Source organism: Tenrec ecaudatus, chromosome 1, assembly GCF_050624435.1.
Source record: "Tenrec ecaudatus isolate mTenEca1 chromosome 1, mTenEca1.hap1, whole genome shotgun sequence".
In the NCBI taxonomy this organism is placed as follows: Eukaryota; Metazoa; Chordata; class Mammalia; order Afrosoricida; family Tenrecidae; genus Tenrec; species Tenrec ecaudatus.
Window position 1 is genome coordinate 173,780,933 of NC_134530.1, and position 266,862 is coordinate 174,047,794.

Here is a 266,862-nt window from a genome sequence, read left to right on the forward strand (position 1 = left end):
TAGCACACCTGCCTGACCATCTGCGAGACGCTAACGTCATCCACTCTCCCACTCTGCACCCCGCCCCAACGGGTGAAAGTCATCCAGGCTCATTAAAGGAACTTGGAAATGCAGAGAAATAAATTGTGTACATAAAATCACTTCCTCTCTTATGCAGCTGCTCTTAATTTTTTGAGTGTGTTTTCCCTCAGATATATATTTTCCATGTAGTTTAAAAAAGATTCTTAAATAATGAACTGTAATGTAAACATTATTCCATGTTATTATTTAATAATCACAGATCTAATTTTTATTGACTAAATGTATTTCTCCAGGTGGATTTGTTAATGTAACTTTTCCTAAATGTTGAATATTAATATTTTTCCTCCAGAATTTGGTACTATAAATAAATGCTGTGGTGAATATGTTTTAGAATAAGAGACTTACTGTGTTTATGACCATTCCTCAAGTATGGATTTTCCAGAACTCGAATTATTTGGTCAAAGGATATAAATATTCTTACAGGTCTGAATGCACATTTTAGATTATATTCTATTTTTTTACCCATTTATACTTTTAATGGCTGTATTAGTGTTCTTTTGGTACTATGACCAAACACCACCAACATAGTGACTTTAGCAATACCAATTTGTCATCTTCCATTTCTGTAGGTTGGATGTCCCATCTGAGTCTCACTGTCTGAGATCAAGGTGCTAGCAGAACTGCATACTCTTCTGGAGGGTCGAGGGAAGAATTCATTTTCCTGTTGTGTAGGTGGGGTAGTCATTGTCATTCCGTGATCTTGGTTCCCTTGCTGGTTGTCAGCAGGGAGTCCCTCTTGGTTCCCAGAGTTTTCTCCCCTGTTCGCAGAACAAGCGCTCTTTATGTTGCCACGTTCTCTCTGCTCTTCCCGCCGCTGTGTTACCCCTCTGATCCAGCTGGGAAAGCTTCCCTGCTCGCGAGGGCTGACGAGATTAGTTTGTTCCCAGGCAGCTTATCCAGGGTAATTTCTCAATGTCAAGGTTTATTCTGTCAGCAACTCTAGATGCCCTGTTTCTGCCAGAGCGTTTGAGAGTTCTACTTGAAGGGTTTATCTGGGAATAACTGCTTGGTTGCTTCCCAATCTATGTCATGGGGAGGGGAAAGGAGTGTGAAAGCCCAATGTTCTGAACTGAAAACCAGCAGACAGATGAACAAACCAACTAAACAATTGCTATCAATCCGTGAATTCATTGCCACCCTGTAGGACAGAATGGCACTGGCCCGCAGTTTCCCAGGGCTTCTTGCTGTTTTTGAGCGCAGACTGTACTTGACCTGCTTTGTTAATGTAGTGGTCAGCTAATGATTGGGCAAAAGAACCCTGGTGGTGCAGTGGTTAAACCTCCGGCTGCTCCCTGAGAACTGGCAGCCTCCCCAGTGGACCTCCCGGAGATAAGATCTGGGTAGCGCTTTTCATAGCGCTCCGTCTTGGAAGCGCTCTGTTCTCCTCTGTCCTACAGACTTGCTATAAGTCGGAATCAACTGCCAGGGAACTGGTTGTTTTCTTAGTGTTTGGATGGAGACTTTCCTAAATGTTCTGAACGAAGCAGTCTCCCACTCTCGCTCAGAGGCTCTGTGCGCGTGCTGGGCACACTGGGAGTGTCTGGATTGCACTTTCCAGCTGCTCCTCGGTCTTCTCCGTTCGCTGCATAGCGGCCCTAGGTCAGCGGTAGGCGGGAGCTTAACTCATACTCAGGTCCTTCTTGAGCACCTGCACAGGCTAACCTAAGCGTTCACCCTCGTACAGCCCAAGGAATAGATTGGAACTTCTCACATTCCCTTAAATGGTCCTCACTTTTGCTTTAAAGATTTTTTTGGCCAGCCTCTTCTCTGCTCCAATGGGTATTTCTGTCATGGACCATTGCAATGGGAACCCATGCCAGTTATTGGTTTTGATGTTGTGGGCATGGGTTTCTTACCGATCAACCTCCGAGTCAGGCTAAATGTAGAGATATCCGAGGATGGAGCTTTTCCAGGGGCTACCATGAATGTAAAAAGTGTCCATTTTCTGGGAATGAGGCTTCTGAGGGAGCTCAACCTTGCTTTGGCCCCTCCTGTGGCTGCTTATTGTTGGTAGGTGCTACCAGGCTAGTTCTGACACCTAGTGGTCCTACATGCAACTGAAAGACATTGCCCGGTCCCGTGCCACCTCTAGAATTGTTCCAATGTCTGAGCCCATTTTTGCAGGCACTGTGTCAACTCATACATGAAGGTTTTCTTCCATCACTTACTTCTGCCCTACGAAGCATGATGCCCTTCTCCAAGAGCAGGCCCCTCTGATACATGAGTGTGAGGATGCAGATTGTGGGAGTTACATAATTTCCTGTCAACTTGAAGTGTAGGGTGGAGTCTAGCTTGTCAATCAGGTCACAGCCTGATAGTGCCTCCTTGTGGTGTGACTTTCATAAGGAGGGTTCTGGGATCTCCCCACCTCCCTGCAGTCATTTTCCTGATGTCACTTGGAGACCTGCATGAGCCCTGGAGACGTGTCCACTGCCCTTGGATCCACAAGACTTTGCATCCACTGGTTGGTGATATTCCTTAATTCTGTAGCATTGCATGTGGCTTCGTGATTTTGAAGAGGGATTTCTGGATGAGTATCGGACTTATTGATCTGACCTGGACTGGGCTGGGATGTTTTCTTGATATATAATTACTCCTTGATATAAAGTTCTTTCTTATACATATATGAGTGTCTCTGGATTTGTGTCTCTAGTCGACCCAGACTAATGAACTGCTTTCAAAGGCTCCTGCAGAACTGGGCAGAAGAGAGTTAGACCAGGACAAATTGAAATTCTCCAAAGCTTATCAAACTTTTGTGTTCTTGTCAAGTTTTCAGTTGTTTTTCTTAACTGTACCTTTGATTGTTTAATCCTTTGGTTAATTCCCAGAGTTCCAAAAAGTTGATTTTGGTATGCTTTTCCTCGTTGTTATTGTTGCTCTTATGGGAGAATGAAGTTTTTGAAGATGCTTACTCAATTATTCTCGAAATGCTTTTCATTTGAAAACCTTTGAATCTGATGTTAGGTTGAAGGAGGGACAAATGCATGTTAATATGATATCTGGAAAGGACTAAATTGATTGCAAAATGAATTTCCATATTATTTTTCTTCCTATAAGATTTCGTCACAATGCATCTTACATTAGAAAATTATTTTATAATCATGAGTTTGTGACTATAAACCCAAAATCGAGTTGCTCAGAAAAAAATACTTCTCATGACTGATCCAATTATTTGAGTACTGGAAAGAATGCGACTGACAGATGGTGGTTCACTAGTATTGTTGAAGGGTACCATTTAGAAGAGAAAAATATTTTGCTTCTCAGGAGCAATCATGAGCGCAGTGATAACAGTAGGGTAAGGGGAAAGTGGGGGAGAAAAGAGGAACCGATCACAATGATCTCCATATAACAACCTTCCAGGGGGATGGACAACAGAAAAGTGGATGAAGGGAGACATTGGTCAGTGTAAGACATGAAAAAATAATAATAATTTATAAATTATCCAGGGTTCATGAGGGAGGGAGTGTGAGGAAGGAGGGGGAAAAATGAGGAGCTGATACCAAGGGTTCAAGTAGAAAGAAAATGTTTTGAAAATGATGAGGGCAACAAATGTACAAATGTGCTTGACACAATGAATGGATGGATGGATTGTGATGAGTTGTACGAGCTCCCAATAAAATGATTTAAAAAAAACCATTTTGCTTGTCAGTGCTCTTAAACATCTATTAGAATGATCTTGTTAGCATTTTATTTTTATTGGTGGACAATGTTTTTTTAATGGTTTAATTGGCACATAATTCATGTGCCTTGTAATTCAGTGGCTTAAATATATTAAGAAGAGTTTACCACAATCAATTTAAGAGCATTTTTTCATTCTTGTGCCCTTTATTACTTGCTCTCCATTGCTCTCATAATTTCCCTCTCATAATTCTAAGGAACTAGTAATCTAGTTACTGTCTCTATAGTACCTATCCTGAATTTCATATAAAGAAGATTATATTAAAAAACCCAACATCAACAATAAAATAAAACAAAACACAGAAACAACTTCAATCCAAAAGAAAACAGAAAGTAATAGAAACTAGAAAAAAGTTAAAATGAGTCAAAAAGGAAAACAAATGACAACATGTTAAAATTTAACCTAACTAAATCTGCAGCAATTCACTTTCCAATGCGCTCTGTGAGGAGACTATTTACATCCTTAGTCAATGGCCCGAGGGAGTTCAGTGGAGACTTACCTGCATGAGAACTCTACGAATAGATTTTGGGCTTTCTTTTTTTTTTTTTTTTTTTTTTTTTAGATTTTGGGCTTTCACTGACACCCATAGCCTTCTGCAAATTAAGAATTTTAGAAGTTGTCATACAATATCTTCTTCTGAGCTTGGATTTTATGATTTATAATCCTCGGAGTATTGGTGGACGATCTGAAGCAGCATATTTAATGGTTCCTACTAAAATAATTGATAACCAATGGCTATCTAAGGACTATACTTCTGTAAAATTACTTTTTATTGTGAATTAGGTGAATGTTTATAGAGCAAATCTGTTTTTCATTCAACAATTTATACATTTTGTTTCATTGATTGCAATTCCTACAATGTAATAGCACTTTTCCCCTTCCTCCCTGTGCTTCCTGTTCCCATTCTTCTTTCTTAACCTTTCTGAATGTTACCCTTTAGATCTTAAACTGTTTATTATTTGAAGGTGTGCATATCTTCCTTGTGTTATTGTTCCACTTTAAGACCCATCTACTGTTTGGTTGAAAACTGAGCCAGAAGGGTGAATTCATTTCCTTAACCGGTGATTATGGGCCATCATCTTGGAGATTCCACCAGTTTCTGTCTGACCAGTAAACCTGGTTTCTTTTATGATTATGAGTTTTGTTCCACATTTTCCTCCTAATGTCTCCAGGACCTTCTCATGTGATTCCTTTTAGAAGAGTTGACAGTGACAGCTGGCATGATCTAGCTCTTTGGTCTCAAGAGTCATGGAGACTGATGTTCCAATGATTTATTAATGCAGTGGACTGTTTCCATGTATCTTCAATCTTATTCACTGCTTTCCTCTGGTCACAGGGAGACCAGTCATTGTAACTTAGATTGCTCAAGAGTTTTAAGATCCATGTAGGATGTATAACATTGTCTCTGTGAGCTATGTTAGGCCAATTGACCTTAGTGTCCTGTGAGACTATGATCCTGGGCCCCCAAACACAGTGACTCGTTCTCTTAACATGCGTGGTTATGTCTGAGAAGTTTCCACGACTTTGCGTCCTAGGGCCGCACTCTTGAGTCTTTGTTCATCGGATTTGTTTTCGGTGAGTCAAAAAGGACTTAAAGAGCGATGGATTTGGACCCAACACTTTGCTAGGCCCTTATACGAAAACCAGAGATGGGGTCCTGAAGTCTCAGTCTCTAACATCATTTCCGAATCTCTCTGTCCATTCTATGTTTTTTTTTAATTCCCTATATTCTCTAGAAGATTTTCTACAGGAAAAAGCTATTTAACTCGTGGAGTAAAACACTACCTACTATTTACAAGTCAACCCCTGACTGAAAGCATAATGAAAATATCCATTTTCAGTTGGCAGGCCAATTGAAAGTTCTATTTTAGAAAGATTTCTTTATTTTTTTTCCAAATATGCAACTAAAATTATGATGATAGTTTCATATTTCCATAATCTATTTCTTTTTTATATTGGGCTTGTTTAAGTCCCAAAACCCAGAATACCAATTTTATTTTCATTTGATTCTTCTTTTCTTTTGAAAACTGCAAATTAAAGGCCCTTTATTTTGTTCCAAATGCAGCTTCCTTTCTTTTCTTCATTCCTGTCTCACAAACAATTGCTCCTTTGTGAAGAGCTGAACAAAAGCAAACCACTGGTGAGCTGTTGCTGCTTTAAATTCTATATTTAACCAGCAAGTTGTTTAATCAGGAGCATCATCTGACCTATTGGGTAACCCGCATAATATATGTCTAAGGATAATATAGTTCCATCTTGAGAAGGGTAATCTCATCTTACTTTTCATAGACAATGGAGACTTTTTAATATAAGTCAAGGCATGCAAAATTACATAATTTGGTAAAATGGACAATTGGAGAATTAGAACTTTAACTGATATTTTATATTTTTATCATTTCACAGAGGTTTTGTGGAGCATTTGCCTTTCTTTACTTTTCTCCTTTTCTTTGAAAAAGCACATTACTCATTCTTCTCCAACATACATTTTGGGATATGACTATGATTACATAATAGTGTGTTTCAGGTTTAAATGCTCCGCGGGTTGTTTTTAATGACACTGCCTTTTAAAGCAATGCCAAAAAAGACATGAAGATGCTAAAGAATTGATTTGAGAGACAGGAGCTATATCCGTGCAGTTGGTCCACAGCAAGCCTCTTCCCGTAAGTTCTCTGAGTTGTCCTCTTATGCTCCTGCTTTTCATGGGGTCGAGCCCTGGACTACTAACCCAAAGGTTGATGGCTCAAGCCCACCGAGAGATGCCTCAGAGACAAGGTCTGGCACACTTTTTCTGCTGAACACGCTCACGGGCAGCTCACTTTGCACACACAGGGTCACCGTGAGCTGGCCTCAACATGATGACAAGGGACACCACCACTACACCGCTTCAGGGTCTGATCAAGGAGCTGGGTTATTGTCACAGCATTGCCTGTGAGATTGTTGCTCTGTCCTCGACTGGAAGCCAACATACTGGGCTCTCTTCCTTCCTGCTTATTTACCAGATTGACCTGAGTCCAGGCCCTTATGCTTTCTGAGCCTCAGTTCTTCCTCTATAGAATGGAGTGCTTTGACTCTCTCTCTCGTGCTCTCTCTGTATATGTGTGTATGTGGGGTGGGAGGTGATGGGAAGGGGAGCAGGCAGTAAGAGCCTGGGATTGATGAACTCCAAGAATTCTTCATGCTCTTTATATTTTCCTGTGACTCAAAACAGAAATCTAGCTGGTTGTACAATATCAACTTTAATAACCCAGTGCTTTAAACTTTAGGAAATTTCCTTGATAGCCATCCTCTTTCTAGGTATTTCCATGTATCTCTATATGATTTATCATTTAATGTACATGCACATTTGTGTGTATTCACATATTGCTCTCCAGTCTGTCTTCTACATGCTTCTAATACCTAAGTGGGAATCAAGGTGTTCTTATGAACTTACAGCTGGGCAGGATTAAAGAAATGGCAAATGGAAGCCTGCAGGGAAAGCCATTAAGGGAGATGACCAAGCACCCGTTTAAGAATGACTTTATAGGGAAGAGAATGCTTTGAAAATGATGATGGCAGCATAGGTGCAAACGTGCTCCACACACTGGATGAATGTGTGGATTGTGATAAGAGATGTAAGTGCCCCCAATAAAAGCATTTGGGAAAAAAAGAATAAAACTTCTAACAGAAGATTTGCAAGATATGCAATACCGCTCTACCTTCCTGAATTTTAATAAATAAAATAATTTGTTTCTTCTGACATTTCTATAAGCTCTCTCTAAAAACTCAGACTCCCTGCCATTGAGAGCATGGAACTTCCCTCGTGAGCTTCCAGAAACCACGGATCTTCACAGGAGCAGAAAGCCTCGTCCTTGGAACAGTGAGTTGAAATGCCGGATTTGTGGTCAAGCGCACTCCTCCCCCATGCCTCATTTGATATACCCATTTTATATACGAGAAAACTGAGGCACGAAGAGTTTAGGACATGGGTGGGAGTGCTTTCCTAAACTCTGTTGTGCAGGACGCTGGAATAGAAACTTGTGCTCTGGTTCTGAGAATGCTGGCAACGTCTTGTACAGGCTCTCATGATTCACAAAGAGCAGAACTGTAATTCAGTAATTCAGACTCCAGGGCCCCTGCCCTTCATCAATACTACCACATTGATTGCTTTCCTGTTTTGTCCTCCTGCTGTGATGAGGTTGGGGCAACTGCCCAGGGATACAGAGCCACCTCTGTCCTGAATGCACGGTCAGGTTGGAGCTAGAAGTAGAGTCTTGGGAGATAGAGAAGAGACAAATAGGCCTAAGCCTCCCTGAGGAGGTATTCCGACAGGCTGGTCCCTGGCTTGGGTCCTCCCATCCCCAGGAGTCTCAGAGTCCCGGCACTCCTGGGGCACTGCCCGGATTTCCGGCCCAGCAACACCACATTTATGTGGACTCACTACTGTGACTCACCTACCAGTGAATGGTGTCTGGAAGTTCTCCATTGTGGAAGCACAACTTATTTGGAGGACAAGAAAGAAAACCCACTGCCAGGATGGGTCTGAACTAGGATTTTAAAAAAGGATGCATGCTCCATGGTCTGCTACGCCCCATGTTGTCATTCTCATTTGTATTCTGATGTCCCAACGGATTACCTCTTGCCACCTACGTGTCTCAGGGTCACCTCTTACCCATTTGCCTTTCTCACCACAAAGCTTGTACATCTATCTCACACTGCGCCCACTAGAGCTTCTTTGGCTTATGAAGTAACACTGTTGGAAGAACTGGGTATCCTGTCTTTGCCCCTACAGCCCCCTTTTGTATTCTTCATTCCAGAATGGTCCCAAGGGCCCTAGAAATGTTTTCCGCTGCTCACCTCTGTACAATTGAGTTCCAGGAGTAAGGGGTTTCTGCCTCAGGAAACGTGTGTTTTCCCACGCTCGTTCTTTAGGATCTGCACATGTCGGGCGCTCTGGGGTGGGGCTTATCTCAGGCGCTTTGTGAATTCACATCCACAAACCTGTTTGGAGTCTCCACTCTGAGCCAGAGGACCCCGGGGAACTTATCCTAATTGGCTAAGCAAGCAAGCACTTGCCTCCAGGTTGACAGTTTGAACTTCCTTAGAGTTGTCTTGGGAGAGAAGCGAGGCATCTGCTTCTGAAATAGCACCGCCGCCAACACGCGATGGATGGGCCGGCCAACTCCGTCCCACGAACTCCTCATAATCCAGAATCAACTTGATGATGAGAGCGACAGCAACGCAGTTATGGACATTGAAAATTTAGCAGTAAACAAAATAGTGCTTCCACTCCTGCGGGCATAACGAAGTATGCAGTATGTTAATAAATTCTGAAATGAAAAGAAAATTGGAAAGGGAACAGGAAGTGTTAGTGGGGCTGACATAGTAGAAAGAGTCATGAAAGAGCCCGAGAAGGCGGCGTTGGCTAAGCAAAGCCCTTTCAATGCGGCCAGGTGGCTGCTTGGGGGCCATGCAATGCAGAGGGCGGAGAGCACACAAATGCTCGGGGTTGGCCAGTTGAGCTGAGGAACTATCTTGTCATGAGCTGATTCATTGGGGCTGACTGAGAAGAGCCATCGTCTTGGATTTAAAATATATTAGCATTTGTTTGAATTGTGATGAGTTGTATGAGCCCCCAATAAAATGATTTTTAAAGCATAAATGTCCATCAGTAGATGAATGATAAATAAAATATGATACAATAAGTATGATAAAATACAATACACTGGACACAGTGGCTGCAACCCATGGGGTCAAACGCAACAATGGTAGTGAGGCAGAGCTAAGACTGGGCAATGCTTTGTGGTTATACCTGGGGTTGTTATGACATTAAACACAACCTCCAGGAGTAACCTGGTGGTGCTTGGTGAACACTGGACCGCTCCCCAGAAGGGTGCAGGTTCAAGACCACCAGCAGCTCTGAGGGATGTGCATAACAAATTAAGGAAAGAGGGCAAGACATGGGGAAAGCACAGTAGAGGTAAATGCTGTTTTGTTATATACACACGCCTGCAATGACAGTGTTCTACAGAGATGCATAAATAGACATGGTGTGTGTGTGTGTTAAGAGTATATAGGTTTCACAGTGGCATTATGTATGTGTATATTTACTTTGCTGCAAATAAATCCATGAATGTGGTGGAGCATAAGGGGGGATAAAGTTAAGACCACTTCTTTTTTTTTTTAAACTTTGATCTTTTCTTCATTTCCTTTCTTTCTTTTAAAAATCATTTTATTGGGGGCTCATACAACTCTTATCATAATCCAGGGCTCGTACAACTCTTATCACAATCCATCCATCCATCCATGTGTCAAGCACATTTGTCCATTTGTAGCCATCATCATTCTCAAAGCATTTTCTTTTTCCATTAAATCATTTTATTGGGGGCTCTTACAGCTCTCATAGCATTCCATACATCAACTGCATCAAGTATATTTGTAAAAATGTTGCCATCATCATTTTCTAAACATTTACTTTCTCTTTGAGCCCTTGAGATTGTAACTCTTTTTTTTTTTTAAAAAAGATCATTTTATTGGGGGCTCAAATGACTCTTATCACAATCCATCCATCCACTGTGTCAACAATATTTGTACATTTGTTACCCTCATAATTCTCAAAACATTTGTTTTCTACTTGAGCTTCTCATTTTTATCCTCCCTCCCCACCCCCACTCATGAACCTTTGATAATTTATAAATTATTATTATTTTGTCATGTCTTACATTGTCCCATGTAAGACCACTTCATTTTTTAAAATTGTTTTATTAGGGGCTCATATAACTCGTATCACAATCCATACATACATCAATTGTGTAAAGCACATTTGGAAGGTAAACAAGTGGCCATCTAGCTCAGAAGCAGCAAAGCCCACATGGAAGGAGCACACCAGCCTGTGCGACCACGAGGTGTCGAAGGGATCAGGTATCAGGCATCATCAGAACAAAAAATCTTATCATAGTGAATGAATGGGGGAGTGCAGAGAGGCGACCCAAAGTCTGTTTGTAGGCCACTGGACATCCCCTTACAGAAGGGCCATGGGGAGTAGATGAGCCAGTCAGGGTGCAATATAGCAACGATGAAACATATAACTTTCCTCTAGTTCCTAAAAGCTTCCTCCCCACCCCCACTATCATGATCCAAATTCTACCTTGCAAATCTGGCTAGACCAAAGTATGTACACTGGTACAGTTAGGAATTGGAAACACAGGGAATCCAGGGTGGATGATCCCTTCAGGACCAGTGGTGTGAGTGGCGATACTGGAAGGTAGTGGGAGGGTGGGTTGGAAAGGGGGAACCGATTACAAGGATCTGCATGTGACCTCCTCCCTGGGGGACAGACAACAGAAAAGGGGGTGAAGGGAGACGTTGGACAGTGCAAGATATGACAAAATAATAATTTGTAAATTATCTAGGGTTCATGAGGGAGGGGAAGCGGGGAGGTAAGGGAAAAAATGAGGACCTGATACTAAGGGCTTAAGTGGAGAGCAAATGTTTTGAGAATGATGAGGGCAATGAATGTACAAATGTGCTTTACACATGTGATAAGAGTTGTATGAGCCCCTAATAAAATGATAAAAAAGCACAAATTATCTTGCTTGCTGACTTGCTTCTTTAATGTCCTTTCTACGACAAAAGATATTGACTCAGGATACATCCTGCACTAATCTTGTCTCATTAACAAAGACAAATCACTCCCAAATGGGACAAGTATAACTATAGGCATAAAGGTTAAGGTTTATAGCACATATTTGGAGGGGAGCAGAAATAATTTAACCCATAATAGACAGAAAATAAAGTCTTTAAATGCAATGTTTAAGAGGTTAAAATAATATCTACATATTTAAAATAATATTTGGCCCATCTCCCCAATACCCCTTTCAAATAGGCACTTATAGATCTTAAACTTGGACTTCTCACTGTTCCTCAGAGATATATGAGGCAAGGAGGGTGAATTCCTTAAACCAGAAATAGAAAAGCAAAATCACTGTCATCAAGTCTGTTCAGACTGTCCCCTACACGGCACAGTAGAACTGCTCAATAGACTTCCTGAGGTTGTACATCTTGGCAGGAGTAGAAAGCCTCATCATTCATCCTTGGTGTGACTGGTGGGTTTGAAGCACCAACTACGTGGTTAGCAGCCCAATGCTTGCCCCACTACACCACCAGTGCTTCTGATTTCCCCAAAGTAATGCTCAAATAAGTAAAAGTCCTTTGATCTTCCTTAGCTTCTCGGATCCCTCACAGAGTAGTCAGCGGAGACTCTGTGCTTCTGTCACAGATGCTAGAAAAACCCCAGCCCGGAAGCCAGGCAGCCGGGGGTCTTCCAATTTCATCAGGAGGGTGACCATTCTCTACAAGATGACTGCTTCAGATGGAGCAGAGCATGGAAAAATAATACTGCTGCGAGAACGCCACTCTGTGCTGAGATGAGTTTGGCTGAGAAACTGGGGCGGGTGTGTTTTCACTGAGAGCAGACGAGGTGGAGGGAGAGATGGCAGCCGAGAGATCTGGAAGAGATAGGAAGCAGAACCTTTGACCCCGTGGTCCTGTTGCCTGTGACAATGGACGTGGGTAGCTTTCTTATCGGATAATAACAGGTCAGGTTTCCAGACTAGCGAGGAGAAGGACTGCATTCCTAAAATGACTATCTGGAATAGACTGTGCGGAGAGACTTCTTTGGTTGTCCTCAATGTCTGCAGAGTCCAAGTCTGAGTCTTCTTTGGCTGTTATGGTGCTTTTTTTACGTCACATCTCCGTGTTTCTCTGGGGTGGAGGAATTGCCATGTTCTTCCACGGGGAGATAGGAAATGGAACTGCAGCTAAGGAGATTCTGGGAGGAGCGGCCGGTTAGCCTAGTTCCCTGGAATTGGGTGTGAATGAGGAGTGTAGAGGCTCAAAAGGTTGGGTGTGGATGCCACAAACATAGAGAGCGTGCAGAACCAGCAGTGTGGCTCAAACTCCAGTTGGGCTGCTACCAGCAAAACCCCTCCCGTACACGGCTCCTTCCCTGAGCTTCATTCCTCTCATGTGTGAGCGGAAGACAGTGCTGTCTGCACGTAAGCTGTTGTCTACAGGCCCGATGAAGTAGTTCTGTGAAAGCACTTCTCAACCAGGGAAATATTATATGAAGTATTGCTAAAGAACCGTATTATATGAAGTATTGCAAATAAGAACCGTATTTTGGCCATTTCCCTCAACTCGACTCTTCAGCTTCTCCACGAGAGAAGTGCTCAGGAAGAGTGGCTTTAGGGATTAAAAGGAAGCAAAGGAAAATGGCCCAGCTGAGTCTCCATATGAATAACAAATCTTCAATGCCTTGAGAAACTAAGAATTGGCTATATTAACCATGAACTCTGAAAGCGTTCCTGTTTACATAAAATGCACAGCACTTTATTGTCACCAAAATGTGGGCATATATCTGTCCACAAGAGTGTGGTGTGTATTCCAGCTCCACCAGCTAAGATCTTGAGCACGTTGCTTAATATCTGTGCGTTAGCCTCCTTAATTAGGGAACGAAAGGCCCCACCTCATCATGTTTCTTTGGGTAATTAAGTGAAATGATACAGATCAAGAAGGGTAGTTGGCACATTGTTGTTGTTAGATTACATTGAGTTGCCTCCAACGCATAGTGACCCTGCGTTCAAGAGAATGAAATACGGCCAGCCAGGTGTTGTGCCATTCTCACGATTGCTCTTATACCTGAGCACATTGTGGCAGCCACTGTGTTAATCCATCTTGTAGAAGGTCTTCCTCTTTTTCAGTGCCCGGCTACGTTACCAGGCACGAGGTCCTTCTCCAGGGACCAGTCTCTCCTGACAACATGACCAAAGGATGTAAGAGAAAGTCTTGCCATCCTTGTCTCTAAGGAGCACTCTGGCCATACTTCCTCAAAGACAGATTTGCTTGTCCTCTAAGCAGTCCATGGAACGTTCAATAGGCCTTTTCAGCACTACAATTCAAATGCATTGATTTCCTTTGGTCTTTCTTATTCAATGCCCAACTTTCACATGCATATGAGGTAATTGAAAATACCATGGCTCCAGTCAGGTCCCCCTTTGAGATTCACCAGGTCCTCACAGTAACATCCTTGGTTTTCAACGCTTTAAATAGGCCTTGTGCAGTAGATTTACCCAAATGCAATGTGTCCGTTGATCTCTTGACTGCTGCTTCCATAATTATTGACCATGGATGTTTGACAACTTCAATCTTTTCTCCCTTTATCATGATGTTACTTATTGGTCCAGTTGTGAGGATTTTGTTTTATTTTACATTGAGTTGTAAATCATACTGAAGGCTGCAGACCTTGACCTTCATCAGCAAGTGCTTCAAGGCCTCCTCATTTTCAGTGAGTGAGGTGTGTCATCTGCGTATTTCAGATTGTTAATAAGCCTTCGTCCAATCCTGATATCAAGTCCTTCATATAATCCAGCTTCTACTTTTTTTTTCTTCCAAGGCATCTCTGAGTGGACTTGAACCTCCAGCATTTAGGTTAGCAACTGAGTACATTAATTGCTCACCTTACACAGGGACTTCATATTGATAAAAATCCTCTTCTTTAATAGGTTCTGGCATTGTGAAACTACTATTTTCATATGTGACCTATAGTCTTACCAACTGCATGAAATCATAGGTCATGTTATCGATGCATTCTTTATGGCCATGCCAGAGATGAATTACTATTGGGGAGAATTCTAGGAGTATTTCTCTAACCAAGTGACTATAGTTGTCTCAGTGTCTTGATCTTGTCACCTTCAGACTTGACTAAATGTTCTAAGATATTTGAAGCTACATCCTAATAAGCTTATCTCTGTACTTTTCTTTGGAAAATGATCCTAGTTCAGAAGCAATAAAGAAATAGATGTTGGGAGAAGACTAGACAGAAGTCTTCTTAGAAGCAAAGATGGTAAGACTTCATCTTACATATTTTGGACATGTTATCCGGAGGGATCAGCCCCAAGAGAAGGATAATCATACTTAGTAGAGAGTCATCAAAAAAGAGGAAGATCCTCAATGAGATGGATTGACACAGTGGTGGAAACAATGTTCTCAAACTTAGCAACAATTGTAAGAATGGCCTGTGATTTCCTTCTGTTGTGCATAGGGTCGCTATGAGTCAGAACCAACTCAATGGTACTTGACTATGGCAACGGCCACTCTGATCCCCTTACTCACAACTATCAAGTAAATTTTGACTCATAGAAACCCTATATAGGTCCTCTGGGACTATAAATCTTAATGGGAACAGACAGTCTCATCTTTCCACCAAAGAATGGCTGGTGGGTTTCAACTGCTGGCCTTGCACTTTGCAGGACAACAACATACCGACATTACCATCAGGTTCCTTTCCCTACCTTTCTCTTCTTAGGGTTGTCTTTTTTACCTGTCACCCTCTCTGTGACTGGCCTCAGAACAAGTTACAAGCTCGGTGTGTCCTTCAGACAGAGGAATGCAGACAGCCAGATTTCTGGCTGATAAACTAGGCCTTTTAGGGATTTAATAGGAGTGTTGGTGGCACAATTGTTAATTGATTGACTGGTAACCAAAAGGCTGTTGGTTTGCACCCCTTTAGTATCTTTGTGAAATCTATTCCTGTAAATATTACAGGCCAGAAAACCTTATGGGATAGTCCTGTTGTCACTTGGGATTTTATGAGTCAAAGTTGACTTGATGGCACCTAGCAACCACATTATAGGGACTTACTTATTGGGTAAGTTTGGCTCTCAATTGAATGGGCATCCCAGTTGAGAGTGTCTTCCTTCTCTGTGCCCCATCAGAGGCATTCCCACTCCACACCGATCGCATCCCTCCAAGGTCTCTTTTCTCCTTCGTGTTCCCGGTTGTCCCACTTCCCTGGCAAGCATCATCACCCGCTAAAGGCACAGACGGAGAAGATAGTAATAGCTCAGGAGCCTAGATCAGGGGTCTCTTTATCAGAAAGAGATTGCTCAAAGGAGGGTTGGGCTTGCTCAACCTCTCTCTTTCGGTCTGTCTTACTTCACAGACCTCCTACCTTCAAGCTTCTGCTTGCCCTAGAAACTCTATGTAAGCAACAACAACAAGAACAACAAAAAGATGCCTTTGAGTTAGTTCCAACTCATGATGGCCTCCTGTGTGTCAGGTAGAACCGAGCGTCACAGGAGTTTCAGTGACTGGTGTTTCAGTAGTCGATGGGCACGGTTTCTTCTGAGGAGCTTCCGGGTGGATTTAAACCACTGGCCTCTTGGCTCGTAGAGGAACTCTTCATCCTTTGTGCCACCTGGGAGCTCCCTCGATGCTCACTGGGAATCAGGGCCTCCAGCAGGGCTCCAACCTGGCCAGGCTCTGAAGGGTTAAGGCTGCGGGCAGTGATGGATGGAGTATTAGCTATCATTTGGAGAGGGAGGGAGGACTCCTCCCCTGTCGCCTACACACCCCTGTCACATGATCTCTGGCCATGACTGTGGAAAGTGTGGGGAGGGGGGGAGGGAGGAGAGGGGAGCGGGAGGAGATTTCCAAAATAACTGACAAAGTCCTTGTAAACGCGTGTGTTCTCATTTAGCAGCACGACTCCAACAGACTCTCAGACCCTCAGAGGTAGCTGCCAACTGAGAATCGAGTGGAAAAATATAGAAATCCTGGACTCTGGAACTGTCCACTTAAAAAAAAGTTGTGAGTGGGTGAGTCAGGTTGGGGGCAGGGATTAAATCAAATCTATTTTTTTTGGAGGCCCCAATTCTGGGCTTTCACGCCCCCAGACTGAAAATCAAGTCCATGTGTGTGACTCAACTGGCCTGGAAGCGTCAGTTGGAAGAGAATTCAAACCTTGAGTTGTGCTTACTTACACCTTCAGCTCAAGTAAGAAAAATGAGGTGGCTGTGGGGGTCACCAAGGAAGGACCGTCTTAGGACCTGGCGGCAGATGCAGAGGAGCTGAGGCAGAGGGGCGCTATGTCTTTAAGTCCATCCTATGGTTATACATATGCATTTTTTTTCTATGAATGGGTTTTGCTGTAAATTACAGCTTTGCCCGTGATCCCCTGGGTCAAAAGAAATAGTCTCTAAACAGCAAACAGCTCTGATTGGTGGCTTTCGGTCTTCCTTCCCCAACCCCCTTCCTAATTGAAACCAAATGTGCAGTATGTTGGATTCTGGGATCCCGGGCGCTTTCCCAGGAATCCTCAGAATGTGAGGTTTCTCTCAAAGGCATCTTGCATCAGCCTGTGCATGTATGCCTCCTCCCGGGCTCCTCCGCCGGCAAAGTGGGAAAAGAAGCGTTTCACAACAAATTCTTCTTCTTGGTCTGGGCGAACGCAGTGGATTATAGCTCTGTTTTCTTCTTCCCCAAACTGTGAACCCCTGGATGAAAGTAAGTTATGTGGTGGCTTCTTCTTTTTTTCTTTCTGTCTTTTCCGAAAACGAAAGCTCCGAATAAACTTCTGGTGTCTCAGGAAAAGTTTTCCAAAGGAGCTGGGAGAGTCTCTCTAGCCAGGGAAGGAGGGAAGGGAGCCCCCCAGGAGCGCATGTTTGCAGAGGTCTGGCTTTGCGTTATGGAGGGAAGCCTCAGGCCACTGATGACCAAGCAGCGATGGAGCCAACTAAATGAATCCGTAGCAGTCGCTGCAACACACAAGAAACCGCGGCAGCAGAGGTGAAGCTGGTGGCGCGCAGGACAGGCCGGATGCAGAGTTGGTCTTACAATGGAGGACCTGGAGCAGGGGAGCTGAGGTCTTAGGATTTACGGGTTGATGTTTGAGGGTTCTGCGTTTGGAAGAAGAGAATACTTTGCCCTTTTCGGGGAGTTTCGGCCTTCGCTGTGGATGAGGAGTAGCTGGGCATTGGGGCGGGGGCTGGGTATCAGGAGGGGTTTTCAGTTTGGTGTCTGGGCATTGCGCTGGCCTTCCCCATCCTTCCCTCCCCGCTGGCTCTGGGGTAACTTTCCCTTTGTTCCTGAATGACTGGAGGCTGCTTTCCACTGGGACCTCTGAGCCCTGGCCTCAGGTCAAGAGTCCCATGCAAAGGGAAAGAGGATCCCCCCAGTCGCAGAAGGGGCAGGCCAGTCATTTGAGATGAACCTTCCACACTGTGCAGGCCGGTAGGCGGGTCAGCACCATCTTGCCTTCTGCATCCTTCCCGTAGAGGAGCACAGAGCCAGCCCCAGCCCTGACGAGGACCTGCGAAATCTCATCGGAGCCTCTCGTTGCTCAGATGCCAAAAACGATCGTTGGGCTGGGGGACCACTTTGGGTGACCCATCACGTTAGTAGCTGGGCGAGAATGAAGCCGAGGCTCTTTCTACGCTGTGCCTTCTGATTTCATATGCCTCTCCCAGCTTCGTTCAGCTGAGCCAATGGAGACCGTTTCAAAAGCAAGTCCCCGCAAGGACAATAGTTATTATCTACATGAGAGGATGTTGATGATGTCTGCGGTTAGCGTTGTTTTTTGGTGTGTGTGTGTGTGTAAGAAAAAAGTAACCTGTGTATATATGAACTGCAATCTTGGAAGTGATACTTTTAGAATTATCTTCATATATTGCCCTACTCTCTCCCACAATTATTTGTATTGTAGTTTTTTGGGGGTACTTTATAGATAAATTTTTGCATATATACTAAACAAAGAAAAAAATCCCCCCCAAAGCTAATATCTGAATACTTTCTAAGTGCCAGGCTCTACAAATGTGCATGTTAATATACATTATTTGGCTTAATTTTTATGGTTCTGCAAGACATTATGCCTGCTTTATAGAGAAGGAAATGAAGGCGTCGAGAAGGTGAAATGAGTCACGCAACAAAATGCAGCTATTAAGTTTCAAACTCATGCACCTCTGACTCCACGACCTGTGCTCCTGGACCCCCCTCAGCCCACTCCACACATTCACTCAGGACTTTGAGAGTCAGAACCCAGTTTCTTTTGGTGAGCTGGGGGTGAAGGTGTTGGGAACAGTAGGGATTCTCTTTCGGCATCCTGGTCTCGGGATGAGAAAAGAGAGGTGGGTTCCTTCCTGGGCACTTGGGCTCTATCTAACATTTAGAGGTGGAAGGCGGAGATTGAAGTTCTGCCTCCACTTTGCACTATTTGGCAAGTGCTGCTTTACCTTTTGGAGTCTCGGCTTCCGTGTCCATTAAGCAGCAGCACTCTTCAGGAGGATTGTTTGAAGCGCTATTGAATCTGAATGCACGCTGACGCCTGTGAAGGGCTGAACACCAGCAGCTAGGCTGGCGAGGATGATCACTGAGCATCACAGTGGCCTGGGAGGCAGCCTCTACCATGCCAGGCTGGACAGTTGGTGTTGATGTCGCCCAGAGAACAGTTGGGTTTACTTGTGTGTGTGAAACTCTGAAATGGGTGACCCGGGTATGAGCGCCTTTCTTATCCTTTGCATGAAGGATGGCTGGCTCCTTGTGTGGAGAATGTGCTCACAGTTTCTATCTGAAACTGTCCTATGGTGGCCTAGCTGGCCCATGACTCCTCACTGGAGGCAGAAAGAAACCATACTTCTTAAGTGCTTTTGGCCATCTTGGACCAAGAAGGGTTTAGTCAGGACTCATCTACCAATTTTTCCTCCAAAGAGTTTGATTTTGAGGAGTTTCTTATCTGTCTGAGAACAGAGCATTGATCCAGGGCCTTCTTGTTATCAGGGTATCTTTGCGAACCTCCTGCCCCCACACATCTCACTCCTTCCTTCTCTGCTCCACACCCCACCTATGCCACAAGGAAGGCAGCTGCTGCCGAGGGGTGGAGGGTGGGGGGTGGGTGGGAGGTGGAGTCTGGCATGCTGTGGGAAGCCCCTACTTCTGCTTCTGGTTAGGAAGAATTTGCTTCATAAACACCAAAGGTAAGGGAGGTGGGGAAGGCATCCGCAGAATCTTTTACTTTGACTCCTTAAGTTGAAACTCCTAGCGACATCCATGTGCCAGTGGGAGCCTACTTTAAAAGCCTTGACTTCCCAGGTAACATGCTCAGCCTCTCAGTAAGCTCACTGCCACCTTCCCTTCCTACATGGTCACGTTCTAGACTTGAAACCATCTGACATATCTATTGAATGTGGTGATGGATCGAGTTCAAACCTTCCCATCTGGTTGTATTTTAATGTTGTTAGATGGCATCGAGTTGGCTCAGATTGATAGCCACCCTACGCCAGGCAGCATGAAACACTGCCTGGTCCGCACGACAGCCATAGTTGCTCTGCTGGAGCCCATCGGTGCAGCCACTGGGCCAGCCTAGCTCATTGAAGCGCTTCCTCTTTTGCATTGGCCCTCTACATATATTTTTTTTATTAGTGAAAACCATTTTCAATGGTATTAACTCCAAGATATCCTTCCCAAGTCCTCTCGGAAGGTCCACTTTCCAGCACTGCACATGGCCCACACTCAAACACGCAATCCAAACCTATGTCTTACAGGCACCCGGAAAGCACACGCCCATCTAAAAACCGACCTCCACAGACATATGCTAATGCCTTGTGGCAGCTCACATAAATAGTGACCTGTGTGCAACACAAACACACTGCGTTCATTATGCCTCTTGCCCTATTTGAAGTCTTGCATTTTCCTGGTATCACAATGGCTACCCAGTCCAGAAATGCACCCAACATCTCCCTGACTTCTCTGAGCTCAGCACTGCTCACCAGTCAATTAGAGTTCCAGGTCGACCTTAATGACCTTCAGATTAATTAATTATATCTGGGGGCAGAGATGGGACACCTGGATTTTTGAAGTGTTTCCCAGGTCATTTAATGTGAGCCAGAGTCGGGCACCTGTGTTGATACATCTGCAAGCACTAGGCACTCTGTTCAAAGCCACTCGGTGCTCCAAGATAGAAAACAGAGGCTGTCTTCTCTGTCACAATCTCAGAATCTCTAAGGAGAAGTATCCTGTAGGGTAGCAGTCCTTGTAGTGAAGTGGTTCCGTGTTGGGCTGAGATCCTCATGGCTGGCAATTTGAAATCACCAGCAGCTTCTCCAGAGAAAGACTGGGCTTTCTACTCCAGTAAATGGTCACATCCTCAGAAATCCACAGGGAGCTTTCTGTGAGTCAGAATGACTCAATGGCAGGAAGTTTTTGAGTTTATCCTGCAGGGCTGCTATGTGTGAGTCAGAATGGGTGGATGGCAATGGGTTTGGCCTTTAGGGAAAGAAACCAGGTATGCTACCTCTTTTCCTCCATTGTCCTGTAATAAAGCTTGTTAGTGCCTCCTTCTCTAGTTTGCCTCTCTGAGCTTGGTCGAGACTATCTCATAATGGACAGACTCTGTCTTTTCCCCTCCAGTGGATGCTTGTCTAAGCCACAGAATTTTTTTTTCTTTTTTGATGTGGAGCCAGACGGATCTGTTTTCTAAACCCAACTACCTTGGATAAATTGTTTATACTCTCTAAACCTCAATTTTCCTATCTGTGAGACTGATATTCCAATTCCCACCTACTAAAGATATTACATATGCAATTTGTGGAACACTGAGCACCGTGCTTAGGACATAGCTAATAAGTACAGTTGGGCAGTGCGACTTTGGTCACCTTGCTCAGTCACGCGCCACCGGTTCAGCTCACCCCTCAGCTCAGCAACATTCTTCCAGGCCAACAGAGTTCACTTCACGGAAATCTACGTCTGCTGGGAATACTTGTCAGACCACTTTCACAGTGGAGTGGATGGGAGTTTACATTGTGGCTTTGCCCCCACTCACTAGCCATGTAAACTTGGATGAAGTCCTTAGCCTCTCTGAGTCTATTTTTCTCATTGTCCAGGATTGGTAGGAGAGCTAGATGACACGAGATATGCAAAGAGGCCAGCAGAGAGTGTGTATGGAATCCTCAATAGTTTATAGCCTAGAGATCTAAAGGGTTTCATGTCCTCTGCATCACATCCTCTAGCCTACGTTTAATGCTCATAACTGATGCATACATACGAGGAGACTTCAAGAAGTTTATGAAAAAATGGAAGTAGAAGATAATGTAATTTCCCCCCACGAACCTTTTGAAGCGTCCCTCCATTGCTATAGTTCATTTATTTCTTTACCAACTGTTTTATTGGCATATAATTCACATATAATACCATTGAATAGCTCAATAATATCAAGAAGTTATATAGTCAGCACCATAATAGGTTTTAGTCCATTACTATATTTTAATGGGGAATCAAGCACAAGAGTGGGCTACCTAGCTAATGTACAAAAGAGGGAGGAAAAGGATGGTAGACCTTGGGTGGTAGAGACGGGATACTATGCTGTGGGCAAGATAATCTTATTACAACAAAATGGTCTAGAGGGTAATATAAAACAATATGGGCCATACTTGCCTAGAATTTTATAAAAGAATGCAGAATGAACTCCAGAAAGGAGTGTTGAGTAAAAACAACGAGAAGGAAAGTCTTACTTTCAAAAGAAGTTCTCTAATAACATCAGTTCCACCAACGGCTTTAAGCTGGGGGAACCCTTGGAGTAAAGGGCCTCTGGCTTGTGTCTACTCACATTTTAATCCTCTACTCAGCACGCTCAAGTCTCTACCAGATTTCTATGTAATGTTATATTCAATGGGGCTTCAACACTGATGGAAATTGGAATGAAAAGATAATGGAATTTTCCCATGAACATTCCAAACTTATGCCCAAGAAACTTCATTGCAACCACCTTTATTTGCTGCCTGGGGAGTTTAAAAATCATTGAAAAGGCTGCTCTCTTTGTCTTGTACTAAAGCACACCACACTGTCACGGCTTTCTCTTTGCTGGGGTCCACAACTAATGCGCATGGAAGCAGTCATCAAGAGATCAACCAACATGTTGCTTTGGGTAAATCTGCTGCACAAGATACCTCTAAAGTGTCGGAAAGTGAGGAGGTTAGAGTCTGAAATATGCAATCAATATGCACTTATAGTTTCTGGTGATTGGAATTAAAAAACTAGGAACAAAGAGGAAAGATCAATAGTTGGAAAATATGACCTTGGTGTGCTAGAAATGAAGCTAGAGTTTCCATGATAGAATTTTTTGAGACCAATGACTTCTTCCCTGTAAATATCTTTTCTCAGAAGTACGAATAGTGATTGTACACATGGATTTCACCAGATGGAATGCTCAGAAATCAAACCGACTACATCTGTAGGAAGAGATGAGGAGTTGAACATTATCAGCCCCATACAAGGCTAGGGACTGACAGTAGAACAGGCCATCGATTGCTCATAATTTGAAGCTGAAGAAAATTAAAACACATTCATGAGAGCAAAAATATTACCTTTGAGTATATCTGACCTGAATTTAGAGACCATCCCAAGAATATGTTTGATACTCTGAACACTAATGACTGAAGATCAGTTGAGTTGTGGAATGACATCAAGAACATCACACATGAAGAAAGCAAACAAATAAAAAAGAAAACAAACAAAAATAGAAAACAGAAAACATATATATAACAAGAAAGAAAGAGAAGACCAAAGTGGATGTCAAAAGAGGCTCTGAAACTTGCTCTTGAATATAGAGTATAAAAAGCAACTGGAAGAAACGAAGTAAAAGAGCTCAACAGAACATTTCAAAAGGGTCCCTAATAAAATGTTTTTTAAAAAAAGGCAGGGATGATAGGTAGATTGAGAGGCGATGACTAAGGAATATGCTTGATTTTAATTTTGTTAAGGTGAAAATATTTTACAATGTGAACAAATAGTCAATCACAAAGGGACAAATATTGTATAAGACCACTACTGTAAAATGTCAAGGAAAGGTTTTAATATTTTAAAAGACTGTAGTGATGTTACAATTCTATAAATATATGGGGAAAAAAGAAACTTTTCAAAGGTAGCTGGAGAAGATAAAGGATTACAATGGAATGTGAAAAGACCTGGCGTTAGAATGCCAACGAGGAAGAACACGGTCAGCATTCCTTAAGTGGAAAGAACTGAAGAAAACATTCAAGTCTCAAGTTGCAATATTGAAAGATTCTCTGGGCAAAATATTCAAGAATGAGGGAAGCATCGAAAGAAGATGAAAGGTAAGCAGAGTCACTGTACTAAAGACAACCGGTTTAGGCTCAACCATTTGTGGTGGTACTTTTATTGACTATGTCAATGATTTGGATGGTGTGGCTCATAACAAATTATGGATAGTCTAGAGAAAAATGGGAATTCCAGAAAATTTCATTGTGCTCATGTGGAACTTATGCTTGCATCCAGAGGCATTTGTGTGAACAGTACAAGGGAATACTACATGTTTCATGGTTTACAACAAGCCAAGATGTACATTAGGGATGTATCCTCTCACCATACTTATTCAAGCTGTATGCTGAACAGATAACCAGAAAAGCTGTATTGACTATGTGAAGAAGAATGTGGCATCAGGATTAGAGAAAGGCTTATTAACCTGTGATATGCAAATAAGGCCATTTTGCCTGCTGAATGTGAGGAAAACTCAAAACACTTGCTAGTGAAGCTCAAGGATTGCAGTCTTCCATATGGATTACAGCTTAATGTTAAACAAACAAACAAACTCCAAATCCTCACAACTGGACCAATAGAAATGGAGAAAAGGTTGAAGTTGTCAAGGATTTTGTCTTGCTTGGATCCACTAGCAGTGCTCACAAAAGCAGCAGTCAACAGATTGTATTTGGACAACACATTAGAACGCCTGTAAGGACTGGACTGGAAAACACTCCTAAGGGCCAACAAACGATCCTTGAACCAACTACAAGCTTTTCTTTCGTGATGTGTTTTGTTCTTTGTCAGTGGTTTGTTGTTGTTGTTTTGTTGTCTGGTTGTATACTGTTGCTTTGTTTTCCTCTGTCTTGTTTTCGTGCATGTTAGTGTCTCCACAGGTCTGTCTGAATAGGACAGGCTGGATGAACTATCTGGAGGAAAAACAATGGGACCGACAGTTCTGGGGGGACTTGGGGTGGGGGGAGGTAAGGAAGTAGTGTTAACAAACACAGGGTCAAGGGAACAACATGGGACCCAAAATGGTAGTGAGGGGGGAGTGGCAGGCCTGGTGGGGAATGATCAAGGGTAAGGTTGCGTAGAGAAGAGGTATAGCTGTAGCCCAGGTGGGGACAAAGCATGGTAGTAGGGCAAGAGGAAAGTCAAGGGAGATCGAGAAAAGAGCTAGGAGTCAAGGGGAATTTATGGAGGTCTAGACAAAGACATGTACATGCAAATATATATATGAGGATGGGGAAATAGATCTATGTGTCTATATTTATAGGTTTAGTACATGGTGGTGGAAGGACCTTGGGCCTCTACTCAAGCACTCCCTCAATGCACGAATTCTTTCTTTTATTAAATTGGCACTCTACGATGCTCACCCTCCCAACACAACTGCTGAAGCCAAAGTGGGTGAACAAGTAAATGTGGTGAAGAAAGCTGATGGTGCCCGGCTATCAAAAGAGATAGTGTCTGGGGTCTTAAAGGCTTGAAGATAAACAAGCAGCCATCTAGCTCAGAAGTAACAAAGCCCACATGGAAGAACACACCAGCCTGTGTGATCGAGTGGTCCCAAAGGGATCAGTTATCAGGCATCAAAGAACAAAAAATCATATCATTGGCTGCACACCTCCATGATACGATCGCCGAAGACAAACGGGTGCATAAGTAAATGTGGCGAAGAAAGCTGGTGGTGCCCGGCTATCAAAAGAGATAGTGTCTGGGGTCTTAAAGGCTTGAAGGTGAACAAGTGGCTATCTAGCTCAGAAGCAATAAAGTCCACATGGAAGAAGCACACCAGCCTGTGCAATCACGAGGTGTCAAAGGGCCAGGTATAAGGCATCATGCATAGTGAATGAAGGGAAAGTGCAGAGTGGAGACCCAAGGCCCATTTGTTGGCCATGGGAGATCCCCTCATAGAGGGGTTTAGGAGAGGAGATGGGTCAGTCAGGGTGCGATGTAGTACCGATGAAGAACACAGCTTTCCCCCAGATCCTGGATGCTTCCTCCCACCAACTACCATGATCCAAATTCTACCTTACAGGACTGGATAGGACAGAGGTTGTACACTGGTGCATATGGGAGCTGGAGGCACAGGGAATCCAGGGTGGATGATACCTTCAGGACCAGGGGTGTGAGGGGCGATGCTGGGAGAGTGGAGGGTGAGTGGGTTAGAAAGAGGGAACTGATTACAAAGATCCACATGTGACCTCTTCCCTGGGAGAGGGACAGCAGAGAAGGGGGTAAGGGAGACTCCGGATTGGGCAAGCTATGACAAAATAACAATCTATAAATTATCAAGGGCTCATGAGGGAGGGGGGAGTGGGGAGGGTGGGGAAAAAAAGAGGACCTGATGCAAAGGGTTTAAGTGGAGAGCAAATGCTTTGAAAATGATTAGGGCAAAGAATGTACGGATGTGCTTTATACAATTGATGTATGTATATGTATGGATTGTAATAAGAATTGTATGAGCCCCTAATAAAATGTAAAGAAAAAAAAGAACGCCTGTTAGTGTTGAAAAGCAGAGAGGGCGGCTTGAGGACAAATGTGTATGTGGCACAGGCCACGGCATTTTAAATTGCCTCATATTCATGTGAAAGTTGGACCTTCAATAAAGGAGATGGAAGAATAATTGATGTATTTGAATTGTGATGCTGGCAAAGAATATTGGAAATACCATGGACTGCCAGAAGGACAAATAAATCTGTCTGGAAAGATGTACGGCTGGAGACCTCTTCAGAGGCAAGGATGACAAGCATTCATCTTAAATACTTTGGACATGTTGTCAGGAGAAGCCAGTCCCTGGAGAAGAACATCGTACTTGGTAGAGAAGAAGATCAATGAAAAAGAGGAAGGCCTTCGACGAGATGGGTTGGCACAATGGTCGGAACAATGCTCTCAAGCTTAGCAGAGTTGTGAGGATGACCCAGGTCCAGGAAGTGTTTTGTTCTGTAGTTCATAGAGTTGCTACCGGCTGGAAATGACTCAAATGCACCTAACAACAACAACAACAACAACTACCACCATTTCAACAAGAATTAATGGCATTGAAGGAATAAGTCCAAGCTACATTGAAAGTATTAGCTAAAAATTTGAGGGTATTGATAGAATACTAATTGAAATGTTTCTGCAAATTGATACAAAGGACTAAAAGGACTCACCAAGAAATTTGGAAGAGAACCACTTGGACAACAGACTGAAAGAGCTCGATATGTGTGCCCATACCATTAAAGGCTACCCAACAGAATGTGGAAAATATCAGACAATAACATTAATATCACATGCAAGTAAAATTTTGGTGAAGATAATGAAAGCATGATTGTAACAGCACATAGTCATGGAGCTCCCCACAAATATAAGCTGAATATAAGAGGCCATGGTGGGATGGCTATCATTGCTAATATCAGCTGGATGTTGGTTTAAAGCAGGGGATATCAGAGAAATATCTACTTATATTTCATTGACTCAGCAAAGATATTCAAATGGGTGGATCATAAGAAACGATGGATAACATTGACAGGAATAGGAATTCCAGAACTCTTCATACCAAGAGGCATGCAAAAGGTTGACGGTGGGTGTGGAAGACTGAAGAAGAGTCGATACATTTGGTGTTGGTGAAGAATATTGGGAATTCCATGGTCTTTCTGAAGAACAAACAAATTTGTCTGGGAAGAAGTACAGCCAGAAGGCTTAGAAGTGAGGCTGATGAGACGTCGTCTCATGTACTTATTATTAGAAGAGATCAGTCCCTGGAAAAGGATATCATGCTTGGTTAAGTAGAGGGTTACAGACAAAGAGGCCCCTCCACAACAGAGTTTGACACAGTGGCTGAAGACAATGGGCTCAAACACAGCCACAGTTAGGATTGTGCGGGACTGGACAGTGTTTTGTTCTGTTGCACATGGAGCTGATATGAGTAAGAACTGACTTGATGGCACCTACAATGTGCACCTGTTCTCACCTACAAATTCTTAAAGACAGGAAATGATCTTGATGGCAATTCAGTGACTGCTTGTTTGTATTCTATTTGATTTAATTCTACTGAACAAACACTTATAGGCTATTCCTAGTGCAAGACATCTTAATGACAAAACTTAATAGAGTCTTGTACAAGTATAGTCACCCCACGGGAGAAGGGGAGGTTTGGGAAAAGGGAGTGGGTGTTTACAAACACAGGGACTAGGGAACAAATGATCTAAAATCGATGTCAAGGAGGGTGTAGGAGGCCTGGCAGGGCTTGATCAAGGATGATGTAACCGAAATTACTGAAACCCAAATGAATGCTGAACATGATAGTGGAACAAGAGAAAAGTAAAAGGAAATAGAGGAAAGAACTAGGAGGCAAAGGGCATTTATAAAGGTCTAAATAAAGGCATGTACATATGTAAATATATTTATACATGATAATAGGGAAATAGACCTATGTACTTCATTTATAGTATTAAGGGAGCAGATAGACTTTGGGCCCCTACTCAAGTACTCCTTCAACGAAAGAACACTTTCTTCTAAAAATTTGACATTCTGAGATGCTCACCTTCCAAACAGGATTGTGGAAGACAAACTGGGTGCATAAGCAAATGTGGTGAAGAAAGTTGATGGTGTTCAGCTATCAAAAGATCTAGTGACATCTGGGGTCTTACAGGCTTGAAGATAAATAAGCGGCCATCTAGCTGAGAAGCAACAAAGTTCATATGGAAGAAACACACCAGCCTGTGTGTTCACAAGGTGACAATAGGATTAGGTATCAGGCACCAAAGACCCAGAACAACAACAAAAAATTATATCATTGTGAATGAGGGGGAGTGAGGAGTGGAGACCCAAAGCCTGTCTGTAGATGATTGGACATCCCCTTACAGAAGGGTTGTGGGTAGGAGAAGAGCCCGTCAGGGTGCAGTCTAGCACTGTTGAAACATACAAATTTCCTCTAGTTCTTTAATGCTTCCATGCCCCCCACACCAGTATAATGACCCCAATTCTACTTCACATATCCAGGTAGACCAGAGCATGTACATGGGTACAGATAAGAGCTGGAAACACAGGGAATCCAGGACAGATAAACCCCTCAGGAGGGAAAGGGGAAGGTGCGGAGAGAAAGGGGGAGCCGATCACAATGATCTACATATAGCCCCTCCCAGGGGATGAAGAACAGAAAAGTGGGTGAAGGGAGACATGGGTCATCGTAAAACATGAAAAAATAATAATAATTTGTAAATTATCAAGGGTTCATGCGGGAGGGAGAGAGGGTGGAGGAGGGAGGGGAACAATGAGGAGCTGATACCAAGGGCTCAAGTAGAAAGGAAATGCCTTGAAAATGATGAAGGCAACAAATGTACCAATGTGCTTGACACAATGGATGGATGGATGGATTGTGATAAGAGTTGTACGAGCCCCCAATAAAATTATTAATAAAACAAAACAAGTGTAGTCACCCAAAGAGCAATCACTCAAAGGCTATGCTTATTGATCTCATTCATCTTTCTCCACTTATTTTAATTTTATTTGGATATGCTATGGCTAAGCCTGCACTATTCAGATGCGATTCGATTTAGATTGGAAAAATCTTTTTCTTCTTTTGTTTTCTTTTCTTCCTGTTTCCCATATTAATATCTGATGCTTCCCTGTTCCTGTGATTCTCCAGACAATGGAGAATCCTAGCACATGGCAAGTTATGTCCTTATTAGCTGCTTGCAATGTCAGGCACACTTGACTTCTAAGCACTCATGAAGGTCAGATCTGAACCAGCCCAAAGGTTGCTGGAGACCTAGAACAGCAATGAAAAGACAAAGAAGTCTTAAACATGGGTTTAAAGCTCCTGGGAAGATTGAGGGCTTATCTGGGTTTCTCCTAGAGAATGGAAATTACCTACGATGCCTTCATTCATTCATTCAGCAGTTTCTGAGGAGTCCCTTGAGTCCGCTGCTCAGCAGTCAGTGCTACATGGTGCTCAGTCATTTGGGTTAGAGAGAATTATGTTATAATTTTTGTTGTTAGTGATTCTTTGTATAACAGAATAAAACACTGCCTGATCCTGCACCATCTTGACAATTGTCATGTTTCAGCCCATTGTTGAAATCACTGTGCCAATCCATCTCCTTGATAGTCTTCCTCTTTTTCCTTGCTCTTCTACTCTGCCAAGCATGATGCCCTTTTCATGGGACTTGTTTCTCCTGAGCTCTGGTTGCCTAGTGTTTATGTTTTGGGCTATTAACCCAAAGGTCAGGAATTAGAAATCACCAGCTTCTCCACAGGAGAAAATCAGGTCTTTCTAATTCTGTAAAAGAGGAATGGTCTCAGAAATCTATAGAGGTTATTTTACCCTGTCCTTTCGGGCCTCTTAAGAGTCAGAATCGATTTGAAGGCAGTGAGATTTTTTGGCTTAGTTTCTCTTGATAACATGTCCAAAGTGTGTGATATGAAGTCTTCTCATCCTTGTTTCTAAGGAGCATTATGACAGTACTTCTTCCAAAGCAGATTTGTTTGTTTCTCTCCCAGACCATAGAAACGTCAATATATTTTTTGCCAATACGATAATTCAAATGCTTCAATTCTTCTTCAGTCATCCTTACTCATTGTACACATGTATTGAGGCAATTAAAAACACCTTGGCTCGGGCCAAGTGGATCTTAGTATTCAAAGTGATGTCCTTGATCTTCAGTACTTAAAAAAGACATTATATATATTGTGATGGGGAAATTTTTCTTTTAAAAATCATTTTATTGGGGGCTCGTACAACTCTTATCACAATCCATCCCTCCATCCACTGTGTCAAGCTTATTTGTACATTTGTTGTCATCATCATTCTCAAAACATTTGCTTTCTGATTGAGCCCTTGGTATCAGCTCTTCGTTTTTTTACCCTTCCCCTTCCTCATGAACCCTTGATAATTTATAAATTATTATTATTTTGTTGTATCTTACCCACTCCCTTCACCCACTTTTCTGTTGTCCATCCCCCAGGGAGGGGGTTGGTTATATGTAGATCCTGGTAATTGGTTCCCCCTTTCCAACCCACCCTCCCTCCACCCAGCTGATATCACGAATCTCAGCACTGATCCTGAAGGGTTCATCTGTCCTGTATTCCCTATGTTTCCAGTTCCTATCTGTACCAGTATACATGCTCTTGTCTAGCCAGATTTGTAAGGTACAATTGGGATCATGAAAGTGGGGGCAGGAGGAAGGAAGCATTTAAGAACTAGAGGAAATTTGTATGTTTCATCGCTGCTACACTGCCCCCTGACTGGCTCGTTTCCTCCCTGTGACCCTTCTGTAAGGGGATGTCCAGGTGCCTACAGATGAGTCTTGGGTCCCCAATCTGCACTTTCCCTCATTCACAATGATTTAATTTTTTGTTCTTTGATGCCTGATACCTGATCCCTTTGACACCCTGTGATCACACAGGCTGGTGTGCTTCTTCCATGTGGGCTTTGTTGCTTCTGAGCTAGATGACCGCTTGTTTACCTTCAAGCCTTTAAGATCCCAGACCACTATATCTTTTGCTAGCTGGGCACCATCAGCTTTCTTCACCGCATTTGCTTATGCACCAACTTTGTCTTCAGCGATCATGTCGGGAAGGTGAGCATCATGGAATGCCAGTTTAATAGAACATCGTATTCTTGCATTGAGGGAGTACTTGAGTGGAGGTGCAATGTCCACCTGCTACCTTAATACTAAACCTATAAATATATGCACATAGATCTATGTCCCCATCCATATATAAATATATTTATATATGTACATGCCTTTATTTAGACCTCTATAAATGCCCATTTGTCTCTTAGTTCTTTCCTCCATTTCCTTTGACTTTCCTTTTTTCCCACTATCACACTCAGCCTTAATTTGAGTTTCAGTAATTCCTCTTAGTTACATTACCCTTGATCAAGCCCTACAAAGCCTCCTACACCTTCCTCACCATCAATTTGGATCACTTGTGTAGCCTTGTCCCTGGGTTTGTTAACACCACATTCTTTCCTCCTACATCCCCCTCTCCCATGTTCCCCCAGAACCATCGTTCCCGTTGTTTTCTCCTCCAGATTGTTCATCCAGCCTATCTTATTTAGTCAGAGCTGTGGAGATAATAACATGCACAAAAACAAGACAGAGTAAAACAAAGTAACAAAAGAAAACAAAACATCATCATCAACAACAACAAACCAATGACAACAGCAACAACCACAAAGAAAAGCCTGTAGTTATTTCAAGGACTGTTTGTTGACCTTTAGGAGTGTTTTGCTGTCAAGTGTGATGTGGCACCAAGCCCTGACTCCAAAGTCTATTTTTGGTATTCCCTGGGGACTTCGTTGCTCTGTTTCCTTTGCTGTTCTGTTGCATGCCCTTAGTGTTTTGCCTCGGTGTGGTGGGATCAAATCAGGCACAATTCCCACACTGTAAAAGAGACCTATTTTAAAGAGGTCTTGTGCATCATAGTTGTCCAATGAAATATGTTGTTTGATTTCTTGACTGCTACTTCCATGAGCCTTGACTGTGGAACCAGGCAAAATGAAATATTGACAGTTTTGCTATTTATTTCATTTATCATGTTGTTATCTAATGACCCTATTGTAATGATAAGAGAAGTTGTGTACATGATGCAATAAGAGGAACATGTAGTGAAGTTTGGGCACCATGAAAGTAATTTTCTAGGTAGTTTTTTGTTTTATCTTTTTAAAATCTCAGAGGAGTCTTTGAACTTCATTGGGTCTAAAATCCCTCATTTATCTCCATCATGAAATTTTGTCTCTTATTTTAGACACAAAGAAAATAACACACAAGAATGTTTTAAATTGGTAAGCACTGTGCCTATGATGATAGTGGATGATGATGCCCTTTCAGATATATTTCATACTTAACTAATCTATTAAATTTTGCTATAATGCAAAATTGTCTTTAGAATCTGAATGGCTTCAGGAGCCAACAAGACTTGAGAAGGAAGATATTAAGACAGGATAACAAATTGTGCATTTGTTTTAGCAATTTTTTCCTTAAAAAATTTAATCACGAAGATTCCAAATTTATATCGTTGTTGTTGAGTTGGTTCCAACTTAGAGCAATGGCAGAATTAAGCACTGCCCCATCCTGTGCCATGCTCATAGTCATTGCTGTCTTTGAGTCACTTGTTGCAGCCCTCGTGTCAATTCATCTTGTTGAGAATCTTCCTCTTTTTTGTGTGTGCCAACATTTACTTTACTAAACAAGATGCCCTTCTCTAGGGACTAGTTCCACATGATAACACATCCAAAGTAGGTGAGATGAAGTTTTATCATCCTTGTTTCTAAGGAGACTCTAGTGATACTTCTCCTAAGACAGATTTGATGTATTTATGCTTCTGGTACTCCATGGTATATACCATGTTCTTCACTAACATTGTAATTCAGATGCATCGGTTCTTCTCTGGTCTTCCTCATTCATTTTCCAACTTTTACACGAGTGAATCATGACTCGGGTTAGGTTCACCTCAGTCTTTAAGGCAAAATCTTTGCTTTTTAATACTTAAAAATAAAAAAAAACCTTTTGCAGTTTTTCCAAGTGCAATATATCGTTTGATTTCTTGACTGCTGCTTCCATGAGTATTGATTTTGGATTAAAGTAAAATTTAATCCTTGACAACTGCAATTTTTCTTCTCTGTTGATCATGATATTGTCTATTGGCCCAAGTGTGAAGATTTTTGTTTTCTTAACTTGAAGTGTAATCCACACTGAAGGCTGTAGTATTTTATCTTCCTATGAGGTTCTTCTTCACATAGCCTTGGTTCTCAGATTATTTGTTCGGTAAACAGATTGAATAGGCATGGGAAAATGATACAACCTCAACTTACCCCTTTCCCGATTTTAAGCCACATACTATCCCCTTCAAATGACTGCGTTCAGTCCATGTACAGTTTCCACACGAGCACAATTTGGTGCCTAGAATTTCCATTCTATAAAACATGATCCATATTTGTTACAATTCTAATAGCCAAATGCTTTTGAAGAGGCAATAAAACACAGGCAAACATCTTTCTGATATTTTGTGCTTCCTGCCAAGATCCATAAGCCAACGAGACATTAAAAATCAGTGTAAATTTTTCTGCCCACGATTCTCAATGATTTCATTGTCTCACTCTAATGATACTGATTAACAAAAAGAGAACCATAACTATTTGAATCCATTGTGAATTTAATAGTAGCCTTGTTTACTCTGTCATACTTTTGTTTTTGTTGTACTCATTTATTCATTCATTCATTCCTTGACAAATATCTATCAGGTGTCTCCTTGCTGTCCAGCCCTGTTTGACAGTGTGTTGGATGTTTATGATCACTCATTTGTTTAGACAGGGACCATTCTGGGAAGGATGGTATAAATTTGACTGGACAAAATTTGATTTGGAAAATCTGTGTCCATGTTGGGTTAATGAAAGTTGCTTTTTTATCATTAAGTTAAAAAATTGAAAAATTATTTTTTCATGGCGATTGTCAGTAGAACTGGATATTGGGTGAAAATAAGATGCAACATTTTACATGTTATTTTTAATCAATTATCAATACTTAGTTATTAAGCATTCATTGCATGTTCCCTACTAGATACTATGAAAATAATGAAAAAAATTCTACCTCTCAAATTACAGGTTTATCTGCCATTTGCAGCCTTTCATTGTTGTTATTATTATTATTGCTGTGCCCTTAGTGCCAGTCTGGTTCAGGGCCTGAGCTTTCACAGTGCTGGCCCACAGGGCACACGGATAGCTAGATGAGCAACAGTAGAAGATCCAGCAGAAGTAAACGACATAATCCCTGATGTTAGAAACCTAGGAAACAACAGACTTAGGGGAATGCCAAGCTAAAATTTTAGAAACAATTAAAATATATATTTTTGTCTTTGATGAAAAGATATTCATATAGGCAAATGAGATAGGAAGCTAGTCACAAGCGTCATCTTCTTTATTAGGATTGCATGATCTTATTATCACCATTGTCTTGATCCTTATCATTCTAATCATGACTCTCATCCTAGGTGTAGGCATAAACATTAAAAAGCAATAAAAATCCTCCCATGACTGAGCATGATAGTGGGACAGGAGGAAAGTCAAGGGAAATAGAGGAAAGAGCTGGGAGGCAAATGGCATTTATAGAGGTCTAGATAAAGACATGTATATATGCAAATATATTTATATATGAGGATGGGGAAATAGATCCATGTGCATATATTTATAGGTTTAGTATTAAGGTAGCAGAAGGATATTGGGCCTCTACTCAAGTACTCTCTCAATGCCAGAATACTTTCTTCTATTAAATTGGCCTTCTATGATGCTCACCTTCCTGACACAACCGCTGAAGACAAAGCAGGTGCATAAGCAAATGTGCTGAAGAAAGCTGATGGTGCCTGGCTATCAAAAGATATTGCCTCTGGGGTCTTAAAGGATTGAAGGTAAACAAGCAGCCATCTAGCTCAGAAGCAACAAAGTCCACATGGAAGAAGCACACCAGTCTGTGCGACCAAAAGGTGTCGAAGGGATCAGGTATCAGGCATCATAAGAACAAAAAATCTTACCATAGTGAATGAGGTGGGGAGTATGGAGTGGAGACCCAAAGCCCATTTGTAGGCCACTGGAGATCCCCTTGCAGAGAGGTCTCATGGAGGAGATGAGCCAGTCAGGGTGCGATGTAGCAATGATGAAAAATACAACTTTCCTCTAGTTCCTAAATGTTTCCTCTTCCCCCACCCCCCAATTCTACCTTGCAAGTCTGGCTAGACTAGAGGATGGACACTGGTACAGATAGGAACCAGAAACACAGGGAATCCAGGGCGGATGATCCTTTCAGGACCAGTGGTGTGAGTGGCAATTCTGGGAACGTAGAGGGAGGGTGAGTTGGAAAGGGGGAACCGATTACAAGGATCTACATGTGACCTCCTTCCTGGGGGACAGACAACAGAAAAGTGAAGGGAGACATTGGACAGGGAAAGATATGACAAAATAATAATTTATAAATTATCAAGCGTTCAGGAGGGAGAGGGAAGCGGAGAGGGAAGGGAAAAATGAGGACCTGATGCCAGGGGCTTAAGTGGAGAGCAAATGTTTTGAAAATGATGAAGGCAATGAATGTACAAATATGCTTTAAACAATTGATGTATGTATGGATTGTGATAAGAGTTGTATGAGCCCCCAATAAAACGATTAAAAAGAAAGAGACACTGAGGAAAAAAAAAGAGTTGTACGAGCCCCTAATAAAATGATTTAAAAATATTGTCAAAATCCCCAAAAACTTCCTACATCCCAATGTAAGGGATAGAGGAGTGTGCATATGTGTAGGTGTTGGCATATGGTAGAGAGATTTGGGCAGTTTTAAAATGCCACCCATGCCAATACCTGCCATTGCGTTGTTCGCCTACAGGAGAAGGGACTGCTGCTGCTCAGGCTGTGTAACGGGTGAGCACAGCTTGGATGCTCTCCCAAAAGGTATACTCGCAGGCTCTGTGGCAGCAGTAACTTAGAGGCATGCATAACTTAGAGGAGAGGAGGACGTTAGAATGATTGCTCATGAAGAAAGGGGTTCTCTTTTAAGATTCCAGGGAACAAATTGTTCAAATAAGAGAGGATTGCGAATTTAGTTCACATAAGAGTAGTTGACCATCCCTTGGTCAACTTTAGTTCTGACTGTAGAATATGTACATAACATGGAGTTTTTATATTGAGACAGTAATCTTAAAATAATAAGAGAAATAAAGTAACCCTTTCCCGCAAAACCCAATATTCTAACACTCTGATTTTTACTGCTTTATCTTTTGAGGGCAGCGTAGTGGTTACAAATTGGGCTGTGATCTGCAAGGTCAGCAGTTCAAAACCACCAGCTCTCTTCAGGAGAAAGATGGGCTTTCTCCTCCTATAAAGAGTTGCAGTCTCAGAAACTCATAGGGGCAGTTCTACCTTGTCCTATAGGGTCATTATGAGCTGTGTTGACTTGATGCTAGTTAATTTGAGTTTTATTTTAATATAATTGTCATGGTTAGCCTTATTATTGCTAGTTTGTTTTTCAAATGAATATGCCATTCTATCCAGAACTTGAATCATATTCTATTTAATAAAATAAAATGAACAAACACAGTTATTGAGAAAAGCTAATTCAACAGGTTAGTAGCAGAAATTTGGGAAATCTTTTTTTGCCACACAATTTTCAAATTATAAGAACTATCAACAGAAAGAATATTCGTTTATATATTTTTAACTGAAACAACATACAGAACTTGTTGTTGTTAAGTGTTGTTGAGTTGGCTCTGAACTATGTACTACAGAACCCTGTGCACAACAGAACAAAACCCTGCCCAGTCCTGCGCCATCCTCACAATTGTTACTGTGCTTGAGCCCATTGTTGCAGCCACTGTGTCAGTTCATCTCGTTCAGAGCCTTCCTCTTTCCTGCTGCCCCCCCCCCACTTTACCACGCATGATATCCTACTCTAGGGACCGGTCTTTCATGACAACATGTGCATAGTATTTAAGAGGAGGTCTCAATATTCTTGTTTCTGAGAAACTCTTTGGCCACATTTCTTCCAAGACTCTGACTTAAAACCATAGTTTGGTAGGAAGTGATGAGCCAGGGCTTATCCAGGAGAGATTCTGATTTTTAACTTTGCCACTCACAAGCAGTAGGCCTTTGTGAAAGTCTATTTTAATCTATCTGCACTTCAAATTTCTCATGTATGATGGAGAGCAATGTAAGAATTCTGGATCTTCTGGTTCAATTATACCGATCCATACCAGTACCCCCACCCTTGTATTCCCGTTCAGAGTTGAACTCTAAATCACTATGGTGTCCACTCCAATTCTTACCCCAAGCTCATCTCTGATCATCCTCCTCATTCATCTCATTGTTGGAGTGCCTGGGTGGCACAACTGGTTAAGCATTGAGGTACAAGCTGATGGGTTGGGAGTTCAAACCCACTCAAAGGCGCCTGGGGAGACGAGCCTGGTAATCTGCTTCTCAAGAGTCATTGCCTAGGAAACACTTTGCAGATTTTCTACTCGATGTAAATGAAGGCATCGTGAATGCAAGCCCACCCAATGGCAACACACAATAACCTCTCATGTTTAGACAGCTGCTACCCTTCTTGCAGGGGAAGCCAGCCCCTAGCACATCATCATGGGTCTGGTAGGCGCAATTGTACAGCGATAATAAGTCAAGATCATAGTAAAGTCATAGAGCGTATGAGAGATAAAAAAGAGAGATATTGAAATAATGGAGTCAGACACATTTTATGGTAGCATGCTCACCTTAGCCCCGCTTGGGGATCCACATGGAGAGAGCGAGAGATATTTAATGCTAACCAAGACTTTTATATTCTCTGGGGACATGCAAGCCCCCTAATTACAGGTGAAGACCCACGTCACAGGAAAAAGTTGTGCTACAGGTAATACAGTAGTGGGAGGGGGTGATATAGGGGTTTCCATGCAATAGGAAGAGGAGGGATTGGGGGTATACATGTGGCAAGATGGGCAGATCCTAGATACAGGATGGCAGCCTAACTTTGGATGTCACAGGGCGGGTTTGGCCTGTTCCCTGGCTCAACTGATAGAGACCATTATCGGTAGGGTGTGAACTCCACCTACAAGAACCAAGACTGCAGTCCTGTCCATTGTTCTTAACAGCAGGGAGAGGGGCCCACTGCAGTTTGACAACTGATCGCCCCCAAGGAGGTTGCCTGCAAGCATCTGACCTCCCGCCACACCTTCTTTACAAGCTAGTTAACATTCATGTTTTCAAGACAACCTACATCTTAATTCTTAATATAGCTTGTTCTTTTAGAATCTACACAAGACTCTGGTGAACTAATATCAGTTAGTTTAACAAGGGCCATGTCTTAGGCTATGTCATGCTCAAGTATTGCCTGTAGCTGAGGCTGTAATATATAGTTTAAGAATTGCCTATAATGGTAACTGTAATATATAAGAGGATGCTTCAGAATATTTGTGGAAAAATGGAACTAAAATGTAATAAAATTTTGCATGAACTCTTTGAAGCTCCATTATGTTACAGTAAATATTTCTGGTATGCCTAGCACAGTACTTATTTGCTGTTGGGAAAATTCTTGCAGGAAGAATCAAAGCTTCACAAACTATAGTCTTTAAGCATCCTAAGGAATAACAAATAGTAAGAATTACTATTTGTAAACTTTTGCTCTAGGATCAGACTCTTTTGTGAGCCAAGTTGTGAAGAAATATTCTGAGCCCTGGATTTGCTATCTGAGGCACTGGGTTGACATGCTGCTTTTGGTTCATTGTGAATATTGAAGAAAGATACTGAGACTCTCAGGCAGTATGTGGGGAAGAGGGAATAACGTGGGCAGTCCTTGGCTGGGTCAAGGTCTGCGGCCACCTGTGCTTCATCAACCAAACAGTACAAAACTGGGGAAATCACGGACTTTCTACTCGTCGTCAGATGAAAGGATGCCAAATTTGTCAAGGTCAAGAAAAATAAGAATAATGTGAAAGTTTGATTCATGTCCTTTTATACCTTGGTCATGATAGAGAGAAAGCAGAAGAACTGAAACAGTCTCTGCTCCCAGGCTTGGTGATGAGGACATTGAAAGGAACCAGACATGCCGGTGTGAACTGTGACTCGGGGGGGGGGGGGGGGGGAAGATACTGATTTTCTTCATAAGTAAAATGCAGAGAAATAAGTTCTCCAGGGAAAATTGGTGTGTTGGTTATGGAATGCATCCTGGACAATAGTTGGATGGTTCCTGAGTCCCTGAGACTCTACGTTTGTTATGGAAGTAGACAGCTTCATCTCAGGGGTTTGAACTGTTGACCTTTCAGTTACCAGTCAAATAGGCAAAACAGAGTTAGGCATACGAGGAAAGGCTCCGTGTTTGACCTGTAGACTAAGTCAGGAATGCGCTCCGGTTCCAAGTGAGATGATGTATGTGAAAACACTGAGGATCCTTAGAGCACTAATACTAATACGGGCACCTTCAATTCCTCTGGAAATCTGTGGGAATGAACTGATCATCAATATTCCCCCAAAGCATTGAAGTGGTAATAATGAGAAAAATAAGAATTTCATTGGATGTCTTTACATATGATGTTTAGCATTAAAAAATAACAAAGTGTGTGGTGAGAGTGGGGAACACACTCTACTATTTTCAACACTTGGACTTTGTAAAGGCTGTCAGGCCATGGCCATTATCATCCTCCATGACTTCTTCCCAGTCCACTCAGCTACAATTCCTTGGAGATGCTGGGAGAAATACTATGATGTTTTAGAAAATAATTTCACACCCACCCTTATGATGCTGATGCTTTTATTTTTGTTTCTGAATGATTGAGCAATTGGTATTAGGAAAAATATCCACAAACCAGCCCACTGATCACGGGCTATGAAAGCATTTTCTTTTGCATAAATGAGAGGTTAGATATAAGTGATGACACCACATCTCGATATCTAGACTCATGTCATTTCCTTTTGTCATAAATCAATAATCCCTATTCTTAAGTCAGGTAGTGACTTGAGGGCTTGATGGAACAGACCTGCCACAGGTAGCCTTGTTCAGGTGTAAATGCTCACACCTAGTGACTAGGCAGAGGTGGACGTTCTCAAGGGAGGCAGTTGCTGATGGAAGAATAATTAGCTCTCAAAGACCCTTGCCTTGGGGTTGTTTAATTTGGTGTTTCTCAAACTGAAGTAATACATCGACCTATTTTATGGAGATATTTTTCAGATCCTCAGGATGATTTTTTTTATTTAAAATTTTTTTATTAGGGGCTCATACAACTGTTATCACAGTCCATACATGCATCAATTGTGTAAAGCACTTTGGTACATTCATTGTCCTCATCATTCTCAAAACATTTGCTCTCCACTTAAGCCCCTGGCATCAGGTCCTCATTTTCCCCCTCCCTCCCACTACCCCCTCCCTCCTGAACCCTTGATAATTTATAAATTATTATTTTGTCATATCTTGCCCTGTCTGATGTCTCCCTTCACCCACTTTTCTTTTGTCTGTCCCCCAGGGAGGAGGTCACATGTAGATCCTTGTAATCAGTTCCCCCTTTCCAACCCACCTTCTCTCTACCCTCCCACTGTTGCCACTCACACCACTGGTCCTGAAGGGATAATCCGCTCTGGATTCCCTGTGTTTCTGGTTCCTATCTGTACCAGTGTCCATCCTCTGGTCTAGCCAGACTTGCAAGGTAGAATTGGGATCATGATAGTGTGTGTGTGTGTGTGTGTGTGTGTGTGTGTGTAAGCATTTAGGAACTAGAGGAAAGTTGTATTTTTCATCATTACTACATCACACCCTGACTGGCTCGTCTCCTCCCCGAGACCCTTTTGTAAGGGGGTGTCCAGTGGCCTACAAACGGGCTTTGGGTCTCCACTCTGCACTCCCCTCTCATTCACTATGGTAAGATTTTTTTGTTCTGATAATGCCTGATACCGGATCCCTTTGACAACTTGTGATCGCACCCGCTGGTGTGCTTCTTCCATGTGGGCTTTGTTGCTTCTGAGCTAGATGGCCGCTTATTTACCTTCAAGCCTTTAAGACTCCAGATGCTATATCTTTTGATAGCCTGGCACCATCACCTTTCTTCAGTACATTTGCTTATGCACCCATTTGTCTTCAGAGATCGTATCATGTAGGTGAACACACAGTGATATGATTTTGTGTTCTTTGATGCCTGATAACTGATCCCTTTGGCACCTCGTGATCACACAGACTGGTGTGCTTCCATGTGGGCTTTGATGCTTCTGAGCTAGATGGCCGCTTGTTTACCTTCAAGCCTTTAAGACCCCACATGCTATCTCTTTTGATAGCCAGGCACCATCAGCTTTCTTCACCACATTTGCTTATTCACCCGCTTTTTCTTCAGAGGTTGTGTTGGGAAGGTGAGCATCACAGCATGCCAATTTAATAGAAGAAAATATTCTTGCATTGAGGGAATACTTGAATGGAGGCCAAATACAGGATGATTATTCTTAAAATCACTGTCATCAGGTCAATTCCATCTCATAGGTGGATTATTTAAAAATATATATTAGTATAAAATTAGGCATCTGCTTCTCATTCTCAGGCACCTATAAGTAAAAAGCAAATTTGCAAATTCAACGTAACTGTAAAGCCAATAAAGCTTAAATTAAAAACATTATTTTAAGGTGACTGATGATGTAGTTTTATTGAAATGAATCATTAACATGGTGGTTAAACATAGACTAAGTGGAAGCAGGTAGCCTCAGAACCTGGCCTATGTTTAATTTGGGTCTGTTACTTAAACATCATTAATACTCATTAAATTGATATAAGTATGTTAAACAAATTGTTATTAATAGCTCCAAGGCTTTATAAGTTCAGGAAAATCGGGTCTCATACTTAAGAAAAATTCTGCTAGCAGACAATTGTCAGCACCAGTTTTAATGAGGTATCATTTGATAATTTTTAACTGGTCTATTCACTTAAGATAAGGATAGCTATGTGGTGCACGGATATCTAATTGAATTACTGCTAGAGTCAGGGACAGAACCACTCTGCTCTGTGTATTTTCTTCTCAGGTTTCTGCTTATAAAGTGGGACGTGTTGGTATGTAAAAGTCAGAGTCTACATCACACATCTGCTCACAGCATGAACATTGCCTTGGCTGCCAGTGATGTCTCGTGTGGGGCTTGCAACTGCGCAGGGTGACAGAGAGGATAGCATGAAAATTACCATTAACCTTTGTGTGCCGTGTTTCAGCAGAAATTTATTATGTTTATAAAAATATACCTGTCCTTAGTTTTAAGAAGAACACTTTTTTTGGGTAAGCCCAGCTCATATATATATCAATATACGTGCAAGGCTAACACTCTATGCTGGTTTACTTTCTGAACCTTCCAATGAGCTCTGGTCAGCGCTGTCATTATTATCCAATCACAGCGACGTCTCCAATCACGTGCTTTGCCTGCACGGATTGCAGGCGGCCATTGTTGTGCTGTGCTGTGCTTTGGTAGTCACTGATTTTTATCAACATTTTGAGTGTTTTCAACTACAATATTGTGATGATTCGTATTTGTAGGCCTGTGTCAATAATTTTTTTGAGGGTAAAGCAGCAAATGAAAGCAAGGAGGGAAAAAATGGCTTCGGCTCATTGCTAATAATGTTGCAATTCAATGTAGAAAGATGTTATAAAACCATTTTACCACTGGTAACATATAACCTAAGCAATATTTTACATTATAGCAGTTACCAACTATCTTTATCATATATGAGTCTATCGTTATAATGGATAGTAAACATTACTACAGATTCTGTATGGCCTGATTCAGGAGGAGGTCCTTGGGCTGAGGGAGATGACACCAGGGCTTACTGCACTGGGTGACCTCAACTTCAGAGAGACCACTCTTGGTGTCTATTGTTTGGCAGATGCCACGTGCATGTGATGTCTCAGTTTTGGCTTTTGCATCACTGTAAACACGAAGTGGTAGGCCTTGAAATAGCATGGCAATACTTGGTTACTAAACATTGTAAATGAGAGAATCAAAGATATAAGATTTTAAAAACCCTAGAAACCCCATGAACTGAAAGAATATGAGGACACTTCAAAGCTTTCCTGGGAAATGGAATTGATGAGGGAATTTTTCCGTAAAGGCTTCTGTGTTGGACAGGGTTCTCTAGAGAGACAAACCAGATTGCTAGTAATTATATATGAATATAATTTATATTTATATAAATTTATCCCATTTATCCCTCTGCCCTTCAGTTAATCCTACTTGTGTTTATCGGCCAGGCTGGCACAATAAACTATAGCAGCTTCAAAACCAAATGTAAAACCAAACTCACAAGTGCTGATCTGACTCATGGCAGCCCCGCAGGACGGAGTCGAGGGGAGGGTTTCTGAGGCTGTCAATCAGAAAGCCTCCTGTCTTTTCTGTGGAATGACTGGGTGGTTTCCACCGTGGACCCTGCCAACAGAGCCGCCGTGTGACCCACTGCACCACCAGAGCTCCTTCGGAAGGTTTCAAGGTCCCCCTCACACATTTGTGCTTTGAGAGTCACTGACATTTTTCTCAGAAAAATATGGACCTGTTCTCTTTTGTTTACTTTCCATTAATAATTAAAACTAACAATCATGATGACTTCTGTCTATTCTGTACTGAGACGAAAGCTAAGCATATTGTATATACAATCTTATTTAAACCTTTTAAGAATTCTGTGAGGTGGGCAGTTTTTACAGGCAAGGGAACATAAGTCTAAGAGCTAACGTAGCATAACAGTTGCAGAACGAGGCGTATCTACTACTGAGTTACGTTTCTAGTGCCTCCACTACACCTGGTCAGTATGTCTTTTACGGCCAAGTAGGCACAATTGTTTTATAATTCTCTCCTTATATGCTTGTTTCTTCCATTGGGCCAAGAAACCAAACCAAATCATGGGCGACAAGTCAGTTCTAATTCCTGGTGACCTCATGTGTGTCAGAGTAGAAATAGCTCCATACAATTGCCATGGCTCTGACCTTTTGGGAGCCGACTGCCAGACCTTTATTCCGAGCTGCCTCCAGATATATTCAAATTGCTAACCTTATGGTTAGTAGCTGAGTACACAACCATTTGTGCCGCCATTGAACCAGCAGGTCTCAAACTTGACAACGCACCAGAATCACATGAAGAATCACCGAGAGTGCTGGTTCCATCCCACACTGTCGGCAGAGGCATTTTCCACGCAGCGTCCAGGACACCAGCATTTTCCAACAACCACCTCGGCGGATGCTGTTGTAGGTGCCCTTCTGACCATGCTTTAGGACAACTGTGCTTGTTTTTCACCCATCCTTATGTCTCAAGGACTCGCGGGCCAACTGTTTGTTAAATAATTAATTGAACACTCGAAGGAGCAATTGTTAAGGGAGAATGCGTTCTTGGGAAGAACACTCCTTTGGCCAGACCCTCGGAAAATTTAGAGATACATGTTGAGACTTCACTTAATAGACTCGGTCTAGACTTTCCCTCTTGGAGGCCATGTATGCCAGGGAGCCCATGGGAAGATGGCAGAAAACACAGTTCTCTCTGGGAGTAAAATAATGAAACTTCCCATGCTTGCCAGGGTGGATTCGAGGAAATCTTTGGCCCATTTTCCAAATGAATAGCCATTGAGCAGCAAAGATATAAATGAATCCGTTGAGACTCAGAAAGAGGTTCATTTTCCTAGTTTTGGGTAGTATTAAAGTTTCTTGCTTGGCTGCTCATACTTCATGAATCCATTCATTTATTCAGCAATATATATTTTTTGAGCCTTTACTATACGCTTTCTCTTTCAGAGTTTCTTACCAGTTGACAGATTCAGGGAACAATAAAGAACAAGTGAAGTGAATGTGAGGCTAGTGGCTCAGCATCTGCAAGGGTGTGCACACAGGTTTGTACAGTCTGGATGCTGGAGCCAGTGGCTGGCAGTTGAGTGAGAATAGGATAGAATTAGGTAGGCAGAAAATAAGGAGCTCATCAGAGCAGAGGCTTGGCAGCCAGAGGGCTTCTGGCTGGCTGACTCCTTAACTGGGAGGAGATGAGCATGGAGTGGAGGGAATTTGCGCTGGAGAGCATCGAGACATAGCAACATTTAGCGTTGCTGGAACAGGATTACCACTAGTGGGTGATTTTAAAGAATAGAAACTTAATTTCTCATTGTTCAGCAGGCTAGGCATGTAGATTGACTGTGGTTTCAGGGAGAGGTGCTGCCTTCTTCTCTATCGGCTTCTGTTTCTGTTGCTTGCTAGGTGCCATTGAGGTGACTTGACTCAGAGTGCCTCCAGGGGGCACAGTGGAACAACTGCCATAGGAGTTCCTAGTGAGCCCTGGTGGCGTAGTCAATTACTCATTGTTCTACTAACCATGAGGTCAGCAGGTCAAAACAACCAGCCACTCCTTGTGAGAAAACGGCGGCATTCTACTCCTATGAAGGGTTAGCCTTGGAAGCCCACAGGGGCGGTTTTATTCTGTTCTATAAGGTTGCTATGAGTCCGAATTGACTCGATGGCTGTGAGTTTTGTTGTTGCTATTGTTTTTGAGTCTTTATGTCTTAGGCTGTAGTGTTGGACAACTAACCTAGAGGGTGAGGGGTCAGACCATCAGCTGCTCTGTGGGAGAAAGGTGAGACTGCATGCTCCCACAAAGGTGTACAGTTTTGGAAACCCTATATAGGCTTGCTGTGAGCTGGGATTGACTTGATGGCAGTGAGTTTGGTTTTTAGCGGAGCCCTGGTGGCATAATTGAGCTTCTCACCCTATGATCAGCAGTTCCAAACCAACCATCACTCTGAAGGAGAAAGAAGAGGCTTTCTGTTCCTGGAAAGATTCACACTCTTTGCCTGTTCCCTTTAAGATGTGCAATCCTATAAACTCTTGGAAGGGTCATTGTGAGTTAAAATTGACTTGGCGGCAGTGTGTTTGGTTTTCTGGGTACATTCATGCATGTGTGATCACACAGCTGATTTTCTCTCTGTGTTGGAGTTGTTGCCATATAGGCTGGCTTGATGAGAGAAACCAATCCAGGGACATTCAGCCATGAAAGAGCTTTATATCGCAACAAGTAACTATAAATGAAGGAAGTATCCCAGCCTGGTCCAGTTCAAGTTCATAAACTTCTCTTCGTACTCACAGTCAGATGCAACGATGTAGAACGCAGGAAGATTGTAGGCCAGTGTGTGCAGTTGAGTGGATCCAAAGATCCAAGTGGAAGCACGGCAGGGTGGCAGCAGCAGTCAGGGTCAGTGACAGAGTCCCAGCTAACAGGAAGGTAAAGGGACAGAGAGACAGACAGACAGACAGAGGTTCCCAGTTCTCTCAGTTTAAAAAGGCCACACTTCCCAGGAGGCATCCTCAGACTGTGTGAACTGATTGACAGGTTAACTCCAACTATGCACTCTTGTACATCTTCCGGTGACATAAAGTTATCTACTACCACGGCCCACTCCTTGTCAAATTGACACTTTTATACAAATCTTTAAATATAGAATCTTTAAACAAACAACAATAATAAAATCATGTTTCTGCCTCAAAGGACAGAATTAAAATGTGCATAATTGAAAATGCACCAGCCCTACTTAAACCTTACATTCTATATGCAAACATCACAAAAATATTCTGTTCTTAACGATTACAGTTATGTGAACCCCTAAACCTCCATTTTATAATCCTACCACCATCCAGGACAGCTAAACCCTTCAGTAACAGAAATAGGAGTAACGGTACCAGAGGGGAGGGGAAAGTAGGGGAAGGAGTGGGGGGAGGAAAGGAAGAGGAACCAATCATAGTTATCAATGCATAATCTGTCCCCTCCCCAGGGGGGTGAACAACAGAAACGTGGGTGAAGGGAGACAACAGTCGGTGTAAGATATGAAAACAACAACAGTTTACAATTTATCAAGGGGTCATGAGTGTGGTAGGGAGGGAGGGAAAAAAGAGGAGCTGATACAATGGATGTATGGCATGTTATAAGAGCTGTAGGAGCCCCCAGTAACATGACTGGGAAAAATGTGATCCTGACTACCAACTACTCTGCAAGGGACCACTTTAGAGGGTCGTGGAGGTAGTGGAAGAAAAAGGTAGAGCAAAACTCAAAATCACTAAAGAGGCAGCTTCCCGGTCAGCTAGAGACTGCTGGGACCTTGGAGGGTATGGCTCTTAGTCACCCTTCAGGTCTGGAAATGAATTAATCTACATGACTCAATTTTCAGCCAAATAATTTCAGAAAATCTATAAATGGAACGATAATACTAGTAGGAGATGAATCCTTTCAAGCAACCAATCATTTGAGATCAAGGGGGCAGCATTTGCCCAAGGACCAAGTTCAGAAGGGTTGGGAGGAGGAAGAGAGGAGACAGGAGACACAAGGGGGAAGTGGGGTGAGTGGTGTTGCATTGAGGGGATTGCAAGAAATGAGATGAAGGAAAATGTATTTGAATTGTTGAGTGTAAAATTGGTCATCTGCTCTGAAACCTTTCACTCAGTTCACATTCAAAAGTGAGAAATAAACAAATATTATGTTTCCTGGACTCTAAGCTGCATTCAAGTGGCAAGAAACACAAATCTAGATGAAGTGGGCTTCTCTGGGTCCAGTTTCTGTAGGGCTTCTACTGAAGTGAGGTGAAAGTTTCTTTCAGCTCAAAAAGCCTGTGAACAGATGCATATTCAAAAGAGGAAAATAGCGCCATCTTATCCCCCTCTGTAATAACACTGGTGAAAGTGAGGTAAAAATGATGCCTTTCCAAGCTCTGGGCTGTGTATATGGGTGGACACAGCTATGGAGTTTCTATTTTTCTCTCAAACTTCTTTGAATCCAAGCGTGTAACAGATCACACACGCAACTACCTCAGACAACTGTAGCTCTCAATGGCACTTAAGCCACCCAGCCTTAGCTTTGTTACTATGTCGCCGCGAGGACGTGGATAAATCAACTAACCCGTTGGTTCTACCGTTTTTTAAGATTTGTCTTTGAAATAAAGGGGATAGATCGGTGTGTTAGTCTGGGTAGACTAGAGAAACAAATCCAGAGAGACACTCATATGTGCATAAGAAAGAGCTTTATATATAAGAGCAGCTGAATATTGAGAAAACATCCCAGCCCAGTCGAGATCAAGTCCATAAGTCCAATATTAGCCCATATGTCCAATACCAATCTATAAATTCATCTTCCATCTCACGCGACACACGCAATGATGCCGAATGCAGAAAGATCCCAGCCTGTGGCTGGGAGGTCTTGTGGATCCAGTGGCGTTGTAAGCACCTCAGTGCTGGCAGGGTCTCCATGTGGTTTTTCCAGGTCCCAGGGCTCTTCTTGCATTCAGGGTAGCTTCATGTGGCTTCTTATCAGAAATGTCTTGCAGGGAGTGAGTATGTGTCCTGCTTTCAGCAAGCTATTTATCTCCTTAGTACCTCCGAATGAGGTCATCAAGCTACTACCTGATTGACAGGCTAGACTCCACTCCTTCACTCTCTATCCTCTCAGATTGACAACAGATGATGTAACTACCACAATCAGGGATTCCCATGTATTGTGAGGAGCTATTTTGAATTTTTACTATGCATCATACCCAGGGTGGTAGGGAAGCAGGGGCACCCTTTTAGTTAATGCAGCATTTTCTGGAATAGCGAGGTGAGTCCCAGGTATAAAAAGACAGTTATAACAGTTTGGTTGCTTTTCAAATTTAGGGAACTCAAAGTCAGGGAAAAGTTGTACTGTTTTTGCTTTGTGTAATCACTTTATTCCCATTGACTTCTGCATCCTTGACAACTTATAGCAGCCGCTCAGCAACCCACCTAAACACTGTGGTACTGTATACGAGTGCATATCTGTCCATCTACCCATCTAGCCTTCGATTCATTTATCTATCGACCTACCTACACACACTTGTGTGTGTATGTGCATATATGTATATAGCCATACATGTATAAATATGTGTGCACACACGTGAACACACGTACTTAGTACTCCAAAACAAAACTCCCTGCCTTTGCGTTGATTCTGACTCATGACACCACTCTAGGACAGGGTAGGATTGCCTCGTGGGTTTCCAAGGCAACAGCTCTAAGGGAATAGAGAACCCCAGCTTTCACCCGCAGAGCTGCTGATGGTTCCTAGTTGCCAACCTTGCAGTTAATAGACATGTGCATACGCTTACAGTTATGTCCTTACATCCATTCAGTGAAAAGGAAGGAGGTGATTATGAACGCCACGATGGAGCCATCCCAAACACGTGTAACAGAAAAGCCCAGGTGAACCGCATAGCACGCTAATATTATAATTTAGAAATAAAAAATACACACCCATATTTTTATCGCTAGGAGCCTTGGTGGCATAATGGTCATACTTTGGGTGGCTACGGCAAGGTCAGCAGTTTGAAATCAATAGCTACTTCTCAGGAGAAAGACAAGACTTTATTCCTGTAAAGAACGATGTCTTGGAAACACACAGGGACAGGCCTACGCTGTCCTGTAGGGCTGCTACGACTCAATGGCAGTGGGTATTTTTGTAGATGAGAAGGAAAATTCTAGAATAACACTCAGGCACCAATACCCATTTGCCTCTGGGAGCAGGCACTGACAGCTTTGAAGTGCGAGTGAGACTTACTTGAATCGTATCCAGTCGCAGTTCTTGTGGGATCTGGAGATCTCGGAGGGTTCTTGAGGCCCCATTCAGGGATCCGCAAGATCACAATTACTTTCATATGAATGCTGAGAAGCTTTTCCATGTTCACCCTCATCCACCCGAGAGTGTATGTGGGGTTTTCCAGAGGCTGCAGGACTTGTGATATTGCAAATTGAATCCAGAAGCCCATATGAGAACCCAACTGTGCTCAATTATGCCAGATATTAAAGAGCTTTAGAAAAATTGTGGGGCAAAATAACCCTTCTTACAAAATTAAAAAAATAGTGATTTAAAATTTTAAATTATTTATGGATTGTGCTATTGTTTATTTAAATAGTTTCATAACAATAACGTTCTTAGTTTTAGTTTATTGGTAAAGATCAATAGAGACCATTCACGTGAGCAAAATCTCTGTGGCTTCCCTGGCATACGTCACCAGGTGCTTTGGGAGGATCCTATTCAATAGTGATAGGAAGGCTGACTATGAAAGACAGTGTGAACCGAGGGGAAATTTAATATTGCTTTCCTTTTCATGCCTTTCCCATATAGGAATATCTATAAGTGATTCGGGTTCCAATGCTCTAGAAAGTTCCATACCTTGTGGTTGGGAGCAACGAAGCTGCCATCGTCGAAGAGAGACAGAGGCCTGTGGCTCTTGAGGCTCACGCTCCACAGAGAATGCTTTGCACTCTTTGATGTAAGTACGGCCGGTGACTGGAATCCTACCTTCCCATGATGGTGGGGTGGGGGGCAGTAGAGGGAAATCGCCAGTTCCTAATACTGCTCCGTTTGAGCTCCCTCACTGGCCTAGCCAGTGTCACAGGGAAAGTTGAACTGCTGAGCTCTGAGCCTAGAGCTGGTATTGAATCAAGAGACATTGTATCTGAGTCTATAGAAAACCTGATATTGAGTATCAGTGGAGCCTTTCCACTTCCACTTGAGAAGTGGATGTGCCCAGTTCCAGATGAGAGGCCAGCACGGCCTCAGGGATCTTCTTCGGTTATCTGTCCTGGAACTGGGCTTTCTGTTCTTCTACAGGACCCACTGGACCCTTTGAACTTCCTGGACCTGAGCATCATCTCATTTTATATATTACTGTAAATTGCCTTTTTCTTTCATAATTGGAAGTGGTTTAGAGTAAAGTAATACTTAATAGAGCCACTAAAATCAGGATAACAGGGGGAAAAAAAGAGTCCTCTGATGACGGTGTCGGGGAGATGAATGTACAAGAAAACCAAGCCCTTGATAGTCACTCAGACTAAGGACAGGATTTAGCTCCTTTCGGACCGGAGGTCAGTGAAGGCACAAGCCATCTGTCTTCTGCGTCTGTATCTCCGACACTCAGCACAGGGTCCGGCACGTGAAAAACGCTCCCTGAGAACCGCTGTCTCCACTCATGGTTTATTATATCCTTCCAGGTTCCATAGCATGTGTCGAATGAATGAATTCTAGAGTAAATGATGTGGGAGTTCTTGGGAGTGAGGGTTAATTATAGGCATGAGGGAATGGAGTAAAGTGGTGTTTTCTCAGTTTTTCCCAGGAGATTTCTGTTGTCAAAGTCTCTTTGGATTATGCACTCCTTTCTTTTAATTATCTAGGGACTCCTCCCACCATCATTGCTGAGCCTCCTTGTGATCGTAATTCACAGCGTGAGCTCTTGGGTTCCTGCTTCCCCCATATTGTTGTGAAGCGTGTCTAGTTTCCTTCCTTCCTTCCTTCCTTCCTTCCTTCCTTCCTTCCTTCCTTCCTTCCTTCTTTCCTTCCTTCCTTCCTTCCTTCCCTCATGCCCTCCCTCTCTCTCTCCCTTCCTCCATCCCTTTTAGATAGACTCAGAACTGGGGACCTAAGAGGTTTTCACTGGAGCCCTCCTGGGGTACATTTCAGGATGAATAATTTATAGCTCCGTGTAACCACTAACCAGAAGTTATTATAGGGTTTTCTATTACATTAGATTCCTGAAACATTATTTATTGATGAATCATTCGGCTTTACCTTTTAGAAACTGTCATTGTGGTCTTTTTTTCTCCTGCCACCCTCTCTTCAAGGACTATTTCTAGAAACTATTACTTCATTATTCAAGGTCTCTGATATATATATATAGCTTAGGCCTGTGAAGCATGCTCTGAGTACTTCTCTCCATCGCTCCCAGCATGGTGTAATAGTACCTGGAACTGTCTTCACGTACCTCGGCTATTCAGGAGTGTATGCTTCTGGTTGCTGATCTATGCTCACTCTCTCAGAATAAGTCTGAGTATTTCAGCTTGCCTAAAGGCTTCAAAAACTGCAGTTTCCTGTGACTTTTATTATTCAAAATATTTTTTAAAATTATCATCCAGATTTAAGACTGGCAAGGGAAAGGAAGAATTATTTTATTTATTTCTTTAAATAAATCATTTTATTGGGGCTCATGCAACTCTTATCACAATCCACACATACATCAGTTGAGTAAAGCACCTTTACACATTCATTGCCCTCATCATTCTCAAAATTCGCCTTCCACTTGGGTTCCTGGAATCAGCTCATTTTCCTTTTTTCCCTCCCCTTCCCTCCCCACCCTCCCTCTCCCATGAACCCTTAATAATTTATAAATTTATCTTATCGTACACTGCCAGGCGTCTCCCCTAACCCACTTTCCTGTTGCCCATCCCCCAGAGGGGAGGTTACATGTAGATCCCCGAGATCGGCTCCCCCGGAAAGGAAGAGTTATTAATAAATCTTCCAGAGCCCCAGATTTAGTCTGGATGTATGGTCCCCTAATTGTCAAAGACTCTGCATCTTTAATAGATACCGAGAGCAGAAGGTTGGCAACAGCCTTCGGAGCAGAAATTCCATGAATTCTGTCCGGTTGTTTGTTCTGGAACTAGGGGATGCTGGCATATATTTAATAGCACTGAGCATGTCTAATAAGCCAGTGGAGAAGGCTCTCCACTTGTGAGTGTTAGTGCATTCGGGGGAGACGGTCAAGATTGCCATAGACCCATGACCCAAGTTCCTGTAGATCAGGGGTATAGTATAGTCAGAGAATCTTCCTCCCCTTCCCCTTCTTTCCCTCTTCTCTCTCCTTCCCTCTCAGCTCCCATCTTCAGACCCTCATCCTCTTGCTCACTTCCTTTCCACCTCCCCCTCTCCTGTTCTGCTCTTTTCTCTCTCACTTTCTCTTTTCATTTCTTTCTCTATTTGCTTCTCTTCATTTGTCACTCTCACCCTCTCTTTAAAAATTGTTGGAGGGAAGCTCAAAAGAGCAACTGCCAACGCTAATTTCTCCTTGAAAGGGAGACGCTTGTATTTCCAGCTGTAACCTGATTTTCCTTTGTGAGTTAGAAGCTGTCTTTTCTCCATAGCTCGTGGTCTGCTCTCATGAATATCTTTGATCGGAGGTTCTGGTATCATGTATCCTTCACCAAATGTTTCCTAGGTCATAAGGGAAGCCTAGCACTGGTTGTTGGAGGTGGGGTGGCACTGGGACCCTGGTGGATACTGAGGCAGGAATATACTTGGGGTCCTGCTGAGACCAATGGGACACTGTGATCACACTGCTGCATTAACCCCCACATCTGTAGAAAAGACAAGATCAGGATCAGTGTCTAACTAATCAGAAAACCTCAGTCCTTGTGGGCATGCCCTTACAGGAGGGAGGGAGAACTTATTAGAAATTTAGGAAATGAGGTCTTCAAGGGGAAATGGAAGCAACATACGCCATAGGTTGACATCTTGATGAACAGAGCTCCAAACAGTTCTGAGAAGTCGAAACTGTGCGTGAACTACATAATGCGACAAAAAGAACTGGTTGGTGAGGAAACAGCAAGCTCTTATTTCCTTATGAGATTCCAGGATTGTAACTAATATTTTTTACAGTATAAAGAAATAATGTTTATTGAATGCCTGTGATGTATAAGGGACTTTGCAAGTGATTCGAAGGGAAACATATATAAATAGCATATGATGGCAACTATGTTACTCATAGACTAAGAGGAGAGGGAAGGCACACCAAAGAGAACTATACACCCAGGGGAAGCTTGACTAGGGAGGGTATGGTGTGTGTGCTAAACCTTGACAGAAACGCAGGAACTTGCTATGTGGAGAGAAAGATGTGGGCCAGTGAGGATTTTGGAGCTGACCCAGTAAACAGGGACTCAGTGATCCAAGGAGGAAGGACTTTATGAGTCCTGTGGAGTTCAGAGGAAGGAGGACTATAAAGCTGGGAGGGAAGGAGGCTGCCAAGCTGAGGCGAGTCTTGGTGCTGGCTGGGCTGAGACATCTGGATGCCGTCTTCGGGAGTCAGCATCTGCGTGGTACATGCTCTAGGAAGGGAGAAGGCCTTTACTCTTGGAGATGCTTATTTCCAAGCTTGCTGAGGGTAGAGTCCATTCTGAACAGGGTCCAAGGTAGCATAATCAAAACGATCAAGGGAAAATATTTGGGGCTAAAAGTATACGTGCCTGAGACGCTTTGAGACACTTGCTTTTTCCAAGATGTTCATCTCTTAATCTCCCACTGTCTTTTGCCTCAGTGGCAAAATTTGCAAGCCCATTTTCATCCATTTCTATGCATGGAAAAACGGAATCATAAACCATGCTCCTCAAGTAATCAATGAAGGACTCCTGGGCCCAAATTGATCTGGATCATGGTGTCTCAGAGCCTGTGACTTTCCAAAGTTTATTTCCTATCTCCTTCCTTAAGGAAATGGCCATAATCATTTTAAATGACCATAATTTAATTGAACTGACTTCCTCCACCCCACACATGCATTTTATTAATTGTTCAAGGTAAATTTGACTTTTTTCAAGAACTGTACAAAGCCAAGTAGAAATTCCCAGCAGAAGTGGGGTTTGAGACCAAGGGGGGTGGGGGTGGAGAACAAGCCTTATGTGGCTTGTGGAGAATCTGCATTTTACTCTTGAGACGGTAGCCTTGGCTCCGGCCCACCTCTGGACTATGCTTGGGGCAGCCCGACACAGACAGCGTGGGCTTGGAGGCAACTTCCCTGGAGAATCCCACCACCTGTCTTTTATTTGGGGCTGATGAATTGTGTAATGACGGCACACACACAAGCTCCAAGAATAACCGCATGTGTACGCCAAGCATCCAGAGACAGAGGCCGTTCCTTGGGCCAAGGAGCAGGAAATGCGGAAGGGGGGCCAGCATGGTGGCATCTGCTCTGCAAACACATGAAGCGGGGAGGGGTGGGGGGTGTGGGGTGTGGAATGGGGGCGGCTGTGGGAGGAGAGCGGCGGGACCACGTAACCCCTGGAGGATGGGGGCACATGGCTCAGCTCTTCAAATCTTAGAGGTCCTGGCTCCCTTACTTCCAGAACCAAGTTTCAGAGAACGTGGATGTAGGAGAATCGGGATGATGCTGGCTTACCCAGCATGTTTGGGAATCTGAAAGTTTGGCGTGGAATTCTACGGGACTCTGCTGCCGCTGTAGGAGCCTCAGCTTTCCTTCTTAGCTTTTCCTTTCTGCTCGCACAACCCAGGATCTTCAAAGGTTATGTTAAGGAGGTGGAGTAGACATGAATGGAAGTCTTATCTAAAATTTTATTCCAAAATTCATCTCACATCTAACCAATTGAGAGCCTGCATGAGAGCCCCATGTTCGGAGAATCACTTCCCGTATTGCCAGGACTTCTTCCTAGAATTGTTTAGGCCACAGTAGAGGATGAATCAATTCGTTAGGGAGTCAGAATGTGAGGTGTGTAAAGCAAAGTCGTTTGGGCTGTCATCGCTTCCATTGGAAGAAGTTCCATGGGTTTTCCCGTCCTTCCTAACTCCCTCCCCTCCCTTCCTTCCCATAGTGCACGGTCTCCCTCTTTCTCAATATCTGTCCCAAAGCTGCCGCGTAACGAGATGATGCAGAATGCGTGAATGGGAAACCTGAGTTCAAATTCTAGTTTTCCCAACACTAGCTAACTCCAACTCCACGTTCAATTTCCAGCTCAGTTGATGTGTTCTCAGCCCTTGTCTGAATCACCCTGCACCCAAGGATTGAACTGGATAGTCTCCTCTCTCTGTTCATGAAGTGGCTTCTTTATGGGCTATCATCACACGGTACTTTGTGGACATTATCTGTTATCATGTCTTTCTCCACAACTTATAAATTATTTGAAGCCTTGGACCTTTGTTAATATTTGGTGCACTTTAGGTCCTAGCCTGGTGGCTGACATACAGTAGGCATGAAGCACATGTCTCCTGCACTGAAAGGAACTGGTGTTTGATTTAACTCCCCTCTAGCATGACTTCTTGTAAAATGAAGATGGTAAAATATGCCTTGTGAGTTTTCAAAGATTAGATTACATAATGTTCTTCTGGTGTGAGGATGCCCAGTAATTGGCAACTTAAGACCATCGTATATTTGCTTTTTGCCTACTCTCTTTGTTTTAGGTCAGCAGCCATGGTTCTACCTTAGTGAGTGATTGAGTGCTAGTCAGAGGTTGGCCCTAGCTCCAAGCCTCATTAGTTTGGCAACTAGTGTCCAATCACTTGAGTTTTTAATCTGTCGAAGTCAAAGATCTCTATATATTTTTGAAAAAGCTGTCCTATACATGCTTTTTCCTTTCTAAACAGTAGTTCAAATTTTATAACAGTGTCTAAATTAATGATACTCTCAATAGAATTACCATATGCCCCATGGAGATAATTCCCATAAAATGATAATGCTGTCTCTAAAATGGACCAGGGGCATATATGTCATAGATACATGAGTGGATTTTGAGCTTGTATTTAATCATAAGCCTTAATCTCAGAATAATTAGTCCTTATGAGGGGGCCCTACTCGATACTTAGCCTCATGAAGAGATCACTGAAGATATGGGTGCTATAGCAAATTGTGGTGAAGAAATCAGGTGGTGGGTGCCAGCTATCAGAAAGAATAGTGTCTGAGGTCTTAAAGACTTGTCTTAAAATAAGAGGCTACTAAAGTGAGGTGCCAGCCAAGTCCACATGGTAGAAGCACACCAGTCTGTGTGATTCAAGGATTATAAATAATAAAATCCAAGACTGGAGCAGGGACTGCTTTTAGCTTAGATTTTGAGCATCCAGTTTATAGAAGACTATGGATGACAATAAAAGCACCAAATCCATTGTGGTGTCCCCATATGGATTAAGCCTCAGGAGTATTCCCTCTGACCATTGATCAGAGATGTGACTAGTCTTCTGTCAGACAGAGTGCATTGGAATGTGGATTAATGCAGATATAGTTAGATTAAAATTTAACAATTTATCATTAAAAATGTTTCATACGTGCTATTATTTTCTGCTTTCTTTCGGATTGAGGGTTTTCTGTGTTTTTTAAAAAAATTATTGTTGTTGGTTAAAAATAATGTTATTCTTTACATGCAATCCAAAATAGGTCAATCTATAGCAATAGTAACTGGATTAGGGTTATGGCAGGGGAGGCTCAGGGGAAATGGGGAGCTAAGAATAATGAATTCAAGAAATAAAATGTCCAAAAACATTTCGATGATTGCACAACTCTGTTTTTAATAAATTTAAACAATTGAATTGTATGGTACATGAACTATATGTCAATAAAGCTGTTAAAACATTGTAAAAGATAATGTTTTGAAGAACATTTTGTAAACACAAAGTGCTTACAGGTATTCATGTTGTTTTCTCTTTGAGTTGACTGGGATTAAGTAGACCACAACTATACGAGGGTCAAGAATATGTGTGGAGACATCCCGGTCAACCTCCCCTAAGTTGAATGATTGTAGAACACCTCCTCCAGCAAGCTCCAACATAACAACCTCTGTGAGGATGACACGGGTATTTCGTTTGGTTATACACAGGGTCTCCATGGATCAGAACGACTTGAGGACACCTAACAACAAGAGGTTCAGAAGTGGAAAATTGGGGTCTTGTGCAAGAAATAGCAAGTCTGGCAGGTGTTTTGATATGAATAGAGAATTCATATAGGGGACTCATGGGAATTTAAGGTGAAATTACCAATTGGGTTAGTTTGAAAAGATCTTGAATACAAAGTAAGGTTTTGCTCTTGTTTTCCATGCAGGTTACAGAGAATCTCTGCAGATATTAGGGCAAAGTTGTCAGATGATATGAATTTTTGTCCAGAAAGACCTGGTCTTACTGCTGTGTATTAGAAAGATTAGAAAGGAGAGGTTGGGATGGGGAGACTAGTTACAACCCAGCAAAATATCCAGTGAGCAGTGAAGGAGGCTGAAGTTGAATCAGAGTCATACTGGAAGGAAGAGACAGGGGCTCTCTGACCACACAAGAGGATAACAAGACAGAGCTCCCTGTAGCATTCAAACCCAAACTCAATCTCACTGCCACGGCCATCGTAGTGGCTCTCTATAGGACAGAGTAGAATTTTGCTGGGGGTTTCTGAGACTGTAACTCTTTACTGGAGTAGAAAGCTTCATTTTCCTCCTGCAGAGTAGCTCATGGATTTGAACTACTAATGAGCCGTCCCCCATGCCATCAGGGCTCCCTTTTGTAGCGTTCACCATACACAAGTCTTCTGGCACTGCGGGGAGTAATAACCAGCCTCGTGTGACTTGAAAACTAAAGCCAGTGATCACATCCAAGGGAAGAGATTGAGAAACACACAGCCCATGAAAATCAGGAAAGCACCATTAATTTACTTTGTTGTTGTTGCAAAACTTCACTTTTCCAAAAGTCTGGGCAAGAATGCAGAAACCTCAGCCTGTGAACTTAGGCCCTGTGCTGGGAAATACAAAATGGAATGCCCCTTAGTAAATCACTAGACTGATAAGAGCCAAGAATTGGAGAGCCTGGGAGACAACGGGTGGAGGAGATTGTGAAGCAGAGAGAAGCCATAGTGTGCTCAGAAGACAGGAGGAAGCAGCCCGGCAAAAAATGACCAAGGGGTAGTCCATATCCAGTCATGGAAATTATTCCTCTCCCCCCAACCAAACCCCAAATCCACTGCCATTGAGTCAATGTCTAACTCATAGTAATCTTGTAGGACAGAGTAGAACTGCTCCCTGGCGTTTCCAAGACAGTAAATCTGTATGGGAGTGCACTGCCTCATCTTCCTCCAAAGGAGAAGCTAGTGGGTTTGAATGGCTGATCTTGTGGTTAGCAGTCCAACATTTAACACATTAAGCCACCAGGGCTCCGCCCCCACCCCCTCCCCCAGCCTAATTCTATAAAGAATATTCTTTGTTGCAAATACTTTTGTAATTAAAGAAAGCAATTAACAGAAGAGAAGCTGTTTTTACTTAACTAGTTTTCTAGTAATTCACCTAATAATTTTCTCTAGCTCAGAATCATCTACAGATTTTTCTTTTTACCCAGTATATAAGGACAAGTAGAACTCATTTTGATAAAATGTGAATGAAATCAACAAATGTCTGTGCTACGTATCATACGTAACACATGACTAGGTTGGTATGCATGCAGAGCCACACTTTCCAAGTGGAACTCTTCTTGTATGTCTCTCTCTATTCATTCATCATCTGTTGACTGGTGTTTATATATATATATATATATATATATATATATATATATATATATACATACACACACTCATTTTATTGGGGGCCCATACAGCTCATCACAATCCATCCATCCATTCTGTCAAGCACATTTATACATATGTTGCTATCATCATTTTCAAAGCATTTTCTTTCTACTTGAGCCTTTGGTATCAGCTCATTTCCCCTACCCCACTCACTTCCTCATAAACTCTTGATAATTTATAAAAATTTTTTTCATGTCTTATACTGACTGTTGTCTCCCTCCGTCTACTTTTCTGTTGCCTGTCCATCTAGGAGGGGGTTATATGTACATAATTTTGATCAGTTGCCTTTTTCTCCCCCCATCTTCCCCTTACCCTCCTGGTATTGCTACGCTCATTATTGATCCCGAGGGGTTTATCTGTCCTGGATTCCCTGTGTTTCCAGCTCTTATCTGTACCAGTGTATGTGCTCTGGTCTAGCTCTTTGTAAGGTAGAATAGGGGTCATGATAGCAGGCAGGAGGAAGCATTCAAGAACTAGAGGAAAGTTGTGCGTTTCATTGGTGCTATACTGCACCCTGACTGGCTCCTCTCTTTCGTGTGACCCTTGTAAGGCGATGTCCAATTGTCTACAGATGGGCTTTGGGTCTCCACTTCACCCTCCCCACATTCACATTGATAAGATTTTTTTTGTCCTGGGTCTTTGAAGCCTGATACCTGAGCCCATCAACACCTGGCTGTGATCACACAGGCTGGTGTGCTTCTTCCATGTGGGTTTTGTTGCTTCTCAGCTGGATGGCCACTTGTTTATCTTCAAGCCTTTAAGACCCCAGATGCTATATCTTTTGATAGATGGGCACTGTCAGCTTTGTTTACCACATTTTCTTATGCACCCATTTTGGCTTCAGAGATCGTATTGGGAAGGTAAGCATCACAGAATGCCAAATTAGAATAAAGTATTAGAATAAAGTATTAGAATAAAGTATTCTTGCGTTGAGGGAGTACTTGAGCAGAGGCGCAATATCAATCTACTACCTTAATACTTAACATATAAATATATGTACATAGATCTTTTCCCTATCATTATATAAAAATATATTTACATATGTAAATGCCTGTATTTGAACCTCTATAAATGTCCTTTGCCTCCTAGTTTTTTCCTCTATTTCTTTTTACTTTCCTCTTGTCCCACTGTCATGTCTAGCCTTCACTCAGGTTTCAGTAATCCCTCTAGGCTACATTTCCTTTGATCATGCCCTACCAGACCTCCTGGACCCTCCTTGCCATGGATTTTAGATCATTTGTGATTTCCTTGTCCCTGGGTTTACTGACACCCCCCCCCCCCTTCTGTGTCCCCCCAACCATCGGTCCCATTGGTTTCTCCTCCAGATTGTTTATCCTGCCTATCTTATCTAGATAGACATGCAGAGACAATAATAAGCACAAAAAAAGAGCAATACAAAAAAACAAAAGAAACAAAGCAAACAACAATAAAAAACAATGACAAAAGAAAAGACTATAAATACCGTATATACTCGTGTATAAGCCAAGCTTTTCAGCACAAAAACATGTGCTGAAAAACTGGGGCTCGGCTTATACATGGGTCAGTGGTACCCCAGCGAGGTGTAACATCTTGCTAGTACCCCCCAGAGTTAACAGGATGAGTGCTGGTTATCTCGCGGGTGATTGCTGTTTCTCCGTTGTTCATTCAAAGCCCCGCTGACACTGCAGGGCTTTGAATGTTTGTTTACTCACATCTGACCAATCAGAGCCATCCTATGACATGCATCTTTAAATAAGCCTTTTAAAGACTGTGTGCAAAGGATGTGGCATGAATGGATGTCATCTGGTCAAGCCTGACTAACAAAAGGAGGAAATCTCATGAAGCCTGACATAGAGTTAATAGCAAAGTGGGTTCGAGATGCATGGGAAGACATTCCAGAAGACATGGTGCGACATGCCTTCCAAAAATGTAGTATTAGTAATGCTACATTGGATGGCAGTGAAGACTGTGCTTTGTATGAAAATGACAGCAGGGATGGTGATGACGGCGATCTCAGTGAGGACAGCGTCTATGATGACCTCACACCAGCTGAAGCTCTGCATTGGGGTACGGATGATGATGAGGAATCCAGTTTTGAAGGATTTTAACTCTTTACATTTTAGCTTGGTTGCTGATTGAGCTCAGGGAATAGTACTCCTAAGGTCTCATTGTTGATACCTTATTGTTTTTGTTGAACCTATTGTCCACTTACTGTGCTGGTTTACTAATGTTAAATGATTTGTCCTTTTATTTATGTTTTTTTATTTAAAATAAATATTTAAATTCATTAACCCATTGATGTCTCAATATTTAGTAATTTTATTTTCATTTGTTTTGATTATTGAAACTCACCAATAGTTTCTGCATTTTCCACCCTAGGTTTATACTCGAGTCAATCAGTTTTTCTAGTTTCCCAGGTAACAATTAGGTACCTTGGCTTATACTCTGGTTGACTTATATTTGAGTATATATGGCAGTTCCAGGGCTATTTGTTGACCTTTAGGAGTATTTTCTGGTCGAGTCTGATGGGGTACCCCGCCCTGGCCCCAACGTCTATTTTTGGAATTCCCTGGGGACTTCATTGCTTTGTCCCCCTTGCTGCTGTGTTGCACAGCCTTACTGTTTCACCCTGGGATAATGGAGTCAGATTAGGCACAATTCCTGCACTGTGTCTGCAGTGTTGTCCCCCGTAGTGCTATGGGTCAGTAAGGGACATCATGTCTTGTGGTGGAGCCTGCCCCATGGTCCCTCAGTGTACTGGCCGACTATGTTATTGATTTAGCTATCATATTGAAGTTTGACTAATTACAGAATAATTCAATGTTTGGACACACTATAGTTTACCTCAAGTTCAAGTCCCCCACTATTAAATTGTGTCCGTATTTTGTGACTACAAACAAATGATTACTCTGCTTTCCAGAGGAGGAAAGTTGAGGTTGGAAGAAAACACACAACTTTCCCAGATGCACAACTAGATTGTGGCAGAGCCATAATATCCCAATACCCTGAACCCAAGTCCAGAACTCCTCCACACTGCAATGACATGTTGGTAAAGGAGGAACGCTGGCCTTTCTTACTCATACCTGGCATTCAATCTGACCTCAGTAAGGAGACCAAAGAGTAAGATTGATGCCTTTGAATTTAGGTATTAGAAAAGAATGTTGAATATACCGCAGACTGCCAGAAGAACAGATTTATCTCAGAAAAAGTATAGCCAGAATGCTCCTTAGAAGCAGTGATGACAAGACTTGAAGCATTTTGGTGGTTACCAGGAGAGAGCAGCCCCGAAGAAAGACATCATGCTCGGTAAAGTAGAGGGTCAAAGAAAAACAGATCCTCAAGGAGATGGAAGGACACAGTGGCTTCAACAGTAAGCGCAAATGTAACGAGGATGACGCAAGGTTAGGCAGTGTTTCCTTCTGTTGTGAACCATGGTGGCTCAGAGGGTTACACAACTGCTGCGAATCCCAAACTACCGGCTGCTGTGCGGGAGGAAGGCGAGACTTTCTACTCCTTTTTTGGGGGGACTTGTATGCTACTAAAGACTCCAAGTCCACTTCCGTTGTACTTTTCCGGCTTTGGGAGCTGCTCAGACCAGTGGCTATATTGAAGAGTAAAGAATCAGGGTGGGGTGGTGGTGGTTAGCCTTTTCTCTCTCTTGTATATTAATTTTATTTTGGTCATTTTAAAGAAAAACATTCTATGTAGTTGTACAGTCAATCTCATAACATCAAACCAGTAACAGGATCCTGTTACCCCCCACCCCGCCGCCAAATGTGGTTCTATCTTTTCCCCTTCTCTTCCTCCATTATTTCCTGTCCCTCCTTTGGTGTGAAAACCACTTTTCTTTTTTTCCCTTATACTAATGGTGTCATTAAAAATTAATCTTTGTATGATTGACTAACTTTGCTAAGCCTAATGTTCTCAAATTTTGACCGTGTTTTGCAATGTTTGATAGTCTTAATTGCTTTTTATTGATGTATTATAGTCCATTGTGGGAATGTACCAGAGTTTGCTTATCCATTCCTCTCCAATGGGAGATCTTGTTTTTTTCCCATCTTTTTACTATTATGGAAACAGTTACAATAAACATAGGTGTGCATATGCCTGCTGTGTGTTGTGCTCATTTCGTTAGGGTATATACCCAGGAGAGCAGTTGCAGGATCATATGGTACTTATATTTGCATTTGTTTAAGGAAACACCATACTGATTCCCATAGTGGGCATGCTATTCTAAAGTTCCACTAGCAACGAATGAGCATTCCAATTTCTCTACATCTTCTCCAGCATTGACTATTATTTATTTATTTTTCTAACTGTCGGTGTGAGGCGGTATCTCATTGTTGTTTTAATTCATTCTCTTATAGCTAATGAACATGAACATTTCCTCATGTTATTGTTCGCTCCCTGGATATCATCTTTATAAATTGTCTGCTCATGTCTTGTGCCCATTTTTTGATGATTGGATTATTTGTATTCTTCTTATTAAAGTATTGTAGTTTTCTATAGATTTCTAAAAGTACCCTTTAATTGGATATATCATTACTAAACATTTTTCCCCAATCTGTGGGTTCTCTTTTTATCACGTTTGATGAAGTCTGTGATGTGCATAAATGTCGCATTTTTAGAAGATCCCGGTGTTTTATTTTGTCTTCTATAGGGTGGATAATTTCCATTATGTTTCACAGTGTATTTATGCCTTGTTTTAGGGCCCTTCAGTTTGCCTCTATTTTTTTCATTGTTGATCTTTGTGGCTCTGGGGTTTATATTTGGGACTTTGATCAATTTTGAGTTCATTTTTGTACATGTGGGTATATGGGGCCTGATTCATTCATTTGCAGGTGGAGATCCAATTTTTTTAGTATTATTTATTTAAAAGGCTTTCCCACTTATGTATTTTAGTACTTTATAAAAAAATTAGGTGCTTGTAGGTATTTGGTTGCAGTTTTGGGGTTCTCAATTCTCATTCACTGGTCTTTATGTTTATCATATTAGTTCAACACAACAACACTTTGTTCAATTAAACTGCATTCCATGTTGCTCACCTTCCCAACACAATCGCTGAAGACAGAGCAGGTATATAAGTAAATGTGCTGAAGAAAGTTGATGGTGCCCAGCTATAAAAAAATATAGTGTCTGGGTCTTAAAGGCTTGGAGAGAAGCACATGGCCATCTAGCTGAGAAGCAACAAAGCCCACATGAAAGAAGCGCACCAGCCTGTGAGAGTATGAGGTGTCAATGGGATCAGGTATCGAAGAACAAAAAAAGTCATATTATTGTGAATGAGGGGGGGTATGGAGTGGGGACCCAAAGCCCATCAGCAAGCAACTGGACATCCCCTTACAGAAAGGTGGTGGGGAGGAGAAAAGCCAGTCAGGGTGCAGTGTAGCAACGATGCAACATACAACTTTCTTCTAGTTTTTTAATGCTTCCTCCCCACCCACTATCATGACCCCAGTTCTACCTTACAAATCTGGCTAGACCAGAAGATCTGCACTGGTACAGATAGGAACTGGAAATACAGGGAATCCAGGACAGATAAACCCCTCTGGACCAGTGGTGAGAATGGTGATACCAGGAAGGTGGAGTAGAAAGGGAGAAGTGATCACAATTATCTAAATATAGCCTCCTCACTGGGGGACAGACAACAGAAAAGTGGGTGAAAGGTATTGGGCTGTATAAGACTTGAAAAATAAATAAATAAATAAATAAATAAATAGATAAAGGGGGGAAATGTGCTGATAAAACTTGGCTTATACTCAAGTATTACAGTAAATCGAATTTGCCTAGATTATCTAAGAAGATCTCCTTTACTTAAAGTCAACTGATTAGAGTCTAGAATCACATCTATGAAACAACAACCCCCCTTTCACAATATCTTGACTAGTGTTTGATTGACAGCTGGAAACTAGTCTAGCCTAGCTGTCCCATTACCAAGAACCTGAACTGATGATTCGAAACCATTGCTCTCTAGCTCCCAGCAGCATAGCCAATATCACCCCAAACACTTCTGATGACATTGACTGAGAGAGGCGTTCCTCGTCCCTCTGACTTCTGTTGCTTTAACCAACAAGCCACAGCTGCTTCGGCAGGCGGTAGATACCCACAGGCCCACAGGCTCTGGAGGGCGAGAGCCCTGCTCTGATTTGCCAGAAGCAAGTGGTTATGTTCGCTGAGGAGCCAGCACCATAATGTCAATGATTTGACTCTGTTACAAGTTCTGCGGGGAGGGAAGGCACATTTTCTTTTGGCTGGGTAAACATTTTATGCTTGTTATGGTGTTTGAAATGCTGGATTTGATTGTTTTGGTTTTTGCTTTTGCAAGCTGGAAGGTTCGCAGTAGATGAGGGGTGTGGTCTGTTAGGGGAAAAGCGGCTTTGGCTTGGCCTCTCTGCCCCCTGTCAGCACACACATGTCCTGTACCAGGGGGCTCCACATTGATCCAAGAGGCTGCCTCCGAGAGACAGTGGGCACTGGCACTGGGGAGGGGAGGTGGCTGGGTGTGGTAGAATCAGCAGTGGACTGGGACTGGATGCTGACTACTAACTTCTCCAGACCTGTTTTCCCCAATCATCTACTTCATTACTGACTTATTCAGCACGAATGCATTGGGGGTCAATGACGTATAAGGCTAAGTTGTAGGTTTTTGAAGATTTAGTCGTGGGCAAGATGGAGTCTCTGGATGGTGCAAGAGCTTCGTGTGCTTTTTTGCTATTGGAAAGGCTGGAGGTTCAAGTCCACACAGGAGGTGAATGAGAGAGGCTTGTTGGATGACAGGCCTGATGTCCAATCCCGAAAGCCAGCCATTGAAAACTTGATGTAGCACAGTCTGCTCTGACACACATAGGGTTGCCATGAGGCATAACTGACTTGATGGCAGCTGGTTTTTGGTTTAATGGACAATATAGATGTCGTGCCTGTCCTTTAGTGTGGATCCCATTGAGTACTTTCTTTGGACTGCTAAGCATGCCATTGGGGTTTATTTAGGATTATTATGTCAATTCAGTGGCAGCCAGCATGGGTTATGATGAAGAAGGTAGGAGGTTACGTCTAGAATTAAGCACCAGGGAAGCCTCAGGAGGGGATGACCGTTATTAATTCCTCTCTTACGTTGGAGTCATGTCCTTTCTGTGGATCTCTTTCTATGTAGCAGCCATTGTCACCTTTGGTTTTCTCAGACTATTCCCTGGCTTTGTTCTCCTCTCTTTACAGACTCCCTCTAACCTGATAATTTCCTCAAGCTCAAATTCAAACTCACTGCCATTGAGACCAGGTTGACTCATGGTGACCCCATAGGACAGGGTCCTATGGATTTCCAGGACTGCAACTCTTCATGGGAGTAAGAAGCCTCATTTTTCCCCAGTGGAGTGGCTGCTGGTTTTGAACTGCTGACCTCAAGATTAACAGCCCACTAGGGTAACCACTAAGCTACTAGGGTTCCCTTTCACTCAGCAGTCTTGAATTTCCAGCTACCTGATGGATACCTCCCTGAAATTCAGATATTTCTTTACAGTGCCATAAAAATATTACATACACACAAATAAAAACAAAACAAAATACTAAAATCAAACCCATTTCCAGTGAATCTGTTCTGCCTCATAGCAGCCCCAACTAGGGTTTCCAGAACTGTAAATCCTTATGGGAACAGCCAGCCTCATCTTACTTCTCAGGAGCAGTTAATGGGTTTGAACTGCTGACCTTGCTGTTAACAGCCCACAGTACCCCAGGGCTCCCTATATGTATATGTACATACACACACATGTAAATCTACATGTATACATACCTGTGTATATGAGACTACATAAAAGATATAAAAAATCCATTATCTTTTAATTCCACTTTCCTACAAATGTGTCTGTATTCATCTACACTCTTTGTTTCTTTATTAATTGTCCCAATGCTTCGATGAAGCTTCTAAATGAAAACTGCCCAGAGAGATGCCTTTCCAGCGCACTACCCAGTGGGAAACAATGCTTCCTTTTTCTGCACAATGCACCACACTCATTCTGTGCTGACTGGTCTTTCTTAAAACCGCCAGGAGTTGTGTTCTCCGGTCTCTCAGACCCCTTGAAGAAAACTGACTCAGAGACGTGGAAAAGCTCCTCTGAGATGAGCTCATGCGAATGGTTTCTGTGATGAAAATAGCAGCGTGAGGTAATGTCAGGGACTTCAGGTTTATAGAGTATAATTAAGAATTTTCCTGAATCATCACACACTGTAATTTCATCATTACGTACGTTCTTTAATTATGGGCAGTTGCCCATTTTAGTTCTGTAATTAGAGATAAAGGCATTAACTTTACAGATAAAACAATCAGCTTAAATTCTTTCCTCTTCCCCACCTTACAAAGAAAATTAATATACCATTAAAAGTTTGTGCATGACGTATATTGGTACAGATTGTTCTTGACACACTGAATCCAGGACAGACAAACCCCACAGGAGCAGCAGTGGGAGTAGGAATACAATGAGAGTAGGGGAAAGGTGGGAGGAGAAGGGGGAGAAATGGGCAACTGACTAGATAATGCATAAGAACCGCCCCCTTCTGCAGGGGGACCAACAACAATAACATGGACAAAGGGAGACAGCGGGTAGTGTAAGATATGAAAATAATAATAATTTATAATTTATCAGGGACCCATGAGGGTGAGAGGGAGATAAAAAAAGAGGAGCTGATACCAAGGGCTCAAACAGAAAGAAAGTATTTTGGAAATTATGAAGACAACATATGTAAATGTGCTTGAGGCAATCGATGTATAGATTGTTATAAAAGCTGTAAGAGCCACCAGTAAAATGATAAATAATTTTTTTTAAGTTTGTGCGCAGAGGGAGCCTCTCAGAGGGCACTCTCCTGGCTCAGGAAGGCTATGCCTCACCACCAGCCGACATGCCCATAGACTGTGCCCTTTCAGGTCAGAGGACTGCTGGGTCCAGGTGGGGGAAGTGGCTCCTTCATTCATATGGATCCCTTAACTGGGAAATGTAAAGGTGCCATTCATGTTTAATGGGTCAGGGGAGATGAAGGGACTCAAGTTAGGGCAACAGTGGCGTTTTATTTCTCATGTGACATTTAATAGATGAGAAGAGGGAGCATTTTATTTAATTGATGGGTAGGCGGGCAAGGCTTGCTCTTATTGAGTATTCAATAGCACTGTGGAGCCCGCGAAGAGAGGGGGAGCTTATTTCTCTGTCTTCCTCCTCGGACAGAGCCTTGCTCCTTCTTGGCCTGGAGTCATTCCATACGGCACCAGCGCGCTTCCCGGACCTCAGACCTGCGGGCCTCAGTCTGCTCAGCCAGCAGCTTCTTGTCTGCCTTCAGCTTGTGGACATTCCGTGAGAATCCACTTGTTCTTGAACCCGTTCCCCTTCACGTTCAGGTACAGGCTGTGATAGACATGGCGGTCGATCTTCTTAGAATCCAGGTGTCTCAGGAGCAGCCGGCGCAGAATCCTCCCCCTCCCCATCCAGGTCACCTTCTAGGGCATTCCAGCACTGGCGTGGTCCTCCTTTGCCCTTTGCCCCTATGCCTGCCCTGCCCACGGCTAAGGTGTCCCCCGCCCCGCCACCCCGCATTGGCCCGAGTAAAACGGTCACAGGCTTGCGGATGATTAGGCCACCTTTGATCAGTTTCCGGATTGCTTTGGCCATTTCATGGGGCTCCTTGCGGTGCAACCACACTTTCTTCCTGACCCGGCGGAGGGCGCTGGAGGCGAGCTCTTCCAAAGGCTGAGCAGACACGTGGCTGTGGCCACAGCGCCGGAAGGAAAGCATTTGTGGAAGCAGTATAGATGAAGGGGTCTGCATTATTCTTTGGGCACGGGCAGCTGTTATGGATGCATATATATATGCATATATATATATGCATATATATATATATATATATATATATATATATATATATATATATATATATATATATATATGCATGTCCAGATCTCGTATGCAGAAACCCATATCTATATAGCTAGACGGAGACTGATTGACATCCTTAACCATCACAGACTTTCAGTAAACTAGCACTTCTTTTGTTAAACCCTCCATGAGTCACCTCTCTCTTCATGAGCACTAGCACATGCGCAGCAGCTGGTCTTTTCAAACTGCCGGCCCCGCGTTCGAGTCTACTTAGACCAGTTTCCAAACCAGATTATATCTATAAATACAGGGCCAGCATTTCAATACAGGGCCAGCATTTCAATATATACACTTTGGGAGGCTATACAATTAAATCCAAAACACCCTTTCCCATTTCTCTCCCCCATGCCAGCAAGAGCACTTGTTAGGCCATGCCACCACTTTGCTGAGAAATCACCATTGGCTTCTTTTGAATGTAACCCAAATTTCTTCCCATGGCTATAAAGCTCTCTACGGTGTAGCGCTTTCTCTCTCTCTCTCTCTCTCTCTCTCTCTCTCTCTCTCTCTCTCTCTCTCTCTCTCTCTCTCTCTCTCTCTCTCTCTCTCTCTCTCTTTCTCTCTCTCTCTCTCTCATCCAGCAACTATGGACTCTCTCTCTCTAGATCCTCGAATATGAAAACTCTCTGTTTCCAGACCATCGTGCAAACAGTGTTCTCTGCCTCGATCAGCACACCTCCCCCTCCTCCTGGCCTGACGCCTGCGCGACTCCTTTTCATTCTCTGGTCTTTGGGAAGGCTTCCTACCGACAGTTACGATTTTCCAGGCCCGTATCTTGTTTGTTTCTTTCACAGCACTCACCGAGCAGTGCAATCGGTTTGTGTGCCAGCTTCCCGTATATTGTAAATTCCACCAGGGCCACATTTCCTGCTCTTTGAATTCACCGAGAGGTAACCCAACAGTTAACAAAGACATCGGAGCTTATTAACTCAAAACTGATGGCCACCGAGTCAATTCAGACTTATAGTGACCCTATAGGACAGAGTAGAACTGCCCCCTGAGAGTGTCTGAGACTGTAAATCACTATGGGAGTAAGAAGTCTCATTTTCCTCCCTCAGAGTGGCTGTGGTTTTGAACTGCTGATCTTGTGGTTAGCAGCTCAACATGTAAACCACTATGCTACCAGAGGTCCTGGAACATATTAGATTTTGATATATACTGATGAGTGAATGAATGAAATCCTGACCCTCAGAGTTAATGTTCTAGAAGCAGGGTTGACCTACTTTCTTAGGTAACCGATGAACAGAGTAGGGTGTGACATTTAATTGTGACATGGTAGACTGACACCCTTTCTTTCCTCTTCCACCAATAAAAAACCCACCCCTCTCGTTTTACCAGTGTCTTTGGGACACACAGTTCTGTCATATGTCTGACTCTGAATCAGATCTCTTGAATTTACCAGGAGGGAGGTTGTCTGGCAAAGCACAGTATAAAGCGCATTGATTATTCTCTGGCAGCATTGTCATGATCAATATAACTAATGTTGATGTTGGATAACCTGGGAAGCAACTCAAGATAGACTTTCCACTTTCGATCTACTTAAACGGTGTGAGAGAAATAGCACACACTCAACTGGTGAGAGAAATAACGCACAACCAATGATTGGGATTCAAGGAGAAACAGTTTCACTCAGCACTTACTTGCTAAGAGCTATCCATGATCCAGGGAGGATGCTGGGTGCTGGGGACGCGGAAGAGAGGAGTGTGGAGACTGCTGTGTAGTCAGGGCAATGGGCTTAAACAAATGAGTAGAAGGAAGGAGTGCTGGCCTGGCTTTCTCCACAGGGAGAAGGGAGGTTAGTCTCTGGCGAGAGATGGTGGTAGGAAAGGGGTGAGTGGTGATCATGCACTTATTCATGGTGAGTTATCAAGTCAAAAGGCTGGAGACAGCCTGGGCCTTTCAGAGAACTACACTGTGCCTGACCTGCAGGGACACACAGGACACACTTGGTTAATATTTGTGCAACCAATGAATGCCTGAGTAAAAGGGAGGGCGAGGAAGCTGGGATGTTAGTAGAGGGGCGTCGCAGAGGGCCTTGCTAGCGTGGGTGATGGAGGAGAGAGACGTGTCCAACGGAGTTTCCCGTATGTAAGAGAGATCGGGTTGTTTTGATTTTTTCCTTTGGCTGAAGAAGAAGAACAACACAAAAGGATCAGAGAATGGTGGCTGAGCATTTGGAGTGGAGGAATTCCAGAGTGGAGACAGGAAGAATGCTCAGGGCTGGGGACAATTACCCGGGAGAAGCTCGAAGCGTGGCCTAGCAGTCTACACAGGCAGGGCGGGCCTTCCAGAGCAGACACCCTGGTGACTGGCGGGACTGTGTGTGAACTTGAGTTGAATTGTGGGTATGTGTGTATCAGAGTAAGTTGGAAAGCGTGTATGTACATGAGTGAATAGTAAGGGGTGCATGTGTGAGTGTCCACACAAAGGAGCCAGTGTGTGTGTGTGTGTGTGTGTGTGTGTGTGTAAGTGGGTTGGAATGTGTCTGTGTTTGTGTGCAAGTAAGTTAGAGTGTCTGTTTGCGTGTGCACACATGTGTGCACATGAGTACATGCGAGCAGTCAAGAAAGATTTAGCCTAAAGGCTTGCAAAATACTGCTTATGCCTCCCCCTTCTTGATCACATGCTCCACGTCACACAGAAACGGGCAGAACAACTCAGGCCAGGAAGGCCATCCTGACTCACAGCGAGCTGTTTCCAGTCTAGTCAATTAATGGCTCCCTCCTCATGGCCACACAGCACTTTCCTGTATAATGGTTTTCACACCACTGTCATTACTAGTTTATGTAACACTTTCCCCTTGCAAGACTGTGAAATCCTTAAAGAAAGGACGGCATGTCACTGATCTTGGTGTCCCCAGAGCCTAAACGTTATCCAAGCACAGAGCAGGTGCTCAACGAGGTGTGTTGAGTCAACTATAAAAAAAAAAAATCACAATTCTGTCTCTTATTAAGCCAAGCCACGAAATCTCCAGAATAAAATCTCATTGTTGCCTCCTGTACTTTTCTTGGAAACAGTCATAACAGTACATTAAGAACCTCCTATGTACTGAGCACCATGCCAAGAACACTGTGTACCATGTCTTTGCAAGGACATGGAGTTTCATATATCTCAGGGACAAAGTATCAGAAACGTCCTTCTACAGGTGAGAGAGGCAAGTCTCATAGCAGTGAAGTAACTTTCCCAAGTCACCCAGGTGGAAAGAGGAGAGCTAACACTGGGACACCAACGCCCCTGCTTCCCTCTGCGCTCTGCGGCCTTCCGTTCCCTGTCATGACCCATCCCAGCTCTCCATTTTCTGCAGTGGGAAAAGTCACTGCCCTCCCCATGAGGAGCAAAAGGATTTAAGCTCATCGAAAGGAAACACTGCTTCCTCTGTGTTCCCAGGGGTTCGGCCAATCCCCGAGAGTGAACCAAAATCAATATTATCCCAGAGATGTGGCCAGGTGGGGTTAGCTCCAGCTCTGGATGCAGGGAGCTGGTTGCCAGAGCGCAGGATGAAGAAAGAGTATAGTCCACTCGAGATCTAAGTCCATGGTGGCTTGTGGTCGAGATGTCCCTTCCCTCCAGCTTTTGAATTTTCCGTTTTTAACTCAAGGGTCCAGGCAGGATATTGCTTACTCCAGAGGGAGCTACTTCCAAATTCTCCTCTCTTACTTGGTCAAAAACTTCAAACTTTGCGTTTGCCATTTCAAAACTATGAGTTAGTTCCTAGGGTGGGTCAACCGAAAGGACAAGGGCCTTACGTGTCCAGTTGTCTTGCAGTTGTTGATATTCAGTTGTTGTTGTTGTGCGCCATCGGGTCAATTCCAACTCACAGCGACCCTGTAAACCCACAGTCACCAAGTGGAATGGGACTTACAGCTATTCTGCAGGACAGAACAGAACAGAACCGCCCCTGTGGGTTTCCAAGACTAGAAATCTTTACAGGAGCAGAAAGCCTTATCTCTCTCCCACGCCATCTTAGAAGACAGAGTAAAACTATCCCCAGACGGTTTCCTAAGCTACAGTCTCAACAGGAGCATCTCCTCAGGTCTTTTGTCCCACAGAGCCACTGGTAGTTTCAAACTCTCAACCTTTTGGATAGCGATTGACTTAACCATTTTGCTGCCGGGGCTTCTTGGGTACTCAGTATTTATTGACTGATGGGTCCTGATTAACTGACTCCTCTTGACACATTTCCATTCTCTGCCACATGTTGGCCCTTAGGTACCACCGCTCCAAGGCCTCGCTGTGTTCTTCCATGCTTTCCCATCCTCTTTGTCCCCATGACCAGAGAGAAAGAGGGAACTTACAGGAACTTCAGCTCCATGAACAGGTGGTGGGGGTGCGGGTGGGGGGGGGGTGGTGGTGGCTAAAGTTTTCTGAGCTGTTTTCTTCACTCCTGATTTTTCTCCACTCTCTAGTGGGATGACTCACTCCCATCGTCTTTTTATTTAAGTTCTTGGAACTGAACTGCGGGCACCTCCCAGGCAGCCCTCCGCCCTGGCTACCGGCCAGAAGGAAAAAGCTGAGTGTTGTTGACTTTCAGACCACGTCAGGGCTCTCGGCAGGTACACTACTTTTTGAACCACTTCCTCCCACTGCTGGATATGAGCGGGATTCTTGCAGTTCTGGCCTGTGATTTCATTGGTTTCTTTAGCATCTCCCCCCTCCTCAATTTTATTGATCTTATTGTTGCTGAGAATACACACAGTGAAACATACACCAACTCAACAGTTTCTCCACGTACAATTTAGTGACATTGGTTATGTGTTTCTATCGGTGAAACTCTTTTCAACCATGTTTTCTGTCTCATTAACATACACTCACTGTTCCATGAAGTTTTCATTGCTATTTCAATACCGTCCACATTTCATGGACTTTTCAGCTGTGTATTGGAGTTAGACAAAGTTATTCTTGTTTGCTTGTTTTTTTTTGAACATTCGTGTGTGTGTGTGTGTGTGTTGGGTGAAAGCTTACAGAGCAAATGAGTCTCCCTACTTAACAACATATACACATTTTGTTGTGTGACATTAGTTTGAATCCCTTCAAGGTACTACTACTACTACTTCCTTAGGTTCTCCACTTCCACTTGTTCCTTCCTGCTTTCCAAAAGGAGCCCTGGTGGGGTAGTGGGTTACACAGTGGCCCGGTAAATGCACTATCGACAGTTTGCAATTACCTGCTGCTCCTTGGAAGAAAGATGGGGCTTTGGGCTTCTTTAAAGATTTACAGCCCCAGAGCCCAAAGGACCAGTTCCATGTGGTCCCGTAAGGACACTGGGAGTTGGAATTGACTCAAGAGCACTGGGTTTGGTTTGGGTTCCTGCCTTCTGAATTTGACTGTTTTGAAAGTCCTGCCCTTTGAATTTTCGATGGTTGATTATTTCGAGCTGCATCTACCTCACGGTTGTGATGGTTCAGTTCACAGGCCTTTCCATAGTTTGGGTGAAAGGTCATCCCAGCGGCTGTGTTCAGTGCCAGATTTGAAGGGTGCCTATCAGACCAGTAAGTCTGGTTTTCTTTGTAATTTTGAACTTTGTTCTACTTTTCCTCCATTCTAGCCAGGACCTTCTTTTGTGATTCTGATCAGATTAGTTGGTAGTGGAGCCTGTGGTTCATGCGGTCCATTATCTGTTTGTTTGCTTTAGAAGAGAAATCACGAATACTTGGGGTCACTTGCCGAAAAGGGGTCCCCTAATGGGCCAGCGATACTGAGTTCAGTGGATCCATTTTCAACAAGGCATGAAGGTTAGGGACATGACTATGGAGCCAAATTGGTTGAGTTTAAAAATTGACTCTCTTACTCACAAGAGTTGTGGGACCTTGGGCAGGTTAAATAACCTCTGAGTCTTATTTTACTCCTATTTAAGTTAATGATAATAATTTCCATTTCATAGGGAGGATTAAATGAGGCACTGTATGCTAAGACTAGACTACTACCTTTAGTAACCCAAACCCCAAACTAAATTCACTGCCATCTAGTTGATGCTGACTTAAAAAAAATCATTTTATTGGGGCTCATACAACCCTTATCACAATCCATGCATACATCCATTGTGTCAAGGATATTTGTACATTTGTTGCCATCATCATTCTCAAAACATTTGCTTTCCACTTGAACCCTTAGTATCAGCTCCTTGTTTTTTTCCCCGTCCTCCCCTCCCTTTCCTTCCTTACGAACCCTTGATAATTTATAAATTATTATTATTTTGTCATGTCTTACACTGTCCAACATCTCCATTCACCCACTTTTCTCTTATCCATCCCCCAGGGAGGAGGTTATATGGAGATCCTTGTGATTGGTTCCCCCTTTCTACCGCACCTTCTCTTCACCCTCCTAGTATTACCTCTCTAACCACTGGTCCCGAAGGGATCATCTGTCCTGGATTCCCTATGTTTCCAGGTCCTATCAGTAGCAGTGTACATCCTTTGGTCTAGCCAGATTTGTAAGGTAGAATTGGGATCATGATAGTGGGGGGTGTTGCGAGGAAGCATTAAAGAACTAGAGGAATGTTGTATGTTTCATTGGTGCTACACTGCGTCCTGACTGTTTCATCTCCTCCTCAAGACCCTTCTATAAGAGGATGTCCAGTTGCCTACAGATGGGCTTTGGATCCCCACTCCACACTCACCCTCATTCACAGTGATATGATCTTTTGTTCTTTGTTGCCTGATCCCATTAACACCTCATGATCACACAGGCTGATATTCTTCTTCCATGTGGGCTTTGTTGCTTCTGAGTTAGATGGCCGCTTGTTTACCTTCAAGCCTTTAAGACCCCAGATGTCATATCTCTTGATAGCCGACCACCATCAACTTTCTTCATTACATTTGCTTATGCACACATTTGTCTTCAGCGATCGTGTTGGGAAGGTGAGCATCATGGAATGCCAGGTTAATAGAACAAAGTGTTCTTGCATTGAGGGAGTACTTGAGTGGAGGTCCAAAGTCCATCTGCTACCTTAATATTAAACCTATAAATATATGCACATAGATCTATTTCCCCACCATCCTATATAAATATATTTACTTATGTACATGCCTGTATTTGGACCTCTATAAATGCCCTTTACCTCCTAGTTCTTTCCTCTATTTCCTTTTACTTTCCTCTTGTTCCACTGTCATGTTCATTTGGGTTTCAGTTATTTTTTCTAGGTTACATTGTTTGATCAAGCCCTACCAAGCCTCCTAAACCCTCCTCACCACTGATTTTGGATCCTGTGTTGTTCCCTTGTCCTTGGGTTTGTTAACACCCACTTCCTTTCCCCTGCCTCCCCCTCTGCTATGTCCTCCTAGAACTGTAGGTCCCATTGCTTTATCCTCTAGAATGTTTGTCCTGCCTATCTTATCTAGATAGACGTGCAGAGATAATAATATGCAAAAGAACAAGACAGAGAAAAAAAGCAAAACAACAACAGAAAACAAAACAACAACACACATACAAGAAAGAATGACCAAAAAAAAAGAAGAAGAGAAAAGTCTATAAATAGTTCAAGGTCTGTTTATTGACTTTTACAAGTGTTTTGCAGTCAAGACTGATGAGGTGCCGTGTTCTGGCCCCACAGTCTATTTTTGGTATTCCCTGGGGACTTCATTGCTCTGCTCCACTTGCTGTTCTATTGCATGCTCTTAGTGTTTTACCTTGGTGTCGTGGGGTCAGATCGGGCACAGTTCCCACACTGTGTCTCCAGTGTTGTCCCGTAGCGTTATGGGTCAGTGAGGGACGTCAAACACAGGATTCTTTTTGATAGCTGACGACGATCTGGTTTTTCCACCACACTTTGCCATAACACTGTTATTAAATGATCGTTTCATGCAGGTAGGTATCGAGCAAGACCATATTATAAGAAGGAATTGGTCTTAGTTTAGGACTATAATTAAGTTGAAACCTAAAACTTATTCATATGTCTATGGTCTATACATGTGTCTGGTTCACTTTTGAGATATAATTATAATTTTATTACAGGAAACATTGTAAATCATCCCTATCTGGTGTAGGATAATTTATCGGTAGTATAATTAATTTACAAAACCAGTATTACCTTGATACTCAAACTAGCTAAATATAGTACAGGAAAAGAACAATTACAGTTCAATAGTTCTCATGAATATACATGTGAACATTGTTAACAAAAATTAGCAAATAGAATTCGTAAATATAAATATAAGTTGTCTCAGCAATGCAAGGGGGTTTTAATAATTTCAAGACTCAGTGTGATCCACCATGTGAACAGAATAAAGAAGGATTTCACAATTCTATCAATTAATACAGAAAAAAACATTCGACGATATCCAGGACTCATTCGTAACAATAGCCCTCTGCAAGTTAGGAACAGGTAGTAATTAATAAAGAATATAAAACATACAATTAACATCACACTTAATCAAAAAAACCTGGATGTTTCCCCCTAATATCAAACACAAGGTAAGGATATCCACTCAAACGTTTTATTCACCACAGTATTGCTAAGTTCTACCCATTAAAATAAGACAAGATAATGAAGTAAAAGGCATACAAACTGGAAGGCGAAAACAAAGTAATCTCTATTGCAGATGACATTATTGTCGACACAAATAATCTGAAGATACATTAAATCAATAAATGAATGAATGGATGAAACAAACTCCCAAACAGAAGCACATAAGTCTAAAACTAAGTGAGTTAGTTCACCAAGGTCATGGTATACAAGTTCCACACACAGAGATTTGTTGTGATTTCTATATATCATCAATGCAGATGTGGAAACTAAAGTTAAATGTTAATAATAAAAATTTTAAATATGTTTGCAATCATTCAAAAATGCTAATAAATCTAACAGAACATTTACAAAATTTGTAAATCTACTAAAGTAGATCCAAACAAACGGAGAGGTATATTCTATGTCCCTGGATTGATTAAAATGTCAGTGCTCTCCAAATTGATAGGTCCAATAAAATTCTTATCAAAAGCTAGCAATATATGGATATAGATAAGCTTAGAAAGGCAAAGAAACAAAACATTGCTAGACCAGTTTTAAGAAGGAGAGAGTGAGAGGAATCCGTCTGGTTTATTTGAGGGTTTCGTCTTGGCACAGTAGTCGAGATTGGGTGTAGCAGGATGAGCACATATATTAAAGAAATACAACAAGGAATCCATGAAGAGATTTACACAAATCTTCCCCTGCATGAATTTTTTTCCAGTAAATCAGATGGCTCCAATTTAGTTCCCAGGACTTTTATTGTCTTGCTATGTGAACTTGGACAAGTGGCTTCTCCCAATTCTAAAATCCTTGATTTTCTGGATCAAAACCACTTGATCTTGCCCGTCTTTGTTCCCTACTCTATTTATCTATTTAACATCTTTTCTAACAGTTTTATTGGTGTGTATTTAACATGCTATTCAGTGATTTAAATCTATTTCTTAAAGGGTTGCACAATCATCCCATATCGATTTTAGGACATTTTCCTTCATTCTTGCCCCAATTATTACTACCTTCCCATTACCCTCCAATACCCTCTGCCATAACCTTAAGGGATTATTATTCTGGTTACTGTCCCTATGGATTACTCTCCTGGATTTCATATACAGACGTCTTACAAAAAAACAACCCCAAACAGCAATAAGAAACGAAAACACATTAAAAACCTCAATCCTAAAGAACGCAGAAGATAATAGAAACTAGAACCTAACTATATCTGCAGTGACCCATTTTCCAGAGCACTCTGAGGGCACGAGTATCCACATTCCCGGTCACTTGTCTAAGGGAGTTCGATGGACATTCAATCAGCATGGGGTCTCTGCACATGGATTTTAGACTTTCCCTACCATCCATAGCCTTCTGTAAACCAGGCAGTCAGAATTTGAGCTCTAATACAATTCCATCTCTGATCTTGGAGGTTATTATTTACAATTCTTGGATGACTGGGACGGGTTTGCTCCTGTGTGAGGATTTCGCTGGCATTCACTTAGAGGGCTGCTTGCTTTAAGACAATCCTCGCCTCCGTTCATTATCTTCAGCAATCACTTCATGAGGGCAAGTATTGAGTAGGGCTGCTTTGAAAGAACTATTTTTTTGTAGATTTGGGCTTATCATTAAATGTGAGGTCAAAGTTCTCTCATATGTCTAAAGTGTATATATGTCCCTGATCCACTCTGGAGGCCATGTTATCAGCTTGTTGAGAAATGATTCCAGTAACCTCCACAAGACATTTAGAAATTCTAATAATAGTATCATTAGTCTAGCCAATGGCATATATTTTAAAATACTATTGAAAAAAGGAATATATACATGTATAGGAAAGCTTTGTAGACTAAAATCCATGGGACATTCACTTATATAGGTTTGAAACTTAAATAAGGGAACTTTGTTTAAGAAAGCAATAAGGGTTAGCCGGAAGGCAAAAATTCAATAAGTAGGGTTTCCAAATTCTATAATTCTTATACGTTCTATGCAGAATGCTACCCACCTCAAAAAGACAAAAACCTAAAATTCAAGTAAGCCTACAGCACAAAGCCAGGCGCACTGAGGGATAACAAGAAGCTCGTTATAAAATGTGTGACTCTCAGTAGTTTTCAGTTTGCTGCTGTTATGTGTTAACGTGTTCTCTGTATATCCACCCCAGGGTACGTAGCTCTAGAGGCAGTGACTGGAATAATGGTCCCTGGGTGATTGTCAGGGGAGCTAATGACAATGAGGACAAGAATGAAGAAGATGACCTCAAATTGACTGTGATGATGACTATGTGACTTTTCTTAAGATGATCGAACTCGTGACTTGTATTTGTGAGTTGTATGCCAATAAAACTTTTTTTAAAAGATAGAAGTGTTTCAAAAGGACAGTAGCGTAGTGCCACGGAATGTACATCCAAATCCCTTTAATAAAATGATCAAGCATGGCTCAAATACAAACAAACAGACAAAACAGAGGATTAGCAAGAAAATACTGGGTGGATTCTCCCTTTGGGAGTATACATAAGTAAAGTAGAAAATAAATGTAGACAGGTTTACCTATCAGTGGAAGTGAAATCATTTTCTCAGAGACAGATATGTCCTCACTTCTCTGGTCAGGAATTCCCCTTGAAATTCACTGATCATAGAATTGATGGCAAGGAGGGTGTAGGAGGCCTGGTAGGGCTTGATCAAGGGCAATGTAACCTAAAGGAATTACTGAAACCCAAATAAGGCTGAGCATGATAATGGGACAAAAGGAAAGTAAAAGGAAATAGAGGACAGAATTAGAAGCCAAAGGACATTTAGAGAGGTCCAAATATAGGCATGTACATATGTAAATATATTTATATATGATGATGGGGAAATAGATCTATGTACATATATTTGTAGGTTTATTATTAAGGTAGCAGATGGATATTCTGTTCCACTCAAGTTCTCCCTCAAAGCAAGAACACTTTGTTCTACTAACCTGGAATTCCATGATGCTCACCTTCCTGACATGATCGCTGAAGGCAAAGCGGGTACATAAGCAAATGTGGTGAAGAAATCTGATGGTGCCTGGAATCAAAAGATATAGCATCTTGGGTCATAAAGCCTTCAAGGTAAACAAGCAGCCATCTAACTGGGAAGTAACAAAGTCCACATGTAGAAGCGTAGAAGCACATCAGCCTGTGTGATCACGAGGTGTCGATAGGATCAGATATCGGGCATCAAAGAACAAAAAATCAGATCATTGTGAATGAGGGGGAGTGTGGAGTGGAGACCCAAAGCCCATCTGCAGGCAACTGGACATCCCTTACAGAAGGGCTATGGGGAGGAGATGAGCCAGTCAGAGTGCAGTATAGCACCGAGGAAACATACACCTTTCCTCTAGTTCTTTAACGCTTCTCCCCACCCCCACCCCCAATCCCAATTCTATTTTACAAATCTGGCTAGACCAGAGAATGTACATGGGTACAGAAAAGAGCTGGAAACACAGGGAATCCAGGACAGATAAACCCCTCAGGATCAATAATGAGAGTAGTGATACTAAGATGGTAAGGGAAAGGTGGGGGGGGGAAGGGGAAACCAATCACAAAGATCTACATATAAACCCCTCCCTGAGGGTCAGACAACAGAAAATGGGTGAAGGGAGATGTCAGACAGTGTAAGACATGACAAAATAATAATAACTTATAAATTATCAAGGGTTCGTGTGGGAAGGCGGCTGGGGGAGGGAGGGGAAAAATGAGTTAATACCAAGGGCTTAAGTAGAAAGAAAATGTTTTGAGAATGATGATGGTAACAAATGTACAAATGTGCTTGACACAATGGATGTATGCATGGATTGTGATAAGAGTTGTATGAACCCCCAATAAGATGATTTTAAAAATAAAAGAGTTGTATGAGCACCCAATAAAATGATTTAAAATTTTTTCTCTGATCATCATTATATGAGAGTCTATTAATTTGGGGTGAACATGGGACAATGCTATTTGTCAGGATATATTTGGTCTTGTCCCTCTCTTCCCTAAGTAAAAACTGACCCCAGCTGAGATGCGATCTCCTAGGATGGAGTGTTTACTAATATGTATAAATAGGGAATGATAAATGTATCTGAGCCTTAGATAGACTCACACCACATTGTTTGAGAGACAAAATTACATGATTACATGTCCTTAGAACAAACACTTACCTTTGTCTTGGTTTTTGCCTGATTGTATTTTTTTTTGCTTTGTAGTAATGCATAGTATTCTATTGTGTACCAAAGTATCTTTAGCCATTCTTCTACTGATGGATTTTGGTTTGTTTCCAGCCTCTTTCTATTGTGAACAGTGATGCTAAGAAGATAGGAGTGCATATGTCTCATGCTATGTCTCTTAATTCTTTAGGGTACATACCCTGCAGAGGTATTGCTGGATCGATCATATGGGGTTTTCATTCCTAATTGTTTTATGTAGCACCCTATGGCTGTGCACACTGTTCATGTTTACAGTATATGAATGTTCCAATCTCTCCACACCCTCTCCAGCATTTATTGTTTTCAATTTTTTATTTGGGCCATCATTGTTTGTATAAGACAATATCTCATCATTGTTTTGATTTGATTCCTAGTGACTGGGAGTATTTTTTCATGTGTTTGTTAGCCATTTGAATGTAATTTTTAAAACATTTTATTAGGGGCTCATACAACTCCTATCACAATCCATACATATACATATATCAATTGTATGAAGCACATCCGTACATTCCTTGCCCTAATCATTTTCAAAGCATTTGCCCTCCACCTAAGCCCTTTGCATCAGGTCCTCTTTTTTTTCCCTCCCTCCCCACTCCCTCCTCCCTCATGTACCCTTGATAATTTATAGATTGTTATTTTGTCATATCTTGCCCTATCTGGAGTCTCCCTTCCCCCCCTTCTTTGCCATCCATCTCCCAGGGAGGAGGTCACATGTGGATCCTTGTAATCGGTTCCCCCTTTCCAACCCACTCACCCTCCACTCTCCGAGCATCGCCCCTCACACCCCTGGTCCTGAAGGTATCGTCCACTCTGGATTCCCTGTGCCTCCAGCTCCCATATGCACCAGTGTACAACCTCTGCCTTATCCAGTCCTGCAAGGTAGAATTCGGATCATGGTAGTTGGGGGAGGAAGCATCCAGGATCTGGGGGAAAGCTGTGTTCTTCATGGGTACTCCATCACACCCTGATTGACCCATCTCCTCTCCTAAACCCCTCTGTGAGGGGATCTCCAGTGGCTGACAAATGGGCCTTGGGTCTCCACTCCACACTTAGTCCTTCATTCACTATGGTATATATATATATATATATATATATATATATATATATATATATATATATATATATAAATTTTTGGTGAAATGTCTATTCATATCTCTTACCACCTTTTAAATTGGATTTCTTTTTCCTTATTGAGATCTTGCAATTTTGTATACATCCTAGAAAACAGTGCTTTTCCCATTAGTATCATTGTCCTGTGTATTTGCTAAAAAAATTTTTTCCAAATCTATGGGCTCTCTTTGTACTCCTTTGGTGAATTCTTTTGATACATATAGATGTCTTATTTTCAGTAGTTTCCAGTGTTTCCTGTTCTGTGTAATGGAAACATCTTGTCTTCTCTCCTTTCCAAGGCTCTGTTTGACAAGGGATGATAAAATGCTTTTGTTTTTAAATATAAAGAACTCTACAAATCAAAATAATGATTATGTTTATTGATATTAATAATATATCTCAGCACCATGAGAACTCGACTCTGTTCATGTAATTTCTTAATTAGATTTTTTCTTTCTGATCAGCACAAGACATTCTTCATTTGAATTTCTTAAGGAGCATGTGGAATGGGACTAGTTTTTGTGGAGCTGTTTTAAGAGTTCTAAAAGATCCAAAGCACAGAATCTGGTCATACAAAGTTCTAAAAAAGTTTTGAGAACAGAAATTTTATAGCAATTTAAGAGAAGTTCAAAGGTAGGTGGTCTGTTTCCTAGTAAAATATTTCTGCTTGTGTGGGCAGAAAGATCTTGGAATAATTCAAACCAATCAGCAGCCAAACACACAAAGACGATTGTATGCAAATTCATGGTGAGTGTATCTTTGGAGCTATGAAAAAGCACAGTCCTGAATACATAAAGCATGGATCTATACAGACATGTGTGCATATACATGCACTCCTCCTGCCCACTCTGCTCCCTTCCCCTCACCCAATCTATTAGCACTTTTAGCGCCAATACCACTTTAAATGGCTACTGCTATAAACTCAGCAAAACTCACCCCGTTAAAACTCAGCAAGGAAATGAAAATATATAATTGTAAAAAACACCCAAACTTGAATTAGTCCACTAAAACTTACCTCTTTCAAGTTGACTAAAACTTACCCCTTTCAAGTTTTAGTCCACTAAAACTTACCCCTTTCCAGTTGGTGTAGGGTTAGAAGTGTGAAGTCTGGAGGCAGACTACTTGGCTTTAAATCATAACCGCACCATTATTAACTGGGGTGCTGGACATGTTATTTAGCTACTTGGAACTTCGCTAACTTCAGGATAATTGCAATGCCAATGATGCTTACTTCATAGGATTAATGTCAGGGTTTGAAGAAACCTTTATGCTCTGCTTTTATGCACTAAATACATTTAGTGAGAGAGACAGAAATAAGTGTGCTCTTTCATATAATATTACCCATCCATGGAATGGAACAGCTGGGTGACCAATGCTTTAAAATCCTCTCCCCATATATCTTGTCACTGTGCTGTCACCAAATCATCCTACCATTATCCATTTCTCAGTTTGAGTCACTGAAATTCAGTCATGCCTTGGGGAGCATTAGCAGAGTGATTTATAAACCAGTTTATTAGACGGGGAGGCAATTTGAAGATCCCAGGGGCGCTACTCACAAGACATATGATTGTGGGCAAGTCAACTGATGTCCCTGACTCTCAGTATGTACATAAAGGATGCTGAGCTGGGCGATTGCTGGGGGCCTTTACAGTGCTCATATTGCATGAAGCAGGTGTTCCCTCTGTGGAGAACCTATTTTGTTGGCACAGATATTTTGGAAACTCATATAGCTTGTATTTATCGAAAACCTTTTCTGTACTAAGAGCCCTGGTGGTGCAGGGGACTGCTAATCAAAAGATCAGTAGTTCTAGCCCACAAGCAGCTCCGAGGGATAAAGGGGAGGCTGTCTACTCCAATAAAGATTTAGTTTCCGAAAGTTGCAGGAGCAGTTTCACCCTGTCCTATATAGTTGCTATGAGTTGGAATCATCTTGATGGCAGTAGGTTTGTACTAGTCCTTTTAAACACTTGGACATATTTAAGCCTTTTGCAGTTCTGTAAAGAAGGTTTCCTTGTTATACCCATTTTATAAGTGAGGAAATGATGAGGCGAGAGGCTAAGGAGATCTCTCCATGATCACATACCAATTAAATGGCGGAGCTGAGGTACAGATCTAGGTAATGTAGACTGCTCACACTGGGCATTTAATGGTGTGGTTGTCTTAACTTCTCTTCTGTTTGGCAAAGGCCAGTGATGTTGTTGCTGTACCCAGACTCCCGACTGCTGCATGCACAGTGGAATAAACCATTGCCCATGATTGATGGCGGATGTATCATCATGCTCTATAAGGTTTTCATTGGTTGATTTTTAAAAGTAGAAAGTCAATCACCAAAACCTTTCTTCCTCGTCTGTCTCAGTCTGGAAGCTCTACTGAGCCCTACTGCTCAGCATCATGGCAACACACAAGTCTTCACTAGCAGACAGATGGTGGCTGTGCGTGAAGTGCTTTGGAAAGAGAGAAGTTGAGGCAACACATAATAACTAAGAAAGAGAAACTATGCCTTCTCATTCTTCTTGTATTCCCACAGACCTGTAATAGTACTTAGAACTTTTGATAGGTCTTCAATGATCATCTATTACTCTTGTTGTTCTTCTTGTTGTTTTATATCTATACTAATCCACTTTTCAATGCACCGAGGGTAAAACTAGTCGCATTCCTAGTTAATGGTCTGAGGGAAGCTCAATCGAAGTTTAATCTGCATAGGGACTCTACAAATCAATTAAGGAGACCACATCAAACCAAACTCAGTGCTGACTCATAGTCACCCTCTTGTGGGTTTCTGAGGCTGTAACTGTTTACACATGTAGAAAGCCCAGTCTTTCTTCCTCAGACCTGCTGGCGGTTTTGAACTGCCGACCATGCAGCTTGCACCACAATGCATAACCACTGCACCATCAGGGTTCCTAATGAAGAAGACAGGACAACCAATTAAGACAGGAGATTTTTTTGTGTGTGTGGAAGTGTTTGGTTTCTTTTAACCATCTATTTGTATTTTTTTATAATCATTTTATTGGGGGTTTGTACAATTCTTATCACAATCCATACATACATCCATTGTGTCAAGCGCATATATACATTTATTGCCATCATCATTCTAAAAATATTTGCCTTCTACTTGAGCCCTTGATATCTGCTGCTCATTTTCTCCCACCCTCCCCACTGCCCCCTACCTCATGAACCCGTCATCATTCATAAATTATTATTTTGTCATATGTTACACTGTCCAAAGTCACACTGTCCAAAGCCATCTATTTGTATTTTATGTTTTTTAACAATTTTTAGGGATTTTAGGCTTTCACTGTTATCCATAGACTTGCAAACCAGATGTTCAGAATTTAAGCTCTAATACAATTCCATCCTCTAATCTTGGATTTTATTATTTGTGATCCTTGGATCACATGCATAGGTGTTCTCCTTCCATATGGACTTAACTGGCACCTCACTTAAATGGTTGCTTGTTTTAAGGGTCCAAATACTATTCTTTATGATAGCTGGGCACCATCTAATTTCTTCACCACATTGCTATAGCACCTGTATCAGTGATAACTTTATGAAGGCAAGTCTTATGAAGGCAGGGCCACATTGTAAGAACTACTTGTTTAGATTGTAATTTACTATCAGGTATGAGCTCAAAATCCATTCATCTACCTAAAGTTTATGTATGTTCCCGGTCCACTTTAGAGGCAGTTTTAAGAAATACTTGTTGAGAAATAATTAATTAACCTAATTAATAATTAATTAACCTCCAAACTACTCCATTTGGTAGTTCTAATAATAATCTCATCAATCTAGCCAACGGCATAATTTTTAAAGTACTACTGAGAAAATGAAAAAATTACATATATAGGGAGGTTTTTTAGATTAAAATACATGGGATGTTCACCTATACAGACTAAAAATATGAGTATTTGAATGCTTTTAAAAAGAAAGAAGATTAGAAACAAGGACAAAGTTCCAATAATACTCATCCACCAAGGCAAAACTAAGACAGGAGAATTGATGCATTTGAATTTAAGTGCTGATAAAGAAGATGAACTGCACCAAGAACTGCCAGGAAAAGGAACAAGTCTTCCCTGAAAGAAGCTCAACCAGAATGCTCTCTGGAAGTAAGGGTGATAGGACTTGGTCCGAAGGGTTTGGGACATCAGGCTTGGAAAACTAGAGGGCCAGCAACTCAAAGGAAGACCTTCAAGGAGATGGGCTGATATGTTAGCTGCGATGTTGCGGGACCCCTAGTGTTTCTGCCTCGGGGAGGGTCATTCTGTGTCCGGACCAACTTGACAGCAGGGCAGCAGGGTGTGACGCAGGTGAGCAGCTAGATTTTTCACTGGCAGATTTTTGACACTGAACTCCAGCCTAGTAACAGTTTCCAGGCTATTTCAATCCAAAGGTGATTGTTTTTGGAAAATTTGAATGAAATTGACTCAGTGACTTCAGTGTTATGCAAGGAATGGAATGGGGGCAATCGAAAAAGCATTTATTCTGTACATGTTTTAAGTGATTTTTGCCGGTAGGAATACTGGAGCCTGAATGAATCAAGTCAGAGTAGCACAGTTCTCCAGCCTAAACGTCACCACACACAAATGGACACATTCTTTTGCTCATTAACCACAAGGCTCCCTCACCGTGCCTCCCTCTTCATTACTTGCACATATACCTTCCACGCCCAGTGTATGTGGTCTGCTAAGAATAGCTTACCTGTTTATAGTACTTCTTGTCTTTCCAAGTGCTTAAATGTTTTACACGTGCCAACTCATTTAATCTCACAGAGGCCACGTGCAGTAGATAGAATTGTTATATGGTTAAGGCCACGGAGGCAGAGAAAGTCTAAGTATCTTGCCCAAGAGTAATAAGTTGTTGAGATAAGATTTGAACCTGGGCAGCCTGGCACTGGAGTCTGAACTCTTAACCATAGCACTTCAATGGCTCTAAAAAACCTACTGATTTTAAGTTCTACCTTGAAGAACATTTATACACTTTTTCTATTAAAAATCAAGCTGTGTGGAGGGTTCTGAATCTGGGGGAAGACTCCTGACTCACAAAGAACAGGCATCCAGGGTACGAGAATGTAGCTGTGATAGTCAAAAAACTGTCCTGAGTTGAACTAAGCTGTGCTGCTGCCAGATGCTGGTAGAGAAGGTTCAGGAAAGTACCAAGGACTGAAAGGTAATCTAAGAGTGCTCAGCTCCCAGCCAGTCCCTCTGTGTCCATCAATCACACCTGGGCTGGGCTGGGCTGGGCTGGGCTGTAGGGCTGGGCTGGGCTGTGGGGCTGGGGGTCTTGGCAGCTATGTTTTCATTGCCGATAAAGATGCGAGCACCTGGGATCCCCACATAAGGTTCCTACAGAAGAATGGCACACTGCTGTTGTGTGACGTAAATTCTTTAATTACAACTGATTGTTGCTGCACTCGGGTTCCAGTTGTCTGCGTTGGCTTTGTAGATTACACAGGCTGGTGTCAGGTTTGGATCACAGCTCTTGTCCCATTGCAATGAAGTTGACATTTGGAAGGAAAACCAAACACACAATGTTTTTGAAAGTATATTCTGCGCAGTGATGGCCAAGGAAATGCCAGCAAAGTGCCAGGTCCTGTTGAGTCTTCACTCCCATCTTACATGCTGGTTCAGCTACTAACCTCTCTTATAATTGAAAGAACACAGGCCCAGTGAAAGTAACTTCTCCAAGTTCAGACAGGAAACTAATGGAGTAATGGTGACTTGAACGTGGGTAGTTAAGGACCTGCTGTTTTGTCCACAAGGATATCCCGCCACTCCTCTCCCAGGTTTTAGAGAGGATAAAGTGATGAGTGGAGGCCATGGGAGTGTAAATGGTGAATTTCCCAATTGCTAACTGAAAGGGTTTGATGTTTGAGCCCACCCCGAGGCTCCTTGGAAGAAAGACCTACTGCTCTACTTCTGAAAAAAGCTACTCATGAAAGGTGAGGTCCAGCCACATGACTGAAAGGGTCCCGAGGAGCAGTTGTTGCTACAGAGAGAAAATAAAGAGACAGACAGAGTGTGCAGGTGCTCACCTTTCCAGAAGTCAGGAGCAGGAGCAAAGAGAGTGCATGTATTTTCCAGTGGGTTTATATAGTCTTGGGTATGCAAGCCCCATCCATCATGTAACAAGCCAGGCAATGTTTTAACCTTAGATGTCCCTGAGCCCATTGGGGGAATAACCCAAGACCAGTATTGGGGGCAGGCAAAGGGGAGTCCGTTGCCCTTTGAGCAAGGGAAACAATAGAGTTTGTTTGTTCTTAGAGATAGTTAGTCTCCAACTATGTAGAGAGTAGCCATGTGCTTGTCAGAGGCATCTTTAAAGGAGCACTATTATGGGGGGTATTGTGAGGATGACTTGTAGTCTGGAAAAGGTGATGGGGAGTCATCTCTACCTCACAAACCTGCAGGCCTTCCTCCACCAGAGTTGGTCTTCCAGACCCTGAATTAGAAGCATAGAGAATTTGGCCACATACATTCTCTTCCCAGGCCTCAGTTTCCTATGAAAGCCCTATAGTTCTACTTGGACATACATGGGATTTCCCTGACTCAGTCAACTAGATAGCAACTAATAAAAGCGGTCTGAGTAGTATGAGACCTGCCATCAAAACTGTGCTGTTAGTCTCACTTACTTAGGTCTTTGGTGGTCTTTGGGTTTATTTCAAGTTGATGGACAACTAGGAAAAAATGGCATTCATGTGTCATGCTGTAAGATTTGTCTGAGGTTAATTTTTCAAAGAGCTCGCCAAAAATAAAAACACAATGAAAAACAAGAGGACAGAATACTTGAGCCATTAGGGATTAAGAGATCATTTAGTGCCATTGAATCTCTTATGCTTTAATAAAAACAGCCAGTGAGTATTGAGATTGCACTGTGAGTTGGGCACTCTCTAAATAATTTACATGTGTTTCCTCACAGAAGTGCCTTCTGTGAGTAGGATGGTGGTTATCTGCCCCTTATGGAAGCGGAAGCGGAGGCTCCGAGATGTTACACGTGGCCTGCTCACAGTCACGCAGCTAGTAAGCTGTGGGCTTGGCATGGGAACCCAGGCAGTCTGGCTCCACAGTCCATGTTCTTAATTAACCACCACTTTAGCGTGGGAAGATCACTGGGTTTGGGGTTAGAACACACAAGCCAGCGCTGCCAAAATGTCAACACGTGTAGTGTTGGCCAAGTCACAGTGCCTCTTCTCTGATTCGCGTTCATCTAACGGCTATTTATAGCATCCCTATTATGTTAGGTCCCAGGCATGGTTAGTCCTGGGCCCATGCTGGCAAATAAATTGCCTATTGGTAATCCATGACTTTGCAGAGTTTACAGATGGAGTCCCAGTTTCCTTATCTGTAAAAAGCAAGAGCTAGAATATGTTGATATTTTTTCTGTGTTTGCAAACCCACACCTCTTTTTATGAATCAAAAGCATTGGGTCGTCTTTAATTAACGATCTCTGAAATTTCTAAGCATTGACTAAAAAGAAATGAAAACAAGGACACATTGAGTTATGACTGTTTGAAAACCCAAGCCCTCAACCCGATTGGGGGCGGGGGGGGGGGCAGTTTGCTCAGCTGGGCCTGGCCCCGGGTGCTTTATTCTGTTAGGCATCATTGGGATGGTATTCTAGCTTTCAGTCACACAAGGGGTCTACAGTTTAAGTTTGTAATGGCTTTGAAAGGCTGGGGTTACCTTGTGCCTGTTGAGTTTATGTTGACTCTTTTACCAAGGTTTGACTGTTGGGTTTTTATGACAACTATAACTTTAGTCCTGCTCATACTCTGACTGCAACTCCTTCCCTCTACCGGGGCCCCGCCACCATGAGTCACACGCTCCATGGCCAGCTGACATTTCTTCCTGTTTGTGGAGGGACTATCCAGGGACATGCCCGTGTATCTGACACAGGCTCCTGGCAACTACCGTTGTCAGTCAGAGGAGCTGTTGCTCTAGCAAGTTCTTGAATTCATTTTACTTTGAGATTTGCACAGGAAAGGCTGGCTCACAGGCGTCTTGGAAAAACTGAACCCATTGCTGTCAAGTGAAGTCTGACTCACAGAGACATCATGTGTTACAGGGGAGACATGTTCTAGAGGGGTTGCTTGGCTGTAATCTTCAAGGAAGGTAGAGACCACCATGCCTTTCTTCCCAAGTGCTGCTGGGGAGATTTGAATTGCCTACCTTTCAGTTAACAGTCAAGGGCAAACCATTTGTGACCCTCAGGCTTCTAAGGAGAACTGGGGTCTGGAAGGGTCAACTTCTCTAATCCATTGCCTGTGCTGGATTATGCATTGTCCATGTTATTTTCTAATTGCTTCGTGCATTCGCTTGTGGACGCTCAAGGCCAAGGTTGCCATGGACAGGAAGCAAGCACTGCAGACTTGCCAGAATATTAATGTGGTAGTTACATAATCTCGTGTCAGTTTAAGATTATGAGTGAACGGGTGGAGTCCAGTCTGTTAATCAGATCATAGCCAATGAGGCCTCTGTGTGGGCATGGCTTTCTCCTGAGAATTCTGGGAAATCTGGGATTTCCTCCTTGAAGGCAGAAGACACACTCTCTTTTCACTCCCTGGGAGACATTGTAGCTGACAAGACACATGGAACTACACTAGTGCCCTGAGCTGGAGAAGCCACATGGACCTACCCTGATGCAGCCCTGAGTGCTGGAGAAGCCACATGGAGACCCCTGCCAGTGCTGCGATGCTTACAATGCCACTGGACCCAGAAAATGTCCATCCCACTGGCCTGTGATCTTCCTGTATTTGGAATCATTGCATGTGTTTCATGAGTCAAAAGAGGACTTTATAGATTGATATCGGACATATGGGCTAATGTTGGACTAATGGATTTGGTCTAGACTGGATTGGGATGTTTCCTCAATATTTAACTGCTCTTGTGTATAAACCTCTTTCTTATTCACATTTGAGTTTCTATGGATTTGTTTCTCTGGTCTACCTGGACTAACACAATGAAATTAGCAAGAAGCAGGCTTCTTATAATTATCACTAGAGTACTTCACTTATTTGGGGTCCTGAAGGGAGTGACACGTAATGTGAAAAATGTAGTTTAATTCGATGAGCTCCGATCGAGACTAGGCTCAGTGACAGGCATGCAGAGTTGATACAGACCAGTGTGCTGTGATACGCTGACGAATAATTTCCAGTTGGCTCGGTGGAGAGGGGATAGATTTAGCTTAGAGCATTTGTTGATTTCCTTGGTGTAAATACTTCTACTGTGATTGATTTCAAACGGCAGACGTGATGTCAACAAGCTTGCAGGCTTCCTGGACAGTGGCTAATCAGCTCGCATAAGAATCTCCTGCACTCAACTGCCATTGTCCGCCTTCAAAAGCTGTCGCTTTAGGTGGGAACATACAGTGTAGTAAGAGCTTGGCACTGGGGAATTAGTGGTAGATTTTCACCTCCTCGTGGGAGAACCAGGTGTGATTCCTGGCCAATGAACAGCCATATGCTAAACAGGTTTCAGTGGCGCTTCCAGACCTATTATTAAAAACCAGCCAACGAATGCCCACTAAATCTTAATAGAACCTTATCTGATCTGAATGCAATGACCCGCATCACTGTGCAGCATCCAGGCAGCGTTGTGTTCTGTTGTGTATGGGGTTCCTCTTGGCAGCTAATAATAACAACAAGATAAAGGTCGGGACAGAAATATGTAAGATAGAAATACACGATAAGGGAGCGATCACGCCCACGTGATAGACTGCAGAGATAGGAAGGATGTGTACAGGAAATCTAGAGGCGGGTGGTCACAGGACCCTTCAGAGTTTCTAGCAAATTTCTCCTTGTTAGCTTTACGGTCAAGGAGCAAAGGCATGGGTTTACCTTTGGAACCCTTGAAGCCTGGCCTCTCCTTACCTGGCTGCCCCTGGCCCCTCCTCGCCTTGCTGATATAAACCTTGAAGCTTAGCTAGTCCAGCTTAGTCTTTGCACAAGACCTTGCTTTGTCTTAAGCCATTATACCATTTGGAAAGCACATTCCCTCCCTCCCCCTTTTCTTGCTTTACTCATCTTCCTCTGAACTCTTCCAAGTCACATTTGTTTCCTCAGAATTCTTTAGGCACTTACTATCACCACCCCTCCCCTTTCTCCCCACTTCAGCTGCCTCACACTGTTAGTCAGCTGCTCCAGAGGTCACCACGCTCCCCTAAACAGGATGATAGGCTCCTTAAGAGGAGACCCTGCGTTTCCTATTTCTTTACAGCCCCACAAAGTCAGTTTAATGAAGAACAAACCTCTGCTATCATTGATTGCTTGAACATTCCAGAGTGGCTTTTGGTCCACTCTTTTGTAATGAACCAAATGTGACTGATGACAGAGTTGACATAGAAGTGACAGAATGATCCTTTTTTTTAAATTAAAAGATTATTTTATTGGGGTTTTTACAGCTCTTATAACAATCCATACATCAATTGTATCAAGCACATTTATACATTTGTTGCCATCATTATTTTCTAGATATGTACTTTCTATTGAGCCCTTAGTATCAGCTCCTCTTTTTCCTCCCTCCCACCCCACTATCATGATCCATTAATAAATTATAAATTTTTACTTTCATATCTTCCACTGACCACCAGTTCCTTTCTCCCATGGTTTCTGTTGTTCGTCCCCCTGGAGGGGTTGTGTGTGGTTATGTATCGATCATTGCAATCGGTCCCCCCTTCCTTCGTACCTTCCCTCTACTCTTCTGGTATCACCATTCCCATTCTTGTTCCTGGATTCTGTGTGTTGTGAGCTCTTATCTCTTATCTAGACCTATGCACATGCTCCAGTCTAGCCCTCAGCGAAAGGCAGGACCTGGGTCATGATAGTGGGGGGTGAGGAAGCCTCAAGAAACCAGAAGAATATTGTGTATTTCATTGGTGCTTTACTGCACTCTGGTTGACTCACCCTTTCTTGTCAACCTTCTGTGAGGGGATGTCTCATTGTTTACAGATGGGCTTAGGTCTCTGCTTCATCCTCCCTCATTCTCAACAATATAGTGTTTTTGTTTGTTTTGGTTTATTAATTCTTTTAGAGCACACTGACTGATCAGTTTGTGGATTACTTCTTTTTTTTAAACAGTTTTATTGGCACTTCATCCACATGCCATACGATTCAATAATTCAGTCTTATCAAGAGGAGTTGTACAATCATCACCACAATCAATTCTAGAACATTTTCTTCTTTGTTGTACTCATTATTATTCATGTAATTGTCTTTCCAATTGTTGCAAAAATATATACAAGGCAACATTCTTCAATGCAACAGCTTCTACATGTATAAATCAGCACCATTGATTATACTCTTCATGTTGGACAGCAATGATTGACATCCTTTTTCAAATCATTCCAGCACCATTAACATAAACTCAATGTCCCTAAGCAAAAACCCTTCCTCTTCACCAATGATAACCATTGGTCAAGTTTGGCTTCTTTCTTTCTTACATTTTTTTAGTAGTTTTCTTGATATAGTATTCACATACCTAACACTTCCACAGTTAAATCAATTCCAAAAAAGTTATACATACCTCATCACAATCAGTTCTAATGTTCCCTCTCCTCTCCTACATTCATTGTTTGCTCCCCAAATTCTCACCTGCTACCCTGTCCCCATAAACCACTGCATCAGTTGTTGTCTCTATGTTTTCACTCCTGTGCTTTATAAACTGGGAAACCAAATAGAAACAATACAAAAACAATAAAACCAAAATGGCAAGAAGAAAATAATAAGTGGATTACTTTTTAATTAATCATCTTATCAGGGGGCTCTTACAAATCTTATAACAATACATCATTCAATAGTCTTAAGCCCACTTAAGACTAAATATGTTGCCATCAACATTTCCAAAATGATTTCTTTATACTTGAGCCCTTGGTATCAGCTCCTCTTTTTCCCCTGCCTTCTTCCACCCTCCCAACCTCATTAATCCTCATCAATTATATGTTATTATTGTTATTTCTTGTCATGCAGTAGTGGATTACTTTTGAAAGGAGTTGTGGAGGCACTTTGGAGGAATGCTGAAGTTCTTGTCTGTAGAGCTTACCAGAAACAGGGCATCCACGGGAATGCCTAAATTGTGACCAAGAACTTCTCACTTGGTATGAACAGTATTTTATATCAGGCATATATGCACTTGAAACCTTTACTTGAGTACAAAACTATGGACTCACCTTGCTTTGGACTATTGATCCCTAGCCCATAAAATGCTGAAATGATGTGGTGGTAGAACAACTGAAAGGTTGGTTACACAAATGTTCAATCTAGAACCAGGGGGTCGTCATCTCAAATGTTGGAAGTGGTAAGGTCCTTGAAAGATGGCCAGTTGATATTGAGTGGGACAACACGACAAGGAATGGTAGTGAACCCAGAGACAAGTCACAGTAAGCTGCTTAAGATGAAATCTGTTCACAATCATAGCACAGTAGAATTTTTTTCTGCTGTTGGAGGCTTTGTGACTATTTGCTCTGCTGATTTGCACAGATATTTAGTTGTATCTGAAAATTGGGGAGTCTCACAATCACAGTTCATTATCTCTTCTGAAGAAATTCTTCTTTCTTCATTCACTGCAATTCATTAAGTAAACAGCATGGTGGCCTGCAAAATGCCTGTCAACAGCAGGGATGAGATAAAAATAATAATAATAAATAAGGGATTTAAAAATCTGAAATATGTTTTCCTGAAACTAAGTCAACTATAAATAGGCATCTTTTATTTCATTTTTCAATGTGTAGATGAGGGAAACATAATGGAATTGTACATTCCATTTTTTATACTTGTTTAACATTCTAGAAATTAGAGGAGATTATGGTATTTTGTTTTCCTTAACACTTTGGGCTAAATAGATTAGTACAAAAGAACTTTATACATTATTCAAATGAAACCAGCAGATTTCATTATCATTGTAATGCCAATTTATTTAAAGATGATAGGTGTAGTTGAAAAGATTTTGTACTAAGTCATGTACATGAATATATATATATGATGATGGGAAAATAGATCTATGTGTCTATATTTGTAGGTTTAGTATTAAGGTGGTGGAAGGACCTTGGGCCTCTACTTAAGCACTCCCTCAGTGCATGAATACTTCCTTTTATTAAATTGGCATTCTACGATGCTCACCCTCCCGACACAACTGCTGAAGCCAAAGCGGGTGAACAAGTAAATGTGGCGAAGAAAGCTGATGGTGCCCGGCTATCAAAAGAGATAGTGTCTGGGGTCTTAAAGGCTTGAAGATAAACAAGCAGCCATCTAGCTCAGAAGCAATAAAGTCCACATGGAAGGACACACCAGCCTGTGTGATCACGAGGCACCAAAGGGACCAGGTATAAGGCATCATGCAAAAAAAGAAACATATATATGTATATATATATATACTATATATACCATAGTGAATGAAGGGGAAGTGCAGAGTGGAGACCAAAGCCCATTTGTCGGCCACTGGAGATCCCCTCACAGAGGGGTTTAGGAGAGGAGATGGGTCAGTTAGGGTGCGATGCAGTACCGATGAAGAACACAGCTTTCCCCCAGATCCTGGATGCTTCTTCCCCCCAACTACCATGATCCGAATTCTACCTTGCAGGACTGGATAGGGAAGAGGTTGTACACTGGTGCGTATGAGGGCTGGAGGTACAGGGAATCCAGGGTGGATGATACCTTCAGGACCAGGGGTGTGAGGGGCGATGCTGGGAGAGTGGAGGGTGAATGGGTTGGAAAGGGGGAACCGATTACAAGGATCCACATGTGACCTCCTCCCTGGGAGATGGACGGCAGAGAAGGGGTGGAAGGGAGACTCTGGACAGAGCAAGATATGACAAAATAATAATCTATAAATTATCAAGGGCTCATGAGGGAGGGGGGAATAAGGAGGGAGGGGGTTAAAAAGAGGACCTGATGCAAAGGGCTTAAGTGGAGAGCAAATGCTTTGAAAATGATTAGGGCAAAGAATGTACAGATGTGCTTTATACAATTGATGTATGTATATGTATGGATTGTGATAAGAGTTGTATGAGCCCCTAATAAAATGTAAAAAAATAAAAATATAAAGCAAAACATTAAAAAAACATGATAGTCGCAAAGAAAAAAGAAAAGATTTTGTACTATAAAAGCTAACTATGTTCCTAAATCAGACATTTTGATGAAGTAGCTTGATCAGAATATAGGTAGGGTGGTATTTAATTATAAATTACAGCAAAAGAAGTCTGATATTCTTAATCTTTGTTCATATCCTGGAAATAAGTATTACTTAGATACTAGTTTTAAAGTTTGAGTCCAAGTTATTAAAAAGAGCAATGTTTCATAGTAATGAAAGATTGGCATTCTTCCACTGTGTGTTTAGATGAATAGTTCCCATGTTGAAGAAGTTTCTAACTAGGTGATTTTAGTTTCATGTTGATGCTGTTGTTAGAGGTTTGAGTTGGCATTGGGTTGGCAGTGCTCAGTCCTGTGCCGTCTTCATAATAGTTGTGTTGCAGCCCATTGTTAATTTATATAACTTGGATGTGTGAAGCTATGCATATTTCTACTATTTAATTTTCTGTGATATAAAACCCTTTAAAATGCCTTTTATGTTTGATCAAGTCAAGCTTTAAATGACAATGGTGAAATGAAGTTAAATTTATATGTTAAAAAAAAAAGGCTGTCCACAGGATATCTTTGTTAGACCAGGTTGACTAGAGAAACAAATCCAGTGACACTCATACATATGTGTAAGAGAGAACTTTCTATCAAGAAGTAGTTATATATCAGTCCAGATCAAGTCCATAAGTCTGATACTAGTCCATAAATCCCTCTTCAGACCCACACAACCCCAGGCAATGAAGCAGAATGCGGGAAGATCACAAGCTGGCGAAAACTTGTGTGGCCCCAAGGGCAGCGGAAGCATCAAAAGGCTGGTGCAGCTCTCTGGGTGGCTCATCAACAGGAAGGTGAAGGCAGAGAGAGAGGGGTGGGGAGGTTTCCAGGACCCTCCTTATGAGAAGGTCGTGCCCACGAGGAGGGACCACCAGGCTGTGATCTGATTGACAGGCCAGATGCCACCCATATACCTTTATATCTTTAAGTTGAAAGATTTACAGAAATTATGGAACTACCACAATACCCCACCTCTCCAGCCGGAAGTTCCGGCTCTTTCTTGAGTTTTCTCTCTTTACTTTATAGTCAAATCGAATCGCAGGTCTCCGATGTTCTCCCTCAGTATCACTTTCATTGTTCGAATTCTCTCCACCCTCACTGCTGTGTCCTATTTGACCAGTAGTTCTTCCGCTCTGTCTTCTCATTTCCTCCCTGGCCTATTTCCCCTCCTTCCACTTTTTTTCTCCTTCTGCTTCTAAGTTGTTCATCTAATCATGTCTCTTCTTTGCCTAAAGGTTTCCAGTGTCTAGTGTCTCTCCTTGCACTCAAAGTAAAGATTAAACTTAACTATAAAAAACCAAGCAACTTGAAAGAATGAGTCCCTGGGCCTTGGGGCTCAGGATCATAGTCTTGGGGGACAACAAGGTCACTTGGCATGACCTAGCCCAATAAGACAATTCTCTACTCCCTACTTTGGTGGATAGCAACTGGGATCTTAACAGCTTATGAGTGACTATCAAAAATGAAATGGTCTCTTATATGAAGCAAAAGAGAGTGAAGAAAATTAAGAACATAAGGAACCAGTTAGCTCAAAGGACTAATGGACCACACATGTAAACCCCAGCTCCATGACTCCGAGCCCAGAAGAAATAGATAGCTCCCAGCCACCACAGCAGAGCTGCTCTGAAAGGGTTCACCATAATAGGTTCTGCATAGAGAGGGCACGAGAAGACTGTGAAGCAAAACTCCAAATCATAAAAAAAGACCGGGTTTACTGGTCTGATAAAGACTAGTGAGACACTGCTGAGCCTTCAAGACGATGGCTCTTAGACACACTTCAAGCTTAGAAGGACACTCACCCTTGTGGTTCATTCACTTTCAGTCAAATAATAGAATGGTCTATACAATACACCAGGGTGGGACTCGCATTTGAACAATCAGCCATTGGAAATCAGCCGGGCAGCATTTAGAAAGTAGAACAAAGGGAGATGGTAACCACCGAGAGGAAGTGGGAGGAGCACTGTTACACTATGGGAAACCAAGTTGCATTGTAAACTTTCAACCAATCACAATTAAGAAAGAAAGCAAACCCCAACCAAACTCACAAATTCTGCTTTGACTCCTGGCAACGCCACGTGCTTCCAAGTAAAACGGAGTCACGGAGTTCTCTTAACTGTTCGTTTTATGGAAGATTTCCAGACCTTCGCTTAGTGGCACCCCTGGGTGGATTCACACGCTCACCCTTGTTAGTAGTCGAGCACTCAGGGAGGCCTCCACTTTCCATTCTGGTCTCATTGCTGCTCAAGTCTTATGCTCCATGTTCCAAGAATGCCAAAATGATTCTGTTGTCCCAGAATCCCACAGAGCCGCCTACTTTCTGGGTCTTTCTAAACTCGGGCCATGTGTTGTCTCCTTAGGTTTTGCATAACCTGGTGGCGCCATGGTTAATGAGTTGCTTGGCTGCTAACCGAAAGGTGGGCAGTATAGACCTATCAGCCACGTGGCTGCATAATGGTGTGGCAGCTTGCTTCTGTAAAGGTTTACTTTTACAGCCTTGGAATGCCTGTGGGCCAGTCCTTCTCTGTCCTGTAGGCTCACGATGATGATGTGACAGCAGTGGGTTTGGCAGGTCTCAGCTTCAGATGTTGCTTCTTCTGGGCAGCGTTGCTTTCTGTCTTTCCTCCTCAAACCTGGGCCAACAGGCCATCATCGCACCCCAAGCTCTCCCCATCATTGCCTCCTTGCATCATTCCGGAGCTGTCTTTTTCTGGATCTACTACTAAACACTGTGAGATGCAGGAAGTAATTGTGTCTGTCCTGCATATCAAGTGCTCAGCCTGGTTCTTGACATGTGGAAACTGCTTCAAACATATTAAGTTGGGTTAAATCGTTAGGCTCTGCCAAGAGTCTAGAAGACTCTTTTTTGTTCATAACGGATAGAAATATTTTATAGTCAAAACAATATTCATCAACTCATAAAAGCCAGGCCAGCCTTGTTATCAAGCTTTTATTTTTGGTAACTTGGCATTTTGTATTTTCTCAACAACATACATACCTTTCAAGTTTTATCCTTACCTCATTTCACTCAATCAAACATACGATTTTAGTATAAAGAATTTTGGACTTCTCCGTGAAAACATTCAGATGTAGGTAATCAAAATTTTTACCCCTAACTTCCGAGCATGGCTATGACTTCTTCCAAAAACTGAGATTTCATTTCTAGAAAAACAAACAAACACAAAACATACTGAGTGGAACTTTATTTAGTTTGGCCAAGATTTGGGGAGCTGGGTGGTCATCCTTTCAATTTATCACAACCTCTTCATATGGAAATGAAAGCTTTGAACCTAATGAGCGGAAGATAAGGGAAAGAGAAACATTACACCGATGGCTTGTACTGAAATGTAGAGTTGCCACTGCTCTGGGTTAGGGGTGAAGATCGAAGAGCACTGAGCATGGACCTAAAATGCAGATCGCCGTGGGCTTTAAGTCTCTCAAGTGACTTTTCCCCCCTAATTCTTTAATGCTTCTTAAGTTGACTTTTATAAATAGCTGAAGAGGATTATTTGCACAATTATAAATATTGGAGCGTCAGATACACAACCACCAGTTGTTGAGCTCTTGCCAGGCGCTAAATTAAGTGCTTTAACAATCATTCCCATTTAATTCTAAGAGCAGTTGTATAGGGGGCATGCTGTTATTCCCCCTTTGAAAGAGGAGGAAATTAAGGCTCAGGAAAGTTGAATGGTGTGGCCTGCATCACATAGCAAGTCAGGGCTAATGCTGACCTTTGAACTTCTGACTCATAATGTGCGAGGTTCCTAACCGCCAGGTTTGACTGTCTCTCATATTGGAAAATCAATCCAACAATTCATTCATGCATCTCACATTAGATTACTTACTGCGAGGGTTATCCACTTTCAGACACATGTGATTGTATTGGTTCCGGTGTTGGTTAAAGGGTAGAAGAGAAGCCATGGCAAGTTTGATGGGTGTAGCAGAGGATCTGACTCACAGTAGACACAGAGACGAAATAATTTTCACCAAATATCCTTAAATGCAAGGAGGCTTCAAACAGTTCATGGGAAACAGAATTGAAAGAAAATGATTTTTTTGTCCATGGACATTTTCCAGCCCCTTGTATACATAACCTTTGCCAAGCAAGAGTTCATAAAAGAAGCTGTGCGTGTTGTTGGCGGGGTAGGTGGTGTACTCTTGGTTCAGTCTCCCCTCCTCAAGGGGACTGTGAGCCTGGAGAAGGAGAGAGTCAGAACATCTGGTCATTTCCCCTGAAGGGACAGAGGCCCCTGCTCTGGCCCCTGGGCTCGGCACTGGGGCTGAGGGCCTGTTTGTTTGGCTGTGACTCTTTTCCTCCCATCTCCCACTCGGGGTGTCTTATTTCATGAGCTTCAGGCAAGAGCCTGTTCAGAGCTCCAGGCTCTGGCCCATTTCAGTCTGAGCACTCTGGCTTTAATCTTAGCCTCCTGGGCCAAAGATGGTGAGGGTTTGGAACATGAAACTGATTAGATGCACATTTGGTGGAGGCGATTGTTAGGCAGGCACTTTACCAACCCCCAACCCCAAATGAAAGTGACAGCTACACCCTCCTGGGTGGGACCCAAACCACCTCTTAACCTCCTCCTCCCATCATCTCTGCTCACCAGTTCTTCCTGCTGGGATGTGAGGTGGCCCACGTGCCTCAGGGACCTCTTCCTCTGTCCGCACCCGCTAGTTTCCTTTACCGCTAAATGCCCCCACTGGTCTGACTATGCCCATTCTCTGAGATGCCAGAACCCACTTCCCAAAGTATAAAACTCTCAATGCTATTGAATCGACTTTGACTCATAGCGACCCTGTAGGACAGGGTAGAACTGCCCCTGCAGGACTAGAATGCTTCAGCTTTCTCACTTGGAATGACTGGTGGTTTTAAACTGCTGACCTTGTGGTTAGCAGCCCAACGCATAACCACTCCCACCAGGGTTTCTGTATTTCAGCTTCTCAGAATCTCCACCTCTCTGTCCCCCAGGACCTCTGTGTCTACATGCTCCACTCCCTGTTTATGGAATCTGCACTGCCCCCACCCTACCTCCCTCACACAAACATCACTTATCTGGGGGTGGTACAGAACTTAGGTCCTGAATTGAATGATGATCTTCAGTGGGAGGGTGCAGTAGAGAAATACCAAGACTTCTAACCAACTCTCCCAGTTAATTGCCTGGTGGAACTTTGTAGGAAAGGATTGTTCCTGAGAGTGCGTGTTTTTAAGAAGAGATGGAGTAAGACAATGTTCTTTGCACAGAAAAAAGGGCTGTCTGTAGGGGTGCAGACAGCAGCAAGATGCTTGGAAGCCAAGGTGGTCTCCTGGGTCCACCAGAAAATCCAGGTCTTAAGAACCCCCACACGGAAACACTGAAACTGCAGAGCCTCACACATCGTTTGCTGGAAAATGAAAGATCCCCAAAAGTGTGTAACAAATGCAGGATTAGACATACTTCGGAGAAATACTTTCTAATAAGGGGTTGAACTTGACAACTTTGTCAGCTAACCTGGAGTGCTTCTCATTAGAGAGTTAGAGGTGGGTCTTTGTTATGTTTGTTTTTGCTGTCAAGGTGTTGTAATGTTGTGATTGTTTCATATGTATGAGCCTTAGTTGTGACCTAGGGAATAGCCAAAATATATTTACTATGAAATGAGACTAACTCCAGTTGTTTAAACAACTCCAGTTGTACTAATAATAGCTGACACTAGATGCCAAGCTTCTAAAACCATTAACTCATCACTCCCCATGATAGCATCCTATTTTGAGGTGCGTGTCAAGAAATTTGCTTACAAGCACACACCATTACTAACTGCAAGCGTCTGTAACTAACTGACTCATGGCCATTGAGTCAGTGCTGACTCGCAGCAACTCTATAGGGCAAAATAGCATTGTCCCTGAAGATTTCTGAGCCTGGACTCTTTATGGGCATAGACTGTCCTATCTTTATCCCGAAGAGCACCTGAGGGCTTTCGACCTGCTGGTCTTGCAGTTAACAGCCCAATGTGTAACCACTACATACAACCAGGGCCCCTGGCAAGAGGCTATGGTTGTTGACAATAAAGACAGCCACTGGCAGCTAAATAAACCAACAACGAGAACAGAATGTGTTTACCTATCTATGTGAGCGCTGTCTTCTTACGAATACTTTGAGGAAGGAAATGGAATGGAATACAGGTAACTGGGCAGAGGTGAAACACTAAGAGGGTTCAACAGGCGAGCAAGGGGAACAGAGCAACAAAGTCCCCAGGGAATACCAAAAATAGACTGTGGGTCCAGGACATGGCACCCCATCAGACTCAACCGGAAAACACTCCTAAAGGTCAACAAACAGACCTTGAATTATTTACAGGCTTTTCAGTTTTTTGTCACTTGTTGTTGTTCTGTTTTCTTTTGTTGCTTTCTTTTTGCTTGGTCTTGGTTTTAACAAAGACCCACCTCTAACTCTCTAATTATTATCTCTGCAGGTCTATCTAGATAAGATAGGCGGGATAAACTAGCTGCAGGAGAAAACAATAGGACAGACGGTTGTGCAGGGGGGGGGGGCGAGTGGGAGAAGGGGAGGCAGGGGAAAGGAAGTGGGTGTTAACAAACTCAGGGATAAGGGAACAACAAGTGAGCCAAAATTGGTGGTGAACAGGGTATAGGAGGCCTGGTAGGGCTTAATCAAAGGCAATGTAACTGAGAGGAATTACTGAAACCTAAATGAAGACTGAATATGAGAGTGGGACAAGAGGGAAGTAAAAGGAAATACAGGAAAGAACTAGGAGGCAAAGGGCATTTATAGAGATCTAAATACAGGCATGTACATATGTAAATATACTTATATATGATGATGGGGAAATAGATCTATGTGCATACATTTATAGGTTTAGTATTAAGGTAAGGTAGCAGATGGACATTGAACCTCTACTCAGGTGCTCCCTCAATGGAAGAACACTTTGTTCTATTAAACTGGCATTCCATGATGCTCACCTTCCCAACACAATCACTGAAGACAAAGCGGGTACATAAGCAAATGTGGTGAAGAAAGCTGATGGTGCCAGGCTATCAAATGATATAGCATCTTGGTTCTTAAAGGCTTGAAGATAAACAAGCAGCCATCAAGCTGAGATGCAACAAAGCCCACTTGGAAGAAGCACCTGTGTGATCGATCACGAGGTATTGAAGGGATCAGGTATCAGGCATCAAAGAATAAAAAATCATATCATTGTGAATGGAGGGACTACAGAGTAAAGACCCAAAGTCCCTCTGTAGACAACTGGACATCCCCTTACAGAAAGAAGGGTCTTCGGGAGGAGAGGAGTCAGTCAGTGCAGTATAGCACTGATGAAACATACAACCTTCCTCTAGTTCTTTAATGCTTCCTCCTCCCTCCCATTACCGCCCAGCTATCATGATCCCAATTCTATCTTACAAATCTGGCTAGACCAGAGGATGTACCCTGGTACAGAAAAGAGCTGGAAACACAAGGAATCCAGGACAGATAAACCCCTCAGGACAAATATTGAGGGTAGCCATACCAGGAGGGGAAGATGGAGGAGAAAGGGGAACCGATCACAATGATCTATATATAACCTCCTCCCTGGGGGATAGACAACAGAAAAGTGAGTTAAGGGAGACATCCGACAATGTGACACGAAAAATTAATAATATATAAATTAACAAGGGTTTAGGAGGGAGGTAGGGACAGTGGGGGAGGGAGGAGGAAAAATGAGGCCCTGATACCAAGGGCTCAAGTAGAAAGAAAATGTTTTCAGAATAATGATGACAACAAATGTACAAATGTGCTTGACACAATGTATGGATGGATGGATTATGATATGTATGGATGGATTGTGATAAGAGACATTCGAGCCCTCAATAAAGTGGTTAACAAACAAACAAATGTGTCTTGGAAGAAGTACAGCCAGCATGTTCCCTAAAGGTGAGGATGGTGGGACTTTGTCTCACGTACTTTGGACATATTTTTAGGAGAGATGGTCTTAGGAGAAGAACACCAGGCCTGGTAATGTAGAGGGGCTCTGTAAAAAGGGGAAGACCCTCAGCAAGATGGATGGACACAGTGGCTGCAACACTGGGCTCGAGCGTAAGAACCGTTGTGAGGCTGGTGCAGGACCAGGCAGAGTTCCCCTTCTCAAACATGGTTACTGCATTGAGTGGAAAGGACTTCATGAACATTATTTGAGTGCCATGTTGAAGATTCACACCCACGAGGCTATTTGGCCCCAGGACAGCCTGAGATGTTGAGACTGAAGGACAGTATGGGTAATACCGAGCTTTCAGAATCGTCATCAGGTTATCGTTTCAGCCTCAAGTTGCTGCTGTACACACGAACTTCTACATAAAGCAAGTGTTTGCACAGGAGGATGAATGAGCATGCTCTCCCTGCTAGTGCGTAGTTTCTTACTCACAGCAATCGGTAGAACGACCCCTTTGGTTTCTAAGACTATCTTTTCAGGGAGAGAAAGCCCCATCTTTCTCCAGTGGAGCAGCTGGTGAGGTCTAACCACTGACCCTGTGTTTCACAGTTCAGTACACAGTCCACTACCAAACCAGGGTTCTTGATGAGCATACTAGATCGGGTCATTCTTTTATTAAGCTTGTGGAAGTATTGCTTTTAACCAAGATTTTAGAAGCAAAGAGGCCCCAAGACTCTAGCAAGCAGGATTATGGGCCATTGTAAGGCATTAAAGGAGATCTTCTTCGGAAGATTCAGTCCTGAGGTATTACTCAGAATCCTTTGACAACATTCATTAATCACTTACCACGGGCAACAGGACAGAGTCCATGCTGTCAAACTGTGCACAGCTACTGAGTAGAGACAGAAAAGGAAACTCCATGCTCTGTAATTGAAACAACATTTTCTTCTCCACATGCTGGCTTCAATTTATGTTGCAGTGAAATGAAATAGGAGAAACAGTGAGCCGTGTTAGCTTATAGTTTAGTGGCATTCAACACCCTGATAAATAATTCAGAATAAGCTGAGACAGGGAGGAGGCAAGAAGAACTGAGAAGCAGGTTATTTATCAAATGTATGTTTGTAGAATTAAAAACTTGAATAAAAACGGTTTCAAGCTGACCTAAGTTAGAGCTAACTACTGTTTGCAGCTGCTCTGTGGCATTAAGTATGTTGGCCATATTTTCTTAGAAGAGTGCTTAATTTTGACCTCCAAATCTCACTTCTCACTGAAACTCAAGGTTGCTTTAAACCACTAGCTGCATTTGAGTATGCTCCTGTTACACCAATTTAGTCACAGAATCTGGGCCAGATGGCATGGGCAGAAAATGAAACGAAGCCTCTTAGGTCAACAAACAGCTTCGATATCTGCAGGTGCTCAGGGTATGAGCGTGCAAGAGTGTCCATGTGTCTATAAATCATTGATTCTTGTCCCCAAAGTTATTGTTGTGCAAGGCTTTAAATATGTATACATAATCAACTCATGATACCTGTCTTCTGTATCAGGCCCGTGTCAAGTTACCTTTTGGGTTGGGCTGAGTCGTTTAGAGAAAAATACCCAGTGTCGCTCATATATGTATATGAAAGAACTTCATATCAAGAAGGCATCCATCCCAACTCAGTCCAACTCAAGTCCATTGGTCTGATGTCAGTATGAGCCCTTTTCAGACTCCTATACTGGAAGGCTGATGATGCAGAAAGGGGAAGTAGGATGCAGGAAGATCACAGGCCAGTGGGTGCATGTCATTTGAACATGTCAGGGTGCCAATAGCTCCCAGGGTGGCTCCCAGGGTCAACTGTCCACAGGGGGCCCCTCCTGGAGGCAGAGAGAGTCCCAGCAAGCAGGGAGGGCAAAAGGGCAGAGAGAGAAGTCTCAGTGTCTTCCTTATAGAAAAGGTCACACCCCCAAGGAGGCATCATCAAGTGGCTACTTGATTGATAGGTTACACTCCACCCTAACTCCACGCAGGTACCATCAACTGGGCATGAAATAAAACTGCACACCGTGGTTTTGCATTATGCCTAACAGACACATCGGTTATTAAAAATGTAAGGAATTTGGAGATGATGTAACCCAGACAAGGACTTCTACCTCCCAAATTGAATGATTATTTAGACTCTACTTAAAATGCAGAGCTCAACCCCTCCCAAAGAAGTACATCTATTTTGGATGAATCTAATTTCTAGGATGTTTCCTCTTGTTTTGGGTTTCAATCTGCCTCCCTGTAACTTCCTTAGTTAGATGTTAGAGCTAAATCTGAAATGGCAAGTAATGAATGCTCTTCTTTGGACAGTACATCATATAGTTGAAGTTACTCATCAAAAACCAAAGGAGCATCCCCCCCCCCCCAGGTTAATCAACCCAAGGCTGCTCAATCAACCCTTTTGTCTTCTTGGTAGAGTCACGGATCATCACACCTCCTTTCTTCCCCCTAAGACTGATGCATCAAGCTCCCTGACTAGTGGATACCAGGAGCACTGCTTCCTTGTGACCAAGTCGAACCCCCTCTCATTAGCTCTCAGTGTTCCGCTCTGGTTCTTCTCTTTGTCCTGCTTTCCGTCCCAGGATCTTGTTCCTACAGGCAACACTGTGCATTAACTGAATTAATTATACTTTTTATCTTTGCTTTTTCCCTCATTTTATTACTCTGTTTTCCTTCTTGCTATATTTCTCACAATTTTCCCACCCCCTCCCTTTCTTCCATTTCTTGAAGAAAACTTTGAACTTCCCCCAAGAATACTGAAGAAAGATACTCTTTCCTTAGGACCCCAGTTTATCTGAGGGGACTTCAAAAGCTCATGGGAAAATTCCATTATCTTTTAACTTTATTTCCCATGAATTTTTTGAAGTTCCCTCATTCTTACAGCTCTGAAACTTTGAGTTCAGAAAGACCGAGAGCAATGTGAAGTCTTAAATTGAGCTCTCTCATTTTGTGTGGGTGCTATCTATCTACCCAACTAGATTCATTTGTGTGGCTGGGTAGGGAGCCCGGCTCTATGTTACTCTACTATTCCGAGTGAAGTCTCTGAGTATGTCATTTGTTGATGTGGGGTTAGGAGTAGTTCTTTCTACATGCAGTGTAAGTCCTACCACCTATTGAATTATGCTCCGACTCCTCCTGCAGATTATGTGTCAACTTGGCTAGGCCACGAGTCTCAGGATTATGTAATTATCCTCTATTTTGTGATCTCATGTCATTATTCTAAGTGTCGTAAAGCCTAACCTTCATGAGGCAGGATAATGGACAGCATTAAGTGGTCTCTTGAGACCATCTCCTCTGAACTATAAAAGAGATTAAATAAGAAAGCAGACACTACCACCAAGAAACAATGTGCTACAAGCCGAGCTTTTCTTGGGACCCAGGGGTCCCTGTGCTGAGACCCTCCGAGACCCAGGAGAAAAACCTGATGCCAAGACCCTGGGAGACCTTCCAGGAAACCCAGAGCCACATATGTTGAAAGGAGCGTAGGACCTTCCCTTAGCGTCAACAGAGAGAGAAAAGCCAGAGCTGGCAACCCCGAATTTGGACTTCTAGCCTCCTACACTGTGAAAAGCAAATTCATGTTTTTTAATGGCTGCTATTGGGATATTTGCTATAGCAACACTATGGAACTAAGATACCACCGACCAATTTCAACCCCGGGGATATCATCCTCATTTCAATGGTTACATCACTTTATGATATGTACCATGCTTTATTTACATTAAGTTATGTGTGATTTATGGTTGTTGTTTGTTTGTTTGTTTTTTGCCTACTTTATTTCCTTGATGCCTTATTTCCATAAGTGCATTATACCAATAATTTTACATCTTGGTGACTTTTATTTTAATTTTCTAATGCCCAACCATTTTAATAAGTCTTTGCCTTGGCTACAGTTGACATAGAGGGTTGACTTCCAACACCAGATGCCATGCATGCTCTGCCCTGCTTCTAGCTGTCTTCCCACTCTGCCCCTGCTTGAATCTCTGGCGCGTGCAGATGCAGATGTCTAGGGGCAGGTATAGCGGGTCTAACTGGCTAGCTGGGCCCCCCATGGAACCATGACAGTGTGGCCCACATCTGTCCTGCTGCTTGTTTTCACATGGGCCTGCACCTAGGGACCTAGAACGCTTCCTGGCAATGACCTCTGCCTGTTGGGGGATCAGCCTGTACTTGTGCCTTGGCACAGATTAGCTGCAGCATTCCGGCACTCTCAGGGCCAGCTGGGAAGATCTTGTGAGCAAACACGCGGTTTCAATTGTTTATTTGCTGATGACCGAGGGACTACCAAACTTGGTCCATAACTTCTTGACCATGGCTACATCCTGATACAAAGATAATCAAAAGTAACGTTTTTGTTGAATGAGGGTGAATAAGGCTGAAACTCACACTGGAAATGTCACAAGACCTGTTTAAATAACATATACATGGACATACTATGCCAGAGCTTTTAAACATAATTCTTCAATTTCTGCCCACTTTGCGTGTGTATGTATGTTATTTACACGGCAGTGTTATTTGCAAAACACACAGACACTGATCACATAAGCTTTGGCTCTGCTCATTATCCAAGGTCTCTGGGACAATATTTGGCTTATCCAAGGCTACGTCATTAGTTGAGCAACTGGTTAGATCCTCTTTGTACTAACTCAGCTGACTCCCTTGATTTTAAAAGAAAGAGACTCAAAGTGTATTCATTCTGTGTATGTGCATCTTTTCCTTTTTCACCACCTAGCATATTGTCTGGTATAAAATAAATCCTCAATAAATACTAGTTAATGAGTGCTTATTAACATTAACACTATTTGTCTCCCACTCTATCCAAGGATCTTCTAATGTGATCTCTATCAGAGCAATTGAGAGTGGTAGCCAGGCACCATCTAGTTCTTCTGGTTGCAGAATTAGGAGGGCCGGTGTTTGTATAGTCCATTAATTCATTAGCCTAATTGTTCCTATGTGTATTTCATTTTCATCACTTTTCTCTACTCTAGATGGGGAGAGACCAATATTTGCACCTTGGATGACTGTGTTAGTCTGGGTAGACAAGAGAAACAAATTCATAAACACTCATATGTATATAAGAAGGGGGTTTATATACAACAGCAATTAAATATTGATAGAACATCCTAGTCTAGTCAAGATCAAGTCCTTAAGTCCAATATTAGCCCGTATGTCCAAATACCAATCTGCAAGTCCTCTTCAGACTCATGAAATGCATGCCATGATGTGGAATGCAGGAGGATCACAGCCAGTGGGTGGGAAGTCTTGTGGATCCAGTGGTACTGTAAGCATCGCAGTGCTGTCAGGGGTCTCTATTTGGCTATTCTGGCTCCAGAGGTCTGGTTGCATCAGGGTAGGTCCATGTGACTTCTCCAGCTCCCGGGGCTCAGTGCTATGTGTCTTGTCAGTAGAACATCTCTCAGGGAGTGAGCAGAGAGAGAAAAGTGTTTGTCACCTCCAAGGAGAAAATACAGGAGTTCCCAGAATTCTCAAGAGAAGGCCATGCCCACACAGAGGCCTCATTGGTTATAGCTTGATTGACAGGGCAGACTCCACCCCTTCACTCATCATTTTCTCAAACTGACAGCAAATGATGTAACTACCACAGTGACTGTTCACAAGCTTTGAAGAGTCAGTCGGACTCATCACAGTAGGGTGTAGAACATTGTCTTTGTGAGCCATGTGATGCCAATTAACCTTTGATGTTCCCTGAGAATATGGTCCTGATCCCCCGGGTCAAGCCACTCATTCCTTCAAGAGGTTTAGTTATTTCTAAGTATTCCTAACTTTGCCCCCCTCAAGGCTAAACCCACATAGACAACTATGCACTGTCAAACCTACACTCGCCCTCTCCCTCCCACGCCTGTTTAGCCTTGGTTGCTTTTAGCTCTTGAAAACCTCCCAGTGTCTTCTCCTGACTCTATCATTCTTTGCCAACATCGCTTTTGCTGTGCATTGCCTTCCTCTTTACCCAAGTTAACACTTCTGGAACTTCTAGCCTGTGACTCCTCCTCCCTTCCTTCCACTCCCATTTCATGTAACCCTCAAAGAAGTTTTCTTTTAGTGTGAAACCTTTTCTTGACTTTTTATAATAGTGACCTCACTCCTTTGTGTTTAACCAATTCCCCTCAGCATTCCGCCTCCCTTTAAAAATGTCTGACTTGCTCATTTCTCCCCTCCCTCCCCGCACCCCTCCCCCATGAACCCCTGCTAATTTATAAATTAGTATTATTTTGTCATATCTTAACACCGTTCGACGTCTCCTTTCATCCATTTCTCTACTATTCGTCCCCCAGGAAGGAGGCTATATGTAGATCCTCATAATCTGTTCCCCCTTTCTCCCACACCTTCCCTCCACCCAATTCAGGGAGTTTTCATACATCCTTCCACCAAATGAGCTGATACCAAGGGCTCAAGTAGAAAGCAAATGCTTTGAGAATGATGATGGCAACAAATATACAAATGTTCTTCACACAATGGATGGATTGATGGATGGATGGATGGATGGTGATAGAGTTGTACGAGCCCCCCAAAAAAGACTTTAAAAAATATTTTAAGTTAAAAACAAACAAAGCAACCCAAGAAAGCTCTCCAAAATAGTTGCCAAGATTTTGGAAATGATGATGGCAACATAGGTACAAATATGCTTGATACAATTGAGGTATGGAATGTCACAAGAGATGTAAGAGCCCCCAATAAAATGACCTAAAAAATGTCTGACTTGCATAATTTTTGAGCAGCTTCATCCTACAAAGAACCTAGAACTTAAGGGAAAATTGCCTCCATGCTTTGACTATTACAACCCAACACACATCACCAGCAAATCTCTCAACAACCTTCTTTCCTGGAGTGATGGGGCTCAGGGCGCTGTGACACGCCAGGTGAAGAAAGAGCCTGTCCCGGACCCTAACCTCTACCTTCCCGACAGAGCTGCTTGCTGCGCTCATGGTCAAAAGGAATGACTTGGTGGGACCACATGTCTGAGCAAAGGAAAGGGAGAGTGGAGAAAGGCTACACGCTGAGAAGACGCAGATGAGCCATACTCAGTTGTCTGTATGGAAGACCACGAACGAGCGTGCTTGTCACTGATTTGACAAACCCAGGACATTTCTGGAGTCCTTGTGTGGCTTAAATGTTTGGGCAGTTGGTGGCTAACCCAAAGCCTAGTGCTTCAGATGGACCCAGAAGGACCTTGGAAGAAAGACTGACTGGCTGGTAATCTACTTCTGAAATATTAGCCATCAAAACCCCGGTGGACCCAATTTCTACTCAGAAACACATGGAGTTGCTGTGAATTGAGATCAGCTTGATGGGCAACTTGGTTCTTTTTTTAATTCTTGCTTGCTTTTTTGGAACGGGTCTTGGGTCACCAACGCAAAGGAAGTATCTGATAGGGCCGCCAGGCATTTGCAGACTATCCTACAGACTACGGCCTACAGGGCATCTCTATGGAGGGCTGAGGAGAACAGCTCCTGCTTCCAGAGATCCCCTTACAGAGTCTGTCCAGATTCCCCAGATGATTTGCCCTCTGGTTCAGGAAGCCCCGAGTGAGAAATTATCCAGACCCAGGCCTCTCCACTGCGTGTCCACTCCTCCCTTCTGATGACTGCTTGCTGCTTTGCTCTGCGGGGGCCTCCCAGGACCCAGAGGGAGACTGTGGCCTCATTTCTGTGGAGACCTTTGGCTGGACTTCCTTGGCTATCCCAGAGGTGAGAGGCCGTGGTTCTTTTAGCCTCAGGCTTGGCACAGGCTTGTCTCTGATGGATCAGGACCCAGATCCCAGATCTCACCGCAGCTTGGGGCTTCTTGTCCCAGTGTGACCTCCCGGGCTCTCCCTCTCACTGGCTCTTCACGGCCCTTGCCATCGGTGATTTTCATTCCAGATACGAGCCAGTGGATTCCTGAAAGGGACCGTGTGGGCTTCTCTTGCCCTCTCCTCTAGGGCCTTGGTCTGGCAGCGCGTTCCGCTGCGGTCTGGATGAGGACTGATGAGGAACCCAGGCTGCCTGTTGTTTTTGTTTTGTGATATTTAAAGCAGCTAAGGCTCTCATTACTGTAATACAGTATGTGCCTGGGCTGGAAGGGGTGTAGAATCCCTCGTGGATCAGGGGCAGCTCTGTGATGTTGTGGTGAGCCCAGGAGAGTATTTGGACCCATGGCTGAGGGAATTGGGAATGCCAGGGCTGAGAGGGGTCTTAGACTACGCTCCTCCATTCTCAGTCCTTTTAACTCCCACGTTTGGAAGAAGAGTAACTTCTGTCAGTGTCACTGGGATGATGACTGACAGAGTTGGGACTAGATTTCATACCAAGTGCATGGATTTGCTGTCAGCTAAGTGTGTCTAAATTGTGCCATGGTTAACACACTCAGCCTCTAATCTAATGGGGGTTCTGGTGCATCTCCGAAGAAAGGGCTTGTGATGCACTTTCTAGAAATCAGTCAGTGGAAACCTGTTGAAGCACAACTCTCCTCTGACTCCCAAAGTGCCTAGACCTCATGAGTTCGAGTCCCCTTCTAGCCCATACTCCAAAAGAAGCACTTGTTGAGTAACACGTCTGCTTCCACTCTCCTCTCTCATTCAGTATCCTTCAGATTCCCTGAACTGAATTAAGAAAAAAAAAATCTCTTAAAAAAAGTAGGCTCTGGCCGGTGTGCTTCTTCCATGTGGGCTTATTTGCTTCTGAGCTAAATGGCCGCTTGTTCACCTTCAAGCCTTTAAGACCCCAGACACTATCTCTTTTGATAGCCGGGCACCATCAGCTTTCTTCACCACATTTGCTTATGCACCCATATGTCTTCAGCGATCCTATCATGGAGGTGTGCAGTCAATGATATGATTTTTTGTTCTTTGATGCCTGGTAACTGATCCCTTTGGGACCACTCGATCACACAGGCTGGTGTGTTCTTCCATGTGGACTTTGTTGCTTCTGAGCTAGATGGCCGCTTGTTTATCTTCAAGCCTTTAAGACCCCAGTTACTATCTCTTTTGATAGCCGGGCACCATCAGCTTTCTTCACCACATTTACTTGTTCACCCACTTTGGCTCCAGCCGTTGTGTTGGGAGAGTGAGCATCATACAGTTCCAATTTAATAAAAGAAGGTATTCATGCATTGAGGGAGTGTTTGAGTAGAGGCCCAAGGTCCTTCCGCCACCTTAATACTTGACCTATAAATATAGACACATAGATCTATTTCCCCATCCTCCTATATATATTTGCATGTACATGTCTTTGTCTAGACCTCCATGAATGCCCTTTGACTCCTAGCTCTTTCCTCCATCTCCATTGACCTTCCTCCTGCCCTACTACCATGCCCATACTACCAGTGCGATCACGAGGTGCCCAAGGGACCAGGTATAAGGCATCATGCAAAAAAAAAATAGATATAAGTGTGTGTATGTATGTGTATATATGTGTATATGTATATATGTTTGTGTATATATGTATATATATATCATATTAAATGAAGGGGGAAGTGCAGAGTGGAGACCCAAGGCCCAAGTGTCGGCCAATGGAGATCCCCTCATAGAGGGGTTTAGGAGAGGAGATGGGTTAATTAGGGGGTGAGGTAGTATCGATGAAGAACACAGCTTTCCCCCAGATCCTGGATGCTTCCTCCCCCCAACTACCATGATCCGAATTCTACCTTGCAGGGCTGGATAGGACAGAGGCTGTACACTGGTACATATGAGGGTTGGAGGTACAGGGAATCCAGGGTGGATGATACCTTCAGGACCAAGGGTGTGAGGGACGATGCTGGGAGAGGGGAGGGTGAGTGGGTTGGAAAGGGGGAACTGATTACAAGGATCCACATGTGACCTCTTCCCTGGGAGAGGGACAGCAGAGAAGGGGGGAAGGGAGACTCCGGATAGAGCAAGATATGACAAAATAACGATGTATAAATTACCAAGGGCATATGAGGGAGGGGGGAATGGGGAGGGAGGGGGGGGGAAAGAGGACCTGATGCAAGGGGCTTAAGTGGAGAGCAAATGCTTTGAGAATGATTGGGGCAAGGAATGTATGGATGTGCTTTATACAATTGATGTATGTATATGTATGGATTGTGGTAAGAGTTGTTTGAGTCCCTAATAAAATGTAAAAGAAGAAAAGAGAAAAAAATGATTAGGGCAAAGACTGTACAGATGTGCTTTATACAATTGATGTATGTATATGTATGAACTATGAAAAGAATTGTATCAGCCCCAATAAATTGTTAAAATAAAATTAAAAAAAAAGATATGAAAATAATAATAATTTATAATTTTCCAAGGATTCATGAGGATGGAAAGGTAGAGGAGGAAGGGGGAAAAAGAGGAGCTGATACTAAGGGTTCAAGTAGAAAAATGTTTTGCAAATAATGATGGCAACATATGTACAAATGTGATTGATACAATTGATGTTATAAGAGCTATAAGAGTCCCCAATAAATTATTTATATACAAAAAAAAAAAGTAGGCTCTTCTTGTGATCTAAACTTTAGTCCTGCAGAACTGGAACTGCCTCTGTTTAGGATTTTCTGCTCCCCTAACTGCTTGCACATGTGAGCTTGAGTGTGAGGGAAATAGGCAGTTGTGAACACTGAGCTGCCTTAATCTGTCATGCCAGGCCTTTTCTGAGATCAGCTGTCCTGGGGGTGTCCACGTCAGCCAATGGAAGGGATAAGGGCTAGCCAGCTCACAGTCAGATTGACAGCCTGGAAGTCTGTGAGAAACATGGCCCGTGGAATAGAGGTAGGTTCTAACGAGCACGTCCTATCAGGCTGGAGAGAGCGCAGCCTGGCACACTCAGACGTCGTATCAGCCGTCCCATAAGTCATTGTCTAGGGAACAGCATTGCCCTTGCTGACTGTGCGATCGTGGGCAAATTATTTATTTTCTCTGTGTCTCAGCCTGGGGACCCAGGCTTATCTGTGAAATGGGGACAGTTTTAATGAAAACTCCTATCAAAACCATGAGATACCACTTTCCCAGCACTAAGGTAGGTAAGATAAAACAACCAAGGGAAAACAACCAATGGTGGTGTGGGTGTGGTGCACTGCGGATGAGAATGCAAAATGCAGACACCGTGGAACGCATTCTGGCAGTTTCTCAACAGGTGAAGCATACGTGTCCTATACGGACCAGCATTGCCCACTTAGGCATGAAGCCCAAAGACTAGGAAACCACCCGAGCAGGTACATTGAGGGAGATCGGTGTGGCGGGGACAATTTGTCTGATACATGGATAAACAGTGTGATATATCTAAAGTTGAAGATTTCTGAGTCATAAAGAGAAATCCATGCTAAAGCATGGATGAATCTTGAAAATATTATACTGCATGAAATAAGTCAATCACAAAAGAACAGAAAATGTATTATCTTTTAATTGGGAAATATCAAGAATAGGAAATGTCTAGATACTCAAGTTTATTAGTGGTTCTCGGGGTAGGAAGGAGGGAGAGGGAGTTATTGTTTAGGAAGAATTGAGATTCTGGTTATGGCGATGGAAAATTTGGGAATAGATACTGGTGATGGTTAAACAAAGTAATGAATGTAATCGATGTCACCAACCCAAGTGAAGAACTTTGAACTGGATCAGGCTAATGCATAGACACACACACAGTGTGTGTATTTATTTATTTAAAAAAAACACAACCTGGGAGGACAGAGTAGAGCCGCTCCTTTGTATTTCCTTGACTTTTAAGTCTTTACGGGAGTAGACACCCGCATCTTTATCCTGAGGAGCGGCTGGTGGGTTCACATGGCCGACCTTGCAGAGAGCAGTTCCATATAGAGGCCACTACTGCACCAGGATGTGCAATAATAAACTGCAACAATGAAACCGCGTAGAGTTGTTAGGAGAATCAAGGACGGAAAATCCACATAGGAGCTTAGCACACTGACTGGCATACGATAAATGCTCCATACATGCTTATTATATTGCCTTCATTCTTCTGAGATATGCAAAATACTCTTACTTTTCAGGATCTTGAAGTCTTGTTGATGTGACAAAAATGTCACAGGCATGTACACACATAATTAGGGAGCAATGCAAGTCAGTGTATGGTCACTTGTGAAGTAACGGGCTCCAGGTAGAGTGGGTGGAGGAAGAGATGCATTGGTGTGGCCTAGGAGAAGGATCACGGAGGAGGTAAGAACCTATTGGAAAAGACTTGTGTGCTCCCTCTTCCCAACTCTTAGCAGTGATTCAGCAGCCATCCTGGGCAATTGAGGATGCCCTCGTCCGTCAGCTCACCCACCCAACCCATTACTGATTACCACCAGACTTCGTGGTCCACCCTCATGGCAAGGTCCTTCCCTCCAGGAGCTCAATCTAGCTAGGGAAGCAGGCATGCATAAAAATATTACAGACAACAAGTATTATATTTGTATCCATTTATATCCCCTAAATAATCCTCTGAACTTAATGGTGGAATGAGGTGAGGCCGAATAGAAGTGTGATGGAAGCGTGGATCTGCCTGGTAGCAAGGAGTACCCCCAAAGCTCTGGGCTCTTGTCCTAGGGAGTTGGCAAGTAAGAGTCATTCTTTGGGAGACAGTGGTGGAGTGAGTGGAAGATTAGCTCTGAACAAGAATATTCTGAGGCTGAGATTGGGAAGATGCTTTGTCTCACACTCGGTCTTGGCAACAGGGACTTTTTGAGCCAGGCTAGGAAGTGGGGAGGCGCAGGCAGGCCTGGCAGGAAGGAGAGTAAGTGCCAGGCATGGGTGACTCAGGGGGAAACTTCCTGCCTAGGATGGAGTCCACAGATGTTTTATAGCCTTAAATAAACTTATATTTTCTTCACTGCTTGATTCAAAGGCTGCCAGTTAAAGGAACACAGAAAGGAATGTCCAGTCAGCATTGTGAAGAAACCACAAAATAGGAGAGGTTAGAGGTTCACCTCCTCTTGATCAGTGACATTACTTTGGCAAGGGCGGCAGGAGATGCAGATGCCAAGGGACTAGTTTATGTGAAGGAAGGCGAGAGGACTAGAAACGACAAGACATTGCTCCTCGGCCTTTAAATGAGGCCCTCTAGTTCTGAACAGGAACCTGTGGGCTCTATTTCCCCAAGGTGGGGCCTGTGAGCCATCACTCCTAGTGTCTGGGGGGTCTGTATGTCCTCTGGTTAATTCTGGTACAACACCTCATCTTTTACTCGGCCCTACCATCTCTAAAGTCAGAGGGAAATAAGCAGAAGTGTGTGTGTGTGTGTGTGTGTGTGTGTGTGTGTACTTTCTTTTCATCTTTGCTATTTCATCCACTACTACTTCCTCTGGCCTGGGAGGATAGTAAGTGAAATCACCTAGGCAACTGCTAATTATTCAACAAACACGTATTAAGCAGTGTTATTCATTTATGTTCTGGCAGCAGCTTTGTTGAGATATATTTTATATGCCATAGAATTCATCTTTTTAAAAATATGCAGTTCATTAGCATTTGGCACATTCACAGATGTGCAAAATCAGCACTTCTATAGACATCCACAACATTCCCATCATCCCCCAAAGAAACATCAGACCATTTGCAAGAACTCCCCATTTCCATCTTCCCCCAGACCCTGGCGATCACTGATCTGCTTTTTATCTTTATGGATTTGGCTGTTTTGAGCATCTCATAGAAATGGAATCACACAGGGTGTGGCCCTTCGGGACTGCCGTCTCTCACTCAGCATCAGGTTTTCAAGATTTAGCCCTGTTGTTACCTGGGTCAGTCCTTCCGTTGTCTTCCAGGACAGCTGATACCACGTTTCGTTTGTTCCCTCACCAGCTGATCGGCCTCTAGGAGGTTTTTGCTTTGGGGCATGGACTAATACAGCTCTGATTTTTCACGCGCAAGTTTGGGCGAAGGCATGTTGCAGACGCTCTTGGCTATGTCTGAAGGGCATCCTGGGAAAGAGCCCGAAGGAGGCTGCATGTGAGAGATGCTCCAGACTAGGGTCATTCTCGCTATTTTGAAGTCAGAAGCAGGAGTGAAACATCTCACTGAAGAAGCAAGGGTTACTTGCACAAGGCAAGGTCTTAGTGGGCAGGTGTAGAGATGTCGGATTCTAGAGCTCTTTATAGGTTATTTTGCATTTGGAAAATACTCTGTCCCCTTCACATTTATTCTCTTGCTCCAAGGCATCCAGAAGCCCTGCTGGCGCAGTATGTTAAGGACTGGGCCGCTACCGCAGGGGCCGGCCACCGAGCAAGGTGGTGGGAAGCACGGTTCTTGCTTTGCTATCCCTCTGTGAGCAGTGTGCGTCACCTCAGGTCAGTTGCTTGGTAGGTGAGAGATGAGGCAGTTTGCTTCTGTGAAGATTGGCTGCTTCCGAAACTTTAGGGAGCAGTCTCATTCTGCCCGGTAGGGTTGCTTTGAGTCAGAATCCACTCGTTGGCAGTGAGATGGTTCAGTTCTTGTAATATGGAAAGCAGAACCATGTCCATAGGCACTATTCTGTGATGCCATTCAGCCCCTGGAAAAGGGTGGGATACGGGTTGGTCATCAGCATCGCCATCTCTTCCTGGAAGTAGAGGGAGTAAGAGGATGAGATAGCTATTTGGGTCTTCAGGAGTCCTGCTGGCATAGTGGTTACATGTTGGGCTGCAATCCTTGAGGTCTGAAGTTCAAAGCTACCAGCCTCTCCTCTGAGGGAGAAAGCTTGGGTGTTTATAACAACCCCTTGTAGGGGCAGTTCTTCCCTGTCCTATGGGGTCACTATGAGTCAGAATCAACCTGATAGCAGTGAGAAGGAGTTATTTTGGCTCTTTTCTCCCTATCCCCTCTACCTCTTTTATAAAGATAGATGCCTTGGTGGCTCAAAGGTTAAGCACTCCATTGCTAACAAAAGGTTAGTAGCAGGAACTCACTCGGTGGCCTGGAGGTGGGGAGGGATCTGGCAATTTGCTCCCATAAAGAGGACAGTCTAGGAAACACTTTGGGGCAGGTCTACACTCAATGCCACCTAACAGCAGCAGGGTTTCTCCAGGTGACAGGTGACAAGAGCAAGGCAGCGGGAAGCACAGTTCTCTACTAACTTGCTGTGCCACCCCCTCTGAGCAGTGGGGTCACCCCAGGCCAGCTGTGGCACAGCCTGCGCGCTCCAGCACTTACTGATGGGACCATTCCGGGCTTTTGGCTCAGCACTGAGGGACTGAGTATTGAGAAGCATGAGGCTGAAATTCCCAGAGGAAAAAGGGAATGGGGAAGACTTCACCCACTCCTTGAGAGTCAAGATAAAACACGACGATGCTTGGGCCGGCTCTGTTGTTTGTGTGTGAATGTGTGTGTTTGGGACTTGTCCCTGCCAAAACCAAGCTCATTTCTGCATATTTGTTTGCTGAATATTAAATACTCCAAAGATTACTCTTTGTATTTTGTTGAATCTAAGATGACAATGACTCAGCGGGAGGAACAACAAAACTCCAGTGACCTGAATGGAACTTCAAGGGGGCTGCAAAACAAAAACAAAAAACCCTGCGGAAAAAATTCCACTATCTTTTAATTCTATTTATTCACCCACCCTTTGAAGCCATCTCATATATAGCCCCACAGCATGTAAAATGTTCTCTCCCCATCTAGGACTAATCGTCAGCACGCAATCAGCAAATGCCACATGCCCTGGCACACACCACAAATGTCTGTCTGCTTCAACTTGATCCAAGGCCCTTTATCTCACTTCCCCTGCCCACTCCGGCTTTGCCAGAGCCCCACCCTTTCCTGGAGGGAAGACTGTGGGTTTCGGTGGAGGGTTTGGAGCTGTTGACGGGAGCTTCTTTAACAGCAGTGCAGGTCCTTCCTCTTTGCTCCAAATCACACGCTCAGTGTGAAGATTCCTGAGAGAAATTTGGGGATTTTTATTCTTCAGCAATGTGGGGGTTACCTCAGATTGTCCCCCAGGTTTCCAGCCTTGAAAGATGCCCTGCCTGACAAGAGAGGCTACCTGCCAAAGCAGGTGGGTCCTGCTTTGTGCGTAAGCCGCGTTCCTGGAAAGCTGGGTATAAACTGGATTTTGGTACATTTAGTCATATTTTGATTATATTGGGAAGATTTCCTATTCAGAGGAGTCCAGCACAGAATCTTTTTGCAAAGTGAAGAATTATTTTGTCATGTGGATAATCAATGATGTATGAGTTTGGTAAGTAAAAGGACCATTTTTGTATGCCAAATGCTATTTTAAATGTGGTGTGTGAGAACTTGCTATTCAACGGTGCCTGGCATTGAATCCTTTTATAAAGACATATTTTGTAGTATGGATAAACATTCTGTGATTTATGAGTTTGGTAAGTCTCGACATTCCTTAAAGTGGGATGAACCTCTAGTTCTGCTTCAGACAAAAGATGTTTTTCTGTTAATGCTCAGACTTGGGCAAGCAGACAGCCATCTGTGAATTACAGACATTCTAAAGGGCTCTGGGAGGGACAGACTGCTCAAACTGTCCATTCTGTTAGGGTCCAGGATCCCAGGAGCAGCCTATCCAGCTAAATTTCCATATCATCATGGGGGTGGCAATGATGGTGCCGTTTTTCTGAATAAATGAGTGGATTACTATGGCTACGTTTATACAAGTGTTTCTCTTTACATCCAAATCAATCCTCCAATCATCCATCCATGCATCCACCCACCTACCCATCTACTACCTACCCACCCACTCCCGTGTCACTATAGAACAGATACATACTCTATCCATATATAAAGTGTGTATTCAGTTCTACAGCATAAATTAAGCTAGTGTTTTATTTCCACCAGTCTGGAGGGCTGGGCCATGCTGTGAGATTACGGGGAGGTGGAGCTAGGTGAGAGACCTAAGCCCCGCGTGCCTTTTCTTACTCAGCAGCTCAAAGGTCATTTCCGCACTGGTCTGTATCACCACTTGCCATCCGATCTGAGGAATCGAGTGAAGCATGTTACTAAGTCTGACTTTCCCAGGTAGTTGGGAAGAAGACTGTCTGCCCGCAAGGTGTGTTTTACTGAGAGTTGCAGGAGACTTCGGACAAGGAGTGAGTCCTACTGTGTGAACCCTCCATGGAATGGGACAGTGTTGGGTAGAATGTGCTGATGACCTGGCTTTTCCCCTGATGTCGGGTTGGCTACGATTCAGAGAGAGGATTTGGGAAGCTCACCTAAATTCCTGTTATTATGTTTCACAGAGGCAATTTGTAAGAAGGTTGATGTTCCAGATCACTTTCCTCCTTTATGAGGAGGTGCTAATTTCTAGTTCAAGTGCCGACCTCCTATCTGCCCGGCCTTTTCTTGTACCTCCTAGCTTCCTGACGGATTGATCCATGGTCCATCCAGGTGCTGTGGTGGTGGTCCTGAGAGGAGAGTCCACTCTCCCTTGCCAGATCTGGGAGGAAGGTCCTGGGCCATGGTTTTATTCGGAGACAGTTTGGAGTCTTGATCCAGTATTTTGGCAGGATGTTGACCGTGAAGAGGAAGTTGTGTTCTTTACTACGAAGGAGCTACTGTCTCAGAGCCAAGGGCTCCAGTAGAAAGCAAATGTTTTGAGAATGAGGATGGCATCAACTGTGCACATGTGCTGGACACAATGGATGGATGGATGGATGGACTGTGAGAAGCATTGTATGAGCCCCCAATAAAATGATTAAAAATAAATAAAATAAGAAAGAGAATAAAACAAAACTAGAAACATTCCCCTGGACAACATCCCTATCTCAATTCAGGGTTAAGTGTGTCTTTTGTTTGCTTGTGGTGTCCTTCCCTAGCGCGAGACACTCGCTGCGTCTCCTTTAAAGGGACCGACTCTATGCTGTAGTAAACATGTGCCTTACCTCTTAAAAACAAAATAGCCACATATTTATCAATGTTCCTTGGAAAATCTTGGTCTCTGGGAGAAGAAATAGTGGCTTTTGAGTCAGAGAACTTGGATCAAGTGTCTAACTAGTCCTCTGTGTCTTTTTCTGCCTCTTTCTTGTTTTGTGACCTAGGAGGGTTAGTAGTTAATCTCATTTCTGATACTATGAGATAAGCAAGATTCCTGACCTCAAATGATTCACGGTCTGGTTGAGAGACAGATAAAGAAGCCAAACTATACCAACCCCCCTGCCATCAAAACAATTATGACTCATAGCACTCCTGATAGGAGAGGGTGGAACTGCCCCAAAGGGTCTCCAAGCCTGTGCATCTTTACGGCAGCAGATTGCCACAGCCTTTGCCCTTGGAGAAGCTGGTAGGTGTGACCTGCTGACCTTGAACTAACCAACTGCACTACCAGGGTTCATTATAAATAAAGAAATGAACTATAAGTCATCATGATGAATGAGAGTCCACAGCCAGCTAAGATAAATATGCCCAGATCATGGGTGGATGGCTTAAGCTTTACTTACCAACCCAATGAAAGAGAGATGCAATCATATATATTTTTTCCCACTGCCACAGACTTACAGTGACCCTATAGGACAGAGGAGAACTGCCCCTGTGGGTTTCTGAAACTATAACTTTTTATGAGAGTAGAAAATCTCATCTTTCTCCCTCAGAGCCATTGGTAGTTTTGAACTACTGACCTTGTAAGTTACCAGTGCAACTTGTAACCCACTACACTACAGGGGCTCTTGGAATAATCACTCTACACAGGGGAAAATGTGAGGCTCAATAATAAAATGCCTTCGAAAGAGTTGCTGTGGTTGGTAGCTGACTCAGCAATCCTGTGTACAGCAGAAGGACACACTGCCAGCCCCTCTGCCATCATCACCATCATGATGCTTGAACTGATAGCTGCAGCCATCGTGCCAATCCGCTTCATCAAGGGTCTTCCTCTTTGTTTGCTGTCCCGCGTATGAAGGGGTAGGAAATAAAATTGAGTACCTCCATCGATGACTCCTCATCCTTCAGCATGGGAGATTCATCTGTTTTATTATTTATTTATTTATTCAGGTATTTATGGATATCATTATGAGTCATAGATATCTATTCTATTCTTTGACTTATAATCTAATCCTACTTGGTTCATTGTTCTGTTGCTCAAATTATTGCAGTTTTGGTCATAGGGCACTTTGTCTAGTTGGCTCTTGGATCCATTTTACATACCTTGTGTTGTATTTACTTATTTAACATTTGTATCACCACAATATGATCCAGGTTCATCTTATAAGTTCCTGTCCCAGCCATCAAGTCAGTCATTTCTCCAGTGAGGGCTGTGACTCGGAGAGATGGAGAATGGTTTTAGAAATCAACATCTGGGCACTCGAGTGTTTGAGGTTGCTGAGATGTTGCTTCAAGGGCCTGTTTGCTATCAGAACAAGTAGATATATGTGTGTATACTAACCCATATATATAACATAGAGAGACATAAAAATACATAAACAAATGTTTCTATATGTAACAATCTATGTATATTAAGCTAAACATGAGTTCGTATTGATGTTTCCATTCTCATCCCTTACCCTATCGATTATTCTGGGGAAACTTTTAAAACTACTGTCTCCCAAGTACCTCTCCAGAGCTAATGAATCAGGGTAAGTGATGAACATATCTTTTGAAAGACAAACAGATTCAAATCATTGAAAAATTTTTGGTTTAACATTAGAATCAATTCAAAATTATTATAGCATCCATTAAGATCATAAATATGTGCTTACCTTATCACAGTTTGGGTATTTATCTTAGTAAAACTCGGTCACCTGACTATAGGTCTGTTAATTTCTACTGTAGGAGCCTGTTATCTGAGTTTGAAATTCTTATATTGGATGATACTAGAGGCCCCATTTAACTTTCAGTGTCTATGATCTGAAGTTGCACATACAGAGACAAGCACTACAAACACACAGTTAACTGTGACAGTGCTGTTGCTCATGCTGGTGGTATCTGCCTCACCGTTTCCTCTCTTCCTGTCTCTGGCTCTCTGCAGGCTCCAGTTCCTACACCATCTTCTGAGATGACTCCATTTCCCAGAATGCCCGTGGTGCTGCTCCTGTTGCTGCCTATTTTGAGTTCTGCAAAAGCACAGGTTAATCCAGGTAACATAGCCGCAGCTCCGTCTTGTATTAGAACACCAACTACATGTTCAAGTACACTTTGGTAAATGCCTTACTGATGGGGTCCAAGAGTCCACTTTTAAAATCTTTTTGGAAAACCATGGCTAATGCTAGGAATGAAAGTGAATGTATTTTCTATCTATCACATATTGATTATTGAAGAAGGACTTCTAACAGATTAGAATAGAGGATTAAAAAATAACAACAATAAGAGGTGGCACACTGGTTCTGTTTGTTCTGGGAAAACGAGGGAATTTTTAGATACATTAGAGAACTTCTATAGGTTGCTTGCTTTTCCCGTTGTTTCTAGTGACTTATGGCTCACTTTTATTTGAAAGTCTTATTATACTTTTGCCTTTCTGGTCTTGTGGGACTTCAACAAGTGGTTTTTCTATAGCATGTGACCATGCTTAAAAAATGTGTTAAAAGGAATTTTTAGGCTCATTAAAAATAAACAATACCTTACATTAGTTTTTAAAATCTATGAAACATAGAGTTGTATCGCTTGTCTATTACCACATTAATTCTTCTTAATAATATCTTCAAAACCATGCCCTTTAAAGGAATAGCTTACTTTGCTCAGGAGCCTGCAGGTGGGTGATTTAGACTGGATTAGTGATTCAGACAGTTTTGGTCTCGTCGTGGTCTACTCACATGTCTGGGGATAAGTTGGCTCTTAGCTCATCGTGGATGACCTTGGTGCTGATGACTGAGACAGTTTAGCTGTACTCTATTTTATCTTCCTGAAAAATAGCATGGGTATCCTCCCCTGGACATTGCAAAGAGACAAGAGTAGAAGCAGAAAAACACAAGTCTTTTAAAAGTCTCTACTTGCATGTTGTTCACTAACATCTCATTGGTCAAAGCAAGTCAAACGGCCAAGTCCAGAGTCAAAGCTGTGAGTTGTTAGCCTGACAGATGTTGGATTTTAAATAAATTATGTCTTGCCAACACAAAACCAGAGAACATTGTATCTAGCCTGGTTATATTGTGCATACATCTAACTTAAGTACTGTTAATAATCAACAACTCAGAACACCATTGACATTAGCAGGTTTGATAGATTGCCTAGTAAATGAGTGTCCCAGGCAATCAGGCGTCTTAAAGTGTTCATATACATTATTTGGAACTTTTGAACAATATTTCTGATGGGTTGTCTTTTTAAAACCTTTTCCTTGTGAATTAGATGAAGGTTTACAGCGCAGATCAGTTTTCCATTCAGGAAGTCACACACATTTTGTTTCATGTTCTTGATTTCAATGTCCACAAAGTAGAATCACTTATCTCACTTCCTCCCTGTGTTTCCCGTTTCCATTCCTCCTTTTAGCCGAACCCTTCTGAACTTTGTCCTTGGGTAACTGCTGCCCCTTTGATCTCAACTGGTTGATTATTCTAAGGTCTGCGTACCCCACTAGTGTTATCGTTCACCTTACAGGCCTGTCTGTTGTTTCTTTGAAAACTGAGCCAGGAGAATGAATTCATTTTCTGAAGGGTAATAATGGTAATATTGCTAAGTAGTTAGAAGACAATCACAGGACCAATGAGACTTGATTATATGGCTCCTGATGTTTGATAATTAATATGTTTATTAATGTGTTATTTGCTAAAGTAAGTTTTATGTGAAACTTAATGAATTATGAAACCAACAGCATATATTCACTTTGTGTCTCTGCATCACATTTTGGTAATTCTCATATTATTTCAAATTTCATAATGTTACTGCACATTAATAGATTACAATTTAGAGTACATAGAACTTTTATATGTACCAGGAAACAGCAACGAAAAAAATATATGACCCTTGTTGTGACATTTGCTTTCTTGTATGATGATCTGCAGCCAAATCCGCAGTGCCACGCAGGTGTGAAAGACGCGCCTGCTAAAGGTTAATTTGGAGCCTCACACACCCGCTGCAGAGTCACCCTGAGTCAGAGTTGACGTAGCTGACGGACTCTCCCCTTTGTCAGCGATTGCCTTCCCCTTTACTCACGTCCACACCCGCACACTCTCCAGCTCATTACTCCCCTCCCCCTCCCTGCCACTCCTGGTGACCATGAAAGTCTGTTCATTTTGGCATGAAATATTTTATACTGATTCTTCCTCACCCCCCATATCAGTAGTCTCATATGGTATTTGTCCCTTTGTGATGGACTATCTTCACCCAGCATAAACAAACAAATAAACAAAAATACAAAACTCACTGTCAAGGAGTCGATGCTGACTCATAGCAACCCCACAGGACAGGGCAGAACTGCCTCTGTGGGTATCTGAGACTGTAGCTTTTTACGGGAGTAGAAAGCCTCATCTCTCTCCCGAACAATCAACAGTGGTTTTAAACTGCTGATCTTGTCCACTGCATGACCACCATATCATCATGGCTCCTTCACCCAGCATGTCTTCCAAATCCATCTAAAATATGAGATGGTTCACAGTTTTGTCATTATTTTTTAATGATGTGTAGTATTGTATTGCGTATTTGTACCAACGTTTATTTATATATTCTCCCTCTAATAGACATTTAGGTTGTTTCCATCTTATTGAGAATAGTGCTGCAAAGAACATGAGTGTCCAGATGTTCATATATCTATCTGTTCCTGTGGGAATGCTCAGTCAACTGATATTTCTATTCCCAATGTTTGAGGAAGGGCCCAAATGGTTGTACTCTTACGGTTCCAGCAGCCGTGTGTGAGGGTTCCAGTCTCTGCACCTGCTCCAGTATGTTTTACTTCTGTTTGGGTTCTTTTAAAACGTTGCCATCAGTGTCAGGCCTGGGTGGTATCTCATCCTTGGTTCGAATCTCTTGAATTGCTAGAGATCGTGAGCATGTCTTCATGTGGGTTGACCACCTGGGTGTCTGCTTTGGTGACATTTATTTTCGTGCCCTCTGACCATTTTTAATTGAATTATTTGTTTGTTTTTGTTTATTTTGCTGGTGAGGTGTTGAAGTTTTCTATAGATCTTAGAGATTCATCCCTTGTTCAATATATCACTTCAAAAAAAAAGTCCTCCCAAATTGTCGGTTCTCTTTTTACTCTTATGGTGATTGTTTTTAAAATAACATAAGTGTCTTATTTTCTTGAGAAGCTCTGGTGGTGTGATGGGCTGCACACTGGACTGCAAGCCACAAGGTTAGGAGTTCAAACCCACCAATCACACCATCAGAAAAGATAAAGCTTTCTGCTGCCATAAAGACTGACAGCCTTGTAAACCCACAGGGTGTTTTGCTTTGTCCTAGAGAGTCACGATGAGTCAGCATACACTCCATGACAGTGAATTTTTAAAAAATCATCTATTTTGTTTTCTGCTGTGTGTATGCTTTCATTATGTTAGTAGTGGTGTGTTCATGCCATGTTGTAGTGTCCCTAACATTGTTTTTGTTTTTAAATCATTTTATTGGGGATTCACAGCTTTATAACATTCTAGACATCAATTATTTCAAGCATACTTGTATATATGTTGCCATCATTATTCTCTAAACAACTGCTTTCTAATTGAGCCCTTGATATCAGCTCCTGGGCCCCTAAGTTTGTCCCTACTTTTTCATTGGTGGTCTGGGGTTTACAGATAGGTCTTTAATTCATTTTAGGTTCATTTTTGTATATGAAGTCAGATATAGAATCTGTTCTATTCTTATGCAAATGGAAATCCAATTTTCTGTCACCAGTTGTTGAAGAGATGATCTTTTTCCCTCTTAATGTTTTCTACCCCTTTGTCAAAAATCACTTGTGTGAGGGTGGATGGCTTTGTTTCTGAGTTCTAAATTCTGTTCCATTGGTCTGAGTATCTACTGCACCAGTACGAGGCTACTTGGGCTGTGTAGTCGGTTTGAGAGTGGGACGTGAGCGGCCTCCTACGCTATTCTTCTTTAGTAGTGCTTTGCTTAGCCTGGGCCTCATTCCTTTCACATACAGTTGGCGATTCATTTTTCCATCTCTTTAAAGACTGATGGTAGCATCTGGATTAGAATTGAATTATATGTAAAGATCGTGTTGGGTAGTGTTAACATTGTCACAACATTAAGTCTGCCTATCCATTAACGTGGAACAATCTTACATTTACATAGATCTCTTTTGTTTTCTTAGAGTAGTGCTCTGTAGTTTCTTTGTACAAGTCTTTAGTTTTTCTGATTAGGAGTACATAGATTTTTAGCAATGTTTAATAGGCTGACCTTTTTGTCTTAGGTAAGAGAGCTCTTTATGTTTCTCATTATGCAAAACTTGTACATTTTTTCCAATATTGATTTTAGAGCCTAATTCTTAAGGTTATTATTACTGTTGTTCGTTGTCCGTGAGTCAATTCCAGCTCATGGCAATTCATTGTGTGCAGAGTCGAACTGTTCCATAGGGGTTTCAAAGCTGTGACCTTTTGGAAACAGATTACCAGGCCTGGCTTTCAAGGCACTTCCATGTGGGTACAAACCACAAGCCTTACAAGTAGTACTCGAGAGCTTAACTGCTTGCGCCACGCAGGGCACCCACAGTCATAGAAGAAGGGTACCATGAGCGTGCACAGTAACGGCCTGGATGAGGAAAAGGGAAAGAACTGGAGTCTTTCTTTCTTTTTCTTTTCTTGCATTTTGCCACAGCTATAAATATAACAAGCATGCAAACACTATGTGTTCACTTTGATGGGTTTTGCAAACTGAGCATGTCCATATAAGTAGTACCCCAATTAAGAAGCAAAAGTTTACCAGCAATTGCAAAGTCCCAACTTTTGCTGCCTTCCAGCACTGCCTGGCACAAACTTTACATAACAGATTCATTTTGCTCATTTTTGTATTTTATATAAATAGAATTATGCGGGGACTCCAAAAGTTCACCGAAATATGGTATTAAAAGATCATCATTTTCCCCCCTTTGTATATTTCGCATCGGTGTTCTTTTGTGACTGCCTTCTTTCAGTCAACTCGTTGTTGATGGTATGTTTATCTACATAGTACAAGCCAGTGTCAACCATTCATCTTCACTGTCGTACAATATTACGTGTAGAAGTAAATAAAATATTGATTTGTTTGCTTGCTTCTTTACTCATTTAATGTGGATGGTGTGATAGGTAGGTTTATTGTGCCAACCTGGCCAATAGAAACATGTGGGATTAATCAGGTCGCAGTTTGATTGGAGGGTAAAGAGATAAGTGACTCTGCAAGGCCCACCCCCTCTCTCTGGCTCTCTGGTGATCGGCGGGTGCTGGAGTGTGAGTGTTGCTGGTGCTTTAGCTAGTTCTCTGCCTCAACCTGTAACCCATGGAGTTTGTCACTAGAGCTTGAGGCTCCTTCGGGACCTGCTTCACCACGCTGCTGGCGCGTACATTGCTTGAGCTAGAGGCTGGTGGATCTTGCCACCTTGCATTGCTTGCATCCAATAGCCTATGTGGGCCTGCTTAGCTAAGCTCCTGAGCTACTGACTGTGGGTGACCCACCCTGCTTCCTGCTGCCTGTGGGCAGATTCTGCTTGCCTTGCCCCAGGGAGGACTCTGCTGTCTGCTTCCTTGACCTTAGACCCAGCATTCCACGTGAGTTGAAGGACTTCCAGTATATTCAGTGTTAAACTGAACCCTCTGTTCTGCTGTGTACACTAGTTAGCTTTTATATTCCTTCTTGCTATATAAATCTATCTACCTATCATTTTCTATCATTATAAGTGCCCTAATTTCATGTCTCTAAAGAACTCTGCATACACAGATAGGATTTGGATAATTTCCAGTCGGCAGCTATTACATAAGCCATGTCCAGGTCTTTTGGGTGGAGACACACAATCAGTTCTCTTGGGCCAATTAGGGGGCTTCAAAAACTTCATGAAAACAGTTCCATGATTTTTTAATTCCATGTTTCCATGAACTTTTGGAAGCCCATTCAGATACTTAAAAGTATAAACTTCCTACAGTGTGGGTTTTGTTCTTCCCAAGCATCGATGCTACTCTCCCATGAGTTCTTAAGACGGCACCTTCGTGTCAAAGCAACTAGAACCTTAATATGTCAAACTAGATTCTAGTGACAGCCAAGTTCCTTTTACTCATTTTACAGACGAGGTAACTGATGATCAAAACCACATATCTAACAAATGGTCAAGCTGAGACAGAGGCTCAGGGCGCTTGTCTCCCAATTCGGGTTTACTCCTCCACACTCTCTGGTCCCTCAGGGAAGGATTTGAGCAAATGACCCTTTTCTGATTATCGTGTATACTGTACAGTCTCTTTCTGAGATTTCCAATGTACGTTTATGGGATCAGAGGGAACTGGGGTCTGAGGGCGGCCTAGAGCAAAAGAATACAGCAAGGTTAACAGGAAAAGGACATGTGGAGCTCATACCGGAACCGCAGCCTCAGTAGCATGCTGAGTAAAGGGCGGGGCTCCTTTAGGACTGATTCACCTTTGCAGAGAAGTGGGACCACTAGGAAAGCTTGGTTCCCTCTGCCCGTGGTTGTCCTCTTTTCTCACCAAGGCTGATACACGTACCTCTACGTGCACACATTTCCAAATTGGAAAATCATCTTGTTTTCCTGGATTCTCATCATGTGTGGACCTAAGATAAACTGAGAGGGTTTACATGACCTTGTCTATTAATAAGTGTGTGGTACTGATATTCTGAAAACAAGGCCCGAGGTGCACTACGTGTGTGTGAGCGTGCCTCTGTGGCCGTTGTTTAGATGGTCCGCTGAGAGCCCTGGGAGGGAGGAGATAATAAGTTTGGAAAGAGACCTCCCTAGTTGCATGTCTCTTAAGTGAGCAGCGCTAGATGTGGCCCAGATTGATTCTTTTCTTTTTTTCACTTGCATGCTTGTTTGTTGACTCTAGCTTGAGGGTGGCCTCTAGTAGTCTTCCTGCCAGTGAAAGCATCTCCCTCTGGGGACAACAGAGATCATATGCCCCATGAGTCCCCCTGCGTGTCCCAGATAGGGAAAAGAGCATGCAGAACTCAAAGAGGAACACTCTCCAACATGTAATATGTTCCTAGCAACATTCTAAGTGGTGTCAACAACAACAACAACAACAAACTGACTGCCAACAAGTCAATTCCAACTCAAAGAGACTCTATAAGACAGTCACAATAATCTAATGAAGCAGGTGCTATTATTATTTCGGACACCCACGGTCACCGACCTCACTAAATGGCAGAGAGAGGATTCCATTCAGTTTCCATATGCACACATTTGGTGTCTGTATGCAAGCCGTATCCCAAACTTAATGTGTGCAGGCTAATGCATACTTCCAAAGGAGAAGATCTCGACTATAACGGATTGTTAAAAGATTCAGTGGCTCATTCCAGAAGAGATTATGCATAAGCAATTTAATCCAACCTCCCATAGATGAGGAAACTGAGGCTCAGGGAGGTGATGTGATGGGAAGCAGATTTTGGAAAGAATTGACCAGACTTCACTTTGAATCCAGTTTCTCCCAGGTCCTAAATGGATGATTTTGGGAAAATCCTCAGCATCTCTGAACCTCAGAATTTTCATCTACCTTGAGCCACTAAGCTTACGGCTGTGAAAAGGTTTACAAATATCCCTAAAGTACCTAGTATTGGGATTAATAAATGCCGATTAGTAAAGACTGATTCTTTGCCCTTTCTTTACTCAAGTTCATATACCAAGGTAAGTGGAAAAGTTTTGCTACGGGCGTTCCACTTCTTCCATGCATGGGTTATTTCCAACAACCCGTCTTTAAGCTTGTCTCTGTGATTAGTGGCTGCTGTAGACATGCATTCTCAATAATATACTTGTCTTGGTCTTGTTGGATGGCTTCAAAAGAGGTTCAGTGGGAACAGTGGCTTTACAGGGGTTCTGCTAGGTCAGCTAAATTCAAGTCAGAGAGATCAGCTCAGAACATTATGGTGACTGGGTTTTTTGGGGGGGTAGGGTTCCAAGGAGATAATCTTGATAGGGTTTCTTAAAGGACACAGGCTGCTCATGGGAACTGATATTATGAAGTTGTATTAAGAAGATTGAAAGCTGTTTCAGCGAGGGAAAGGTCAAGGAAGTTTTGCCAGGAACTTGGTTACCTCGCAACAACACACTTGCTCATTGTGTGAGGGTAGAAAGGGCTGCCCTATGAGAATTCGATCAAAACCCGGCCTAACCCACCCTCCAGCTCTGCTCGAGCCACTTCCAAGTACATTTGTGCTCCTAAGTCAAAGACTATTGAAGAAAAGCAAACCCACAATTTGAGTCCCTCAGGAGACCGAAACTGTTGTTTTGATGTGATGTAAGCTGAAGAGTATGGTACTCTTTCTGGAAGATTTAAGGAGATGGACGCACTGCCTTTAAAATCGTGCAGACCTAGGTGGCTGATGCATGAAGAAAGAAGAGCTTCACAATTTGATATTTTGTTTAATAAGAGTCTCTAGGATTTTGTAGCAGTACTTTCATGTCTGATCACACTGACACACATATTTTGTATTGTGTTGTCTTATATCTGTATTTTAAATTTATGTCTTATATCCTTATTCTGTTTCATATGCATATCAATATATCTACATTACAGCCTCCTTTCTTTTGATTCTATGGACATGTTGTCATTGTTCACAGAAGGCACCAATATGTAAAGATGTGAGGCACCAGGGAAGCCTGACTCAAGGAGGCCCAATGCTGGCTCTCTGATGTAACCAAGGTCACTGGCCCCTTGCCCATTCCTACCAACATTATGGGTTCTCCTTTGGACTCATTCTTTCTATGTAGGCGGTCTGAGCACAGCCCACTTCCACAAGTTGTGGTGCAAATGGAAAGGTCCAAGAAAAAAACCATGTGGCATCCTTTTGCTGTCCTGGGATCCTGCTCTCAGCCCTGAAGTTTAGAATAAGTAGCCAACGTCCTCTAGGCCCACTCATCACAGAATAGTGGAATTAAGTCCTTTCTTGGATTACCTCCCACTCATCTGACTACCTTTTACAACTGAAAGACAGACAGACTGTCAAACGACAGGGTAAAAGCATGCCTTTGACCTTGGACAGGGGTTTAATCAGCTTCTTTGGATGGTGAGGCTGTGTTTATGTAGTCAGGGCATTTGGAACCTGTGGTTGCTAGATCTTAGGTTCTGGCTAGGGTGAATTTCAACCTGTCCATCAGGTCGCAACCTGATGACACCTCTTTGGCATCGTAAGCCTTTTTGTATACAGTGAGAGGCACTGAAAACTGCTCTCTCTCTCTCTCTCTTTCTCTCTCTCAGCCACTTTGCCTTTCCTCCTCACTGGGACCCCCCTGAGACTGTGTCTACCTCCAGGGGCTGCCTCATGCAGGCTGACCCTGACAGCTGCTCGCACCCTGTTGTGCTTTCATTGACCTTGGAGCCACAGGACTGCGCTCACCGGCCTGTGACCTCCCTGCTTTCTGTTTTATCTTCTGACATCATCAACTTGCAGCTTTGTGAATCTGAAGAGGGCTCAGCTAGCATTGACCTATGGATTTGAGTTGGGTTGGACTGGACTGAGGCACCTTCTTGATGTGAAGTTGCTTCTTGATATAAAGTTCTTTCTTGTGCATAGATGACTGTCAGTGGTTTATTTCTCTAGAGAACCCAGCCTCACACAGAACCCTTTTACTCTGGTGTGAAACATGGCTTGGTTTGACTCAGAGAAGAAGCAAAAACTTGTAAAAGCTCATCTAAGTAATTAAGTTAAAATGTGGAAGGAGACAATCTAGGAGAGGGAGAGACCGCATCATAAATGTGTTATATGAAGGTGAGTCAAAAAGTACTACTACCAGGACTCCAGTGAATATCTTCATGGGTTTATTTAAAAAAAACATGTTTGAAGATGTGTCTGCAATTGGTGGATTATGGCAGACAATTTCTTGGAGTAATACACTCATTTTAATCTCAATAGAGGATTTTTTTTTAAGGATACCCTTTCTGCTGGGAGCAGAGGGGAAAGCGATTTTTAGGTCAGGGCTCATAACAAAATTCAAATGGATATCTTTCTGAATCACTGAAGCTTTGAGGCAAACTTAGGACAATTCTCCCCCATGTAAAAACAAGAGATTTCAGATGACTTGCTTTAAAGAAAGCTAAGAACTGCAAAGATGAGCCAAGAGAGAAGACTGTCAATCTCAATGAATTAGGAAGTCTAGAAAGTGGTGGTAGAAGCCTGTAGAATTACCATTGATGTGATTGCTACTGAAGTTGAGATATCACATGCTTTAGCACTTTTAATCTTCATCGAACATCTTGGCATCGCAAGTTTTCATTTAGATGGTTGCTAAAAGTGCTTCATGAAGATCTTTACATCAGTCATTTAAGCAAGATCAAAGATAATGAAGATAATTTTATGCAATAAATCGTACCCAGGGATGAGTCTTGGATCTGTCAATGCAATTCAGAGAAAAGGCCCAATCAAGACAGTGGCATCTGAGGACATCTGCTGGGCAGCTAATTCAAGGCGGAGCAGCCAGCTCTTAAGTTTATGCCAAGTGTTTTCGGAGATTCCAAAGGGACCGTCTTTTTTTGAAAAGCAGTTTCAGAACTATATAATTCACATATCATACAATTCAATAGTTCAATAGCACCAAGAAGAGTTGTCCAATCATCACTACAATCAGCTTTAGAACATTTCCTTCATTCTTGTACTCATTAGTATTAGTTCCCCATTTTCCCAACATCCTCTATTATATCCCCAAGAAACCATTGATCCAGTTACTAGCTCTATAAACTTACCTATCCTAGATTTCATAAATAGAAAAACATTTAAAAAAAACGAGCAACAATGACAAAATAAAACAGATAAAGCCTTAATAGAAAGTGTGACAGTTACATAATCTCCTGTCAACTTGAGTGAAGGGGTGGCATCAAGCCTGTCAAACAGATCGCAGCTTGATGACCTTATTTGGAGGCACAAGAGAGATAGATAAACAGAGAGAAATGAATAGCTACTCACTGGAGGCCAGACCCAGTCTCTCTGCCTTCTCTTCCCTGCTGCTGAGACACTCAGAGAGCTGGAGGAGACACATAGAAACGTGTGCCAGCTTTGATAAGCTTCCACTGCCACTGGATCCACATGGCCTCTATCCATTGGCCTGGGATCTTCCTGCATTTGACATCATTGCATGTGCTACGTGAGTCTAAAGAGAAATTTATGGACTGGTATCGGACAGGTGGACTAACATCAGACTTGATTTGGACTGGGCTGGGATGTTTGCTCACTATGCAATTGCTCTTTGATATAAAGCTCTTTCTTATACACATATGAGTGTCTATGAATTTGTTTCCTAGTCAACCTGGACCATCATAGCCAGAAATCAGAAAATATTAAAAACTAGAACAAATTTGAAATAGATCATAGGGGAGAGCAAATGATAAGGTGGTGAATCATAATCTAACTGCACCTGCAGTCATCACTTTCCAATGCATTCTTTCTGATACTAACATCTCTGATCTATGGTTAGACAGGATTCACCAGAGGCTTCATCCACATATATTTGTTCTTCCAAAGGGATCATCTTGATAGATTTTCTCAAAGGACACAGGAAGACCATGTGGGTTTATTATTTTTAAAGTCCTAAGAAAATTAAGACTGTATGAACGAGGAAAATGGCTAGGAAGGTTACATTTAGTAACTTTCCCCCTTGTAACAATGCACCTGCATATTCTCTGGAGGTCGTCAGGGCTGGCCTATGAGAATTTGATTGGGAAACCTTACCCTCACCATCAAGCAGCCCTGACCTTGCCCTTCAGGACTCAACGGACACCGAAAAGGAGCATGAGTTGAGCTGTCCTAGGATGGCAGCAAAGTGGGTTCCACGTCGGGCTGCTGACCCCAGGTCAGCAGTAGGACCCCCCCCTCGTTGTGTCAAGGGAGAAAGATGAGGTTTCCTGTTTTGGTAATGATGTACAGCCTCGGAAACCCTAGGTGCCATTACTACTATACCCTGGAGGGCCAGGTGACTTCTCCAAGAAACGAATCTTATCAAGAAGCATAGTGGTCAAAGTGCACTCGCGATATACACTCTTACTGCTAAAGGCCTTGTGGTGGATGAAGAGAGGAGGCAGGATGGAGTAGGGGGAAAGCAGGTAAGATTGGGAAAAAGTAATTTTGAAGGACAGGACGTAAGAAAGAAGATGGGGTGGGCAAGTGTGGAAAGTCGTAAAGAAGATAAGGGGGAAGGAAGGGAAGAGGGGAGAAAAAAAAGAGACTCATGATTCTCAGCTCAGTGTCTTCTGAGGCAGGCTGAGTTTCCCTCTATCACATCTCTTCATCTGATCCTACCTCGGGGACAGAATGCACTGTAGAAAGAGAGTGGGGGGAAAGCATCTATATTCAATTTTTTAAATTTAAAATGCAGTGTTGCTAATTGGCAGTCAAAATCCAACTAGTGTCTTTTCTAGAAGAGAGCTCAGGGCAGAGTGTGGAACAGGACAATTATCTTACTCTGACAAAACTAGGACTCTGACTGAACCTCCCTGTGGGAACAGAAGCAGCCCCTGTAAAGCAGCCGAAGGATTATGAATTACCTGCCTCGTAAATATTCAGAGGAGGCGAATGTGGTGGTACAGCTACCTGGTGTTGCAAGAGGCCTGGATGTACATGACAGCTACTTTCCTCAATCAGATTCAGGTCCTGGTCCCCTCCTCTCTTGACCACAGTTCTTCCCCTGTTCGAGCTGTTTCCGAAGCCCTGTGGCTACATGCTGAGCTGCGTTGGTGCTTAAACTGGAAGAGATAACCACGCAGCCAACGAGGGCTGCAACGCACTGGGAAGGGCTGCAACTGCCGTGAAGGTGAAGAGCAACATCAGACAACTTGCAAGATCGTCTTAGAAAAGATGATTCTAGTTTTAAACTTGGCCAACAAACTTCAGCTGAACCCAGTTTCCTCTGATGAATATTTATATCCCCAGATGTCTCAGGAGATAGAGAGCTGTAAAAGAAACGTCTTTTTCCGGTTAGTGTGGGAGTTAAGCAAAAGAGCACCTACTCTACGCCAACTTAGGGACCCTGAATCACTAAGAAAGGTGGGAAGGGCAGGGGGAGATTTTGAAAGAGGCTTTACCCGAAGCAGTAGAGCTGAAGGAATTAAGCCAAATGAAAAGAAGTAGAAAACATTTGAGTTTAAGCAAAGGCACGGAGGCCAAACCAGAAACATGGCGGGAGCAGTTGTCATTGAGAGGTTGGGAGGGTGTGGGTGAAGTTGCAGTGGCAGCGAAAAGCAGACTGCATCATTCTGGGATCCCCGTTATGGCAAAAACTTCTCTGTTCAAAGTTCTGTGTTCACATAGTTTAAGAATACCAAGATGCTATGTCATGTCCTCCCACCCAGAATGCATGTCCTGTTACTATGTTTGAACATGTTGAGGCAGGACGTTGACGTGCTGGGGTTTAGTTAGGCAAGAAAGCCTCTGTGAGACCCAAGTCAGATGGTTTCTCTACTGGTGTTCCTTCCTGTCGGTGAAGCTCGCACCACAGGCAGAGTGGAGACAACGGGAAAAAGCAAAGAAGCCATGGCAAGGAGGAGCTAGAGCCCCGTCTGAGCTCTGTCACTGGTTTTGAGGCCTCACTTTTAGAAAATGGGGACAATAAACTTTGCTTTTTTCAAGGTCAGAGAGAGAGAGAGCGAGAGCAAGTGAAATGAGATAGCGGACATGATTGGGTTTTATATGCAAATATTAAGTGCTATTATTTGTTATTTTTGGAATAGAAAAAAATATCAAAATAACCCTGACACATAAAACAATAGTTCATATGAAGCAGGTGATGGAGAAAGAGAGAAAGAGTCCCTTAGTGACCATTCTAGACCCTGGTGATCTTCCCTCTGGGGAATGGAGGCTTAGAGCAATCTTGAACTCTGGGCCCCTCGCTTTAATGAGACTCAGAACACTGGGCCCAGGCTAAACATATCCATTACAGTATATTTTTTCTGGAGAGAATAGTGTGATTGTTGACTTAGCTCTTGGTTTTAGCCACCAGGCCCTGCAGAGCATGGATGTGGCAAGATCGGCCCCCCAGAATTTTTTGGTGGTTTGGACACATACACAGTAAAATAAAGTAAAAGTTGAAACATTCAAAACAGTGAGGTTTTTTTTTTTACCCCATGGGCTAGAGTGGGAGTTGATGAGTTGTTAAAAACAATGCAACATTGTCCCTGCTGCTTCACAGGACGTTGTGTGACTTTAGCCTTTGTCTCGTTTGGCATGGTGATGCTCCTTGGGCACTCATGCCTGGCCCCTGTCAGGCTGCTCCGTTCACACGGGTCATCAGTAGATGCTGGAGATGAAGGGAGAGAGGAAAGGAAGGACATGAAGGAGCCTCTGGCTTCTCTCCGCATTCTTCAGGAAAAGAGGCCCGAAGCTATTCCATGTGACACTTGATGGCACAAAGATATTGGGAATTGAGAAGCATCCCTTATGAACCCCATCTCTCTATTTATTTATTTTTAAATAGTAGTATTGGCACATAGTCCGCAGATCATAAAACTCAATAGTTCAGCCATATCAAGTGAGTTATTCAATCCTTACCCCAATCCATGTTAGAGCAGTTTCCTCTTTCTTGTGCTCATGGCTATTAGCTCCTCGTCATCTCCTTCATTGCTGGGGCAGCTATGTGTGCAGTGAGTAAATCAGAAGGAGGATGACTGGCTGAAGTCTCCTGAGTCACAGTGAAATGATGGGCAGCACCAGGGGTCCTGCTCCCTTATGTTGGGGGGCTGGGTGAGGCCATCCTCTTATAGAAGCAGAAGAGCCTGAGCCGTGAGGTAGGATGATGATTCTGAGCGTCCCGCTAAACACCTGAAGGGTCGCTGCCTTATACCCGCCTGGGAGCCGCTGGAGCTTTGCGGGTAGGGTTAACTCCATTGTGGAAAAAAGTATCTTTCAATTGTGTCTGCTGGTTTCTAGGAGGTTGGGCAAATATTTGGAGAAATCCCGATGGCATGGTGGTTAAGCCCACAGCAGCTAACTGAACGAGTTGGCGGTTCCAGTCCACTTCAAGAGAAAGCTATGACATTCTGCTCCAGTAATAGTTGCAATCTTGGACACCCTACACAGCAGCTCTACTCTGTTCTATGGGGTCACTCTGAGTTGGAATCAACTCAACATCAAGGAGCTTGGTTTGGGTTTTAGACCAACATTTGGGCCTTTATTGTAATGTTTCTTTTTTTAGAAAATAGAAATTTTATTGGAGGTTCTTACAGCTCCTATAACATTTCATACGTCAATTTTATCAAGCATATTTATAGATATGTTACCATAATCATTTTCAAAACATTTTCTACTTGAGTCCTTGGTAAGCTCCTCTTTCCCCCCCTTCCTTCTCCATCCTCCCTCCCTCATGTGGCCTTGATAAATTTCCTTATTGAAGCTCTCTCTCAGTGATACTGAGTTGCCTTCAAGTCAATACTGGTTCAAGGTGATACCGTGTGTGTAAGAGCAGAACTGTGACAAGTAGGTTTTCAGTGATTGATTTTGAGAAGTAGATTGCCGGGCCTTTCTTTCAAGGCACCTTTGGGTGCACTCAAACTGGCCAAACTTTCAGTTAGTAGAAAAATATGTTAACCGTCTGCACAACTCAAGTGTTCCATGATAGCTGCTAAAAGCCATAAAAATAGATGATGTCTCTTTAGTTACTGATTGTGTTTCTTGACTAATCACAATTAGGCTTTGTCTCTCCTATGAGGAAGAATCATTCCTTAAACTATCAAAGCGTGTATATAGAAGGTGCACTTAATTGTTAGACCTCCTATATCAATTGGGTAGTGGTATATATAGCATTTGAAAGACTGGATATGAATTTCTTCCCTGAAAGAATTTTCTACGAGTCAGAAATCCACACATACTTGGGCCAAATTTAAGCCTATTTCCTTTTATTTATAGCCACTAAAATGCTCTGCATGTAGGCAGAACCTGGCTTGACCCACTTTCTTGGGAATCTAGGGTGGTCAGCTCTCAGAATGATTTTTTGGGTCTCATAAGAGGAAAAGTCAGCCCAACATCCAGCTTGCCCAACAGACAAAGCCTTTGGATCTGCCCTTACTTGGGAGAGTGGAGTATCTTATTCTGAGTGACTAGTAATGTATAAGTATGGCTTCTCAGTCGTTCCATGCTGTAAGATAAAAGCTTTGTCCTCTGGGACCCCTCTCGCCTTGAATTCTAATTTTAGTCTCACCAGACTCTCAGAAGCTCCCCTTGGATTTTTAGTGGGTTTCTCCTTTAGTGGATTTTAACCTCCCTTTCCGCAGAGGCCCAGATTTGATGAAAGTGCTGAGCGGGAAAGTGGCTGCCTGCTTGAAGGATTAAAAACAGCCCAAAACGCACCGCTATCAACCGATGCCAACTCACAGCCAAGCTGTAGGACAGGGCGGAATGGCCCCGGTGGATTTCCAAGGCTGTAATTCCTTACTGGAGTAGAAAGCCTCCTCTTTCTCCCGAGGATCGCTGATTAGCAGCCGAATGAGTAGCCACCCCTTTGAGTTTGTCCAATGCAGGAAGCTTCCACAAGAGCAACGCTCAGGTCAGCATCCTGCCCGTGCTCCGAGTCAGCACAGGGCTGCAAGGGACTGCAGACGGTCTTTATCTCTCAGGCCCAATTTTCTTTGTACCATTAGTCCTTAGGCTTCAGTGACAATTCGATTTTTCAGATCTATGATTGATGAATGAGTGTAACCTACTATTTCCAGTTGTTTGCCAGGGAAACACTGATGACCCCTCCTAGCAGAGAAGTCTGTCTTTGGGGTGCTTCCGTCACTGTGACTTATTTAGGGAGTTATACTTCTTGTGTTCTCGGCAAGGAAGTCCAGAGCCAACTCTGAGACCCCCACGCCAGCAGAAAGCATACCCCAAACCAAACTCACTGCCATCAAGTCAATTCTGACTCATCGCCACCCCATGAGGTTGGACACCTGGTGGGTTCAAACCGCTGACCTTGCCTTTAGCACAACCCACTTAGAACCCAATATAATGTATTCTGTAGAGCAGCCCAGGCACTAGCTTATTTTATGTTCTTATTCCCTTTTTCCTGTTACTCGCCGTTTCTCACTTGATTATATATTTTGTATGGTGTGCAACAAACCTTCATCTCTAACCTTTGTCTTGTGAGACTCTCAGAAACAACTGCTGGCTTTTCAGTAGGTTTCAGAGAAGTCATCCGAAATGTTTAAAAGAATGAGTCGGGAGTAAATATTTAAAGTAATCAAATGTTTTCATTACATTGAAATATTTTAAGTAATGAAAAGCGAATGAAAAACAGAAACTCACTTCCATCGAGTCCATTACTACCCATAATGACCCAATAGGACAGGGTCAAACTGCCCCTGTGGGTTTCTGAGCCGGTAACTCTTTTTAAAAAAAATCATTTTATTGGGGGCTCATACAATTCTTATCACTATCCATCCATCCATCCATCCATCCATCCATCCATCCATCCATCCATCCATCCATCCATTGTGTCAAGCTCATATGTGCATTTGTTGCCATCATCATTCTCAAAACATTTGCCTTCCACTTGAGCCCTTGATATCAGCTCCTCATTTCCCCCCTCCCTCCCTGCTCCCCCTTACCTCATGAACCCTTCATAATTCATAAATTGTTATTATTTTGTCATATGTTACACTGTCGGACGTCTCCCCCTGCCCTCTTCTCTGCTGTTCATTCCCCAGGGAGGAGGCTATACATAGATTCTTGTAATCAGTTCTCCCTTTCTGTCCTATGTTCCCTCCACCCTCTATGCATCTCCACTCTCACCACTGGTCCTGGAGGAGTCATCTGTCCTGGATTCCCTGTGTTTCCAGTTGCTATCTGTACCATTGTACATCCTCTGGTCTAGCCAGATTTGTAAGGTAGAATTGGGATCATGATAGTGGGGGAAATGTTTTAAGAATTAGGGGAAAGTTATATGTTTCTTCATTGTTACCCTGCACCCTGACTGGCTCATCTCCTCCCCACAATCCTTCAGTAAGGGGGTGTCCGGTTGGCTGCTGATGGGCTTTGAGTCTCCACTCTGCACTCACCCATTACCGATGGACTTTGAATCTCCACTCTGCATTCACACATTTACAATGATATGATTTTTAGTTCTTTGATGTCTGATAACTGCTCCCTTCTATACCTCATGATCACACAGGCTGGTGTGTTCTTCCATGTGGGTTTTGTTGCTTCCCAGCTAGATGACCACTTGTTTATCTTCAAACCTTTAAGACCCCAGATGCTATATCTTTTGATAGCTGGGCACCATTAGCTTTCTTCACCACATTTGCTTATGCACACATTTGTCTTCAGTGATCATATCAGGAAGGTGGGAACACACTGGTATGAGCTGGTAACTCTTTATGGGACTAGAAAACCTCATCTTTCTGCTAAGGAGTAGCTGGTAGTTTCAAACTGCTAAACTCATGGTTAGCAGTCCAATTCATAAACCAATAAGCCACTATAGTACCAAGCATTTATTAAACACGGTTACTTGCCAGGCACAGCGCATGATATGCATTAACTCATATACCCCCCACAGCCCTCCCATAAATAAGCAGCCTTCCCACACTATTATTTTCATTAAACCAGGGAATTACAGCTTCAAAACCCTTGCCTAAAACCTCTGAATTTCTTAAGAAAGAGTGAACCAAATATTAAAGATAACTCATCCTCTTCCTGCATATTATTTATTGAACCCCTATAACAGTCCACAAATTGTAACAGCAACTTGGTATACATAATAGTAAATCTTTTTCACAATCCTGCTTGGAAAGATTATTATATCCCTTTTAAAGATAAGAAAACAGAGGTTCAGAGAGATTGAGAAACTTGTCCTATATTTTGGAAAGGGCAGGATCAAGCATAAATCTCTTACAGTTCCAAACTGTTTTCTCAACTTCTGACCTTCACTGCTAAATAGTTAGCTCTTCAACTTGGTTTTCTTCCTCTTTTTCTTTGAGGAAAAAGCAAACTATATTACAGTGAACCTTTGTTGACTTATCTGGGCAGAGGATTGTCTGAGCTGCACCACAGTGCTCTGAAATCCATTACACCTTGGATAGCCTCTTCCCCATTTCCTTTAGGGGTGACCTTGAATTCTGCAATAATTATTTCTGGCAAGTAGGTTGGGCTTCCAGGGACACTGCGATTCTAAAGGCAGTTTCAACTTGGGTAAAGTTGAAATAGCCCTATTGCAAAAGAATCCTCCATACTGAAGAAAGCAGCCCAAACGATCTTCCTCAGCCCCAGCAGGATCTCATGTAGGTATTGATCTGCACATTGAACCAGTAGGCAATTTCTTGCTATGTGGAGCGGGTGAGGAATCGCTAGGGGCCCAGCAGACAGCTTCTTTCATTGGGCCACTTTGTCCTTTCTGAAAGTGGAGGGACTTGGTCGGTGTAGCCTGGTATGGGAGAAAGAGAAGCCAGGGAGCAGGAGAGCTGAAACTCAGTCGGCAGCTCTACCAGTCAGCTGTGTGTCCTTGAGAAAGCTAACACCCCTTTCTAGATTTTCACACTGAACACGTGGGCCTTGGATCTGTTTCTTAAAATTACTTCCTGGCTTAAAAACTTCATAGCTGCAGATGTCCCTTTACTCAAAAGGGTAAAGTCTATTCCATAATACCTGTGTAATAACACATTGAAGAAAGGATCTCCAAGAATCCAGCCCATCCTGTTCACTACGCACCCACTCTCTTTGAACCCTGGTTGACCCCGATAACACGCTCTCAGTCAGCCTTGTCTTCTCTGTGCCCAGAGAGGCCCAGGTGTCAGATCTCCATGTTTTTGACCTCACATGTGTCATGTGTGCGTTTTCCTGGAAGCTGCATATAGGACCCTCATTGACGGGAGTCTGTGGTCTAGAGCTAGTAGTGAGAGGGTAAACATCTCGGAACAAGCAACCCTTTCAGGCTCTCGACTTGGCAGGAGAGTGTGAAAAATAATTCTGGGGAAGCTGAGGCCTGGTGGCAGCTGTTCCTGCTCAGCCTGTCTGCCAGTCCCTGCCAGAGAGCACCCGGCTGGCCCTGTAGCAGCCGGCACTGGTAGTTTTCCACTCTGGGAAATGGGAAAAGTGAATTGGCTTCTCTGTCCAGGAGATTGATGGGTAGCGGAAACATCCAGAAACCACCAAAACAACTCAGCAGGCAAAACCCGGAGAGGGTTCTGGGCTGCAAGGTCTCTTGCTACCCCTGTCAGTCCCCACCCTGTCACCCTTGTCCACATTGCAGGGTGCACCCTGTCACTCTACTCTTGTCCACATGGCAGGGTGTGGTGTGCGGAGACAGACTGGTGGGATCTGAAGAACAAGGAAGTGGGCTGGGAGGGAAAATAAGGAGGACCTGACATTGAGGACTTGAGCCGACTTGGCCGTTTTCAGGCTTTGCTATTAGCTGGGGCTCCTTCCATGGAGGGAGTTTCCCCAAAATAGGCATACTCAATAGGAAAACCACACTGGTACTAGGGAGAAGTGCCACGTTGGTTGCCTTGGACCAAGGCCCATCCTGGTTCCAAATACTCAGTAGGCTCAGCGTGGCCATCCAAGATCAGCTCGCTGATTTTTTTCCCATGCTCCTTTCCTGAGACCCCTGGAGTACTGATTCACCATGAAGCATTGCCCAATTTTTTAATGTGGCTGTTGCTACTTTGCTGGTTCTTATCCCTGAGCTCACTCTCCTCATTCTTATTTATATTTCTTTGTCTCAATTTATGGGCCTCACCCCATTGGCCAGAGTGATTGTGATCCCTAAAGCCTAGACCCTTACTCTAGCATTGACCTTGAGCTCGTCATCAGGAGACACACACACATACACACACACACACACACACACACACACACACACACACACACTGAGTCCTGGTAGTTGCCATTTCTCTAGTTCTCTGACTTCTCCTCACCAAAGCTGGTGGGGGTGCTGGTGGGGGTGCTGGTGGGGGTGGGCGTGGGAGGCAATCTTCCATGAAACTTTTTGGGGAACCGTGACGAGGGGACACAGACTGACACTCCTGTGGTTGCTTCCTCTAGGAATAATATGTCACCTGTCCTTCCCACTCTCTACTCATCTGTCAGCTTGTTGCACTGTAGTGGCTCCTTTATTATTAGGATACTGGAAGCTATTTCAAATCCCATCAGGGTCAGCAGAGCTTCCAGACTGACAGAAAGGCTTGGTGCTCTACTTCCAAAATCAGTCCATTCAAACTTTATGGATCACAATAGAACATTATCTAACTTGCTTGCTTTGGCTTTGCTATCAAGCGAAGTCAATTGCTGGAAGAGGATGTCAGTTCGAGTACAGAGCCAGGGACTGTGAGGGAAACCCTGGAGAGATTAAATGGCAAAATAGACACACAATCGACTTGAACATGGCAGCATGTTGATGAGGCAGGAATGGACCACATTTCATCCTCTTGTGTGTGAGGTTATCATGAGTTGGGGTTGCCTCAAGGACAACTATGTGTCGCTACTGCTATTGTTATTGACCTTTCCTGAACGTTTTTTTTTCTTCAAGAATTCTACATTGGTTTCCACGCAGAAAGGTTAAGAATCACCATTTTGATTTATAGAGAGTCCTTCAAATTTCCACCAATGCTTTTAATACTATGTTGACCACACACAACTGGTTTAAGACCTTTGGATGATGGATGGGCAGAGGGGGGACTATTTCTTGAGCATTTTCTCTATGCGAAGGATTGAAGTCTCATTCAACCCTCTCATTCTCTTAGTTCTCAAATTTGAGTGTAAATCACAATCACTAGGCCCTACCTACTCCCAGAATTTTTATTTGATAGATGGGATGAAAGGAGTCTAGGTGGCATAGTAGGTTTGACATTGAACTTTTAAACCGAAGGTTGATGGTTCAAACTCAACAGCAGCTTCATGGTTGGGGGTGGGGAGGTAGGGGAGAGAGAAGAAAAGATTGTTCCTGTAAAGATTTGAAGAGTTGTTCTCTGTGATATAGGATGGCTCTGAGTTGGTATTGAGTGATGGTGGCAATGGGTCTTGGATGGGTTGTTTTTGTTAGGTGCCGTCCAGTTGGCGTTGACTCATAGCAACCCTGTGTACAACAGAATGAAACACTGCCTGGTCCTGAGCCAGCCTCACAATTGTTCTTAAGTTTGAACACATTGTTGCAGCCACACTGGCAAGCCATCTGCATGAGGGTCTTCCTCTTTTTCACGGCCTTTCCACTTTACCAAGAATGATGTCCTTCTCCAGGGACTGGTTTCTCTTGATAACATGTCCAAAGTACATGCTATCCCTGCTTCTAAGGAGCATTTGTACTGTACTCCTTCCAAGATAGATTCGTTTGTTCTTTGACATTCCATGGTACTTTCAGATAAGTTGGGGGCTGAGAGTGCATGTTTTAACAAGCTCCCAGGTGATGCTGCTGCTGTTGGACCTGGGAATGAGTGTTCCTTGTTACTCATCTAACATAATGCTAAGTGAATCCAGTCATGATTAAGGAAGGACTACTCATTTAACATGATGCTAAGTGAATCCAGTCATGATTAAGGAAGGACTGCTTATCTAAAAAAATGCTGAGTGAATTAAATCATGATTAAGGAAGAAATACTTATCTTTCTTTTTTAAATCACTTTATTAGGGGCTCATACAATTCTTCTCACAATCCATACATACATCAATTGTGTAAAGCACATTTGTACATTCATTGCCCTCATCATTCTCAAAACATCTGCTCTCCACTTAAGCCCCTGGCATCAGCTCCTCATTTTTTCCCTCCCTGCCTGCTCCCCCCTCCCTCATGAACCCTAGATAATTTACAAATTATTATTTTGTCATATCTTGCACTGTCTGACGTCTCCCTTCACCCACTTTTTTGTTGTCCATCCCCCAGGGAGGAGGATATATGTAGATCCTTGTAATCAGTTCCCTCTTTCCAACCCACTCTCCTTTTACCCTCCCAGTACTGTCACTCTCACCACTAGTCCTGAAGGGATCATCTGCCCTGGATTCCCTGTATTTCCAGTTCCTATCTGTACCAGTGTACACAGTGTACATGCTCTGGTCTGGCCAGACTTTCAAGGTAGAATTAGGATCATGATAGTGTGGTCGGGGGGTGGGGTGGGTAGCACTTAGGAACTAGAGGAAAGTTGTATGTTTCATCGATGCTACATCATACCCTGACTGGCTCATCTCCTCCCCGAAATCCTTCTGTAAGGAGATGGGAAAGACTACTTATCTAGCACAATGCTGAGTGAATTCAATCTGATTAAAAAAGCAAAGAATCTTTGGATGGGAATTGGTACTCTTTTGCTATCACATTGTATGTGGGATACTTGCTCTCTCTCTCTGTTTTTCATCTCCTTTACTCATTTTTTTTTCCATCTGTTAGAGATGGGAAGTCCCTTGATGGGTTCAGGGAGGACACAGAATAAGGAGGATTCCTGGATCCAGGACATAAAGCCTCCTCAAAGGTTTCGTACAGGCAGCTGTAGCAGCAAGAGCAACTTTGTCGAAATTGCCTGGCTGCTGCTCAGAGGAGGAGCATGACTTGGTGGGGAAGCATTTTGGCAACACTGTCATGACTCACTCTGTGCCATCCTCATGTTCGTTTCTGGTTCACTTCAGAGATTCCGAGCAGACAGGGTTCTCATTATTTTCACGCTCTAGTGAATCGGTATAACCAGGAATCAGAGCCCCGTGAGACTGCGAACATGTACGCTCGGGATCCCTGACATGCCCTCAAAGAGCATCGTGTCAACACGCTGGACAGGACTCGGGCTCATTGGTTCCCAAGCGAGAGTGTAGCCTCGGCAGGGGACGCACAAACAGGCAGGTTTCTAGTTCAATGTCAGATGTATGAAAGCAAACTCCCTAGCTGCGGGGCTCACAAAGCTGTGCTTTAAAACCTATCCAGGTGATTCTCCAGCAATTGGTCCAACGATTGGCTTTACCATAGAAAACATCTCATCTAGCTTTCCAAATGAGGAAATTGAGACCTAAAGAGGGTGAGGAGGTTGCTCAGGTCCCACCTGGTATCCTCTGTAGAACCAGGTGTGGAACTGAAGTCTTGATTTTCAGCGGTTGTGAAGTTTAAGAGGGAAGCAGGCTAGGGAGTTAGAGTCTGTCCTGAGGAGCATGTACATAGGTAGAGGCAAGAGATAAAACTCACAGCACATGGAGTCCAGGAACGGGGTTGGAAATAGAGATACCAAAAGGGTAGGGGGAAGGGGGGACAGGTGGGGAGGGAAGGAGGTGCCAATCAAAATGAATGGCACATAATTACACACTCCCATCCAGGGGGAAGAAGAACAGAAACCAGAGGGGAAGGGAGACAGCGGTCAGTGTGAGATTTGAAAATAATTAACAATCTACAATCTATCAGGGGCCACAAGTGCTGGGGGAGTGGGGAGTGAGGAACTGATCCCAAGGGCTCAATGGAAAGTAAATGTCTAGAACAGAATGAAGGCAAAGTGCACTAACATGCCTGATGCAATTGGTGTATAGATTGTCACAAGAGTTGTAAGAGTACCCAATAATAATAATAAAAACATTCCAATTGTTCAATTAAATAAAAGAACAATTAAATATATTTACGAATATGTTGGATACAAATGATGTACGGTTTATAACAAGAGTTGTAAGAGCCCCCAATAAAATGATTTTAAAAAACTGGCCTGTAAAATGGGTGATTCATGAGCAACATAGACTAAAGTGTGGGAAAGTTCTTAGCGCATCGCCTGACATAAGGTGGGTACTCTTATTACTGGATTTCATCAAATTTAAGAAACCACTGACTTTAACACATCATTTCTTTACATGCCTCTAACAATGGGAAATCAATGCCAATTAGACTATGATTTACTCTTTGTTTGTGGGATACTTCCAGATTGCAGAGACAGTCGAGTGCGATATACGGTGTTCCACTTCTCTTTCCTTGACCCTTTGAAGGCTCTTACGTTACCAAATAACGTGACCTAAAGGGCATACGCGGGTCCTACGGGAGCAGCGAGGAGCCCTGGGAAGCCAAACCGGGAAAGACTGAGAGAGCGAGATGGAGGGAATCTAGATTTTAGATGTTAGTTCTTATTTTTAATTTTTTGGTAATACCAAAGTCTACCTACTCTACCCTCCCCCCCCCCACACAGTAAATATTTTGAGCACCTCTTTTCCCTCCAAATGTGTATTGAGAAAAAGAGGGAATAAGCCACAACCTCCTTTTTCAAAAAGTTTGTCTTTTGTACAGAAGATAGGAATTTCACACAGGTAATTATGTCTTGCATCTTAAGTATCAGATGCTATAGAGATAACATTAATAACAGCTGTCAGAGGAAGGAGAGATTATGGGAATTGGTGCTCTTCTCCCGTGGAAAGGTTTTAGTTGCATACAATTAATTACACTGCGAAAGAGGGATGCTGGTGTACTTGTTATCCCTCAAATAACCCAGCGCGTTCTCAGGGCCTCTGTACTTCGCGTTCCCTTTGCATAAAGCATCCTCCCCTCAGAAGGTCACATGACTGCTGTCTTCTCTACTTGAATTTCAGTTTAGAAGTCACCTTATCAGACAGGTCTGCCTTGATCTCTCTATCTAAAAGAGCACCTGCCCTCTTCGTTTACTTGGTGTTTCTTCAGAGCACTTAGCATTTATATTTATTTTTATTTTCTTGTTGTCTATTGACCCCCACTTGGACATAAACTCTGACAAATGGGACTGCCTTGTTTATTAAGGAGCCCATGGGCATAGTATGAAATGCATTGGGCTACTGACCACAATTTGAAACCACCAGCCTCTCTGGGAGAACAAAGAGGCCACTGTCACCATTTGCAGCCTCAGAAACCAAAAGGGCCAGTTCTAGATGGCCTTATGGGACCACTAGAAGTCAGAATTGACTTGACGCAAGTGAGCTGTGTCCCAGCACTGTTTAATTAAAAACCAAACAGAAACCATGGGCTTGGAAAGCAATAAGCTAATAAGGATGTATTGCCTTAAAGAAATGTTGAAGATAAGGTTGGAGATTAAATTGGGTCCTTGAACAAAATTCTAGTTTCAGAAGTGATGAAAGATCGGCAACAGTGTCGGCAGCTGGGGTACTGAGGGAAAATTTGTGGGTTCTTTCCCTTAAAGTAGCGGGGGAGGTGCAACCTTGTGTATTGGGAAAAACATGGATCAGAACTCAGAGATGTGATCTAAGTCAATTTCCTACCACTTAATAGATGTGGGATTTCAGTTGGCTTCCATGTATCATTTGAGAATAATAGGACATGTCCTGCCTGTCATGTAGGGCTATTGTATGAGGGTAAAGAATAGGCAAGCACTTTCCTCTTTCCATTTTTACAGGAAAAGTTGGCATCTGGGCACAATGATATGGACATTGTCAAAGGATCCAGGATTGTGTGCTGTGCCCATCCAGGCTTCCTCCCAGGAGGCCCTTGAGGCGTCAATGGCAAAGGAAAACACAAAAACAAAACTTCAAAAAACAAAACACTGCCATTGAGTCACTTCAGACTCATAGCACCCCTATAAAACAGAGAAGAACTGCCCTGGGAGTTTCCAATACTTTAAGCTTCTGCAGGAGTAGACAGCCTCATCTTCCTCCTGAAAGGAAAAGCAGGGTTCTCATTTTATTACTAGCTGGGCTTGTGTCCCCAATGAAAATTCAAGTGCTCTTATGGACTGGACTGGGGCACATCGCCCACGTTGAAGGCCTCTGGAAGCTTCTCTTTGTCCCATTAGTCAATGATGCCAGGAATTAAAACACTTGGCACACTCAGCGCCATACAGGATAATGCCAACGAAGGGGCCTGAGTCAGCCTTTACTTAGACTACAGTTTCAGCAGAAACCAGGGATAAGTCCCATGTGTGATTTTTGAAATGTACATTGGTCTTGCTATTGGCCATTTTGGTTCCATCAACATCCTTGATTAGTATTTCCACATCCTTAATGCTCACCTCAACTTTACATCTAAGAGAGATTAAACTTGATAATTTGATACTTCCGTACCAAAAAGTTCAGAGTTGCACCTGAGATTCAAACACATTGGCTATCTGACGTAACTACTACCTTGAGGTAGTTTTTGTGCCAGCCTGGCCGATAAACACAGTGGGATTAATTGAAGGGCGGAGAGATGGATGGCTCGGTGAGCCTCGCCTTCCTTGTCTCTTGCTCTTTGATCATCAGACCAGCGTCCAGCTGCCTTGCTTGTTCTGTGCCTCAATTTGCAAGTTATGCTACCTGTGGGACACCTGACTCATGGAATGTATCGCTGTTTTTTGAGGTCCCTTTAAGACTCAAAGACAATTGGTATTTACATCTCTTGAACTGGGGATTGATTGTTGGTGACCTAGCTGACTGTTGGTGACCTGCCTTGCTGTTTGCTGCCTAGGCGGGATAGCCTGAATCTCTCTATAGAGGATGACCTGGCAGCCTTCAAGACTTGAAGGACTGCCAGTGTCTCACAACTCTCTTACGGGAGTGAGTTGCACTGAGCCATTTGTACTGCTTTATAATTTTAACTGTTCATTTCTTGTATTATATATCTATCTATCTGTATATAATTTAACAGTTCATGTCTTGTGTTATCTATCTATCTTTATAAATATATAAAATTATTAGCAATCTGGTTTTGTCTCTTAGAGAACCCTGTCTAACACATACCTCTAATAAGCAAATGTTACATTTGATAAGGGTAGACAAAGTATTGTCATGTTCTCATGTTCAATTATTGACCATGTCTAGCTTATAAAATGCAGTGGACATACAGATGTGTTCCAGTTGAAAGTGTGCTCATATTGCTCTCCAGTGCTGCTTGCATCTGATTTTTGCATAATCCTACCATTTATGGAACCTTCGGCTGATCGTTAGCCTTCCCTTTAGGCTCCGAGAGGGGTTGACATTGACTCCACGAAAATTAGTTTGGCTTTTTTCAAAGCTGTCAGACAGGAATCTACATTTGCTCGACATTTTTCTCCTACTCTATCACGCTCTTCTAATGCAATTCCATTCAAAGTAGTTGGCTGTGGTGTGTAGGCGTCATCTACTGCTTCCGGTCTCAAAATGTTGAAGGCTGAAGTTCACATGCTTAGTCCATTGGACTAATTATTTCTGCATGTCTTTGAATTTCTTCTTTGCTCTGGACAGGGAAGGGCCAATGGTTGCACCTTAGATGGCCACTTCTTTTAGTGTTCTTTTTTTGAAAACCAACAAACAAACAAACCAGTTGAATTGGCATATATTTCACATATCACACAATTCAATAGTTCAATCATATCAATAAGGGTGTGCAATCATCCACAATCAATTCAGAACATCCCCCTCTTTCTTGTACTCCTGTCATCAACTCCCCAGCTCCCTGAAACTTCCTAGCCACAGGGACTATATGTGGAGTCACTACCCTTTGCTCTACCATCCTGGGTTTCATATACAGAAAAACATAGAAAACAAAATACTGAAAAGCAAAACAAAAAACCCACCGTACTCGGCATGATACAAGGCTATTTATCCCCTTGGTCTGTGGTCAGAGGGAGTTCACTGGAGGGTTTATCTATGTGTGGACCATGTGAATGGAGTTTGGACTTCAACTTTCTTAGATAGCTCTCTGCAAATTGAGTGTTCACAATTTAAGCTCTGATACCATTTTCTCCTTTGAGTTTGGATTTTGCCCATTCACATTCGTTGGGTCACATAGTCCGGTGTGCTTCTTCCCTGTGGGCCCAATTGAAGCCTCGCTCAGATGTCTTCTTGTTAAAAGACAAGCCTTTAAGACCCCAGACACTATTCTTTCTAATAGCCAGGCACCATCTAGTTTTTTTCTCCACATTTGCTACAGCACCCATATCTTCAATGATCTCTTCTGGAGTGTGAGCATCAAGCAGGATCATGTAATAAGAGCTAATTGTTCTCAGGTTGGGGATAGAATTAAGTGTGAGCCTAAAATCCATTCATATATCTATGATCTATATATATATCAGTGCCTTTTGAAGAACAGAAGTTTTCAATATTTATGGAGCCCAGTTTATCAATGTAATTTCTATAAGGATCATTCTTTTGATTTCGTATCTAAGAAATATTTGCCTAACCCCAGGCCACAATGATTTTCTTTCAGAAGATTTATAGTTTTTATATTTGGGTCTATGATCCATTTTGAGTTAATTTCTATGTGGTTTTGAGGGAGAGTTGGAATTATTTTAACATCACTTGTTTAAAAAAAAACCTTCGCTAACAAATAGGCTTTGCATCTTTGTTCAAAGTCAATTGTCCATGCATGTGTGGATCTACTTGACGTTTTTCTGTTCCACGGACACATTTGTCTATTTTTAACACTACATTTTTATACATATTTGTCTATTTTAATACCACACTGTCTTAATTCCTGTAGCATCAAAAACTCTGAGCGTGTCAATCCTTTCAAGTCTTAATTTCTTCATGCTGCCTCTAAAAGGAATACCACCAGTGAATGTCTTTAAAGAACAGAAATGTATTTCCTCACAGGAGACTGAAAGTCTACACGTGGGGCACTGTCTCTAGAGGCAGACTCTCTTTTTCTGTTGGTCAGCTGTGGAAGAACGTCCTTGCCTCTTTTCAGCTTCTATTTCTGGGTCCCCTGCTAACCATGCGGCCTGCATCTTTCCTTCCATTTGTGCCTTCTTGCTGGATCTGCTCTTTCATATCTTAAAGGAGTGATTTCAGACTTGTCAGTACTGCCTCACTTACAATACTGCCTCATTAATATAACAAACCAGGAGTCCTGGCGGCTAATCTCAAGGTCAGCAGTTGGAACCCACCAGTGCTCTACAGGAGGAAGAGGAGACTGTCTGCTTCTGTACAGATGGGAAGTCTCAGAAACCCACAGGGGCAGCGCTGCTGTGTCCTGTAGGGTCACTATGAGTCAGAATCAACTCAGTGGCAGGGAGTTTGAGGGGTTTTTTTTTTTATTAAGCATAACAAAGAAAAACTATTCCCAAATGGAATTATATCCACGGTTATGAGGGTAAGTGTTTACAACACATATTTTGAGGCACACATTTCAATTAATAACATCGCACTTTGATCTTTTTTATTTTTCAAATTTGTTTGGACTATTCTTGGATCTTTGTATTTTCATTTGAAGTTAGAATAATTTGTTTGTTTTTAGGAAAAAAGCATTCTGAGCTCTTGATTGGGTAGAATAAGCATTTAAATGAGTAGAATGAATATTTAAATATGATTTAATCTTCTGATTAATGATTATTGTAGCTCTATTCATTTAGATCCTTGAACTTATCTCAACAATGCTATATCATTTTCAGTATATGGGTGTTTTGCCACTTTTGTCAGTTATTCCTCAGAATTTCATTAATTTTAATGCTATTATATCTTCTAAATGTTTTTTGATAGTATATAGAAAGGAGAAGAACTCAAATTATTAAAAGGAAAAAAAAAATCTAGCCATCATGGTAGAAACCAGAAGACTCCTCCTAAGACTCTGGCACTAAAACATTCTTTAAGACAAATTTATCTCCTGCGATTACCTTTTAGTGTAATAGCAGAATGGCTCAAAATAAATAATTATGTGCCATAGAATCTCTTCCAACTCATAGCAACGCATGAAATACTGCCTGGTCCTGTGCCGTTCTCATAATGGCTCTTAAGTTTGAGCCCATTGATGCAGCTACAGTGCTAACCCATCTTGCCAAAGTCAGCCTCTTTTTATGTCCTTCTCCAGGGACTGGTCTTTCCTGACAACATGACAAAATACTTGAGACAACAACATCTCACCATACTTACCTCTAAGGAGATTCTTGTACTTCTTCCAAGACAGATTTGGTTGTTGTTGGTTTTGGGTTTTTTGGGGGTGGGTGGGCAGTACACAGTACTTTTAATATTCTTCCCCAACACTGTAGTTCAAGTGTTATCCAGTCTTATTCTATGCCTGACTTTCTCATGCATGTGAGGCCATGGTAAACACCCTGGCTTGGGTCAGGTGCACCTTTGTCCTCAAAGTAATGTGCTTGCTTTTCAACACTTAAAGAAACTTTTTTCAGCCATGCATCATTTGATCTCTTGACTGCTGTTTCCATGAGCATTAATTGTGGATCCAAGCAAGACAAAATCCTTGACAACTTCATTTTTTTCTGTTTATCAAAATGCTACCTATTCGTCCAGCTGTGAAGAGTTTGGTTTTCTTTAGGTTGAGTTGTAATCCATACTGAAGTCTAGAATCCTTGATTTTCATCAGCACATGCTTCAGGTCCTCCTCACTATCTGCAAGCAAGACTCTGGGTACAGTGACTACTTATTCCTTCCGTCTTCTTGTGATGTGTTCTGCATAATTCAATGTTTTGCCATAGAATCTTTCAATTTTGCAACTTGAGGCTTGATTTTTTTTTTCTTAAGTTCTTTCCGATTAAGATATGTTGAGTGTTCTTTCCTTTTGTTTTCCAAGTCTAAGACTGGCACCTTTTATTATACTACTTTGCCTTCTCTAGTTGACCTTTGAAGTGTCTGTTCAGGTCTTTAAGTTGGTCATTTCTTCCATGTGCCTTAGCTATTCTATAGTTAAAAGCAGGTTTCAGAGGCTCCTCTGAAATCCACTGTGATCTTCCTTTATTTTTTGTCTTTTTAATGCCTTTTTCTTTATTCATGTGGGATGTTCTTGATGTCCTCCTGCAGCTCTTCGGGTATTCTGTCATTAATGCTTCAAATCTGTTCTTGAGATGTTCTCAAAAGTCTGGTGAGACAGACACAAGGTCATTTTGGACTCTTGGGACTTTCTTTTCATTTCTTCGATATCAGCCTGGATTTCCACAGGAGCGAATGGTGATCTGTGCCATAGCGAGCAGGTTCCGTTTAGCGGCTCACCGTGAGCTTCTCCATGGTTTCTGCCCACAGATGGAGTCGATTTGATTTCTGTGTATTCCATCTGAACAAGCCCATATGTATAATCACTGTGTGTAGTTGTAAAGGTTTTTGCTATGAAGTCGCTGGTCTTGCAAAATCCTATCATGTGATCGCCAGCTTCTTTTCTATTAGCAAGGACATCTTTTCCCAATATTGTTCCTTCCCTTTGTTTCCAACCTTTGCATTCTAGAATACTGGCAGGGGAACAAGCTAAACACAATTAAAAATATTGTTGACGGTTAGTGATAAATGTGACTCATGTCCCTAAACAATTTGTGTGAAATGTGGCAGAAAGAGAAGAAGGGCAGCTTGAAGGAGCGGCTGTGTGAGTGTGAACCTTCCCCAAAGATTCCAGAACCTACGATTCAAAAGGGGAAGGAGCACCTGTCTGCTGACTGCAGAACAGGATAGGCCACTGGGGTTGTTATCAAATGCAAAAGACACATCGTCACATTATATTACATTACTTGTAAAAGTCATACCGGCAACCAAAAGGCAGGGTTTGAATTCTTTGGAGACACGGTCTCCAGAGAAGAATCTGATCGAGTGTGGATGGTAAAAGTGGACTCATGGAGGAGCTTAGGAAGGTTTTAAATCTTCTTCCCTGGCCAATAATGAGTGCTCTTTTTTGCAAGGAACTCTGGAAATAAAAACTAAATGCACCCCTGTCTGTTCCTTTGGTCTCTTTGTCTAGCTGTCTGCCGCTATCCTCTGGGCATGTCCGGAGGCCACATTCCAGATGAGGACATCACAGCTTCCAGTCAGTGGTCAGACTCCACAGCTGCCAAATATGGAAGGTGAGGATGACTGCACCCAGCAACCCTGCGGTTTCAGCCAGGCAGATACCTGGACATTGAGCCCTGCCTCGGGGGCTGGAAAGGTGGGGTGGGACTTGGTAGTACCTGGTGAGAACAGAAGATGGGCAGCAAGTGGGCTTAATCTGCTCTGTGCACTCTCAGAGAGAGAGTCCAGTGCTCGGCAGCAGGTGCTGGTCTGGCAGCCCCATCCCAACCACACTACCAACAGGGGGGCTCGCTCTCACTGTGAGGGGCTACAGAAGGTGGGTCAGAGCGGCAGCGATGAGAAAGCGCAGGTAATGGAGGCCACTAGAAGTTAGAAGATATGGTCCTCTTTGGTGGGTGACTCTGACACATTATTTACAGTGCAAAGCATCGAGAATGTAGCGGTCACTCAGCTTTGCACTAAGTGCCTCCCTGCTCTCAAGGGACTCTTGTACAGAAGGGCCATCCTTACCCAGAAATAGTATGAATCATTTTTAGAAGTTCTATAAATTTTAGAGTCTATAAACTATAACATCAAAAGCAATCAACTAAAACTGTTCTACTGACTGGGGCTTATTATTTTGAATCCAATTAATTTGACATAAAGTATTCATTTCCATTAAGTAAGAAGAACCTTAGTATCATAAGCAACCTTACTAAGTATTCTCCAAAATGCCTGTCTTAGAGTGTGAAAGAGTAAAGTGGAGATTGACAGGTTGGATCAGAGAGAAAGTGGCTTCTGGGAGAGAATGGAACATTCTAAGGAAAAGGGGATATAATAAGAGGTTCCAGGATAAACTCTGTATTGATTTTTACCATTTTTTCCATGGTAGCTCTGCCTAGAGGGAGGAAAATGAAGTCTGATAATTGACTTCTTCCCTGACATGCTCGTACTCATCACTGTCACTTTGGGTTTCCGTGGCTTTTTTGCCGGGCTTCCATAGCTTCCATAGCACAACTCACACTGGAGATCCGACTGTCCTTCCATCCTTACTCCCAGGGCCTCTACAACGTGGCATTGAAGCAGGGATGGCTAGGGTTACTAAGGCGAGGCTGGCATTAGGGAAGGAGAGGTGGTGGTAAAGTGACTTGGTGGGGACATAGAAGGTAAAATCATGTGCTTTCCTTCTAGGCCTCTATTAAAATCATGGCAGGGCTTTACGTGACAGGTGTTAGTCTACCAGGCATTGTTCTGTCCTCGTAAATGAATATTACTTAATATTACCATATCTCCACACTCATAGCATGTGTAACCTGTGTCTAGTCACCCACATTTTGAAGACACAGAAGCCAACAACCGTGTATCAGAGTCTTATAAGAACTCCTACACCTGTCTAAAATCCTTTGCTCAACTGTGCTTTATCATGGATTAAAGTAATGTCACTATCAGTAAAGTGGGGAAGATTTAAGATGTCCTACAATAAAATGACAATGATATCTCCAAAGGGAACGTACAGAAACTATAGCTATATGGATGGATTTTGAGCTCTCACCTGTTTGTAGACCTAATATAAGAACAATTCATTCTTATGATATGGCCCTGCATGAGGATATCGCTGAAGTCTTGGGTGCCAAGCAAAGTGTGGTGAAGAAGTCAGATGGTGCTCTACTATCATGAAAACTGGTATCTGGGCTCTTCCAGGCTGCCTCCAAACAAGATTATCTAACAAGAAGCCAGAGGAGTCAGCTAAGTCTACACGGGAGAAACACATCAGCCTGTGTGATCCAATGGGTGTGAATGATAAGACCCAACCCAGAGAGGACAAGGAGTGGAACCACTGCCTAAATTCTACACCCCTGGTTTGCAGAAAGTGATGGGTGATAGGGGTAGCTCAAAATCCATCTGCAGGGTCCCTGTGTGGATCGAGCCCCTGGTGAACCCCCAATTCCCATAGGGCATCAATCCGATCAGACAACGCATTGTAAAGTGGCTTTTAGCAGCTGTACTTGGGTTGGAATGTAAACCTTATCACTTGATCTCTCTCTGAACTGAATGAGAATTTATTCTACATGTTTAATATTCTATTCTTTCTGTTAGATTCAGGTCTTTATCTGATTTACACGGTCATTGCTGCTGGGTCCTGGTTCGTTGTTTGCCATTATTTCGTATGTTTATGCACGTAGGGAGCACGGCATAGGTGCCATTACAAAGATAGTAGCGGTTGGCTTGCGGACGTGGGAGGGGGAAGGAAGTGCAAATGTTAATGGCTCCAGCCAGAAGGAAAGGTTCCAAAGGGGATTGTGTCAATGATTGCAGAATAATACGGTATTTACAGAGCAATACATTTTTAAAAATCAGGGTAGTAAGTGAAGGCAACATGTGATCTCAAGAGCTTTAGCTCCCTGGTGAGGGTTGACTTTGGGTTTCATGGTGTCCTCAGAAGAAACTGACCACTGGTGGGTGCTATGGTGGCAGTCTGCCTAGTGGGGAGAACTCATGAGTCAGTCGGGACCAGGCTCCCAGTTGGCTGTTTGCCCTGAGAGCAGGGCAGTGGTTTGCTATGGACTGGTAAACGACTCTACAGTTTCACGATCTTCTCCCTTCCCACCACTTTTTGCCCCTGAAGGCTGGACTCAGAAGAAGGGGATGGAGCCTGGTGCCCCGAGATTCCAGTGGAACCCGACAATCTGAAAGAGTTTCTGCAGATTGACTTGCACACCTTGCACTTTATCACTCTGGTGGGGACCCAGGGGCGCCATGCAGGGGGCCATGGCATTGAGTTTGCCCCCAAGTACAAGATCACTTACAGTCGAGATGGCACGCGCTGGATCTCTTGGAAGAACCGGCATGGGAAACAGGTAGGGAGACGAGACATACAGACCTTTAATCAGACTCAGACTAAGAAAGGAGTTGCATAAGTTGACTGTGTGGAGATGTGTGTCTACAGGCCTGTAAATGTGCCACACGGGGTGAGTAGAAACACAGCTCCTTAATGAAAAAGAAAGGGGGGGGAGTTGTACACGTAAAAATTACTTAGCATGACGATCTTGTTATACATATTTGACCACACTAACATTATGGGGGGAAATATTTTTTTAAGGAGAGGTGTTCTGAAGAACAATGGTGACTTTGAGGGTGACATCAGAACAGAAAGCCAGCACCTCCTCACTGTTTTCTGTCTCCATAGGTGCTGGATGGGAACATTAACCCCTATGACATCTTTCTAAAGGACTTGGAACCACCCATTGTGGCCAGATTTGTTCGCTTCATCCCAGTTGCTGACCACTCCATGAACGTGTGTATGCGGGTGGAGCTCTATGGCTGTGTCTGGCTAGGTAGGTCCCTGACAGAGGGAGCTAGTAGAGTCCTTAAAAACCCCAGCCCCAGGGAAAGAAAGGCAACCAAATCAGAAGAGATGGGCTTTGGAATCCCTAGACGGAAGTGATTCCCTCTTGGTGGCCCGCACTGGGAACAATGCACCCCGCAGAGCCACTCTGTTGGCTTTTGCTCAGAAGTGGTCCTTAGTAGTATGCCTTGCTCACCTAGATGGAGTCCTGAGTAGACATACTGCATAAACGTGTACATCAGGTAGTCAGGAGTCACAGGTTCATCTCCTTTCTCAAGGTATTGAGACCGTTGTGTTTCCTTTGGCAGATGGCTTGGTGTCTTACAGTGCTCCAGCTGGGCAGCAGTTTGTACTCCCTGGAGGCTCCATCATTTATCTGAACGATTCTGTCTATGATGGAGCCGTTGGGTACAGGTAAATTATGCGCGTATCTGATCATCCAAATGGGAAAAGGGTTACTAGGAGGGAACAGTATTTTTTTCATGGTGTGGGATCAATGGTTAATCAATCCGTCAACTAGTATGCAAGAGAATTTAGATGAGGTCAACTACATGTTCTTCATTCACAGGGAGCTTAGAGAGTTGGTTTAGAAAGATAGAGTGATAACACAGAAAACAATGTTCACAAAGCAAAGCTAAACTGTGTGATGCCATGTTTTTTTGAGCTTCAAAATAGAACATATGGCCACTCACAAATATTGGCTTCCTTCTGAGATCAACAGACTAGAAGAACTGAAGTAATAAAAACAATTAATTAATTGGATAGCTAAACAAACTGAGGAAGGATGCATCTATAAATTCAAATGCTTTAGAAGTTGGATATAGAAGGAAACTAGTAAGACAAGACAATTTTCTAGGGTGAGATGCGAATTAGAGTAGAGTAGTGATTGTTAGGTAAGAGAGAGGATTGGAGGACTGGGGGGTATGCATGATCTGACTATAGAAGAAATCCTACCAAATGTACTGCCATCAAGTCAATGCTGACTCATGGTGAGCCCCTGTGGCTTTCCAAGGCCATAACTGTTTACAGGAGTAGAAAGCCTAGTCTTTCTCCTATAAAGCTGCTGGTGCTTTCAAACTGCCTATCATTTGGATAGCAGCCCAACAGGTCACCACTACAACCCCAGGGCTCCTACTGAAGAAAACAGGGCTGGGAAAAGAAGAAAGAAGCAGTGGATAGGTCTGAACTAGACCAATGGAGGGCCATGGTGGAGAAATGATCAGCTAGAGTAGCGATTAAGGCGAGGCAGGGATTGATCCCATCCATTCCATGTTACTCGAAGCATGCTATCCTTCTCGTGTCCCCATCCAACACTTTGCTCTCTTAGATTGATCTTTGCCTGCAAAGATTGTGTCAACGAGAGGAGTTAGACATAAGTAAAGTCCAGATTGGTCTTCAATCATGGAGATTCCTAGTGGCTGAGAGAGGGGGGATTCACGAGTCTTAGAAAGGGAGTGAGGAATTTAAAGAGCTTCCACTGGCCTAAGGATAGACAACAAAGCACAGTTTCCTAGCTCCATCCTCTGACTCCTCTATTCCTTGTCACTTTCCTTCCAGTGACTTAGTCCTTGCTAGTTCTCATTTGTTAAATCATGGTAGCATCATTTCACTTAGCCAAAACCAACCAACACATACTCAAGACACAGAGACAATTGGAGATCAGTTGAATTTAGTTTAATTTAATAAGCCGGTGCTAATCATTTATATCATATACAAAGAATTTAGATAGGCATGGTAGGTATCTTGGGATAATGAAGTCATTGATACTGCCTTTAGGAACTCATCGTTCGGAATGGAAATTCATATATCTAATGAAGACATGTCTTACTAGCTTTCTGGGATCTAAAGGAGAGGGTAGAACCGCACAGCATTGAGAATGACAACAGCTGCATTCATGTAACTTATAAGTTAGGAAATTTCCATGGTAATTATGCCTTCTAAATCATATGGCATTTAAATGATAAAAATCTGTAATAAAACATTCTTTAAAATGTTAAACACCTGTGGATTATTAGCTGATTAGCAGACCACTGGGGATAAAATGGTGAAATCTGAAATGGGTACCAAAGAATGGATAGTATTTTCACAGTTAGAGATTGTTGAAATAGCATTGTAAGAGGAGGAAACAGCACCCCAAACAAGCCACAACTACGGTTTATGTTTAGGGGATAGGGTCTAGGGGAATGTCCGGGCAGCATCCACTGTTTAGTTTAACTGTGGGCCGTGTTTCTGTAGCACAGTGGGAGATGGAGTGGAACAAGGCAGATTGTCCTACTCTGGAATAAACCGTAATGTCAGAGGCAGGAGTTCCTTTCTCCTCTACCGCTACGTTCTCCTCCTCCTCCTCTCTCCTCCTCCTCCTAAGTCACTGAAGAACTTTAAGTTTAGGATTGACATGCCTGAAGCTACACTTTCAGCAGATTATTCAGGCCTCCTGGAAAGCTTAGATTTGGGTAGAGAAAGGAGGTAATGAGGGATATTTTATCCTTCCAAATCCCATTGAATGGGAAGAATCAGGGACCAAAGCTATAATAGTGACATTGGCTATGGGAATAAGGAAGAGGCCTTCGTTTAGGGGACAATTTGCAATCTCATTTGATGAAGAGAAAGTGTTACCTAAAGCATGCCATATAGGTTGCTGAAACCACGGGCATGTCAGTTGTCCATTCACTGCATCTACCCTGAGTGTCTCCTGTGCAAAAGGGAGCCTTCATGGTGCAAAGGCTGAGTGCTAGGCGGATAACTGAGAGCTGGGCATAACCCACACAATCGTTTCATGGGAGAAAGACCTACCTGGTGACCTGCTCCCGTAAGAAGCATGGTCTGGAAACCCCTAAGGACAGTTCTACTAGACAGTACGCAACAACAACTTTGCATGAGGTATCGTCTATGAGAGAGAAGTATCACACCAAGAAATGGAGCTCTTCAGATGAAAAACCTAGTTTAACACAGTCTTAAAGATGCAGGCGTTCTACTCGGTCCTAGTGGGTTCTCTGCATTGGAATCACTTTGACAGCGGTGGGTTTCGTTTTGATGATGGATTTCATTTGGGATTTAAATTTAAGGGTCTGCCAGCACAGCAAAAATGGAGAAATAAGGCAGGTGGGGTTGGAATTAGGGCTCTGGATCCCAGGTGAAAGTTCAAAATGAATTACAGAGATTGAGACAAAATCAGCTTCCACTTAATGACCGAGATAACAAGGCATCAGGTTGGGCTATAGCTAAGCAATGGCAGCCAAGCTACTTCAGGAGCTCCGCAAATGAATAGTTTTAGTAGTAAAAGTTCCTTTCTAAAAAAATTCAAAAGTAAAAGAATAATTTATAGTTGCAATAATTTTTAAAATTCTAAAGGGTATAAAATAACCAGGGGAAATTTGTTTTCTTATTTCTTTCACCACTTGATTTAACCTTGTCCACGGAGAAATTGAATAAAAATTCTTTTAATTTGTGTTGCTTTTTCATAAGAGTTTCATGGGTATTTCTTTTTCTGTGGACAAATTTTGTAATTTGCCAGACCTTTCAATGAACAAATAAATATATTTTAAAATGAATCTATGAAGCTTGCATAAACAGCCACTCATATTTTGAAATTCACAACTTTTGCATATCATTGGTTCTGGCTGTAAACAAACCTCAAGGATTATATGAGTTATTGCTGAACACTCTCAGGCTCTTTATTTGGGAGACTCCTGGCATACTTTCCAGAGCTTGAGATACAGAACTTGAGGAGAGAAATTTTGTATATAATAGGCTATTGTTCTGTTCCCTCTAACAAAACAATGAAAGAGAACTCTTTACTGTCCGACAAGAATTCAAATTAATATAAATACACTTGATTCCCATTCAACACCTACATCCCAGCAAACTTGGCCAATGAAAACATAACCCAGGAGTGGAAAAGACTGCTGAGCTAGAAAAACAAAAGTAAATCCAATACCAGAGACTCTCGTGAAGCCCATGAATGTTACACTATCAGACTAGCATTCAAAAGTTTAATTAAAATTATATATGAGTTAGGATTTAAATGTTGACAATGATAAATAGGTATATACACTTATATACTTTTTGTTTGATGTATTGGGTAGGAGATGTCGATTAGAGATAGATTATTGGATTCTCTGACGTGCATTAAATGAACAATGATGACACAGAGTCAAAGGGAGGGAGAAAAAATTCCCAAAATGATCTGGGATCATTTTTGTTTTTTAGTGATGGGACAAATGTTGCTATATAATATATTGCTTATTCTATAATTCATTCCCTTGTTAGTGCCTTGATTTATCAATTACATCCTATAAAGACTTTGTTACATCCAGTGAAGGATAGTCAAGAATAGTCAAGGATACAGTAGGTTACAAAGCGCTTTTAGAAATATAATAAGAATTATTTAAGAGATTTACTATTTGAGGAGTAGGCATCAATTACATATTTTATAAAATTTGTTTTGTGAGAATTTTACTCCATTGTTACAGGAAAAATGAGTCAATACTACAAAGCACATTTGAATTTTCATAATCATTTAAACTCCAAGTCAGCTCTTACACATCAGAACATGAGGGTGAAGAAATGAGCCAAAGCTCTTCGTGAATGTGTGATTAACTCCAGGTTCCTCTCTTCCTTTCCCTTCTCCCTTTCTGGCCTGAGCAGCATGACTGAAGGGCTGGGCCAGTTGACAGACGGGGTGTCTGGCCTGGATGACTTCACGCAGACCCATGAATACCATGTGTGGCCTGGCTATGACTACGTGGGTTGGCGGAATGAGAGCACCACCAATGGCTACATTGAGATCATGTTTGAATTTGACCGCATCAGGAATTTCACCACCATGAAGGTCAGTGGTCTCAGGCGCAGCAGGGTTTCTGCAAGGAGGCCCAAATCATAGCTAGGTAGAGAAAGACTGGTTAGAAAGAATCTGGGCCAACACCGGGTGTCCTGGATTCAGAAGCATATTCAGCCACTACCGACTTGGATACATTGTGCAAGCCACTTATCAATCTGGGCTTTTTTCTTCATTTGTCGATGAAAGGATTAGATTAAGCCATTGGCTGTCAATTTGTTGCTATTGAAGCACCAATGTTGACTTATGCATCAGACACAGTAGGCACAGTGTCTACTTGACTCTTAGGGTCAATGAATATAGTCCCTTTTTGAAAAGCAATACAATGATAAAATTGGATCATTATTTTTTTTAGTTTTGATAGCTAGATCTCTGTGGAGGTAGGGAGGTAGGGAGGCCAACCTGTCAAGTAGATCTTAGCCTGTTGGAACCTCCTTATGGTTGTGGCCTTTTATAAGAACTGCAGTGAGAACTTCTCTCTTTCTTGTGGCTCCTTGCTTCCTGCTTCCTGGCTTGAGTGTCTGGCTGTGGGACTGGTAGCTCACTTGCCACCTAAAAACAAGAACAATGAAATTAAAATAGTTCATTAATCAGCTTTGGTCTATCTGAGTTCCCAGCAGTCCCCAGAAACTTCTTTTTAACCAGCTTATACAAGGTCAAAAATCAGTCAAAGCATGTTCTGCAATGAAAAGGTGCCAAAAACTTTTAAGGAATTGACTGGAGTCTTTTGCTTTCAAGGCCAAACAAGTCCTTGGCATATCTTAATGTTTCTCTGAGATAAATAAAAACTAAAAGATGTCTCCCAAGATTTATTTTTGCCTCCTAAGTAAATTACTGCCAAAATTTTCTTATAGAAGAGTTAAAATATAACATGAAAATCTACTAATGCATTTAAAAATGTATTGTATTCATTAAATAAATATGTAGGTCCACATGGGAATGAAATCCTATACTATTTATTTGCATTCCAAGAGAATTCACAAAACATCTGTGGGAAAGATTATTACCTTCCCCACAGGCCACTTATCCAACACTTTGCAGATTTTCAAATGTCTGAAAAATCTATTAAAGTTGTGGATGGTATTTCTTTGATTTTTTTTGAGTCCTGTTCCATTGACTTGTGTTCAATATACTGGAACAGTTAATTCATCTCAAGAAGTGGATTAACACATGCTTTCATCATTAAAATTTTGAAGAAATTGAAATGGAAAAATTAGATCCATTTTCTCCATTCCTCTGGGTCATGCTATGTGGAAAGAGCACTGGACTAGGAGTCTATGGATCTGAACCCAGTCCTGCTGTTGACTGACCAGGAGAAAATCACTGCTTCTCTGAGCTCCCATTGCCTCATTAGTATGAATAGGGTACACTAGATCATAGATTCCCAAATTTATTTTGCCTACCACCGCTCCTTTTAGAAATAAATAAATAAAACTACTCAATATTCCCCCATCCCCACCTGCTGCAATTAAATACGTTTGTGCTACAGTCCGTAAGCTGAGATAAAGTGTGGGCATCTGCTTCTGCAGCCCCCCTAGATCCTCTATCACACGCCTAGGGTTTCCATTTTGGGAAACACCGAACTAGATGATTTTACAGGTTTCCACTAGATTTAATATTCTAGGAACCCGCTTTTGAAGGATTCTCCTTGGCCTGCTTCTCCAGTCATTACAATTCTACACTCACGCCACCTTCTCCTTCAGCTGAAAAACCAACACTGACCAGCAGTTCCCTATCAACAGGGAACCTGAACTAGGAGTACCGAAAACTGTTACAGTTGCCATTCAAAGGCTCCAGCAAATCAGCCAAGCAAAATCAGGAACTATATACCTAGAGCAGCGATTCTCCACCTGTGGGTCACAACCCCTTTGGGGGTCGAACGACCCTTGCACAGGGGTTGCCTGATTCACAACAGTAGCAAAATTACAGTTGTGAAAATAGCAAGGAAAATACTTTTATCGTTGGGGGGGATGGGGGTCACCAGGACATGAGGAACTGTTTTAAAAGTTCGTGGCATTAGGAAGGTTGAGAAACACTGACCTAGAGAGAAAGAGAATAGTGCTTTTCCAGCCTATGAAGTCTTTATATTCAGGAAAGTTGTTGTTGTTGGTGGTGGTGTGTTAGTGACCAGCAAGGCTGCATTTTCCACACAGGCCTGACCCAGAGGAAGAGTTACTAAACTTTCACCAGGAAATTAAGTTAGTTACAAATTTGAACATTTCACTTGTTGAAGGTTGTTGAACACAGTGAGGGGCAACAGAAAAAATACTGTGAAATCTTTTTAGCTGATAACCCCTAAAAGCTATACCTGTACTCTGGCAAAGTGCCCTTGCCAATAAACTAGGCAATCACCCAAACCAGCCAATCTCTGATAGATCTTCTTCTGTGGTTCATAAAGTACTAATGAGGGAGATTTGATATCCTCATCACATGGCCTTATCTAAAAGTAATTGTAAAATAATGAAGCTTTGTGTCACTGAATACATATTAAGACATGAGATTAAAAAGAAAACAAGAAAAGGTGAAATTGTGCTAGATAACCTATGCTTGATTCCTGACCGATGCACCTCAGATGTAACCTCTACCTGTGTGTCGGTGGATGATATTGTAATATTTTGCATGCCATTATAATATTGAACACATTTCAGAAGAGATTGAAAACTTAGATTGGGTTAAGAAGAAAGGAGATCTGCTTCCAAAATCCAGACAGTGAAAACACTGTGCATCACAATGGCTTGTGAAAGCGCAATGACTCCAGGTCAACATGGGGTTGATGACAGTGTTTTAGTACAGTGAATGGAGTCAACAATTGTAAATAACAACAACATTATGACTTCAGGTTTCTAAAGTAGATTCTTGAGAAAGAGAGAACTGGCATTGGCAGTTCTGAGAAGGATCTTGCTCTGAGAAAGAAGTTCCAACGCCAACTTCCTTTTAGTTCGGGACAGCTCAATTTCAAGCTGACAATCCTCTCATGACTGAGAGGACGCTAGGCTCAGAGTGTGAAGGGGAAGGGAAGACTGAGTGCTGATGTAACAGGTAGACAAACTGCAGTCCTGCATTGTGAAGTGTGATGGCAAGGGGCAAACAGTTTCATGGAAGTGATGGGTGGATTGGTAGCAACACATCATTGCCATTGTAAAATCCCTTTGAGGGGTAAGTCCAGAAGATTCCAGAGCACCAACTCTTCACTAAGGATGCTGCTCAGAGCAATATGCAAGCTCAGGATCTACTGGGTAAGCTAGCATTAAGTTCAGGATCTACTAGGTAAGCTAGCATTAAGTTCAGGATCTACTAGGTAAGCTAGCATTAAGCTCAGGGTCTACTAGGTAAGCTAGCATTAAGCTCAGGATCTACTAGGTTTAAGCTAGCATTAAGTTCAGGATCTACTAGGTAAGCTAGCATTAAGCTCAGTATCTACTAGGAAAGCTAGCATTAAGTTCAGGATCTACTAGGTAAGCTAGCATTAAGCTCAGGATCTACTAGGTAAGCTAGCATTAAGTTCAGGCTCTACTAGGTTTAAGCTAGCATTAAGTTCAGGATCTACTAGGTAAGCTAGCATTAAGCTCAGGATCTACTAGGTTTAAGCTAGCATTAAGTCCACATGGCACTTGATAGTATTAACCGGTAACTCACAAAACTCTTTTCCTGCCAGGTCCACTGCAACAATATGTTTGCGAAAGGTGTGAAGATCTTTAAGGAGGTACAGTGCTACTTCCGCTCTGAAGCCAATGAATGGGAACCTAATGCTATCTCCTTCCCTCTTGTCTTGGATGACGTCAACCCCAGTGCTCGATTTGTCACGGTGCCCCTCCACCACCGCATGGCCAGTGCCATCAAATGCCAGTACCATTTTGCTGACACTTGGATGATGTTCAGCGAGATCACCTTCCAATCAGGTAGGGAACTCAAAGGCTCTTGGGGAAGTAGGAGCAGCATAATGAAGGAGGAAAGCATATGCCCAGAGATTCTCACTAACAGGTCTCCAAGAAGAGTAGGTATCTTCTAATTGGTGGGTAAAGGAAATCCTTTGGGTGACCAGTTGGAAGCTGCATTAGGCTGGGTTGACTACAGAAACAAATCCAGTGAAAGTCATATATATATAAGCATGTCTGCGGAGCATTCTGGCTATGCTTCTTCCAATATTGATTGTACTTCTCATATTATTGATTAGTAAATATATTTATTTTCCGTTTTTCAATGATAAATGTGATGAGCTTCTAGATGGTTCCTTTGTCCATTGAGCCTTAAATGTCAATACAGAGCACAATAAATGCACATAAATATTTTCTAATTAAAAAAGTAAATATTTCATACAGTAAACTTTTTCACAATGAATTTCTCTGTGTGTTCGATATCTTTTAAAATAAAAGTTAATGAGAACTTGTTTCTCAGATAAAACTATTAGACTACTCGGCTAGAGTTTCACCTAAGGTGCAAAAAAAACTATTAGGCTACTCGACTAGAGTGGTCACCTAAGGTGCAAATATTTGTCTCTCCCTCGCTGGAGCCAAAAGGAATGAAGGAAACAAAGACGTATGGAAACAATTAGTACAATAAATGAATGAACCACAATAATTCCGTTCTCTACGGCCCTGAGGCCAGTACTAGATGGTGCTCAGCTACTGCTACCAAACCAAGGACTTTAAAAGGTTACAGGAAAGTTCTGGGTAGAGTGAGAAAAAAATGTGGAACAAAACTCAAATTCACGAAAAAAGACAAGCTTTACTGGTCGGAAAGCGGCTAATGGAACTCCTGCGACTGTGGCCCTTAGTCACCCTTCAGGCTTGAAACTGAGTTCACTTCCATGGCTCCATTTGCACCCACACAATAAACAGGTCTATGAGAGGTACAACAGCACTGTGGCATGCACACTTCTTAGAAGAATCAGCCGTTTGAGATAAAATAAGGCCAGCACTTACCCCAGGACCAAGTTCAGTGAGGTTAGGAAGAAAAGAAACAGGAAACAAAGGGAGGAAGTGGAACCAGCGCTGTTACATTGTGAAGACTGCAATCAACGACATGAAATAAAATGTGTAGGAATTGTTAAATGGAAAATGCATGTGTTCTATAAGCCTTCACCGGATTCACAATCAAAATGATCATATGCTATCATGTGAAATGACTGAACATCAGCCAATTCTTTTTGGTAAAGAGACCCCGTATCTTCCTTCTCGCTTCTTTCGACGCCTGTGGTACCTTTCCGTTATTAGGCCATTGACTCACACCATCAGTGTTCCAACCCAAAGCTTGAGTTTTTGGTTTGGGTTTTATTTTCTCCAGTTGAGAAATGCCAACTATGTTCTCTTGGGTTCTCCAACTCGTGGTAGTTGCACATTTCATTAACATCTTGAGACATGATGGCACAGCGGTGGGTGCTGAAAGCACTTACTGACAAAGAAACACAGACTACAGCCTTCCTTACAGACCGGTTCTCAATATAAAGAGAACAAGCATTCTCACAACTGGGGCAATAAGCAAACTCATGCCAATTGGAGAAAGCTCTAACGCTGTCAAGGATTTCATTTTGCTAATAATCACTATCATTGCTCCTGGAAGTTGCAGACAAGAAGTTAAATGGACAAGTCTGCTGGAAAAAAAACAAAACAAAACAAAACAAAAACCTCTTTGTAAAGTGTTAAGGAGAAAAGTTGTCAGAGAATTAAGATGAACCTGATCCAGCGACTCTTCATGTACATTCAACATAGGCCAGCAAACAAGAAACATCAGAGAAGAATTGATGCATTTGAATTATAAGGTTGAAAGAGTACTGGACATATTACAGGCTGCCAGAAGTCCAAACAGATCTGTCTTAGAAAAGTGCAGCTATAATTCTCCTTAGAAATGAAGACAGCGCCTCTCCCCCCAGAAGAACTTATTTCAGAGGATGGCATTGAATCTGCAGCTCTGGGAGAGGGACATATCTTATTGGAGCACACAGGAGCAGATGAAGGCGGGGGGGCGGGGGGCGGGGGGTGGGGGGAAAGTGGAGCACATCCTGGCCCACCAGGCCTTGAGGACAATTTTCCCACTCAGAGCAGACAGTTTACAGAGAAGACCACATGGCCAGCCCCACCATGAGACAAGACGTCCCTCATTGACCCATAGCCCTACAGGGGACAACACTGGAGACACAGTGTGGGAGTTGAGCCCAATCTGATCCCACCACACCAAGGCAAAACATTAAGGGCATGCAACAGAACAGCAAGGGAACAGAGCAATGAGGTCCCCAGGGAATGCTGAAGGTAGACTTTGGGTCAGGGCTTGGTGCCCCAACAGACTGGACTGGAAAACACTCTGAAAGGCCAACAAACAGTCCTTGAACTAACTACAAGGCTTTCTTTCTTGTTGTGTTTTGTTGGGGGTTTTTTTTGTCATTGGTTTGTTGTTGTTGTATATTGTTCCCAGGTTTTGCTCTGTCTTGTTTTTGTGCATGTTATTATCTCTGAAGGTCTGTCTAAATAAGATAGGCTGGATGAACAATCTGGAAGAGAAAACAATAGGACCGACAGTTTCGGGGGACATGGGAGAGGGGAAGGTGGGGGGAAAGGTAGTGGTGTTAACAAACCCAGGACAAGGGAACAACAAGTGATCCAAATCGGTGGTGAGGGTGTAGGAGGCCTGGTAGGGTGTGATCAAGGGTAATGTAACCAAGAGGAATTACTGAAACCCAAATGAAGACTGAGCATGATAATGAGACAAGAGGAAAGTCAAGAGAAATAGAGGAAAGAGCTGGGAGGCAAAGGGCATTTATAGAAGTCTAAATAAAGGCATGTACATATGTAAATATATTTATATATGAGGTTGGGGAAATAGATTTATGTGCATATATTTATAGGTTTAGTATTAAGGTAGCAGATAGACATTGGGCCTCCACTTAAGTACTCCCTCAATGCCAGAATACTTTCTTCTATTAAATTGGCATTCTATGATGCTCACCTTCCCGACACAACTGCTGAAGACAAAGTGAGTGCATAAGCAAATGTGGTGAAGAAAGCTGATGGTGCCCAGCTATTAAAAGACATAGCATCTGGAGTTTTAAAGGCTTGAAGGTAAAACAAGCGACCATCTAGCTCAGAAGCAACAAAGCCCACATGGAAGAAGCACACTAGCCAGTGCGATCACAGGTGCCAAAGGGATCAGGTATCAGGCATCATCAGAACAAAAAATCATATCATTGTGAATGAGGGGGAGAGTACGGATTGGAGAACCAAAGCCTATTTGTAGGCCACTGGACATCCCCTTACAGAAAGGTCCTGGGGAGGAGATGAGCCAGTCAGGGTGCGATGTGGCAATGATGAAACATACAACTTTCCTCTAGTTCCTAAATGCTCCTCCACCCCTCCACTATCATGATCCAAATTCTACCTTACAAATCTGGCTAGACTAGAGGATGTACGCTGGTACAGATAGGAACTGGAAACACAGGGAATCCAGGACAGATGATCCCTTCAGGACCAGTGGTGAGAGTGGCGATGCTAGGAGGGTGGAGGGGAGGTGGGGTGGCAAGGGAGAACTGATTCCAAGGATCTACATATAGCTTCCTCCCTGGGGGACGGACAATAGAAAAATGGGTGAAGGGAAACGTTGGACAGTGCAAGATATGACAAAAGAATATCTTGTAAATAACAAGGATTCATAAGGGAAGGGGGAGTGGGGAGGGAGGTGAAAAAATGAGGAACTGATGCCAGGGGCTTGGGTGGAGAGCGGATGTTTTAAGAATAATGAGGCCAATGAATGTACAAATGTGCTTTACACAATATATGTATGTATGGCTTGTGATAAAAGTTGTAGGAGCCCCTAATAGAATGATTAAAAGAAACAACAACAAAAAAGAAATGAAGACAGTTAGGTACTTTGGACATGCTATCAAGAAGGACCACTCCCTGGAGAAGGGCATTATTCTTGGTTAAATAGGAGGTTGGAGGAATGGAGGGAGTGGCTCAATGAGATGACCCAGTGGCTGTAACAATAGGTCCAAGCATAATAAAAATCACGAAGGTAGCATAGGTCTGTGACCTGTTTGGTTCTGTTGTACATACGGTTGCTATGAGTCAGGACCAACTTATACTTGAAAAACAAGGTTCGTTGTCGAATGCCTTTTTGTGCTAAATAGTTTATTTAACACTACGTGGTACATTTTTTTATTGAAGTTTCTATTGAGAACAGAAATTTAGATGCTCAAGAACCATGCCGATTATGTTGTATTAACTGGTAGGGTGGTGGGAGACAGTAGATTCCCATCCACACTTAGTGATCCTCCCAGAAGACTTATTACCTTAGGATAACTCATTATAGCTGTGGACTATATTTTTTGACTCCTGGGATCTCTTGAGTATCAAGAGAGGCAATATCAAAATTACCTTCATTTCCCCTACAGCCTGAGAACTCAATTCACACAAGTATATGTAGATGCCTGATACCTCCTCATAATGCTCTGAAGAAGAAAATTTAGGATTTGGGGAGGAAATGCCTTTTCAAATAGAAATGCATGCTTTATTTTTCCTTCCTTGATCAGACAAAAAAGAAAGAAAAGCTTTTGCAAACAACAATTTAGCAGAAAAAATTTTTAGGGTTCACTCTCAGAAGGAGATAAACTTTTAGGGTTCACTCCCAGGGCGAGGGCTCTCGAGTTCACTGGAGACTCTTCCCTAAAACAATGTAACTTCTTGGAGGACAGAGCACGCACCTAGCGCTGTCCTGTCCCCACTCCCTCACTGCCGTCTCTCCAGGTTTTGCTGAGTTTGGGGTCTACTACCTATGCCTGCCTTATGGGAATGTGTGTGAAAACTCTCAGACCACTTTTAATTTTTACTTCGTAGACATTTAAAATTTTTACTTTGATGTACAGTTTAAAATATTTGAAACCAAAATTTACAAAAACTCCTAGGAAAGAAGGTTTGTGTTCTCTATATACCCAAATGGTGCTATATAATGACACATGGTGCCGCTTTGTCACTTAATGTTTTAGTTAATTTAGATAAAGGCTGGTTGCATCCCTCTAAATTGACTTTGTGAAATATTAGGCAAGAACCTACAGTCAGAACACCTCCTAGCTAGCTGGTTCTCTTCTGCTCTGACCCACCTTTGTTTTCTAACAGATGCTGCAATGTACAACAACTCTGGAGCCCTGCCCACGTCGCCTGTGGCACCTACAACCTATGGTACGTGTGATTCCTAGTTCCAGACATTTAGCTGAGGGGACCTCCTGGAAGATGAACAGTGCAGATTTGCAAAAACCCGTCTTTATAGAAGACAGTAAAAGGTGGCTTTGGATAAGGAGTCGCCTTGGAAAGGCCCAAACTCACGCACTTCACTGGTGGCTCATGTGATACTTCAGCTGAGGTAGAAGCCAGGATCGTTCTGATTGCTTCACTAAAGTTTGGGGAACTGGGGTAGAAACAAGAAACTAGTATATCCTGTTAAGTCCCCAATTGAGGATCTCAATGAATGCGTGTGTCTATTAACCAATATGCTGGTATCTCTAACTGGAGATATGTATGCACAACTATATTCATCACTTCACCAAGTTCCTGGCAATAAGAGTCAGTCAGCTGGGAAACATGAGTGAATGTTCCAGAGAGGATGCTGAACCACCTTGGCGTGCCTCGGAGAACTCAGAGGGTTAAAAGGGCCCTCGACCTCTCTGCCATGCGGTTTCTCAAGGCTTGTGGGCAGAACAGAAAGACTCTCCATAATCCAGCCTGCGCCTTGAGGGGTGGATGTTAATGCTCCGTGAAGGGGGGCTGTATGATACAGAAACAAAGCAGCAAAAGAATAATAAGTTCGGAATAAATATTAGTCATAAGATGACGTCTTCTAAAATTACCCTAAAGGGGCAGGTTCTAGTTTCCTGCCTTGAAGCCAGTTAGTCCCTGCTTGTTTCCTTCGATGACGCTATTTCCCGTCTTTCTCCCCTGCCTACAGATCCGATGCTTAAAGTTGATGACAGTAACACACGGATTCTGATTGGCTGCTTGGTAGCCATCATCTTCATTCTCCTGGCTATTATTATCATTATCCTCTGGAGGCAATTCTGGCAGAAAATGCTGGAGAAGGTGAGGAAACGCTATTCTGGAAACTTCCTAACGTTAACTCTCTCCACAAGCATCTTCCTGGAAGAGTTTGACTACTTGGCTTACGGGATAGGTGTGGGGTGCTGTGCAGATATATGTATTAAAAAGTAACCGTGATTAGGATCCACAATAAAAGTTGAGAAACGCTCCTCAGACCTGCCTAAAATCTCTGACCGTGCACTGATGGGCCTTTTCTCCTTTTGGTTTATTTGTTTTGCACTCACATCATTCATGTCCAAGTAAAAGCGCTCACAGTGTTATTCCTCCATCTTTGTGTACTCGATGCACAAAACCAACCTTAATTGCCATCGACTCAGTGCTGACTCACAGCCACCCCCTGTGGGTTTCCCAAACTGTTTGCGGGAGTAGAAAGGCCTGAGGAGCTGCAGTGGTTTCAAACTGCCCAGATCAGAACCTAATGTGTTAGCAGGATACCACGAAGGCTCCTCCGCCTCCTTGACAGTCATGATTATGTGTCCCCCTTCAAATATACTTTTCTGGACCAAATAATCTGAATAATTTTTATTACTTTTCTTCAGCACTTTTCAGTATATAGAGAGTTTTTCCATATATACTGATTTGAACCTTATTTCTAGGGGGCCCTGGTAGCATGGTGGTGACATGTTGGACTGTGAACCTCAAGGTCAGCAGTTCGAAACCACCAGCATGCTCTTTGGGAAAAGGATGAGGTTTTTTTACTCCTGAAAAAATTTATAATTTCAGAAACCCACAGGGAAGTTTGACCCTGTCCTACAGGGTCACTATGAATCATAATCAGCTCCACAGTAGTGAGTTTTGAACATCATTAAATAATAAAGGTGTGGGCATATTAGTTATATTTATTTTTTTCTGATGAGAAGATGGAATGTGCTTGAGGCCGTACAACTAGTATTCTGCCTTCCATGCTCGTTTTTAAGACTCGTTTGTTTGTTTTTAACAATTTTACCGATACACGGTTCACATCACATACATGTCAATAGTTCAATCACAGTCATATGATCAGCTCCAGGACATTTCTACTTCCTTGCACTTGTGGTTGTTGCTAACTCAAGTTATTTCCTACCAGCCTCCCCTGCCATGTCCCTTTGAGTCTGTTTATCTAGTTGTTGTCTTGATAGATTTACCTAATCTGGGTTTCATATACAGAAAGTCATACAAACAAGATAGAATACAAACAAAAGTCCCACACTCCTTTTAATTGGCCAATCTTGAAATACATTGACTTCTTTCTTACAAAATGTACACATCCCTCCAAAGATGCGAAGTCTATGACTTTTCTTGATTTCCTGGGCCAGATATACCTCCCCATGAGAACTTCTGTAAATGTCTGAATCTATTCTTCAGATGGACACCTCCTGGGCCAATGAGTTCCTCTCAGTAGGCTTGGATTAGGAGAAATCAGAGGAGATCTGGGCTGTGAGGCTTTGAATTGCCCGCCAAGGCCGGGGAATGGGAAAGGGAGCGCACCATGGTTGATCCGTGTGTTTGGGGGAGGCTCTCAGGGGAGAACCATGTCTGTGTAGAGTTTATTCCCGAGAATGGGAAAGGACAGTGTGAAAAGGAGCTCGGATCTCTGGGACTCTTTGGACATAGGGCAGGAAGAAGGGACTGAAATCATAGCTGAGGGGAGCGGTCAAGAGAAGCATCATGCAGTTCTTTCTGACCTACTCCCGAAGGAGCTTCCTGGGGTGGTTGAGGGTTTCTAGGCAAGGATATCCCCCTGAAGAGTTCACCATACTTCCTGCAAGAACTCTACCATCCAGCTGAACGCTGTTACCAAACACAATGCTGAACACTGCAGGGTCGAATCCACAGAGAGCTTGTCCCTTGACACAGATGTGCTTCAAGGTATTCATGAGGCAAGAGCAAGTCCTTTCCTTTCAAAAGTCCTTGACCACATGGGGCTTTCTAAGCGAGGTGGTCTATGGTGAGAGGCAGTAAAGAGTAGCAGGGAAAGAGAGGAAGGCTAGGGCTCATTGGGTGGCTTGAAGCTAATGTGTCATTAATGAGTAGTCTAACTGACTAATTTTAATTGGGGTGTGAGTGGGGACTGCGTTCTTCACTTCTCCACTCTTTGAGCTATTTTTCCTTTCTTGGAGTTCAAACTTGCCATCTTTCCATGTGTCTTTCTTTTGAGATTTATGGGTACATTCAGGTTTAGGCTAATAATGGTGGATTGGAGATTCTCGGCGGAAGTAAGAGCAAAATGTTTGCTCTTGAATAACATTTTCCTTGCTCCTTCACAGAAATTCTTTCTTCCCTGAATCAAATACCCACACATTCAGGTACTCTGGAATGACACCCAGAATTTCTTTCAGAGGAGAGAACATTTTGTAGAAAGCCCCCAGGCACACACACATGTTCTAAGAAACATAACCTAACATACTTTTAGAGTATGGCATTCATTTTTAGGATTAACCCTACCTTCGACCCCCATAGGATACTCTTTTTTAAAAATTTTTATTAGGGGCTCATACAACTCTTATTACAATCCATACATATACATACATCAGTTGTATAAAGCACATCCGTATATTCTTTGTCCTAATCATTTTCAAAACATTTGCTCTCCACTTAAGCCCTTTGCATCAGGTCCTCTTTTTTTCCCCCCTCCCTCCCCGCACCTCGCTCCCTCATGAGCCCTTGATAATTTATAGATTGTTATTTTGTCATATCTTTCCCTATCCGGAGTCTCCCTTCCCCCCCTTCTCTGCCGTCCATCTCCCAGGGAGGAGGTCACATGTGGATCCTTGTAATCGGTTCCCCCTTTCCAACCTACCCGCCCTCTACTCTCCCAATATCGCCCCTCACATCCCTGGTCTTGAAGGTATCATCCACCCTGGATTCCCTGTGCCTCCAGCTCCCACATGCACCAGTGTACAACCTCTGCTCTATCCAGTCCTGCAAGGTAGAATTCGGATCATGGCAGCTGGGGGGAGGAAGCATCCAGGATCTGGGGGAAAACTGTGTTCTTCATCGGTACTGCATCGCACCTTGACTGACCCATCTCCTCTCCTAAACCCCTCTGTGAGGGGATCTCCAGTGGCCGACAAATGGGCTTTGGGTCTCCACTCTGCACTTCCCCCTTCATTCACAATGGTATATATATATCATGATGCCTTATACCTGGTCCCTTTGGCACCTCGTGATCGCACAGGCTGGTGTGCTTCTTCCATGTGGGCTTTTTTGCTTCTGAGCTAGATGGCTGCTTGCTCACTTTCAAGCCCTTAAGACCCTGGACACTATCTCTTTTGATAGCCGGAACCATCAGCTTTCTTCGCCACATTTGCTTATGCGCCCATTTGTCTTCGGCGATCGTATCATGGAGGTGTGCAGCCAATGATATGAATTTTTGTTCTTTGATGCCTGGTAACTGATCCCTTCGGGACCACGTGATCACACAGGCTGGTGTGTTCTTCCATGTGGGCTTTGTTGCTTCTGAGCTAGATGGCTGCTTGTTTATCTTCAAGCCTTTAAGACCCCAGACACTATCTCTTTTGATAGCCGGGCATCATCAGCTTTCTTCACCACATGTACTTCTTCACCCGCTTTGGCTTCAGCAGTTGTGTCGGGAGGGCGAGCATCGTAGAATGCCAATTTAATAAAAGAAAATATTCATGCATTGAGGGAGTGCTAGAGTAGAGGCCCAAGGCCCCATAGGATACTCTTGATGGTATTTTCAGCATTCTTTATTTGAGAGATTCAACCCACATTGCGGGGATATGTGCTCTACATTGGTGTGGAAACATCCAGAACTTGCTCTAAGGGAAGAAGAGTCGGACGAGGCAGAAAACTGAAGGGGACATCTTGATGAGCATTGGGAAGATATGACACCCATTTCATCACACTTACTCAATCTGTATGCTGAGCAAATAATTTGAGAACTGATAGAAGTTGGAGGGAGGTTCATTAGCAACTTGTGCTATGCAGATGACTCAACCTTGCCTGCTGAAAGCCAAGAGGATTTGAAACACTTGATGAAAATCAAGGGCTGTAATTTTCAGTATGGGTTGCATCTCAATATATTGAACAGCAAACTATTCAAAATCGACCAATCGACAAATGGAGAAAAGAGTGCAGTTGTCAAGGTCTGCATTTTTAGGGGATTCGCAATTAATGTTCTTAGAAGCATCCATCAAGAAATCAAATGCCGTATTGCATTGGGAAAAATCTGATGAATATTATCCCCTTAAAGTGCTGACAATCAAGGGTGTCGCTTTGAGAACAAGGTGTATCTAGGCTAAGCCATGGTGTTTTCAATCACTTCATAAATATTTGAAAATTGGACCAAATTGTAAAATTAGGAAGACTGCAGAAGAATTGATGCTTTTGATTGATGATTTTGGCGAAAAATATTGAAGATACTGAGGACAGACTGTCATAAGAACTAACCAATTTGTTTTGGAAGAAGAGAGTCAGAATATTCCTTAGACATGATGATAGTGAGATTTCATCTCACGTGCTTTGGAGATTCTATTCAGAGAACAGACCCTGGAAAAGGACATCATGCTTGGTAAAATAGAAGGGCAGGGAAACAGAGAAAGTCCCTGGACAAAACAGATCAACAAAGAGGCTCCAATAATGGTCTCAAACACAACAACAACAACTTTCTGCTGGACAAAGGGTCACTATGAGTCAGAACTGGCTCTAAGGCACCTAACAGCAACGTGGGTCCTCGAGTCTAATTTCACTTTGCTATATACAATTGGTTACTAGGTTATTTCTGCTCCCCAGCTCACCCAGTGCCATTGAGTTGATTCTGACTCATAGCAACTCTGTAAGACAAAGCAGAACTCTCTCAAAAGGTTACCACAGCTATAAGTCTTTACTGAAGCAGACTTCCAGAAAATGGACTCACACAGTGGCCCCAACAATGGAGCGAAGCATAACAACAATCGTGAGGGTGGCACAGGACTGGGCAGTGTTTTGATCTGCTGTGCACAGGGTCACTATGAGTCAGAACTAACAGCAACAACAAATTGCTGAGAAGTCAACATGCTCTTCCTAGGTTTGGTCTGCTGCTGGGCTATGGGATCCACGCTGGGATGCTATTGAGACAAAAGACTTTTCAGTCTAATGGATAAAACAGTTAGATTTTTTCATTGCCTGTTTGCTGCAGGGTAGAATTTCATGTTTACATCCAAATAGTCACTTACGCTCAAATGCTGGTATTGTTCTGTTGAAGGAGCATGTAGGTCATATTCGATTGTTGTTGGTTGCAGTCAAGTCTGTTCCAAATCATGGCAACCCCATGAAACATTGGCTGGTCTTGGACCATCGTCACAATTGTTGGGATGCTTGAGTCCATGGGCACAGTTTTCTTTTTTATTTTAATGGATTATTTTATTGGGGGCTCTTACAGCTCTTACAACAATCCATGTAGCAATTGTATTAAGCATATCTGTACATATTTGCCATCATCATTATCAAAATATTTTCTTTCTACTTGAGCCCTTCTATCAGGTCCTTTTCCCACCCCCACACTCCCACCCTCACGAACCCTTGATAATTTATGAATTATCTTAATTTTCATATTGTATACTATCTGCTATCTCCCTTCATTCATGTTTCTGTTGTTTGTCCTCTGGGTGCGGGTTGTACGTCAATCATTGAGATGGATTTCCCCTTTCTCCCCCTTCTCCTCCAACCTTACCCCTACCCTGATAGTATCGCTACTCTCATTATTGGTTGTGAGGGGTTTATCTGTGTGTCAAAGCTCTTAACTGTACCAGTGTGCATGCTCTCTGGTCTAGCCAGATTTGTAAGATATAACTGGGGTCATGATAGAGTGGGGCAGAAGGTGGGTGAGGGGAGAAGAGGAAGCATTAAAGAACTAGAGGAATGTTGTGTGTTTCACCAGTGCTATTCTGCACCCTGGCTGGCTCATCCCTTCCTGTGACCCTTCTGTGAGGGATGTCCAATTGTCTAGAGATGGGCTTTGAGCCTCCTTCCCTACCCTCCTCATTCACATGGAAATGGATGTTTGTTTTGGGTCTTCTGATGTCTGATACCTGATCCCATTGACACCTCATGATAACTCAGGTTGGTGCACTTCTTCCATGTGGACTTTTTTGCTTCCCTGCTAGATGGTCACTTGTTTAGCTTCTCATCTTTAAGACCCCAGGATTGGCAGAGTTGTTGAGAACTCAGTAAATGGCGAGGTCAGTAGCTCTGCGCTGTGGGAGGAAGATGTAGCAGTCTGCATCGGTCAAGCTTCGTAGCCTTGGAGACCCTGGAAAGGAGTCCTACTTTATCCTATAGGGTAATTGTGAATTGAAATAGACTTGCTGGCAATGTTTTTGGTGATTTTTTATAAGTGTTGTCAAACTCAGGAGGTTCTTCTTCCAACACAATACCTGTTATGGCCCATAGACTAATTTTATTATCTGCTTTTGGGAGGTAGATCACCAGACCTTTCTTTACTATCTTAGCCTGGAACTTTCGGTGAAACCTGTCCATCACAAGTGCTCAAAGGGTGTTTGGAGTATTGGTAGCACAGCTTCCAGAATCATAGTGACATCCAAGTTACCACAGAGTGGCAAACTGAGAGACGGGAGGGCATTAGAGAGAGGTTGGTAGCACAAAACTTAGGAGGTAAACTTCTGCCTAAGTTCCCACAATACAGGTATTTGAGGAATCTAACTGCATTCCTGTCACTTCAGTGTTTCTGGAGTTAACTAGGAGCATAGGTCAATTCATCTGAGTGGAAGAGGTAGATTTATGACAAAAGGGAATTGATGGTGCCCTTTATGCCAACGGTCTTGCACTAATACACAGGCAAGTGGGCATTCTCCCTTTGTTGCCAACTGTGGTAAGGTTCAGCATGTGGCTATGGATCCAGTTCTTATCTGTCTTTGGCTCCGTCCTCCTCCTACGACCCCAATAACTCACCTGCCTTCCAAATAACTCCATCCTCCTCTCACCCAAATAAGCCCAACCCTAGTCGCCTGGAAGTGGGTCAGAGCTCGTAAGTTCGATATTCCTTGTCCTTCAGACGAGTTGTCCAGGCAGACCTTCTCCAGCCCTACTTACTGGAGGTAGATCTGAGCTGACAAGTTAAAAGGACACAGCCCCGATTGCCAAAGAGGCGAACCTCAGCCGCTGCCAGCTCTCCCTGCCCCTTTGGGTCTGATGATTCACTGGAACAACTTACAAAACTCACAGAGAGCATGCTCTACCTGCAACTGCAGATCCATTACAACAAAAAAGGTTATAAGTGAAAGTGCACAACAGGTAAGCTCTGGCTCACCGTGACCTAGAGGGCAGAGTAGAACTGCCTTTGAGGGTTTCTGAGACTCACTCTTTATGGTAGTAGAAAGTCTCATCTTTCTCCCATGGAACAGCTGGTCGTTTTGAACCACTGACCTCATGGTCAGTGCATAACCCACTTTGTCACCAGGGTCAGGCAGAACCCCAGGGAAGGGCCGTATTGCTTTCTGCCCCTCAGAATGCCCCTCCCCATGTCCTTCTCTTTCAGGCTTCCCGAAGGATGCTGGATGATGAAATGACAGTCAGCCTTTCCCTGCCAAGCGAGTCCAGCATGTTCAACAATAACCGCTCCTCGTCTCCAAGCGAGCAGGAGTCCACCTCGACTTATGATCGCATCTTCCCCCTTCGGCCCGACTACCAGGAGCCCTCCAGGCTTATCCGGAAACTCCCAGAATTTGCTCCAGGGGAGGAGGAATCAGGTGAGGATGATAGAGTGGGCAGAAAACCAAGGGGGAGTCTTGACAAGCATTGTGATGATAGGATGTTATAGTCCCCAGTTAACCAAATCTATTTTCCATCTATGCAAAATCCCCGAGAAGTCAGCGCGCTCTGTCTAGACTGGGTCGGCAGTTTTGAGGGTAGGCGAAGAAACGAGATCGTGTGACTAGGGAGCACGTGCCAGCAGAATATAAACTAGTCCAATGTCCTCACGTTCCACACGGGGAAGATAGATCATGAGGGGGTAGATTCAGGAATAGAATTTCACTTGGAAAGCAAAAGAAAAACCACAAATGAAGCTAAAGACATTCTGAGATTTTCATTTTTGTAGCCACCTAGATCACTGAGGTATCTACTTTTTAAAAATTGCTTCCTGTTTTGTAAGCAGTCATTAAAACAATGCCAGATTTTATTATGACAGTAAATATTTCTTGCCTTTTCTCAATAAAGGCACTGATTTGGCAAAACAGTGCTACTGGCTCCAAACCTCAAATGTCTTTTTAAAAAGTATCGCAGAGTGACCTTGGAAAGATCATCACTTGAGCTTGGGGCAGCCTGGCCATAGGATCAGCAACCCAAAGAGTGACTCAACTCAGTAAAAGACCACTTTGTGATGTTCAAGGGAAGTTCAACCCACGCTAGCTGTAGACGCAGATCAGACCAAGTACGAAGTCACAGCCTTTTCAAGGAGCTAGTCTAAAGGGGAACTCTTTGAAGGAAGAAAGGACACAAACTCGTACCCGTCTTTATCACCCAAATGTAGCAAAAGTTGAAGGACCACAGTGGACTTGGGCAATTTCAGAGGGGCAGCAAGAAAAATAGATATAAACTAATTTATCTCCTAAACTGAACCAAAGAAATATACCTCACCTCTGGGGTCCAAGAAGCCTTGGTGGTGCTGTGGGACATGGATTGGGGTGCTAACCACAAGGTAGGTGGTTCAAAACCGCCAGCCATTATGTGGGACAAATATGGGGCTGCCTGCTCTTAAAAATATATACAGTTTCGGAACCCTTCAGCAAACAAACAAACAGACTCACTGTCGTTGAGCAGATTCCACAGGCGTAATTCCACTCTGTCTTATGGAGTTGCTATGAATCAGAATGGGCTCACTGTCAAAGAGTTGCTTTTTCTAGTCTGGGGTCCAAAACGTCCCACCTCCCACCATGTTTTAACACTTAAAAAATTAGGATATATCTTACACCAGATTGTGCACAGCTATTATTGAAACATTTTTAAAGTAAACTTTGTTTTTCAGAGTAGTTTTAGGTTTATAGAAAAACTATGCATAGCATAAAAAGGTTCTCACTTCTCCCTCCATACCTTTTCCTCTTATCATATCTTGCATCTCTGTAGTTATTGAGTACAATTAATGAGTTAAGATTGATTCATTATTATTCATGAAAATCCGTAGGTTAGGCTAGGTTTCATTCTTTGTGTTACACAGTCCTCAGTCTTGATGACTTTTGACAAAGATATACCGCCATGTCCCCATCATGGCAGTGTCAGGTAGAATAGTTTCCCTGACTTAAAATGACCTGGGTCCTACCTATTGATTCCTTCCCCTCTCCCCCCAAACTGCTGGCAACCATGGATCTTTTACTGTCTCTGTGGTTTTGCTTTTTCCAGAATGTCATGGAGTTGTGATTGTGCAAGTATTTTTTTACAAAACATATTGGCAATACTATTTTCTCATCTGTTAAGGCAAGAGCGGATTTCTAAATCTTTCCGTTCAATTGTGCTAATCACTGCCTGGTACCAGGCACCCACACCCACATTCCCTTTCACAGATGAACACACTGAATCCCTGCAGTCTCCACTCGAGTCCTTAACTCAACCCCATGTCCTCTGCCCCAGCCTCCTCCCTCCTCTCATTGTAGCCAAGTGCCACTCTTCTTTAAGACCATTGTGCACATTTAATATAAGATCTTTTTTCAGTTCTTATGATGATTGAATCAATAAAAGTATCTTACATTAATGAAAAGTGGAATTAAACTTTAAGCCACTACTACTGACACCTTCTCAGAGCAGAAGCGCCCTATGGCTTCACCAAGTGTAGTAGAAAGATGCATAGTTCTGCAAGATTAGCTAGGGGGGTCCTTAATGATCATGAGTCTGAGGAGAAGAATGGGAGACCAAGGGGTTGCCTACATCCCGAAGGCCACAAGGAAGAGTTCCTAGAGGAAGCAAAACTTTTCTCCAAGAAAGAATGTGCCGCGGCATTGACTAGGCTGTTTCAGGGGAATATGCTGGTCCTTCCAGCGGAAGTTGTTTCTTGAAGAGGTTTCCTAAGATGCTCCCTGCCATCAACCTCGCTGCCTTCCTTCCTCCTGCCAGGCTGCAGTGGCATTGTGAAACCTATCCAGACAAATGGGCCTGAGGGGGTGCCCCACTATGCTGAGGCTGACATAGTGAACCTCCAGGGAGTGACGGGGGGCAACACCTACTCAGTGCCTGCCATTACCATGGACCTGCTCTCGGGAAAGGATGTGGCTGTGGAAGAGTTCCCCAGGAAACTCTTAACCTTCAAGGAGAAGCTTGGAGAAGGCCAGTTTGGGGAGGTGAGTTGACCCTTTGAATGGTATGTCCAGTCTTCAGTAGCTTTTCCACAAGCAGACTCAGAATTGAATGTCTCCTCCACTTATCCCAGCCTCGTCACCAACCTTCTGTATCAAGCAGCTGTAGGGTTCCTGATATCTACACAAGCATTTTTAAAGCAGACACATCACTAGGTATCAGATATCCTGGAAAAGATTCCATATTTTCCAAACATTATAATGGGGTATAAAGGGGTGGGGCCCACAGATGTGCTCATCCTTTAAGAGCTGTCCAGGAACACCCTACTGAGTGATAGACACTTTGTTTTTCTCCTGTTAATGAGAATTATATGTGAAATGGTCCAAGACAACCTCACCCTGCCTTTGGTCCCAGACTTGTGCACTGGGGAATGAATCATCAACCAAGATAAAGAGGAGTCCTCGTCTCAATTGACCTCAGGGGGACGCACTGTCATATCAGAGTTTTATTCTTACATCAGTCTCATGAACTTTCTGAGACTTCAAGGTCACAATTGAAAGTGCCTTGTGAGCTCTTTGCCACTACCATTGAAATTCCAGATGTCATGTTCCGTTTCCATAAGAACCGTGCTTTTGATTCCCGGTATGGGTGGGATACTCTTCCTTTGTAGAAGTTTCGTGTTGGAGGAATTAGAGAGGCCCATCATGTCTCCCTGCTGCACTCTGTTCTCGTTCTTATGCCTGAGCAGAAAAGTCAGGCTTCCCTCCTGTTGCTGATGGATGGGAGTCACATAAATGCTCATTCCTACGAAGGGGTGACTTTATAGGGCAGTTGCCTTACAGTTTGCAGAATCCAGTAGCTAGACTTCCTTGAATTAAAGCTCAAGGATTTATCCAGAAAGTACACGCTGCTGTAATAAAATGCTATGCTAGCTTCATTCCTTCACCCATGTGTATTTCTTCACCCAGTAGCATATGATTTTTGCTGGGGGCATTATGAGTCTTTTTATCAATGATTTGAATCGACAATCTGTAAAACATCCCCTCTTATTGCTCTGTGGGTGATTTTGCCTGAGTTGTAAGAGTTAGTTGATTGCCAGAAAATGCCCAGCTACAGTTCTGAGACATCTTCAAGAGACATGATGATGCTGAGACAAGCTGACTTTTGTCTAGGTTCATCTCTGTGAAGTGGAGGGCATGGAAAAATTCAAAGACAAAGACTTTGCCTTAGATGTCAGTGCCAACCAGCCTGTCCTGGTGGCTGTGAAAATGCTCCGAGCAGATGCCAACAAGAATGCCAGGTCTGTGGTTCTGCATTTTGAATTTTCCTTTATGGGGTTCATCGTTAGCACTAGGAGAAATCCTGGGGGGGGGACTTTCTTTTGTGATGGGAAGGTTGGGGAACTGTTATGCGTTACCATGGTTATGTTTTATTTCGCTAATGGAGTCAGCCGTCTTGACATTTTCCATTCTAATTCCTCTGTATTGATTTCCCAGTCTCCTTGGCACAACACCACCCTTCCCAACATGGACAATAGTCCAGATGAACACATCTTCAACCATTACACAGACATGCTCCTGCGTGACACACTTTGCACAAGTATACCCATCTTCCTTGCTAAGCCTCTTCCGCTCCTCTTTTTGACTTCTCTACTTACTTTCTCATGGTTTTATCTGTTATGCTCCTTTTCTTCTCTGTCCAGCAACTCTCCCTGCTCTCCACAAGTGAGAAGTTTTGTCTACTTGGATAAACACATATGGACCTCAAAGCAAAAAGGATCAACAATCCTTTAGCCATTTTTTCCAACCGGCTAATAGTCTCTTGAACCCTTTACTACATCAGTTGCAGTTTCCAGCCATGCTCCGTTGTCTGACAACCTTTCTGTAACAGTAATGGTGAGTTAATCCTCACCCAGAGAGGCATGCTACTTGAAAACTGGTCGTACAGGTTTCAGAGAACTCTGCACATCTGGGTAACATATGCGTTTGCTCATTTGTATTGGCTTGATTTGTCTTACTGATACTCAGAGTGGGAGTAAGTTTATTATTACAATTCCCCAAATGATCATAAATTCCACAAATGGTGATAGAGTTTCAGTAGCAGTATTGCAAGTGACAGAATATGGAATGAAGAATGAATACAGGAGAGGAAATGGAACTAGAGGTGCTTTAGAATTTTAATTGTGACAATTTCAATCTTCAGGAATATTCATGTGAATGAAAAGTAGCATCCTCTGGGTCCCTTTGAGAGATGGAATATTCCTAATATTCATTTGGCCATTATTGGAGAGAGTGCCAATGAGAAGAGAAGCAGTATTCGACAGGGTCTTTATCCGTGGTTTCTGGCTGATGAGATTTGGTGTGCCAACTTCCACTTAGCAATGATGGGTCGACTAGCTTCTGGGTCCTGTCAAACCACGGGATCCCCTGTTTGGGGCTGTAGGGAGAAGTAAAGAGGAGATCTTGCATTGGGACCTCATGTATTCCAAGGGGTTTATAGGGGTATAGTATGACTTTGTGTAAAATTGTTAGCAAAGTCGAGGGTCTGCTCCTATAGTCTGGGGAGTATGAGCTAAAGTTTTCACTAACTGAAATTTTCCTACTGGCAAATTTATGGCTCATTTTAGGATTCAAGGGTGGCTGTTACCATGTACCCAAATAGTTAAGAGCCTTGGACAAGTAAGACTTTTTTTTTTTAATGACAACCAGAGCCTTAAAGTCGTGTTGCTTTCAACAGGCTACCAAATGTACATTGCAATTGACTACTGGTGTACCTTACATGAAAAAAAACCAGTATCAAAATAATAATGAATTCTCAGTTTACCAGAGGGTGATTACTCATAGAAAAAAGGTTATTCATTTGTTAGTTGAATGATTCTATGTGTTTTTTAATAAAGATGGCAAATATTCCTAGTGCACTTATCATTTTTGGTGAAAATTTTCATTAAAAAAACATTTTAAAAAACATTAGGAGCTCTTACAGATATTATTATAATCCATAGTTCCATTAAATCAAGCATTTTTGTACAATTGCTACCTTCATCATTTTCAATACATATTCTTCTCTTCTTGAACTCCTTGATATCAGGTGCCTTTTATCCCCTCTCCCCCCTGCCCTACCACCCCCCTAAACCCTCAGTATATTATTATTATTATTTTGCCTTAACTTATACCATCCCATGTTTCAAAAAGTTTCATTTTGATTCAGCAAAGAATGCATCGCTTTTTAGTGGTGTTAGATACTGGGGCTACATGGTCTTATTCTTAAAACTGTCACAGTTGAGCCAAGATGAGCCTTGTCCCAGGACAAGTAGAGCGAGATTGTTCCAGGTGCCCATATCTGTGCCCTTGCCAAGACTATCTGAATGGAAACAAGGCTTAGTGCAATGGGTAGGAAAAAACTTTGCTGTATATTCTTTCCCCCTCTTGAGTCTAACCTTGGCAACCACTGGGTTTATCTATATCTGTGTCCCCCAAAGGAATGATTTTCTTAAGGAGATAAAGATCATGTCCCGGCTCAAGGACCCAAACATTATCCGCCTCTTAGCTGTGTGCATCACTGATGACCCTCTCTGCATGATCACTGAGTACATGGAGAACGGGGACCTCAATCAGTTTCTCTCCCGCCACGAGCCCTCCAGGGTTTCCTCCTGCAATGGATCCACAGTCAGGTAAATACATCAGGTCTTCCATCTCTTTCCTGTGGTCATGAGACAATCCCAGGTGCTGAAGATGGGGAGTTGTGAACCTAAATGTTCATCCTTGTTCTGGGGTGGTGGGGGAGGATTCAGGATAGTAGATAATGGAGCAGTTACCCTTTGAGGGTTTCAATGCAATACATGCAATAGAACAGGGATGCTGAGGTTTTAATATGTGTGCATTGCATGGATTTCTGCTTACTTTCTTTTTGCTTTTCTATTTCCTTAGTTATTTCAACCTGAAGTTTATGGCTACCCAGATTGCTTCTGGCATGAAATATCTTTCCTCTCTTAATTTTGTCCACCGAGATTTGGCCACACGAAACTGTTTAGTGGGTAAAAACTACACCATCAAGATAGCTGACTTTGGAATGAGCAGAAACCTGTACAGTGGCGATTACTACCGGATCCAGGGCAGGGCCGTGCTCCCTATCCGCTGGATGTCTTGGGAGAGCATCTTGCTGGTGAGTTCCAAGTATTTTTAAGCTCTTATTTAGTTCTTACTGTGTAGGCAGGCACATTGGCACTTAGGAGCAATCTTAGATGGCTGAAGACAAGCTCCATGAACTTTGATGCTTACTCTGCCTTACCATATCTTTTAGTATACCAATTATTGTTATTATGTAAGCACTTGCTTAATAGTACTGATAAAGGCAACAAATTCATTATATAAAATATGGGGAAATTAAAAAAATATTGGATTTAGTATTTCCCCTTCTACTCTTTCTACTTACTCATTGTTTTCAATGCATTTAAGATATTAAAAGGGTTCTCATTTAAAGAACCATCATCTACACAAATAATTTTCTCCAATATTAATTTCATAATCATGTTTCTCATTATTTAGATTTATCTCTATATTTTGCTAGCATTTTCTTTTTATTCTACTTTAACTATTCTTACCAATTTTTTTTATTCAGTCCTTGATATTCTGGACCCCAAAAATACAGTTTATTCTAAATGTCTCTCTCAGAATTATATTCATAATCATGTATACCTCAGACTTTAGAAAAAGTAGTTAATTTTGTTTCCTTCCTACACAGCACAATGTATGTCGGTTTACAATCCTGCGCTGTAATTAGTGACCTTGATTACATCTTCAAGTTGTGCAGCCCTTCTTACCTTGTCTTTTCTTTTTTTAAAAGCTTTTTATTGTGAATAGGGACAGTGGTTTACAGAGCAAATCGGTTTTCAGTTCAACAACTCTCACACATTTATCTTGCTGTCATTGATTGCCATCACTACAATGTAACATCACCGAACTCTTTTCCACCCTGTTTCCTGTTTCCCTTCCCACTTCTGTCCTAACCTTTATGAACTTCATTCTTGGATCAATGGAGCTTTTAATCCCAAATATTTTATTATTCTAAGGAGTTCACACCTCTATATTGTCCACTGTACAGACCTGTTTATTTTATTTTATTTTATTTTGCTTAAAAAAGTGAGCATTGGAGGTGACTTAAATTCTTAACCTAAAGGGTGATTTCTTAATCTCAGGGGCCATAATCACAGAGGTTTCACGAATCTCCCTTGAATCTGTGAGGCTTTTATATGATTTTGAGTTTTGTTCCACATTTTTCTCCCACTCCAGTCGTCCGCGGCCTTCTATTGTGAGCCTTATCAGACCATTGGTAGTGATACCGTTACAGAGTTCTTTGGCCTTCAGGGTCCTGGGAGTTGCTGTTTGTGGAGAGTCCATTGATTGTTTCCATGCATCTCCGTTCTTCTTTGCTCTGGAGAAATCAATAATTGTACCTTAGAAGGCTCCTTTTAAGACCCCCGTTGTTACTCCTGGAAATAGGCTATAGAACATTGTCTTGTGAACTACGTTACTTGCAGATTGACCTTGGTCTAATGTCCCCTGAGGCTATGGTCCCAAGCCTCCAGGACTAATCACTCATTCTTTCAAGAGAGTCCGTTGAGTCTAAAAAGTTTGCATAACTTTGTACCCCGTATGTCATACTATAGTCATGGATGTATTTGCCGTACATATACCTACATAGAAATATCCTCTGCCAAACACAGTCCTGAGTATAGCCTCCTTCTCCTTCCCACATTTGCTTGGCTTATGTGCCTGTCATTGCATCTATGGGGACAACACTGCTGCTACAAGATTGTGTATACAAGATTCACCTCTATGCCCTTTGACTCGTGTGTTCCCCCACAGTGTCTCCTTGGCCTTCATGTTTTGCTGACCTCTCTCTTATTGTATATTGCCTTTTCCTTCCCCAAGTTAATGTGTCTTCACTTAGTACTTTACCCTCCACTTCTCGCTACCCTAAGTCACCAGTAAAGAATGTTTCTTTCAGTGTGTAAACCTTTTCTTGCTTTTTAATAGTGGCCTCATACACTATTTGTTCTTTTGTGATTGACTGATTTCACCCAGCATAATGTCCTTCAGGTACAGCCATTGTTACAAGGTGTTTTGCAGATTCATTGTTAATCTACTGTGTGTACGTACCATAGTTCATTCTTTTCCCATTGATGGGTATTTATGCTGTTTCCATCTTTTTCTGTTATGACTATGCTGTGATGAACATCTGTGTGCATATATCTATATATGACATGGCTCTTAGTTCAGTAGTCAGATTGCTGGCTCATGCAGTATTTCTATTTCCAACTCACTGAGGAAGTTCCATACCATTCCCCACAGCGTAGCATCACTCTACAAGCTCCCCAGCACTGTAGGAAGGTTCATCTCTCTACATTCACACCAGCAGTTGTTGTTTTGTGTCTTTTCTTTTTAAGTTTGCTATCAAGGCTGCAGTGATATCTCATCTCGTTGTTGTTATGACTTCCATCTCTTTAACCAGTAATTAACAACCTGTGATATGCAGAGGACACAATCTTGCTTGCTGAAAACCAAGAGGACTTGAGGCACTTACTGATAAAGACCTGTATAGATAACAACTCAGTATACAGAAACAATATTCTTGCTAATAAAATCCAACCATGACCAAGTGGGATTCACACTAGGGATTTGAGGATGGTTTAATATTAGTAAAACAATTAATGTAATGTACCACATAATTAAGAAAAAGAGTAAGAACCACTTGATTGTATCAATAGATGCAGAAAAGGCATTAGATAAAATCCAACACCCATTTATGATAAAATAGGAACATAAGGAAAAATCTTCAACAAAATAAAGGTCGTATACAAAAATCAAATGGTCACATAATGCAATACTATGCATTCTTGAAAAAAAAAAACAGGTGAAACCACTAAATAACTCATGACTGGACTGGACCTGGAAACCATTATGTGGAGTGAAGTAGTCCATCACAAAAGGACAAATAGTGTATAAGTCTACTACTATAAGGATAAAAATCAAGACAAAGGCAGGTTCTGTTCTCAGACCATATAGTCTTCTAATCAAACAACAAGTTAGTCCCCCAAACAACAAGTTAGTGTGTCTTCCTAATTCCCATAAATCATTTATCACCACCTTATTTGAACATTTTGAAAACACCTTCACATGGTGGTATCACTCCAGCTGGAGCCAATTTCATTTAAAAAATCATTTTAGAGGAGAGGGGGAAGATGGCCGACAGGGACACCCGCATACTCTGAGAGCTCCTCCAAACAAAGCGGGATTGGCGACCAGGTAGCTGAATAGTAAGAGTCTGGTGAGTGAAATATCCCCCTGGGACAGCACCCCAGTCCTACCCCACGTATTTGTCCGGAGCAGGGGTCTAGGTGAAAGAGGACCGGACTAGTGGGACATCTCTGGCCACTAAGCTGCCGTGAGCTCACTGGCTCCATCCCCAAACCCGACGCCAGCCCAGAGCCGCTTGCCTGCCCTGCCTACTCCAGCGGCCCACTCCCCACTCCCCACTCGCGGATCTCCACTGGGAGAGAAGCTTTCCTCTCCCGCAGTTCCCCTCTCCCCGCAGGGCAGCGATCTGCCCTCGGGCCCACGTCCCTCCCTCCATTCATCCAAGCTCAGGGGAGCGGACCCGCAGGTTGTCTGGCGACCCCCACGGGGGACCATCCACCCGCACCGCCGCGGACCTCTCCACCTGCCCTCCGTGCGCTGGCCTCCCACCCCCGCCCGCCCCCGCCAGCCCCTGGCAGCCTAGCGCCAGCTCCACTCCTGGCGGGGACCCTGCGCTGAGCACTTCCCGCCAACAGGAGCCATAGCTCAACCCGCGCCTGTCCCGGACCCTGAGCTTCCGCGGAGCGCCGCTCCCCGCGCTGTTGAGTCTGCCCACCAAGGGCCCCCCCCTGCGCAAGGCACAAGAGTAGGTGCCCTCCCCAGGGTGCTGCGGGGACCCTGGCAGCCGCGACTCTGAGCCTGAGCAGAGGAAGGGCGCCATTGCCCCCTGCGGTTTCGCGCCAAAAGGGCGGAGAGCGAACACCATTGTTCCCTGCAGTGTCCCGCAGCTGCCTGCGCAGCTATCCAAGGGGCCTCCCCGCGCCCGCTCACAGCCCGGGCAGATCAAACACTCCACCTGCAGTGGAGCCTGGGTCTCGGCTTTGCAGTCCCTGAGGAGCCGTCAGTGAGCTCCAGCCAGCTCTCACCACCTGGGGCCCTGTTGAGTCCCCAGTGCCAGCCCTAAGCCTGCCGCAGCCCGCCCCAGCCACCCCAGGAGACGGCACAGTGGCCTGAGCCTCCACACAATAAGGTTACTCCTGTCTCCCAGAAGCATGGGGCCTATTAAAGGATCAAGGAAAAATCAACAGACCACATCACTCCCAACAAAAAAATCAGAAAAACGAGGCACTTTAACAGACCTAACGTCACTCATAGAAGAAACAGATATAGATCAGCCACAAAAGGAAATCTTCAGAACTCTGCTTGCAGTAATACAGGAGCTAAGAGAAGCAAACCAAAATAAGGATGCAACGATAGAAGGGATGAAATGCACAATAGAGGGGATGAAGTCCACAATAGAGGGGATGAATACTATCCACCAAAAGGAACTGCAGAAACTAACAGAGGAGGTAGCAGAGGCCACACAAAAGGTCACAGAAGCTATATCTAGGCTTGAGGAGGCTGAGAACCGTATCAGTGAACTCGAGGACGCTCAAACCAAACGAAGCAAGCGAGAAAAAACAATCAGATAGGAAAATTAAAGAAACAGAAGACAGCCTGAGATCAATGACAGATGCTATGAAGAGGAATAATATTCGAATAATCGGTCTACCGGAACACAACATAACACACAAATCGACCGCCAAGATAGCAAAGGAATTCCTGGAAGAAAATTTCCCCAACCTAACAAAGGAGAATCCGACTCTCATACAGGAAGCAGAGAGGACGCCAGCTAAGCTAAACACCAAGAAGAACACGCCAAGGCATATAATTGTAAAATTATCCAACTTAGAGGAAAAAGAGAAAATTCTACGAGCATCAAGAGAAAGGAAGACAGTCACATACAAAGGAGCGCAGGTAAGGATATGCTCAGACTTATCAGCTGAAACCATGAAGAGGAGGAGAGAATGGAGCAACATCTTCCAAAAACTGAAAGATGAAAATGCCTCCCCCAGAATCCTATACCCTGCCAAGTTATCCATTAAGATAGAGGGTAAGATAAGGGTCTTCCAGGACAAGGAAGAACTCAAAAAATATACTGCAAGTCACCCGACCCTGCAGAACATACTGGCTGACTCACTATGGCCAGAAGATCAAGCTCCAACTAGAACCACCAGGAGACCACCATATAGCCCATCTCCATCTAGAAGCCAACATGCCAGCAACACGTACCAGGACAACACGGTCTCAGATGGAAAAGAGGACAGGATAGAAACCCTCCACTCAAACGCAGTACACTGATATGAAGGAAGATAGGCAAAGACCCAAAACACAAAACAGAATATGGCAACCATGAAGCCAGAGATTGTAATAATCACTTTGAATACAAATGGGCTCAATTCATATGTTAAAAGAAAGAGGCTGGAGGATTGGATTAGAAAACATAACCCATCAATCTGCTGCCTGCAAGAGACACACCTTAAGCAAGCAGACAAGCATATGCTGAGAATAAAGGGCTGGCAGAAAGTTTACCAAGCAAATGGTAACTCCAAGAAGGCAGGAGTGGCTATCTTAATCTCCGACAAAATGGATCTCAAGATCCAAAACATAAAAAGAGACAAAGAGGGACATTACATAATGCTCAAAGGCTCAGTAAACCAGGAAGCAATAAGCATACTGAATATTTACGCACCTAATAATGGTGCGGCAAATTTCGTCAAACAAACTATTAAAAAAATGACAGAAGAAATCACGGAAACAACAATAATAGTGGGGGACTTCAACACTCCACTATCAGAGAAAGACAGGTCACAGGGAAAGAAGCTCAGCAAAGAGGCCAGAGAGCTAAACAATGTAATTAGGCAACAGGGCCTGATAGACATCTATAGAGCCTTTCATCCAAAAGCAAAAGGTTTCACATTCTTCTCCAATCCACACGGATCTTTCTCAAGAATAGATCACATGCTGGGGCACAAGGCCAGCCTGAGTAAATTCAAACACATAGATATTATCCAGACGTCTTTCTCAGACCACCATGCCATAAAGCTGGAGATTAATAGAAGGGCACCCAGAAAAGCAAGGGCCACCAATTGGAGAATAAACAACGATCTCCTGCGACATGAATGGGTTAAGGTCCAGATCAGAGAGGATATCAGGAAATTTCTAGAAACTAATGAGAACGAGCATACAACATATCAAAACTTATGGGACACTGCAAAGACAGTTATCAGAGGTAGCTTGATATCACTGAATGCATACATGAAAAAAGAAGAAAGGCGTATGACAGATATGTTAACACAAAACCTCCAACAACTAGAACAGAGTCAACAGAACTACCCCTCCAATAGCAAGAGAAAAGAAACAATAAAAATCAGGGCGGAGTTAAACCAGTGGGAAGACAAAAGAACAATGCAAAGGATTAACGCAACTAGAAGCTGGTTTTATGAACGAATTAATAAAATTGACACTCCCCTGGCAAAGCTTACCAAAGATAGAAAGGAACAATCATCAATAGCCAGGATGAGGGATGAATCGGGGGCAATAACAACAGACCCCAATGAGATAAAAAGGATAATCACAAAGTACTATGAAGGTTTGTATTCTAATGAATTCAGAAACCTGGAAGACATGGATAAATATTTAGAAAAACAATCTATCCCTAGATTATCTGAGACAGAGATCAAGCACCTCAACAAACCCATAGCGAAGGAAGAAATAGAGAGTGTCATCAAAAACCTACCAAGGAAAAAGGCCCCAGGGCCAGATGGCTACACAGCAGAATTTTACCAAACATTCAGGGAAGAGCTGACACCGATCCTCCACAAAGTATTCCATAACATAGAAAAGAACGGCAAGCTCCCAAACTCATTTTACGAAGCCAGCATTACTTTGATACCCAAACAGGGAAAAGACCCCACAAGTGTAGAGAATTATAGACCAATATCTCTAATGAACATAGATGCAAAAATCCTTAACAAAATATTGGCCAATAGAATACAAAGGAACATCAAACATATCATTCACCACGACCAAGTAGGATTCATCCCAGCAATGCAGGGATGGTTTAACATCCGAAAATCCATCAATATCATACACCACATCGAGAAGAAAAAGGATAAAAACCATATGATAATATCCATAGATGCAGAAAAAGCATTTGACAACATCCAGCACCCATTCCTAATCAAAACACTCATGAAGATAGGATTGGAAGGTAAGTTCCTCAAGCTCATACAAGCTATCTATGAAAGACCAACAGCCAACATCATAGTCAATGGAGAAAAGACAAGAACAATACCACTGAAAAAGGGTACAAGACAAGGATGCCCCCTGTCCCCTCTTCTATTCAATATCGTTTTGGAGGTTCTGGCTAACAACATAAGACAGCGGAAGGACATCAAAGGGATCCAGTTGGGAGAGGAGGAGGTGAAACTATCGTTATTTGCAGATGACATGATCCTATACATTGAAGACCCCCAAAACTCCACAGTTGGAATACTTACAGCAATAGAGGAATACGGAAGAGTAGCAGGATACAAGATCAATAAACAGAAGTCGGTAGGGTTTCTATACACATCGGACAGGGCCATGGAAGAGGCGATTAAGAGGGAAGTACCCTTCACAGTAGCCAAGAACAAACTGAAATACCTAGGAATATACTTAACAAAAAATACTAAAGACCTATATAAGCATAAATATAAAACCCTATTACAGGAAACCAAAAGTGACCTTCACAAATGGATGAAGCTCCCCTGCTCATGGTTAGGTAGGCTGAACATAGTAAAGATGACAGTTCTTCCTAAAGCACTCTACAAGTTCAATGCTATACCAATCCAATTACCATCAACCTTCTTCAAAGAATTGGAAAAACTGACCACCAACTTCATATGGAGAGGGAAGAAACCCAGAATTAGCAGAGAACTCCTCAAGAAGAAGGACACAATTGGAGGACTCGCCCTACCTGATTTTAATGCCTACTACACAGCTACAGTGGTCAAAACAGCATGGTACTGGCACAATGATAGACACTCAGACCAGTGGAAAAGAATAGAAAGCCCAGGAGTAAAATCATCAGCATATAGACAACTGATCTTCGACAAGGGTCCCAAAAACGTCAAGTGGGAAGCAGATGCCCTCTTTAATAAGTGGTGCTGGAAACAATGGATATCCACATGTAGAAAGTTGAAACAAGACATCTACCTCACCCCATGCACAAGAATACACTCAAGGTGGATCACAGATCTAGAAGTCAAACCCCAAACCATCAGGACCATTAAGGAGGGAATCAGGACTAATCTCAGAGCACTGGCCCAGGGAGCACATAGGCTCACTGCAACAGGGAAGGGGACACACACAGGTGATCTGGAAATCGACAAATGGGATCTAATAAGAATAAAACACCTGTGCACCTCGAAAGACTTTGCCAAGAGGGTGACAAGGCAACCCACAGACTGGGAGAAGATTTTTAGTAATGACACGTCAGACAAAGGGCTCATTACTAAAATCTACAACACCATCATGACCTGCAAAAAGAGGAAAACAGTTAACCCCCTAAGGAAGTGGGCAAAAGAAATGAGAAGAACTTTCACTAGAGAGGAGATCAATATGGCCAATAAATATATGAGAAAGTGCTCGAAGTCCCTTGCCATAAGAGAAATGCAAATCAAAACAACCATGAGATACCACCTAACACCCCTCAGGCTAGCTCAGATCAGTAAATCAGAGAGCAACAAGTGTTGGAGGGGCTGTGGTGAAATAGGAACCCTCCTCCACTGCTGGTGGTCGTGCAGATTTGTACAGACACTGTGGAAAGCAATCTGGCGATACCTAAAGAAAATGGAAATTGATCTACCTTACGACCCAGCCATCCCTCTACTGGGCATATACCCGGTTGAAGCAGCAAATAAAACACGACCAGTCATATGCGCTCCAATGTTTATTGCGGCACAATTCACAATAGCAAAGACTTGGAAACAGCCTAAGTTTCCATCGATAGACGAGTGGATTAGCAAACTTTGGCACATACACACAATGGAGTATTATGCAGCACTAAAAAGCACCGATGAGCACATGAAACACGTTATTTCATGGGAAGAGCTGGAAGGAATTATGTTAAGCGAGGTAAGCCAGACCCAAAGGGACAGGTACAACACGAGTCCCCTGAGGTAAGTACAATCAGCATGACAGAAATGGGGCATTAATCCACCCAAGGGGAGGGTATGGTTTATATCTCCACAGGGAAAGAGGGACCAGACTTCAACCCAGTGTCGCAAGGTGTGAATGCAATATCCCGGCGTGGAGGAGGGAACCGGTGGAGAGGTCTGGGAGGCTGGCCCCAGCACCATAAATTAAGTGGATTCCTGCCCCTCCCCCGAAAAGAACTTGTTCCAAAGGACGACATTGACCCTGCAGCTATGGGAGATGGACATATTTGATCAGAGCACACGGGAGCAGATGAAGGGGCAGGAGGAGAGAGTGGAGCACAGCCTGGCCCACCAGGCCGTGATGATGATGTTCCTGAGTAGAGCAGCCAGTCCACAGAGAGAACAACATGGCTGGCCCTACTATGAGACATGATGCCCCTCAGTGACTAAGGGCGATACAGGGGACAGCACCGGAGACACAGTGTGGGAATTGCACCTGACCTGATCCCACCACACCGAGGCAAATCACTGGGGGAGTGCAGCGGAACAGCAAGGGAATGGAGTGGCAAGGTCCCCAGGGAATGCTGAAAGTGGACTTTGGGGCCAGGGAGTGGTGCCCCAACAGACTGGACTGGAAAACGCTCCTAAGGGCCAGCAAAGATCCCTGAACTAACTACAAGCTTTTCTCTTGTGAACTGTTTTGTTCTGTTCTTTTTCAGTGGTTTGTTTTGGTTGTTTTGTTGTCTGGTTGTATACTGTTGCTTTGTGTTCCTCTGTCTAGTTTTCGTGCATGTTAGTGACTCCACAGGTCTGTCTGAATAGGACAGGCTGGATGAACTATCTGGATGAAAAACAACGGGACCGACAGTTCCGGGGGGACTTGGGGTGGGGGGTAGGGGGGGTAAGGAAGTGGTGTTAACAAACCCAGGGACAAGGGAAAAACATGGGACCCCAAAGGGTAGAGAAGGGGGAGTGGCAGGCCTGATGGGAAATGATCAAGGGTAAGGTTGCTTAGAGAAGAGGTATACTCTAGCCCAGGTGGCGATGAAGCATGGTAGTAGGGCAGGAGGAAGGTCAAGGGAGATGGAGGAAAGAGCTAGGAGTCAAAGGGCATTCATGGAGGTCTAGACAAAGACATGTACATGCAAATATATATAGGAGGTTGGGGAAATAGATCTTTGTGTCGATATTTATAGGTCAAGTATTAAGGTGGCGGAAGGACCTTGGGCCTCTACTCAAACACTCCCTCTATGCATGAATACCTTCTTTTATTAAATTGGAACTCTATGATGCTCACTCTCCCGACACAACGGCTGGAGCCAAAGTGGGTGAACAAGTAAATGTGGTGAAGAAAGCTGATGGTGCCCGGCTATCAAAAGAGATAGTGACTGGGGTCTTAAAGGCTTGAAGATAAATAAGCGGCCATCTAGCTCAGAAGCAACAAAGTCCACATGGAAGAACACACCAGCCTGTGTGATCGAGTGGTCCCAAAGGGATCAGTTACCAGGCATCAAAGAACAAAAAATCATATCATAGACTACACACCTCCATGATAGGATCGCTGAAGACAAATGGGTGCACAAGCAAATGTGGTGAAGAAAGCTGATGGTGCCCGGCTATCAAAAGAGATAGTGTCTGGGGTCTTAAAGGCTTGAAGGTGAACAAGCGGCCATCTCGCTCAGAAACAAATAAGCCCACATGGAAGAAGCACACCGGCCAGTGCGATCACGAGGTGCCCAAGGGACCAGATATAAGGCATCATGCAAAAAAAAAAAAGATATAAGTGTGTGTATGTATGTGTATATATGTGTATATGTATATATGTATGTGTATATATATATTATATTAAATGAAGGGGGAAGTGCAGAGTGGAGACCCAAGGCCCAAGTGTCGGCCAATGGAGATCCCCTCATAGAGGGGCTTAGGAGAGGAGATGGGTTAACTAGGGTGTGAGGTAGTATCGATGAAGAACACAGCTTTCCCCCAGATCCTGGATGCTTCCTCCCCCCAACTACCATGATCCGAATTCTACCTTGCAGGGCTGGATAGGACAGAGGCTGTACACTGGTACATATGAGGGTTGGAGGTACAGGGAATCCAGGGTGGATGATACCTTCAGGACCAAGGGCGTGAGGGACGATGCTGGGAGAGTGGAGGGTGAGTGGGTTGGAAAGGGGGAACTGATTACAAGGAGCCACATGTGACCTCTTCCCTGGGAGAGGTACAGCAGAGAAGGGGGGAAGGGAGACCCCGAATAGGGCAAGATATGACAAAATAACGAGGTATAAATTACCAAGGGCATATGAGGGAGGGGGGAAAGGGGAGGCAGGGGGGAAAAAAAAGAGGACCTGATGCAAGGGGCTTAAGTGGAGAGCAAATGCCTTGAGAATGATTGGGGCAGGGAATGTATGGATGTGCTTTATACAATTGATGTATGTATATGTATGGATTGTGGTAAGAGTTGTTGGAGTCCCTAATAAAATGTAAAAGAAGAAAAGAGAAAAAAAATGATTAGGGCAAAGACTGTACAGATGTGCTTTATACAATTGATGTATGTATATGTATGAACTGTGAAAAGAATTGTATCAGCCCCAATAAATTGTTAAAAAAAATCATTTTATTGGGGGTTTGTACAACTCATCACAATCCATACATAGATCCATTGTGTCGAGCACATTTGTATATTTTTTTGCTATCATTGTTCTCAAAACATTTGCTCTCTACTTGAGCCTTTGGTATCAGCTCCTCATTTTTTATTTTTAATCGTTTTATTAGGACCTCATACAATCTTATCACAGTCCATACATGCATCAATTGTGTAAAGCACATTTGTACATTCATTGCCCTCATTATTCTCAAAACATTTGCTCTCCACTTAAGCCCCTGGCATCAGCTCCTCATTTTTTCCTCTCCCTCCCCACTCCCTCATGAACCCTTGATAATTTATAAATTATTATTTTTGTCATATCTTACACTGTCTGACGTCTCCCTTCACCCACTTTTCTGTTGTCCGTCCCCCAGAGAGGAGGTCACATGTAGATCCTTGTAATTGGTTTCCCCCTTCCAACCTACCCTACCTCTACCTTCTCAGTGTTGTGACTCACAGCACTGGTCCTGAAGGGATCATCTGCCCTGGATTCCCCGTGTTTCCAGTTCCTTTCTGTACCAGTGTACATCCTCTTGTCTAGCCAGACTTTCAAGGTAGTGTTGGGATCATGATAGTGGGGGGAGGAAGCATTTAGGAACTAGAGGAGAGTTGTATTTTTTTAAACAATTTATTAGGGGCTCATACAACTCCTATCACAGTCCATACATATACATACATCAATTGTATAAAGCACATCTGTACAGTCTTTGCCCTAATCATTTTCTTTTTTTTTCTCCTCTTTTCTTTATTTTACATTTCATTAGGGACTCATACAACTCTTATCACAATCCATACATATACATACATCAATCGTATAAAGCACATCTATATATTCCCTGCCCCAATCATTCTCAAAGCATTTGCTCTCCACTTAAGCCCTTTGCATCAGGTCCTCCTTTTTTTTCCCTCCCTCCCCGCTCCCCCCTCCCTCATGTGCCCTTGGTAATTTATACATCGTTATTTTGTCATATCTTGCCCCATCCGGAGTCTCCCTCCACCCCCCCTTCTCTGCCGTCCCTCTCCCAGGGAGGAGGTCACATGTGGGTCCTTGTAATCAGTTCCCCCTTTCCAACCCACTCACCCTCCACTCTCCCAGCATCGCCCCTCACACCCTTGGTCCGGAAGGTATCATCCACCCTGGATTACCTGTATCTCCAGCCCTCATATGCACCAGTGTACAACCTCTGCCCTGTATTTTTCATCATTGCTACATCGCACCCTGACTGGCTGGTCTCGTCCCTGAGATCCTTCTGTAAGGGGATGTCCTGTGGCCTACAAATGGGCTTTGCGTCTCCACTCCATACTCCCTGTCTCATTCACTGTGATAAAATTTTTTGTTCTGACGATGCCTGATACCTGATCCCTTCAACACCTTGTGATCGCATAGGCTGGTGTGCTTCCTCTATGTGGGCCTTTTTGCTTCTGAGCTAGATGGCTGCTTATTTACCTACAAGCCTTTAAGACCCCAGATGCTATAACTTTTGATAGCCGGGCACGATCAGCTTTCTTCACCACATTTGCTTATGCACCCGCTTTGTCTTCAGCGGTTGTGTCGGGAAGGTGAGCATCATAGAATGCCAATTTAATAGAAGAAAATATTCTTGCATTGAGGGAGTACTTGAGTGGAGGCCCAATATCCTTCTGCTACCTTAATACTAAACCTATAAATATATGCACATAGATCTATTTCCCCATCCTCATATATAAATATATTTGCATAAGTACATGTCTTTTTCTAGACCTCTATAAATGCCCTTTGCCTCCCAGCTCTTTCCTTTATTTCCTTTGCCTTTCCTCTTGTCCCACTATCATGCTCAGTCTTCATTTGGGTTTCAGTAATTCCTCTTGGTTACATTACTCTTGATCACACCCTACCAGGCCTCCTACACCCTCCTTATCACCGATTTGGATCACTTGTTGTTCCTTTGTTCCTGAGTTGGTTAATACCTAACACCTATACCTTTCCCCCCACTACCTCCTCTCCCATGTTCCCTTGGAACTGTCCATCCTGTTTTTTTCTCCTCCAGATTGTTCATCCAGCCTATCTTATTTAGACAGACCTGTGGAGATAATAACATGCACAAAAACAAGACAGAGCAAAACCAAGCAACAAAATAAAACAAAACAACAAGTCAATGACAAAAAAAATCAAAACAAATCACAGCAACAGGAAAGAAAAGCTTATAGTTAGTTCAAGGACTGTTTGTTGGACTTTAGGAGTGTTTTCCAGTTGAGTCTGTTGGAGCGCCAAGCCCTGGTCCCAAAGTCTATTTTTGGGATTCCCTGGGGACTTCTTTGCTCTGTTCCCCTTCCTGTTGTGTTCCACACCCTTAGTGTTTTGCCTCGGTGCGGTGGGGTCAGATCCAGCGGAATTTCCTCACTGTGTCTCCAGTGTTGTGCACCTTAGGGTTATGGGTTAGTGAGGGATGCCGTGTCTCATAGTGGGGTCGGCCATATGGTCTTCTCTGTGGAGTGGCTACTTTGAGTGGGAATATCGTCCTCAAGACTTGGTGGGCCAGGATGTGCTCCACTCTCTCTTCCTCGCCCTTCCTTTGCTCCTGTGTGCTCTCAGCAGACATGGCCCTCTCCTGGAGGTACAGATTCAGGGCTGTCCTCTGAAATAAATTCTTCTGGGGGGAGGGGAAGCTGTCCACATAGTTGGGATTGGGGCTGGCCTGGGTGGCTATTTTAAATGGCATCATTTTCCTGATTTCCCTTTCAGAGTCCTCATTGTGTAAAGAAATCTGATTGAGTTTTCAGCATTGATTTTGTACTTTACCACTTTACTGAATCTTTCCATCAGTTCCAGTAATTTCTGTGCTTAGTCTTTGCAATTTTTTTAATGTGTAGGGTCATATAATTTGCAATATAGTTAGGTTTTACTTCTTCTTTAACAATTTAGATGCCATTTATTTCTCTCTCATGCCTTATAGTTTTGGCTAAGATTTCTGCCCAATATTGAGTAAGAGTGGTGATAAAGGTAATTTTGATTCTGATTTGCAAGGGAAATGCCTTCAGTTTCCACGGAGATTCATGTTAGCCATTGTATACCTATTAGTATCAAGTCACTATAAACTCTAATTTATAGTGTTATGCCCTTCATTATGTGGAACAATTTCTCAATTTTGATGAATGTCTTATTGAGTGTTGGAATTTTTCAAATATCCTTCCAAATGTGGTTCTTTTACTCTGTTTTATTTATGTGGGAAGTTATACTGATTGCTTTTCTTACGTTGAATTGTCCTTGGAATGAATCCCTAGAATGAATCCCACTGGGTCATTGTGAGAGGAACCCTGGTGGTATAGATTTACGTGTTGGCCTGAAATTCCCATGGTTGGCAATTCAAAAACTCCAGTAGCTCTGTGCTAGAAAGACTGAGCTTTCTACTCCTGTAAATAGTTCCAGTCTCAGAAACCCACATGGGTCACTATGAGTCAGCAATGACTTTATGGCAGTAAGTTTGGTTTGGTTTTGGTCCTTGCGATGGCTAGGATTTATGTCAGCGTGGGTGGACCAAGTTTCTCCCATGATCTCATGTAGCATAGTGTTGTCAACTCCATGATGGGATATTCTGTGAAGCAACCAAGCAGTTAATCTGGTAACATTGTTGGTACAATTGAAGGAGGTTTCATTTAGAGTGTGGCTTTCTCTTAGTATAGATTGACAGTGTATGGAAGCTAGTTCACTTCTACTGCAGGATTTGGATCCTTCATCTGGTTCTCCACCTCCTGTTATACCACCTGCTGGTCCTAGGGACCTCAGCGGATTGCCAACCGTGGATGGATTCATTTGGCTGATCTCAGATGCATTCAATTCCGCATTCACCAGCCTGTGGTCTTCCTGTTTCCCATTCTTCTGCTCCTATAGCTACAGAAGTCAGAAGCAGTCTTCAGTTTACTCTAACCCATGAACTTGAACCTGATTGAATTTAACCCACTTCCATAACTTTCTGAGCCCTTTCTTGACCTAAATCTCTTTCTATATGCATACATACACAAGAGTTACTGGTTTTGCTTCTTAGAGAACTCTACTTAGCACGGTAATGATGTATTATGATTATTTTTATGCCATTGGATTATTTTTGGCTACAATTTTGTTCATTCCTGTGCCTCTGTGAAGGATATTAGTCTACAATTTTCTCTTTTAGTGATGTTTAGTGATGGTTTTATAAAAATGAATTTGGGAGTTTTCATTGCTTTTCTATACTCTGGATTAGTTTGAGTAAAATTGGAGTCAGCTCTTCTCTGAATGTTTGGTAGACTGCCAGTGAAGCCGTCCAGGGCAGGACTCTGTTGTTGGTAGTATTTCTTTTTCATGACGTTTTCAATTTCTTCTTTCATTATGGAATTGCTAGAGTTCTCTATATTAGCCTGTGTTAGTGTAAGCATGTATTGTGCTTCTAGAAATGTGTCCGTATCTTCTAGATTTTCAAATTTATTGGAATACCGTTCTTCACAATATTCACTTATTTCCCTTTTTATTCCAATTGGTTATGATGTAATGTTATGCATTTCATTTCTTACTCATGTTATTTGTATCTTCTTTCCATTGTTAGATTTGCCAGTAGGTGCTGATTTTATTAATTTTTTCAAAAATGAACTTCTAGTTTATTGATTCTTTACATTATTTTTCTTTTTTCTGTTTTGTTTTTCTCTTCTCTAGTGTTTATTTTTCCTACTGAAGCCTACGTACTTATTTGGCTACTCTTTTTCTAATTGTTGAACAAGCTGTATTGAGGTGTTGGTTTTGGTTCTTTTTTAATTTGTGTATTTATGGGTACAAATTTACCTCTTCCCACTGCATTAGTTATGTTCCGAATATCTTGGTATGTTATATCTTAATTCTAGTTTGACTTGAGGAATTTTTCTAATTCTTTTTTTTTACTCTTAAAAAACATTTTAATTGTGATTTAGCTGAGAGCCAATAATCAGTTTTTAAAATAATCATATTGCCATATATTTCACATATCATATAATTTAATTATTCAATCATATTAATGAGATTTGTGCAGTCATCATCCCATAAATTTTGAACATCTTTTTCTCATTTTCATTGTTGCTAGCTCTCCACTCTCCCTCATCTTCCCCTGTGATGTCCCAATCCAGGTACTGTTTCTAAAGATCTACCTATCCTTGATTTCATATACAGAAAATCATATAAAACAAAATACATTCATACAAAAGCAGTCAGAGCAAGCAAACAAGAAAACAGTGCACCAATTACTAGACAAAGCAAAAAATTCCTCAATCAAAGTGAAAGCAGAAAATGTTAAAAATGGAAACAATATTAAAATGGGTCAAAAGGGAGATAAAATAATAGGTTATTGCATATTAACCTAGCTGCATCTGCCATAATTGATTCCCCAGTGTTCGCTGTCTGACAGCAAAGCTATCATGTCCCTTAAAGACGGTCAGAGAGGAACGCTGGTGGCACAGTAGTGATGCTTTGGGCTGCCATCCACAGATGCGATGTTTGAAACCACCAACCACTCTGTGGAAGAAAGATGAGGCTTTATATTCGAGGAAAGAATTGCAGTCTCAGAAACTCACAGGGACGGTTCTACTCTGCCCTGCAGGGTCACCATAAATCAATATCAACCGGGTGGCAGTGAGTTTTGGACTTTTAAAATGTGGTCAGAGAAAATTCATTGGAAACAATTCCTGTGGGCATCCTGAAAATAGATTTGGGGTTCCACTGTCATCCATAGTTTCTGCAAACTAAGAATTCACAATTTAAGCTCTGACACCATAACCTCCTTTGAATTTGGGTTTTATTATTTATAATCCTTGGACCACACTGGCTGGAGCGCTTCTTTCATGCTGGCTTAGTTAATACCTCACTTAGATGGCAAATAATCCTTTTTGGAAGGTTTGAAGACAAACGGTTAAGACCTCAGATAACCTGGCACCGTTTGGTTTCTTTATCACAGTGTACTACAGCATCCATGTCTTCAATGATCTCTTCATGAGGGTCAGCAGAGAGCAGGACTATGTCATAAGAACTCATTGTTCTTAGATTGGGTCTAGAATTAAATGTGAGCCCCATATCCATTAACATATCTAATTTTTAAATACCAGTTTATTGGAGCTCAGACAGTTCTTATCACAACTCATCCATCCACGTCTCAAGCACATTTACACATAAGTTGCCATCATCATTTTCAAAACATTTTTTTCTGCTCGAGCCCTTGGTATCAGCTCATTTCCCCCCTTTGCCACCCTCCCTCCTTCATGAACACTTGATTATATATATATATATATATATATATATATATATGTCTTACACCAACCACTGTCTCCCTTCATCCAATTTTCTGTTGTCTGACTTCCTGGGGTGGAAGGGGGTTATATGTAGATCATTGTGATCAGTTCCTCTCCCCCCTACCCCCTTTCCATCCTGGTATCACTACTCTCATTAATGATCCTGAAGGAGTTATCTGTCCTGGATTCTCTCTTTCAAGCTCTTATCTTTACCAGCGTACATGCTCTGGTCTAGCCAGATTTGTAAGGTGAAATTGTGGTCATGATAGTGGGGGGAGGAAGCATTAAACTAGAGAAAAGTTGTATGTTTTGTCGGTGCTATATTGCACCCTGACTGGCTCGCTTCTTCCTTGTGACCCTTCTGTAAGGGGCTGTCCAGTTGTCTACAGATGGGCTTTGGGTCTCCACTCCTTGCTCCCCCTCATTCACATTGAAATGATTTTTACTTCTCGATTTTTGATGATTGATACCTGATCCATCAAAACCTCATCATATAGCTATGGTTTTATATATTTTTTAATTTAAAAAAATTTAAAATTTTATTATATTTCCCTATGAAGGGTTTGCCCTTCTTTTCCAAATTGCTCATCCACAACTACCATAAACTCACCCCTGACTTCTACCTAAATTTTTGAGTTTCAATTGTCAACTTGAACTCATACATTTCTTATTTAAAAAGAATATCGAAATTACTGTTCAAGTTAAAGAAGACTTTACAGGATGTTTTTAGGTTGAGGTTTAAATATTTCTTTAGGGCAATGGTTTTGGGGGTGGGTAGAGTTCATCCAGTCTGTGATTCCTGAAATCCTAGATTCTATGAGAATTTGAATTTCTGTTCTATATTTTTCTTGATATGATCAGGATTCTTAGAGAACGCTTGCGAAATGATAGCCCTAGCTTAGGAAAATCTAGTCTCTTTGTACACGAGTCATTTTGATTTTCTCTTATTTTCCTTATTTAATTAGGGCAAGTTCACTACAGCAAGTGATGTGTGGGCCTTTGGTGTGACACTGTGGGAGACTTTCACCTTTTGCCAGGAGCAGCCCTATTCTCAGCTCTCAGATGAACAGGTCATCGAGAATACTGGAGAGTTCTTCAGAGACCAGGGAAGGCAGGTAAGAGCTGTGGAGAAGAGATGCATGTGGGCTTGGGGGCGCTTGGAAAAGAGAGATAGAAAACTCTTGCTTTTGCAGGATCAGCTTGTGACAGAAGCTGAGCTACATAGAGGGTAGTCACTTGTTACTGACTATCTGAATCCAGTGAAAGACCTAGGACCATTAGTGCCCCATTAGACTTCAGCATTTCTGTCCCCTAGGTCAAAGGTATTAGGAAACCAAACCCTCTCTCTCTCTTGTTTATTTATGTTTTGTTCTAGATTGTGTGGTTTTAATCTTCCTAATATTATATGTGTGTAAAATACAGAAATATAAGCTCAAAAGTCAATAAAATATGTATTAATCTTTGTTTAAAAATAATACCTTTACACAAAACGTGGATTTGGTATGAATTGTGTAGCTCTGTTTCTAGGCATGCATGTTCACAGCTGGTCTGGTGTGCTTCTGAGACAGCTGATGTTGCCGTTTAGTACTCAGGGAAAGCTGAGGACTCAAGATGCCAAAGAGTCCCCAGACCTAGCTAAGCTACTCCACGATTTCTTTGGATAGCTCATTTTTAAAGTTTCTGTGAGGCCTAGCTCGGAATCTACCTGAATTGGCCCTGCTGTAGCACTCCCTGGAGCATAACAACTCAAGCAGGAATATCATAACAATTGGGATAGAGGAGAAAGATCTTACGGAAAATAAAAGGTAGACCCTTGGTCATTTTCACCTTCTCTCCTTTCATACTACATAACCCTTGGCTATTTTAGCAAGTCCACGCAAGCAAGAGGCAAAGGACTAGCGGGAGATAATGCAACATTTAGATTGAAAAATAAGAAAAGGGTATCAGAATTTAATTCTCTTTAAATATATCATTATAGATATTTTGATAGCAGACAGTAATTAATCTGCCTTACTTTTTTGAAAATTTCTTTCTTACTATGGTAAAGGGCAAGCTTACTCCAATGTGCATGACATTGCCAGTGAGTCAAGGAAACAATGTTTCCCCTAGTTTAATATATATCATCTCAGGGGCACCCATAAAACAACTCATGGCCAATAGAAAAGTTAATGTTCATCATAACAATGACCCCAGTTTGAATGCATGCTGGAACTGTAGGCAAAGGGAGGGATGTTATAAGACTCTGAGTCTCCCTCAACTTCTTATTCAGTGACTCAAACCTTATGGGGGAAAATATAGTTAACTACGATTTTCAGCATACTCTCCCTGGCTCCAACATTATGTTCACTGACTGCTTTACTTAAATTATTATTGAAGTTATATATCTTTTTACTTAGTACTATGGTGCTCTGGTGGCTTAGTGGTTATTCATTGGGCTGCTAACGGCAAGGTCAGTAGTTAAAAAACACCAGATATAAAGAGTTACATTCTTGGAAACTCACAGGCGCTGGTCTACCCTGCCCAATAGAGTCCCTATGAGTGAGCATCAACTCGACGGAAAGAGCTAAGGTTACATGTTAATTATTCAAATATCTAGTCAATTTCACAAGAAAACATTTTACTATTCTAATGAAATTCAAGTATTTTTGTTATTTTATTTTTAAATCATTAGTTTAGAATGGTTCATCATTTTACCTTCACCAAGCATACCTTTAAAATAATTACCATATCGTTGAGTATCCAAGTCAAGTATTTGACTAACTCCAAAGCCAGTGCCTAAGCTAAATATTACCATTATGTATGTTGAATGTACTTCTTACCCATAAGCATAGGTAGAAATTTTTACCAAAGAACTAGTAAAATGACTTCATTAACTAAGTAGATATAATATTAAATGTATTAGTGTATAGTTAACTGCTATTAACTTTTATTATTACCATTTCATTTTTCAAATTTTAAATGTTTGATATTAAATGGTAGAAACACTTATTTCCCAGTACTATAAGCTGCTAGATAGATAGTGTGGACACTATAATACATGTATGGTGAAGCTAATTTTTGATTGGTACAGCTAAGGTGATCACTAACTTATTGCTCATAACATATATCATGCAAAAGAAGCATTACAATAGCATGAGTTCTACAAGGAATTTCATACCTAAAGTCATGGTGTAGGCACATCTTAAGTTCTTTGTCTTCAGTTGAAAGTCATACTTGGAAGTCAGGGACAATAATTACAGTATTTTTTAAGTGTAATTGACATTTTTATTTTCAATTTTAATTCACAAAATGTGAAGCAGTCCCCAAGAGCACTTTTCTTAAAGCTTATGGCCTAAATGAAATAAAGTAACTAAAAATATTTTTAACATTTATTTTGTTTAATGTGATAAACAGTAATGGAATTTGGCAAGTATAAGATTTATCACACAAATCGTTTCAGTTGTTTGCTAAGTTATAAGATTTTGAAAGGCAATCTTAATTATTTACATTATCTAACGTTAGGATTTTTATTGCTAGCCGTGGGATCAAAATTGGTAGATATGATTCTTTCTAAAGTAATGAAGCACATGCCTTAGAACAGGCCATCAGTTTTAGCTTCATCAGTATTATGTGACAGTACTTATTATTCTGTACCACTGTTTACATTCACAATATTTTCTTTCAAATGCTTGAGCTCGTATAGCCATACACATTGCCATGTATTTGGTTAAGACTTGGCAGATATCATCAGGTATTCCAAAAGAAGTCAAAATTATTTGTGTTTTTACTAGTAAATTAAGAGTTGATGGACAAAGGGAATAATCAGACTTTGAGGAAAGCCCAGTTCCCATGAAATAGGCTAATGTTGAGGCAGGAGGAGAGGGCAGTGGGGGGGGGGTAAATGAATGATGAAATCACTGAAAGACGCTGGACCAGCCAAGATGATACATGGCTCCATGGGTCAAAGAGCATGAGGGATTTGGTGTGGTTCAGAACCTGTCACCGTAGCGGAGTGTCAGAAATGGAGGTAAGGAGATGACAGCAACGTGTTATAGGCAGGAGGAGTATTTTCCTGGTTCTAGTCACTTGGGTGCCAAGAAGATAGCATTTTTCTTGTGGAGACCCTGCACATTTGATCCAGCCAGTAACTGGGGATTTAGGAGCATCGCTAATTAAAGCCTTAGTCTGGAATTTGGGGGCAGAGCTATGTTATTGCTGTTCAGTGCTGTTGAATCAGTTCCCACTCACAGCGACCCTATGTGTGCCAGCACAAAGGTCTGTCCATCCTCATCATTGTTAGTTGCTATATTTGAGCCCATTTTTGAAGCCACTGTGCTAACGCATTTTGTGAACGTGCTCCCTGTTTTTCACTGACTACTTTACCAACCATGATGTCCTTCTCCAGAGTCTGGTTCCTCCTAATAACATGTCCTAAGTACCTGACGCAAATTTTCACCCTCCTTTTTGCGAAGTAGCATACTGTCTGTATTTCTTCCTAAACAAATCTGTTTGTTCTTTTGGCAGTCTGTGGTATAGAGGAGATCATATATATTTGTGTGTTGGTATATGATGCAGACAGAAACTCAATGTCTTTTAGACAGGCCGGTGCATCAGAGAGAGGAGAGATTCAGAGAACTGTGGCTAAGGGCTACATGGATACATCCTACATCCCAGGATGGACATCTGGCTAATATTTTATTTTTGTCAAGTGGAGTCAACTACAATTCTTCCCTCCCATGAGCTGACTCAACTAAATAGGCCTCAACATTGGTGGGCTCTGAGGAAATCCTGCTCTGGAGAACTAGAGAAGACAGAGGGCAGGGAAAGCAGAATACTGTCAATTAGAACTTTTGTGAGTAGGGATCATAGACGACTACACTCAGCAAGTTCATCAGAGCAAACAGCTATGACTCTTCCTTTTTCTGTCCTTATTAATACTCTGTTTGTTTGTTTCCAAAGACTTACCTCCCTCAGCCTGCCATTTGTCCTGACTCTGTGTATAAGTTGATGCTCAGCTGCTGGAGAAGAGACACCAAACACCGCCCATCATTCCAGGAAATCCACCTTCTGCTCCTTCAACAAGGGGACGAGTAAAGCTGTCAGTGGTGGCAACATTTTGACAGACCTGGTCTCCCTCGCAAGACCTACCACTCATCCGCACCTACGCCACTCCATCTGGACACTGGATGGACCTGAGACACTGAAGCTTGTTCTCTTTGTTTTCTTTGTGTTCCTCTCCTCCCCCCACTTCACTTCCCATCTCCTCACCAGCACTATTTTTTTTTACATAGAAAAACTTAAAAAAAAAAAAAGCCAGGGGCAGAGAAAATCTAGTAAAAGAAATCTTACTTGATATATCAAAATGTTGGATAACACAGGCTAGGAAATTCAGATAATTTATAAAGGCTAAATGTGCCTGTATTTATGAATGTGCAGATTCTATGATTCTTTTCCATGTCGCTCACTCTTTAAAACTTTTGGGTAGATAGAAACTTGAAGGATACTAGTATCTAATGATACATGAGATGAAGCGTAGCAGAGATAGTTGGTCGATGGTGAAGAATCCGAGCAAACAATATTCAGCAACCAATCCTGGGAGGTTTCCTAATTGGGCCACTGGACAAGTCTCAGAACCTCTCTGCATTTCTCCAGCTTCTGTGGAATGCCTGCTTTGTTCATTCATGTGATGGGGTCCAGGTTGAGGTCCACATCTGAAATATAGGGTAGATGGATAGGAAAGCGAGTCTTTCATGTGGCTAGATAAAGTAGAACAAGTTGTTATTTATCAAAAAACAACAACAAAGTAATTTATGATGGAAGGACTCTTGAATGTAGCGTGCACATAGGGAAGAAGGTCTACAAGGTTGCGTAGCAAGCATTCATGGGTGATGGAGGTCCTCCCTCCTCTTTGTCTTGCTCAGACATTCTGAAGTATGCTTTAGTAGGAGTCCTTATTGATTTGGTAAATATTTGTATTTTGACATCTTTAACTCAGGTGCTCTAGGCTCACCTTCTCTTCTTACAGCTGTTTTAACAGATGAAAGCTTAGTGGGCCGAATGGGCTGGATTTCTTCAGTATAGATATCTGAAAGCCATGTACAGGAGGAAATAGGTTTGTTATGAGTATCCCTAAAGTGTCGGTCTAAGAGCGTTGGATGGAGTTTATAAGGATACTGATTTCCACTCTGTGTGAGTAAAAACCCAGTCAGAGTCAGAGCATGCAAGGATGAATGGGCCTTCTCCAGAGACGAGGAGAGCTCTGCCATTGAAGGTCAGCTGTAGACTGGAGAACTATGCGAGAAAGCTACAGGCTTTCAAACACAAGATATGTGGTGTCTGAGACGGTATTTGGTTGTGGAGAGGCAAAGAGCGTGCGTGGTAAGACAACTCACCCACTGGTGCTCCTTAGTCCACACACTCTCCTTCACATACGATCTAACCAGTAGAGAAAGCAAGCGACTCTGGCTTCTTTTCCTTCGGAATTCATGGGAATGACCACACTACGAAGTAAGGATCCACTTAGAGCAGACTCCGAGATTTCATCCTCCACAAAGTCTCAGATCCACGGAAGTCAAAGGAAACCCCCAATCCCTGCTGAAGAGAAACCAGGAAGAGTTCCAGATGAAACTCCCCATGCTGAGAAGCAATGGTCTTGACGCCCAGGTCTGCTTTGGTTTCTCTCAAAAGCCCACCTTCTACCCAGTCTCTCAGCAACTCAAGTGTTTCTCCCATTCAGCCTGCAGTGTCGCCCAGAGCGCTACACAGACACCAATCCCCAGCCCTCAAGATTCATTTCCCTCGACTATGTGCTACGACGCTGGGCTCTATTTCTTCCCAGACAAATTTTGAAGAGAGCATTGGATGGGGAGTTTGGGTCTTATTTCTGCCTCCAGACATGTGTGTCATCATGAGCAAGCCACGTTGCCCCTCTGTGTCCCCGCTTGCTTCACTGTAGAATGTAAACTTAGGTCAGATGGTCTTGAAATCTCTAGCTCTGATATGGCGAAATGCTCCCTGGACACTTGGATTTACAGTGGATGTGGTCATCACCTCTGGCTTTGAAACTTGTGGCCATGGGTCAGCAAAAGAGATCACGTAGGGAAGTAATTGCCATTTATATTGTGCTTTAAGGTTTACCTGTTATGTTCCCCTACATCTGTCAGTTGCTAACTAGAAAGTCCTGCCATGTTGTCTTAGACCTTGGCTCTAGTCACTCTCTGCTTCCAAGGTAAGTGTTCAAGTCATTAAAATTAATGGGACTTGAAATCAGGTCCTTCAACCTGTTCTCCTTTACCCATTATTCCTACCTGGTAGGGTTCCATCCAGACCATGCCATGACTTCTCATGTGGCAAGAGAAAACAATATCATGTCCTCTTCCTTTGTCTGCATCTCACCACTTCATTCCTCGTTTCTTTTTGTTTTTGCCTCAGCTCACTATCTTCCATGACCCAACATTTAAAAAAAAAAACATGTTTAAAATGAACTTAGCATGCCTGATTTCCTTGGCCATATGCCATAGAAGTAACCTAATTCAGGTAGCGACCAAATATGTATTATCATAGAAATTTATCCTTTTTTTGGATAAGAAAGGCTTTCTTTTCTGGCACTGAGATCCCCGTGTAGGACACAGGTTTAACTCAGCCTAGGCATACCTATAGTGTTTAGCAGCACAGATAGAAGAGACCCAAACAAGCTTAGTAGGCAGAACTTACTTAAAGTAGCTTAGAAGTTAAGAAAATTTTGATTAAAGAGGTAAGAAAGGGGATGGGGAAACTGCATTATCTTTGTAATATGTTATCATCTCCATGATGTATGTGAAATACTCTTATGCCTAATTTGTGTTTTTGGTGGTCAGATGTAAACTTACATTTTATTGCTCAAGGAGATGATACCTAGGTTCAAAGCGTATGAGCAAACAAACACATAAGGGAATTGAAAAGATCCGGAAGAGAAAGAAAGCCCCTAACGCAGTGGTTCTCAACCTGTGGGTCGCGACCCCTGTAGGGGTTGAACGACCCTTTCATAGGGATTGCCTGATTCATAACAGTGAATTACAGTGATGAAGTCGCAATGAAAATAATATTATGGTTGGGGGTCACCACAACATGAGGAACTGTATGAAAGGGCCACGGCATTAAGAAGGTTGAGGACCACTGCCCTAAAGGCAAGCGGTGGGATAAGTATCTTCAAGAGTATGAGACTGTCTAAAGCAGAGCACTGTCTGCCAGTGGAGTGAGAAAAGGAATCGGTGAAGGTGCACACGACTGAGTAAGGAGGCTAGAAGAGAGGATTTATGAAGGAGGTCACGGAGGATGTCTGGGGAGACCCAAGAGAGGTCAAGCAGAGGGTGCGCAGGACTAGCTGGGACTGCTGGGAGTCCAGTTCTGGAGCATAGTGGCAGAGAAATGAGCGAAGGCAGAAAAGTGTTTTGAAGATGAGCGGTAAACAGGAAGAGAGGAGAAAGAAATTCTGGATGGTGGCTATTGTAAAAATAATGAAAACTGAAAAGTGAGAAACAGTTTCAAATAGAAGGGAGCTTTTCAGAGTTTTAGGGAAGAAGTCCTTCATGTGCATTAAACATATACAAAAATGACCTTCTCATTTCAGAGGAAATGACTTAGGGAGGCAGATTGAGCACCTGTGTATTCTAGCTAGCCCATCTCAGTGCTGGGGATCAGGGTGGGTAAGAAGAAATCCACCCTGTCTGAACTGACCGGGGTGTTCCAAGTGCTGCTTTGGAACTAAAGACCTAGCGATGGGGACTGTATGGAAGTTCAGGAACAGTGATTCATTCTTTGCCTCTGTTAATAAAATCTATTTCGAGTAGATCTTCCCGGGCACATTGCAGCTGTGCTCACCATGGTTTCAGACAAACAGTGAAGCCATAGGTTTAAGTGAGGCAAGACCAACTCTTGTTTGCTGGCTGCAGCATGTTGGACACTTGTGTTTTTCTAGTTCCATCCAGGCTTCCCCCAAGAAAGACACGAGGCGGGCTTAAGACATGTGTTTTGAGAAAAGGAGAAGAGGGGAATGTTAAGAGAGCAAAAGAGATGAAGGGGTTACATGGAAATAGGCTAAAATAGAACAGCATCTGCCTCGTACAGGAGGGGGGTATTACAAAGGACAGTTAGAACTCAGATGACCCCAATATACAACTACCAAGCTTATGAGTCTAAGATGAATTCATAAGCTTAGAATTTGAGAGTCTATGTCATTGCGTATGGTGGGCCCCTAAACCTTTCTGGAAGATATAGATCCTCATCTTCGCTGGAAAATTCTAAATTAAAATTTAACATTTTTATAAGAACAGATAAAGGTCACTTCCACCTGGAAAATGCCTGGCAATACTGATGCCACATGAAGGAGATTGGAATAAGTACGGATGATTCCATTTCCAGCAGTGGTTGCAGTTAGCTGCACTCCTTGGGGTGACTGGGGGTGGCCACTTGTGATGAGTAATTTTATAGTTACTGGAGACTTTTGCTGAACATGTTATTCTGAAAAGATGTAAGCCTAAGAAGCTGCAAAACCAAGACAGTTACCTGACCTTTGAATGAGCTTTTTCCATCAAATATATTTTATATAATCACAATCCAATTTCAAAACCAGAAGATAAGCAAGATTACAATACAATTGAATAAACAAACTACACATATTTGGTTGCTGGGTACTTTCCATAACCCTTACTGATTTGTAACCCGATCCTGCTTGCAGGCAGCAGGAAGGTCACAATGCTTTCAAACACCAAATAGAGTACCTCATATGCATCTATCTCTTTTTCAATGAACAACAGCCTGCCTGTATTGTTTTTAATTTTTCTATCCAGCTTAGCTATTTGCCATCTGAAACAACCCAAGAAAAAGCATCAGGGAAATTAAACTGCATGAAAGATAGGGAGAGATGCCCATGGCTTTCTGCGTAGAGAACTAGCTGCATTTAGAAGAAAATTCTAGATTATCCTCCTGGTCATGGAAATGCGCGTGATCTGTAGTCTTGACAAGGGAGAACATCTGAATAAACTGTAGTGCAAGTCCTGGCTCCTGGGAAAGCTTGTAGAAGGAATAGAAGTGTGTACCATGGTGTTGATCTTGAATGGGTGATAATCATTTTCGGAATGGAAATTTCATTTGCCAAACATCTAGTTTTAAAAGGAACAACAAGCATATTATTGCACCAAAGAAATGCAAATACAGCAAATGCAGAGAAATCGGAAACTCCAGTTTTGTGACCGACGGTGTTGAGTTTTGTGACTGAAAATGGTAAGCCGTGCTGTTCACGTTCTATGATTGTGAATATGCTCATCGCTGTCTACCTGATGTCCTATAATGCTCCTGGCATGTAGTGGAATGCGATAAATACTTGGTGACCGTAGCCTGTTCATGTGAAGGAATAAAAGATGAAGACAATAACTTGATATCCAGCACCCCCAAACCAAGTCCACTGCCATCAACCTGATCCTGGCTCATCGTGACCCCAGAGGACAGAGTAGAACTGCTTCTTTGATTTCTGAGGCTGTGACTCCTTATGAGCGCAAAACGCTTCATCTTCCTCCTTGGGAATAGCTGGTGGGTTTGAACTGCTGGCTTTGTGGTTAGCAGCCCAACATACAACCCACTCTGTCACCCTGTATCACCGGGGCTTCTTTATAAAGCATGCCATGACAAATGGGATGGATTTAGGAAAGGAGATTTTGCTGTAGTACGGAGGGTTTCCTTTCAAACCAGGAAAGAAGGTACCCCACCTTGTGCCTGGGGGATGTACTCTGACTGCTTCCTGAGGCGGACTCTTCTGTGGCAGGGCTTCCTGCTTCCCGGGTAGTTAGACAGGAATACAAGGTGGCTCCAGACAGCGCATTCCATCAACAACCAACTCTGGCTCCGAACCCAGTTTACTGGGTTTACGAGTTGTCTGATGTCTCCTGCAGACACCTTGCCCTGCCATCAGCATCTGGGACATCCCCAGGAAGAGCAGCTGAACCCCACAGCAGCACCAAGAGGAACCTTTTGCAATGAGATTCAGGAGAAAGCTAAATGGAATAAGGTCATCCCTTTCAGGGGGGCAAAGGGAGAGAAGCTTGTCTTCTTGAAACGAGGCTTGGTAACAAGTGGAAAAAGCACAACAAGAACTTGGAAAGTATCCATCTGTAAAGTCTTCTACTGTTCAGGATAGTCTCTTCCTGTCTGGGAATTCTTCTCTGAGAACTGAGTTTCCGAAGTAATGTGGCACACCCTTACTCTGATAAGGAAACATCTGGGCCTTATTCTGTAGGCTTGTCAAGGGTTAGGCAGAGAAGTGATTGCACGTCTGCTTAAAACTATCGCAGTCATTCCAAAATAGAATACATGCAAAATTTCTGTATTAGACAAAGAAACATGATACTAACTGTATATTTTCTTTTCTTTATTTATTCTCTGTATGGTCTGTCAGATGATAAATTGTAAATAACAATGATTAAAGAAACATGCTACTGATGGATGGCTTCTTTCTGTGCAAACAACACCAGTTGTGGAATTTGTGACCCTTATTGAGAGCCTTGCTGGAGAAAGAGTGGGGCTCCGTGGTGGTGGTGGGTGTGAATTTCTTGGCAATGCACACACATACACGTGTGCGTATACATATTTAAACAGAGGACTATTTACATAGGTCTGTTGTTGGCTAGTTAGTTCTGAGTCACAGGCACCATAAGCACCACAAAACGGAGGCCTGCTCTCTCCTGCAGCAACCTCATAGTGATTAGGTTTGCGCCATTGTTGCAGCCACGGTGCCAATCCATCTTATCTGGTGCCTCCCTCTTTTGCCGTCCTTCTATTTTACCTACCAGGATGTCTTTCTTCCTCCAGGGACCGGTTCCTCCTGACAACCTGGCTAAAGAACTTGAGACAAGTCGTGCCATTTTTGCTTCTAAAGAGCATTCTGGTTGTACTCCTCCAGGACAGCTTTGTTTGTTTACTTTTTGCTGTCCATGGTATTCTCAATATTCTTCACCAGCACCTTAATTCGAATGCATAGCTTCTTTTTTTGATCTTTCTTAATCAATGTCCAACTTTCACATTCATACGAGGTAACTGAAAATACCATGATTTGGGTTAGGCACATTCTATTTTATTATTTTTTCTGTCTCACAGCTTTTTACTTATTACTTTTTTAATCATTTTATTAGGGGTTCATACAATTCTTATCACAATCCATACATACATCAATTGTGTAAAGCACATTTATACATTCATTGCCCTCATCGTTCTCAAAACATTTGCTCTCCACTTAAGCCCCTGGCACGAGGTTCTCATTTTCCTCCTCACTCCCCACTCCCTCCTCCCTCATGAACCCTTGAAAATTTATAAATTATTGTTTTGTCATTTCTTTTCCTGTCCAATCTCTCCCTTCACCCACTTTTCTGCCATCCATTCCCCCAGGGAGGAGGTCACATGTAGATCCTTGTAATCGGTTACCCCTCTCTATCCCACGCTCCTTCTACTCTCCCAGCATTGCCACTCACACCACTGGTCCTGAAGGGATCATCTGTCCTGGATTCCCTGTGTTTCCAGTTCCTATCTGTACCAGTGTACACCCTCTGGTCCAGCCAGACTTGCAAGGTAGAATTGGGATCATGGTGGGGGCGGGGGAGATGAAGCACTTAGGAACCCGAGGAAAGTTGTATTTTTCATTTTGCTACATCACACCCTGACTGGCTCATCTCCTCCGAAGACCCTTTTGTAAGGGGGTGTCCAGTGGCCCACACATGTGCTGTGGGTCTCCACTCTGCACTCCCCACTTCATTCACTATGGTAAGATTTTTTGTTCTGTTGATGCCTGATATCCTTTTGACACCTCATGATCACACAGGCTGGTGTGCCTCTTCTATGTGGGTTTTGTTGCTTCTCAGCAAGGTGGCCGCTTGTTTACCTGCAAGCCTTTAAGACCCCAGATGCAATATCTTTTGATAGCCGGGCACCATCAGCTTTCTTCACCACATTTGCTTATTCACCTGCTTTGCCTTCAGCGGTTGTGTCAGGAAGGTGAGCATCATAGAATGCCAATTTAGTAGGAGAAAGTATTCTTGCACTGGGTGGGGCGGGGGGGGGGGTAGGCACATTTTAGTATTCAAAGCGATATCCTTGCTTTTCAGCACTTTAAAGATGTCTTCTACAGCAGATTTTCCCAATGTAATAAGACATTTGATTCCTTGACTGCTGCTTCCTGCACATTGGCTGCGGATCCAATCAAATTAAATCCCTGTCAACTTCAGTCTTTTCTCTGTTGATCATGATGTTAACTATTGTGAGGACTCTGGTATTCTTTACTTTGAGTTTCAATCCATACTGAAGCCTATAATCCCTGATCTTCATCAAGCAAGTGCTTCAAGTTCCCTTCACTTTCAGCAAGCAAGATTGTGTCATCTGCATATTGCAGGGTGCTAATAAGCCTCCCTCCAGTCCTGCTGTTAATAAGCATTCCTCTAATCTTTATAAAGTAGAACTTCTTGGATTCTTTGCTCAGCTTACAGACTGACTAATTTTGGTGAAGGGATATAACCCTGACACACATCTTTCCTGATTTTAAACCATGCACCACTCCCTCATTGTGTTTGATTGACTGCCCTGGTGGCATAGTGGATTATGTACTGAGCTGGTAACCAATGGGTCAGCAGTTCAAACACACCAGCAGCTCCAAGTTTCTACACTTGTAAAGTTTAAAAGTCTTGGGAACCCAAAGGGCCAGTTCTACTCTGCCGTAAATGATTGCTATGAGTTGGAATTGATTTGATGGTGATGAGTTTTGAGTTTACTTGTATAAGCTCATTGCATATTTGCTGATTGTATGGGTGTGTCTTGTGAACCCATGTCAATTTTGTTTGCTTTCTACATAGATCTAGGGTCCTAAAAGGACATAATATTCAGGATGTGTTCAGCTGCCAGCTAACAGGGTAGCGGTTTCCTTGCACCCAGTGACTCTGAGGAAAAACACGATGATTTGCTCCTGCAGAGACAGCCTAGAAACCCCGTGGGGCATCTCTTCACTGTCACATGCAGTCACCATGAGTCCAAAGCAATGCAATGGCATCTAATGATAACTCAATGACTACTTTACTTCTTACTACAAGAAAAGCCTCGTGGTTGCCAATGTACCAAATATACCAGAGATGGGGTTTGTGTCTTTATATTGAGTCCAACTATAGGGAGTCCCATCCAGAATTCATTTGGGATCCTTTGTTGCTGCTGCTGGTATAGAACTCTGCCATTTGGTGTGCAGCATCCCCTTCTAAGTTTACGTATGGCCTGCCTCCAACTTCCAGTACACGCACAAAGCAACAGAAACCTTGACCATTCCAAATACAAAGTATCTTCATAATAGTAATTTGGATTAAAACAGGTTTCTTAGCTGGTCCTTGAAGAATGATTTTGTATTTTTAATTTTATGAGACATCTAAACCCCATGTTTTCAGCTCTGACTATGATAAATCAAGGTAACTAGAGATTCTTCCAGAATAAATGGAGAGCTCATAAATATACATTCTGACTCGCACGGTGTGTGGTTTGATTGATACAGGGCAACGGTTCAAGTAACTGTGATGTGGCAGAAGAGGGGCAAAATAAACAGGGTGGGAAAGATGACCATAGAAAGAATGTGAATGGTGTTTTGGGCAGTGGGAGGGCACCAAAGTGCTTGACTGCTCTGTGGAAAGCTCAAGATTCTAATCAATCCGTGGCTCTGCAGGAGGAAAGCTCAGTCTCCTCCATTGAAGATTACAGTCTAAACTAATGGGAGCAGTAAACAGGGAAAGAACCACTGACCAACTGTGGACCATGGTTGTTTGAGCTAGGGACCAATACAGTTGGGAAGGCCTGAGGAGTGATGCCTAGAGATTCTGGACTCAGAGGCAGCCCACCCACTTTGGTCTGAGGTGGGTCAGCAATCAGATAACTGACTGCACTTGCCCAGGGGTGCCTTAGCACCCATGCCAGTGACCAGTGATCTGAGAAGCACACTCTTCTCCCTTACCCTCACATCTCCTGCCACCCTTGCCATACCTGGTGGTATTCTCAGCCCCTTCCAAGCTACACTCCTCAAGTGACATACTCCCAAGGATCAATCGACGCCTGCCTACAATCTCAGCAGTTGGTGGCACCCACTCCAGCAGATCAGGCACCACACCGACAGCCTCCTTGGTTAGTAGAAGGTGCTTCTGCTGGTCTTGTGCCTTCCTATTGCCACACACTCCCGTGGATTAGGTGCCACACATTCCTGCAGATGGGCCCAGGCACTGAGCTCCTGCTACCATTGGAGTCAGAGATAGGTGCTGTGCTGTGGTACTACTCTTTATCTTTGCCTTCCCTTCTTCCCCCCCCCCCTTTCCCATTTTTGTTTCTTCTTATCTCTTCTCTTCTACTCCACTCCTTTTCTTCTTCTTTCCCTCCCCACAATCTGGAAAGAAGCAGTGACTACACCCACTCTACTCAGCCATACTTCCCACACTAGCCACTCCCCACACGGGGCGAGTGTCCCAACCCACTCCAACACCATTGGATCAATGATAGGCCATAACTAACACCTGCCCAACCTGCCCTCGGCTTCTCGACAACCAGTGAACAGAGAGACATGCTTACGCTCCCACTGGCTACCACCTCACCCAGAGACAGGTCGATGAGCGTGGCCACCTCTGTACTGCCAGGCTAGTGACCAGAGTCACCCCCTAGAGATATAAAAACAAATCAAAACATCAATGTGAAACAAACCAACAGACAATCATTAAATATAGACAAGATTGCAACTGTGTTACAGAGACCATTTCAAGTCATATATGGAAACATGGCAAGACGACTAAAGCAAATGATCAAAATAGTGAACCAGAAAACCTTCCTGAGGAAGAAATAGTAATGGAACTACCTGATAAAGAATTAAAAAGAATTACTCTTGGGATTCTTCAACAGATTAAGAAAGGGATCAAGGTAAACACAGAAAAGTTCTACAAAAATTCGGGAAGATGATACAAAATGAATGGACAAATTAGACAACTAGAAAGCATAGAAAAATAGCAAATAGAATCCAGAACATTAACTCTAAAATTTCAGAAACAAGACAATACACAGGGAAAACAGGGTAAAGTCAAATCAATGGAAGCTACATCAGCAAAATTGAAGACAAATCCTTATATTAATGTAGAAAGCCCGTCAGTTTGCTGCACTGTCTGTCAACTTGTACTGTGGTGGCTTATTGTTGCGGTGACGCTGGAAGCTATGTCATCAGCATTCAGACCCCAGCAGGGTCACCCAGAGTGAACAGGATTCAGCAGAGCTTCCAGACTAGGAAAAGGAATAGGCTGTCCACTTCTAAGGAATTTCCTCAGGACACCTTAGGACAGAATACAAAACATGATCAGATACCAAAAACCTCATGAAAAGAAGCCGGGCATTGTTGAAGATAACGCCAGAGGAGCAGCCTCTCTGGTCAGAAGGCACCCAAAAGATGACTGAAGAAGAATTGCCTTCTCAAAGTAGAATTGAAAATCATAACTCAGATAGAGCAGAGTCTGTGGAAATAAAGCCTTTGGGAGCTTCACTTGCCATTGGGGCATGACTCAAAATGAAAAGAAACAGCTGAAAACAGAAATGAATAACCAGAACCTGAAATGTATGAAATATGAATCTAGGAAAATTGGAAGTTGTAAGCAATGTAATGGGATGCATAAAATCACTATAAGCTACTATACACATACATTCCTTGGGTGAGGTCCAGGTACTATGGCAGGGGCCAGACCAATCTATGAATACATATGGCAGCCAACTCAAAAGGAGGGAAAAGAAAAGAAGAAAGGAAGGAAGGAAGACACCTCAGGACTTGAATGCGACATACTGGCATGTAGCAGGGAACCAAGAGAGGTCTGCGGGGCCAGTCCCCATCCCAACTACATGGACACACCCCCACCCCCACCCCAGAGGAATGCACTTCAGAGGACAGCACTGAAGCTATAGCTCAGGGAGAGGGGTGCGCCTGATCAGAGCACACAGGAGCAAACAAAGAGGGAAGGAGAGGGAGTGGAATATATCCTGGTCCACCAAGCTCTGAGGATGATATTCCTGCTCAGAACAGCCAGTGTACAGAGAGGACCATAGTTCTGGCCACACCATGAGACATCCCTCACTGATCCATAGCACTGGCCCATAGCAATACTGGAGGCACAGTGCAGAAATTGTGCCCAATCTGACCCCACCATACCGGAGCGAATGCTGAGGGCATTCAACAGAGAGGCAAGGGGAGCAAAGCAATGAAGTCCCCAGGAAAGTACCAAAAATAGACTTTGGGGCCAAGGCATGGAATACCATCAGAGTGGTCTGGAAACACTCCTAACGGTCAACAAACAGACTTGGAACTATTTATAGGCTTTTCTTTTTATTTGTCATTGATTTTTTGTTTGTTTTCTTTTTGGTTGTTGTTCTGTTTTATTTTGTTGTTTTCTTTTTCTCTGTCTTGTTTTTGTGCTTTTTATCATCTCTGCATGTCTGTCTAGATAAGGTAATAGGCGGGATAAACAATCCGGAGGATAAAACAACAGAACCAAGGGAGGGACACAAGAGAGGAGAAGGTGGAGGAAAGGGTATGGGGTGTCAACAAACCCAGGGACAATGGAACAAAAGTGATCTAAAATCAATGTCGAGGAGGACATAGGATGCTTGGTGTGGCTTGATCAAGGGAAGTGTAACCGAGAGGAATTACTGAAACCCAAATGAAGGCTGAGCATGATAGTGGGACAAGAAGAAAGTAAGTGGAAATGGAGGAAAGTACTAGGAGGCAAAGGGCATTTATAGAGGTCTAAATGCAGCATGTACATATGTAAATATGTTTATATATAATGATAGGGATATAGATCTATGCACATATATTTATATGTTAAGTATTAAGGTAGCAGACTCCCTCAATGCAAAAGCACTTTGTTCTAATAACCAGGCATTCTGTGATACCTTCCTGACACAATCACTGAAGACAATGTGGTGCAGAAAGCTCATAGTGCCGAGCCATCAAAAGATACAGCGTCTGGGGTCTTAAAGGCTTGAAGATAAACAAGCGGCCATCTAGCTGAGAAGCAACAAAGCCTACATGGAAGAAACACACCAGCCTGTCTGATCACAAGGTGTCATTGCGATCAGGTATCAGTCATCAAAGACCTAGAACAAACAATCATATCAATGTGAATGAGGGGGAGGGCAGAGTGGAGACACAAAGCCCATCTATAGACAATTGAACATCCCCTTACAGAAAATTCACAAGGAAGGGATGAGTCAGTCAGGGTGCAGTATAACACTAATGAAACATACAACTTTTCTCTAGTTCTTTAATGCTTCTTCCTCCCTCTCCCCCACTGTCATGACTCCAATTCTACCTTACAAATCTGGCCAGATTAGGGGATGTACACTGGTACAGATAAGAGCTGGAAACACAGGGAATCCAGGACAGATAAACTCCTCAGGACCAATATTGAGAGTAATGATACCAGGAGGGTAAGGGGACGGTTGGGGGAGAAAGGGGGGAACCGATCTCAATGATCATTCCCCCTCCCAGGGGAATGAACAACAGAAAAGTGGGTCAAGGGAGAAAGTGGTCAGTGTAAGACATGAAAAAAACATAAATTATCAAGGGTTCATGAGGGAAGGAGAGTGGGACAGGACTGGAAATGAGCTGATACCAAGGGCTCAAGTAGAAAGAAAATACTTTGAATATGATGGCAACATTTACACAAATGTGCTTGACACAATGGACGGATGTATGGGTTGTGATAAGAGTGGTACAAGCTCCCCAAACATGATTTTAAAAAATCACCAATCTGACCATAGTGAACTGAAATGTACTGGGATTGGCTACTGTGAATTAGAATATCAGACAGGTTTACTATGCTGGGGATGAAACCGTCAAGAGGAATGATATTATGTTACCGTCCAGTGGTGTGGAACTGCAGTGAGTGACGACCTGAAGAAAAAGTGGGCGGTGGACTGATGCGCCAAAGGCACATTTTATTTCCCAAGTACAGCTTTATTTATAATGAGGCAAGGGTGCATAGCGCACATAGTGTAACAATAACATTGTGATAAAATTGTTCTAAGCACAACATTTCCTTGGGACTAATCGTAACAAATACAGCTGTGTTCTCAGCGTACAGAGGGCATTGCAGAGTGTGGGAAAACACATGGTCATCGTCCCAGTGTCCTCAAGCACCCCGGACAGTCACCAGTAAAACTCAGTGACTCTCTGTAACATTACATTCACTGTCAAAAAGAACATATCAAGATCTATTTTGATGTACAATGTTGTATGTGATAGAATTGTATCTATTCAACATCAAGGCCATCCAATCAATACAATTATTCAAATTTATGCACCAACTACCAAAGCAAGTGATGAAGTTGAATTCTGCCAATATATTTAACCTGAAATTGATCAAACAAGCAATCAAGATGCATTGATAAATTATGGGCGATTGAAATGCTAAAGTGGGAAACAAAGAGGAAGAAACAATAGTTTGAAAGTATGGTGTTGGTGACAGTAAGACATTGCATGATGCAATTTTTCAAGGCTAGAAACTCGTTCATAGCAAATACTTTTTCATCAACACAAAAGGCAATTTTACACATGGACTTCTTCAAATAGAATACACAGAAATCAAACTGACTACGTCTGTGGGCAGACACAATGGAGAGGCTCAATACCAGCAGTTAAAACTAAATTAGACTAAAGGCTAATTGTGAAATAGATAATCAATTGCTCATATGTGAGTTTAGGTAAAAGCTGAAGAAAATTAAAACAAGTGCACAAGAGCCCAAATATGACCTTGAGGGTATCCCACCTATATTTCCAAACATCTCAAGAACAGACCTGACACATTGAAGACTAATGACAAGACCTGATGAGCTGTGGGATTGTTGGGAAGTCCATTTACGCATGCCCAGGAGAGCCAGCAAAGGGCAAAAGCTGGATTTTCCCACCGGTGGGCCCAGATGGCCGTTACACCTGGAGCAGCCCACCTGGGCCAGGTGACTGCAATTCAGCCAATGGGATCAACCTGGGGTCATTCACCACGCCTCCCCCAGGAACCCTTGAAAAGGCAGGGACCAAGAGGGAGAGGGGTCTTTGTCTTGGCTTGCTTGTGCCCTCTGGTCGTCTTCGTGGGAGGGGAGAGATCCTTGCGTGTCCCGGAGCAGTCTGCCAGGCTGCATGGTCAAAGGAATCCTATGGGTGCCGCGTAAAACCTGATGCTTCTTTGAACTTTCATTAAATTCACTAGGATCACGAGCCCTGCTTCAGCGTTAAATCTTTCTGGCGTGGAGCCAAGGACTGAGGCTGAAATCTAGTCCCGGAGAGAGAGACCTAACAGGATGATACCAACATCATCCACACAGAAAGCAAAAGGTCATTGGAATTATTTAATAGTATATAACGATAATTTTCTTGTGTAAGGCAAATCTTATTAAGCTTGCTGATATCAGACAAATCAAAACCTCTAGGATATTCAAACTTCAGATTAACTCAGTCTCCTAACTTTCAGGGATCATTGCTGTTCATAAATAATCAAAATATTGAAAGGTCATGAAATAGATTAAAGTGTTTTCAGAAGTTTCTCGATTGATGTGCAGTGTTACTCATAGCACAGAACAAGATTGGTGATGGTCAGTTAACCAGGCATGATAAGTGTGGAAACCTATAGTAAACGTAAGGAATTTTTATAAGTCTGAGAGTAATAATGTGTGTTGAATTTCATAATAAAAATTAGGGTTTGCGTGTGTGTGTTTTATTTTTCTTGTGATTAATTTTTACCGCATTTTCCAAAAATGCAGTGCCTATCTGGGATGGGTTGGAAAACAAAATGAGTCATTTATCTCATAGTTTGAGAAAAACGGCAGAGGGTCTCAGTCCAGGATTCAGACTGTATTCTAAGGTTTGAAAAGTGGTCAAATTAAGCATTTATGCAGTTCTAGGAGGAAAATCATCTTAAAAAGAGGAAAACAATAGATAAATAATCGCAACAGTTTAGTTCCTGACTTAAACCCATGTCTTCCCTCTGAAAATAAGTATGGGGTAAAACGCATTGGCTTTCCAGAGGCGCCTGGGCTGAGCGCAGACTTCAGGCGGCGCAAGCGCGCTCAGAACACGCCCACCAGTGGCTCGGGCGGGAGGCGGGCTCGGGGCGGGGCCTAAGGGGGAAAGCCGGGATTGGCTGGGCCGCGGCGTCAGGCGGCTCCGCCCCTCGGGCCACCAGCCTGTGCGCGGCGGACGGGCTTGGGGACGAGGCGTGGCGTGACGTGACGTAACGTGAGTGAAGCAAGAAGTGATGGGGTCCTGACTAGCTCGGGATTGGTGCGCAGCGTGCACCTGTGCGGCCCGGGCCGGAAGCTGGGCTTTTTAAGACTTCGGAAAACGGAGAGTGGCGTTTGCTTCAGTGATTTGAGTGAGAGCGCTTACAATGCGGAAGGTGGTTCTGGTCACCGGAGCGAGCAGGTGAGCCCTCCTTCGCGATAGTGGAGGCGGCAGTGGCTCAGGGGTCCTACCGAGCCGGGCTTCCCGGACAGGTGACCCGCCCCGCCCCGGCCCCGGGAGCACCGGCTCCTGAGCTTGCCTCCGTAGCCACTCGGGTTGCGCTCCAGACCCGCGCTTCTTGGCGGGCCGGTTGCTCGGGATTCGGGGCTTGAGGTGCTTACTTGGTCACTGATGCTTTGAATTAAACACGACCGTGGGAAGGAAGACCAGAGGGCCAGGACCGAGCCCTTTGGTTTTCAGGGGAAAGCAAGGGAGCCTGCTCTGCAGACCTCGCCCCCTTTTTATCACCCGTCACTTTTTTAAGGTCCTCAGTCCAGATCCTTAGGCTTTTGGCTTGAGCTCCAGGTATTTAATCAGTGCTTTTGGTACTCGCCCCTCGTCAAACTTCAGGCTCCTTGAACCTGGAAACGAAGGATGGGGAGAGAAAAAGGCATCGCATTGAATTTAGCACCATGCTAGCCGCCTCACTTTTCTCTTCAGAAATACAGAAAAAAGTCACTTTTCCTGGTAAGGTGTTTCAGCCTGCTCCTTGCCAGATCATCCAGTTCCCAGGTGGATGATTTGGATACCGAGCTTTATCTTTAAGGACTGTTCCATGGCTTCATTTGTGTGCCCGTGAACAATGTGTGGAGGAGGAAACTTACCAAACCATTTTTCCTATTTGTTACCTTGGGAGTTTTCGAGAAGAAAGGACAGAAGAAATGTTAAAAGTCATTTAAAACTGGACCACTTACCATGATCTGTTGTTAGTTGTCACGAAGTCGATTTTGACGTATGGAAATCCCATGTAGGCACAGTAGGACATCATAAGGTTTCAAGGCGGTGGCCTTTCAAAAGGAGATCATCAGGCCCTGCTTCTTTAGTTCTAACTATTTCTATATGACTGGAGGATGGGGTGTGTGTCTGTCACACTTAAAAAAATTCATGGAAAAATAAACTTAAAAGATAATGTTTTTTTTCCCCCATGAACATTTTGAAGCCTCTTCATATATAGCATATACACTCTTTTGTGCCTGGCTTCTTTCACTCAGTGCTCTGTTCCTGACATGTTCATCTACATTGTTGCATGAAGTTGTTGTAAATCATTCTTTCTCTCTGTTGTATAAATAGGGTATGAAATTTTTTTATACATTCTTTACTATGGCTGGGAATTTGGATAATATCCAGTTGGTAGTTATTAGAATAAATGTTCCCAGGGGTTTATGTAAACTTTAGATAGTATGGATGAATTTTGAACTCACATTTAATCGTAAACCTAATTTAAGAGTAATCAGTTCTTAAAATCTTGCCTTGCCTTCATTAAGTGATCACTGAAGAAATGTTTGCTATAGCAAAGTGTGAAAAAATCAGATGGTGCCCAGCTATCAGAAAGAATAGCATCTGCAGTCTTAAAGGCTTGTCTTCAAATAAGCAGCCATCTAGATGAGGTGGCAGCTAAGTCTGCGTAGAAAGATCATACCAGTATGTGTGATCCAAGAATTGTAAGTAGTAAAATCCAAGATCAGAGGAGGAAATTAGAGCTTAAATTTTGAGCACCCAGTTTGCAAAAGGAAGGGAAAGTCCAGAATCCATTTGCACAGTCCCTATGGATGAGGTTTCTCTGTGTGTTTTGTTGTCATTGTTGAGGATTTTTGTATAATTTTCTTTATATGAAATCCAGGCAAGAAAGGTGGGGAAGTAATAGGAGCTAATAATAATGCATACAGGAATGAAGAAAATGGTGTAATGTGGACTGTGGTGATGACTGTACAACTCTTTAAAATATATTTAAACTATTGAATTGTATATGAATTTTGTGTCAATAAAATTGTTTGAAAATAATACAGGTCTTGTGATACTTCTTAAACAGACCTATTGGTGGACACATAATCAGCTCTCTTGGGTCTATGAGAGGACTTCAAAAAGTTCATGGAAAAAATAGAATTAAAAGATGATGGAGATCTGAGGCCTAAAGGACTGACTAGGCAGACATGCTAGACAGACCTTCCACAACATAGGCCGAAGAGACCAAATGAGACAGATGGGATATGTAGGGATAGCAATCCTGAAACTGAGCTTTCGAGGGAAGGATAGAGAAGTAGATTGAATACCAGCTACGAGAAGAAGCTGAACAAAAGTTCCAGAGAGGAGACAGGTGGCTGAACTGTTTGATTGGTGTAACTAAACTTTTGCAAGCAGTTTTTAATTGGAATAGCTCTCTGGTAATCAGCAACATTTGCTCAGCACAAGTGTCCATGTTGGTGATGGATGATGAGAAAGGGGGGAGCTACCCTTGTTCCCACACCTTTCTGGTCACTAGAAAAGTGGCCAGCTCCCACCCTTTCTTACTCATTGTGCAGCTACAACCCCCTCACAGCCCCTCCTCTGCTGGTGGTTGGATTCATTCCCTGTGGATGACTCCTGGTGCACCACCTGTGCGTGGAGGTAACATGAGCTCTGCCTCATCAGAGCAGCAGAAAGCACTCTAGAAACAAGCCATCTCTCATTAGCCATCTGGGGTGGGTGTGGTAGTTACACAATTTCATTTCAATTTCAAGATAGATAAGTGGAGGGGTGGAGTCTGGCCTATCAACCAGGTCACACACAACCTGATGTCTCCTTTTGGCTGTGACCTTCTCATGAGGATTCTGGGAACTTCCTCTCACTCTTTTCTACCTGCAAACAGGCCACTCTCTCTGCTTCACCTTCCTGTTGACAAGACACATTGTACTACCTGGAGACTTGTGTCAGTTCTGTGTTCCACTGCCACTGGATCTACATGACTGCTGACCCACCAAACCTAAGATCTTCCTGCTTTCAGCATCATTGCGTGTTTGCCATGAGTCTGAAGAGGAATTTATAGACTGGTATTGGACATGAGGCCTGTATCGGACTTACGGACTTGATCTTGACTGGGCTAGGCTGATTTCTCAATACACACTTGCTCTTTGGTATAAAGCTCTTTCATACGAGTGTCCCTGGATTTGTTTCTCTAGACCAGGCGTCCTTATAATACAGCCTGCGGGCTACATGCAGCCCACCGAGGACATTTATCCAGCCCGCTGGGTGTTTTTTCCTGTTTCTTTTTTAACTTCAAAATAAGATATATGCAGTATGCATAGGAGTTTGTTCATAGTTTTTTTAAACTATAGTCTGGCCCTCCAATGGGTCTGAGAGACAGTGAACTGGCCCCTGTTTAAAAGGTCTGAGGATCCCTGCACTAGAAAATCTGGACTAACACAGTGGGCAAGAACTCCTTTCTTAATCACTCACTCAGGGTCCCTATGTTCTTTTTCAAGTTCTGTCTGAGGCTAAATGAACTATGTATCAGGTCCCTAATCTTAGATATCAGCTAGACAGTCAGCAGCTGCATCTAAAACTGGGTTTCCCTCTCCCTCACACCTTCTTCCTACTCTGTGAGCCCCTTGGCTGGCCGAGCATGCCAACCCATACCACGCTCTCCAGTTTTTGCCACTTTGACTCCTGTTCTTGCCTCAGCGTTCTCCTTTCTAGTTTTTAACCCCCTCCTTTGTTTAATATTTTTCTTCTTTGCTTTCCTTCTCCCACCTGGTTTCTCTTTCTTTTTCCCTCCCATTCTTTTTTCCTCTTTTCTTATCATTTTATTTCTTATTATTCTGTTTCTATCCCCGCTCTAGTTTCGCTTATTGTGTTTTCTTTCATTATTTTTCTCTTCCCTTGTTTTTCCTTTTTAGTTGTTACATTATTTTTTCATGCTGTTGTTTGCCTACTTTTCCCTGCTTGATATATTATTATTTTATGTTTTTGCTGCTGTTGTGTTTTTTTTTCTCGCCTCACTGCCTGGGAGACAGCAACTGTACCTACAACCCATCCACACCTGTACCACCTGCAACCATACTTACTGTGCAAGGGCCACTACCCACTCTTGTACCATCTAGTAATCCATTGATAGCAGCCAACACCGCGCAAGCCCACCCTCAGCTATGCTATATGAACACCAACCAGAACCATGTATACTCTTATATTGTTGCTTATTTTGTGGCCTAGCATATAGTCTATCCTGAAAAATGTTCCATGGTGCTGGGAAAGAATGAGTGCTGTCTTGCTGGGTGGAGTGTTCTCTATATGTCTATGAGGTTAAGTTGGTTGATTGTGTTCTATAGTTGTGTCTTTGTTGAGCTTCTTTCTAGCTATTCTACAGTAATAGTAGGAGATTTTAAGATACTATTTTCAGTGAAGGGATTTTTGTGTTCCCAGTTGTGTCCATGATACCAACAAGTGAAAACTCCTTGCCTTATTTAAGCTCTAATACATTTTCCTCCTCTGATCTTAGATTTTATTAGTTGCAATCCTTGGCTCACATGAGTAGTATGTTCCTTCCATGTGCCTACTTCACTTAGATCAGCATTTCTCAACCTTTTGGGTCGTGACCTCTTTGGGGGTTGAAAGACCCTTTCACAGGGGTCACCCAATTCATAACAGTGTCAAAATTAAAGTTATGAAGTAGCAATGAAAATAATTTTATGGTTGGAGGTCACCACAACATGAGGAACTGTATTAACTTGTCCCGGCATTAGGAAGGTTGGGAACCACTGACTTAGATGGTTGCAAGCCTTTTGAGAACCCAGACATTATTCTTTTTGATAGCTAGGCACCATCTACTTTCTTCTCCACACCTTGCTCTAGTACCTGTGTCTTCAGTGTTCTCTTAATGATGGAAAATACTGAGCCAGGGCCACGTCATAAGAACTAATTGTTCTTAACTCAGGGCTTATGATTAAGTACAAACTAAAATCTGTTCGTCTAAGATTTATGTATATCCATGTTGGAGGCAACTTCTTGAGGAATGTAGGTAACCTTCAGGGGACATTTGATATTTCTAGTAACAGTGTCATTAATCTAGCCAGTGGTATGGAATTTAAAATATTAGTGAGAAAAGGAAAATATACATGTATGGTATAGTTTATTAGATTAAATACATGGAATGTTCACTTATACAGATTAAAAATAGAGTCATTTCATGAGACATATAAGAACAAAATGAAGACCAATGACAGGATAAACTAAATTTCCAGCCTAGTTATTGTGGTGCCGAGGTTTTGCAGAATGGAAGAAACGTGATGTGTCTTCAGAGTGAGTGATTAGTAGAGTGTGGGGCTCCTCTTCCCTCTTACATACTTTTTGAGTCTTTTCTATCTGCCTGAATTTCCAGTTGGGACTAAAAGTGTTTTCAAAACCAAAGATAAATGCTTTTATTTGGCATCATCCTATTAAGGCAAGCCCTGTGTCTGAATTGTCTTTTCCAGTGGCATCGGCCTAGCCCTCTGCAAGCGGCTACTGGCCAACGACGACCAGCTTCATTTGTGTTTGGCATGCAGGAACATGGGCAAGGCCGAAGCTGTCCGAGCCGACCTGCTGGCCGCTCAGCCCACAGCCGAGGTCAGCATTGTGCAGGTGGATGTGAGCAGCCTGCAGTCGGTGTTCCAGGCCGCCAGGGAACTCAAGCAAAGGTATGCCTCTCGGTGGTTTTTCTCTCAGGTCACTGTGTAACATACTATAAGAAAGGTCAGGCAATCCTGAAAAGGAATAGGCACAGTATAAGAAGTAACACTGAGCCATCTGTGTAGGGGGATCCCATTCCTTCTTAACATCACATGATTGCTATTCTCAGATTGCTCTAGTGTTTATAAGTGCATGCTTATTTGGACACCTTGCCTCTAACAACCTCATTAAGTCTGCTGCTTGTTAGGGACTGACAAGTGAAGAAAGTGAGGAGGAAGAGGGAGGGAGAAAGATAGATTTGTTTACAAAGTCCATCTGGTTTTGTATTGATTGGGTTATTCCTGGAGCCCAGGTCCATTCCCTGCATCCTCAGAGATTTTCCTGGAGGGCATTGAAAATTTATTCACATCTCACAGTGATTGTCATGTCATGGACATTCGATAAATATCTTATGTGTGAAAGAACGAATGGAATTGTCAGATGTATTAGCCCTACCCCCCACCCTCCACTCCCCCACCAGCAGCAACAGCAACAAGTTCGTAGACCTGCATGTAGAGGTCCAGAACAGCTTTCTGGTGAAAGAAGACACGCTTGTTTTGAACTCTTAGAGGAATTTGTGATCATAAAAAGTGAAAAAGCCAGCACTAGTCCATGCTGAGCCCTAGGACTCTGGAATAGTAAATGCTAAAGCATTCTTGTTATTGGGGTCCTTAAAGAACAGAAACTACTTTATTTCCCTGGAGAGTAAAATGAAGTAGAAACTAGTAAGATCTTGTGTCTTGCTAAAGGCATTTTATACAGAACATTCTGCTTACATTTCATTTATTAACAGATACAATCACTTGCATTTCCCTGCTCCAAATACACAAATTGCAAAGCAAAGTGAAGATTGGCTGTTTTCACCCCAGCTCCTCTTGCTGTGGCTTTAGCCCTATGGGAATGTGGCTTCTCCCTCTACTGCTGAGCGCTCAGTTTTCTGCCAAATCTCCCTTCCGAAAAGACCTAGAAAAGACCCAGATTTTTGTAGGTTCCAGTTTCACATAAATCACTGGTATCCAAACTTCTTTGACCCCCTTTTCAGAAAAACAATTACTCAGTGCCCCCTGGGAATGAAAACCTTCGGCATTATATCCCACACTCCAGGAGGAAGTGTAGGCATCTTCATTCGCAGCCTCCCTGGACTGTTCCGGTGCCCCTCAAGTGGTGGAATCAACCCCTTAGGGAAACACCGACACCAACTGTACTGTTTGCCACATTCCCTCTTCCCCCATCAGTGACAGTTTCCAGCCTGTGGCACTGCTCAGAAAATGTCATGCCTGAATTAAGAACCATAGCGATCGGTGTTTCAGGACACATTTGCAGATCCGCGTTCCCTTGATGTTAGCTAGCTGGGCTTCCCTTGTTTTGTTTAAATTTCGTTTTATTTTCTTATTGAAAGAAAATATGTTTTATTCTCAGTTAATAATAACCCATTCTACTACATTTCAAACCTCTCAAAGGTTTGATAAAATAATTTAGCATTTGTATGTAGCATAGATTTAAGCCAGTGAGGCTGGTGAGTAGAAGGGAGACGGGTTTTGATTTGTCCCAGCTACCCATCTTCTGTATTTTGGGGAAGCACTGATATTTTTATGTAGTCCTTAAACATCTCTCTTTGAGGTGAGTGAGAGATTACTCACATTAGACAACAGTGGCTCTAATGAGCATCACAAATTTTGACCATGTGACTGTCCAGATACATCCATTGCTTGCATCGGGGATCCACTGTAGTGAATAGCCTAAATGGATACCTCTAGGCTGAGAAGGAAATGAGGGCTGGGAGAGGCTTCCAGTGGGCTCTTCCGGATAGCTGGACTTTCTATCGAGAGTACTCTGTTTAGTAAAAAGTTGAACAAAACACAGCTGTCACAGAATCAACTTTGACTGATGGCGCCTTCCTGGGTGTCAAAGTAGAAGTGTGCTTCATAGTGCTTTCAGAGGTTGCCTCTTCAGAAGTTGATCTGCCAGGTCTTTTTATCGAGGCACCTCTGGGTACATTCAAATCTTTCCAAACTTTGGTTATCATCTGAGCACATTAACCGTTTATGCCACCCAGAGATTTCTCTCCGTTCTTTTAACCCACAGAGTAGAACTGCCCCGGAGGGCTTTCTAGGACATAAATCTTTATGGAAGGAGACTGCCACATCTTTCTCCTACAGAGTGGCTGGGAGCTTCGAACTGCGAACATTTTGGTTAGCCGCTGAGTGCTTGACTTTGAGCCACTGTGCCACCAGGGCTCCTTCAGTTCTGTTAGACATGTGCAAATGACAACTACTAAGCTGTACTTCTGTTTTATCCAAAAAAGAACATTCGGGTCAACCCTTTAGTTTTTGAACGTGGTGTGATTTACTGAGCTGTACCTTAATTTGGTGTTCTGGTATGATTTCCACACTTTGCTAAGCATTTCCTCTCCATTCCTAGCAAAAAATATGTTCATATTCTTTTTTCCCCCCTTTTATTTTATTGATTTATTTATTTTTAAATCGTTTTATTGGGGCTCATACAACTCTGAACACAATACATACATACATCAGTTGTGTAAAGCACACTTATACATTCATTGCCCTCATCATTCTCAAAATTTGGATTCCACTTGGGTTCCTGGAATCAGCTCATTTTCCTTTTTCCCCTCTCCTTCCCTTCCCTCTCCCCCCTCCCTATGTTCATATTCTTAAGTGAAAGGTTCCAAATTAGGTAAATGGAACAACCAACAATGAGTAGACCCATAGATAGTATCTTTGTGGCACTGACATACATGACCTGATATCAATGTCAGTATTTTAAACACTGATTAGAGCCATCTGGTTGTAAATTCTATGTAGGGTGATCAAGAAATGTGTGTATGTGATAAGTATTAGTAACCATGCAAATATTTCAGGGTCCTAGATGAATCGTTATTGTCACTATTGTCCCTATTGCCCTATGTCAGCGGTTCTCAACCTGTGGATCACAAGACCCCTTTGGGGGTCGAATGACCCGTTCACGGGATTGCCTGATTCATAACAGTAGCAAAATTACAGTTATGAAGTAACAATAAAAATAATGTTATGGTTTGGAGGTCACCACAACATGAGGCACTGTATGAAAGGGCCGTGGCATTAGGAAGGGTGAGAACCACTGCCCTAGGTGAAATAGCAGACACAGAGACCAGTGTGGTACATAAAATTCTGAGTTACTGTGAATAATCATGGTGTCTAAGGGTATCATGATAATATGTATTTTTCTATCTTTAACCTAGTTCAGAATAAGGCTTATATGGGTTTAAAAATGAAAAAAAAATACAGGTCAGCAGTTCCCCTCATGGTAACTGCCTAGAAGGAGACCTACCAAGAGGACCTGCCCTTACCCAGCATTTGGGTCTCATGCTTGCGTGTGAGTTTTTGTCATTTTATAATTCATGCCCTCTGTCCTGAGCATGGAGGGTTTCCTTGTAGATCTCCTGTTTTAGTAGCTCACTGGCATTCAGGTTCCAGCATTAAGATGTAAGAGCAGATGAATGCCAATATTACCCAAACACACAAGATCAAGAGAGCGAGTTCAGTAGAGACTTAAAATTCCAAATATAAAGGACAGAACCGGAAGGAGTATTGACCAGTGAAGTCTTGACTTCAGAACCCACTGTGACACCCCACATTGTTTGAAACTACCCCCTCCCCAAAATGAATACTCACATATTTATCTTGAATAATCAAAAACTGTTGAGAAAGCCATGTTTTATATATCCTTTATCTTGCTGTGGTATGCCTTTTTGGCTGAGAAATTATTTTCTGTCCTTTCAGATCCTCTTTATTCTAGTCATTTAAATGTGTCCTACTTTTTAATATTTTCTGCTTTCTTTTAGATTAGGGTTTTATCTGTTTTTATTTTGTAAAGTATTGCAAATTATGTTGCTGGAAATAATACAATTGTTTTCATCTTAATTGATTCATTGGGGATATGACAGGGGAAGTTGAGGTGAAATGGAAAATTAATAACAATGAGTACAAGAACAAAGGAAATATTCTGAAATTTATTGTGGTGATGATTGTATGACCTTAATGTGGTTCAATGATTAAATTTTATAACATGAATAATATATAAGTTCATATATATTCATATATTTAAAACTTAAAATGTGAATAAAACTTGAAAATAAAATTTTTTAAATGCTCATAATGTTGTTTGATGTTTTACTTGCAGATTTCAGAGATTAGACTATGTGTATCTAAATGCTGGAATCATGCCTAATCCTCAGTTGAATATTAAAGCACTTTTGTCTTGCCTCTTTTCAAGGTAACTGCCATATTTTTCATATGAACTGATTGGGCAGAAGGTCTATGATTTTCTTGCTGGTTTTGTCCTAGGTCTATTGAGTTTGGAGGATGAAAGGTGAGGCTATTGAGAAGGATGAAGACATAGAAAGGAGGTGTGGTAGGCTAAGTTAACTAGAGAAACAAATCCAATGACACTCATATATGTGCAAGAAGGAGCTTTATATCAAGAAGTGATTATATGAGGGGCTGCCCCTCCCCCCAAAAAAATGGAAAATAAAAAAAGCTCTGCTGGGCAGAGCTTTCATAGTACACATTTTCCTGCTAGGCGAATATCGAGCAATTTTCTCTGAGGTAGTGCACCCAGTGCATTGCCTGGGAGGGTTCTCTCTGGTCACAGTGACTTTTTTTTCATAAAAGCAGTTTCCCTCAAACCTCAGTTTTTGTGATGGCCGATTTAAGAGAACAGTGTGCGGCTGTAAAATTTTGTTTCCTGCTCAGAAACTATTGTGATGTTGAACACAGCTTACAAGGACAGCACTACGGGAAAAGCTCAAGTGTATGAGTAGTTTTCTCATTTCAAAAAAGGTGAAATGTCAATTGATGACAAACCTTGTTCTGGACATTGTCAGCTTCATGAAGGACGAAAATGTCAACTCAGTGCACTTGGAGTTTGTAAAATCACCAGATCGGACTGTTGATCAGATTTTCTGTTTAGAAGTTCTGAAAAGATTCCATAACAGTGTGCAAAAAAAAAAAAAGGTCTGATATGTGGTATATGGGGGACTGTGCCACTATGACAGTGCACCTGCTTGTGTAGCCATCTCAGTGTGCCAGTTTTTGGCAAAAAACAGCATGCCTCTCTTGCCCCACTCACCTGACTTACCTGACCTCGCTCCTTGTGACTTCTTTTTGTTTCCACTAATGAAGAGGGACATGAAAGGACAGTGATTTGACAACATAGAAGAGGTGAAAAAAAGGTGAGGGAGGTGATTTCAGTCATCCAAACAGATGAGTTTGAAAAATGTTTCCAATAATGGAATCTCAGATTTGACAAATGTATTAAGTGTAATGGAGAGTACTTTGAAGATGATAAGGTGGTTTTGTTAAGAAAAATATTTTTAATACATAGCTTTGAAAAAACAGTTCTATTTTTTTGGTACCTCGTTTATCAAGAAAGCATCCCAGCCCAGTCCAACTTAAGTCCATAAGTCCAATACTAGTCCATAACTCCCTCTTCAGACTCATGCAGTCACATGCAATGTGCAGACTGCAGGAAGATCACAGGCCAGTGGGTGCACATTCATGTGAATCCAAGGTCGGTGGGAACTTTCTGGGCCAGAAAGGAATGTCAAGGCAGAGAGGAATGGAGAGGTTCCCTGGGCCCAGATGACAAGGCCACTCCTACCAGGAGGCGCCATCAGCCTGTGACCTGACTGACAGGTTGAATACCACCCCTACACTCATATATATCTTCAAGTTGACATGAACTATGTAAGTACCACAGGCGGCATTGCTACTGTGTCATGAACGTGAACATCTTTTGTGGCTGTCGTTGTAGGTCATCACTTTTAGGATGTTAGTCATCTCCGAGACAGTGCAAGTGATTGGATTTTTTTCAGAATGTCAGGTTTTGGCCTCCTTGAATGTGTCCATTAGCAGCAAGAACCTTTTAGAATTAGTACAGGGTTCTCAGTGAAGGCCAACTACCCAGGGTTACTTAAGACATCAGTTCCCAATTGTATGTTAGGCTCTGGCAACCATTAGGATGTGAAAATACAGAGAACTAAATATCATAACATCACAACAAATGCAGAAAAGACAGTTGTTGGCATGGCTTTCATTTTGCATCCACAATCTACACTCATGGAAATAGTAGTCAGATCAGAGGACAGTTCATTGGGCATGTCTACTGAACAAGAACTCTTGACGTGTTAGAGAACAAAGATGGCACTTTGATGACTAAGGTTCCCCTTTGGAAACAGCATGGAGGTGACCATAGCTGACCTCTGACTTCCTTATTGCCATGAGGCCGAAGTCAGACATGGCTCTACTCCATCCTTTTTCACCCTATTCTGACACAAACTATTCCTCCCATGGCACTCTGCTTCAGTGCTAGGTTTGAACATTCATGGCAATGGCCACACAGAACTTGCAAATAATACTCCCAATTGTGGGGGTTTATTAGGGACGTTACCACAAGTCAGGACCTGTAAACAGGATAGCAGTCGATGGGCCACAGCAATACCACTCTTCAGCCAACCCCCAAGTCTCTCTGGGGTTTAGTTTCTTAGGTATGTGATCCCATGGCCTCTGTCTCCATCAACCAGGAAGCTGCCTCACAGTCCTATGCTTTGTCTCATTAGTCTCTGCACCACAGTCTCTGGTGCCTCTGTCTTAGCTTCCACCACTTCCAATGGAGATCTCAAATGTACTCTACTTCCAATGGCCCTGGAGTACCTCTTTCTGCATCTGCTTGAGAGATGGCTTATCTTTTTTGGCCCGGGGTGTTAACTAAAGTTGATCAATCCTCTCTATTAGTGTTTCACACCTCTTTCGGCAAAGTCTGACCTAGTTCTGCAGAGCCATGGATAGAAGAGCCTTATTAAGATGTCTCACGTCACCACAGCATCTACTTGAGCGATGGTATTTTCACTTGCCTTTTATGCTGGTGGAGCTGGCCAGTGAATAAGGAAGACTGGAGAATTGCTGTATTTACATTATGTTGCTGGTGCAGAATATTGAACATACCCTGGTGCCAGAAGAACAAACTAATACATATGTTTTAGAAGAAGTATATCCAGATGTTCCTTTGAAGTGAGGATGATGAGACTTTGTCTCACATGCTTTGCCCATGTTATCAGGAGAGACTAGTCCCTAGAGAGGGACATAACTCTTGGTATAAAGAAAGTCAGCAATAGTGAAGGAGCCTTTCACTGAGATGGACTGACACACTGACTACAGCAATCAGCTGAAACATAACAGCAATTCTGAGAAAGGCTTAAGGCCAGGCTTTGTTTTGTTTTGTTTTGTTGTACACAGGGTGCTATGAATCAGACTGCCGGCTCAATGACCCCTAACAACAGCAAATATCTTCCTGGAAGATTCTCAATGCATTTGGTATTAAACAAACAATAAATAAGTAAAAGTTACTAAGACGGAATCTTTTTGAGAGGCGATGGCTTCATTGTTGGGTTCAAACTGCAGACCTTGTGGAGAGCTTAGCCCACGCCACGATCAGTGCTCCACACATTAGAATGCCTTAAAAAAGTCAGCCACAACCACAGTAAGAAATACTCTAGTTTACAACCCAGTAGAGATATCATAAATGAATATTATTCTTGCTTTTACTTACTGTACTGCTACCTTGTCTTTACTTCACTTCGATTAAAATAAGACAAAAAGAACACCCTGTTGTCAACTTACCTAGTTAATCTCATACTACTATATCGTGTGTTTGATGCATCAAGATGTCCCATTCATAAAATAAATCTGCTCAGCAATTAAACATCAGTTTACGGAGCTGAAGACTTTTCCTCCTTGGCGTAGCTGCTACCCTATTTGTCAGAATAATGCTGATTTGGGAGGACGTTAAGAGCGTTTCAGGAGCAGATTTTTGTGAGACTTGCTTCTGTTGATTGTGTGAACTGGAGAAGAGTCGCTCAGTGAGCTAGAAGAAATAAACTATTGCTTGGAATTACCTATGAAGTCTTAAGCACTGTGTGAGACAAAGAGCTTATGGATTGTTTGCAATAACTCAATCTGGGAGCAAATCTGTTTTTAGTGGTGATTATAGCCCCTGTAGGCACAGAATTAGCAAAGATCAAAACCAAAATCTTCACAACTGGACCAGTAGGTTACTTGATGGCAAACGGGGAAAAGATTGAATTTATCAATGATTTCATCTTGCTTGGATACACAATCAGTGCTCATGGAAGCAGCAGTCAGGAAATCCAAAGATGCATTGCACTGGGTAAATCTGCACAAGACCTGTTTAAAGTGTTGAGAAGGAAGGATGTAACTTGAGGACTAAGGTAACCCAAGCCAGAGGATTTTCAGTAAGATCATGTGCATTTGAAAGTTGAACATTGAGTAAGGAGGACAGAAGAATCAATGCATTGGATTTATGGTGCTGGTGAGGAATATCGAAAGTACCATGGGCTGCCAAAAGAACAAACAAATGGATCTTGGAAGACTGAGGTCAGGATTATGAGGCTTTGTCTCATACTTTGGCTATGTTGTGAGGAGCCCTGGAAAAGGACACCATCGTGCTTGGTTAAGTGGTGGGGCAGTGAAAAGACTTTCCAGCAAGATGGATTGACACTGGCTGCATAAGGGGGTCAAACATAAGGAAAATTGTGAGGATGCCACAGGACTGGGTGGTGTTTGATTCTGTTGAACATAGAATATGAGTCAGAACTAACTTGAGTATGAGCCAACTAACAACAAACCAGCTGAATTTGACCTCAGCTGGGAACACTGGTGACTCAAAAATGCTGCTGCTCCACTCTTAGGCATGCATGAGAATGGTGGTGAAAATACCGCCCAAGTCCTGATGGGTTTACAAAATAAGTTTAGCATGTATGCAAATGGGCAGATAGAGAGTCTGGGAATAATGAGGATTGACTCTGTCTTGACTCTGTCTTGGACTCAGAATTACGGAATTGAGGAACGTGTAATGTCTTTCAGGGAGGGCAGTCTCTGCAGTATCATCAAAGCAGCTTACAAAAATGTCACACCATTGTCTTCTGCTCTTTCAGAAAAGTGATTCAGGTGTTCTCCACAGCGGAGGGACTGCTGACCCAGCAAAACAGGATCACAGCTGACGGGCTGCAGGAGGTGTTTGAGACCAATGTCTTTGGCCACTTTATCCTGGTAACAAGCAAACACTTATTGCTAGATCAGCAGTTCTCAACTTGTGGGTGGCAACCCCTTTGGGGGTCCTATGTAGGCACTGACTTGATGGCAGGTCTTTTGCTTTGGGGGCATACGATGATTCTATTAATAGTGTCATTAATTTAGCGAATGTTATAGATTTTAAAATACTTCTGAGAAAGGAAATTATACATTTTTGGTTGACTTTTCAGACTGAAATAAATGAATGGTTGATTTGTACAGATTAAACATCTAAGTGACTGGTAACTACAATAACAGGCAAAGTTAGTGATAGGGCAAAACTTTCATTGAATTGATTCTTGATTGTATTTGGAATACTGTATATATGCTAATATAAGCCACTGGAGTATAAGCTAAGGTACCTAATTATTACCTGGGAAACCAGAAAAACTGATTTACTCGAGTATAAGCCTAGGGTAGAAAATGCAGAAACTATTGGTGAGTTTCAATAATCAAAACAAAAGAAAGCAAAAATTACTAAAAATTGAGATATCAGTGGGGTAATGTATTTAAATACTTATTTTAAATAAAAAACATAAATAAAAGGACAAGTCATTTAACATTAGTAAACCAGCACAGTAAGTGGAAAATAGGTTCAACAAAAACAGTAAGTTATCAACAATGATACCTTAACAGTATTATTCCCTGAGCTCAATCAGCAACCAAGCTAAAATGTAGAGTTAAAATCCTTCAAAACTGGATTCCTCATCATCATCTGTATCCCAATGCAGAGCTTCAGCTGGAGTGAGGACATCATAGACGCTGTCCTCACTGAGATCACTGTCATCACCATCACTGCTGTCATTTTCATACAAAGCATAGTCTTCGCTGCCATCCATAGCATTACTAATACTACATTTCTGGAAGGCACGTTGCACCATGTCTTCTGGAATGCCTTCCCATGCATCTCGAACCCACTTTGCTATTAACTCTATGTCAGGCTTCATGAGATTTCCTCCTTTTGTTAGTCAGGCTTGACCAGATGACATCCATTCATGCCAAATCCTTTGCACACAGTCTTTAAAAGGCTTATTCAAAGATACATGTCATAGGACAGCTCTCATTGGTTAGATGTGAGTAAACATTCAAAGCCCTGCAGTGTCAGTGGGGCTTTGAATGAACAGCGACCGCAATCACCCGCGAGATAACGGGCGCTCATCCAGTTACCTCAGGGGGCCCCAGCGAGATCTTACACCTCACTGGGGTACCACTGACCCATGTATATGCCGAACCCCAGTTTTTCAGCACATTTTTGTGCTGAAAACTCGCCCTATTCATGAGTATATACAGTACATCTGGAAGCTCTCTTAGAACATTCGTCAATAACTTTATTAAATCTGTTTATTATGGAGCAGTTTTATAGAATTATTGTCAAGACAGTGCAGAGTTTATGTCCCATGCACAGTTTTCCTTAATAGCATCTTAGATTAATTTGGCACATTTGTTACAATTAATGAGCAGTTATGATCCACTAAAGTCCATGCTTTATTCAAAGGAGGCCTGATGATGATACAAAGGTTAAGCTCCCAATTGTTAACCAGAAGGTTGGCAGCTCAGACACACCCAGCCATCTCCTCCTTTACGGGAGGAAGTCCCTGCAGTCTGCCTCTGTGAGGAATGCTGTCTTTATGAGTTGTTGGTGTCCTTGTCTGACTCACAGCGACCTTATGTACAAAGGAGCAAAACATTCCCCAGTCTTGTCCCATCCTCAACATTTTTACTGTGTTTGCACCTATTGTTGCAACCACTGTGTCAATTCAGCACCCGAAGGCTTTTCTCTCACTTGTGGGGCAGTTCTGCTTGTCACATGGGGTCACCATGAGTCACGACGGGACCTTTGGGCACCTAATGACAACACACTTCACCCAGCTATCCATAGTTTCCCCCTAATGCCTGTTTTCTGTTGTAGGAGTCCACATTACATTTGCTCGTTCATGTTTCCTTAGGCTGCTTTAGGTTGTGAAGGGCATTCACATTAACTGTTTGAGATGAATAGTTTTGAAGATTTATGTAGATCATGTAAATTTACCGTATATACTCGTGTATAAGTCGAGTTTTTCAGCACAAAAATGTGCTGAAAAACTGGGGTTCAGCTTATACACGGGTCAGTGGTACCTCAGCGAGGTGTAACATCTCGCGGGTGATTGCCGTTCCTCCACTGTTCATTCAAAGCCCTGCTGACACTGCAGGGCTTGAATGTTGGTTTACTCACATCCAACCAATCAGAGGCGTCCTATGACATGGATGGCTCCAATTCGCAAAACCACTCGTAGTAATTCACTTACGCCAGCAGCTGAACTGGTGAGGATGTGTCTGTGGCTGCGCTCCATCTCTCCCCTCTGTTGTCTCTGTGTTAATTCACATCCTGCATTTCCCAACCTAGGCTTATACTCGAGTCAATCAGTTTTTCTGGTTTCCCAGGTAATAATTAGGTATCTCGGCTTATACTCGGGTTGGCTTATATTTGAGTATATATGGTGTGTAGCTGTTTTGTAGAGGATCCCTTGATTGGGATTTGTCTGATGCTTTTTGTCATGGTTAGTCTGGGAGGTAATTTGATATTGGAAGAAATAAAGTTCATCCCATCATATTAAAGGTTCATACTATCAGTGTAATTTTGTCACTGCTGGTGTTTATGTTATCATCTGGCTTCAGGTAGTGTTTTTCAGGTTTCTCTACTGTAAATTTTTCCCTTTCAGTATTACGCTGTTTGGAAGAAATCACTATGCGCAACCCATACTTGTAAATGACTCTCTCCTTTCATACCTACTTCTCTCTCTATCTCTCTTCCTCCCCTTCTTCTGGACCTAGAAAGGTCTTGGGGTCTCAACGGGATCCCAAGTCCAGAGGAAGCTCTTCATTCCCAGCTTCCTCTGTGTTGGTGGTAGTGGGGCATCTCCTTCTTGCCTCTTTGTCTGTACCTGTTTACCCTAGCTGGATGATAAAACTGACCAATACCCCTTAGGGTTCCATACACCTTATTTGCATTTTCCTACTCCACAAGGATGCCATGCATCTTATTTGCATTGTTAACAAGCTTCCTAACCCCCCTGCCTTCCCAGTAGGTCACAATGACCTTATTTGCATCAAGCAACCAGCTGACAGCCATCTAGTAGATTCTGACTGACGGTCACCCTATAAAACAAAGTAGAACTAGAGTCAGTCAATTTTGACTCATAGCAACCATAAGGTGGGTTTCTAAGACCTTGTAAATCATTATAGGAGCAGGTAGCCACATCTTCCAACATGGAGTGGCTAGGCAGTTTGAACCGCTGACCTTGTGGTTAGCCTGCTCATTATCCAACAGCGCCGTGGGCCCACATGATATTTGATGAGAGGAGATAGTGGCTAAGGCTAAAAAGGCCATATGAAAATGAAACATCACACCATACTACCCACTCCAACATTGAGGGCCTTGACTCCCACCATCTTCTATCCATTTATTTTAAGTATCCAATTCCGATATTCATAGATGTTGTTCTTAAGTGCCTTTGAATGGGTGTCTACTCATAGCAACCCTGCGTTCAACAGAACATAACATTGCTAGGTCCTGTCCCATCCTCTCAATGTTTTGTATATTTGAGCCTATTGTGGCAACCATTGTGTCAGCCCATCTCATGGAGACCATTCTCTGTATGCTAATTCTCTACCAAGCGTTAATAGTCTTCTCCAGGGACGGGTCTCTCCTGATACCAGCTGCTGGATTCTCTTTTGTCCAAAAAAAAAAATGTCCACATATCACACAGTTCCTGGGCTGAGGACCAGATACTCTGTCAAGAGCCAGACCGAAAATAATGATGCAGATATCATCAATAAAAATAATGAAGATTAAAAACAAATGTCCAAAGTATATGAGACAAGCTCCTGCCACTCTAGTCTCACTTCTACGGAGCACTCTGGCTGCACTTCCTCCTGGGCCGATCTGCTTGCTCTTCTGGCAGGCCATGACACTTAATATTCTCTCCCAAATTCGCAGTCCAAACACGCCAGTCTTTCTGCAGTCTGCCATATTATCTGGCTTTCACACAAGTGTGAAGTGATTGAAAACGCCGTGGCGTGGGTCAGGTCCACTTTAGTCCTTGATGTCCTGTCTTTGCTCTTTCACACTTTAAAGAAGTTTTGCGTCGCAGCTTTTCCCGATGCAAATACATCCTTCGATGTCTGGACTGCTAGTCCCCTAAGAGTTGATTGTAGAGGCGTGTAAAATGAACTTTTTGACAGGGTCAGTATTTCCTATATTTATTATGGTGACTGCTGGTCCAGTTGTGAGAATTTTTGCTTTTCTTTTTATATTGACTATGGCCTTCAGCTGTAGTCTCTGATCGTCAGCAGTTAGTGCATCAAGTCCTCCTGGTTTTAAGCATGCACGTGTGTCATCTGCATATTGCAGGTTGTTAATGAGCCTTCCTCCCATCATTATGTTAAGTTCTACATATATAGAACCGCTTCTCATATTATTTGCTCATCATATAATTTGAATAAGGATGGTGAATAGATAGAAACTTGGCACATGCCTCTCTTGCTTTTAAACCATGCAGTATTCCTTGTTCACAGTTGGTTTTCTGTACTCCCAGTCGATTTTGATAGCATTTTTGTTTCTTTTATCACCTCTACAGTTCCGAGAACTGGAACCTCTTATGTTTCACAGTGACCACCCATCTCAGCTGATTTGGACATCATCTCGTAATGCAAGGGAATCCAACTTCAGCCTTGAGGACTACCAGCACAGCAACGGCCAGGAACCGTATAGCTCTTCCAAATATGCCACTGATCTCTTGAGCTTGGCTCTGAATAGGAAATTCAACCAGCAGGTGAGGCCTGTCTCTGTGATATGGAAATGTTAGGGCAGTGGTGTCTGTTCTTTCTTGGTTTTTTTTTTTAGAGTAAAACTTTATTTCTATTTCTTGTAACATAATCTCAAGTTAAGTCTGTAGTCTAAGGTGAGAAAAAGATGACTATCTTCAATCTCATAAGAGATTTTATTCTAACTTTTCCACTGAGTAGGGGCATAGAGTTGCAGGATCCCCAAGCGTTGACATGCAACATTTTGCCCAGTGAAAATTTACATATAATTATAGAAAGAGATTACAGAAATATTCAAGAATCACATTGTCTGAGGTTTTAATTATAAGTTTTTATGGTATATAATTGGAACCTTGGTGGTATAATGTTGGTCTGTGATCCACAAGGTCAGTAGTTCAAAACCACCAGCCGCTTCCCCAGGAGAAAGACAGGGGAAGCTGCTCCCATAGCATTAGTCTCATAAACTCACAAGGACAGTTCTACTCTGTTCTTTAGAGCAGCGGTTCTCAACCTGTGGCTCGTGGCTCCTTTGGGGTCGAATGACCCTTTCACAGGGGTCGCCCCATTCATAACAGTAGCAAAATTACAGTTATGAAGTTGCAACGAAAATCATTTTATGGTTGGGGGGTCATCACAACATGAGAAACTGTGTGAGAGGGTCGCGGCATGAGGAAGGTGGAGAACCACTGCTATAGACTCACTATGAGTGGACATTGACTTGATGGCAGTGAGCTTGGTTTGACTTTTGATGGTATGTGATCACCTCTATTGGGCTATAATAATAATGACAGGTTTTTCTTTCCCCTGCAAAGTTCAGTGCTGCTCCTTTTAAGTAAAAGGACAGAGTACTTAGTGAAAACACTTAAGTCTTGCCCTTCTTTCTCTTACAATAACAAGAGTAGCAGCCTGGAGACTTTTAATAATTCTTGAGTTTAACTAGGACATGACTACAATTGGTGTCAAGTGATCATACTCATTCCAACTTTGGAAACTGTCAGCAAACTGGCACCTGCAGTAAAGCCTGCAGGTATAAATTTCCCGGAGTTGGACAATCTCATTCCCGTAATGCCCGCCGAGGTCTCAGATGTAGCTAGGAAAACCCAAATGTTTCTGGGATCCTGAGAGAGCTGATAGGCACCCAGCCCTGCTAACCCCCTGAGAAGTTCAGTGAAGGATGGGACACTCCCTGCTTTTCTGCAGCCGTGATCCCACCAGAAGCAACCAGTGCTGTGTAGCAAGGTAAGGGCCCTAGAAGGCTGGGCTTCTTCTCCATGGTTCTCTTCTGTGTTGGGCTGGGTTGACTAGAGAAACAAATTCATAGACACTCATGTGTATAAGAGATAACTTTATAGCAAAGAGCAATTATACATTAAGAAAACATCCCAGACCAGATCAAGTCCATAAGTCCGATATTACCCTGTATGTCAATACCAGTCCATAAATTCCTCTGTAGACTCAAGTTGACACCAGCTTATGTAACTACCACACTTCCTACTCTGTGCATGAAGACACTCCACCCACACCCAACCTGCTTTCCTGAGGTCAGCTCTGGTGGACAAGCGAACAGAGACCACGGGGCAGGAATATATGGTCCTGGCAGAAAGGTCATGACGTGCCATTGGGTAGTGGTTTTTTAATTTCAGACGACTCTCTAGCACTGTGGCTACCCTAATAGCCATTTTACTTTAGAAAGTGCAGTGTTTTTCTTGAACAGGATTGCTACTATTGTTAATAGCCTAAGAAAAAACAGAAATAAGAGGGACAAATGATTTATATGAAAATTTAGGGCCTGAATTATGAGCTCTCTGGTAGTAGCTACCTCTTCGGGAATACAAACCTTTAGGTACAGGTGGTTCCCAGCCTTACTTCAGTGTGTCGATCCAATCGTGAGCCGCTTTCTGAGATGTCTGTTTATAGATATTTTAAAATTTAGAGCTGTTTTCTGGTACTCCGAAAACACCCTTTCATTGGTTCAAATCAGTGTATTAGCTTCAATTTTTCTATAAGAGCTCTTGGATTTTACTTAAGTGAGATTTTAGATTTTATCATCTCAGAAAGACAGATTTAGTTGTTGCTGCTTGCTCTTAAAATTCAGTAGGGGATGATTTCCTCCCCTAACTTCGCTTCTACTTTCGTAAAGAGAGAAACAGCGAGGAGTACATGACGTGAGTGGGTTCCTTTGACACCTCACACTGCTGGGGATTTTGTCAAGGTTCATAGAGGCTGGCTGCTGAATTTTAACTATAAATGCTCGGGACCACCTGATGATTCCCTCTCAATAGAAGTGCAGAGACTTTACAGTCTAGAGTGAGATAGCTTTGTTTCTTCCTAATTGATATTAATACTATTCTATGATTTCCACATTCTGTCAGGTCACCTTTCTCTGGAATGGGTATGAAATATGGATCTCTTCCAGTTGGTTTGCCAGCTAGCTATCTTCCAAATTCCTTGACATAGATGAGTAACTGCTTCCAGTGCTCCATCAGCTTGTTGAAATATTTCAACTGTTACCTTGTCAGTTCACAGAACCTTGTTTTGGCTAATGTCTTCAGTGCAATTTGGACTTCTTCCTTTAGTTCATGTCCATGTGCTGCTTCTTGAAATCGTTATATGCTGACCACATCTTTCTGGACAGTGGATCAATGCTTCACTCCTTATTAGGTTTTTCCCAGAGCACCCTTCAGTGTTTATTCTGAACCAATTCAGTGGCATGCGGTGGGTACAGCTCCTGTATCATATAATTAGGACTGAATCAGTAACTTCATACTGAATTTGAATCTTATTGCTGTTTCTTTCTGTGTTCCTAGGGCCTGTATTCTAGTGTGGTATGCCCAGGCACAGTGCTGACCAATTTAACTTATGGAATTCTCCCTCCCTTTATGTGGACACTTCTGCTGCCAATCATATGGCTGGTAAGTAATAGACATGTCTTTTGAAGATGCATTTAAGGACTGGTTGAACTGTGTCTCCAAAAAAAAATATGTGTTGTAAATCCTGACCTCAATGCTTGTAGTTACGGATCCCAGGTGGTACTGTCTGGTAAGCATGGACTGCTAATTCCAGGGTCTGAGGTTCAAATACACTGCTTGAGAAAGGTGAGGCTGGCTGCACGCTTAAAGATCTACACAGCCTCAGAAGCCCTATATAGGGTCTCCAGGAGACCGAATTGACTGGATGGCAGTGGGTGGTGGTGGGAATGAGCTTTCTTTGTTAATGAGACTGGATTAGTGTAGGATAAGTCTTGAGTCAGCATCTTTTGAGATGTAGAAGAGATTAGACAAGAACATAGAGCAGGGATAGGGGGAAATAGATGCCATGTCCTATGAAGATCAGCAAGGAACCGAAGAAAGAATAGGGGCTAAAGAGAAAAGGAGCTTTCTCTGGAGCTGACCAGAGAGAAAGCCTTCCACTAGAGTCGGTTCCTGATGTCTAACCCCCTAGACTGAGAAAATAAACCCATTTATTAAGGCCACACACTTAGGTGAGGTATCTCTGTTACAGCAGCAAAAGATAAGTAAGACAGTGTTGAGGAAGGACTTAAGCAGTTGTACCTGAAGTGGCAGAAGTCCACTTGAGTTGAGTTGTGGTGTAGTGGGTTATGAGTTGGACTGCTAACCCCAACGTCAGCAGTTTGAAATCACCTTAGAAAAAAGAATAAGGTCTATTCCTATAAAGATAGGTAATTTCAGAACCCCACAGAAGCAGTTCTACCCTGTCCTATAAGGTGACTGACTACAAGTCAGAATTAACTTGATAGCACTGAATTGATTTTTTATGTCTTTATTCGTGACTTTCAAATACCTAATATCATTACACCACCTTCCAAGGGCAGGTATTCATTGCTTATCATCTGTTCAGGCATTGTCAGGATGAACATACATCTGTGACATCATAGGTTTGTTTGCTTGTTTGTTTTAATGAGAAATTAGCTCTCCTTTTGCTTGCTATTTCCCCCAATGGCTTTAAAGAACCCAAACCCCAGCAGCGGATGCAGGCAGCTGAGTCACAGGACACAGCTCTTGAGTGTGGGCTGTTGGGTGAGTGGGCAGGGGAGGTGCTGCTTTCTGCTTTCCTCTCTGCACTCCTGCTGCTGCTGCTGCACTTCCCCATTCCTCGGGCCTCAGATTGCAGCTGCAGCAGCAGCAGTCACAAAGACTACCAGAAGTCTTTGCGGTTTTAGTATCTGTTTGCACGGTGTCCAGATCTCCTGACATTAACTTCACAGACTGCCTCTTGGAAGCTCAGCTGTGGATACGTGCATTCTTTTCTCCTTAAGGGAATGTGTCTTTGATCACATGCAGGTTTCAGTGAACATGGAGTGTTGGGAGGTCCATGTTATGCTGTGTTCAACTGGATGGTTTGGTCCTTCAATGTGGTAGTGTGTGTAAGAAGGTTCCAAGAAGGGGATGATTTTTTTTTGTATGACCATAGAACTGGGCTTTATTCGTTTTTGTTTTGTTTAATTTAAGCAACTTGCAAAAGTAATACTGCCCAAGCAAACATTACAAAATGCTACTTTTAGAGGCTAATATTCTTCCCCTGAAGAATTCAGAACACGTGACATCTTTATCTTTTCTTTTTGACGGTCCCTTATGACACACACAGAAGAAAGGTCAGGATGACGTAGACCTTTATTTCAGAAATGATTGACTTGAGGTAGTGGGATGAAGTGCTCCTACATTTTTTTTAGATTTATTTTGTTCGTTGATACTTAAAAAATGTTTTGCCATCAGAAAGGTGAGCATTCATTTTAATATTTAAATGACTAATGTTTGGGGGACTTTGTTCTAAACCACCATAGACTCTCCTAGTGCTTGTTGAATGATTCTTGTTTTCTTGTCCTTCAGCTTCGCTTTTTCGCAAATGCTTTCACTTTGACCCCATACAATGGAACAGAAGCCCTGGTATGTACTGCAGTTTCCTGACAAGTATGTACATAGAGTTGGTTTAGTGGTTTAGCATATGCAGAAACAGTATATATAGGAAAGATAATAGCATAATGAGTTCCGAGGCCCGTCAAGATCCTCTTTAAGACCAAGATGAGACAGAAGCCATATGCAAAGCACAAAGAGTGAAGTTTGGACATTTAATATCTACCATGGCACCATATGCGATAGGGAAAGCACTTCTCTGGAAGCAAACTACATCATCAGCTGGAGCATAGATAGACAGGAGCAGGGCAGGCCAAACTTTCTCCTGAGGAGTGAATGGTGGGTTCAAACCACCAACTTTGCTGTTACAAGCCAAAGCTTAACCAGCAGTGGGTTAACACCAGCAGGGATCCTTCATTCAAAACATGAGAAATGCAAATTAAAGTTACCATGAAAAACTCTTCTCCAACTCTGATTAGCAGAGATTAGAATGCTTGATAAAATGCATTTCTGATGAGTAGGTGTGGTAGTTACATAATCTGGTGTCAATTTGGGACTTGAGAGGATTAAGAGTGAAGGGTTGATTCTGGTCTGTCAATCGGGTAATAACCAATGAGGCCTCTGTGTGGGCATGGTCTTCTGAGGATTCTTGGAACTCCGGTTTTTCCTCCTTGGAGGTGGGAGTCCCTTTCTCTTTCTGCTCACTCCCTGTGAGACATCCCTGAGAAGAATCCACATGGACCTACCCTGATGCAACCAGAGCCCTGGGAGGTGGTAAAGCTGGGTGGAGACCCCTACCAGTGCTGAGATGCTTTCCATGCTCCTGGATCCACAGGACTTCCAACCCACTGGCCTGTGATCTTCCTGCATTTGGCATCATTGCATGTGTTTCATGAGTGTGAAGTGAACTTTATAGATAAGTGTCGGACATATGGGCTAATATTGGAGTCATGTCCTTGATCTGGACTGGGCCGGGATGCTTTCTTAATAATCAATTGTTCTTGTATATAAAGCTCTTTCCTATACACATGTGAGTGTCTCTATGCATTTGTTTCTCTGGTCTACCCAGACTAATACAGTAGGGAAATGAACGCTCTTGTACACTGGTGGAGAAGGGTAAATGGATACAGCCTCTGCCAGTGACTCTTTGCAAGATGAACCAGAATACTCAGTGTTCATAGCCTTACCCTAGCAATTCCGTCTCTTTCATTTATGTTAAAGGTGTGCTCATGTGTATGAAAGGGTATGGTCATCATTTATTTACAGCCTGGTTTATAATAGCAAAGACTGGATACAAAGTCTATCGGTCCATCGGTGGAAGACTACACTCACCTACATGCTAGAAACTTAGTGGTGCCATGGATTAAGCATTGGGCTGCTAACGCTAACCAAAAGGTTCCAACCAAAAAGGTTGGAACCCTGCAGATGTGCTGAGTGAGAGGAACGAGGCAGTCTGCTTCCCTAAATGTTTATAGCCTCCGGAAACCTCCGGAGCTGTTCTACTCCGACCTGTGGAGTCAGTGGGTTTGCTTTTTAGGTTTTGTTCCATAAATCTTGCTGCATCGTAGAGTGGAGCACCATATGCCGCTTTAATAAAAAAGCAGCAGCTATACGTATGGAGAGATCTCTAAGACATAGTATGGAAGTGAAAAATGAAATGTGTGGAATAGATAGCCACCTGAGCCAAAAAAAGAGAAGATGTTTTCAAGTGAATAAATATTATTTGAAAGAAAACACAAGATCCCACTGAGGGTCGTTTCCTCCAGAAAGGAGGACTGTGTTCTTAGATGATTGTGAAAGGAGGCAGGGGTTACTGTTTACCCTTTTACCTATTGAGTGCTATACCAGTTGACGCTTTTATTAATAAAAAAAAGACTTTGTATCAGTTTGAAGCAGCTCTGAGTAAGCTCTATAACAGGAACTTCAACTTGTGAGCAAAAGAGAGGAGGTACTGGGAATATGATTGTAAATTTTCAAAGGGTACTAATAAGTAGCGTACCCTTCCATCTTCCTTCACTTCACGACATGGTTCATGAAAACACTACAAGGAGCGAGTAAAAACCGAGAGAAATTGTGACTTTGGAGTGTCCAGTAAAGTTTCAGTTGCAAATCTCTACCAGCCTCACTTGTCTTGGACAGAAAGTCATTGGTAAACTCGTTTTTTCCCCCAGGTATGGCTTTTCCACCAAAAACCTGAGTCTCTTGATCCTCTGACCAAATATATGAGTGCCACTACAGGTTTGGGACACAATTACATAATACACCAGAAGGTAAATCTATTTATATTGTCGCATTAAGAATGCTTGCTGATGGGCAGATGAGCGGGTTCCCTGCTTTCCTGACCAGTCCCCGGGCTCCTCAGTTTTCTTCACTGAGTTTTGTTCTCTGTTCACGCATTTCTTGTCATTTCTTTCTGCTCCATCCTGCCTCTGAGCCTTTGTCCACTTTGTTTTCTCTGCTGAACTGCCCTGCCTTTTCTTCTTCAACAGGTTGATTTCTAGAGATCTCAGCTACACCTCAGTCTTCTGTGACCCTGTGGACCAGCCACATACATGCTCAGTTATACGGTATCGGTATACTGTAGCTGCTCTAGGTGGCCTGCTTTCACCATTGGGCTCTTCTGTGAGAATATAAGTTTTGTGAGGAGGAGGATTCATTCTGCCTTCCTTTCTGATCTGCTGACTCGTGCATTGTGAGCTCTCATGGAGTGATTCTGACTCATGCATGGTGACCCTGTAGGAAGGGGGAGAACTGCCTCCACAGGCTTCCCAGACGAACGGCTTTAGGAAGTAGAAAGCCTTGTCTTTCTCCCTCGGAGCTGGTTGTTTTGAATTGCTGGTGGTTTTCAGTGAGTAGCAGCCACTAGGGACATTTTAGGTGCTCAAAATTTGTCAAAAGGTGGATGAAATGTGGTGCCTTCCTGTGTGAGGCTAACATCCCTTGGAATGTTCCAGCATCAGTTGTGCCCATGACACCTGTCAGCTTTCATAGCCTGGAGGACATGATAATGATCTGAAGGGACAGAAGATAGTATATGGAAAAACAAAACAGAAATAGGGTTTGGATTTCTTTCTAGTCATTTAAAAAGAAATCAGTTACATATTAGGAAAAAAGAAACTTTATTTTGAACCTTGAGAAATGGTTTGGTATGGATTGTGATAAGAGTTGTAGGAGCCCCTAATACAATATAAAAAAAAAAAAGAAAGAAAGAAAAAAAAGAAATGGTTGTTGTATTTTTGTTATGAATCAAGTTTACTTTAGTGTCCCAGTTTTAGTCCTTAGCTTCTTTGTGAGAGTAAACTGAGGCAAATAAGACATCTCAGGTAAGTTCAATAATAGGCGGGGATCTCTGGTACCTCCCAGTGCTTTCCAGAGACTGTCCTGCTTGTCCCACGGCTCCCGACGTCCTGCTGAAGTCTAGCTGCTTGCGCAGCTTGCCACGCGCTTCCTCAAGCAGGTCTGGGTGAAGAGTGCCTCGTGCTCTCAGGCGGTGCCGTGGAGCGGCTGCTACCCGCTGGCCTGTGAACAGCAAGGAAGCACTGCTGGGCCTGCACAGCCGCACAGCTGTTCCTGTGGGTGGACCTATTGTTGCACCCATGGTGTCAGTCCTTCTTGCGGAGGGTCTTCTTTCTCTGACCTGCTACCAAGCATGAGGTCCTTCTCCAGGCACTGATTCTTCCTCTGGACACGTCCGTCCCCTCTTGTAAGGAGCATTCTGATTGGACTTTCTCCAAGACAGATTGGTTTGTTCTTCTGACACACCATGCCATATTCAGTAGTCTTTGCCTGGACCACAATTCAAATGCATCAGTTTTTCCTCCATTTTTCTTCACGCTTTGTCCAGATTTTGCATGGATATAAGGCAATTGAAAACACCACGGCTATGGTCAAATATCTTACAGTGATATCTTTGCTCTTTAACACTTTAAAGAGGTCGTTTGCAGCAGATGTGCCCAGTGAAGTGTGTCATTCAGCTTCTTGACTGCTGCTTCAATGGACGTTAATCATCCATGCCAGTAAAAATCTTGACTTCATCAGACTTTTTTTCATGATGCTATACATTGGTACAGTTGTGAAGGATCTTTGTTTTGTGTATATTTTGGTGGTCTGCTTCATCTTACCATCCCCTATTTCAGAAACTCCAAGGTGGCACAGGGTTAGGTACTCACTTGGCCACTAATGAGCAGAGGTTCGAACCCATGAGGCCCTCCATGAGATGAAGATGGAGCTCTGTGCTTCTGTACAGATTGTAGCCTTAGAACCCTCGGGGCATCTGGCTTCTGTCCTGCAAGGGCCATCCGTTTCAGAGACATGTGCAACACACATTATCCCAGTAAAGGCATTGAGAACTTAGAACAGTTAAGACTTCTATGGAATTGCTTAATCTTGATTTTCCTAAATTTTTACTATATGCATACATATATGGTACGGGAATTGTTTAATTTCAACACTTAGTGACCCTAGAGGACAGAGTTGAACTGCCCTCTCAGTTTCCGAGGTTGTAAACCTTTACAGTAGTAGAAAGCCTTATTCTGCCCAAAGAATACTGTTTAAGACACTCTATTTTAAATTAGTAAACTTGTTTCAGGCTCTCAGAGATTATTTGAACTTACTCTAGAGAAAATGACTTTTTTACTAAGGGAAGAAACTATTAATTTTTATTTTTTTAAGTTTATTATTAATTGGGAGTTAATGCATATATCATTCCATATTTCAGTCACGCCAAGCAGAATTGTACAATTGCTACTACAATTAGTTTCCAAACATTCTTTTTCTTCTTAGACTCCTTGACATGGACCTGCCCACCCCCCACGGTACCTCCCCCAACCTCACTGAAACCTGTATTCTGCTTGCTGTCCCTCTAGGTTCATCAATCCTGGCTTTCATATACCAAAACACAGAAAAACATGTAACACCACTTCATGAGGGTAGCCTCACCTCCATTGACATAACACCTCTGAGATATACTTTAAAATGAACAAACAAAATAAAAATATACAGAAAATGTTGAAAACTAGATCAGGTCTAGCATTCCTCAGAGGTGGGGTCAACTGACAGTTTTGATTGTTCAAGTCAGATTTACACCTTTGCTCTTCTGTACTTGCACTCCTCAATGCACTCTGTTTAGCAGCCCCTCAGCTTCCATCCCTCAACTGTAGATGGAGGGAGCTCACCAGGGGCTTATTTCCTGTGTAGTCCCATAGCTAGTGCTTTAAACCAAATTATTTTATAAACTTGTTATGTTAGTCCATTGAAAAAATGCTTCAACTTCAGATTTATTTGAAGGAATTAGCTTTTGTCTTTGTTAAAAGATGGGTTAGAACTAGGATGCATCTTTCCCCACCAACAGCAACATTCCGAGGAGATTGAAAGAGTACAAATGTGACTCCCCAGATATTAGAAAATGTTTTCTTGATCTTGTCTGTACATTGTTTGAAGAAAGCACCTGTTTTTGAAGTTTAGCTTCTGTACCAGCATTTTTTATAGGGCCTGAGAGTTTGGTTTTGGTGTAGTGCTTTTGCATAGGGTCACAATCTGCAAGATTAGAAGTTCAATATCACCAGCTGCTCTGTTTTAGAAAGACAAGGCTTTCTACTGTAAAGCGTTGCAACCATGGAAGCTCATGTAGGCAGTTGTACTCTGTCCTATAGGTTCGCTAAGATTTGACCTCGCCTTGATTGGCAGCATGTTTTTCTTTTTTTAAGTTTGGATTTAAGGAGCTCTGTTTGGTAGTGGGTTATCATTGGGCAGAATTGGTTCTATGACAGTGAGTTTTTTAAAAGTATGATATTACATACCTATCAGTTAAGATCAAATTTGAACACTTCTGGCCATGGAGCTAATCATAGGAACAAAAATGTATGTGTATGTTTGTGCCACTTGAATTCTTTTTCTCTTATTTTAAAAGTATTTAAAATATATATTGAAAGTATCTTTTAATTGATATTGAAGTAGTGTATGCTAATGCTGGGCTTGACCCATAATCTACTGTTAATCAATCAATTCTGACTCATAATAACCCTATAGAGCAGAGGAGTACTGCCCGATAGGGTTTCTGAGGCTATAAACCTTTACAGAAGGAGACAGCTTGTCTTTCTCCTGCAGAGGACCCTGATGGTGTAGTGGATTACATTTTGGGTTGATAGCCACAAGGTGAGCTGTTCAAAATCACCAGCCTCTCTACAGGAGAAAGATGAGGCTTTTTATTCCCACATAAAGATTTACAAGTGTTGGAAATCCATAAGGACAGTTCTACTATGTTCTTCATGGTTGCTATGAATCAGAACTGACTAGATGTCAGGAAGTTTGTTTTGGTTTGGTTAGTAAAGAAACCCACAGAAACTCTAAAACAATACTAAGCAAGTAGCAGTTAGGAATTCAAAAAGTCCTTCATTGCCCTCTTGTATCCGACATCACTGTTGCTTGATTATCTTCTATCGCTAGCTACACATAGGAGTTACGAGAGACAACAAGGCTCTAGATCTCTGTCTTGCTCTTTAGGAAATCCATCTGTAAGTCTGGTGAGGGATTGGAGTTAATAGAAGAGTTAAAATGCCTTCAGGTTCTCAGAGATTCCTGCCAGCCTCACCTGACTGCCTTGCAGTCCTTTTAGCTGCCTACTCCCCTTGTTTCAGTGCTCCTGTATATGTTGTACAAATGCTGTTCCTTTTGGGTTTCTTTTCTGATCATTGCCATGTCTGATTCTCTTGCAGATGGACATAGATGAAAACACTGCTGAAAAGTTTTACCAAAGCTTGCTGGAACTGGAAAAGCATATGAGAACCACCATTCAAAAATCAGATAACCAGAGCTGACAGTGACATTCTCAGAAGCATATGTACCTTTGGTCCTTCTTGGCAGAGAGGTTTTGGTTGAGTTGGATTTGTAATACACTATGAGCTGTGATTGGCTCTTTTCTCTTTTGTGTGTGTATTTATGGGCACGTGAAGAAAGGATTGGCAAAATATTACAGATTCCCTGCATTGATGTCACGTTACAGTTAGTTACCAGAGTCATCCAACAGAATATCTACACTGGAGCCCAGGCTAGGTTTCAGGATGCTAAGGGTAAGGGAGGGCTTGAATAATGGATACACACAGAAGCAATCTCCTCTTGCCACAGCAAGAGGAAGTACTGCCCGCTCTTAGAGGGATAATCTTAATGGCCCATTTCGTTAATCACAAGAAGAAAAATATGTATTGGGGTCACTATATATATAAATGATATCTTTTATTGATATTCAAATAGTCTATACTAGTTCCGGGACATTTTCATTGTGCTCATGTGGAACCTGCCCATAGACCAAGTGGCATTCGTTCAACTAGAAAGGAGATAGATACTATGTGGTCTAAAATCAGGAAACATGTACCAGAGCTGTATTCTTTCACTATGTTTATATAAACCTTGTGCTGAACAAATAATTTGTTTGTGATCTTTATTAATCTACATATGGATTGGTTAATCAAATAAATATTAATAAACAGAAGGTAAACTGGCAACTTAAAAAAATCATTTTATTGGGAGCTCATACAACCCATCACAATCCATGCATCCCTCCACTGTGTCAAGCACATTTGTACATATGTTGCCATCATCATTCTCAAAACATTTTCTTCCTACTTGAGCCCTTGGTATCAGCTCCTCATTTTTTCCCCTTTCTCATGAACCCTTGATAATTTATAAATTATTATTTTTCATGTCTTACACTGTCCAATGTATCCTTTCACTCACTTTTTTGTTGTCCGTCCCCCAGGGAGGGGGCTATATGTAAATCATTGTGATCAGTTCCCCTTTCTCCCCCACCTTCCCCTTCCCCGCATGGTATCGCTACTCATTATTGTTCCTGAGGTATTTATCTGTCCTGGTTTCCCTTTGTTTCTAGCGCTTATCTGTACCAGTGTACATGCTGTGGTCTAGATGGATTTGTAAGGTAGAATTGGGATCATGATAGTGGGGGTGGGGTAAGGAGGAGGAAGCATTAAAGAACTATAGGAAAGTTGTAGATTTCATCGGTGTTACACTGCACCATGATTGGTTCATCTCCCCGTGACCCTTCTGTAAGGGGTGTCCAGTTGCCTACAGATTGGCTTTGGGTCTCCACTCGGCACTCCCCCTCATTCTCAATGATATGATTTTTTGTTCTTTGATGCCTAATACCTGATCTCATTGACACCTTGTGATCACATAAGCTTGTGTACTTCCATGTGGGCTTTGTTGCTTCTAGGCTAGATGGCCACTTGATTATCTTCAAGCGTTTAAGACCCTAGATGCTAAATCTTTTGATAGCCGGGCAACATCATCTTTCTTCACCACATTTGATTATGCACCCTCTTTGTCCTCAGCAATTGTATAAAGGCAATAACTTTCATCTAATATAACAAACCTTGAACCTACCAGTTGAAGAATAATATTTTTAAGTCTGTATAACAATTTTCAGAACTTAGACTCCAAAGCAATTCACCAAAAATATTAGAGGATATGTATTGTAAGTTTCCTGGGTGGCACAAGTAGTTGGTGACCAAAGGACTAGCAGTTCTAGCCCATAAATAGCCACCACAGAAGAAACAGGCCTGTCAATCTACCCTTCTGAGTTATAGACAAGGAAACCCTATGGAGACATTATATTTTGCAACACCTAGAGTCTTCCAAGGTAACAACAAAAATAAAATTAACACAGACTGAATCCTCTGACCGCAATGCATTTATAAAATCATAATGAGAAAACATTTCAAGGAAATGTGTTTCCTGAAAAATGGGTGCATAAGCAAATGTGAAGAAAGCTGATGGTGCCCGCCTATCAAAAGATATAGCATCTGGGGTCTTAAAGGCTTGAAGGTAAAACAAGCGGCCATCTAGCACAGAAGCATCAAAGCCCAAATGGAAGAAGCACACCAGCCTGTGCAATCATGAGGTGTTGAAGGGATCAGGTACAAGGCATCATCAGGAAAAAAATTACCATAATGAATGAAGGGGGAAGTGCAGAGTGGAGACCCAAAGCCCATTTGTCAGCCGCTGGAGATCCCCTTGCAGAGGGGTCTAGGGTAGGAGATGAGTCAGTCAGGGTGCAATGTAGCACCAATGAAGAATACAGCTTTCCTCCAGTTCCTAAATGTTTCCTCCCCCCACTACCATGATCCGAATTCTACCTTGCAAGTTTGGATAGAGCAGTGGATGTACACTGGTGCAGATAGGAGCTGGAGGCACACGGAATCCAGGGCGGGTGATACCTTCAGGGCCAGGGGTGTGGGGTGATACTGGGAGGGGAGAGGGAGATGGAGTTGGAAAGACGGAACCAATTACAAGGATCTACATGTGCCCTTCAAAAGGGGGTGAAGGGAGGTGCCAGACAGGGCAAGATATGACAAAATAATAATTTATAAATTATCAAGGGCGCATGAGGGAGGGAGGGGGAAAAAGAGGACTTGATGCAAAGAACTTAAGTGGAGAGCAAATTCTTTGAAAATGATGAGGGCAAAGAATGTACAGATGTGCTTTACACAATTGATGTATGTATGGATTGTGATAAGAGTTGTATGAGTCCCTAATAACATCTTAAAAAAAACAAAAGAAAACGTGTTTCCACACAGTTAAACATTAAGAGCTCATTGAAATTTAGGAAGTATTTTCAAATAAAGGAAAATGTAAACTTACATAATAAACTACACAAAAAGCTTGAAAATTAAGCATTCTACTCAAGGGGTTAGAGGAAAAATACATAAATCCAAAGAGTAGAAGGAAGGAAAAGGGAGATAAATGAAGAAAATTGTGAATAAAAAATAACAAAGATGACCAATTAGAACTGGTACTTTAAGAAGAAAATTAGTCAAACTTTTCATAATACGGATGAAGGTTGAAAACAAAAGTTAGTAAAAATGATTAGGACGGAGAAGGATATAACTATAAAAGAACTGTAAAATTAGAGGAAAATATTAGTACTTTTATTCCAAGCTGAATATTGCAAAATGTTTCCTAGAAAAAAATGTTCTTTATAAGAAATCACCAAATTATGTACCTTGTTTGTTTGTTTTGGTTGGTAGCTGCCTTTGAATTTAACTCATGGCAACTGTATATACAATAGAACAAAATGTTGCTGTCCTAGGCTGGGTTCTCTAAAGAAGCAAACTCAGAAAATCTAATAGATGTATATATATAATATTTTATTTAAAAAATCATTTTGTTGGGGCCTCTTTGGTAGTTATATAATTGTCAATTTAAGGAGTAAGCATGTAGGGGTGGTGTCTAGCCTGTCAATCGGGTCATAGCTAATGAGGCTTCTGTGTGTGTGTGTGCATAGACTTCCACTAAGGATTCTGGGAATTCGGTATTTCCTCCATGGAGGTGGGAGACTGCTCGCACGCTGGGAGACATAGCAGCTGACAAGACACGTGTACCCACCCTGATGCAGCCTTAGGTGCTGGAGAAGCCATGCAGAAACCCCTGCCAGCGCTGAGATGTTTCCAATGCCACTGGATCCAAAGGCTTTCTACCTACTGGCCTGTGATCTTCTACATTTGGTGTCATTGCATGTATTTTGTGAGTCTGAAGAGGATTTTATAGATGGGTATTGGGCATATGGGCTAATATCAGACTTATGGACTTGCTCTGGACTGGGATGTTTTCTCAATGTTCAATTGCTCTTGTATATAGATCTCTTTCTTATACACATATGTGTGTCCACGATTTATTTCTCTAGCCTACCCGGACTAACACAGGCTCGTGCAGCTCTTATAACAATCCATACATCAATTCTATCAAGCACATTTTTCCTTTGTTGCCATCATCATTTCCGAGACACTTTCTTTCTACTCGAGCCCTTGGTATCAGCTCTTTTTCCCCACCCTCCCACTTATAAAATGAAATTTATCTCAAGAAAATGGCTGACATAGTTGTAGAAGTGAGCACGTCCAAGTTTGGTTAGCTTTAAAGTTATTGGGTCAGAAGTTAAGCTGGTGGTTTCTTCTGAGCCCCACACTGTGGGGCTATGAACTCAAGACTCGCAGGAAGGCAACATGCCAATGACTACAGAGACGGATCCAAGGTTTGATGACAGAGCACTGACAGTTTCCAAGACCAACAGACAATATGGCAGACCATTGGTTCAAGCACAGAACTAGAGATCGATGAACCAGATGCTGGATCCAGATCCACCTAAAAGCAAAGCAAGCTTTTTTTTTTTTCATAGCTTCTACTTACATTAGAAGCAGAACACACCCCTGAGGAAACTTTCTTTTGGTTGAATCAGGCATGTGATCTGGCTTGAGTCACACCCTAATCTTATAACTGATTGGCTGCTCACCAAAGATCTCTTTATAGAGTTGATTACATTGATTATATCATGGGGGTTTCCTAGGCCTTAACTGAAAAACCACTGAGAATCTTGGCCTAGTCAAGTTGATACAAAACCTAACTGTAACAACTGCCTAGTTCTACATGATCATAAATGCCATCATGTTTGGGTTCATTGTTAAGGTGTCTGTGCCAACGCCAGTCTGTCTCATTGAGTTTCCTATGCCCTTGTTGGTCTCTACTTCAAGCATGATATCCTCCTCCAGCAACTGAAATGACATGTCCAGAGCAAATCAATTGTAGAAGGTTCTTTTGTAATGTATACGATTATATAAGGTTTTCACTGGCTAATCAGCAGAAGTAGATTACCAGGTTTTTCTGCCTAGTCTGGAAGCTTGACCTGTAACCTGTCCACCAAAAGTGACCCTGTTTGAAATAACCTGTAGTATAATATTACAGCAACATACAAGTCACCACAGTATGACAAGCTTTCAGACTGTTGAGTTTGGGGAATTGTATATTTAGGCCCAAGGTTCTTGCAAAGATTCTCACCCACCCCAACCCCACCCCCAGAATGTAGCTTATCTTTCCATCCTCTTGGCAAGATCTTTCACGGGGAAAATAATTACATGTTGATGAAATCTGCTTGATAATTTTTTTCTTCTTTGGATTATCCTTTTGTTGTATCCAGAACCATCACGTAGCCCTAGATCCCCAAATTTTCTCCTAAAATGTTGTGTCTATATTTAAATTCATGATCCATTTTGAATTCACATTTATATAAGATGTGAGAGTTGAAGTTCATTTTTTTTTCAACCCCCCTCCTCACCCTCCCCACGCGCCGCCTCAGCCGCCACCGAAGTTCATTTTTTAACCATTTGTTCCAACACATATTAAAAGTAAATATCATCTGCCATTGAATTTCTCGTGCATCATCATAAAAAATCAGTTGTGCATACTTGTGTGGATTTAGTTCTGGAAAATTATTCTTTAGACCTATGTATCTGTACTTCTATTAATACTCTATTGCTGTGAGTAATCTCTCCCCTGGTTCATCCAGTTGTATGAAGGTTGCAGTAACTTAAAAGCAAATCTATTTGTTAGTTGAAAGGTTCTAAATCTCAGGGGCTATAAAAGTTAAAGCTTCCTTGTTTGGTTGAAAGCAGGAGGGAATTTAGGTTGATTTTGCCCTGTGCTTTTAAGTGTGGAAATTTACAGTTTTGCTCTCTCGTTCCCAGGCTATAATGAAGACGGAACCTCCACAGTCCAGACGCTTCCTTGTTTTATACGGGTTTAATTCTCGACTGCCATATACTTGAGCCTCCCTTTATTATATGGCACCATTGAGCCTATGCATCTAGCTAAGGGATAAGACTATTTTTTATAGTAGTTCTAGAGTCCTCACTCATTGTCGTCCTTAAAGGATTGCAGTCAAGTTCCACTCAATTCATGTAAATTTCTGATGTACCCAGAAAACTCTAAAGCTCCATCAGGCAAACAAACTGGCGTCAGAGATTTATTTTTTAAATTGTTGAGATAACTGCCTAGAAATCTGGTAAGAAAAGAGGGGAGTGGGGGGGGGGGCTAATTTGGAGCTTTACTTTATTTCTTGCAATAGACCAGGTTCAAAATGTTCCCATGAACTTTGCCCAGTGTTACTCTTGCGATGTGTTGTCATCATTCACTGTCACTGAGTCGGTTCCAATACACAGTGATCCTGTAGGACAGGGTGAAACTGCCCCTGTGGTTTCTGATAATGTAACTCTATGGGAGTATTGTTTCTTTCATGGCGAGACTGGTGAATGTGAACTGC

At 42.6% G+C, this 266,862-nt stretch overlaps 2 protein-coding genes and 2 pseudogenes across 2 annotated transcripts; 3 read left to right on the forward strand and 1 right to left on the reverse strand.

Moving 5' to 3' along the window:
* Positions 1-16,866: 16,866 nt before the first annotated feature.
* Positions 16,867-219,393, forward strand: DDR2 (discoidin domain receptor tyrosine kinase 2). The gene is made up of 18 exons (XM_075564177.1): positions 16,867-17,080; positions 50,220-50,367; positions 124,670-124,778; positions 157,205-157,307; positions 159,860-160,091; positions 160,421-160,568; positions 160,888-160,993; positions 165,227-165,410; positions 169,072-169,315; positions 174,518-174,580; positions 175,344-175,474; positions 182,970-183,180; positions 185,537-185,760; positions 186,889-187,016; positions 189,195-189,386; positions 189,643-189,877; positions 208,908-209,057; positions 212,881-219,393. Exons 3-18 carry the CDS (start codon positions 124,697-124,699, stop codon positions 213,013-213,015), a joined length of 2,568 nt encoding a protein of 855 aa, XP_075420292.1. The 5' UTR covers positions 16,867-17,080; positions 50,220-50,367; positions 124,670-124,696; the 3' UTR covers positions 213,016-219,393.
* LOC142438806 (large ribosomal subunit protein eL19-like) lies at positions 68,296-68,924 on the reverse strand (annotated as a pseudogene).
* Positions 90,678-95,492, forward strand: LOC142438813 (mitotic spindle assembly checkpoint protein MAD2A pseudogene; annotated as a pseudogene).
* A 9,810-nt stretch (positions 219,394-229,203) lies between the features above and the next one.
* On the forward strand, positions 229,204-261,184 carry HSD17B7 (hydroxysteroid 17-beta dehydrogenase 7). Its single transcript, XM_075564191.1, has 9 exons — positions 229,204-229,405; positions 234,709-234,912; positions 239,123-239,215; positions 243,954-244,068; positions 248,706-248,900; positions 251,700-251,804; positions 253,740-253,796; positions 255,935-256,033; positions 260,477-261,184. Exons 1-9 carry the CDS (start codon positions 229,371-229,373, stop codon positions 260,576-260,578), a joined length of 1,005 nt encoding a protein of 334 aa, XP_075420306.1. The 5' UTR covers positions 229,204-229,370; the 3' UTR covers positions 260,579-261,184.
* The last annotated feature ends 5,678 nt before the right edge of the window (positions 261,185-266,862 follow it).

Bases quoted from the DNA above. Each gene is read 5' to 3' on its own strand.
- HSD17B7 (XM_075564191.1), top strand. From the start codon at position 229,371: ATGCGGAAGGTGGTTCTGGTCACCGGAGCGAGCAG. The intron at 251,805-253,739 runs GTAAGTAATAGA...CTTGTCCTTCAG, and splicing joins TGCTGCCAATCATATGGCTG to CTTCGCTTTTTCGCAAATGC. The intron at 253,797-255,934 runs GTATGTACTGCA...TTTTTCCCCCAG, and splicing joins ACAATGGAACAGAAGCCCTG to GTATGGCTTTTCCACCAAAA.
- DDR2 (XM_075564177.1), top strand. From the start codon at position 124,697: ATGACTCCATTTCCCAGAATGCCCGTGGTGCTGCTCCTGTTGCTGCCT. The intron at 160,092-160,420 runs GTAGGGAGACGA...CTGTCTCCATAG, and splicing joins AGAACCGGCATGGGAAACAG to GTGCTGGATGGGAACATTAA. The intron at 160,994-165,226 runs GTAAATTATGCG...TGGCCTGAGCAG, and splicing joins GATGGAGCCGTTGGGTACAG to CATGACTGAAGGGCTGGGCC.